Here is a 288,358-nt window from a genome sequence, read left to right as displayed (position 1 = left end):
AATCCAGCTACGCACACACACACAAAAAGGAAGGAAATATGCTAAAAATGTTATTAGTTCTTGCCTCTGGGTGGTGGAGAATTACAAGCAATGTTAGTTTTTTTATTCTGCTTCCCAAATTTCTTTCGATCGCATATCTATTCTTTTTATAAACACACACACACACACACACACACACACACACACACACACACACACACACACGAGAAGGCCCACTATGGGAACATGTAGTAGAGATGAAATGTCTCTGACGCTGTGGAGAGGAATCAGTGTTTCCTCTCTTCTGAACAAGGAAGCTGGGATTTTTCCATGCACCATAAAGGGCCAAGGCTCCTGGCAGAGTGCTCCCCCCACCCCAGGAAACAATTACACACATTATTAAGGGCCTTAAGAGTACAAACTGCTGGGTAAATGCGGTGCTAAAAACCAACTCAGAAAATGAATGGCACTTCGTTAGACCCCAAATATAAAAACCAGCCCAAATGGTAATTGCATTACTGCTTTTCCGCTGCAGTATTTTTAGTAAACTACTTTGCCAAACCTTGTTTAATGTACAGCTATAGTGTGGCAGAACTGCCAGGGCCGCGGGTAGAAAAGCAATGGAGGACAAACATATCCTTGCTTGGGTTGTGGGACTGGGAGGTTGGTGAGGGAGGCAGGATGGCCCTTGGAAGGTGAACGGGCTGGGCTTGGGAGCGAGGCAGGACAGGGCTGGGGTCTTGGTCCTGTCCTTCCAGAGGGGTGGAAGCACAGGCAATTTATTTATTCTTCTGAGACTTTGTCTAACCCCTCAACAAGAACAGCATCTTGCCAGAACTGACGGAAGAGGAGAGGCCTGTGCCTGGGACAGAGGCTGCTCACCGTGGGCTGAGTGAGTGACCAGGACAGGTGTGTTCACCTCCAGGACAGGGGCCGGGGAAGCCACCTACATAGTTTCAGCTTCCTCCCAGATAAAAGCAGATAGGTGACAAGGAGGCAAAGCGGAAACTGGCCCTGGGGGATTCCAGGGAAACATGTTTTCTCAACTTGAAGAGTCAGGAGCCAGCAGCACTGCCTCCCTTTTTTGCTGTGTCCTGTAAAAAAGGAAATGATGGCTGGTCTAATGCAACCATTTTTTCAATAATGAGGACAAGATGAAGAAAATGGCAGAGACATTGATCATGACAGAGTTAGGTAACTGAACCAAAGCCAAAAGAAGCCTCGCTATATGAGGAAGCCCTCTGAATACATCACGACTGCAGTTCTGCCTGGCCCTGGAGCTTACTGCCCCCTGAGGCCTAGGACCAGGGGTTTGGACTAGCCAAGGCGGCCAGGGGCCGCTGTCCCAGACAAAATTCTTGGCAGAGGGAATAGCAGGTGTTTAGTCCTGGGGCAGGGGATAAGAGCACTGGGTGGCAGATCTTGAGGAGGGCATACTGAGCAGGAAATTGTACAACCCAGTCAGACTGAGGCAGGCCAGAGGGGCCGGCCTCCCTGGGGTGTCTGTCAGAGTCTGTTTAGAATGTCAACGGCATGTCTTTCCCTTTCAAGTAATCTAAGCTGCCACAGCCAACCTGGCAGGATATTTGATGGGCAGCTACCAGTCCCGCTGCTTTGAGTGGGGAGCTGGCAGTCAACTGGGTCCTTCTTCAAGGACCACAAGACTGTCACCACCACAGCTGGTGGCCCCAGACACTCCGTGGTTTATGAAAGGGTTCCATGGCAGCTACAAAGACCACAGCAGGCGACCGTGGCTACTGCCAACCAGGCTTCTGCCTTAGAAGCTTTGCTCAGAGTCTCCAGGTCTGACTTAAGCTACCAAGGAAAACGTAGCCCGTGTGGTTGTGCTACCAGCAAGACACATCATAGAACCTGCATTCATCTTGTCTGTCTGTCTGTCTCCATTCATCCGCCCATCCATCTCAGGAAGGGCTCTGAATGCTTTTCTCCACAAAGAAAATGATACATTTTTAGAACTAGATATATTCAAGGCCAACATTACACAATGTATACAAGCAAACATCACAAGGTACTTCTGTTTTTTACTTTGTATTTTCTGTCAGCTAATTGGAAAACAACACTGACCCCCCTGGTGACACACTAGCTTTTCTGGCTGAGGGAGGATCATGCTGCACCAAGCCACGCCATGTGCTCTGTGACTCCCTTACACCTTCACCTTTCAGTGCCAGTTCCATTTCAGCCAGGAAAATGGTCCCACACAGCAATAGAATGGGCTCCAATTAGGACAAAATATGACACTCACAACAGGCTAACTGGCTGGCTAGCCGGCCTTGTGATACCACGGGCCGAGAGGCAGGGAGGCTAAATCACCAAACAGAATGGTCTGCCTCATAAAAGGCACCAGAGATGCTGCTGAGAATGATTTGAAAACAGGCATTTAAAAATCAGCAGAAATAATAATAAATCTCTTTCCAGGGGCCCTTTTTGTTGAGTAAATGAGCAGAGACAGCTCTGTTTATGGAGCCCAGGCATTCCTGTGAGAGGAGAGGTGGAGGGGGGGCACCAGCGCTGGCCGGTGACCCACTTGCTGTGGGGACAAACCGGGCACTGAGCTCCATTCAGAGCAGTGTCTGAAAGGGGGACACTGCTTGCCTCCCCTCATTACGGGAAGACAGTTGGACAGCATCAATCAGGCGGGAGTGTACACTGCTGAGGGACAGAGGCGGGGTGTGGGCCGGCATTACGTCTGGCACAGGCTCAGCCCTGCCACACCGCGCCGACCGTCTGCACTGCCCAAGACTACATTTTAATAAACATGTGGATAGATCACTATGTAGAAATGGTCATGGTACTTGTAGAAGACTTTACATAACTGTTAAGGCGTCTCTTTAAGCCACTTTAACGTGACTCTGAAGCCAGCCATGATCTCTGTGAACTGTAACACAGCAGGCTACTGAGGGCAGGGCCTGTGGCATAATCGTAGAGCCAGAAGGTAAGGATTCCTAACCCAAGATGTTACACATACAGTAACTGTTCTGAGATGATGTTAAAAAATTGGAGGTGCCCATTTTAAGTGAAATGGGAAAATTCATGTCACTGATTGTGGAAACAACTGCCTGAAAGAACTATTGCTGAGCTGGGCACACTTGTGATTCCGGCCCCTTTGGGAAAAGTAGGAGATCCAGGCAAAAGCACCACACCCTGCTGGAAAGGCAAACCATAAAGGAAAGGGTTGGGTGACCGGCTCAGGCAGTAGGGTGAGCTCAAGGCCTGAGGCCCTGAGCTCAGTGACCAGTACCACACCACCCTGAAAGAAGGGAGGGAGGGAGGGAGGGAGCGGGGGAGGGAATAAGAGGAAGAAAAAGGAAGATGGCTTTAGTGCTGAATGTTTACGTCCCTCTCCCCCCAGCTAGCGTGGGCAGCACTTCCTGGGCCTCCCCTGGGGTGATCAAGGGCGGTTTATGGGTGCGTGCCACTCTGAGAAGCAACTGAAAGGGAAGGGGTTAAGTCAGGAGTTCCAACCAGAGCTAGCTCTCCAGGCAGTTTTGCTAGCAGAGGGGAGAGAGCGGACTTCCCCAGCCCTCTGTGATGACACACCGGAGGCCTCCTGGGACACACACGCGGTCACACTCATGGCCACGAGTCAAGGAACAAAACCCACAGGAAGTGAGTGATTGCATGTGTTACCTGCTAGTGCAGAGCCCCCACACTGGCTGCTGTTGGCAATGGCCGCACAATCAGGGTCTGCTTAACACAACCCAAATCCCGCCCTCCCGCCCCCAGGGCCCCACACCCACCGCCCTGGCTTTCAGATGCTGGGCAGACATGCAGTGCAGCAGGCCCCTGTCTCTAGGGGTGGGAAGGGCCTCATAGGATCCAGGTGCAGTGCCTTTTACCTTGCTTTGCCACTGGCTTTGCAGGCACACTGTATTTTTCATAAAATGCAGGGCGGGGAAACATAGAGGATCATACAACAATTTAAACATTAACAACTAATGCGAGACTGAGCAAGAGCTTCTCTGTATCCACTGAGCCCCAGATGTGTACACGGGAGGGCCAACTTCTTGCTTTTGAAATTGAAGTTTTTTTAGAATGTATTATTGGTTTTTTTTTTTTTTTACTATGCTCTATCAAATCCATGTGCATATGAGATGAGTTTATTGTGCCTGAATACTCCATAGAAATGAGAAGAAATGAGCCAGAAAAATGTTTACCAATGCAGCCAGCTCTGCTGTACAGCAGGGCGAGGGGCAAGGGGTGAGAATCAGGGCATGGGTGGGGGACGAGGGCACACTGGCCACACAGAGCATTGTGTTCACATGCAGTAAGTTTTACAGACCTAGAGACTTCTGAGGAATGCATGCACTATAATACATAGGGAGGGAGACACCAGGGAGAGACGGCCTCCAAGCCAACTTCCTAAGTAAGGATTCTCCCTCAAGAGTTCATCATAGCCTGGACGGTGCTGGCAGCACGGTGGTCTCTCTAGTGACCTCAGCTGCACCTGACCCCAGGCCTGAGGTGCCTGGACTCTGAAGCACCTCAGTGCCTGGAAGATATGGCTGTCTCTTGTCATGGTGGAATAGCCGACTGGCACACAACAGAGGTGAGAGCTCCATTCCAAAGTAACAAAACCACAGAGCGAGGCTGGCTAGTATGCACAGTCTGTTCTTACTAAGTCCACCTCACCTCTGCTGACACCCACTTATGATCTGAACCCTGTCTGGGCTTAATGAGTATTTGCAATAGATAAGGAGCTCTCCAGCTCTCTGTTGTACTGAAAGCTCATCTGAGCCTGGACCACTCCCTTGGCTAAATGCCTTTAGTGTGCCATAGCTGCCTTTGGATTAGGGGACAAATCAGTCTATGCTGTGTAGATCCATTTTCTCAAGCTCTGAAAAGCAGCTTCTGAAGGGCCACCCCAGCAGGTAAACAATGAACAGGAGACAATGCACGAAACAATGACTGATACGAGAAACAACAGCAATATAGTCCTGCTTCTGTGGCAAGCCTGGCTCCCAGGGCATTGCAGTCCTGGAACCTGCTATACCAGTTTTGAGCCTCTGATGGTAAATGAAATAATGAAGACCTATTGTAAACCAGGCACCATCTCGAGATCATCACGCCAGCACGTTTTCTAGACAGACGCAAATCCTGACAAAGTTGCCCAAGCCTACAGTGACTGTCACCAGCAAATGCCTGTTTGTTGCAGGTCTAGCGCCAGGAGTGGCCAGGACCTGCCCACCCCACCAGCAGCACACATCGTTTCTAAACCTGTTCTGCACAAATCTGATTCGATGAGCTGAGGGGATGAACACTTGTGGCAAGCACAATGCTTCACCTGGTGGAATGATTCCCTCAAGAGCTCCTCCAACATCCTTGAGTTCTATTTATAAAAATCTAATTTCGCAGGAACTTCACTGCTGAGAGAGGGAGGCCAAACGAGAGAAGGCGGGGTTTGCTTTTGATCCCACAATGGACCAAGTCAAAGAAAACAGGGAAGTCTGGCAGAGAAAACTGGGTTAGACTCAACTGCAAAACTTCTGATTGCAGAAAGATGCAGCAGGCGCAGGGAGCAGAGCCCGACGTTCTCTACAGAGACAGGATGGCCTGGGAGGTGAAGTGTCAAGGGCAGCCACGTGAGAGGGGTGGTGGCAATGGGTGGGCATTGGCCTGACAGGCAGGTGTCTTCGACAAGTGCTTCTGTTTACCTGTCTGCCTGTGGTGGCGCCAGGACCACGATAGCCACACGGCAATGTCACTCTCATCACTTGCTTTACCACATGAAAGCAGCCAGACATATCAGCAAATTTGCAAGATGCAAGTGGGATAATTAGATGAGAAACCCAGGTTAAATAGCAAACAGCTAAGCCCTCCCTACCTGTGGGCTTCACATTCAGATTCAGCCAAACAGCGATTTAAAAAAGTAGAGGAACTATGCCTCTTCTGAGCAGCCATTTCCCTTGTCTCTGAAGGAACATTTTAGCAACTGTTTAGATACTGCTTTTTTTTTTTTCCCCAGCCTTTGAAAACAGGAATAATGAGTCCCCTGGGCAGGCTGTCATCAGATGATGTCAGATTAAAACACTGTCATTATTTATGGGAGACAGTGGTATGTTAGGACATTTGGCTGAGAAGAGTATGTTTCCAAATAAATTTTCATTGATAGCCAAGACTGCTTGAAAACAAAGCAAAATGTGTGGCAATGAGCGACAGATCCACTCAATGAATACTTGCATGTTTCCACAGGATGTCCCCGCTGTCAATCCAGCAGCTCTGTGTCTCCATCGGGCATCTGAGCTGCCAATTAAATAGCCACATGTTTTCATAGGCTGCCTCAGCTGTCACTTCATGGAGCTTATTTGGAATGAGGGCTGGCCAGGCAAGGGGGAGACAGCACAGATCCTTTGGGTTTCTTAGGCTTCTGTTTCCTGGAGGAAAAGGGACTTGGTACCTTGTGGTACAGCCAGGTACCAAATGACGAAGGAAGACGTCACCACTGTCACCACCCTTGTGATGTATTACTATTATTATGTTTTGGGGGGAGGGTATCAGAGTTTGACCAGGACCTCACATTTGGTAGGCAGGCACTCTAGCACTTGGGCCCCCAGCCCGTTTTTGCTTCAGTTCTTTTCAGATACGGCCCTGCATTTTTGCCTAGACAGACCCAGCCTCAGACCATGATCCTCCTATCTACAGGCTAGGATGGCAGGTGCATGGCTGTGGCAGGCTGACTGATCTGAAAAGTGGCCTTCGCAGCCTCCAACTGTGATCCCTCCAAGCTCCCACTGCCGGGGAGGTGGGGCTGCGGAGGTGCCAAAATGGCCAGAATACTGTCTTAAGTCTCAAGCAACCCAAGAAGGTGGATGGCACATCCCTAGTTTGCAGATAAGGAAGCTGAGGCTCAGTGGAGCCCAGGAACCTGCCAGTGGCAACAGGCTCTAAGATGCCATTAGACAGAGGTAGACAGACAGACTGGCACCAAAAAAGATCATTAATTTTAATGGATGAATTGTCTAGTGTGCAAACTACAGCTTGATAAAGCCATTATTAGGTAACTTGTCCAAATTCAGATCCTGGCAGAGGGGCAGGGACAGGAGCCCCGTGACGTTACAGAGCACATGCTCACACGCCTGCTGGTCATGTAACAGGTGTGCGCTGCGGAAGGTTCCCCCTCCACCCCCCCCCCCCCCCCGCCCCATGGCTAGTGTCAGGGCAGAAAGTGATCTCAGAGCCCACCAAAGGGGGCTCCAGCTAGATACACACAAGAGCGTGTCCACAGAGACAGGACACGCATCCCTGCCTGCTGCTCCAGGCAGGCAGTAGCAACCAGGCAAACAAATACTGTCCTTTTCTGTTCCCACTTGGATTTTCTAAATACAAAGCTATATATGCAAATGGATGTAACCTTGATAATCTTCACTAAAGACTCTGAACTGTTGTTTTTGTCGGTCGTGGGACCTGAACTCTGGGCCTGGATGCTGTTCCTGAGAACTTTAGCTCAAAGCTAGTGCCACTTAAGCCACAGCACCACTTCTAGTTTTCTGGCGGATAATTGGAGATGAGTCTCATGGACTTTAGTGCCTGGGCTGGCTTTGAACCTCAATCCTCAGACCTCAGCCTCCTGAGTAGCTAGGATTACAGGAGTGAGCCACCTTGCCTGGCTAGTTCCAGCTTTTTCTGAATAGTTTATTGGAGATAAGAATCTTACTGCCCTGACTGACTTTGAATCATGATCCTGGGATTCTCAGCCTCCTGAGTAGCTAGGATGACAGGCGTAAACCACCTACATCTTCTTTAGATCTCCCACTGGAGCGAGGTTTCACACAGCACCAATCGCCACCGTGGTCTCCACTGAGAACTGCCATTTTGTTTGACCTGTCCTTTCTGCCTGTCCCTGACTGGCCAGGAAGCTTCCTGAGGTCAGAATTCTGTTTGTTTCTTTCTAACAGTACCAGGCCTAAGTAGATCCTTGACACACATTTGCTGTTATTAATTAGAAAAACAAATGGGTAAATGAATACAAGGTGTATGGCTTGACTTCAGCCCCCAGTAGCTGAGGGCTGGCAGTGAGTTAAGTGAGGAAGAGGGGGTGTCTTGTAAAAAAAAAAAAAAAAATCTGTGGCCTGTCATGTGATCTATGTCCACACTAGAGCTGGAGTGTAGACAGACAAGCTGCCCACAAGGAAAACTTGAAAACATGATTTATTTCTTTGATTAGACATGTTTGCTTTCATCAAGTCCTAGAGAATTTATAGTCATAATCCTCCTCATCTCTAATGCTTTCATTATCTTTCCCTAATTAATTGAGGTATGTAAATGCATTGATCTAAAACCGTGCATGCATAAACATCATTTACACAGTGACCCAGGGCCACACTGCTAACAGATCAAGCTTAATCACATTCTATCAGTTTTTAAATTATACACATTATTAGACAAGATTCATTTAATTTCGCATCTAAAAACTACAAATTATTACACTTGCTGCTTTACACATTTATAGTAACTTTACTGTACTGTTAGTCAAAGTACCTATTAATACGAAGAACCATTAATAAAGAGAATTTAACTATCTGATACCATGAGAGGCAAAACATGTTTACTCATTTATTTTTTAATGTGCTCTATGTGCTTTAGGGAAGAAAAAGGAAAGTAGGAAGAAGATAAATGAGCCCAGTGTGATTTCTTTAGTCTCTACCCTCAGATCAATACGAAATCTCTTTTTTTTTTTTTTTTTGCCAGTCCTGGGGCTTGAACTTGGGACCGGGGCACTGTCCTTGGACACATTTTGCTCAAGGCTAGTGCTCTGCCACTTGAGCCACAGCACTACTTCCAGCTTTTTCTGAGTATGAGGTACCAGGGAATTGAACCTAGGGCTTTGTGCATGCTAGGCGAGCACTCTGCCTTATGCTACACTCCCAGCCCTGAATCTCTTTATATATCTCTTTGGGGAACACAATGGCAGCATTTTACTCCAATAAGACGTAAGCCAAGCAAGGAACTATCAATTTTTTATACAAGCCAAATAATATATACTGATCAGAACCTACAATGGATTCCCAATAAACTATTCAGGCAGGGGGAAAAGGAGACAGGATTTGAAAGGTGTGAGTGTAATGTCAAGTGGGATGGGGAGAGGAGGGAAGGAGGTAAAACTCAGCCTTCCTGCATCCCAGTCCATTCCAATCACTTGAACCCCTGTGGGGTCACGATCCTTCTTAGTAACCTTGCTAAGCTGCAGAAAATAAGCCCACAGAGGAGGTGAAATATTCTTCTGTTGGGAAACTAACTGCTTAGAGCACAAACAAGAAGAAGACACAAATACTCTGCAGTCTGCTGAGCCAAAGCTACAATGTCCTGGCTGGGCCCATGCCACATCAGTGTGCCAGGGGACTCTGCAGTCTTTGGTGGCATCCAATCACTGGCTCCTGGGCAAGGGCAGAGGGCCCAGTGGCTCTGGGCAGCCCACCACCAGGCTCCACAGGCAGGGCTGCTTCTAGCCAAAGCATGCCAGGGTGGCTCAGCACAGGGAGGCAGGAGATGACTGAGGGCCGATATAACCCAAGTGCTGTGGAGGAGAAAAAGGAGTTTACTGTGGGAGGCAGAGAGGGCAACTTTCTCTGCTACCCTTCCTCGGGCCCAGGAGGGACTGGATATGCCACCTAACCACAGGTGGGTGGAAGTGGTCTTTGCTCACCCTACTGATGGACACACTAACTGCTTCCAGAAACACTCACAGACACCCAGCTACATGGCACCCCTTGGCCCATCCATAACCCATCACCAATTTCTTCTCCAGTCTTCTAACACTTTTCCCAGGGCATCTTCAGAATACCTGGAAACCCTGCCCAGCTTCTTAGGGTTTCCTGGCTGGACAAAGCCTGTTTGTGGACAGTATACTCAGGCTAAAAGACCTGGTTCTAGAAATCTCCATTTCTGGATAACGTATCACCTGATGCTCCAAGAGAAAACCTGTATCTTGCTTTTCTTTTCAATGTAAGACTTCTGGAAACAGCTCTGTCTCTCTTAGATGTATGATGTCATTTATCTCTGGCTGAACTTCTCAATCTGTCTTTCTGCCTCTAGCCTTGATTTGTATATTCCTGTGGTCCCGACTTGCATTTATTTTTAATCTTTCTAATTTTATGCCTGTCATCCCTTTAAGCTTTCTTCAGTGCTTCAAGGAACAAACAAGAAGTAAGATGAAGGTCTTTCAGCCATCAGTTTGTGATCAAAATGCTGGAACCCAGACAGGAAGAATGCGGAAGTTCATTTGTGGGTAATCCAGAGGCAATTGCTGCCTGGCCCTGGTGGCTCATGCTTGTCAATCCTAGCTACTTAGGAGGTTGAGATCTGAAGGTCATGATTTGAAGCCAGCACAGCGAAGCAAAGTCTGTGAGACTCTCATCTCCAATTAACCACCAAAAAAGCTGGAACTGGAGCTGTGGCTCAAGTGGTAGTATGCTATCCTTGAGCTCTTAGCCCTGCTGTTAGACTGTCTAATAAACACATCAACAAAGAAGCTTGTACATTATCCTACCAAATAGTTTAAAAAATACTTTTGCTAGCTCTATTTCAATATTGGTTTTCTTGGAAATTCTACATGTTTTATTTTCTTATTTTGGAGTCTGAGATCCAGAGGATCATGGTTCAAAACTAGCCTGGCCAGAAAAGTTTGAGCGACTCCTTCTCCAAAGTAACCAGCAAAAAACAAGGCTAGAAGTATGATTCACATGGTAGAGCATCAGCCAAGCAAGTAAGCCAAGAAGGCAAGAGGCTTCCTGAGTTCAATCCCCCAGTACATCCAACAAACAAAAGCATGATGTAGTTCAGGGCTTTAAAAAGCTGCCAAGGAGGTCCCCGGCATGGGCCGGGTTCAGACAAGCCTGACTCGGAACTGTTCCCACGTCACCATGTGGCAGATGCTGGTGGCGTGGATGATGACACACCTAATCAGAAGCAACTTCCCAAGTAACACTGCAAGCTGCCTAATTAGTAATATTAGGTAAATTAGCTGAAACCACTTCTAATCAGCCTCGGCAGAGGGGAGGTGTTGTGGCTGATTGCCTGGCTGTTCTCCTGGCTCTGGTAACACGTGAAGGTGCAGGCACCCGTGAGGGGTTGAGCTGATTGCCCTGGGGGCGCAGTGCGGCATTCGGACCCCCACAGCCTGGTGGAAGAGCTGAGGGGGGCAGACACCATGGAGCTTAGTGATGTGTGGATACAGCCTCCCATTCTTGCACATTTACCCCCATCCCGCGTCTATGTGTGTAAATGCATGATAAACGGTCTTTAAATCTGGGAGTCTGAAGAAGGCACTTGAAGATAAAATCACATAATTGCTAGCTGAGGAAATGAGTGTGAATTATCATAACTTAGAAACAAACAGCAAAGTTCCACTTCAATATGGACGGGGGGCTCTGGTGTAACAGGAGCTTCCTACATAGGGTAGGTGGCGCAGGAACTAGGTGCTCCCATAACAGGGACTGAAAATGTTGACTGCACAAAAGAGCTCATGTAGGCCAGGCATGGTGGCTCATGCCTATAATCCTAGCTTCCTGAGGATCTGAGGATCACAGTTTGAAACTAGTCCAGCAGTAGTGTCCACGAGACTCTTATCTCTAATTAACCACCAAAAAGCTCAAGTAGTAGTGCACCAGCCTTGCATGAAAGAATTGAAGAACAGAGCCCAGACACTGAATTCAAGCTCCTGTAATATGTGAGGGGAGAGGGGAGTGGTGAGTGGGGAGAAGGGAGAGGGGAGAGGGGAGAGGGAAGAGGGGAGAGGGGAGAGGGGAGAGGGGAGAGGGCAGAGGGGAGAGGGGAGAGGGCAGAGGGATCTTGTAGAAGGCAGATCCTCCAGGGACTCACAACACAGAAGGGCCAGGGCTTACATGGTGCAAATCATAGGAAGAGCAGATCCTAACACAGTCCATCTGCTCTGACTTTGGACCTCAGGGAGCACGCGTGGCGGGCCGTACTGCAGCTGTTTAGATGACCTCTAACCAGGATCATGGCAAGCCAAGACAGGGAGGGGGGATTAAGCCACTAGCAAGTGTCCTGTGTGTGTAAGGCAGTCCACAGCTGTGAAGAGCCTGGTGTGAACCCATTTGTACAACCATAAAACAGCTACCTAGAAAGAGGAAACAAACGAAATCACAAACCACCTGGATTTCCATGCGTAAAAGGTAGTCTAGCTTCATGGGTGCTTTGAACCACAATGATCCTGGAATCTAGGACGGAGGCTTTTTATTCTAAAGATCTGCAGAGGAAATCAATCCTTATGTTCCTCCCATAATTCAGGGGTCTAGTGTCAGGGTTTTTAGTCCTCAGTCCCTCCCGACCTGCAAGAGGGATAGAGAGAACACACCCTGACCAGGATGAGCCGAGAAAGGAAGGGCTGACTGACCACCCACACCCAGTCCTCCCTGCTGGAGGACAATCACACCTGTCAGGGAGACCCGTCAAGGCAGGAACTCGTTTAATGAGGAAGTACATTCAGCTAATATAGGATGCAGGAGCCTATCAGCACAAAGGTGGGCGAGGCGGGGGGGGGGGGGAGGTAAAGAGGGGAATCATGTGCTGTGGAGAGGGCTGAGAGGGGGGCCTATCGCAGAGGTAGCCTTACTTTACATCACAAACCACAGCCACGCCTTCCAACCAGCAACAGGCAGGTTGGGTCCCAAAGCCAGGAAACGACCACTGGGCCACGCGTTAGACCTTTTACAGCATAGGTTTCCATTTCCTGATGTGAGGTGCCCCACAGTCTAGTAAGAGCATCATGGAAGAGAGCCACCTCCACGCTCGTCTGAATCCCACAAGCGATTTAGGATGGCATACCCTGCTCTGTCTCCACTCTTCAATTCTAGGGGAAGCAGGGGCTTGTCTGTGTTGGCTCACGGGTGGAGAGAGAGCAGCCACAACAGCACCTAGTCCAAAGCAGTCGTGAAGACAGACTCGTTAAATAATCAAGTTGGCTACCCTACGGTGGCGTCTTGTGTTTTTGTCTGCGACTGGCTTCAGGTGATGACCATCTCTGCCACCAGCATGGCTGGCTTGCTTGTAGAGGCAGGGTCTCACTTACTTATGCCTAGGCTGATCTTGAGCTGTGACCCTCCCACCTCCACCTCTCATACAGCTGTGATTACAGGCATGTGCCACCATGCCTGGCTCCCTCTTCCAGAAATTAGTACATGTGCTGTGCTAGTTACTAAGAATCCCAAGAAAGCTATCTTCTATATGTACATCCAGTCCATCTTTGCCTCCTACAACCACCCTTTCCCCACCCTCCCCATATCCTTTAGGAATGCAGAACTAAGCTTGAAGGAAGGTCAATTCTAAGAGGCTGAAGTAAGGTAAGACCTTTCCCAGACCAGAGCCTTAAACTTGGTTTTTCAAAACTATGCCCTGTGGCAAAGACTCTGTAGGCTTGTACCAGAATTGTGTTCATGCATTGGGGTCTTTGTAGATACCCCACTACACACATCTATGCACATACATACACATACACACACACCCTAAGGAAAGTGGAAAGTGGATACCAGCTTCCCTGGACTGGGTGACCCACAGAAGGATAAATGGTTGCTCCATTGCCTGAAGCTCTATTTTCCAACTCTGCACCTTCACAGACTTAAGAGATCTCCAAACAAGGGGTCTTGATGATCAGGAAGCCCTGTGACTTTTTTTTTGTCAGTCATGGTGCTTGGACTCTGGACCTGGGTGCTGTCCCTGAGCTCTTCAGCTCAAGGCTACCGCCCTACCCCTTGAACCACAGCACCACTTCCCATTTTCTAGTGGTTAATTGGAGTTTCAAGGTCTGTAGTGCCTGGGCTGTCTTTGAACCACAATCCTCAGATCTCAGCCTCCTGAGTAGCTAAGATTACAGGTGTGAGCCACCACACCCAGCACAATATGGTTTTTAATCTAGACTTTAGCCCCTAACTTAGGTCAAGTTGACCACAACAGATGAAATGAGCTTCGAGCTGACATGAGGCCCTTCTCTCTAGGACAAAGCACAGCTCCACATTTCAGCACCTCCAGCACTCACCACCATGCAGCTGACTGCTTCACTGCCACTCTGGGGTCTTGCTGCCCTATCTGTAAAGCCCAGCTGTTCTCCACCTTGAAGTTAAGACTTTTCTGCTTAAGTGGATTATTCTGCACGTCCCGGTAGTAAGCATCACCTTTATGCATGTATCCTCTCTTCCAATTTGTTGGAATCAGTTCTGGATTCAATTCATGTTCACACAGAATCCCTTAGGCCCCAAAAGAAATGATCCCCAAACTTCAACCCTAAGACACCTGAGATCATTTCAACTTTGAAACTACAGTGTGGCTACTGCAGCGTGAATGTTCAGCTAAGAAGGACTCTGAATCCCAAGGCGGGAAAGGCTCTGCTGAAAGTGCTGGGCATTTCTTCATCTAGAAACCCCAAAGGGTCAACTCTGCAGATTCATAACTCTCACTCTAAACCATAGGGTGTAGGGTAATAATATGGGGGCAGAGAAGATATATTAAATAATCAGGGGCTGGGGCAGCATCCTGTAACAGAACCCAGAAATATTTTGCTAGCAAACACGAATATTCTGTTAGATACATAAGGACCATTAACAGCGTCACTTCATTCAGAGCAGTTTTGCTGTCAATGTACTTTCAAATTTAAGAGGTTAAAAAAAAATCAAATTGGGCCGGGAGTTTGGCCTAGTGGTTAAAGTGCTTGCCTAGCATGCATGAAGACCCGGGTTTGATTCCTCGGTACCACATACATAGAAACAAGCCGGAAGTGGTGCTGAGGCTCAAGTGGTAGAGCTCTAGCCTTGAGAAACTCCAAGGACAGTGCTCAGGCCCTGAGCTCAAGCCCAGGACTGGCAAAAAAAAAAAAATCAAATTTTTAAACCTTTTGGAATTTCAGAATGGTAGATAATGGATGGCCCAAATCAAAGACCCAGTCTGGCCGCCCTGAACATCCCACAGGCCGAGCCTTTAACTCATACTCCACATGCAGCATGCATTTCCTACTGGCAGACACCCTGCTTTACTTGTGGGTCATGGTTAGAACAGTGAGGTTGCAGTGGGGTGGGAGGGGGGTGATGATGCCTCTGGAAAGGTACTTCTCTTCCCCATCAATTAAAATGGGAATGTCAGTGGCATCTCTGCAAGGCTGTCCTGAGGTGGTGAGCAAGCAGCACAGACCCTGCCAGGTAACAGACCCTCAGTTCCATTCATCCTGGGCCATCTGTGCCAGATAGAATAGCAACCCTGCCACGATGTCCACGCTGAATTCCCCAAGACTGCGACTGTGCTGGGATGCTGAGATGCAGAGGGTCTCCCGAGTATTGGATGGAACAAGTGCAATCACAAAGGGGTTTGTAAGAGGGCAAAGCAGGAAAGAGAGGAGAGAAGACACGATGCCGCTGACTTTGGAGATGAAGGAGAACAGGAGCCAGGGAACACTGGTGGCCTCCTGGTGCCAGAGTCTAGAGGAGGAACACAGCCCTGCAGATTCAGGCCTGTGAGGGGATGGGGGCATGGCTTCGAGCCACATCAGCAGCTACAGTAAAGGAATGTACAATTGATAGAATAACAGACGTGGGAGCAGGCTTGCCTTCCCTGCACAGGACAGGGGAGTTGCTGAGAGAAATCACCCCCAGAAAAGTCTTGCCACAGATGTCGACAAAGACAGTACACAAGAATTCCCCAAGCACCCTTCACAACGAGGGACCGGGTCACCAGCGACACTGCTTGGTTTGGTTATGGCACTTTGTAGTAGACTGGCATGGATGCACATGATAGGCTCACAGAACTCCTTTGTCCTCTCATCGGACCCTCACCAGCCAATTTGTCAGCTGCACGCGCAATTGCCAGAATCTAAGGAGGCTCCCGGGCCACTCTGGGTGGGTCGATGGCTCAGTGTCAGCAGGGCTCCTGAAAGGAAGCCTGGACTTAAGAGATGAAGGATTGAAAATCAATGGGTTCAATGGATGTACAAATCTTCACTTGGAACTTTTAATATGGTGCATCCCACAGAGAAAGCTTTGTAAAGGAAGAAAAGATCTAGAAAGCCACAGGGATGTCTGCAGAATGGTGATGTATTTCAGTACAAAGAGAAAGCACACTGCCTTGAGGCCTGGCACCTCCCCACCCAGGTTTGGACTTTCTTTCCCACAGTCATCACCAACCACTGAGCACTGCAACTGGTACTTACTGAGCGCACAATGAAGACTAGACATAAATGGATCCATGATGGCTGTTTACAATGGAAAATTATGTTGCCATTATTTTCACTGAAAAAAAAAAGCCCACATCTTTTGCTTCATTTTGAACCAATATCTACTAGGCTCCAGATAATATTTATGGTGGAATTAAAAGGATGTTTTCTGATTTTATTTGCCTATTAATATGTGCACTGGTTAATTAACAATGTGCTAAAGCAGTCAAAGCAAATAATTACTTTTCTACTGTCTGCTCTGCAAATGAGCTAAATGGGAGGGAGGCCACTTATTGCATATTAAAAAATAGTAACTACTCTTAAAATGCTCTGTTTAACATCAGACCACAATATTCAAACAGTTCTCTCACTGGCTCTGATAAACCCCCATGAAACAGGTTGAATCTTGAGAGATGACTGTGGATTCTGCTCCCGTCACCGGGAACACAGCCCATACCAGGAGCGGGCCAGATTCCACTCAGGAGAGGTCACGAAACCTGGACCTTTTCATTTCCTTGTGTTCAGTCTCATCTACTTAGGAAGCTGCATAGCTGCATGGAAAGCTTTTATTCTAAATGTGATGTTGAAATATGACTGAAGGCATTACCATAATTCAGAATAAGTTGGTAAACATCTACAAGGACATGTTACATAATTCCTGCAGGTCTAAGAGCACTCTACTTTGAAAGAAAAGAAATCACTAGAAAGAAAAATGCTAAAACTTGGCAGCTAGGTTCAAGGGTGCCAACGGCAGTGGAGCTTGGGTCCCTGGGGTCTGGCGTGATGTCACACACTGTGCACACAGCACACGGTTGCACAATCCCGGAGACAGCCCTAACTGCAAACCAGTTGTTCAGGCAACTAACATCATTTAGACAGATGGCTGAAAACTGGACCTTCTGATTTCAACTCACTCTGAAGCCCGGGCCCTGCGGTTACCTCCACACCACACACTTGGCACCAGCACATCCTCAGCCACCAAGTTTACAAGCAGCTACAAAACAAACCAAAAGGCAAGCCAGGGTAACGCCTGCCAGTCATCATAGCTACTCACAAAATCAAAGCCAGCCTGGGATTCCATCTGAAAAGCCAAGTACAGACAAAAAGCCTGGAGGTTTAACACAGCTCAGGCATTACGGTGCTCACCTAGCATGTGCAAGGCTAGGTCATGGGTTCCCTCCCCACCACCACAGAAACAAACAAAATCCCCACAAGATCCTGACAAATGTGCCCTGCTGCTGCCCAGAGCTACACACAGAATACGAGGGGGGACCAGGGGGCCTCCCATCCTGGGCAAAGCCCAGCCTGATGATCCTTTCCCAGCCTCCTGATGTCATGCTGGGCTTTGCCCAAGATGCACAGGTTGCAGGACAGGTGGGTGTGAGGGGGAGAAGCCATACCTCCCACATAGGGACAATGCATGGCCCCCTCTTGGGGCCTAGCCTCCATCTCTGAGGCCTGATTCTGGCTCAGCTGCAATTAAAGGGCTTTGTCTAGGCATTCGGTCCTTTGCATATCTCTCTTAAGGCATCTCTGTGTAGTGACTCGATTGAACCCCCCGCAGTTTCGCGGGTCTCTCAGCAGCTCAAGTCTCCCGCGCTTTCCTGCACCTGTCCTGCCCAGTACCTGAAAGCCCCACCCAGACCCTTAGTGGTAGCACAGAGGCCCTCTTCCTATTGGCTAGCTTCCCAGTGCCCACCTTCTCCTACCCTAACAGTATATAACTAATTGTCTGACGCAATAAAGAGAGGAGAGCATCAGAGATCAGCAGAGATCAGCAGAGAGATCTGATGCGCTTCCATGGTTAACACTGCTTCTGACTCAGCGTGGTTTTTTTCTTCCCCGGTGATTGGGGGAGGGCTGGGTCTTCGACACTTACCATCTCGCTCGGCTCCCGGGGGACTACAGGCTGGCCCTGTGTGTCCCTCCCCGTTCCCGTGTTGCTGCCCCGGAGAGGAGCAACAACCCCCAGCTTCCTGCAATCTGCCTCTACTTCCAGAGGAGCTGAAAATAATGGCAGGACTTGGTTCCACTTTATAAGAAAAGTCAGTCAAAATGAACATCTGCCAATGGGGTGGCTCATATCTATAGTCCCAGCTACTTCAGAGGCAGAGATCAGAGGATCACAGTCTAAGGCCAGTCAAGGCAAAAAGCTAGTGAGGCCCCGTCTCAACAAGTGAGCCAGGCACCGCGTTTATGTCAGTAAATAACTGGGACGATAAAGGGGAATGGCACAAGCAGCAGAACACCCACTCAGCGAGCAGGAGGCCCTGAGTTCAAAACCCAGGGCCACCAGAAAACAACTCACACCCAGTGCTGTGTTGTCTGCCATGGTTTCCAGGTCATGCCTGAGAAGAGACCAGGACAAAGGTGAGGAGGGGCAGAGGCTATGGGTGCCAGCTCTGCCTCCGTGATGGGCATGAGTGCTTTCTACTTGCTTATATCTGCTCAATGGGGCTCAGGCATGCCTGGGGGAGAAGGATTTTAGTCAGGGAGAGGACTGTTCCAGAAGGCCTTATCATTCCCACATTGTCAGCCCCTGACTTTTCCTTAGGGAAAGCACCTCATTTTCCAGACCACACAGTAGTACTAGAGCTGAACCACACACTCAGAGCCACTGTGTATGCAGTCTGGGTGCAGTATGGACATCTGATTGGACCATCCCAAACTGGGCGCTTTGTTTCCACTGGGATTTCTGTATAAAGAACCTAAACTGAAAGCTCTCAGGAGCTGCCACTACAAAGCATGAGCACAAAAGAAGTCAACCCAGATGGGAGCAGAGCTGAGGGAGGGAAAGACCAAGTTAACAGACTAAGAGACCCTGGATCAAGCTGTACCTGAAACCCACGATTTCAACCCATGAACTTTACAGTCCCATGAGACAGAATGTGAGGAAGGAAGGAAAGAAGGAAGTTAGTTTAAGAAGATTAGTTTAAGTTGGATTTCTCTATCTTGAAACTAAAAAAACACCAAAAACAGGGAAAGATAAAATCATTAGGAAAGATGAGAAAAGGAAGACAACTCCCTTCTGGATCCGGTGTCTGGAAGCGGTCTCCATCTGTGCCTAGACAGGCAGGAAGGTGACATGGGGGGAATGTTTCATCCTTCATGCGACACTTACATCATCAGACGTGCCACTCCTTTAATTACTGTGATTAATCTCACCTGATTCCAAATATAAACCCACTGTGCCATTGGTGATGCTTAACGACACTGTGGCAGTGTGGTGGTGGAGGAACGAGCCACCACCCCACATAGACACCTCTTGAAAGAAATCTCTTGTCCTGCCATGACGTCTGGACTGGCTGAGGGAGAAGAGGCCCCGGGCAGCCGGGCAGGCTTACCTGGCATAGCATGGATGAGGTCACCACACAGGACAAAGAACTTGGGCTTGGGGCGGAGCTTGTTGATGGCTTGGACGGCTTGCTGGGTGAGCCGGATCTCCTGTCCCCACTCGTCACCACCACTGTCACAGTCCCCGGTGGACCAGGCCTTCATCAGCCCGAGCTGAGGGTCAGCCCCCTGGATGAAGTAGAATGGGCCCTTCCATTCCTTTTCCTTTTCTTTAAAGGGAGAGGGAGACAGAGGGAGAATGGGTATAAAATCCAACAGGGAAGACATCCACGTTATAATTAAGTAGGTCATTTTAATAAGTTGCCGTTCAAACATACCATTTTCCTATCATTGCCTAGAAGATTCTGATGTATTAATTACACCTGGGACCTGATGGTTCCCAAAGGCCATGAGAAACCACATGGGCTGCTACAGCCATGAACGAACTGTTTAAAAGCTAAGCAGCCAGTTGGACCATGCTCCTGCTTCAAGGTTTCAGAGACCAGAGTCCCAGGTAACTCTGGCACTGGAGCCTTCAGATTCCAAAGCCAAACTCAGAGAACCTGTCTTTGCCCAGAGCCCCAATGGAAACTATGAGATGAGACTGAACCGCTGGATACTTCCCTACAGACACGGAAACCTGCATTTGAAAGCTCTTCGCAGTGCTTGCTTTCTTTATTTGAATAATAACTTCGTACATGGCTGAACCCTTGTAACTATGCACCGACTTCTGAGGTCTCTGGCAGGGCTGTTTAAAACTGCCCAGACCGGTACCTGAGGTCATGGACATCAATCAACTTCTAACACACAGTTCAAAAACTGTTTCCTACAGTGAACATTTTAACAAGTTGTTTCCTATGACAAACAGCCACAGCCTCAGAAAGCCAATAGTCCTTGGAGCTATTAACATAAATCTTGCATTCCTTATTTACTTAGTGTAAAACCTACATTGACTGTCAGTTTTATGAAGACAAAATACAAAATAAATGGATTTCAATCTAAAGCGAATGACAGGTGGAATATCAATATGCAATCTACCTTATCTAGATCTAGCTAATAAGGTAATGTGAGGCCTTCTTAAAGGCCTCTGGGTCCTCTTAGATTCCCTGGCAAGCTGGGGGAGGGAGTGTCTTTAGTCTCATCTCAACTTGAATTAAGGCTGAATGAATGGTATAGAGCTTTGTAATGCTTGAACCTGGACGGAGGGGGAAAAAAACATTTTTTTTTTTGATGCCATACTGAGGCTTGACCTCAAGGCCTGATGCTATCCCTTGAGCTTTTTTCATTTAAGGCTGGCTAATGGAAGACAGGAGTCTCTCAGATTTGTCTGCCTGGACTGACTCCATACCACGATCCTCAGGTCTTGGTGTCCTGAGTATCTAGGATTACAGATGTGAGCCACTGGTGCCCAGCAGGAGAAATCTGTAAGAGTTCACCTCAAATCCCTCAGAAAAATAGCCTTTCACAATATGAACTTGAATTCCTAATATCTACACTGAGTTATTTCAACAAGGCCTAGAATGAGCCTCAAGGCCCAGGCCTAGGTATTAGCTAGCATGAATCCAGGCAGGCCAGAGTAGACTCTGCCTCCTGGGTAAATACAAGTATCCATGCACTGCCACTGTCCAGCTTCTTTTGAGACCTTCTGAAAGATCTGGTCTATAATTAGAGCTGTAGATGTATAGGGGGAAGAGACTCTTTCCTAAAACAGCCAATGCACAATCACTGCAACTGTCATTAGTAAAATACACACACACACACACACACACACAGAGCTAGCCTGCAACTCACTATCCAATTCTGCTGCTGGGGGACCTGAGTACGTGGCATAAGAAACAGGCACATGGTGGATTATGTTTCCCTAAAGTGAGAGGGGCTTTTGCGGCCCTTAGGGATGGTTTTATTTTTTATTGGAGTTTTGGTTTTCATTTCTATCTTTTCCTGCCTCTGTCTAGCTCAGGAATTTCATCCTACATTTTCTCAGTATTCTGAAGGAATTCTCTAGTTATCACCCTTTAGATTTCCTTTCAATGCTCGGTGCCAGTGGCTCGTGCCTGACATCCTAGCTACACAGTGGACTGAGATCTGAAGATTGTAGTTCAAAGCCAGTGAGATTCTGATCTCCAATTAACCATAAAAGGGCGAAGTGGAGCTGTGGATCAAATGGTAGAGCATTAGCTTTGAGCACAGGGACAGCACCCAGACCCTGAGTTCAAGTCCCAGGAATGGTACTTCCCCCTCCCCCCCGCAAAAAAAAGAAAAGGAAAGAAAAACATTTCCTTTCAGAACCAAGCCAAGATTCCTTGAATGGTAATAAGTAGATGAGAGAACTCTTTACTAACCAGTAAGTTCTAACACTGGTGATTTTACCTAATGTGGCATATAATAAGAGCACCCAAAGGTGATTTTACCTAATGTGGCATATAATAAGAGCACCCAAAACAAGGATGTTGAATGCATCATACTTAGCTGTATCCAAAAGCACAGCAGTAGGGAATAAATTTTTCTTACAAAAGAACCTAGGGCCACAGTTGCAAGCAGCAACATGGTAGCATGCTTGCCAGCCTCACAGAGGGCCCTGGGTTTGAGCCCCAAAACCGAAAGAATGACATGCAAACAATGCATTTTTGCAAGGAACTAAGTACTTGAGGGATAAAAGAATGAAGCAAGTTAGCTGAATTCTGAGCTTATTTCTGATCTCTGGGAAGATGACTGAACAGCCGGGATCCTGCTGCTGGTATATTTAACATGCACACACAGAAAGCCGATAACTACACCTAAACCACCTACAGTAAGAGCAGCCACAATGAATTCAATCTAATGATTTCAAAGACGATGACTTAGCTATCCACTACTGTGTAACAAATTACCACAAATGCAGCAGCTTAAAAAAAAAACAAACAACAGACCTATCTTGTGTCTCATAGCTCCTGGGGTGAGGAGCCGAGCCTGGCCTGGCCTGGCCCAGCCTGTCATCCGAATTACAGCTGCAAACGTGCTGGCCGGGTCCAAGGCTTCAGCTGAAGGTCCACTGGGGACTATGGAGTGTAGTTGGCAGGATTCAGTCATGCAGTTTTGGGGCTTGAGGGCACCCACTTCCAGCAGGCTGCAGACCAAGGGATACCCTCAGGCCCTCTGGCAGCACAGTGTGGAAATTTTGCTTCAAAGCTAGCAAGGGAGAGGACAGAAGTTTTGTTTCTCTCCCAGGATATTGGGGGTTGATCTGAGGGGCTCATGCTTCCATCACCTGAGTCATGCCCCGAGACGTTTTGAAGTTACAGTCTTTTTCTAGTACATTTGCCCAGGCTGCCACCTTCCTTTCTCTGCCTCACAAGGTGGGATTATAGATGTGGCCACCAGAGCTGTCCCAGGTGAGGAAAATGGTACCCCATGTTCTTAGTCTCTATACGCTTTTTGTTATGAACATATCATTGGCTGCCCACACTAGAGGTGTGTTGAGTCAATGGCAGGCCATGGAAGGCTATAGAAAACCCAGTCCTAGCCTCACATTAAGTCATGAACTTCTAGTTTTCACCTGGCCTTCTAGTACTGAGCCTATAAAGAGAGACTAGGGCACAGTGCCCAGAAGCCCACCACGTACCACCGAAGCTCTGAAAACAGCCCTGGATTCTTGGAGTGGTCAAGTTCACAGACACAGCTACTAAGCAGCTTCTGGACCAGGGAGAGAGCCACAGCGCAGATGAGAACTGTTTGTCAGTCATGGGACTTGAACACTGGGCCTGGATGTTATCCCTGAGCTCTTCAGCTCACAGCTACAGCTCTACCGCTGGAGCCACAGGGCCACTTCTAGTTTTCTGGTGAGTAATTGGAGATAAGAGTCTCTCAGACTTTTTAGTGCCCGGGCTGGCTTTGAACAGAGATCCTCAGATCTCAGTCTCCTGAGTAGCTAGGATTACAGGCATGAACCACTGTGCCCAGCCATGCAGGCATTTTTGTCTCCAGAAAGTTTCCTTTGAATGGAATGTTTGAGTTAAAGGCATAAAAATAACACTGGCAAGGCCTAGAACTTTCTCTCCATCGCCTGCCGATTGTCCCTGCCAACAGCACTCGGTTGGAGGAGAGTACAAGACATCCATCTTCTTGAGGTGCTAACTGGCGATCTCCAGACACAACAAACTCAAGATCTGGCTAGCAGTCGTGTTCTGCTGGACCCACGCAGTGGGTGTAAAATTTCAAAATTGCTGCCAGAACTTTTAACTGATGAGTTCCATGGCTGTGCACAGACTTATGGCTTCTCAGGGAAGAACTTCGGTTCATGGATTGGCCACAGATCAGGAGAGCTGTTGGGCCTCACTTAGGGCCTTCCTTATGTTCCCACCTTGCCACAGCCCGCACAGCCACGGCAGTGACAAGCCAGCCTGCCACTGTGTTCCCGCTGAGGATGAAAGGCAGACACATGAATTGGTGGAGAGCGAATGAAGGGTAAAGGACAGAAACCATCACAAACATCCTGTTCCTCCAGAAGCCCTGGACATCAGAACAGGCGGTGTCACTGGCTAGGAGGGCCTATACCTATGCAAACAGGCTAGAGAACAAGTTGAGTTATTGACACTGGCCATGGGAATCCAGGTTCTGTACTATGTCAGCAATATCATGTCCTTCCAGTGTCCAGTGTCTCCTCCCTGGCTACAGAGGACTATGCAACACCTCTCAAGGTTGAAGGATATATAATGGATTTGGAGGCTGGGGGCCCAGGCCTATAATCCTAGCTACTCAAGAGGATGAGATCTGAGCATCATGAGTTGAGGCCAGGTGCAGGGAGAAAAGTGAAACTCTTATTGCTCATCACCAAAAAGACAGAAATGACACTGTGCCTCAAGTGGTGGAGTACTAGCCTTGAACAACAACAACAAAAACCGCTCAAGGGCAGTGCCCAAGCCCCAGGACTGGCACTTTGAAAAAAAAGAAAAGATGGATCGGGGAGGGGGGGGGAATATTGTACTGTGTGCAGAAAAGGCCTAAGAGTTTTCTTTAAACAGTTTAATCAGCTGCAAAGGAAGCACATGTAGAGAAGAATCTAGAAGCCCAAGGGCCTTTGCACAAAGCCTCATCATTAATCTTCCTTATCAGACGGTTCACTTGTCAACAGTCATGCATGAAAAACAGATGTTAAAACTGGATACTCTTTTCAGCATACACTTCCAATGTCAGGAACAAAACAGTTTCTTGGATTTGTCTTTGCCAATGTACAATGTCTTCCCTTTCATTTCATTATGCTCTTTGGGCATATGTATCAATCGTTGGTGAAAGCAGACTTAAAGAATATTATTGTGAAAGTTCAAAATTCCATTGATCTTTTTGCTGTCACTAGTTAATCACTGACCATAATAAATGCACCTCCTGAAGCCAGTGACGAAGGCAGGGAGAGTGGGTAGGGCATTAGTACCAGTACTGAAGTGCTGGTACTTCAGTAATCCAAGCTGTGGTGTGCCAAACCTGCTGCCTACATTAACCTCAGGGGATTCAAGGTTGAGTGTAATATACAGTCCTCCCAGCTTTGTAGCTGCAATGGTAAGGAACGTCTCATTAAGATCATGTGACCACAGTGCAGGAATCCTGGGGAAATCAGGGTATGGGCTGCTGGGGACAGCTAACACACTCCATCATGTAGCCAGACCCGTCACTAGACAGACATTTGGCAGTGAGCAATGCAAACAGATTTCCTGCCTGGAGATCTCACTGGAGAGATGGCCATAAAGGACTTAACGAGGTACAGGCCACACCATGCTTGTTCAGACTGTAGGGTGACCAAGGGAGCTGGGCATGCTCCAGGCAGGGGGCTGGTGAGTACCCAGCTGCTGAGTAACTGTAGGCTGGAGCAGGAGGCAGGGCTGAGAGCACGGAGGATATGTGGGTCTAGTGGGCAGCGTAAAGCACCTATGCCACTCTCCATCTCCTAAGCCCCTACAGCCCCTACCTAGTCCTGGTGAGCTGGGAATCTGGGGCTCCTCTGTCTACAGTCAAATCCCACATCTATTCTTAACCTATGTGACACGCTGCAAATGCCTCCCACTCTTTGGACCTTGGTTTCCTACTGCTGCATGTAGCATGGCAGTGACCAGCACTCTCAGAGGTTCTGCTGTGAATTAGTTAAGTTAATGCATGTAAAGCATTTGGACCAGCCTGTAGTTACCATGGCAACAGCTCAGTTGCTTGGACCTTGCTTTAGCAGACAGGGAGCCCACAGTGAGACCCAGAAAACACCTGAGGGGATTACACAGGCTACCAGCTTCCCCTCAACATCCTGACCCTCCTATTGTGTGGGAGCTTTGCTCCCAGAACAGCTGCCTGCAGCCTGACTAAAGAGGCTACACCAGTGAAATTCAATTTTCCCAGTTCCTCCCAGTGGCAATCTGCACAGTGAATCCCAACTAAATTTCTTCCATGATAGCCTCCATCTTTTCCAGGAACTGTCTTTATTTCAGTGGTAAGATACAGTAGCTCAACAATATTCTCATGTCGAGACTCGGAGTTTGGCCACCTCAAAGTCATGCCATAAGAGGAGCAGACCTAACACCACAGACACAGGTCCTTCCTATTACACAGTGGGTGGTTGGAGTTCAGGGCTATGGACAGCTATGGGGTTCAGGCTTAAGGGTGATAAAGATGTTCTACACTGCACTGCAGTGATGGCTGCATGGCTGGGTGAATTCATGACAAGCTGCTGAACTGTGTGTTAAGGATGAGAGAAACACAAGTGCCCTTAAGGAATCTATCCCCTTCCCCTAAATAATTAACTGTATCAGCAACCCTCAAACACCCACCTAAGCCCCTCATGAATCTATCCAGCCTCTACCTTAGCCTCAGAATCACACAGGCTTCGGCATGCCCACCTGGCTATCACACTTACCACAGGCAGACAAGAGATTTGCCAAAATCTTCATCAGCATCACTTCAGACTGATCGGGGAGGGGGGAGGAAGAAGGGAGGGTAGGAGTTTTGGCCAGGTGGCTTTCAGCATCACTGGCTTTGGCCAACATCTTCTGGACAACATCGAGAAGAGCAGGCAGTTGGGGGAATAAAAGCTCTAGGGGACAACAGGAAAATGGCTCCACCCTGACCAAAGGAAGGGCACTGAGAGGCAGAGAGAGCACCAAAAGGCGCTGGATGCAGGGGGAAGGTTGCCCTCACTCAGACACGGGCATCTGCAGAAGAAAACCTCTTCCAGCAGCTGTGTTTGTTGTACACACATACTGCACAGTGCCTGGGATGGGCATGCAGGACCGGAGAGCCCACAATGTCTCGGGCAGATTTATGCATGAGGTCCACAAGCAGCACATGCACCCATACCATCAGTTCATTAGTTCCAGTCACTGAATGTCCACAACAGCCAGCCACTGCCCTGGCCTACACAGAGGGAGGAAAAGACAAGGGAATGGCAGGGGGCAATGCACTGCTGGGATGCCAAGCCTGGGCAAAGCAGGTGGTGGGTCCTGGCCTAGAAACAGGCAAGCTGGGGAAGCCAAGAGAAGAAGACCACCCTGGTCTAGTATGGGCTGACATTGAGGCCCACAGGCTCTTCTGGAGACCTGCCTGCTTACCAATATGGAAACCCAACCCAGAGGCACCACAGAGCCCAAGCTGACACAAAGCCAGGGGAATGAGCACATGTCTGCCAGCACCCTGCCTTTACTTTACAAGGGAAGACCTTAGGCATTAGCACCCCAAGACAGGTGCTACATGAGATGTTTGTGCAGTTTTTACTCCACAATCTCTCCTGAATATCTTGCTGCATGTCAAACTTACCTCTAAAATGAAGGAGGCAGCAGTCTTGGGGTTGTAGTCCTCAGTCCTGGGTCACTGCCCCTTCCCCACTGAAGGGTTTGGAAAAGTCAAAAATTACACTGTGCTGCTACATACGGTGAGGCATGCCTGGAATCCCAGGGCACAATGGGAGGGCACAGGATTGGGCTTTTCAGTGAGACCCTATCTCAAAAATACCACAAGTGAACAAATTATGTAGCCAGTGCACAAACGTACAGGTTTGAGCCTCTCTGGGAGGATATCAACTGCCCAGAGGCCCCTGCGGGCTGTCTGCAAGGTCCAGACTGCACCTGCAGAGCCCTCAGCCTGTGGGCCCTCTGCTGGCTCAAGTCCTGTTCCCCACCTGTTTGCTGCTCATTTGTGGAAGATGCCCCTTTCTGTGGGTGCCACTCACTCTCACTCTACCTCTCTCATGGAGATGTGGAAGAAGCACATGGGGATGGGAACTTAGCTCTACTTCCAACTCTCAGCCTGCTGTAACTAGAAGAGGACTTAGGGATGAGTCCAGAAACACCAGCTGGTAGAAATAAAACACACCAAAGAACTCCCCTTCAGTGCTTTACAGCCGATTGTGTATCCACTGGAATATGCCTGTGTGGAGAGACTCCTTTGCCATGGTGGTTATGCACTGACTATGCTCGCTCCAGCCCACTTGCAGACACAACCTAGATAAGCCCAACACTGGCAAACAGAGGCACATTTTATTAGGATGCAATAGTAACAATGACAATATAATTCCTTAGCTCCCTTCTTTACTTCCTTTTCTAATGAACTATCAGGTTCCCACTGTGGTTTAAAATAAATAAGTAACGATGGAAATGTAATGATCACACCCTTTCATATTCCATGCCACATGCACAAATGAACTCAAAGTTGTCCTTGGAGCTGGGGAGGCAGCCCAGAGACAGAGGGCCTGACTAACATGGGTTCAAATCCCAACATTACCATAAAGCATCCTTCATCTAAGTGGAAGCACTAGAAAGTGGAAAGCACGAGAAGTGGAAATCACTAAGTGGAAGTTAGAAAACTTACAGAGATAAACACAGTAAATCTCCATGAACTGGACTCAGGCAAAGATTTCTCATATATAACATCAAAAGCACAGCTGATAAATGAGAAAGCTGAGAAACTGGAATTCATTAAGCTTTAAAATTTTTTGGTTCACTCCTGAGATCCCAGATACTCAGGAGGTGGAGATAAGGAAGACTATGCTTTGACAGGCCAGCCCCACTTACAAACCATGTGAGTGGTAATATATACCTGTCATCCGGCTACTGAGAAGGCATGGGCAGGAGGATCATAATCTGAGACAGGACCTAGAAAACAAACTCAAGGCATTGTTTTAAAAATAACCAAAGCAAAAGGGGCTGGGTACATGGCTCAAATAGTAGAGCACCTGCCTAGCCAAGTCCTGAGCTTAAACCCCAGCACCACAAAAGAAAAATGAAAACTCTGGTGCCAAAAAACCATATCATCCACCAAGTATAAATGATTCTTGCAAACCATTCATCTGATAAGGGACTTGGATCCAGGATATGAAGAGAACGCACAGAAAAAAAAAAAGCAGCACAACTGAAAATCAGGGCAGGGGTCAAAGATGTTATCTGGGCACAGGACAGCCTGATAGCCCTTGTCATTATGAAAATCAAACAAAACCCAGTGACAGATGTTTCACACCCCAACTACACACATACAAGGGGCTGGTGAGGATGTGGAAAAACTGGAACCCATACTCACTGCCAGGAGGAAGGTGGAGTGTGGCGGGTACTCAACACATTAAGCACAGTAACCATAGGAACCAGCAATCCCAATGCTATGCTCCTACCCCCAAAGAAATGGAAAAATATGTCCATATGAAACCCTGCACATGTCTGCACACAGCAGTTTCATTCATAAAAGTAAAGAGAAATTCAAATGGGGGTTGGTGCAGTAGCTCCTGTCTTTAATCTCAGCTACCTGAAGCTAACCTGGGCAAAATAAGTTATAGAAATCTCATCCTAACCAATAAAATCTGGGCATAGTGATGCACACCTGCCAAAACAAAACAGATGCTCCTAAATGGGTGGCAGCAGAGGTGTCTACTGACACGATAAACATTGTCCCAGGAGAAACAGCACCACAGGAGGTGCAGGGCGTCTGGCAATGCTGCTTGGGCCAGGAGCTACCCCATGTCCAAGCAGGTATGAAGGAGGGGCTCAGAAGCTGGCCTGTCTGTGGACAACCCACACTTTGATCTACACTCTGCCACACTTCTGTGTCCATCCTTCTGTAAGCTTACTACAAATCACTGAAGTGTAAAAGTTAAAGTGAGTGAATGCTATGCTATAGAGACATATGAAAAATTAAAAGGAAAAAATGCACTCAAAAATAAATAAGTCTTTGGAAAACAACATACTGTGGACTTTTCACATACTAACATGCGCTGGCCACCCAGCACCTGCTTGCCAGGCCAGGCGCTCTACAACTCACGCCACACCCTTAGCCCTTTTCACTTTGGTTATTTTTTGGCATAGGGTCTCACATTCTTCCCATCTCCCACCCCTTGCCCAGGGCTGGCCTCAGATAGCAGTCCTCCTAAGACTCCATCCAGGGATTACGGAGGTTCTCTACCATACCTGTTGACTTACATGGGAAGAGGGGTCACTAAATTTTTGCTCAGGCTAGCCTCTTGCCATGATGCTTCCAGTTTCTACTTCCTCAACAGCTGGGATTAAAGGTGTGTATCACCATACCCAGTCTATTCTACTGACTAGAATGAGATTCAACAACCTTTCTGTTCACTGATAGGAATTCACTCAAATATACAGCCCAAGACTTAATTCAGAGATAGGCAACGTCTCCTCCCAGGTTATGGGTGAGCAACAGGAAACAGGCTGCCAGTTCAATCAAGCAGTTGCTGGGGCAGTTCAGTTAATGGTTCACAGTGAAGTGGCCACAGGACCATGTGCAAAGTTCAGGTACAGTGCATAAACTTTGTACTGACTTGGGCCTGTCTTGTCAACTCCACCACCTTCCACAAACATTTACCAGAGCACTCACCAGCCCTGTTCAAAAACCCAGCTCCCATATTATCTAGAGGCCTTAGGTGAGACCTGTAGATCTGAGCCTCCACCAGTGTGAAAGTCTCAGAAAGGAAACCACCCCAAGTATGTGTGGGGAGGGGGCCAGGGCACAAATGTAATCCCCAAAACCAGGGGGCCGGGGCAGGAAGATTTCCATTTGACATCGACACACCACCCTGGGCCACACAGTGAGACCTTGTCTCCAAAATGAAAGGAGCCAGGCACTGGTGGCTCAAGCTTGTAATGTTAGCTACTCAGGAGGCTGAGATCTGAGGATCTCAGTTCAAAGCCAACCCAGGCACAAAAGTCCATGAGACTTAGCACCAGAAAGCAGGAGGTAGCACTGTGCCGCACGCAAGGAGGACAGTGTTAGCCTTGAGCTGAAGAGCTCAGGGACAGCACCCAGGCCCAGAGTTCAAGCCCCAGAACCTACAAAAACAAAACAACAACAACAAAATAACAACTAAGGGAGGAAAGGGAGGAAGGAAATCAACGCACAGCGCGGCTTTCTGAGGAGAAAGCGGTTTCAGGCCTAAAAACGATCCCATGTAATTTGTTGACACAAATTGGAGCGGGCACGGGAGCCTGGCCGAGGAAAGCCCGGTGTGCACGCGGCGGGCCCAGGGCCGAGGCCCGGCCTTGGAGAGCGGCGTGTGGGGCGGGGTAGGGAATGCGGTCACTCACATCCTTCGGCCTGGGCGGCGAGCCTCGGTCCCCAGTCTAGGCCCGGTCTCTGGGCGCCGAGGCCTTGGCCCGGGCCGGGCCGGCGGTGAGTCCGAGGCCTGAGGCGGGAGGCCATGGCCTCGGGAGGAGGAACCCCCGGGAAGGCGGCGTGGCAAGGAGCAAGGACTGGGTCCGGGCCTCTGCTGATTTCCCTCACAGCCTGGGCCACCAACCAGCACCGCCTCCGGTCACCAAGAGTTCCGTGACTCCGGCGACTGGCGCGGCCTGCGACCTCCAGCCCCGCGCCGAGGCCGACTTCCGGTTGGATCTTCCAGGACTTCCGGCCGCTCAACCTTCCACCCTCGCATGAGCCAGAGGCGGCCTGTGTGCGCATGCGCACACATACGCGCATGAGCCCGAGGCGGCCCGTGTGCGCATGCGCACACACAGGCGTGCCATCTATGTGCCCTCGACGACTTTTGAACCGGCAAGGCCTTTGCTTCCGAGGCGACGCTGGCTGCTCCGCTCCCGGGACGGGATGGCAGGGTGGCACGGCCGTAACCGCGGCCTCGGCAGTCCATCTCATCCAGTGTGACCCTCGGGCCTAACTCCCCGAAGGCCGGATGGATGGACGGGCCCCACACCATCACTCCAGGGCTCTCAAGAATGACTTCTCTGTGTCTAGATTTGGAGTCCCTAAGGGCTGATGGATTGTTTCCCTTCCCGTTGTATATTCCCCCCACGAGATACTGGACAGTGTAGGAGGAGGATCGCCCCGTGTGGTGGCAGAGGTCCCCGGCCATGGTGGCCCACCGTCACCCTCCCCACGGCGACCTCAGACGGTAAACGGCAGGCTTCACCGGGCCCGCGTGTTGAGTGGGACTGGGATGAGCTTGCTAAGGCAGGTGGTGGTCTCAGAAGACTCGGGTCTCCCTTTGTGCCCCAGGAGGCCTGGACCCCCATCTCCCGTTTCGCACAGGCGCCAGGCCGCCATCGGGAAGACGGGAGCCTCCTGAAACTTTGTCTAGTTTGGCGTCGAACCACCGCCTCTCCGGATCTCCGCTTCCTCCCGCTGCACCTAGGGCCGGAGGGGTCCCTTAGGATAAAACAGTGCTAGGGACTACAATGCATGAGAGTGGCGGGGGGCCCCCACCGTTCATCCAGCGCCTCCCGCAGTCACCCCGCAGCTCCGACTCCCATCAGGGGAAACTGAGGCACGGCTCGCCCAGCCTCGGTCGGGGACCGAGCCCCAGGCGGCACCCGGAGCAGGACCCCCGTGGAGACCCGTCACCACGGCGCTCCCGCCCGCCGGAAGCGCGGGCTGTGCGGCCCCTAACGCAGTCCTCCGTTTCCCCCCCACCCCACCCCGGTGCACCCGCAAAGGCGTCCGGCTGGAGTCCGGTGCGCATGACTCAAGGTTCCGGGGAACGGAGCGTTCCTAGGCCAGGAGTTCCCTCCAAGGCCGAGGCCCGAGCTGTACCTGCGGGAAACGCGTCCAGGGTCCGACCCCGGGCCCTGCGGAAGATAGTCCCCTCCTCCGCAACCGACATGGCGAGACCGCCGCTCCGGCGCCCGCGCCCGCTACAGGACTACTCCGCGAGGCCTCGCCCTCGGGGCGGTGCCCGGGGTCCCTCGACGCGGGACGGGGCGGGGCCGGGCGGACGGGGGCGGGGCCGGGCGGACGGGGGCGGGGCCGAGCGGACGGGGGCGGGGCCGGCTGCTGGAGGCGCCACTAGTGCTGCCTGGACCTGGACGGAAGCCCCTCGGGGATCTACTGGGGTGCCTGGCAGGGGAGCCCTGGGCCCTGCAGCTGCCAATCATTCTTAAGGAGTTAGGAAAGTGACAAGCAAAGGATCCCCCTGGTTAACTTGGAATTTTATAATATATATACACACATATATATTTAAATTTAGTATACATACATCCCATGAAGTATTGGAAGATACTTATGCTATCTTATTTCACTATTTATCTGAAAAGCCTCTTTAACCAGTTGTAGGGATTTTATTTTATTTTTTTCTGGCAATTCAATGGTGAGGCTCAAAAGGCCCAGTACTAGTTAAGAACAACCCTCCAAGCCCTGCACTATGGTCACTGACTTTTTCTTTTTTTTCTTCCTTCCTTCCTTCCTTTCTCCCTTCCTTCCTTCCTTTCTTTCTCTTTCTTTTTTTTTTTCTTCTTTTTTTTAATAGTGCCTGGGTGCTGTCCCTTGAGCCTCACCTCCACTTCCAGTGTTCTAGTGGTTCATTTGGAAGTTAAAGAGTCTCATGGACTTTCCTGCCCAGGTTGGCTTTGAACCACCATTCTTAGATCTCACCCTCTGGAGTAGCTAGGATAACAAATGTGAACCACCAGTGCCCGGCTCTCTGACACTTTTTAAGGCAGCTTGAGATTACCAGTCATTGCCATCTCCATCTGTGTTTTTCTCTTGTGCACCTGGCACCTCAAGGAACACTCTCGACAGGTAGCTGTCTTGATCCAATAGACAGTCGGAGGTGCTATCATTGTCCACGTTTACCAATGGGGAAAGAGAGGAGATACATCTCAAGAGTCTCCTGAGCAGCTACCTTTCCATTCTAAATCTCATTTAACTTTTCTCCCATCGGGACAGCTGTGTACTATGTTCAACGGTATCTCCTTAATACTCATCCAGCCAAATCCTGGTGTGAAGGTGAATCTGGCATAATGGGGTCTCCTCAAATTCCCCCAAGTCAATATGAAGTTTCACTGGTAGGTTTCGGGAGGGAAAGGACAAGGCCTTTCTAAAGCCTTTTGGAGAAACACAATCCCATAACAACTCTATTCTGGACTTCCAGCCTCCATTCACCAGAGGGACTCCGTGCTGTTCAAAGTCTCCTGGTTGGTGAGAGGCTTTGGTTTAACAGCCTTAGGAAACAAATCCAGGCTTGGAGTGGGGTGGTTGTCTGACATCTGGGAAACTGAGGCAGGGATATTAAACATGGATCCTAGCAGCAGGGCTGTGGAGGAACGTTGTGCCATCAGAGTTGTGGAAGCAGATGTGTAAGAGTTCAGAAACCTAATGGCTGAGAAGCCTGGCTTGGATGATGATAGGAAACCACATTGGGGCCTGTGACATTAGTGAGATGACTTGTGGACAGGGAGTGGGGTCTTGTTGACCTGCCATCTTCAAAACACAAAGAACAAGAAAGCACTTGTCTGACCACTCAAGGCCAAGAACTGCCACTCCAACCCAGTCTCCAGCACTTAATGACACACGGAACCAGTTTTCCAACAGCAACCCTGTCTGTAGACCCCGATGAAAGCTAGAGGATTGGGATCACCATTGCAAGCTTCTTTTTGGGCCTACCTGCACGCCAGCTGAACGGGGACACTTTTACTTGGCTTGACTTTTGCAATGCATTCATTAACCTGCCCCGGCCTCATTCCCTCATCTGTGGGCATCCTTGGATTCTTTCACATGATCATGAACCTTTTGGCCCCCAAGACAGGAATCTAGTAGCAGATAGATTTGTGGAGCTTCATACTATTTACTAGTAATGCCACCTTGGAGAAAATCTCTTAAGTCTTTCCAAGCCAGAGCCCCCATCTTTAAAACAGAATGCTTCCTATAGTTTTGGGGGAAGTGTAAATAAGAAACGGCACAGGAAGAAAGCTTGACTTATGTGTGGTCCCTGCTCAAAAACAGTGCCAGTTTCTATTTTCAGCGTTGGAAACAGATGTAGCTGGCTGGGGAGCTCTCAAGAAGAGAAGGAATCTGATTTTGGGTTTAAAAAGCTTCACCCCTTTATGTGGCTGGATTGGATTTGGTCAGCCAGGAGGGTAGGGAGGAGGGTCTTGCGCGCCCCCTAGGGGTGAGAGCAGACAACAGACATGGGAGTAGATAGGGAAGACGGGCCAGGTAGAATGTAGGACTATGGTATACCAGTCACCTGTGGTCAGCCTGGGAGGACACCTGAATGTTACTTAGAGGAATTTCAAGACAGACAAATGAGGTGAGCAAGTGCAGCCTGAACTGTCCAGGTGTAAGGTTCTGATAGTCAGAATGGGAATGGGAAAACAAAAATAGAAGGGGTGAGAAGCCATGGGAATGAAGACCTGCCCACAGAATGAACATGGGAATCTCAGAAAAATGGGAGAAAAAAGGGGATCTTTCTCTTGGACAAAGAGTCCATTCCATCAATTATTAGAAATTCAGAACTAGTAGAAACAAGTCATTCAAATATAAAGCAAGAAATCAAGGACCAAATGAAATCTCATAACCAATAATAATCTTTTCCTTTCTTTTTTTCTTTTTCCTTCCTTCCTTCCTTCCTTCCTCCCTCCCTCCCTCGCTTCTCCTTTCTTTCTCGTTCCTTGTCACTTGCCATTTCCAATACCAGGAAGGGGTGAAATTTTTCCCTGTTGTGTAGACTATTACACATGGGACATTCCATCACTTGTACCATGGTCCGTTGGTGAGAGACAAATCAACGGGCGAGTCCACACTCTCAGGAGAAGATTGATGAGGGCACAGATAGGGAGTGATTATTGGAGAAATAGGCAATTTCAGAAGCCAGGCTCCTCAAACTCCACCCCCCCCCACACACACACAGTGAACCATTACGCTCTATTACCTTCCAGACAAATTAATCTGATTACTTCTCAGAAAGATTAATCAAGTTATTCTAATAAAGACTCCAGTGTTTTTTTCTAAAGGCATTATCCTTTCCAATTTAATCTTCCAAGTAGAAAGCCTGGAGAGCTATCCAAGGTGGTTGAACTTACTCGTTCTGTAGATTTTATGTAGAGGAAAGATTAACGATCACAAGATTTCCAGGGCTAAACCTTGACCCCTACCCCCCCCACACACACTCCAGCTATTAGATTTAGACTTCTCACGTGACTTTAAAAACATCTGACACATTTGCATAAGGATAAATACTATTGGTGCAGAATGATTAAATTCAAAGCAGAGAGGCAAAGCTAGCCTGAAGAGAAAGAATTTATATTATCCATCCAACCTTTTGGATTTTTCTCTGTCTCCTTTTGTATTCCGAATCTGTAACTAAATTGAGAATCAAAATGAGAAGCCTTTAACAAACATCCTTAGACTCAGTCCTACATCTATGTGTAATTTGGTTGTGGGGAAAGCAAGAGGACTGGTTCATGGGGGCAACTCTGTCGGCATTTATTGAAATGTTCCTAGCAACAGAAGCTGTTTACTTTGTCACTCCCAGAGCCCCAAAAGTAGAAACAGGCAGAAATGATGAAGAGAAATCTAGAAAATTGTAGATGCAGTTTAGTGGGTTTTTTTTCTCCCCTCCCAGAGGGCAATTTGTGTTGTAGAATATGTCATTGCATTTGCTTAAGAGGAAGGCAAAATGTTTTTTTTTCCTTTAAGGAAAAATTAACGACAAACATGAGTTAATGCAGATTTGCTTTTGTTCTCAAGATAACATAGGCAACAGCAGGTAAATGTCTTGGTTGGCACATCGCTTAGGGATTGCTTCAGCATTACAATTTCCTTCCCCTTGCAGAGTGATGGTTTTTCTTTGGTTATTTATGTATAGATATAGATATTATTCACCTTTGCATGTATTCAGAGCTCAGCTAGTTCAACTCGTTCTGGGAAATGACAATAGCAGTAATATTTAGTGCATTTTTTTATTGATCTTCTTACTTGGCACTCATTCTATTCTTTCCTTCTCTCTCTCTTTCTCTCTCTCCCTCTCTCTATCCCCCTCTCTCTTTGTGTCTCTTCTCTCTCTTTCTCCCCCCTCCCTTATTCCCTTCCTTTTTGTACCAGTGCAGTGGCTTGAATTCAAGGCCTGGGTGCTTTTCCTAAACTGTTTTTTTTTTCCTCAAAGCCAGTGCCACTTGAGTCACACCCCTCCAGTTCTAGCTCTTCATTGTTAATTAGTGGTAAGCATTTCTCTGATTTGTTTGTCCATGCTGTCCTTAAACGTCCATCCTCACATCTCAGCCCTATGACTAACCAAGACAGGTGTGAGCCACCAGCTCCAGGCTCTCCTAGACATTTTTTTCCCCTGCTCTGTATTTCACTCTGATTTCATTTTGTTGGAATGCAAAAAAATAAAGTTATTATTGCCATTTTTTTTCTCCCAGATGAAGACAATGAAAGTCACAGCTTGGGAGAATTCAACGTGCCTAAATGTTGCACATGTAGTCATTAGCAGAGCGGGATTTGAGACCCGGATCTTAAGTTTATACTGTTTCCCCAGTGTCTGAGCATACAGAACAAGTGAATGAATGAATGAATGAATGATCAATAAGCTCAATCACAGCAGGCAGGTCTTGTCTGTTGTAGCTGAGGAGTGTGTGTGTGTGTGTGTGTGTGTGTGTGTGTGTGTGTGTGTGCATGCGTGTGTGTTGGGGGATATGCTCCTGGCATGTAGTGAGGTGTTGTGCAAACCTACAGTGCTCAGACTGTCCCCCCAAAAGTAAGAACTTTTTGACACCCACGTCCTATAATCCCCATGTTGAGGTGCTCTGTTGTATGGGTGTCTCTCTGAGCTGGTGTCTATGAATGCTAGAAGAGCCATCCCCTGTCTCTGGGAGTCTACATTTCCCCCTGGAACGCTCAGTCCTTCTGACTTTTAATTTCCCTGATTCAACCCATTTATAAGACCAGAGGGGTTGTAAATATTGTAACTTATTTTTTATTTTATTTATTTATTTTGGTCACAGGACTTGAACTCAAGGCCAGGACACTGTCCTTCAGCTCTGTTGCTCAAGGATAATATGCTACCATTTTGAGCCACAGTGTCACTTCTAGTTTTTCTGGTGGTTGCTTGAAGATCAGAGTCTCATGGACTTTTCCTGCCCAGGCTAACTTTGAACCAAGATCCTCAGATCTCAGCTAGGATGACAGGCGTAAGCCACCAGTGTCCTGCTGTAGATATTCTGAGTATTTTCATCAAGTCTGGTTGGCAATAGTGATCTATTTTTAGTAAAATAGAAAAGAAAATCTCATTCTTTTGAAATGTGAGTTTATGTCAAAGTCTTACTTTAGTTGAATTCAGTCCTTAGAAAGGCTACTTTCTCCCATCTTCTATTAAAGGAACAACTTGAGAGAGAGACTATTTATACTATAATCCTATCCTTATTTCTAAGGGATTAAAAAAAATAAAACTTAGGGCTATTCTGAGACAGGAAATGTCCAATCATCACTGATTTTTCCCCCAAAAAATTACAGTTATGGGCAAATATGTACAGTTACATTTTCAAAGTTAAAGGGGACATATTTGACCCTCATCTCTATGGACATCAGCCAGCTGATACTTCATATTTTTCTTTAAAAAAAACAACACTTAAGGATATTAGATCCAAACAGTACAAGAGCAATGACTCAATATTTGGGTACCTAATGTTATGGACATTGTATTGGAGATATAAACATAACTACATAGACATAAAAATTTATGACTCTATATACATAATGTTTTATTACATAGATTAATATATATCTATGACATACAAACCCTCAGCTTAATTTTAATCATGTTCTAAAATCTAAGTGCCAGTGATTGTATATAGAGATTCCCTTCTTGAATACTTGTTTGTTAAACACGGCATTTGAAATATGATATAAAAATCAATGTTAATAAATTCTTTAATAAAAAGTTAGAAATCCAAAACTTAAGCATTGTAGAAAACATGTGGCCTAGAGAAATATGGAAGAGGAGAAGGAAAAAGAGGTGGAAGAAGAGGAGAAGGGAGGAGGAAGCAGAGGAGGAGAGGAGGAGAAAGGAGGAGGAGGAAGAAAGAAAACCAGGCATAACTATATTATTCAAATTCACCCAATAAAGTACCCTCCATCCTTGGTATATTTGTTTTTAATGTTCTTTTTATATGCATTTCTTTGTCAGTGGTTATGATGTTGTACAAAAGTTTTATCTTACTTTTTCCATTTAACACCATGGCATAAATATTTCTCCCTTTTCATAAAATCAATTGGCACATGCTTCTAAAACCACAAAACATCTCACTAGATTGTTTTGGACTTTAATTTCTTATATTTTCTCATTTAGGATTTGTCTTTTTAAAATCTATATTTAGGAGTCAAATTTCTGATTATTCAGAAGCTTATTTATTTGTTTATTTGCTGGTTCCTAGGGCTTGAACTCTGGGCTTGGATGCTGTCCCTGAGCTTTTTTGCTCAAGGCTAGCCCTCTTGAGCCACAGTGCCACTTTGATATTTTTAAGTAGTTTATTGGAGATGAGAGTCTCACAGACTTTTTCCTGCCCCGCTGGCTTCAAACCACAATCCTCATATCTCAGCCTCTTGAGTAGCTAAGATTACAGGCCTGAGCTACCAGCACCTAGCTAGAAGCATAGTTATTAATCAAATTAAAAAATTGTCAGTGCTTGCATGTATTCATAATCAATGATGATTGATATTCAAAATGACGGACCTGATTTATAAGGTCAGCAAATAGCCTCTAATTCATTGGTGAAATAATACAAGTTGACCAGAAAGTTATTTTGTGTGAGCTTAAATTCAACATTGTATAATGTTTCCACAGCATGTACTGTAGCTAGAATCCAATGAATATTTATGTTATATTTGTATGTATGTATTATGTATGTATGTATATATGTATGTTTGTCTCTCTGTATCTATTTATTGCCAGCATTGGGGCTTGAACTTGGGGCCTTGTGCTCTTTCTCAGCTTTTTTTACTCACAGCTGGTGCTTTGTCATTTGTGCCATACCTCTAGCCTGACTTTTTGCTGGCTATTTTGAGATAGAGCCTTGTGGACCTTTTTCCTACCCTGTCTGACCTCAAACCACACTCCTCCAGATCTCAGCCTCCTGAATGGCTAGGATTATAGGTGTGAGCCACGGCATCCGTCTTGTATTTTTATTTCCCATGGACATGTGATTGTACATCCTTGTGGTGTGCAGAGTGGCTGTCCTCTCTGCCACCTCAACAGGGTCACTGCGTTGTGCTGAGAGCATCCAGAAATCCACAAAGGATAATTAATGCCCCAGATCCTTCTCCAATTCCCTCTCCACAGAACCAGAACATGTTTTAGGACCCAACAACCGGAACTAGACTCCAGATCTGAGTCCTTTCCCATAATGAAGAGTCGTTTACATGATTCTGATTTCCAAACCTTCATTGACACAGCTGGATTATCCACACCTGCCTTGGATGCCGTGCACTATGAAAACTGCAATTTCTATCGGCTCCATAAGGTCGATCTCCATTAAATCTCCGTGTTCCACCAGCTCCTCACCCACAGAAAACCTAGCACGTAACAGGTGCTCAGAAGGGCCTATGGATTCATCACTTAAAAGCTATCATCCCAGCAAAAAAGAAGGGCAGGATCTTTTCCTTCCCCGACTTCTGGCTCTTTATTTGTGTGGAGCACAGGGGATGGTTTTGCCTCTTTATTCCCTGCCTCTCCTGTGAAATGCAAGCTCCAGGAAGTCAGGATTTCCTGTTGCCTCAGTCCTTCTATCTTCAGTGTTTAGTACTGCTTCTTCTATTTGTAGAGCTCAACAGCTGGTTGTTCAATAAATAAGGAAATGATGTGGGGGACCAATGGTGTTTATATCATGGACAGAGTGAAACTTCAAGGACCAGGAGCCAAAAACACCTTGAAAAATCCACCCCCAGAAATTATTTCTAGCCATAAGATTTTTTTTTTTGCACATTAATGGATGATTCCGTGAGGACTTTGGCCCTTTATCTGAAGGCACCATAATATGTTCTTTGAGGGATTCTAAAATAAGAGGCAAAGAAAAAAAATCAGCCCTGAAATACAGAGTTAAAATATTTCATGGAGTCATATTCAGCAAGGTCTTCATGTTTATTGCTTTCAGCCTTCATGTTGGGTTTTTGGGGGGCCCAATTCCATTCATTTTCTCCCAGTCTCCCAGCTCACTGGATACAATGTTCTGACATTATCATCTGCCAAACCTTTAGAAAAAAAAACCCCACGTTGTCCCAGTCCCACAGATACCCACATCTGTAACAAGAATATTGAATCAAGAGAGAGATACAAAAAATGTCTTGGATGAATCACGGTCCTAGTGACCAGCGACAGTGACACCTCCGTTCATGAAAGGCCTTGAGATACAGGAAGAAAATCACGGCCCTTGGAGTGCCAGTCCTGATGTAGAGGCTCTGAGTCTCCAAGGCAACGACTGCATTCTCGTCTTCCCGTTCCTCTCACCTTGTGAGGCACCTCAGAGTCTAGGTCAGGTTCAAAGTCATTTCTTTACTCAGATTTCTGCCAACCTCCAGTCCTCAGAGGTCACCTTCTCTCATTCCTGGGCCCTGTATTGCTTCCTACTTCCTGCTTTTCTCCTTGAAACTCAGTTTTCTCACTCAAGTTTCTTCTTTAACAGAAATATAATGCCAGGCATTGGTGGCTCATCCTTGTACAATTCCTAGCTACTCGGGAGGCTGAGATCGGACAATCCTGGTTTGAAGGAAAGTCCGTGAGATTCCTCTTTCCATTTTAACCACCCCAAAGCCAGAAGTGGAGCTATGGTTCAAGCGATAGAGCACTAGGCCTTGAGTACATAAAGCACAAGCCCCCAGTTCAAGCCCCAGGACTCGCACAAAATTCCAAAACAAAACAAGAAAGAAGTATGGAATGCTAACTACCAGGACCTCAGAACCCATCTAGTTTAAACTGTTCATGAAAAAAAAATGAGGCTCAAAAGGAAATGATCTCTTGAAGACCACAAAGCAAGCTATTCTGTCACACAAAATCTTACACCCCAAATCAGGCAGCCATCAATATAAAAGTGGGAGACACTGCTGCCCTTGGTGGCATATACCTGAAATACAACCTCACTCTACAGATAATGAAGACGGTGTGTGTGTGTGTGTGTGTGTGTGTGTATGTGTGTGCTCAAGATAATATATTTGTTACATTTCTTTAAAAATGTAATAAGCCACTTTTATATGGGGGAGGGAAGTAAAGTTAGTTTCTTAATATATTAGATTTAAGTTTGTGATTATTCCTTGCTTTGGAACATTAATCATTGATAGCCACATATTTCTTTTAGTTGACTAACAGCAATATTAATGCAGTATTATTGCAGTTTGGGAGCTAATAATTTCCTACTGGGTTCTAATACACTGTAAGATATACTTAAATAAAAACCCAAAGTAATATATTGTCTCCCAACAAAAAGTATTTTAAAATCACTTTCAATATATATATAATGAAACATACTTAGACTTTCCCCCGAAAGATGTAATTATGTATTTGAGATGTGTCTGATATACCCACATAGCTCACATGCCCACAAAAAATGACAGTAACTCAGAAAACCCTTTTTAAATGTGTCTCAATGGGGAATGTGAGTGTGTGTGTGTGTGCCAGTTTTGGAGTGTGAACTCAGGGCCTCGCACTCTCATTTGGCTTTTTCACTCAGGGCTAGTGCTCTATCACTTGAGCCACAGCTCCACTTCTGGCTTGCTGGTGGTTAACTGGAGATAAGAGTCTCACGGATTTTCCTGCCCAGGCTGGCTTTGAACCTTGATCCTCAGAGCCTCAGCCTCCCTGAGTAGTTAGGATTCCAGGTGTGAGCCAGCAGCATCTGGCCCTCAGAAGTTTTTATTTGGACTTAAGTGGGTTTTGTTTGTTTGTTTGTTTGACTACTTGGTTGAATGTTGCCTTTCTCAGAGGTTACCTTAGTCCAGCATATACACGTCCTTTTGAGCATCACTCACTGTGTGTCCTCATGACACACCCATCTCCGCATCCCTGGTACCTGCAGCAGCACTGGAACCCTGGCCCAGCCCCTGATAAATGAATCCCCTCAGCCTCCCTAAGGGGGAAACTCCCCATTCCTCAGCCATGCTCATACCCATCTGCTCTCCTGAACCAGAGCTGAAATGCAATCCTGGGTGGTTAAGACCAAGCTCCAGCCTCCTTGAGAACCTGTCAAGCCTGTTCCCCCCCCCTGCCCCCCGCCGCCCCCGGCAGGCAGCCCTGAGCCTTTTTACAGGTTTGGTGGTGATTATTTGAAAGGAGCCTGACAAGAGCTCCTCAGTGGGGGACCCATTAACACTGGCCTAAATGGGAGTCACCTGGAGGGAGGGAGCCCCCCCCCCTTCATCCCCACCCCTCTGAAATCTTCAGTAGAGAGCAGGGCCAGCCTTCTAGCTGGGGCTCCCCAGACAATTCCATGGGTAGCAGACAAGATTGCTCACTTAGCATGGGGAGGGGACAAAGCAGGGAGGGGCTTTGTCTCACTCCTGTCTGCCTTTGAGAGCAGAGCCACTGACAGTAACTGTCCAGTTACTTCTTCCACCTTCTCTTCTATCTCTGTCTGTCTGTCTGCCTGCCTGCCTGCCATACTGTCTCTCTGTCTCCCTCCTTCCCCCTCTGACTTCTCCCACCCTCCTACATCTAGGAAAGGACACAAGGGTTTATGAATCCTCTAACTCCCCACCTCTTATCCCTGCTACTGGCTCCACCCACTTCTTCCTTTCCTCTCGTGTCTTGCCTGCCTCTGAAATATGAAAAATCGCGGTGACCTACTTTTCACTTTGTAAGTGGAAGCCTCGGAGCTGTGGGCTAGATGTTCAAGAGAAATAGGCAGAGGCATCCGGCTGCTCACAGCCGTGGGGCCCCACCACGGCCTGCTAGTGGCTGCTGCTGTGCAGAGAGAGTTTCAAAAGCAGCACCTTGGACAGCAGCATCTCTGCACCCTGAGTTCTTGAGCAGAGCCACGTTTTAAATCACCTTTGCAGTCACCCACAGAAAAGAAGGGGGATTTCTGTGGCTTGAGTGCTCTGTTGGGCTCCGCGTTCTCAGAGCTGTGCTAGGCAATGTGATCCCATTTGTAGTAATTGCGTTCTCTACTTTGGCTCTTTGAGGGAACTGTCCCTGACTGACTGTTTTAAAACAGCTCGTCACAGCTTGATAAACTACATGACTCCAGCCATTCCACCTAGACAAGAAAGGGAGCCCTTCCCTCCATGGTCCAGCACAAGACATGCGAATGGTACAAACATAGTGCCTCATTTGCATAAGGGACAGCAGTGATTTGGTGCCCTCCTTCATTTGCATGAGAGACCGTGCCACAACTGGTGCAAACACCATCAAGGATTGCTGTGATCCGTGCAAGCATGGCCTCTCCTTCCCCATTTGCAATAGGGACTGTGCCATGATTGGTAAAGACACCAATCTCATGATTGTATGAGACTGGTCAAGACACCTTTGCCACACCCCTTTTCTGGCTATATAAGCAAGCCTACTTGATTTACTTTGTGGGTCAGTGGGGAGATACCCTCCTGTGCTGGCTCCTGGTATTGCGACAGTAGGTGGGTAGGTGGAGGCAGGGGAGTGGTGGGGTGGCTTTATTCCAGGAAAACAATTAGAATAAAATTTGGAGTGCCTGTGCTTGTGCTTGTGTGGCCTTGTGAGGCCAGTGATTAGCACATGCTGTCTGATTTAATCCACCCAGGGGCCTTGTGAGATGAAGGTTGTTTTGTGCCCATTTTTCAGATGAGCAAATTGAGGTATCATAAGGTTAAGCAGCTCAGGTATTTTAAAACCTCTGCATCATACTGCTTCTCAAATTTAATCCCTACCATGACCTGTGAGATGAGAATTATGGGCCTCACCTACTTGAAAACCTTGAGGCCAACGGGGTGAATAACAACCCACCCAGCCAGAGCCTAGAACATCAACTCTGTATTGCTCCCCAATGAGCCTGCTAGGCTTGACTATAATGCTGTATCACCACGCTGTGAGCCTCAGCTGATCCCGTGACAAGCTTTGAACATTAGGAGGCGCTCCAGGTAGCGGGTGTGGTGGTGCATTCCTACAATCCCAGAACTCTGAGGCTGAGCACGAGGTTGAAGAGTTCAAGATGATCACCCTGGGTTACTTAGAATGACCCTGTCTCATAGCATAAACACGAAACAAAAGAAAGCAACTAGACCTTGGGTAGTCTTGGGACCTCGGCTCTCCTGGGAGCTGTAGATATGTGGATAGCTCTGAGCTGATCAGTCTAATCTCTCCTGTTAGCCCAGACCAGCCAGTGCCCACACCTGACTGGAAGAGCATGAGCAAGCACAGGCAGTGCCAGAACAGCCAACCAGCCAGCCCACACATGGACCAGCTACACAGGCTGTTCTCCATGAGGGCTCCAGAGCCTAGAGCAACAGCAGAAATTTGCCAGAAATGCCAATTTTCACCTCAGAACTACCGAGTTAAAACCTCTAGCACTGGCCCCAATGATCTGTTGCAGAAGAGTCTCAAGGAGTATGAAACTAGCTGGGCACCATGCCTGTAAAACCCTAGCTACTAGGGAGGCTGAGATCTGAGGATCAAGGTTTGAAGCCAACCGAGCGGGGAAGTCCAGACTGTGAGACTCTTCTCTCCATTGAATGACCAGAAATCTGACAGTGGAGCTATAGCTCAAATGGTAGAATGCTATCCTTGAGAAAATCTCAGGGACTGACAGCGCCCAGGCCCTGTATTCTGGACCTATAAACACACACACACACACATACACACACACACACCACAAATTCCACTGGCATGAGTTTTAGCTCTATAAATTTGGGGGATGGCTTGTTATTCAACAGAGGCAAATTGACACAGGGGTGGGAGAGTAATTCAGCAATGTCCTTGTGACACCTGAAGGTCATTGGGGGACACCATATGGTTTTCAGCCTGAAAGTTAGTGCTACAGAAAATTAGGTGCTACAAATGATCACGTGACATCGCATGAGGCGTAGATAATGAAAGTTGGTATTGAAATAAGCTCTTACTACGTCCACTTTGCAGATGAGGAAAATTAGGCCTGAAGAGGATAAGAACTTTGCCAGAGTCTACAGAACCAGCAGAGACCAGATTTTGACTCAGGTGTCTATTGGACACAGTAGCTCAAGCTTTTCATTTTTGTGCGATCTATGTAATAAGTAAGAGGCAGAGCATATATGCAACAGGGAGACAGGAAAGAATTTCAGACAGAAGGGCAGCCTGAATGAAGGGAACAAGCCAGCTTAGGAAGAATGAGCTGCTGAATTGACCAAAAGTGGAGACACACAGGGAAAGACAAGTCGAGTTTTAAATTCAGAGCATCACAAAGATCCAGCATGAATAATCTCGTCGGACAAAAGGTGCAGAAAGGTCATCTGAAATCTTAAATTATTAAACCCAGCCTAGAGTCTCCTGAGTTTTGGGACGTGTGCAGCCTGCTCTAACTTCCCTCTAACTTGACCATGACTGGCTTGAAGATGTGAGACTGGAAATGGCAGAGGAAATATTCTGCTGTGGTTTGAATTTAATCTTACTTTTGATTTTTCTCTCCCTCCTTTCTATTGAGATGTTCTTCTTGAAGTTTATTGAGACGGTTAAGACTCTTCTTTTCCTGTTGTCTTTCCTTTTTGGGATAGTGGTAGAAACCTCTCTTTTCAGATTCAGCATTTGCCATGGTGTCTGTTTTGTTTTTGTCATGAGTTAACCCTCTGTCTTTGCTGCCCAAGGACTTGGTCAGTCCAACAGGATGCCAACCTGCCTGGCCTGAATTCTAAAGACCACTACCAATCAAAGAGAAGAAAAATCAGTGTAGGCTAGAGAAACCAAGAGGAGGACCTCTACAGGAAGTCAATAACCAACATGGGTGGAAAATATGTCAGTTTTCTATGACACTTAGTACATCAGAGCTGGTTGTAGTGCCTACTAGAATACATTCTCTTCCAATTTAGAAAAGTAAGAGATGACTCTTTGCCTAAACATGTTTTCCAATCTGAAGCAGAACAAAGACACTTCCCTTTGGTGATCAGGTCTGGAGTGTGCTCTTGCCAAGGATGCTGAGGCTTGGCTGTTTCCAGGAGATGTAGGTGCTGGGTTCAATTAATAATGCCTGCCCTGGGTATGGGAGGAGGGAGAATGAGTAGCCTGCACATCTGGTTGCTCTTTTCCATGCTTCTCTCTGGGGACCATCATAAAAGCTCTGCTTCCATGTATCCCACTACCTAAGGTGTCTAACTAATGAGACATCATGTCCTTCTTTTGACCTTTAAGACAGAGGAACATGTACGGGTAAAAAGTAAACACTTGGCACTTAGCTGTCCAGCTAGTGAAATTCTAATATACTATAAATGGAGGCTTATATGTTGATTTCTTTATACTCTGACAGATGATACGATATGGTATTTTTATTTATATATCATTTTGGACAGCTTGATCTTATGGTCTCATACTCTCAACTTAGTTCTTTTGCTCATGGCTGATGCTCTATCACTTGAACCATACCTCTATTCTGGCATTTTGCTAGTTAATTAGAGATAGAGTCTATCTGACTTTTCTGCGTGGTCTGGTTTTGAATTGCAATCCTTAGGTTTCAGCCTTTTGAGCAGCTAGGATCGTAGGCATAAACCACTATGCCTGAAAAAAATACTGAATTATTAGAGATAAACTATATGTGTATAAAACCACCAAGCTATGTTCCGCGGATACAGTATTGGCTGAGCTTGAGGCACTGCTGTTCATGCCTGTAATCCTATCTGCTCAGGAGACCGAGATCTGAGAATCATGGTTCAAAACCAGTTCCAGGAAAGGAAAATCTATGAAACTCTTATCTCTAGTTAACCACCAAAAACCCAGAAGGAAGCTGTGGCTCAAAGTGTTGGAGTACTAGCTTTGAGTGCAAAAGCTCAGGGAGAGCATCTAGGACCTAAGTTCGAGCCCCAGAACTGGCACACACACACACACACACGAAAAGAAAAAGGAAGGAGGAAGGAAGGAATAAAGTAAGGAACAAAGGAGGAAAGAGAGAAAAACAATCACCAAAAAATGTAGCTACTTATCACAGTGGGAGCAGATGGCTCTAATGTGTTCGATTCTAATTAACAGTAGATAGAAACTCTATGTTTTGGACCACAGAGATGGGTCATATGGGGATTTTTTTTTTCTTGATTAGACAACAACTGTAACAAGAAGAAAGGGGATACAGTTGAGTAGGGCTCTCATACTGTGCAACTCTGGGAGGTGCCATTTGTAATGCAGTCATTTCCAACAGTGCCCATGAAGCTCTTTCAGTCTAAGTCAAGTTCAATGGCTAGTTCAGTTCAATGAATATTTATTTAGCATTTGACAAGAGTGTTAGTTGAGGTTCTCCAGAGAAATAAAACCAATAGAATGTGTGAGTGTGAGTGTGTGAGTGTGTTTGTGTGTTTACAGGGAACTGGCTCATAGAATTCTGAAGCTTGAGAAATCCCAAGAACTCTGCCTTCAAACTGGAGATTCAGAAGGAGCACAATAAGGATAAATGGAAGCAAGTCAGAATAATAATCTTAAGGGCTGGCAATGCAGCTTAGTGGTGGAGAGCTTACCTCCCATGTACAAGGCCCTAAATTCAATCCTTAGCCCTGATTAAATAAATAAATAAAAACTTAGGACCAGGAGGAAGAAGAAGGGTAAAAGAAGGTACTGGAGGGAGATGAGCTGTGATCAAAATACATTCTCGGCATGTATAAAAATGTCATAATGAAACTCATTATTCTGCACAATTAATATATGGTAATTGAATCAAGGAAGATTAAAAAGAATATTAATGACTTCACCTGGTGAGGTGCTGCATGAGGTCCATAAAACTATCCCTTTAAAAGGCCAGGTGGATGTGTGTGTGTGTGTGTGTTCAGAACTTCCTGACAATTTGCTTAGGTATCTGTTTTATAAGAGACATCCTTTCTCCAATTACTGTCACCAAAGAGTTTTCATATCCAACTCATTATTTGCATCACAACTCTGATTAAAAAATACTTCCCTAATCGTGTTAGTTTCCAGCTTTCTCCTCACTGTCTGGTATCTCCCTCTCTATATTTATATAAACACTGGCTGGCTGTACCTGCCATTGAGACTACACTTTTTTAATCGGCAAACATCAGGATCTCCTGTGTATGTGCAGGTCGTTAACCATGTTATTAAAATGAGATGGTGTTTTTGGTCTCAGTATACAACACTGCTGATGTAAGCAGAATGGGAACAAAAGACACAACAAGGACCTACCCTCAGCAACTTTCTCCACATCTTTCCCGCTGCCACAGTGGCTACTGTCTTGATGTACTTTTCAAGTTAGATTTCAAGTTCTTTCAGCTATGCTTCCATCTCTCACCTTCTGCCATATGAGTGTCGTAGATATGGGCTATCAATCTGGTGTGTCCACACTGTCCTGTCCTCTCTCCCTCTCTGGCCTCTCCTCCATGGATGCAAACAGCCAGCTATAGATAGACCAGCTGCTTGCTTGCTTCCTCCTCCTCCTCCTCCTCCTTCTCCTCCTCCTCCTCCTCCTCCTCCTCCTTCTCTTCTTCTTCTCCTGTTCAAGACACATTCTCCCCTGTTGACAAATGTCAAGAGACAAACCTAACAGCACTAACTGAAATCCAATTCTTCTCATGGAGATATCATTTATATTACAGTTAGATTTCCCTTTCTGACAAGTCTGCCACTTGGCCCCTAGTCCTGTCAGCACATGCACTTGCAAGATGTTGTTACACTCACTGTTGTCTCCCTGGGGGAGATGCAGACATGCTTTTCCAAAGCTCTAATGCCAACCTTTTTCATTTTTCACTTTATGGTGATGACAGACAGACTTGCATTTAGTCTCTGGCCAGCTAGCACGGTGTGTGGACTGATAATTCCTGCTCAACTAGTGGAAACTGGCCCTTCTCCCTATGCAAGAGAGACAAGTCTCCATTAAGGGCAGAGGAGGGACTGTGAGATTTCCTTGGGGCTTAGATTTGCCAGAACCACATGGGGCTTGAACCCAGGACTTACATACGACCCCTCAACTTTTTTTCTCAAGGATAATATCTACAACATGAGCTGTTCCTACACTTTTGGCTGCTGCTGCTGCGACTGCCTCCTCTTCTTCTGCCTCCTCCTCCTCCTCCTCCTCCTCCTCCTCCTCCTCCTCCTCCTCCTCCTCCTCCTCTTCCTCCTCCTCCTCCTCCAAGCATGCCTAGAGGAGTTTGTCTTTCTGAGCACCCATAAGCCATCCATCAAACATCCTCTCACCCCTGGTGGGCAGAGAAGTGACCGATTAGCACTTGTGACCACTGACCAATATCCAAGGATATTTGCTGCATTTTCTAGGCAAGTTCTCTTCCTTCACAGCTTCGTTGCACAATCAAAGCTTCCAAAAGAAAGAAAAAAGAAGCCGGGTGCTGGTGGCTCATGTCTATAATCCTAATCACTCCGGTTCATTGGTGGTGAAGGGTCTTACAGCCCTTCTTGCTTGGTCTGGCTTTGAATCGTAATCCTCAGATCTCTGCCTCCTGAGTAGCTAGGATGAAAACGTGAGCTACCAGGGCCAGTCTTTAGTCTGAATTCCTAGATTGGTTAGTGGGTAGTTTCCTGATTGATTGGTTCCAGCATCTTTGGTTCTTCATATGGGACACTGGAAAGGATGGAGGGAGGGAGGGAAAGGCCCAGACTTCCATATGCTTCAGAAAAATGTCATCTTTATTCCATAGGATTTGCAAAGATGTTAACTGTGATTCATTTTCTATCCCTTAAGGGACCAGATTCCAAAGATGTGTGTCCTTTCTTATTATGGCACAACTTCATAGTCTGCCATGGGAAGCCAGGACAATTACTGCTTTAATTTGAAAGTTCTGCCCAAGTAGTTTGCTCTGTCTGTGAATATTGCTGATAACTCTCAGAGTTGGAACCTTAGAGGGACTCTAGATCTGCAGACATATGTGTGTGTGTGTGTGTGTGTGTGTGTGTGTGTGTGTGTGTGTATTTCCAAATTTAAAAAAGAAGTCCCAAAGAAGGGAAATGATTTGATGAGGGTCAAGAATCTGTTAATGATAAAAGTCGGGAATGGGGCTTGTTCTTTTCTCCTTTCCCCCCCAATTCATATGTGTATCTATTCCCTCCTTCTCTTTCCCTTACCTTTTATAGGTTCTCTAATCAGTTACTTTTCTGAATAGTAAAACTCCCTACCAATCGTTATAAAGAAAGAGCATTAAAAAGTATTCAGGGAAGTAATTCTTCTGCCTGGTTCTGTTTCTACCCTTGTTGTTCTATTGATTCTGAGCATATGCTTGCCTCGGTTGTTTTTATGATGAAGAGTATCTAAGTAATCACATGTCTATCTAATCTATCATGTGTGTATGTGTGTATCTCTGTTTTCTCCCCCTGGCCCCAGGATTACTAAGGCAGTAATACCTAAATAAAATTCCAGACTTAACCCCCCCCCCACAAAAATCCACCCTATTCTTTTTAAGCACTATGTAACATTCCATCATCTCATGATATGGTAAGGTTTCATTTAACCAACCTGTCAGTAGTAGTGTTTTGTTTGAACAAAAATACAAGAGACTGGGGACTTGCCTAGATGTATGTGGAGTGGGGTGGTTCTCATTTCCAAACACAGGTTTATTAACATAGCCAGCTTAGAAAACGCATGACCCCCAAACCTGTTTCGGCTTCTTGAAAGAGTTGGAAGGACTTAAATTATTCAGATAATGGCTTTAACTTGGCACTTTACTTGGGGAGCAAGGCTACTCCAAGACTCTAAAATGGAAGTCCATCCTCTGATCTACAATGAAGTGACCAAAAAATCTGGGTCGTCTTACCTTGATGAGCAGGTTTGCTACAGTTCTCTGGTAAGAAAAAATATAATTAAACACTCTATATGGACATACATACACCCAAACGCTGATAAACACAATATTAATATGTAGTAGCCCCACAGTGCTCAAGCAAGCGAATTTTAACAAAAATACAATACTCGACCAGTTAGAAGTCCTCACACAATCTCCTATCAGGCCTATTGTTTTTTTCTCCATTTTCTACAGCCTGATGAAAACCATCACACATTGATATTATTCTTTGACTGGCAATGAAATTTATTTTTGGAGTGTGCATTCTACAGTTCTTTCACCAGTATTTCCTCGTGTGGACTCAGCTTTCTTGCTCCTGGCTGGCATGGTACCACTTGAGCCCTACCTCCAACCTGTAAATTCATGTGTTCAGTATGTTAGTGTATGTATGCATGTGTGTGTATTGTTTTTCTTTAAAAACCATAAACTGAAATATGAAGCTATTAATATGTAGAAGAGAGCGGGGCACTGGTAGCTTATACACATAATCCTAGCTATTCAAGAGGCTGAGCTTTCAGGTTTTGAAGTCAGCTCAAGAGAGTTACATGTCCAATTAACCAGAAATAATACCAGCAGTAGAGGTGTGGCTTAACCTTGAAGGGAAAAAAATCAGAACAAGAGTACAAGGCCTTGAGTTCAAACTCCAGTGTGCTTCAAGGGGACTCAACAAAAATCATTTTTTTTTGGTCTGGGAGGACCAAACTTTAGGCCTATTTGACTTCTGTCTGTGTTTCCTATCTCTTCGTAGAGAGAATATTATTGATCTAGATCAACATATAATTTATACTAGTACACATATCAATATAATATATTGACATATGGTGATCCATATCTGTATTTATATGAATCAAATCCATGTGCTTCTGGAAATTGGAAAAGTGATAGCTATTTTGTTGTTTCTTCTGTCAAGGCTAACAGTTGCTTGTCTCTTTGAAATCTGAAAAGCAACCCGATGAAGATAATTAATGTAACTACTCACTCAGGTGGGGGCTACAGCTCACATAATTTGACTTGTGGAGTTGCTTGCCAATGTGGCTGCGAGGGAGCCCTGGTAAGCGAGATCCCTGCTGGTGTCGTGGCTGTCTCCTGGGGACGGCACATGCATTGTTGTTGCAGTGTGTGCTGCAGTGTGGCATAACGAAGGCTGAAGCAAACCGAGCCTCTTCTTTAGATATGAAAAGTGAGCAAGAGCTGTCATCTTAGCTACTCAGGAGGCTGAGATCTGAAGATCACGGTTTGAAGCCAGTCCAGGCAGCAAGGTCCTTGAGATTCTTTATCTCCAATTAAAATAAAGGGATAATCATTTAGTCACCTGTTCCAGTGGGCCTGTCCCAAACAAATCACCCACCAATCAAGGGGAAGTGCCTACATTTACCCCTTAGGGAAAATCAACACTGACCTCCTTTGAAGAAATGAAGCCAAAGCGTCTCCTCTCCTAAATGTTTTTCTTTCCCCCCAAAGGTTTGTGAAATGGGTTGGGTCGATATTCCAGAAGGCAGCCCTTGCTGCTACAGGAACCACAAGGGAATTTGGTCATGGGGATGGGGAGCTAGAAGGCTCCAGGTTCAGCATCCTTAGCAATATAAGCCACACGGGGTGGGTCCTGGCTGCTTCTTTCTGAAACACAGCTCTTGCAGTTCCGCCATCACAAACAGGGGGCAGTCTCTGTTAATTAAAACCAAAAGCCTCCTCAGAGGGCCAGAGTCCAATGTTCCGTGACAGGCAATACTTTATAGAGATCTGAGCCTTTTGGTCTCTGCAGAAATAAAAACAAAAAAACACCATCAAATTTAGAAGTATCTTCAAACTTGCAGTAAGGCACTTGTGACCTACTCATGTGTATGTGGGGGGGGTGTCAGGGGAGGGGGGAAGTTCCTTGCAAATCTGAGACGTACCACTCTGGATGAAGTGTCTGGAGTGAGCAATCAAGCAGTCCAGTCCTGGACTTTTATCATTTGTTGCCCAGCCTGTAACTTCTCTGAGCCTCAGTTTCCTGACCCCTAGGAAGCCTGTGGAATAAACCCTTTGCCTAATCTGATTGAGCACCACGGATCTGTCTCCAGTGTTCCACGAGAGATCATTATTAACAGCCCATTAACACACACAGTTTTCTGATCACACACGCTGGATAAGCAAAGGACCATAGAATCACATTGCTTGCTTGGGGCAAATGTCTACTCGGGCACTCATTTGCCCAGTTTTCCTAACAAGACTGTTTTTCAGAACCACCCTGAGTTGGTTAAATGCTTTAAGACTCAGTCTCTACCTCTTGTGCTGCTGGTCCCATAATATCCAACAGTTAAGAGAATTAAGTGACATCAGTCCCTTGGTGGTTGACAGTATGGTGGGTACCTTAGCCAGACATCCAGGAGGTTTTGACTTGAGACAAACAAGCAGTGTGTGTGTGGGGTGTGGGGGGGGGGATGTTACAAGCCCTGATAAATGTCAGCTATCATTAGCTCTCACACAAGGCACGCTTGTGGATTCTCAAGGTGGTGGTGGGCGTAGGGTTCAAGTTATGACAGACACACCATCCTGCCTTATTTTGGGGATCCTATTATAACAGATATGATACATGTGGCTAAAACAGTCGCAAGTTTTCTCATCCAGGTGCAGTTGATATCAGCAGTGGAAGGGAGGTATGGGGTTTAAGCTCTAATGAGCTTTTCCTAAGTTGGCACAGGTGTTTTTTTCCTTTCGTACATTGAAAGGTAATGTTGTTCAAGGAGATGGGGTGATGAACCAAAGGCTCTTTCGACTGGGAGAAAACCTCTTAGAGAGTCCTAATAATAAATCATCCTATGTTTTTCCGATAAGGGGGATCCTAGCCTGACTTATCATTTTAAGTGTGACTCAACTTCTTGGTCCTTGGGAAAGGCCCCGAGTGGCCCTCAACTGTTGCCACCCAGGTGAGAAGGGTAGTGGAAACATTGCTTCCCCCCCAAAAAAGCCTAGTTCACTGCACACTGTATACCCGGTTAATGTAATTAGAAACACAAAACGCCTGGGGGGGGGTGGGTGGAAATCTAAATTTAGTGTGGCAGCGTGGGTACAAATGCTGTTTTGGGGGGCTACTGAAGTCAATTGCAAGCCGAGGCGAGGAAGAAGTGGGAGAAATGGAGGTTCTAACGGGTGGCTGGAATCCACTGGGGGAGCGAGGAGAGAAGATTTGGAAAGGCTGAGACACTGAAGAAGTGCCAGCTCCCCCCCGCCCCGCCCCATCGCGGCTGGTGAGAATGTCCTGGGGGCTCCGTGGGGCTGGGGTATGGGGGGGAACCAGTCTGCTCTCCCCCGAGACTGACCGACGGTGCGCGGGCTCCAGGCGCCCCAGGGTGGCCGAGGCTGGGCGCCCAGGCCTTGCGCTGCGCCCGGATCCCCGGAGCGCGTTGGCGACGCCGCCCTCCCCGTGGAACCCGGAGAACGGCCCCGGGGACAGAGATTCCGGCCCCGGGGTGGGGAGGGGGGGCTGGAGGAATAAGACCTGCCGGGACACGCCATCGCCCCTCTCCACCTCCCCGGAGATTCGGGGACGAGTTTCTTCCTAAGCCCCCCGCTCCCGGAGAGGCTTTCTTACCCGACCTCCCCACCGCTTCCCCGTCCCGGGGCGCAGACTCGGCCTCTTGCCCACGGACCTGCAGAGCTCGCCCCTGGGGGGTGATCAGCTCCCCCCGTCACCCCCTTTCCCCGAAGGACGGAGTCCGATCGCGGCTCCTGCGCACGCACCCCGGGCGGAGTCACCTCTGCGTCCGGGACGGGGTGGAGCCGCACCTCCCGGCGCGCAGGGGACGCGGAGGTCCCGCCGCCGTCTTCCCCCTGCCGGGAGCTCCGTGCGGCGCCTCCCGCCTCGGAGGTGCGGAGCTCCCGGCGCCCGCCCGCCCGCCCGGCGCCGCGCGCGCCCCCCACTCGCGCCCGCCCCGAGTCACCTCTCCCCCGCGCCCCCGCCCGGCCCCGCCGGCGCCGCCCCGGCCCCCGCGCGCGCCGCCTCCGCCCGCCCTCGCCTCCCCGCCCCCGCCCTCCGCGCCCTCCCTTCATTCCACAAGTGTCGCTCCGCTCTCCTCGGCGCACTTGGCGAGCTGGAGAGCGCAGCGGACTCGGCGAGCGGACGCGGGGCGGCGGGTCCCGAGCCGCCGGCGGAGGGGAAGGCGCGGGAGACCGAGTCTCCCCGCTTCTTCCCCACCCCTTTCTCCTCCTCCCCCCCTCCGCCTCCCCTCCGTGGCCCGCCGGACCTGCACCCCGCGCTCACTCGGCCCCCGCCCCTCCGTCCTCTTCCCTCCCCCCCCTCCTCCTCCCCGCTCCCTCCCGGCCCGGCCCCGCGCGCTCCTCCCCAGCCCGGCCCCTCGGCGCGCGGCGCGCTGGAGGCGAACGCAGGCTGAGGCGGGCGCCGTGGCCGCCGACCCCCGGGCGCTCGGCGCGGCTCCCTGCATGTGCGGCCCGCGGCGGCTCGCAGCCCCCGGCAGCAGCGTCGGCAGCCTCGGCCGCGCCTCGAGAGGCGGCTGCAGCGGCTCCGGCAGCGGCGGCGGCGGCCGAGCGGTCGAGCCCGGACTGGGAGACACGATGCGCCGCGTCCTCAGGCTGCTCCTCGGCTGCTGCCTCACCGAGCTGTGCGCCCGCGTGTGCCGGGCGCAGGAGCGAACCGGGCTGGGGCCGCTGGCGCAACTGGGCGGCGTGGTGGTGCTGACGGGGGGCAACCGCTCTGGGGCGGCCTCCGGAGAGGCTGCCGAGGGCGCCGGGGGCTCGGACGCACCCCCGACCCGGGCGCCCACGCCGGACTTCTGTCGGGGCTACTTCGATGTCATGGGCCAGTGGGACCCGCCATTCAACTGCAGCTCGGGCGACTTCATCTTCTGCTGCGGGACGTGCGGCTTCCGGTTCTGCTGCACCTTCAAGAAGCGGCGCCTGAACCAGAGCACCTGCACCAACTACGACACCCCGCTTTGGCTCAACACCGGCAAGCCCCCCGCGCGCAAGGACGACCCCCTGCACGACCCCACCAAGGACAAGACCAATCTGATCGTCTACATCATCTGCGGGGTGGTGGCCGTCATGGTCCTCGTGGGCATCTTCACCAAGCTGGGCTTGGAGAAGGCGCACCGACCCCAGAGAGAGCACATGTCCAGGTGGGCTGTCCTACGCCCCCCTCCACCCTCCCCGCGGGGCTCCCCGATCCCTCCTTCCTTCCCTCCTTCCCTTCCCTCCCCACCCCCCAGCCTGCTCTCCCTTCAGGGGGAGGTCCCCGGGGAAGCCAACTTTGGCTGGCGCGCAGGGAAGGGGCGCGGGGCTGGGCCGAGGCGGGGGGCGGGGGGGGTGGTGGTGAGCGTGTGTGCACGCGTGTGTGTGTGTGTGCACGCGTGTGTGTGTGTGTGCACGCGTGTGTGCGTGCGCACGGCTGGGGCTCAGCCCCCTCCCCTGGCGCGGAGAGACGGAGACGCACAGTCTGGGAGCCCGTGTCCCTAAAGAGGGGGGGGGGCGGTTGGGAGAAAGGGATCCATGTTCCTCTCCACACACACACACACTCCCCAACCTCGGATTCCAGATGCTAACCTCTAGGTAAACAGGCAGGAGAACCTCCAAGGGAAGGGGGGGGGGGGCGTGTGTGTGAGTGGTCGACTGGTAAAAATTTAAAAGGGGGGGGGAGGAGAGGGAGCGGAGGGCGAGGACAAAAGCCTCGCGTGGGGGAATCGCGACTTCATCTCCCCGTGGTCCCAGGAACCCCGCTTCTCTCCGGTTCCTCCCCCACCCCAAGGCCGCGGCCATCAACTGCGCGCTGCCGCCCCTGGCCCGGGGTTGGCACGGAGTCTGCTAGCTGGAGACCCCCTTCTTCCCTCCATCCCTCCCTCCCTCCGTCCTTCCCTCCCTCATCCCAAACCCCTGCACCCTGATTCGTCAACTTTCCCCCCCCCTACACCCCTGGTTTTTATTCGTTATGCAAGTCGCAGCAGATGGGGAGACGGCAGTTAGGAATTAATGGAGCTATTTGCCTTTTGCGCGCGCGCATGTGTGTAAATCCGCACAACTCAGTAACTTTGGAAGCGGAGGATGCAGCCACTAGCCGCGTGTGTGTGTGTGTGTGTGTGTGTGTGTGTGTGTGTGAGTGAGTGTGAGTGTGTAAGTGCATGTGCGTAAAGCCTGGGGTTGGTGCGAGGTCGCAGAGAAGCGGGTTCGGGGTCAAAGAAGCTGGGGTGGAAGCCTTAATTGTCTCGGGTTTTTCCCAGTCAGGGCAACTAAGTCGCCATGAACCACCTCCCTCCCAGCCCCAGGGCCGGAGTGTGTGCGTGTGGGTGCCCGAGCGTGCGCGTGTGTGCACGCGGATCCTGTGCGTGCCTTAAAAAATCTGAACAAAGACACCCACCAAAAATAGGCGAAGGAACATCACCACCTCAGTAGTAATTATTTTCTATTTATATGCAGAGTATCTGATGAATTTTTTTGTCCCCTAAAGGGGAAGGACTTGGGGTTGGAGGGGGGGGAAGGAGAGAAGAGGTGAGGAAGTACTGGTTTGTTTGGGTAGGGAGTGGGTTTGAGATTCAGAAACAAGCTTGTGGGGGATTCAAGAAATCCAGGTCCAGCTAAGGAGTCAGGCGCCCCACAACCCCAGAGTGCCCTATTGCCAACTCCACCGGCTGGGTCTCCTCATGGCCCAGTCTTGGGTGTGTGTGTGGGGAGAGGCTCTGGTCCTCCAGGGCTGTGCATAGAGTAAGAAGTAGATAGGTGAAGGGCCACAGTAAGTGGTGTCACCCTATCTGGACCACGCTCTGAGCTGGTGGCAGGTGCATGACTGCCCAAATCTCCAAGCCTTTTCCAGACCAGTCACCCCTCAGGATGCCATCCCAGGGGAGGGAGGAGAGGAGATGGGGAACTTAGCCTTTGGGGGTGTGTGTGGAGGGTGGAAACAAGACCCCAGCAACTTGTAAGACCTCTCTGACCTGGGCCAAGCTGATGTCCGACAATTCTTCAGGAGCCAGGAGGTACCCCAATTCCTTATTGTGCCCCTACTAGCTCTGCTTTTTTTGAGGGGTATGTGAATAGTGGAGTGGGTTGCAGGTGCCAGGAAAAGTCTTGTTTACAGGCACCATTTAGGGGGTACCCAGTCCTGAGACAAGTGCCTCCAGACAAGCTCTCCAGGTATTTTTTTGGGGGGGGAGGCACAATTCCAGAATGTGGAAAATGCATTAAAAATTACTAGCAATTGACTCTAGTTGGGGCAGAGAATCGTTGATTTCTACTGGCAGCTTCTAAGACACATTCTTACTTTTCCTCTCCCTAACCTTGTTGCTTTTTTTGGGGGGGGGGAGGGAAGAATCACCTGTAAAGTTTTAAAGGAGATCATGTGGTGGTGTAGGTTGGAGGGAAGTCCCACCTTAATTATTTAAATTACAATTTAGTGTAGGACCTGGGTCTCTGTAGTTGAAAAGTGGTCCAGGTGATGGTCATTTTTCCACTGATTGGTAAATGGCAAACACTTGCTGAGCACAGTATTGTTTGCTGACTGGAGGTGTGTGTGTGTGTTTATATGTATGCACATACATGTGCACATCTATAGATGTGTATGGGGGAAGGTACTCATTTAGTTCTAAAGGCTACCCTATGAGACAGGTGCTCTTAATTTCCAAGTGTGGAACTCATAGTCAGGGTTTTGTCTGGTCACATGACCAGAAGGCTGTATAGTTTCTAGGCCCTCTAATTCAACTTGTGCCTTCAGCAAGCAGATGTATTCAGACCCAGCCTCAGGATTGGAGGGTGGTGGTGGTGGGGACGGTATTGGGGTTCCAAAGAGCAGGGTCTTGAGTGCCATTCATAGAGATTCTGAACTTATAGGTTAGGAATGAGCCCCAGAAATTGGCTCTATTCCCTCCCCCCACACCGTGCTCAAGTAGTCTACACTTTGGGGGGAAAAAACAGATCTTGGATTTGTGAATTATTCAGTCCTGGGGTCAGGAGATGGATCATGAATCCATGAGAATGGAGAGGGGCTGGTGTGATTGTTAATCTGTGCTTCCTCGCTTCATTTCTATGCGTGTGTAACCTCTGTGTTGGTCCGTCTGCTCCCCATGTTCTGGGCTGCTTCTCTGAATGTCTCTTGTTCCGATGGTGTGTCATGTGGCGGCTGGCTCATTAGCTCTTACCTGACCATGATCTGGTATACCCAGCACGCCGAGCTTGGCAGCAGAGAAGCCTGCTAGGAGGTGAGGCAGCTTCCAGGTAAAAGGAACCTGCCAGCCACAGCCTCTTCACTCGTCTGGAGCTGCAAGGGATGATGAGACAAGGCTTTTCCTGTTGCTCCCCCCCCCCCAAAAGTACTTACAAGGACACAGCAGGTGGTTGCAAACCCAAATGCACACTTGGGAACCCCCCTCCCAACCAATTTGGGTAGTTTAGCAGCGTCGGAGGCCTGTCAGACAGTGATCAGGGCAGGGCCTCCTGGGAGGGCTGCAGAGAGGGTTTTCTGATGGAAAGATCTTTCAGTTCCCCAAGTGATGGAGTTGGTTTTTTTTTTTTACCTGCCAGGTTTTTCCATTTGTGGATTTTTTTTTTGAAAAAGAAGTTTTCTTTCCATAGTTTGCCATTGTGAACCATGGAAAACATCCAAGGATTTTGCTGGAATAAGGAACCTTTGGGTGGCTCGTGCTGGGGCTAGGGTTTTTTTTAACCTTGGCAGGTTCACTTCAGAGGCTTGATAATCCTTTGTGGTAGGGTGTTTGAAATCTGGGGGCCACACCTATACCCTCAGTCACCAAAGTAAAAAAAAAAAATCTCCAGGCATTCCAGATGTAGAAGAGAACAAAAATCTCCAGTTGAGAACGATTAATCTAAATTAGTTTTTAGTATTTTTTTTGGATTGGCTTAATTGGGTTAATATTTCATTCTTACATATTTTTCTTTTGCCCTCTTTTTCTCTCGTTGCCTTTTTTCCTCCCTCTCTCCCCTTTCTTCCCTCCTTCCCCTCTTCCTCCTCCTCCTTTCCCTTCTTCTCCCTCCCTTCTTTCCTCTACCCGTCCCTCCTTTCCTCCTTTCTTCCTTTCCTCCTTTCCTGCTTCCCTCCTACCTTCCCTTCCTCCACCATCTCTTACCCTCTCCTTTTCATTTTCACTGCAACACTTGAAAATACTTCGTAGACATGACACTGAGCTCCTAAAAGTCTCAGCCTGGATCTCCTAAGACCAAACATGAAGCCCCACAATTCCCTGCTCTTTGTTCTGGAATACTCAGCCAAATCAGAATGTCCCCTGGAACCCTAGATGTATCTCAGATCTGGGGGTTTCTCCTTTGGGTCCTGTCCCGTGGTGCGCTGTCCTTGGCTGTGAAATCTTTGTCTCATGAGCCTAAATGTTTTACAATCCACTATTAGAATCCGTTTCTGGCCATTGGAGATGGGAAGGTTTCACACACAAATCCGGATTCCAGATTCCCTTTTAGAATTCTCTAGGTCTGGTGGTCCTAGCCCTGCATCTTCTTCCCCTGGTGGTTGTCGGTGGCTGTAGTGGCTCCGAGATTCTCTGTCACTACTACTTTGTCTACCTGCCCACTGCGGAGAGACAGCCAGGTCAGACTGACCAGCACAAATGGCATGGGCTCCAGTTTTACTGAGATCCAGTCCCAGCTCAGTCACTTTTCTAGCTGTGTGACTCTGGGAAGATTGCTTCACCTCTCTGAGCTTCCAGTTCTTTGAGAATTTCCCAAGAATCAGGCTTGCCAAGTAACATGCCGTTCAGCCACAATGGCCTTTTCTCATGTTCCTACTGGAATTTGTCCCCTTGTGTCTACCGAGCAGAGGAATGTTCAGATCTCAATGTCCAGCTCTTCTCTGTGTCTGGTTTAGGAGCCAGGTCTCTTAAACCTCTCTGGTCTTGCCTTTTAATGAGAGCAGGAGCAAGTGGTGGGTTTGAGAACAGGGAAGAAGAAGGTTGCAGTCTGTGTAGCTCAAACACACTGCCAAGTGCTGTCTGGGTGATATCGAAGAACCCAGGCTTAGATTTGCAATTTTGCCATAAGCTTATATGTAAATTCTCATTTAATTTCACACCCCTCCCCCACAAGGTAGGTTCTGTGCAGAAGCATGGAGACGGTTGCTTTCCAAGAGCCTGCGCCAGCTCCCAGGGTGCTGAAGGAGATTGATTTCAGAGCCAGACGTGTGAGGCAGAGGGTATGACCTTGACTGCTAGGTAGCCTCGCCTTTGAGTTCACACCTGCAAACAAACAATGTGTGCTTTAGTTCTAGTTCCAGTAGCCACTGTAAGATCAAGCCAAGGAATGAATATATGTATATGTAAAGATATATATATATATCCATATATATATAATATTCTGTATCTGCCCCTGGCTGGGTCAGGTCTCTTGGGAGGCATGGGTGAGCAATGACCTTGAGGGTAAGAACCATGCTGTCAGAAGCTCTCGCCACTCAAGGCTGGTAGAGAGATCACGTACCATTCTTTTGCTTATCTTTAGAATTAAAAAAAATTCCAAGTTGTGAAATGGCACAGCACAGAATCCTGAGAGGTAGAATCTTTTGCAAAGAAAGATTGAATACCCTTCTTCAGTATGCCTTGTTTTGTTGTTTTTGTTTTTATATTGTCTTCCAGTTCCTCTCCAGTCTGCCCAGCTTCCATCACCACACTTGTGGGGTAGCCCTGTAGCTCTCCCCGGCTGTCTGATGAGCTCCTGAAGGCCTATCTGTGCTTGTGTATGACTGCGGTGTGTGGAACATGTCTGAACTTGTTTTTTGTTAATTGTTATTATAGTGCCATACAAAGGGGTTATAGTTACATAAGTCAGGTGAAAAGTACATTCTTTTTGGATAATGTCATCCTCTGATGTTTTTCTTGTAGGATTTATTTGCCACTGTTTGGGGTCTGTGTCCCTTTGCCTTTTTGTTTTGTGTCAGTGCTGGGGTTTGAACTTAGGTCTTGGGTGCTGCTATCTCTGAGCATTTTTATACTCAAGACAACCATTCTGCCACTTGGGCCGCATCTTCTACTTCTGGCTTTTTTTTTCTGGTTAATTGAAGAGAAGAGTCTTATGGATTTTCTTGCCCAGGCCGACTTCAAATAGCCATCATCCACAGATCTCAGACTCCTGAGTATCCAAGATTACAGGTGCAAGCTATGGTCTGTTTGGAAACACTGTCATCTTCTATCCACACGCTGTGATTGCAAATTAAAGCCACCTTCTCCTTTTCCTCCCTGACAGGAGCCAAGCCATCCCTATCTTGGGGTCCTTGCTTTGGCTCTGATTCTCTTCCACCAGAATTTGGATGGCAAGGTCATCTCACCACGTGTCCGTCTGTCATTCGAGTGTCAACTCCAATGTCTTTCTCCCAGACGGCTTTTCCTGACCCCTCAGCCTTAGCTGTTCCCTTCTCATTCCCCGCTCCATGTATCTCTCAGGACTACCTGCTTCACTCTGTATTGTGGCTTACTACGAGGTTATTAATTTATTTGATGGGCTAGTTTGCTATCTTCTGTGATCATCACGGTCAAGGGAAAGAAGGACCTGATGGTCTTCTCTTCACAGCTGTGTGCTGATGCCAGGATGTCAATTCCTCTGGTTTTGGATGACTTGGTGTACACAGTTGCATGGTACATTCTTCCATCCACACACCCAGTCGAGTTCCACTGGACACTGCCCATGGCATGCATGCAGAACTCCAGGCTCAGCGACAGCAGGCTATGGTAGCAGGTGTTTCTGCCTTCGTAGAACCAGCAGGCAAAAATATCAGGGTCAGGTAATACACAAGGAAATCTGCCAGTGAATCAATACTGAGTCGAGTCTGGTGAAATTGCTGGTATTCAATCATTTTTTTCAACCTCAAACATGTTAGTGTTAATATCAGGGAGCGGAGTATAGCTAAGGAATATCAAAGACATCGACATGTAGCTTTCCCTTTTTTCTTTTTTCTTATTTGTGTGTCACCACTGGGGCTTGAATTCAGGGCCTCTTGCTTCCCCCCCACCCCCTTTTTTTTTCTCCAAAAAATTTTTTTTGTTTTTGCCAGTCCTGAGGTTTGAACTCGGGGAGAGCCTGGGCTGTGTCCTTAAGCCTCTCTGTCTTCAAGGTAAGGCTAGTGCTGTACCATTTGAGTCACAGCACCACTTCTGGCTTTTTTCCCCTTTTGTAGTACTGAGGAATAGAAGCCCTGGCTTCATGCATAAGCCACATTCCAAGCTTTTTTTTTTTTTTCTCTAATAAGATACCTCTAGCCTGCAAAACAACCAGTATGTGGAGTTTGAAAGTCCTGGGTCTGGGTCTGCAGGACAAGTCTCAGGTCAGGTGTGAAGGCTCAGTAGGCAGGATGCTTTTGGACCCAGAAATAACACAGCATTCTGGTTCTGAGGTCTTCAGTGGGAGAATTCTCTCCTTTTGGCGGAAGGGACAGTCTTTGGACCATCACTGGATAAGATGGCACCCACCTAACATGAAAGTGGGTCATTTGCTTGATTCACTGCATCAGTTTAATGTCAATCGCATCCAAGAATACCCAGAATCAATCTGATCAAATATGTGGGTGTGGGGAGGAGGGGGCCAAATGGACGCTTCTGGCTCTCACAGTACTTAGGATCTCAGTACTTATCAAGTACTGGGTGGCCAGGCCTCTCCAAGCATCATCTGATGCTTGTCACTTTGGGTTATGGAATCAAACTCTGTATTTTTTCAAAACCAGTTCTCCAGGTACTTAAATTGCAAGTTAAAAGTCTTAAGAAAGGCTCGAGCTGTAGACCAGAGACAGTGCTGGGTCCTTCGGCAGTAGTTTGCTTTTAATGACTCATAGTTGGTTTTTTCCCTGGGCTGTCATAATTTCATTTTCTTAACATAGCCATATTAAAAAAAAGCTTTAAAAGAATTATAGGGGCTGGGACTTTGGCCTAATGGTAGAGTGCTTGCCTAGCATGCATGAAGCCCTGGTTTCAATTCCTTGGTACCAGATAGACAGAAAAAGCCAGAAGTGGTGCTATGGCTCCAACTGGTGGAGCTCTAGCCCTGAGAAAGCTCAAGGGCTCAGGCTTTGAGTTCAAGCCCCAGGACTGGCAAAAAGAGAAAAATGAAGAAAATTATGTATACTACCAATCTGTAGAAGCATGGGCCCATGAACAATTCGGAGGTAGGTTGTAAAGTGTGTGTAAGTGCTTGGAGTTTGGAGCCTGAAGTGAGATGATCACTGAAGAGTATGTGACTGGGTTGGGATGACTTCGTACTATTATTAGCTAAGATCTCAATGCATAGTGAGCCCAGAGGGTGATGTTCCTAATGAATAAATAAACAAAATCAGGTCTGGAATATTCCCCAGGAGGGTTTGAGTATTTTTGGCTGATTTGTTTGGATCTGAAGAGACCATCTCTGCTTTATTCTTGTACAAAGCCACCCAGGAGCATGCAGCCACCCTGTGTTGTCTTTTTGTTTCCTCCCTCCCACCTTCCTTTCTTCCTTCCCTCCTTCTGTTATTTTGTTCTTTCTTACTGTTTTCCAAACAGGATCTCACTGTGTAGTCCAGGCTACCCCTGAATCCACCACCCTAGCTGCCTCTCTAATGCGGGGACTACAGATGTATATTACTACATCTGGCTTAATTCTGCTTTCTGGTAACTTGCCCAGCCCTGCCTTTAACCTGTGGAACTGTCACAATGTGTGTGTATGAGTGCATAAGTACATAGTGTGTATTTTCCAAGTCATGTATCTGCATTGTGAAGGTTAGTATGGCCAAAAAAGACACAGTCTCTTAGGAGAGAAGCCCAAAGATACAATGCTTTCTTGAATTTAATCCTGTAAAATACTTGTCAAAATGAAACTCTAGGAAATGGGAGTTTTTGTTTTCTTTGTTGCTGTTTTGTTTTTTTGTCTTGTTTGTTTATGTGTCGGTCTTTGGGAGTGTAAACCGAGGCACAGAAATGGAGGGACAAAAGTGAGAAATACAGTAGTGATACTCACTGGACGCTGTGAAAAATGAGCTATACAATTTGTGAGTGGAGAGGGAAATTGGGAGAGAGCAAGGGAAGGAATGACGCTGTCCAAAGAGCAATGTACTCACTGCCTGACTTATGTAACTGTAACCCCTCTGTACATTATTATTATTTTTGCCAGTTCCGGGGCTTGAGCTCAGGGCTTGAGCACTGCTCTTGGGCTTTTTTCAAGGCTAGAGCTCTACCACTTAAGCCACAACATCATTTCTGTTTTTTTTTTTTTTTCCTTTGTATGTGGTACCAAGAAATTGAACCTGGGTCTTCCTGCTTGCTAAGCAGGAACTCTACCACTAGGCCCTGTACATCATTTGTATAATAATTAAAAAAGGATACAGCCTGTGTGACCCTTTTGGGGACATGAATAGCTGTAAGACAGGTAGCGTGCCCCAGTGAGGGTGGTGCTGAGAGGCACCTTGCTTGGTCTAAAGTCCCTGATTCTTGATACCAGATAGGACTGGATTGGTACAGACTGTACTATCATTCATGTAATTAAGCTGATCTCCCTCCTTTCCCTTCTTTCTCTCTCTCTCTCCCTCCCCTTTTCCCTCTCCCTTCTTCTCCCCCTCACCCTTTACTGGTGTTTTAAACTCAGGGTTTTGTGGTTGCTGGGCGAGCCCTCTACTATTTGAACCATGGCGCTTTGCTGTTGTTTTATGGATACAGGACTTATACTCCCGCTCAAGCCACCTTCATACTTAAGATCCTCCAGCCAATCACTGCCTCTGCTGTAGCTGGGATTACATGCCTGTTCCTGTAAACTTGGCTAGTTGGATGGGAAGGGTCTCGCTTTGCTTTTCCTTGAACTGGTCTGGAACGGTGATCTTCCTATTGTCTGCTGCCTACGTCGCTGGAAGAGTGACAGGAGTATGTGCCTCAACTCGAGGGCCAGATTATTTCTTCTTAGGTTTTTAATGATGAGAGACAGTATGCAGGATGACTATTTTCTTTTCCCAGTGCTGGGTCACTTTACGCAGTCTTTGGAATAGGCTGGCTCTGGAGACTTCTTGTCCAGAAAGTGGATGTCTCTAAGAATCCTCCTCTCTACTGCGCATTCTGGGAATGGTGGACTGGCTGGGAGAGGGTGGGGGTAGAAGATTGGGAGGGGGAGGGGTGCATCTTTGGTTTTGAGACTGGTGTGTCCCAGTTTTCAGCGCTTTGGAGAAGCCTACGGTCTCTGTAAATGGCAGTGTGGACCACATTCACAGCAGTCACCCCGATAACCTTCCTTTACTACCTTCTGGAAACCTCTTAATGCTTTTTTTTTTTTTTTTTTTTTTTTTTTGGGAGAGCCCCAAGTCTGGGAGACACCCTGGCATCTTGCTGAAGGAAAATGCACAAATAATTTTCCATTCAATTACAGAGGAATTCAACGATCCCTTGACGCCCAGGATGAAGAGCCTGTTTAGAAGTGCGAAAGGCAAGTTAGGTGGGGGAAGGCCTTTGTCTCCCTCCCCCCGCCCCCCGCCTCACACGTTCCCGCTTGCCTCACAGAGGTAGGAAGGAGCCTGACCTTGGATTTTAAACCTCTGCTCAGGCCCTCTGCTGATGAGCTGGGCTGGCTGACTTGGGGACAGTTTTTCCTTCACAACGAGTGACAAAAATCCACATCTTGAAGTCCCCTCCTCTTGACTTGCCCGGCTCCAGTTTTGTTGTTAGCCCTGGCTGTTCTTCAAGTATCTATCTCTTTCCTGCCTCAGACCCTTCGCACCTCCATGTGTCTTCTCTGCGATGCTTTCTCCATCCTCGCCTGTATGTCATTCTGCGTTCTGTGACTTGCTTAAACAGTCGAGGAGACATGGACTTACAGAGAGGAAAAGTTTTCTTTTTCTTTTTTTCTTTTGTGAGGGCAGAGTTCTGTGGGATTTGTATTCAGTTGGCCTTGTTGCCTCTGGACCCGTGGTGAGCGAGTAGCCATGAGCAGAAAGCATGTGGTAGAGCGAAGCTGCTCCCTCTCCAGCCATGAGAATCAGAAAGAGGAAGAGATGAGGGTTCCAGACTCTTCTTTGAGGCCACCCCTCCTCCCCTATGACCTGAAGACTGACCTCTTCCAGCTTTCCAACTCCCAAGAGTGTCAAGCTGGGGACCAAGCTTTAACACATGGGCCTTCTGGAACCATCCAGATGCAAACTATACCATTGTGTTACTGAATCCTCCTCTTCCCTCAAGTATCGCCTCTTCATGCAGTCTGACCACAGCATCTCTCAGTTATAAGATTGTACAGAATTCAGTGACTTTTTGTTACAGTCTCAACATGGTATAATCTCAATCGCTGTTTAGCTCAGTAATGTTGATGGTTCTTCATCCCACTAAAAAGAAAACTGTATCTGTTAGCTGCCCCTTTCCTGGGCCTCTTTCTTAGCCCTTGGCCTCTGGCAAGGGTTGAGTTTTGAGTTACCACTCGTTCTCTTTGGGGAATTCTTGTTGTGGACATTTTGCACAAATGGAATCATAGAGTTCCTGGCTTTTTGTGTTTGGCTTCTCTGGCTGAGCTTCTTGTATGGCTGATATAGGCTTCCTGCCTTTTTGTGGCTGAGTACTATTCCATTTCATATCTCTCGTGTGTGTGCACTCATCTGTATGTGGGTAGACATTTCAGTTGTTTCTTGGCGTATCCCTGCTCTTGTGAAAAAAAAACGCTGCTATGCACTGGTTTCTTTTGACGGCATTACTCTCCGTGTGTTTGTTTATTTGCAGCCTTTACTTATTTAACATGTTCTATTTATTTTCTTATTCTCTCCCATAGATAGAATGTAAGCTCCAGGAAGGCTGCGACCTCGTTCAGCTTGTGCACAGCTGTATCCCCAGGGCCTCGCGTCATGCATGGCACATAGTAGAAAATAAACATTTATTGAATGAACAAACGATTGAGAGCTGTTGTTATTCTCCTGTTCCATAATGGATTCCATTTTTTAAAAAAAATTCTAATTAATCCAAGGCCTCTTTTTGGGCTGATCTATGTCTCTTCCCCACCTGAGACTTTTTACCAGCCATGGTTCTTGCCCCTGGAGTCATAGTATCGCCAGCAGACATTCTCTTAAGCCTCTGTTGCTCTAGCATAGACTCAAATTTGAGCCTGCAGCACAAACATAGGGAGGGCCTAGGATAATGCCTTGTACCAGGCCCAATCCTGGGGTTTCTGACCCAGTAAGGTGTGAACGGATCCAGCAGTTCCCATCAAGTTCCTGGGTGGTGCCAGTGTGCTGATTGACAGATGTCAGGGTGAGACTCTTCTGCTGTGGTTGGTAGGTCTCAGCAGACAAGGGACTGGGGGCTGCTGAATTCATAGGTGATAGGTGTGAGCTTTCCTACTGACCCCCCCAGCAGTTGTTCTTCATTTCCCATCTTCTTTACATGAGCTGCAAGGGTCTGATTATCTAGGGATACCTGGGACATTCTAAAACATGGCCTTGTCACTCAGTATGTGTGCTGGAAGAGCACTCCCAAGCATAAGAAAAAGTCTGTGTGAAGATATCCATTGGTCGGGGGGCAGAGGCCATCTGGATGTCACTAATGTAACAGAGTTGGGTGTCCTGGTTGGTAATGAACTGACTGGATGTTAGCTGGCATCCATTCTGATTGGTTGGTTCCTATCATCTTGCTAGTGGTTGCTGCCCATGGAACTCATTCTCCTTACAGGTAAGTGAAATATGAGGGTTTCCAAGGATGATGATAGATGTTTGGAAAGGAGCAAGGAAATGCTTCCTTCATTCATAGGGGACTAGCTCTGCTGTTGGGTATGCAGAAGATAACGGCAGAAGGAGGTTTATGGTTAAAACACCATTTAGGCAAAAGATATCTCTCAGCAATAGTATATACAATATTCTGTATCTTTTAAAATTGTTCGTATATCCAGGCGCATCCATGATGAAGGGTAGAGGAAGAGGGAGGAGAAGCATGTTGGTGGATCTGGTTGATAATGATGATTGTCTCTGTTTTATGTGCACATTCTGAGCTGTTCTCCTATGCATACATATACCGTGATGCTCATTGGTCATTGAACTGTGGTCCCATTTTCTGGAGGACGGAAAGCCAAGTGCTGGTGGTTCACACCTGTAATCCTAGCCACTTAGAGGGCTGAGGTCAGAGTTGTGGTTTGAAGCCATCCCAGGCAGGAAAGTATATGAGACTCTGAACTCCCAGTTAATGACTAAAAAAAACAAAAACTGGAAGTGAAGCTGTGGGCTCAAGTGGTAGAGTGACATCCCCATGAGATAAAGCTAAAGGTCAGCGGAGTTCAAGCCTCATACTGGCACAAAAAAATGAGGACCAAGACACTGCACACTCGCTGTGTGACCTTCAGCAGGTTCATTTGTTTCAGCATTTTATTCCCCTTTCATCTGCAGCAGGTCATAATTCCCCCATAGTGTCCTGCTTTGTTTAGTTAAGGCACCCCTTGTGGTTAGTATGATCATGACTGGCTCATGGTAAGTACTCCATACATGTCGGACTATTGCTGTTTCTGAGAAACACTGTGTTAGATATAAATGCAACTGAGAATTGGATATGTAGTGTGTGTATTTGTTACCGACTTCTCAGCTGCTCTGGGTAGGGAGGGCGGAGGAGGGGAGGAAAGGGTAAATGGTGCTGGTATGACAGGGCCATCATGAGAAGCAAGGGAAATCATCTGTGTGGAGTCACTGTGTCCCCTCTAAAATTGCCATGAGTTTATGCTGTCTCTCTGTCCTGCCCCTAATGGAACAAGATTCTCCATGGAGCCAACAGCCTTGTCTTTTGTTGATGAGACCAGGGCTTGGCTCATGGCAGGTGTCAATTGCTATGTTTTAATGAACAGATCTCCATTCATTCATTCTTTTTTTAAACAGGGCCCTGGCAGATGTCATGAGGCCTCAGGGTCACTGCAACACTGACCACATGGAGAGAGACCTGAACATTGTCGTCCATGTCCAGCATTACGAGAACATGGATTCAAGGGCCCCCATAAATAATCTCCGTAAGTAGGGGGATACACACCCCACTTCAGTTTCTACATTGTAAACTGTATGACGGTCCCAGGGCTGTCTTTCCTGGTGTATGTTTGGGTTAGTTAAAGGGCTTATCTTTGCTGAAGGCATAAGAAATTTTCATTTGTCTCTTCTGGATGTAGCTGTGTGTGACATTGTGGGATTTCACTGGATTGCCTTCTCTGTTAATGATCTACTTGGCTTTAGTGTCTTCTCCTTAGAGTCTGTGTTTACCCTGCTTGGTTCCCCTTGGTCTGTCTATTGAGTAAGAACCCTTCTGGGATGCTTGGTTCATCCACAAGTTACTTTTATTGCATATTTAAGGTTGCTAATCTGTTAGTCATTTATTTTGTTGGCTTATGTCCACACAGTTAGCCAACAGTCTTATCATTTTTCCATAGTACTACTATACCTTCTGAGGTTGACCAGTTGTTCCTTTTAAGTTTTGTGCTGTTTTCAAATAAATAGATTCCAGCTCAGATTTTTATCTACTCAAAGCTAAGGTAAAAAAAAAGGCAAAACAAGTTTGATTTAAAAAAGAAAAAGCCCCCACAAAATACTCTTGAGTGTGTAATGGAGATGGGGCAGGTATTGAGTTGTGACCTGTTGGTTTTAGGTGTGTAGGAATGTTACACAATTCAACAGTGGTAATTTCATTTGCTACTCCAGAAAAGGATTTGCTTTTGGTATTGTGTTCCTGTAGGTGTTCTTTGGGGCTATTGGTGTACTTCAAAAGATGTTGTGTGTGTGCGTGTAAACACATATATTAGTTATACATAGTTAATTTTTTTTTTGTCTGTTGTGGGACTTGGACTCTGGGCTTGGGCACTGTCCCTGAGCTCTTTTTTTTTTTTTGCCAGTCCTGGGCTTGAGCTCAGGACCTGAGCACTGTCTTTGGGCTTTCTCAAGGCTAGAACTCTACCACTTGAGCCTCAGCACCACTTCCGGCTTTTTTCTATGTATGTGGTACCGAGGAATCGAACCCAGGTCTTCATGCATGCTAGGCAAGCGCTTTAACCACTAGGCCAAACTCTCGGCCCCTGTCCCTGAGCTCTTTAGCTCAAGGCTACTGCCCTACCCCTTGAGCCACAGCACTATTTCCAGTTTTCTAGTGGTTAATTGGAGATAAGAGTCTCACGGTCTTCAGGGTCTGGGCTGACTTTGAACCCTGATTCTCAGATCTTGGCCTCCTGAATAGCTAGGATTACAGGCATGAGCCACTGTGCCCAGCCCATAATTACATTATATACATATTATATATATACATATATGTGTGTGTGTCTGTGTGTATATGTATGTATGTATTGAAGTGGCCATACTCATCAGTGGGAATAAAGGAAAAATAAGATAGTTTATTTGTAATAATAGAGTACTCCTGTAGTTATTCTCAGTCATTATTATGCTAGGTACTGGGGTTTGAACTAAGGTCCTTGGCACTGCCCTTGAGCTTTTTCACGCAAGGCTGGTGTTCTACCACTTGAGCTATAGCTGTCGCTGGTTTTGTAGTAGTTAATTGGAGATGATTCTCACAGACTTTTCAGCCTGGGGTGACTCTGAGCCATGACCTCAGCCTCGTGATTCATGAGGATTATCATAGGCATGTGTCACTGGTGCTTAATTTTAGCAATCCTATTTTCAGGTAACCTCACATTAGAGTGGTGTCTTAGAGGGGTTGGTTCAAAATAACAGCAGCTGTGGCAAACAATGCTGCAATGAACCTGGTTGTGCTGGTCACTTTAGTGTGACCTTGTTTGTGTTGTATTGGGTAAATGCCCAGGAGTGGAATTGCTGGGTCATAGGGAAGCTCTATGTTTAGTCTTTTGAGGAACCTCCATACTACTTTCCAAAGTGTTGGACAGGTTTACATTTCCATCAGTAGTGTAGTTGTATTCCCTTTGGCCACATTCCTGTTAGTATCTGTTGTTAGTTTTCTTGAAAATGGCTAATTTTTTAAAACTGGGGTGAGATGGAATCTCAGTGTTGTTTTGTCTTGCATTTCTTTTAATGCCAGAGATGTTGAACATTTCTTCATGTGTCTGTTGGCCATTTTTACTTCTTCTGAGAAATCTCTGTAAGTCCTTAGCCCATTAATAGGGTTGTCATTTCTTTGAGAGTTTATTTGCTGGGGGTTTGATTTTTTGAGCTCTAAGTATATTTTAGACACAAGGCCCTTGTCCGATGCATAGCTGGCAAAAATCATTCAGTGGGCTTCAACCCAGCTTCCCCTTAGTGGATAAATGGATCAAGAAAATGTATATGTGCACAAAAGAATTCTACATCATCAGAACAGTACGGTGCCATTTACAAGAAAATAGAATTGGGAAAGTTATATTCAGCAACATAAGACAGACCCAGAGAAACATGGTAACTACAATATACCTGGAAATTTACAGTGTGTTTACACTGGACGGTAAAAGAAAAAAATGCACTAAGACTTGATAAATTATACAGGTCTCTAGGTATTCACACAATGAAACGAAAAGGGGATATTCTTCTTTTTTATTGTGGGGATAATGTATAAAGGGGTTACAGTTACATTCATCTGATTGTAGGTGCATTACTTCTCGCACATTGATTGATACCCTTTCTCATGAGAAATGGGATATTCTTAGGAGAGGATCACATAGGCACAATTTGTTTTTATTTCCTTTTATTTTATTTATCTGCCTTTGGGCGTGTAAAGGGAGGCAGAGAAATGGAGAGACAAAGGGTGAACAAATGTAATTGTGGTACTCACTGGATACTATGTCCCAAATGAACTAAACAAGTAGGTGAAGATGGGAGGGAAAAACTGGGAGTGAGCAGGGAAGGGGTGACAGTTTTAAAAAATGTACTTTTTACCTGACTTACGTAATTGTAACCCTTCTGTACATCACCTTTACAATAACAATAAATAAACAACAAAACAACAGCATCCATACCATTGTCTGGATGTCCACATGTGCATTTGGGTGTGGCTGGTTTCTGAAGACAGATCTGCCTTGGTGTGTCATATTTTTATGATCTTGGTGATCTTTTCTGAAGCTGAACCTCTCCTGTAAGTTGCATGCACGCTTGCTTCTATTTACACTTATATACTTATTGGTGAATCATTGTTTTGGACTGTAAAATTGCAAATTTTTCCCCCCACACTTTCTTTTCCTCCTCAGTACTAGGGATTGAATTCAGGGCTTTGTGCATGCGAGGCAACACTTGAGCTTCAGCCTAGGTTGCAAATTTTTGTGCTCAGTGAGTCCAGTTGTGGGATTTGAGCTGGTGATACGAGTTCTCAGTCCCGTATGCTGACAGTATGTCCAGTTTGGGAAACTTGTGGCAGTTAGTAAGGTCAGTGTTTATATGGGTCACCAAATCAAATGTTTCAGGTTTTATTATATCCATGCATTTGGTGTTAATTATTTAGCAATTGGATCATAAAATGGCATTAGAAAGAGCCACATTTTAGAGTAAAAATATACCCACAGTTGGAAATTTAATGACCAGATCATACAGCCCTGAAAGATAGGATAAATGAGGGCATAAATGAGGGCATTTATGACAAAACCACTGTTGTGTCCAGTTCCGGCTTCGATGGAAATGGGGGTGTGTGTTCTTTCAGCAGGCTCAGGGGCAGCAGGCTGAACCCTGAAACATGTAGACCCCCAACACCACCAGTGAGTGGTGGGACAGAGAACTCCAATGATGTTGAGTCACAGGAATGAAAAGGTGAACGCATTTCACAGCGTTTTAGTGTTTTAATTTGTTTTCTTGTGCCTATCCTGGGGCTTGAACTCAGGTTCAAGCACTGTTCCTGAACTTTTGTGCTTTCCAGGTTAGGACTCTACCACTTGAGCCACAGCATCACTTCTGGGTATTTGTTTGTTTGTTTTTGGTGCTTAATTGAAGATCAGAGTCTCATGGACTTTCCTGTCTAGGCTAGCTTTGAACTACAATCCTCAGATCTCAGTCTCCTGAGTAGTTAGGATTCTAGGCATGAGCCACCAGTGTCTGACTTCATATTGTTTTGTTTTTTTTTTTTTAACTTGGAGTTTGTTTCCTCAAAGGGTTTGAATCATACTCAAGTGGTATCACAAACTCATTAAAGTTGTTCATTGAATAATGAGTTTCAACAGTCCACCAGGAAAAAGGGCAGGTTACTCCATTGATGTTATTTAACTCAGTGCCTTTGGTTTAACATGGTGCTAGAAAGTAAATTACTATTTAAGAGATGGGTATCCAGGTACTAACTAGTCCCAGAGTCTCTTGGGACAGGTTGCCTTGGTTTGTTTGTGATTCTTGCTTTGGGTTGATGTTTGTACTTGAATAATCCATGGTTTTTATACTAAAAGCATTTGTAGTAGACAACTGGGCAGACAAGTTCTGGAACATTTGTGGCCAACCCCAGGGGAGAATTCACAGAGATTGCTGCACATATTCACATTGTATTTTTCCAAGAATTTCCATCATTGTTCATACAATCCTGCTTGGGTTGACAACAGCACTTTTTCACCCTTTGTAGCATAAAAAAAAGTAAGGATCATGTAGCCATTGAGATATTTATATTGACATATTTATATTAGTCAGTTTAATTGATGTTCAGTCTTTAACAGGAAGAGCAGGCTTCTATATAATAGCTTGTTTATTTTTTATTGATATATGGGAGTGCTTTATCATAGGCACAGAAGAAGGAATTATTTGGGGGACTTTGTGGAGAGATAGGACTGGATGATGGACATTAATTTGTTATTAAGGGGCTACGAAGGCAAGAAATCAGGAGCTCATTTTGACTGATAGTGAAGGAGGGAAGAAATCCAGGCTGATCACCGGGAAATTAAATCAATCCTCTGTGGCAGAATTAAAAATGCACGCATCATGGGAGCTTTATAAAAACGGAAAGAGCAGTGCATGAGTTTGCGTTATACCAAGAAAGGCATGGCACGCTGTTTTTAGGTCAGTCATTTGTTAAGCATCTTAAGTTGCCAGAGTAGAATGGGGTTTAGTTGTTTCTGTTGAGTGTCAAGTTTTGTTTTTGGTTTTGTCTTTGTCATTTGTGGGGCTTGAACTCAGGGCCTGGGCACTGATGCTGAGCCTCTTGGTGCTTAAGGCTAGCACTCTGCCACTTGAGCCACAGTGCCACTTCCGATTTTTGAGTGATTAATTGGAATTAAGAGTCTCATGGGGACTTTTCTGCCCACGTTGGCTTTAAACTGAGATTTTCAGATCTCAGTCTCCTGAGTAGCTAGCATTACAGGTGTGAGCCACTAGTGCCCTGACCTGTATGTCAGGGTTTATTTTATTTTTTGTTTTCCTATTAATGATTCAAGAAAATTCTAATCTCTGTGTCTGGCCTCTTCTTCTTAGAACTAATGGTAAGACACAATCTGACTTTTGCTCCTATACTGGTCCAACTGCTAAGAGAATTAATTTTCATAGTTGAAATGTAGGTGTTAGGAAGGGGTAAAAATCTAGTTACCGGCAGGGCCAGGAAGGGAAAGCTTCAATGTGGGCAAACTTTGGCTTCACTTCTTTAGTAAATTTCCTGGGGTGAAAATTTTCCTGTGATGTGTGAGGACTTGCCTTTTTATGTAAGCCTGGATTTTTTTTTCTTTCTGTTGCTCATTTAGTTTATGTTCTTTCCAGGCATTCAGTGAATATTGCCTAAATATATTTAGTGTGATCATCAAAGGGGCACTGGCCTCTGTGATGACTCCAAGGAAATGCTGGTTTTCTGCAGGTCCTCCTCTGCTTCTGCATAATTACAGCTTGCTTCTGGGGGCTCACGGTGTCCCCAGGTTCCACGAACATTCTCTCTCTTCCCTGTCCCAACTTTCCTTCTCCTCTTTTGGGAATGGAAGCTCTGTCTAGTGTTGTGGTTTTTTTAAATGCTGCTACTGGAGTTTGAACTCAGAGTCCGGACACTGTCCCTTAGCTTTTTTTTTTCTTCAGGCTGTTGCTCTACCTCTTGCGCCACAGCATTCTACTTTTTATTATTATTATTATTATTATTATTATTATTATACTAATGTTTAATTGGAGATAAGAATCTCACAGACTTTTGTGCTCAGGTTGGCTTCTCTTGTCTTTTCTTCTTTCTCTCATTCCTTCTCTCCTTCCTTCTCTCTCCCCCCCTCTCTTTTTTTCCTCTCTCTCTCTCCTCTCTTTCTTTGTGCTGGTCCTAGACTTGAACTCAGGGTCTGAGATCTGTCCTTGAGTTTTTCTACTCCAGGTTAGTGCTCTATTACTTGAGTCATAGCTCCACTTCTGACTTTTTCTGAATATTAAATTGGAGATAAGAGTCTCACACACTTTCTAAAGCCTGGGCTGGCTTTGAACCACCATCTTAAGATTTCAGACTCCTGAATAGTGAGGATTATAGGCATGATCCACTAGCAGCTGGCCTCAGTTTGCTTCTTAATGACACTTTTTTCCCCTTTGGAATGTGCTTATTCATAGCAAAGTTGCAGCTGGGCCTCTCCCAGTACCTTAACCAACTTGAACCCCTCTCCCTATAGTGCTACATCTGTCACAGATCAGTTGTGACAAGTTTCTTTTAGCTATAATGTAGCCATTGCTTGGATGTTCTCAGTTCCTTAAATGTCCTTTTCTGGTCCAGGATCCATGATACCTGCTGTTACAAGTTTGGATATGCAAGTTTGGATTTGCAGTATTCTCCGATGGTATAGTAGAGACATAAAATAGCACTAATTAACTTTATGGTTGCAATAGAAAAGTGCTTGCAGACAGTCCCAGAGTCTGTAAAAACATTCCTATATAAAACCATTCACCTGGTTGCCAGGGGCTGGTGGCTCACATCTATAATCCTCAAAATCCAGGAGGCTGAGATCTGAGGATTGTGGTTCAAAGCCAGCCAGGACAGGAAAACCCATGAGACTCTTTATTTCCAATTAAACACCAGAAAACCAGAAACGGACCTGTGGCTCAAGGTGGTAGAGTGCTAGCTTTGAACAAAAGCGCTCAGGGACAGTATCTAGGCCCTGAGTTCAAGCCCCATGACTGGTACCTACCAACAACCCATTCAACCAATCAATGCTGGCATGGAAGCAGTGGCTGCCTGGACTGTGCTGTGGGTTTTCTTCTCACAGGGCGGCGCACATGGTGTTTCCTGCACGCAAGCTCGCCTGCTTCGGCGTTTGGTTAGTCTGAGCAAGTACGATCTCACCCCAAACTGAGGACAGATGGCATCCCACACTTGACTTTTGGAAAGGCTGGCGAGGATATCCCCAAATATTTTCAAAAGTTGGGAGTGATTTTTCTAGCTAGCGGGTGGAGACGAAGGTAAAATAGAGACATGAGAGCCTAAGGGTAAATGTCTGCGAGAGGGTAATATTCATGTGGATTTCTGCACAGGGCTCTGCAGAATGCTCATGACTCTCCTGATGTTCATGACATTGTCATGATGGAGAAACTGAGGCTCGGAGAGGGTAAGGGACCCGCGGTTTTCGTCACTTATCTCTTCCTGAGGTTCAGGAGCTAGCGTCACTTGTGGCTTGTTAAAGGAGGTGCTCTACCATCTGAAAATCCACTGACGCAATGTTCACCCCATTTACTCCAGGTCCCCGGGACCTCCTAAGAAGAGAGATCACGCGTATGCTTCCATGTGCATGCATGTCGCGTGTTCATGGGTGCACATGGGAGCATTCCCGCATGTATGCTCCTGTGTGTGTATGTATGCGAGCACACACGTGTTCCAGTGTGGCTGTGTGCACGCAGGCATGTGTGAGCCTGTGTTGCATGTGTATACACATACATGCACACACAGGTGTATACATATGCCCAACTGTGTATGCATGTCTGTGCATGAATGTACACAAGTGTACATGTGTGACTACTGTTTTTTATGCAGACGCAGTCTGGAGAAACAGTCGATTCCTCTCCAAGGAAATGCCGGAGCAGCTGGACCCATTCTTAGCCTTTTGTTCCCATCTAATGTTTTTCTTCTAGTCCCATTTAAGATACGAAAGCTTTTGTTCTGTTAGGGGTATTGATCTTAATATTTTATTTATGCAGGCAGACCAGGCCAGTCAGAATCTTGATGGCTCCAAACATGTCTTATATTCCACTCAGAAAAAAAAAATGAAGTGTGTATGTGTGTGTGTGTGTGTGTGTAACAGAAAAACAAACCTTAAAGGGAAAAAGAATCATTTTCTGAAAGTCATCTCCTGGGTTCTTTTAAAAGATTGCTATCAGCGCTGGTCACATAGCATTGCCTAATTAGGTTTGCTTTTGTTGTTCTGTCTAGCTGCAGGACTCTGTAGAGAGAGAGAGAGGGCACCCAACACAGAGTCTGTGTTACTTTGAAAGAAACCAAGTTCCAGACCGGGAGTTTGGCCTAATGGTAGAGTGCTTGCTTAGCATGCATGAAGGCCCATAGGAAAAGCTGAAGTGGTGCTATGGCTTAAGTGGTAGAGCTCTAGCCTTGAGAAAAGCCCAGGGACAGTGCTCAGACCCTGAGTTCAAGCCCCACAACTGACCCCACCAAAAAAAACCCCCAAAAAACCAGAAACCAAGTTCCAATCCTCTTGAACCAGGAGAAGCCTATCCTTGTCTTGCTGTGTGCATTTCCTTTGGAATAAAGAACATTTTCATTCCCATAGCTGGATGAAGCCATGTGACCCTAGGTGAATGCCTAGTGCAGTAGAGAAAACACTACCTTCTGCATTTCACAGTGCATGAACAGTGTCACGTGTGTATTGGGGCCAAGTGGGGTGGTGGCTCAGGACTGTAATCCCAGCACCTGGGAATCTGAGGAAGGAGGATGCATAGATGGAGGCTAGCCAGGACTACCTCAGGAGACCCCATCTCAAACAAACCAAAATGAAAACCTGTATCCCATCCACACAGGGAAGAGGAAACTGGCTTGGAGAATTGCAGTGACCTGCCCCAAGGGCACAGAGCTACTTAGAGTCTACCAGGCTTTAAGTCGTAATCTCTCTTCACGACCTTCCTGGTGTCTGTCCCAGGACCCATGTCGAGAAACTGTATCCCTGTCTGCTTCCCTTCTTTCTTTTCCTTATTTGATGGATTCCCCACAGAATGTCTGTGTGTGATCACATTCCTCGTGGAAAATGGAACACTCTTCCCTCCCCCCCACCCCTCACCCCTGGAAATGAAATCGCCATAACCTCTTCTCCAGGATTCAGATTCAAGCTGACTGTTTGCTCTCCTATAATTAAACATACTTCCATCCAATCAATAGGCAGCTGATATGTATTCGAATCCTATGCCAGTCAGTGTGGAGTTGGAAGAGACAGGGCAAGTTAGATCTTGGGAGAACCAAGGGGAAGGCAGCTCCCTGGGGGATGCTGGTTGCAAAAGCAAGGGGAGTGAGGGTAAGGGCATGCCTGGGAATGAGCAGATGGTCTCATAAAATAATCCTAGCTCTAGGGAGGGAAAAAAGACCGCAGGGGCAGCTTCTTCGGAGAAAATGGCATTTTGTTGTACAGGAGAAATACTCCCTAAACAATGTCCCAAGAAACAAGCTAAGGAGAGCTGAAACATCTTATTTTGTTGAAAATTTTTTTTTGTATTTTAATGTGTGTGTTTGTAGTGGGATTTGAACTCAAAACTTCCCACTCAAGCATGGCTACTTCTGCTCAAGGCTGATATTCTACCACTTGAGCCACACTTCCACTTGTCAGATTTTTTAATTTTGTGCCAGTCCTGGAGGTTGAACTCAGGGTCTGGGTGCTGTCTCTGAATTTCTCTTCCCTCCTTCCCTCCCTCCCTCCCTCCTTTCCCTCCCTTCCTTCCCTTCCTTCCTTGTCCTGGCACTTGAACTCAGGGCCTGAGTGGGGCTTTCTCAAGGCTAGAGCTCTACCATTTGAGCCACAGCACCACTTCTGGCTTTTTTCTATTTACGTGGTACTGAGGAATTGAACCTGGGTCTTTGTGCATGCTAGGCAAGCAATGTGCCTCTAGGCCAAATTCCTGGCCCCTGTCCCTGAATTTCTTTGCTCAGAGCTCTACCACTTCAGCCATAGCAGCTCTAATTCTGGGTCTCCCCACCCTGTGGTTATTTGGAGATGAGAGTCTCATGGACTTGTCTTCCCTGGGTTGGCTTTGAACTATGAACCTTGATGGGTAGCTAGGATTATAGATGTGTGTTATCAATGTGTATGGCTCATTTCCAGCTTGTTTTTTTTCTTTTGGTGGTGAATTAGAGATGAGTCTCATGGACTTGTTGCATATACTGGCTTTAAACTGTGATCTTCAAATCTCAGCCTCCTCAGTTGCTGGGATTACAATCATGAGTCATTGGAGCCTGACTCGTGCTCATTTCTTTTTTTTTTTTTTTGCCAGTCCTGGGGACTGAACTCAGGGCCTGAGCACTGTCCTTGGGCTTTCCTCAATGTTAGAGCTCTACCACTTGAGCCACAGCACCAGTTCTGGCTTTTCTATATATGTGGTACTGAGGAATCGAACCCAGGTCTTCATGCATGCTAGGCAAGCACTCTGCCACTAGGCCAAACTCCCACCCTCATGCTCACTTCTGTTGGGAGAATTTTAGTCTTAGAGTAGAGATTTTTTTCCTTTTTTTTTTTTTAGTAGATATGACAAGTTTTACACAAATTACATGAAAGAAGAGCAGTGCCTTTTCTCCCAGTTTTGGTAGGAAATGAAGGATGCTGCAGGGTAGTCAAAAAATTCTCAGCATAGTGTTGTATGAAAGGAGAGAAGGTTAGTACTCCCCTTGACAAGGATGGAAGAGGCACTTGGGCCTGACAACACGCATGCGGTTAAGGCATTGCCACCTACTTCGTGGCATCTAATCACTGTTTTTTGAACATCATAACCCAAGATATGATAAGGACACCTGCTCAGCTATGTTCATCTCTGCACTATTCACAATAGCCAGGCGATGGAAACAATCCAGATGCCCTACTGAAGATGAATGGATATATATCAATATCAATATATATATATATACATATACACAATGGAATTCTACATAGCCAACAAAAAAGATAAAATAATGGCATTTGCAGGGAGGTGGATGAATCTAGAGCAAATCATGTTGAGTGAGACAAGTCAAGACCAAAGGAACAAAAGGCGCATGGTATCCTTAATATGTGGCTATTAGATCCAAACAGTGCAAGAGCGAGGACTCAATATTTGCATTCCCAATGCTAAGGACATGGTATTGGAAATATAAACATAACTACATAGACATAAAAACCTATGACTCTATAGACATAATGTTTTATTTAATAAATTAATATGTATCTATGATATACAAACCCTTAGCCTAATTTTGATTAAGTTCTAAAAACTAAGTGCCAGTGATTGTATATAGAGATTCCCTTCTTGAACACTTGTTTGTTAAATAGGTCATTTGAAATATGATGTAAAAATCCGTGTTAATAAATTCTTTAATAAAAAAAAATCTCAGCATAATTCTACCAGGAATTCAGTACAGGTTTATTTTCAGAGGATTCTTTCCCTTCAGTCAGCCTGTCCTGCCCCTTCTCCCGTTAAACCTTGTTCTTTCAGGATTCAGTCAACACAGCATTAAGCAATGTAGTTAATATTGTAACATATATATTAAAATAATTTATAGCAAGGTTGTAGGAAACGACCCTGAAAACTCCCAAGAAGCATACACAATAAAGTTAATTACAAATCGAGAAGGGAAATCTCATTACATTCGTCTGGGAATGCCATGAATGCAGGCAAGTGTAATCACACTAGGAATATTTCATTAAATGAAGACTTAGACTCATTAGTTTAGGTATTAGGTGTGGGAGCGTGTGTGTGTGTGTGTGTGTGTGTGTGTGTGTGTGTGTGTGTGTGTGATGATTCTGTCAATCTCTAAACAGAATCCTGTGTTTTCCTCCTTTAAACATAGCTCTGTTGGGCAGAGGCAGGGACACCAGCCATTCTCCCTCGTTCCCACCCTGCTGATATGTTCTGGGGTACCGGGTACTATGGCTGTGTCTGTCTGGTGGTACCTGGTTGAAATCACCCAGCCAGAAAAGCCTCTCCCAGAGGGGTCGAGTTTGGTGCCCTGACATTCTGGCTTCAGAGATGACTAAAGATTAGGCAAGAAAAAGAGAAGTGAGGTTCAACTCATTTTTGCCAGAAAAGGAAATTAAGTAAAAAGCAAGTATTAAATTCATATTCCAAAGGATATTAGCCTTTTAATGCCAGTTCTTAGGTAAGAAATAGTTCTCAAAATAAAAAGATAATGTCTAAACCAATGAAGCTAAAACCATGGAAAATTTACATTTCCATGAGTGGTTGCTTCTCTCTCTCTTTCTCTCTCTCTTTCTCTCTATTTCCCCCCTCCCCCCTCCCTTCCCTCTCCCTCTCCCTCCCTCTCCCTCTCCGTTCCTCTCCCTCTCCCTTCCTCTCCCTCTCTCCCTACTTTCCTTCCCCTTTTCTTCCTCCTCTTCTTTTCCCCTCTTCCCCCTCCCCCTCCCTCCCTCTCTCCCACCCTCCCTCCCTCTCTACCTACTTTCCTTCCCCTCTTTTTTTTCTTCCTCCTCTCTTCTTTTCCCATCCTCCCTTCCCCCCTCCCCATCCTCTGGCTTGAACTCTGGGCCTGGGTGATATCCCTGAGCTTTGTTGCTCAAGGCTACCACTTGAGCTACAGTGTCAGTTAGTTGGTGATAAGTGTCTTATGGACTTTGCTGCCAGGACTGTCTTTGAAATGTTATTCTCAGATCTTAGCTCCTGAGCCACTGCCACCAGTGGATTTCCTCTTTTTATTCTTTTTTTTTTTTGCCAGTCTTGGGCTTAAGCTCAGGGCCTGAGCACTGTCCTTGGATTTTTCTCAAGGCTAGAGCTCTACCACTTGAGCCTCAGCACTACTTCTGGCTTTTTCTAAGTATGTGGTACCAAGGAATCCAACCTGGGTCTTCATGCATGCTAGGCAAGCACTCTACCACTAGGCCAAACTCTTGGCCCTCCTCTTTTTATTCTTTGTATTCTTCTTCTCTTCCTTGCTTCATCTCGCTGCCTTGCTTACTTCAACCCTCCCCAGTGTATTCACTCAAATGAGAATTTGTTTGCCCTTTGAACGAGTATTTATTGAGTATATACTTAATTCTAGTTGCTAGGACTTGGTGCTAAATATACAGGTATTAGCCCTCTCCCCTCCCCTCTCCCTCCCCTCCTCCTTCCCCTCCTCCTTCCCCTCTCCCTCTCAGTCTCCTTCCTTCTTCATCTCCCCCCGTTTCCCATCTCCCTCTCTCCATCTCCCTCCTCTCCTTCCCCATAGAGTTTATAATCAGTTTATTCTCCCCATATTGCAAATAATGAAACTGAGGTCCAAAACAGGATAGACTTTATTTTTACAAGTTGTTATTACCATAAGATATTTGGTTTATACTGTCTTAAAAGTAATGACTAAATATTTAGGACACAATTACTGGTCACCCATACCCTCTTTAATTGGTAGTTCTCCAAAGTAGATTTAAGGGTCTGAAAGGAAAGGGGCAGCTTTTGTGGCTATGGATGGCAACATCTCCCCGTCCTCGAAAAGAAGCCCTTGGAAATTCGCAGACATTCTTGACATTTTAACAAAATACTGAGTTACCAAGAGCCATGAATCAGCAGTTGTGCCAGGGTGAGGGCCGGCATTTGCTTTATTTGATTGAGTGGTGATGGAGAAGGCAGGAAGCACTTCACTCTTCATGGGCACTATTGAAAGAAAATTAATGCACATGTTCAGAGTCGAAGAAGGTCACCAATCGAACAATGCTTTGGTAATAGCTGGCAAAGTAGTTGTATAAGCATGTTTAAAAAAGATTGTTTCTTACAGATTTTTTTTTGTTTCCGTTCTGTGGATCAGCTGAGATGTAGCTGAGTTCAGATCCTGTACTGTGATTGTAAAACAGGATTTTGTTGTTGTTAGTGCATAGTAAGCGTACAAAAAGATTTCAGTATTGTGTTTTCATACATGCACACATTGTACTTCTTCTCTGTCCCCTCTCCACTGATGGTGAACATATTTAGCTGGTGTCATGGTTTTATCTTGACATGTAGACATGATATACTTTGATATTCATGCTGATCATCTTTGCCTGTACAGTCCCATATTTATGCTCATGTTATGTGTTATGCTCATGTTATGTGCTATGTTGATGTATGTTATTTTGTGAGCTACTTCTTCCCTATGCAAAGAAATGGCACTAAAATAAACACACACACATACAAATTTATATATGAGGTGTATATACACAGGTACGTACATGTACATGCATATTCTAGGTTTAGATTCCACATATGAGAAGAAAGATATCCTTCTAAGCCTGGCTACTTACCCCCATTTCTCTGCAAAATATGCAAATTTTGTTCATGGTTGAATAATATTCCACTGTGTATGTAGGTGTATAAGCGTATATATATGTATATGTATATATATACATGTATACATGTATATATATGCACCCATATACACATGCCTAGTACATATGCACACATACATATGCATCCACATATAAGTAGATCACATTTTCCTAGTCCACTCTTCTGTTTCTATGAGTTTCAGTTGTGCCAGCATTGCTTCTGCCTCAAGGAGTGTATACCCGCCATTCCTTCTGTCTGGAACATGCTTCTTCTGGGGTCTCTGTAGCACTGGGTGCTTTCTGTGGTGAATCCTTACCTCCACCACAGTGAACAGTGAGAACTTCTCTCTATTCAAAGTAGTCTACCTCCTTCAGAGAATTCCTGTAGTGCCTGGCACTTGCTTGACACAGAGTAAGGTTTGTTTATATGCTTTAAAAAAAATCAGAATCAGGAAGAGTAGATGTTGTCCAGCTGTGACATGTGACACATTTTTGTCAAGTCGCTGCCGTTAATTTTTCCTTGTCACTTCATTTGAGTTTCATTTCTGGTGTCCGAGACCCTCGGCACTGTCTTCAGGATCTGGCTCAGGCGAATGCTGAGCCAGGAGGAGCTGTGCTCACATCACCGCGTGTAGAAACACACCCCAGCCTTCCCTCACCATTGGGAAGCACCGCCCAGAAGCCACGTTCAGTCCACCCACGCTCTCCAGTTGATCTTTTCGACTGCCTTTCCTTTCAGTCTTGGTGGGGGTGGGTTTAATATGTATGCGATGATGGTATTGTACTGAGGTGTATAATAAAACCCTCAACTCTAGAGAGGTAGTGCAGCCCTTAAGGTTCCCTGCTCCGGCAGCCAGACTGGATACAGCTGTTCACGTCTGGAAACTCAGAGGGTGAAGAACAAGTGTGAACAAATGCAGCAGTGGTCCTTGCTAGACACTATGTTGAAAATGAACCATGCAACTTGTGAGTGGGGATGGGAGGGAAACACCGGGAGAGAGAGTGAAGAAAGGGGATATTGCCCCCAAAGGAATGTATTCATGCCAGGTGCAGTGGGCTCACGGCTGAGGTCATAGTTCAAAGCCAGCTCAGGAAGGCACATCTGTGAGACTCTAATCTCCAATTATCCACTAGAAAACCAAAAGTGGCACTGTGGCTTAAGTGGATAGAGCGCTAGCAAAAGAGCTTAGGGACGGTGCCCAGTCCCTGAGTTTAAGTCACACAATGTACAAAAAAAAAAAAAAAGTTACTCATTACCTAACTTATGAAATGGTCACCCCTGTGTACATCACCTTTATAATAACAATAAAAATAAATAAATGAGTTAATTTAAAAAGTCCACAGATCAATGACAAATTCTGTTATTGGGCAGGTTCCAGATCATGGCTTATCTGTAGACAGAACTTGAGTAATGAGCAAACGTATCTCCAGGTCTTGTAACCTTCATGTTGTAGCTAAAGCAGGCTGAGCTTAGGAAAAAACAAACCCACAGGAGGCGAGTTGTTTGGATTTTCAGGTGGGGTTCTCTAGTAAATGTTTGAAAGAAAGTAGGGTGAGTAGTTGTGGCTGGAAGTTGCAGGGAGAAAGTTTCCTTGTTTTGTTTGCTTCTTGACCTTGATGGCAGACACAGACTACAGATTCAGATTGCAGTTTGTTTGGTCTGACTTTCTGTATGATGACAGAGGGCTCTTTTCTCCCCTAGACATAGAAGCTTCTTATTGTGTGTGTGTGTATGTATATGGTGCTGTCCCTGATAACCACTCCTGGCTTCCTGCAGAGGAGTTCTGGAAAGTCTTTTGAGACCACATTCTAAAGCTTGGATTCTAAAGCTCAGAACGTGTGTGTACTGCCATCAATTAGTTGTGTCTGCTGCAGGAGCAGGATGGGGCTTAGGACCGCGTCCCTGTGCTTTACTACAGCTTCACGTTCCTGTGTCTGCACCCCAGATCATCAAGGAGGTGACCCTCAAGGACCTGAGATTTTGGAAGTGAGGAGAGGTAACATCTGATGTAAAATGAAGGAATCTTAACCCGATTGATGAATTGGGAATGCCCCAAGTGAGGAGTGCCTAACATATGGTGTTTGGATAGATAGTAGGTGATTAGCATATCTTTGTTTAATGAATGAGTAAAAAATATGAATGAATAGTTTGAACCATAGGATAACTTTTCTTATTCTTCTAGATGCCCTGAGCTAGTTTTCCTGCAACAAGGCAGACTATTCTATAGCTATGTATCAGCACAGAATTCCAAGCCAGAATTGCCACTTGAACCTCCACTTCTGGCCTTTTGGTGGTTGATTGGCAGTAAGATTCTCTTGAACTTTTCCTGACGGGCTGGCTTTGAACTGCAATCCTAAGATTTCAGTCTCCTGAGTAGCTAGGATTACTGGGTGTTAGCTACCAGTGCCAGGCTATTTGAATCTGCTAATCTCACTAGCTAAATAAGCATCAAGTATGCTAAAGAATGAAAAAAACCCAAGCCTAGTCTTTGACCTCTATAGCCTGAATATCAGTAGCAGTAATAGGTATAAACATTTCAGAGAAGGTACTTGTGGTAAATATCACAAGAACATAAATGAGGGGAGAAGATAAGGCAGGACCAGGGGTGTTTTGAGGAAGTGATCCCAGAAGAGACCAGGCCCAAGGCACCAAGTGGAGGCTGGGAGGTTGTGGAATGCCAGGTAGAAACACTGCATTGGCAAAGTCTCTGAAGTAGGGAAGTACTTTACCATGTTTGTGGCAATAAAGGCCAGCTGGAGTCCATCCATGGAGGGAGGAGAAGAGACGGTGTACATACATGTGGAGAAATGATGTTCACAATGAGGACAAAATGAGATGCATCTTAGACACTGTATACATTGTAGGTGCTCTGTATTTTATCATGTCTCAGTTGCTTGACTTGGCCGTACAGTCACCCTTTCCTAGTGAGTGTTACGTTGAACACCTATCTCTTGAAATGCAGTCCAGCATTGAGTTCTTAGACAAATGGAGTCTCAGAACAAATGCAATAAAGCCATTCGCAAGTGTTCTTATTCCAGTGTTTTCCGAATGGATGTAGCCATTCAATGTCTTGTTGCATGACGATTACTGATATAGAGGGAGAAAGAAGATTCTGGAGGGTAGCCTTTAAAGAAATTTGTGGGATTAATGCTTACCTGGTTTTACCTAATCACCTACTAATGCAATAAACTCCCAGATCACAAAGCAATCCACTCTGTTTCCAGGCAGAATCCACGGATAGGAGTTTGTTCTATGACTTTTCTTCCAGTGCTAAGCAGTCAGACCCCGAGCAGCCTGGCAGAGGAAGAAGAAGCCGGGGCCATTTCTAACTTTCTTCTCTGTCCCTGCTGTACTTGAGTTTCTCCCATCCTTCAGGGCTTAGAATCAACAGTTCATGCAAGGCAGGGAAGAGCAGGATGCTATGATTGCCAGCAATGGAACTCTTCCAAGGGTTTGGACCCGCTGGCAGGACATCAGGAATGTCCAAGCTTGTGTTCCTGGGAGCCAAAAGGCAATGGGAGAATCAGTGTGTTCATTTCAGAGCTATCCTCATGATGGGAATAATTCCAACCAGGGTTCTCTTCCCTGTGCAATCTCAAGGCTCAGGTCTCAAGCAAGCATCTGCGACCAACCCAATGCAGGGATTTTGATGGAAAGTTGCCTCTAGACTGCATAGAAGGAGGGAGAAGAAAGTTTCCATGGCTATGTTGCTGGTATACCTAGGGTAGGCAGTGCACAGCAGTTATCCTAGCTATTTAAGAGGTAGAGGCTAGATAACCATGAGTTTCAGCCCAGATGAAAAAAGCAATGAGACACACTATCTCAAAAACTAAAGGGCCTGGGGTCGGTGGGGGAGGGGGTGGCATAGTTCAGAGTTTCTTGGTCTCATCATCTGTTGTTGGGTGCCTAATCCATCATTCTGCTTGAAACAGGGGTGTGCAGGTATCTCTAGGTACCCATTGGATTCTACCCTCAGGGTTGATGTCTGTACTGGTTTCCTGTGACTTGGCTCCTGTCTAACCACCTATCTGCCTTATCTCTCCAGTTTGGTATGTCTTGAGACTGGTAGGATGATTGCAGCAAAAGTAGTACCCATTTCCCTGGGGGAAGGAAAGCCAGGCAATTAGCAGGGAGACCAGAGTTATGCAACATGATGAGGCCCCAGAGAAAGCCTGTCCCAGAAGACTGCCCATCAAGGGGGAAGAACTAGCCTTGCCCTGCCAAAAGGACTTGGCTATTGGGAAACGAGAGACAAGACTGAGTGATGAAGGAAACTTCTGGAAGACCGGGTGGAGAAACATGGTCTTTGCAAACTGTTAAGGAGATGCTGCTTGACACCATTTCCTACCAGATGTTTGGTTGAGTTGTTGGGGGGTAATGGAAGCTAAAAGGCTATTAGGATAATTTGGGGCCACCACACTGAATCAATCTCAGCCCCAGCTACCTTCCGTATCATGAAGTCTTTGTTCCAGCCAGCACTGAGGGTTGCTAGGAGACGGAGATGGCGGAGCGGTGGAGATCTGATTATAGTGCTTCTGTGTGTTTCTGTGGTGGGAGAAGGAGTGGGGTTGATCCATGCGGGCCAGTTCCTCTCACCAGGAGGAGGCTTGGACGTCTGAAGTTCTGTAGTCCTGTCTTGGGTCTCTGTCTGTGATAGGGGTTCAGGGGTAGGATGGAGGAGGGGGGCGGGAAGGGGGGACAAGAGCGTGAGTGTGTCACATAAATAACGAGAGTATTTCTGTTCTCCTCGTACACAAGGAGCATATGCTCAGAGTCAGACAGGAGACAGGAGTCTGCTTTTGCCTCAGACAGATTGACTTCCCACGAGCTACTGCGGAGTGTGATGCTAGCATTTAAAGATACGCTTTTTTTTTCTCATTTAACTTGGCCCCTTAAACACCAGCCATTTACATCATCCAGTATTCAAGCAGAGAAACAGCCATCGTGGGTTTTGTTTTTTTTTGAGCTGTTCTCTGGCCTCAGGGTCTCTGTATAATACAAGGTTCCAGGATCCAGGAGCTGCTCCTTACTCTTGCTGGTTTGTGGACTTTCTTGGGGCTTCCAGGAAGTAGGGGTTCATGCACTTATTTCTATTTCTGCTGCCAGTCCTGGGACTTGAGCCACTGTTCCATTTCTAACTTTTCCGCCCCTCTTCCCCCCAGTCCTGGTGCCTTGAACTCAGGGCCTGGGCACTCTCTTTAGACACTTTTTTTGCTCAAGGCTAGCGCTCTGCCACTTGAGCCATAGCACCGCTTCCAGCCTTTTCTGAGTATGTGGTAATCAAGGAATCAATCCCAGGGCTTCATGCATGTGAGGCAAACATTGTACCAATAGGCTGGGTTCCCAGGCCTTCCACTTCTGACTTTTTGATGGTTAATTGGAGACAAGAGGCTCCTTAGACTTAACTGCCTGGCCTGGCTCCCAAGCAGGGTCCTCAGATTTCAGCCTCTTGAGGAAGCTAGGTTACGGTATCCAGCTCCTGAACTTGTTTCTTATCTCTGTGCACATTGTTCTCCCTACTCTAACCTGGGCCAGAAAAATCCCCACCCCCGCCCCCCAGACAATTCCCTACAACTTGTGGCTCCTTCATATCTCTAACCCCACTCCCAAACCTGCTGGCAGCCCCATCACTGCCTGTACCATTAGTTGAAGTTTTATGTGAGTTGAGTTGGGGATGATTTTGAAGAGCTTGAGATGGCCCAGGATTGGTTTACCAGGGCTGCAGGCAGTCTATGGGACAAAAGTGTGTCTACTCACTTAGAATGCAGCTTTGAAAAGGAATGTACGTGGGGCTGGGAGTTTAGTGGTGGAGTGCTTGCCTAGCACTCATGAAGACCTAGGTTCGATTCCTCAGGACACATACACAGAAAATATAGGAAGTGGCGCCGTGGCTCAAGTGGTAGAGTTCTAGCCTTGAGAAAACTCAAGGACAGTGCTCAGGCCCTGAGTTCAAGCCCCAGGGGGGCCGGGGAAAGAAAAGTAATGTATGTGTTGTATCTGAATGGTTCTCTGTGTCTGGGGAGGGAACACTGGAACAGAACAAGCGTAGAGTGCTCCCCACCTGTCTCCCCCCATCCCAGTCACTCGAGGGAGCAAAATTCTTGTCTGTTCTTCCTGTAATGCTGGATGTAATCCTCACCTTGAGGAGGTCAGGAGGTAGTCTGGATAAGCTGTTAGAAGAACTTGCAGCCAATGAGCAGCATGGTAAAGTGCTGGCTTAGCAAGGGCAAGGAAAGTCCTGAGTTCCAATCCTAGGACTGCCAGCACCCGACATTCCCACGGTAGCTGAAAAATACACAAGGAAATGAAGGGCAGTGTACACTCTGCCTTCCCTAGGACTGCCCCAATAGTCTGTCCTTGTCTGTGGTATGTGTGAGTGGGGCATGTGCGGGTGATGGGTGCGGCCAGTGAGATGAGCTCAGGGCCACACTGGCTGCCTTTTGTCTGTAAGGATGGGTTGCTTAGAAGCCATTGGTCACTTGGGCTGAAGTCTCTCAGGTCCTTGGTGCTGTGACAGTCTGATGGTGGCCAGAAATCCCAACTGCTTGCTTTCATCATGGAGATAGGAGGTGAGAGGGAAGAGGGGAGAGGAAGAAAGGAGAGAGGGAAGGAAGGAGAGAGTTAATAGGGGAGAAGAGAGGAGGAGGGAGGCAGAGAAAGGAAGGAAGAGGAGAGGGAGAGAGGGAGGATCATTCTCAAACAGCATTCCCAGTCTCTGAGTGGTCAGGGAAAGGTCCTCAGTCCTCACACAGTCAGTCCCTACACTGCTAGTACAACTCCCTACCAGCCCCCCACTTCAAGAAGTGCCAGGAAGGACCTTTGCATAGCCAGAGGAGCTTGACTATTCTCACCTCCTGAAAAATGAGGCGAGACAGCATAACTGATCGCCGTCTCCATCCACCCACCGAGAACCTAGTCAAGTTCCAAACCACACAGGCCTTGCCTTCTGCTCCCAATTTTCTCCTCACCTTGGTATCTGCCATGTGCTGTTGACTAGATCTTTGTGTTTCCCCTGACAGAAACCTAATGCAGATGGAAAGGCGTTTGTGGGGCCCAGGTCTGTGACCTAGAGGCCCAGCCAGCTTTCAGCCAGTGGACCTCATTTCTCCATTATTGGATTTTTGAACCCTGTGTTTAATGGTCAGTTCTAGTCCGGGATGAGGAGAGATGCATTGGAGAGGTTGTGACATGCCATGAGGCTGGACCAATATCTGGTTAGTCAATCAAGGGTCAGGGGTCCACCATATGTGTGTGTGTGTGTATATATGTCAGTGTGTGTCAGTGAGAGACAGAGAGACACAGAGACAGGAAGGTACAGGGGATTATTTAAAGGAGAAATCTTCAAGGAAAAGATTCTAAACAGACTACAACAATGACAAGGGGGAAAAGAAAAACCTGACACACCTCTGTACTAATTTTTATCTTCCCTGTTTGCCGGTGTATGATTGTTTATTTATATTTTCCTTGCTGCCTCAAATCCTTTGTGAAATGAGGTGGAATAAATGAATGATAAGACGTGTAAACTGACAGGGTAAACAAATCAGTGCATCTCTCCTGGCAAAAGAAAGGAGGAGTCGGGGCCTCTAGACAGCAAGTGGCAACACTCAGCATCTGATTAAGCTTTGCTATGTCTGGTGGTTTGGATGTGGGACCTTCTGGAAGACTGAGGCTTGGCTCATAGGTGCAGCTTTAGCTTCAGGAAGTAACTGGATTTTTTTTTTTTTTGGTCGGTTGTGGGTCTTGAACTCTGGGCCTGGGCACTGTCCCTGAGCTCTTCAGATCAAGGCTACTACCCTACTCCTGGAGCCTCAGCACCACTTCTGGTTTTCTAGTGGCGTATTAGAGATAAGAGTCTCACAGGGCCCGGACTGGCTTTGAACCATGATCCTCAGATCTCAACCTCCTGAGTAGCTAGGATTACCGACGTGAACCACCAAGACTGGCTTGACTGGGTTTTTCAGGGCTCCACCCTCACGAATGGACGGATCCATTGATGGAATCACAATTTCATGGCAATGAGGAAGTGAGGCTAAAGTGGAGAGAGAGCTTGAATGTGTCTGCAAGGGTTCGTTCTTTCTTTCTTTTGCTGGTCCTAGGGTTTGAACTCAGGGACTGGGCACTGTCCCTGAGTTTCTTTGTGCTCAAGGCTAGCACTCTGTCACTTGAGCCACAGTGCTACTGGCTTTTTCTCAGTAGTTTATTGGAGATAAGAGTCTTACGGACTTTCCTGCAGAATGTTGCAGATCTAGCCTGCTACAAACTCGGGGAGAGTGGAGAGGATGTGGTACAGAGTTCTCCCAGTTCCCAAAGTAAGGAAGTCACGGTTGCATCTACCAAGCTTTTCAGTTCAGTGTTGGCCAGGGGATGCTTTCAGTGGCTCTCACCTGCTGGGACTTCCGGCTTGTCTTACGTGAGTACCAAAGTGTATTTGTCAGCCAGAGCAAAGGTGAACATGTCCATAATCCTGGATTGTTATGGAGTGAGTATGGAAGGGATGCAGACACATCTGCCCGCATCTGTGACCCTTCTGGTTTCCTGGACTAGCTTTGAACCACGATCCTCAGATCTCAGCCTCCTGAGTAGCTAGGATTACAGATGTGAGCCACCTCTATGTCTCCCTGTTTGTGTTTTTCATAAATAAAGTTTTATTAGTACACAACTATGGTAATAGGTTTACATGTTGTGGTCTGTGGTTGTTGAGACAATTGTAGGGTTGAATTGTTGTGATAGACGCTGTCAGACCCTCTCAGGCCTTTCACGAGGCAATTGTGTCAGCCTCTGTTCTAGGAGGTTGAGAGAAGAGGGTTAGTATAATCTGAGGTGGAGAGCACTTGGTGGGGGGAGATGGTGAGGGGTGGAGCTGAAGAATCTGGAAGCCTTTGAAGGACTTGGCAGGTCCCTTCGGATAGTAGGAAAACAAGCCTGGCCCCCAAACAGGTAGACTGTTCCACTGTGTGAGATCTGATGCTGAAACTTGTGCCCAAGGACTCAGGCTACCTAGAACAGTAGTTTAGTGAGTAGATCCACTTAAGGGCTCATTTCCAGGGGAAGAATTCCATTTAGGAGCCCTTAATCAGAGGAATGCACAGTTCAGTTCTGGGCATGCTCAACATAATTATTTGGAACCGCTATAATAAACAAGTCTGGTCATTTAAGATAAAGCCGTGAAGGCCACGTAGTGGCTTTGTAGCAACAGCCAAGAGGGTTATCTCAGTCCGGGAGGTTGGTGGCTGCTGGGCAAGGACTCATTCAGTCTGGGCAAGTGTCACGTGACAGCTAACAGGACTCTGGGCATGAGTGGCCCTTGGAACCCAGGGGCTATTTTTGTCAAAGGAGAATTCAGTTTTAAATATTCGGTGCCCTTAGGATAACTCATTTATCACTGGGCCAATTCAAGTCTCATTAATCACACGAAGGGAAGAAGTCCCTGGCCCCTGGAACCTATTAGTGTTCAGCTGTGAGCTGGAGGCCTAGATCCCTTGAGGAATAAAGCTGCGGGATGTAATGGGGGAGCAAGAGTGGCCCCCCCAACACTACAGGCTGAGAATGACTAGTTTGTGGCTTCTGTGTCTGAGGCTGAGACACCTGAATTGACAGTTTATAGAATTTCAGAGATTATGGTGTGACTCTGTGGACTATGTTGAGGAAGCATGGAGTAGGGCCACAGCCCCTACCCTGGGTGTGTGTGTGCGTGTGTATGTGTGTGCATGTGCGAGTGCATGAGTGTATGTGTGCTCCGTCCTGGGACTTGAACTCTGGGCCTCGGCATTGTCCCTGGGCTCCTTTTGCTCAAGGCGAGCACTCTACCACTTGAGCCATAGCACCACTTCCGGCTTTTTCTGTGATTAATTGGAGATGAGAATCCCATGGACTTTTCCCTGCCCAGGCTGGTTTTGAAACATCATCTTCAGATCTCAGCCCCCTGAGTAGTTAGGATTATAGCTGTGAGCCATCAGAGCCCAGCTGCCAGGCAGTTTCTATTGATCTACCATTTCTTGAGAACCTACTATGTGTTGGGCAATGCCTCAAGTACTTCCAATATCAATTCTCACCCACTGTGCATATTGATCTCATGTGAAATATACACCGTTGTCCCTTTCACTGGTGTGAAAATGGAAATGCAGAGTTATTAATTCATGTGAAAGATACAGAGCTGGGATCTGAAGCCCCACTTGATTATTTAATAAATGGAACTAAATCATGGAACCAAACAGAACTGAATGGAATGAAACCAAACCAAAGGAAGCCAAATTTATTCAGTCTTGAAGCCCTTCCCTACCTCAGAAAAACTGGGAAATGTGGAGTGGTAGATGGAAAAACAAAAACAATCATCCATTCTAAATTGTACGAATCAGTTTTTGATAACACTGGGGAATAAGTCTGTCTTCATCTGCTTGGGCTGTAATAACAACAATGACAAAAAATTCCACCTACAGCTGGGTAGTTTATAAGCAATTAAAGTTTACTCCTTCTTATCATTTTGGAAGCTAAGAAATTCAAGATGGTGGTGACAGCCAACTTGGGAGCTAGTGAGGCTGGCTTTCCCATGGTTGATGCCATGTGTTTTCCTCTTGTGATAGAGGGGAGATAAGGCCACTAATGTCATTTGTGAGAGTGCCACCCTAGTGATCTAAGCACTCTCCCCCAGGTATCTTTACTTGGTGTGACTTTTATCTTACACTGCCCAACGGATATTGTGCCATAAGCATTTAATATTATTACATACCTTTGTAGGTATAATTTAAAAATAAGTCCATAATATGTCATCATACAGCTATTAATGTTCATCTGTTATTTCTTCCTTCTCCTCCCCCCTTCCTTTCCCCCTTCTCCTCCCCCTCCCCCTTTCCCTTCCCCTTCCCACTTTCCCTTCTTCCCTTCCCTCTTTTACTTGACACAGGAAAGTAGGGTTTAATCACATACTCCGAAGTAGCCTTGAACTTAAATTCTCCTGCCTCAGCCTTTGCAGTGCTGAGATTACAGGTGTGTGCCAACAAACCCAGCTGTTACAGTTTCTTTATCTTTAACATGTAGATAACATTTCTCACCTCTAACTTTGTGCGGAGATAATTGTTACCAAGTGTCTGACATATGATAAGTATTCCATAAATATTTGTACCTGCGTCTTCTTGCCTTAAGACAAGCTAGCTAGTATGGAGCCTGAAGTGGGAAATGCTCTTAGGAGAAATGAGAAAGGAGACTTGGTGGCAGAGATGGGCATGGGGAGGCAAGAACTTGGTCTCAGTGCAGCCAAGCCCTAGTCCAGTCTTTTGGTTAGGGGTCTATGGAGTATGAATTACATATCCAATGCAAGGCAAGCAGGCCACGCTTTTTGACCAGGTCAGTAGTTAGTGTCTTATCTCTTGAAGAGAGGGATGACCAAGGAAGATTCTTAAGAGTGGCCGTCTCCAGTAGGCCAGCCCATAATTAAGCAATTGACGTATGGGAGTTTGAATTGCATGCTTTCTAAATGTAAGATACACATCAGGTTGCAGGAGAGAAATTAGTATAACAAAAAATAATTTTCAACACCATTAATTTCCAAAAAATGGATTATCACTTGTGATGACAATACTTGGAGTGTACCAGGTTAAATTATGCGTATTATTAAAATTAACTTGTTTCATTTTTTTACTCTTTTTTTATGTGGCTGCTTGCAGATTTGAAATTAACCTATGTGGCTTTTTGCGTTTGTGACTCCCGTTATATTTCTGTTGGGCCGCATTGTTGTGGATGGTTGATTCACAGCTTTTTCTGTAGAAGAAGATCAGAGAGCAGATTGTGTAGGCTTTGCAGTTCCTAAGGTCTCTGGCTCTGTACTTGTTGGGGAGATGAAGCCACAGGCAAAACATAAGTGAGTGAGCATGGCTGTATTCCAATAAAACTTTATTTACAGAAAACAGGAGGTAGGCTGGACTTGGCTCTTGGGTTGTAATTTACTGATTCCCTGCTCTAGAAAAGAAATGAGTCAACTGAGACTAGCCAGGATTGACCAGAGGTGGTGGTGGTGGTAGGGGTGGGGGTGGATGTGGCAAGTTAACTAGCCTGGCAATGGAATCTAGGCTAGGAGGTACCCTCTGTCTGTCCTCTAGGTGCCAATTCCTGTCCTGTTTTAGGGAAGACTTCTTTATACCCAGGGATTCTCTGTGCTTTTACCCTTGACCTGTAGTTGCTTTGGGAAGTGTTGGCAATAGCTTGGGACTATGAAAACTCTCCTGCACTGGAAAGATGGAGAAATATGCAGAGGAAGGGAAAACAAAACCAAACATTGATTCCTTCCTCGAGTCGGAGGGGAGGAACATATGTGTGTCAATATGGCTTGTGACAATGCTACTTGGAATGCCGAAGGTCTGAGCAACTGGTCTACCCTGCAAGGTGGAAGCAGTATCTGAGGGATGTCAGTGATTTTTTTTATTTTTTTAAAGAAGACACACACCCCCCACCTAGCTTTTGCAAACATAAACATAGAGTTTGTCAATTGAGAACAATTAGCATAGAATGCCTCAGGCCAGGAAATAATTAATACAGAATCCTAAGAAAACCTGCAGCTCATGCTTTTTGTCAAGGTTGGAATTACTTCCTTGAAAGGATTCTTGGATCTCTGGAGAACTTTGTGTGACCTGTTTAGGCTGAACTCCAATCTTGCCTCCGGGTTCAAATCTCCTCTAACAGCCCATGGTATGTTCTCACCCCCTAAATGCTGACAGCCTCCTAGAGTGCCCTATGCTGGTCATTTTCAGTCAGCCTTTACCTGTTGGTATATTGGAGTGGTCCCCCTCTGTCTTCTTGTGTCCTCAGGTCAAAAGTCTTCTGTGCTTTCAAGTAGGAATGGATATCTTCCTCCTTCCTGTCCTCCTTCCACAAATGTTTATTGAGCATCTACCAGGAGCTGTTGCATGCTGGTGGGGAAGCTGGATAATGAATATGTAAATTACAATGCAAATCCACAACTTCAGGTTAAGGCAAGGGATATAAATAAATAAGGACAGAGGGCTAGAGGGGAATTGGTGCATATAAGTGTCTGCCTGGGTCAGGGAGGATTGGAGGAAGGGGGAACTGTACTTTGAGATGGCTTAAAAAAAAAGCCTATTTGGTGCCAGGTACTATTGGGGATACTTTCCACATTTCTCTAAATGGTCTTGTTCTCTCTCGATTCTCAGTGAGTACACGCTGTAGCAGTCTACTCAGGCAGCTATCACACAATGCCATTGACATATGGCACAAATGACAGTCACTTCTCATAGTTCTGGAGGTTGAGGGTCTGGTCCAGGTGTTTTTCTAGGAAGGCTCCTCCCTGTGCCCTTGTGTGGCAGGGAGCAAGGAGGGCACTCAGCTTCCTGGTGACTGAATTCTGGTCCTTTCCCAAAGTCTCCACCTCTGGACTCCCACACGGGTGAGGGCAGCATCTCCTCGGGGCCTGCAGCAGGGAACAGACTGCTGGAGCAGAACTCCATAGAGTGAACAGTGAGCCACAGCCTTCATTCCACTGAGTTTGGGAGTCTAGGAGCCACAAGGAAGGCTGGTTGGCTTCCTGGTGCAGTCGCTTGTCCTGGTTGATGACCACTGCCTGCCTTCTTAATGTGTCCTTCTGTGGTGGACAGAGAGATGGGGAAGAGGAGAGAGACAAAGACAGAGAGGGAGAGGGAAGAAAGGTGAGAGGGAGACAGAGACGAGAGAGACAAGATAGGGAGGGAGGGTTGGATGGATAGATGATGATGATGAGGAGGAGGAGGAGAGAGAGAAAGGAGAGAGAGAGAGTCTGCTCTTGTCTTTCTTTTTCCTAGGATACTATTTTCTCCTGGGGCCTCTCGTCTGGCCTCCTCCCTGCCCCAGGCCCCATCTCCAATCTGTGTGGGAGTGGGTTAAGCTTGAACCTGTGGATTTTGTGTGTTTACGTCGAGCACAGCATTCAGCCCACGATACTGTCAAAGCCGTGCTTTCCTGATTGAAGCACAAAAAGAGGAACCGACGTATTGCCTAGATGCTTTCATCTCCTGCCCTCAGGTGGCCCCTAAATCACTGGAAGGGGATCTAACAGGATCCTGAGAAAGATCGCATGCATGCGTGTGTGAACACACACACACACACACACACACACACACACACACACACACACGCACACTTCCCATCTGAAGCACAAACGGTATGTCCCAGCACTATCTGGTGGACAGTTGTTGGGCATGGAGATGGCTGTCCATCTTTCCCTCATCTACAGTAAACTGAAAGAGGCTCCCCTTTCCCCTCAGCCAGTGCACCCCCTGTGATGGCTCTCCAGGCAAAGCCCTGGTAGTAAAGATGCCAGATTCTTGCCTCTTGTTGCTGTTTTCTGAAACTCACACTTGAGTTGGGCGGGGCCAGAAGGAAATGTGCACAGTATGGCTGTTGGGTGAGGGCTGCATGGGCTGGACATCTTCAGAGCAGGCAGCCTAGGGTCTGGCTACTGAGTCACACTCAGCTGTCCTGACTCTCTGCGGGTCCCTCTCATGCCAGCTTAGATCTGCGAGTGCCTTTCACAGCCAGCAGGATTCTTTCTCTGTTGTTCCACCGTCACTGTGTGAGGCCAGTCAAGAGGAGATAAATGTGTCTTCGGAAATTTATAAAGCATACTGGGGTCCAGAAAGGTTAAGTGACTTTGGCGAGAGGAAGGATCTGGAAAATGGCCATACTCTGTATCTGTCAGTTCTGGGGATTACCATGCCACATAACAAATTACCCCGCCCTCTGGTCTCAGCAAACTGACAGCTACAAGCAGGATGGCTGTCCTTCCGTGCCCATGAGGGGGTTGGGGGTTGGTTCCAGGACCCCCACAGTCCCTTAGATGAAATGATGGGGAGACTTTGCCTGAGATCCACACACATTCTGTATACTTCACATCATTTCCAGATGCCTTATCAATCTCAGCATAGTGTAACCGGCATGTGAATGTTGGTTTGACCTGCATTCTTAGAGATGAATGGCAAGGAAAAGATAAAGTCTGCCTATTTTCAGTATGACTTTTAAAATGAAATGGTTTTGATTAGAGATTGGTTGCATCTGAGGGTGTGGAATACAATCAGCCATATGTCTCTATTTTTTCCCTCCTACCAGAAGGATTGAATTGGGTTGGTCTGGCTCATCTCAATTGGGCTGGCATGGCTGGAACCAGGGACAGGAGGATTTCAGTTAATGTCAGGAAGGAAGCCTGATGGGCCAGTTGTTAGATTTTCTGTTTATTTCAATATAAGCTGTTTAAAGATTTTATGTTAGAGAAGTGAACTGATAAGATTTATGGTTTGGGGGGGGTCTGTGTATATAAATAATGGTGTTCAATTTGAATTAAAATGTTTTTCCAAAAGAGATTAAAACAACAACAACAAAAGAAACCCAACCAACCACACAAAGATAGTTTCCATTTAGCTTAACTGTTGCTATGAGGTTGGGGAATTAATGGCTTTTAATTATATATAGTCTTTGGGACTCTATATTTAGGGAAATATTTTATAAATAGGTCAACGCAGGCCTTCCCTCCCTCCTGTGTCTCTGGGCCTGGTGTGTTCTCTTGGCATTTGGCTGGATCTTCTGTAGTCATGAACTCTAGTTACGATTTAAAAATACTATTTACATTCAAATGAATCATCTCCAGCTAGACTGCAGGCAGGATTTTTTTTTTTGTTATTGTTGTTGGTGGTTTTCTTTTATTTATTGCTTTCTTTTTTCTTTATCTCCTATGCCTGGGTTGGTGCCAGGGAGGGCACTTTCTGATGAACCCTTCCAGTCCCCCCCCTTCTCCTCCCCTTTCCTTCCTTTACTCTCATCTCTTTCCTTCTTGCCTTCCACAAACATCATGATGAAGCCCTGGATACTTCTATAGACCCCAGATTGAGTTCAAATCCTTTTCTTTCCCTGCTCTGAGCAGTCATGTTCCTGAGTAATGGAATAGTTCCACTGTGTGTTTCGGGGAGGGGGGGCGCACAATGGGAATCTGAACCAAGTGGAACAAGCTTCTGCCCCTCAAGGCCTTAAGTCTGTTTTGTTTTTGAAGTGTGGGGGGAGGATGGGGTGAATAAACCCCCGACCCTCAACCCCTGGTGGTGCGTACTGTCATTTATACAATGACATTTGTCACTTATGAGTGACCAACAGAAGCTGGGACAGCAGGAAGTGGGGGGGGCAGTGTCAGGGAGGTGCTTTGCTGAGAAGGTATTCCTGAGACCTGGGATCTGGTTCTGAGCAGGGGAGTTAGGATTTCATTTCTGGAAGGTCACCGGAGGGTGGGGGGGGGTGCGGCGGGGAGATGCCAGCGTCTCCATAAACACAGGCCGTGGTGTGCCTGCACCGTGCATGCTTCCCCAGTGGCTCTGTATCCACCCGCGTCTACGTCCTGGTACCTAAGGTGGGGGCCCTAGAAGAGAAGTTTATTTTGGTTCATGACCCTGGAGGCTGGCAAGTTCAAGGGTGGCATTTTAGTACTGTGTGACACAGTGAGAATTAGAAGAGAGGGGAGGGGAGAGATAGGGAGGGGAGAGAATGGTACGTGTAGCCCCAGCTCTGATCCCTGTGCCTATCCCTTGTCCCTGTTAACAGTTCAGTACTCAGCTTCCTTCCCAAGTTTAGCTGAGCAGGGGTGACATGCTAGTCCCCAGGCGTGGCAATGATGATATCAGTGGTGTCTGGGAGGCCCAGGGAAGAGGCACAGAGCTGGGGGAAAGAAGGCAATCACTAAGGGCTTATTTGGAGGAGGTGATCCTTGTCTTTGGTGGATGATGAGAGTTGGTTGCGGAATGAGCCAGGGAACAGCAGGGGGAACAACGGCCCAGAGGCCCTCCCTCCCCCCACATAGACCAGGGAGACCTTAGAACCAGCTCTTCCAGGCTGAGTGGAGAAGGAAGAAGGGAAGGATTTGGAATGCAGCTTCCATGCTTGCTGCTCAGGGCAGCCCCAGTCAACCCCCAAAGCCCAGGAACTGTGTGTCCGGTGCCTGCCCAGTGGGGATGTCCTGAGAGGCCTGGTGGGTTAGCAGGGGTGATGGCACATGCCTGCTCCAGCCAAGGACTTCCAGCCTGGCTGCCACCAGTGGCCAGGCCAGAATGCAGGCCTGCGGGGAGTAATTAAAATGGGATCAGTGGCTTGTCCTGCATGGATAGGAGCTCTGAGTCCAGCCTGGGGGCCCCTAGTCATAGCTGGACCCACTTTCCCCCTGGCTCAGGGCCCAGCCTCATGGCAGCCGTCCAGATCACTCCAACCAGCCAAGCGCAGCGTCCTCTGCCACCCACCCACCCTGGCTGCTATCATCCCACACTCAAGGTCTCCGTGTTCCAGACAATAGGTGCTGGAGATAAGGAGAAACTGAGGCTCAGAGGGGCCCAAGGGTCCCTGGTGGGAGGGAGGGAGGTTTTGAGTGAACAAATGTGGCTCAGGGTTAGCTGATAATGCCCACTTAGGTAGAAGACATTCAAATAAGTTTATTATTTTTTAAGGAAGAGATTCAGAGTCAGCCGGGCATTGGTGGCTCCTGCCTGGCACCCTGGCTACTCAGGAGGCTGAGATCTGAGGGTTATGGTTTAAAGCCAGCCTTGGCAAGAAAGTCCATGAGATTCTTTGTTCCAGCAAACCACCACAAAACTGAAAGTGGCACTGTGGCTCAAAGTGGTAGAATGCTAGCCTTGAGTGAAAACAGCTCAGGGACAGTGCCTAGGCTCTGAGTTCAAGCTCCATAGCTGACAAAAAAAGTACCACTCATGCAAACCCTTCTGTAGCCATCATGGAGGGGCTTTTGAAACCTTCCAATTTGTAATGAACTAAATGAAAACCTCCCTGCACACAAGGGCACTTCCCAGGGCATTGCTCACAGATGAACAACCCTGACAAATCCTGGTGAAATCCAGGTTGGGGCCAGCTCTAGGTCTCCCCAGCGAGATGTGTTCAGAACCAATGGCATTGCCAGAACTGGCCTGAGGTGCCCAGTTCCTAAGGGACTGGGAGCCAAGATGCATTCAGAGCTGATCTTGAAAGATGTAGGAATGTGTAGCCCCTTGTCACATAGTTGGTGCTTGGTGAATATCAACATCCTGACCAAGTTAAAAAAAGGTTTCAGATTTCCTGAAGCATTGTGGATATATAAATTAGGGTGATGTTGTGTATCAGTACATTTGGTCATGTCCCCCCTTGCCCCACTGTTTCTGCAACAAAAATGCATACCAAGTTCAATGCTAGAGAGAATGTATTGGTTATGGAAGCTAAGTTCCCCTATGGTGTGTTTGGTCTTCAGGAAAGGCTTGACCCAGTGTGGTCAAATGTTGTGAGATCCTTTGTTTTTGTCTGTCCAGTGCAGCTTTGAGGAAATGGGAGACAGGATGTGTTTATATGAAAATGCTTGTTTGGGCAGGGAGTTAGGCCCAGTGGTAGAGGACTTGCCTAGCATGCACAAAGACCCAGGTTTGATTCCTTGGTACCACATTCATAGGAAAAAAACAAAACAAAACAACAACAAAAAAACAGAAGTGGTGCTATGGCTGAAGCGATAGAGTGCTTGTCTTGAGGAAAGCTCGAGGACAGTGCTGAGGCCCTGAGTTCAAGCCAGAATTGGCAATAAAAAAAAAAGCAACAAAAAACCTTATTTGAAGTCTGATGTTGTGGCTTGGTCAGAGGTAATATTTTACAGACATATCAACTGGCTTGAGATTGAAAGAATTCACTAGATTGCCAAGCCTTCTCCCCCACCCCCAAAATAAGAAAGTACAGAGGAGCAAATCCTGAGAAATGACAGAGCCTTAGGGCATTTCTGTGCTGTGTTCCTTTCAGTGAAGTTGCTTGATGTCTCTGAGCCTTATTCATCCCTCTGTAATAAGTAAGAGTTGGACTTATTGCCCTGGTTTTTCATGTGGTCTTGGAATTGTTGAACCTGGGGCTTGATCTTCAGGAAGAAATGAGTAGAGGCAGATTACAAAAGAAAAAAAAAAGAAGCACACAATGGGCATTTAGCTCACACTCGATAGTAGTGTTATTTGGGGAAAAAAATGTAGTGGAGTGGTGAATGCTTGTCTCAATGAGAAAATCGGAAATTCCCAGGCTTAGAATCACCCCAAGATAAACGTGTGTGTGCGTGCGTGGGTCCTGTCTCTGAGAGGTTTTTCTTTCAAGGTTGGTGTTCTATCACTTGACCCATAGATCTACTTCTAGATTTTTGGTGATTCATTGGACAGTATCATTGCCCAGACTGGCTTTGAACTGAGATCCTCAGATCTCAGCCGAGTAGTTAGAATGACAGATGTGAACCTCCAGTGTCTGCCTGTCCAGAGACTTAAGAAAGAAAAGAAAAGGAGGTGGGGAGGAGAGAGAGAGAAATTCTAAAGCTAGTTCATTCCTTCTAAAGTGTGAATCCCAGCTTCTGGGGCAGGATCCAGCTGTAACTAAAGTTCCCACACACTGAAGCTCTGACTCAGTTTCCACTGTTTGGGGTAGAAAGAGATGCATGAAGGTATACTCACACAATGGATTGCCATGCTGTAATGACAGCGCTGGAACCATACCAGAAGACGTGCATAAGAATGTGTACCAGCGTTCCATTCATAACAGTGTCTGTTTGGAGATGGCCCAAACATCTACCCGTGGCTGAATGGAAGAATAAATTGCATTGTAAACATAAAGTGCAGTATCTATCAATGAACAGCTACAATTACTTGTATGAAACTCACAGAAGCCAGACATAAAAGTGGGTATGCCTGGTGTGATTCCATTTATGTAAAAATGTAGAAAAGGAAGTCTATTTCTGTAAAGAGCTTGATATTAACTAATCTGTGCTTGAACTCAGGGCCTGGGTATTGTCCTTTACCTTTTTTTGTTGTTGTTGTTGTTGCTGGCCTTGTGTTCTGGCACCTTCACTAAAGACTGGCGCTCTACTACTTGAGCCACAGCTCCACTTATGGCTTTGTGGTAGTTGATTGGACATAAGAGTCTCATGGGCTTTCCTGTCTGGACTGGCTTTGAACCTTGATCTTCAGTTTGCAGCCTCCTGAATAGTTAGGATTGTGACTTGAGCCACTGGTGCCTTGCTAAATATTTATTATTATTATTATTATTATTATTATTATTATTATTATATATCCAATTTACATCATTTATCTCCAGTGCCTACATCATAGTCTGATATACAGCAGTCACTCAGAGTATGTTTGTTGAATGAAGGAGTGAGTGAGTGAATGAATGAATGAATGAAAAACTTAGGGTAGCTAGAGATTACTGAGGAATAGGGTTTGGAAATGTCATGGTAGTTTGGGGAGGAGAGGAAGCTGGGATTGTCTGAAGAACAGCCTTACCTGCCCATCACCTGGGGTCAGCTCCCCAGGCACTGGCTCTCCCTGCCCCTGCCTGCCCTCCAATCTCAGCTGTACAGCGGAAATTGTGGGATGCCCATGGCTTGCTGGCTCTTCTGTAATTCCTCAGGCCTGGGTTGGTAGCCAGGGAGTGGGGACCACCACAGACCTGGAAGGAGACAGACACAGACAGGCTATGCCCGGCTGGCTCAGAGGGAGGGGTTGATGTCTCTTGGCTTGGAGCCTGGACCTGAATTGGAGAAAGGTCTTCATGCACAGCCTGAGTCAGACTGGGAGAACCTCAGCTTCATTTGAGGCCTAATTGGGGGAAGAAAGCATCCATCTTCCCTGTTCTGGTGCTTAGGAAAACAAAAAACAAAAACCTCTGTGAATCTCCCCCCGGTATCTGAGGAGCCGTGTTGCTGTACCCAGTGTATGTCTGACTGCTGTGATCACTAATGACAGGGTTGTTTTTGGATGGATCCTGGATGCAATTAATCAAAACAAGCAAAAGGGGAAGAAAGTCCTGTAAGAAAAAAGAGAGAAGGGAGAAAGCCAATATTTGACAGATTTCCTCTCCATTCCCACACAGTATTTGGATCGATTTTTAGTGGGCCCGGTGGGGTTATTTCTATTAGTTTTCTCATTAGAGGATTTTTTTTTATACCCTCAAAGATTCTGGTCTTAGTTTGCATTATATTTAACCTATTTATTCCACAAAAATGTCTCTTGAGCCTTTTTTGTCTATGCTAGGTAGACATTATTCTAGATGTGGCTGTGAATAAATCAGGCTGAATCCTCCCTCTGTGTGTGTGTGTGTGTGTGTGTGTGTGTGTGTGTGTGTGTGTGTGTACGGGGTGGGAGTGGAAGAAAAAGTAAACAATAAATAGTTGTATTATAACATGAGCCACCAGCACCTGGCTGTATTCTAGTGTCTGCATCTCAATAATTCACATGCACTCATTCACTCAGCTGTCCAGTGACTATTGGTAGGGTGGGTACCTCTTGTGACCAGGCCCTGTGCCTACACCCTTGCAAATACAATAATAGAATTATATGGCATATTCTTCCCTACCTTTGAAGGGCGTAGCGGGGAAGGGTTAACTGTGTGTTGTTATATACAATAGTCATTCCACTAAAATTGGATCCAGTGGGAGAGAGGTAGTTCACACACAACTTGAAGAAACTGTGTGTGTGTGTGCACTTGTGGTGTCTCAGGGAATGAAATGGTTGCTTCTGTTCAGTTAACTGGACTTAATGGAAGTCAAATGCTTAAGGATCCACACACATATTTAGGTAACAATAATCAAGAAAAGCCCTGACGTATGGGATAAAGGCCCGTGCTTGGGGTGGAGAGTGGCCTTAATGAAGAATTACTGAGTTTGAGAGAAGAATTATAGGACAGGGCCCAGTATGAGATAGGTGCTGGTTTAAGTGTTTGGCCAGAAGTCTTGGTCATTCTTAGGGAACTTGAAGGCCTCAAGTTATAAATTTTTTTTTTAAAAAAGCTTCATTTATTGGAACACTGTTTTTCTTTGTTGTTGTTGTTTGTTTTCCTTCTACACAGTGGACATCACACCCATAGACATTGCTATTTAAAACTGATCAGCAGCAAAGTCAGATGACCCAGAGCATCCTGACTAATCAAGAGTTTCACGGTGACCCTCAGTTTTTCTTGGCGACAAGGCATGCTGGATCCAATCACAAAGTTCCCTCTCCCTTTCCACACTGATTGCTCTAGGAAAAGCAACTCTGTTACATTTCTTTTTATTTTTAAAGAGGGTGGGAGTTTTCTGCTGTCCTTTTGTGGCCATGGACTTGGGCTATGTCCCAGCTTGAATGGAAAGGTTTGGGAGACAGTCCCTTTGCTGTTATCCTAACTCTACCACATCTTGGCTTAAACAGAGTGGTTAGGCAAGGTGTTTCTTTTTCTTTTTTCTTTTGTTCTTTTTCCATTCCCCTGAAAGCTCAGCTTTGCTTTCCCTCCCTCCCTCTCTCCCTCCCTCCTTTCCTTCCTTCCTTGCTCAGCTTTTCTAGATAGCTTGCACCAAGGATACTTCCCCTGCTTTCTGAATCACTTGGGTAGCACAGGAGCTTTGCAGGCAGGTGAGTGTTACATCCGGAGGTGGTTGAAGCTGACTTCAGGGGTGGCCTTGCCTCGAATGCCACCTTCAACAGAGGAGAGAGAGGTGGTGGGGGGGAGTCTCAACCCCATCATGGCAGAAAAGGGTAGATACCTAGGATCTCTGAGAACAACCAGTTGGTGGGTTGGTGAGAATAGGCTCTCGGGAAGAAGCGAAGGCCATTAGGACATAATGGTGAGAAAAAGGAGACTCCTGATCTCACTGCCATGAAGTCAGGCATCATTCCACAAAAGGTGAGAAGGTACTGTGTGATCTGCCATAGCATCTTCTGCATGGTGGAGACGGGAGCCTTGTAGATGGCAGACATTCTTGTGGGTGGGCCCAATTCCCCTTGGTGGATGATTCTAGAACAGGCCCAGGGAGGGGGTGGATGTAGGAATGAAATGACATCATTATACCACTCTCAAGGTTGCTCTGGAAGAAGCAAGCATGCCTTGTATTTCCCTCTGGAAGAATTTTTCCCATGTACAGCTCTTGTTCATCTGATCTTGATTGGTGAGGGAAAAGCAAACCTAGATCGGAGGAGAGTTTGATCCTTCCTGTCCCCTGTGTGTTATTTGCAAGCCTCTGAGTTTAATTATGCTCTGGGTAACAGGGTATGTAGTTTGGAAAACTATGCAGTTGAGTGTATTTCCAAACTACCACCTCCACAAAACTCCTACAAACAATCAGTAAGAATAACAAATATTTCTGGGAAACACATCGTGTACATGACATTACAAGGAGCCCTTGAAGTTTTTGTTCTTTAGCTGCTTGGGAGAGGGCATAGTTGGAAGTCGTTGGAGACCATTTGGTTTCTGTGGAGAGTTTTTAAGGTCTTTGGTTTTACATTTTATTTTTTTAATATTTCACCATTTTTAGGGGGAGGGGGTCTGTTTTTCAGGAGGCAAGATGTATTCTTTTAAGTGTTTTTTTCTCTCTTTCATGAGGCTTGAACTCCAGGCCTAGGTGCTGTCTCTGAGCTCTTCTGCTCAAGGCTAGCGCTCTACCACTTTGAGCCACAGTGCCACTTCCGGTGCTCTGGTGGTTCTTTGGAGAGAAGTCTCTCGACTTTTCTTGCCCCGATGGGCTTTGAATTGCGATCCTCGGATCTCAACCTCCTTCCTGAGTAGGTAGGCTGACAGGCATGAGCTACCAGCACCTGGGTAAATGTGCTTTCTTTCTCTTACCATGTGAAAGACTCTCTTACAAGGACTGGAATGATGCCCATGAGAAGGAGGCCCGGGTAGGTAAATTGAAGGATAGGAGTGGTTCTGTGGGATCATCATACAATTCTTTGAACTATTGTGTGTATCAGAAAGTTTCCACGAGAAGATTCAGGGAAACACAACAGGAAAGGATTGGATTATGGAGTGGTTCTCGGTCTCAGCCTCTGGTCCCCTAATATGTTGGACCCTTCTCCCCATGTAACTGGTATTAAGTCCTGCCTTGCTTTGGATTTTCAGATGTGTGGCCCCCCTCTGCTCATTCCTCAGGCTTCCTCTTCCATCAGGTGTTTCAGCCATTGCCTCCTGGGCTTGCTGCCTGATTGGTCTCTGGTTCATCCTTTGCAGTAGTCAGCACAATCCCTTGTTCTCTTGGAGATCTGCTACAAGCAAAAGACACTGTGTGTGTGGGGTACTGGATGCTTCATTAGTGTTGGTCCTTTGTATACAAAACTTTGTTGATCATCCTGACCTCATGTCTTACTCCCCCTGTTCTATGCGGGACTTCCTTTGGTCCAGATAATTAGGTTTAACAGTGAACCATTTTTAAATAAGGTAACAAGCACCTGCAAGCCATGCCTCAAACAAAACCTAACATACTGTCAATACCAAACTCGAATAATCCAGTGAAGTTCTGCCATCAGTCTTCAGTGCTCTGCATTCCTTCAGATATCTATCTATCTATCTATCTATCTATCTATCTATCTATCTATCTATCTATCTATCTATCTATCTATCTTGCCAGTCCTGGGCTTGGGTTCAGGGCCTGAGCACTGTTCCTGGATTTTCTCAAGGCTAGGGCTCTACCACTTGAGCCACAGCACCACTTCTGGCTTTTTGCTATGTATGTGGTACTGAGGAATCGAACCCAGGTCTTCGTTCATGCTAGGCAAGCACTCTACCACTAGGCCAAACTCCCAGCCCCGTCCTTCAGATATATTAGCCACTTCTATTAAATCCTTAAATGTCAGTTATTTTGGTTTTAGATTTTAATTTTGTGAAGCATGTGCTTTTCTGTATATTATCTTTTGGAATTCCCTTCCCCTCCACCCTTTACTAAGGTTCACCCCAAATGTAAGTTGCTGTGGATCATTTATTTTGGCTGTTATTTTATGCCTCTTAATTTATTTTTATTTTCGTTTTCACCCTTGCTTTATTATTTTTTTGAATAGATGTCTGTTTCTCCCCTGTAGTAAGACAAGAATATAGCACACTGTGCTCATGATGATGCTACCATGATGTAGACTAGTGGCTTCTTAAACTCCAGACACCCAAACAAATCACTCCGGGGTCTCATAAGGCTACAACACTGGTGGTGTGTGCATTGCTGTAGGTGCAGGAGGGGATGGGGTGTATATACACACACACACACACACACACACACACACACACACACACACACACACACACACATATAAAATCGTGCATTACAGTCTGCTGACTTCTGTCCTTGGCTATTCTTCAAAGATAGCAGCAAACTAATTCTATTAGTTTAGCACTGAATTCCTTACATCCTGGGGCCAGCTCCCAGATGTGGCTTTCCTCCTGATTATGTAATTATGTAACTCATCCTGAAGAGAGAGAGGGAGAGAGAGGGGGGGGGGGGAGAGAGAGAGATAGGTATGTGTTGTATGAATGATTCCTGGGGCTTAAACTCAGGGCCTGGGCACTGCCCCTGAGCTTTTGTGTTCAAGGCTACCACTCTACCACTTGAGCCACAGTTTGACTTGCCGCTTTTTGAGTAGTTTTAAGAATTTCATGGACTTTACTACCACGGCTGGCTTTGAACTGGGATCGTCAGATCTCAGTCTCTTGAGTTGATAGTATTGTAACTGTGAATCACTAGTGGCTGACTTTAGTATTAGTGTTATTACTAGTTTTTCTTTTTTAAATGAGAGGCTTTCTATGGTACTAGATCTTTGAGGTCTTCTGAGTGTGATAATATTTTTATTATATTTTTGTGTTGGCATGACAGCCTAATAGCCGAATGGGATATAACATCTTAAGTAGTTCTCCTTTGTGAAAGCGTTTGAAGAATATTACTTCATGTATTCTTGCAGCTAGTATCGCTGATGAAAAGATTGTGTACTAAGTTGGGTTTTTTTTCCTCTTTGAGACATGGATTTGTGTTTTTGTTTTTTCCCCCCTGGACGCATATAGGATTTCCTCTTGGGTTTTGGTAATTCCTTAGCTTTTACTACACTGGATATCAGATATAGATTATGTCTCCCTCCCCTCATTTTCTACATTTTGGAACTTGAAAAAAATCCAGAGAAATTTGTACTTATTTTTTCCTTTCTCTCCTCCCTTTCAAAACCCCTTCAGGCTGCCCAACCCCTTTAGGCTGGCCTCTTTTCTCTGCCTCCCAAGTATCTGGAATTATAGACAAACCGGGCTTTTATATATATAAATATAATATCAGTGGCTTCCTTGCTTCCTTGCTTGCTTCCTTCCTTCCTTCCTTCCTTCCTTCCTTCCTTCCTTCCTTCCTTCCTTCCTTCCTTTTCTCCTCCCTCCTTGTCCTTCTCCCTCCTCTTCCCTCTTTCCTACCCCCCTCTTCCTCTCTTCTTCCTCCTCTTCCTCCTCCTCCTCCTCCTATTTTTCTACGAGTAAGTGGCTATTAAACAATATTTAATTTATTTGTTTTGTGGCACTTGGGATTGAACTCCTGTTCTCCCTCTGAGCCTCTTGAGCCCCACCCTCGTCCTTCATTCTTTTGCTTTGTAGCTCAATTTTGAGTTAGAGTCTCATTGACTTTGGCTTTGAACTGTAATTTTCCTGCTGTTGCCTCCTGAGTAGTGGAGTAGCAAAGATTACCCGCCACCTGAGCCTGCATGTTTTAAATTTACCACTTATTATGATTAGGTTCCAAGTCATCAAATAACTTTTTTAAAAAGCGACATGTACTGTGAATATGAACAAAGCATCTGCTCTTTAGCCATCTTATTGTGCTTTGGACATGTTGTTGACTTGTCAGGTTTAAATCTTGGATCCAGTGATTCTCAATGCAGGTTTTGGCTTTTCCTGCTCCACTTCTGCCCCTCACCCTCCACACATTCAGCAATGTGTAAAGAAAATTTATTTGTTTTTGAAGATGCTGGGCTATGCATGCAAGGTTTCATACTCAGTAGGCAGATCCTCTACTGCTGTAGTCTTAACCTTTAGCCCTTTGTGCTCTGTCTGTTTTTGAGATAGAGCCTCAGTTTTTGCCCAGGTTGTCAAGAACTGTGATCTACCTGTTTATATTTCCTACTGTATCTGAGATTGACAGGTATGGTCCACAATGCCCAGCCTCTTGAGGACATGAGAAGTTTTCTTTTCTTCTTTTTTTTTGTGGGTCATGGGTCTTGAACTCTGGGCCTGGGCACTGTCCCTGAGCTCTTCAGCTCAAAGCTACCACCTACCCTTGAGCCACAGCCCCATTTCCAGTTTTCTAGTGGCTAGTTGGAGATTAGAGTCTCACGTTCTTTAGTGCCCAGGCTGGCTTTGAACCGCAATCCTCAGATCTCAGCTTCCTGAGCCACCACACCTGGCACTTAGAAAATGTTTCTTAGATGAGGTCTTAGGGAGTCTGTCTGGGCTGGTCTTGAACCTTGAGTAACTAGGATTACAGGTGGGGAGGGTAAGTGCCTGGGTAAGATCAGGAGGATTATAGTTCGAAGCCTTGTCAGGTAGAAAACTGCACTAGACTCCAACTAGCTTCACCAAAAGCAGGGCTGGGGGGTGAGGCTCAAGTGGTAGAGTGAGCAAACAAGGTGGCCAAGTCTATAGACATTAGTTTACACTCTGATAGGGGCCAATACTATTCTGCCAAGACTGGTTCTTATCCTCCCTCACTGTAGCTAGCAGGGGAAATTATTACGTTATAACCCTTTGTTAATTTAAAACAAAAACAACTGGAAAAAGACCAGGGCCTCTCCTGTTTTAATTTGCATATTCTTTGATCATTAAGGCAGGAGTATCTTTTCATATGCTGATGGCTTGTTTGTATTTCTTCTCTCATAAATTATCAGTTCATGTCTTTAGCCTACTTTTTCCTTGAAGTTTTAGTTGCTTTTTTTAAAAAAAATCGGTGAGAAAGTTTTTACTTTGCAAGGTTTTTTTTTTTTCCTTTTTAGTGTTATTTCAAAGGCAACGTAGGATGTACACCTTATGCATAACTTCCTAAATAGTGTTTGTCAAGATTCGCCTCTGAGGACCACTATGGGTTTTTGGAGATTGTCTCCTGTCAGATGGAGAGAGAGGTCACTTAAATTCTTTGAGGATAAAAACTGCCACTTAGGTACGAACAAACATGGTGTCTCCCCCGTGAGGCAGTGAAAGTGCCTTGAGTTTGAAGTATAAATGGAGAAGAGTATCTGGGAGTTCAAAAGTGGGCTCAGGCTCAGAGACCCCCTGTTACAGGTGATGAAGGGGTGTGGGTGGGGGGGGGATGGGACAGAGCTGTTGCCAGATGGACAGTGAAGCTCACGCCTGCCATCCTAGCTGCTCAGGAGGCTGAGGTCTGAGGATAGCCATCCTGGCAGGAATGGCATAGCTTGAAATGCTGAATAATACTTCGATGTCTGTTAAGAGCTGTGGGATGTCGGGGGGGGGGCGGGGTCCATGCTCAAGGTCGCCCATCTAGAGAGAGGCTGGATCTAGCCACCAGGTGAAAGATGGTAGGGGTGGAGAATGGTGCAGAAAAGAGGCAGAGACAAGAACTACAGACAGCAGGGACAGAGCTGGGTGATGGCTTAGCCGTGGAGGTGGGAGACAGGTGTGTCTGGGTACCCAGGACCGGCGCCCATTTTTGTGAATGGAGGGGAAAACCAGGCTCAGGGAGGTCCACACACCTCCCCCAAGGTCACACAGCTAAATCAGCGTTGGTGGAGGCTGGGATTCAGGCTCGTCTTCCCTCTTGTACTCCTAGAAAGCCCTTTTCTTCTGCTCCCGGAAGAAATGGGAGGATTTTCCCTCTCCCCTGTGTATATCTCGCAGGCTCCTGGGCCCTTCTGATTATTCAAGATTGGAATAGGGGCTCTCCTGGCCCGGCATCCATCTTGACACTCCAGAACCCTGGAGAGGCCCGGCTGGCAGATAGATGGCAGTGGAGGCCTGGAGGGTCCGGCAAGGACTAAGAGCAGGTGTTCAGTGCACAGCCTTGCTCCTCAGGCACTGTGCTCTAGGGTCTGGTGGTGGCTTGGAAGGACATGGTGGCCACATGGCGGTTGTGGAGGCCAAGTGGCAGCTGGGGGGGGGGGTAGACTACATGCAGAAGAAGGTGGGAGGCATTGGGAGGTGCTGTGTGATGGAGAAGGCAGCTTCATGGCAAAGTCACCCAGGAAAGCGTTCGTTTTCCCCACAGCTCAGGCTAAAGATGGGCTGTGAGACGTGTGTGTGTGTGTGCGTGCGTGCGCGCCCTAAGATGCTAATGTCACACTTGATTTTATTAGCTAATGCATCTGTGTGAAGACAGTACTCACTCAAACTGGGGCATCTGCATGCTTTGAAGGAGAATGCCCCTCCCTCCTTCCCTTCCCTGCCTCCTTGCCTCCCTGCCACTCTTGTTTGGAAAGGAAAGAGCAAGAGTGACCCAATGTGGGGGGATGGTGCCTTTGAGCTCCTGCTGCCCCCCTCTAAAAATCAACCACTTTGGAGTGGGAAAGGTCAGACTAGGGAGTAGCCAGTCGTGGGTAAGACTGGGAAGCAGGTGGAGGCAGAATGGGGCACTCTCCATCTCCACCGCTCCCTGTGAATGAACCAGTCGTCCCCTGATGCCAAATCAGTATTTATAGAGTCTTCCTCTGCCCTCTCCCACAGTGGCTGAGGCAACGAGAGCCCCAGTGACACAGGACACAGAGATTCTGTGCTCAAGGGCTTTGCAGGTCACTTAAGGACCTGGTTGACTCATTCATGCATTCATTCATTCACTCTTTATTCATGCATGTGTGCATGCACTTTCACGGGGCTTTTAAAATGCATCTACAGCCATGCTAAACACACATGACCTCATCTGGTCTTGGAAGCTAAACAGGGTTGAGTCTAGTTAATATTTGGATGGGAAACGTGTGTGTGTGTGTGTGTGTGTGTGTGTGTGTGTGTGTGTGTGTGTGTGTGTGTTTATACCAGTACCTTGACTTGAACTCAGAGCCTGAGCTGCTTCTTTTTTTTTCAAGGCTAGCACTCTACCACTTGAACCACAGCTCCACATTTGGCTTTTTTGGTGGTTAATTGGAGATAAATTGTCTCATGGACTTTCTTGCCCTGGTTGGCTTCAAACCACCATTCTCAGATTGCAGCCTTTTGAGTAGCCAGGATTACAGCTGTGAGGTACTGGTGCCTAGCTGGAGAGATCATTTCTGTAGACAAAGGAGATAGTATGTCTGCAGGCAGTGAAACAGGGGTAAAAACATGGGGTGTCTGGTAGGTATTCCGATACCAGTCTTTGGAGGACTTTAGAGAGGAAATCTCCAGGATCAAGATGAATAAGCCGGGGGAAGATCTGTGGAAACAGCATTCTAGGCAGAGAAAACAGCAAGTACAAAGGCCCTGTGGTAGGTAGGTAGAAACAGGCATGTATGATTATGGTGCAGAAAGAAGTAAGCCAGTGTGATTCTAGCAGGAAGTATGGGAGGGAGAGCAGGGAGAGATTGGGCCAAATAGAAGATAGGGGAAGGGGGCGCCCTCTTTTTCTTTTTTTTTTTTTCCTTCTTTTTCTTCCAGTCATGGGGCTTGAACTTTGGGCCTGGCTCTTCAGCTCAAGGCTACTGCCCTACCCTGGAGCCACAGCGCCACTTCCGGTTTTCTAGTGGTTAAATGGACATAATTCTCACAGACCTTAGTGCCCTAGCTGGCTTTGAACCTTCACCCTCAGATCTCAGCCTCCTGAGTAGCTAGGATTACAGAGGCGTGTACCTGGCCTCTTTTCAAATAAATAACAGGGCACTCTGATTTGCATATGTTTGCTCTCCCAGGCCTTCCTTTATGGTAGGTGAGTGTCTGCTAAGTGTTTTTTACATGGCACACAAGATGCAGAGGAATTTACTGCTGTCCTTGAATTTTCTATCCCCATTTGAGCACAAGGCCTGGTGACAGCCCCTTCTCCTGTCCTGCCAGGCAGGGTCCTGTAACACCAGCAGCTGTGACCAGACAGAGTGGAGAGACACCTTCTGAAAGGGTGTGAGGATAGTGACAGGGTATGCCTGTCATTGCTATAGCACTGGGCGGGGGACGGGACCGGGGGTGGGGGGGCAGTAGAGGCTGTTTTCAGCATCCTGGACGGAGGGGTACAGCGAGGCTGGGGGAGATGGGCCTTTCTTCTGTCTCCAGTCTGTGAAGCCATCATTAAAGACCTCTCAGGGGGTCAAGAAAGGCAGGCCTAGAGACCCGGATGCTGGTGGCCCTGTGGTTCTCTCTTAGCCTGGGGCCTGTACTGTAGTAGGTGTAGGATGGGCTTCTGTGCCCAGTGACACTGAGTGGCTGGTCCTTGGCGCTGACCCCCCCCCCCCACCCGGGTAGATGGTGTGTGGAAACCAGGTGGGGGCTGAGATCACCTCTTGTGTGTATCTCACGTCTTCAGCTAGCACTTGATGGGGCTGGGGAGCGGGGGGCCGGGGCTCAGCATTCACTCACCATCTCTCCGCAGAAGATTTCCCAGGGTTGCCTTTTACCCAGAAGCCTTGGGTGCTGCTCCCCTCCTCTCCATTGCTCCTGGATCTAGAGGGCAGTGTGCCACTGGTAGCCCAGCCTTCAAAGCCCCATTGCACAGGTGGTACTGATGTCTTCATTTTCTGTGTGTGTGTGTGTGTGCGTGTGCGTGTGCACACACGTGTGCATGCCACTTCCAGGGCTTCAACTCAGGGCCTGGTTCTGAGCTTTTTAGCTTAAGGCTAGTGCTCTATCAACTGAGCCATAGCCCCACTTCGGGCCTTTTCTGGACAGTTTGTTGGCAGCAAGAGTCTCATGGACTTTCTCTTAGCTTCCTGATAGCTTGGATGACAGGCGAGAGCCACCAGCGCCTGGCATTTCCAGATATTTAATAGGTGAATGGAACAACATCAGCCTTTTATGCTACCTTTTCCTCCTCCTCCTCCTCCTCCTCCTCCTCCTCCTCCTCCTCCTCCTCCTCCTCCTCTCCTTCCTCTTCTCCTTCCTCTTCTTCTTCCTCTCCTTCCTTCCTCTTCTTCTTCCTCTCCTTCCTTCCTTCCTTCCTTCCTTCCTTCCTTCCTTCCTTCCTTCCTTCCTTCCTTCCTTCCTTCCTTCCTTCCTTCCTCCCTCTCCTCTCCTCTCCTCTCCTCTCCTCTCCTCTCCTCTCCTCTCCTCTCCTCTCCTCTCCTCTCCTTCCTTCCTTCCTTCCTTCCTTCCTTCCTTCCTTCCTTCCTTCCTTCCTTCCTTCCTTCCTTTTTCATTTTCTGGGCACACTTGTTAACAGTCTTCTGACAGCAGTTTGGGAGCGACCGCTAGGAGGTAATTAAATAGAGCGAGTGATAATGCCCTTAATTAATGCAATTCACTGGCTCTCCTATGTGTTTATTTCCTTCTGTTGGTAAGAGCGCCAACAGGGCTTCTGGAAAAAAAAAATCACAGCCCTGGTTTTTCTCTGACTCCACAGAGAGTTGAACAGCAGCAGGGGCCGTTTTCAAACACAGCCTCATCTGCTCATCTGGGGTTATGCTGGGTCTCCCTATGGGAGATGCCATCTACCCTGTCCCAGCAAGGTAGGGATGGGTTCTGAGAGGGGGCATAGTGCAGGGCTAAGGTGTCTGTCTGTCTGTCTCTCTCCTTTTCCCTTTCTCTCTCTTTCTCCCCTTCTCTCTTTCTCTCTCTCTTCCCCCCTCCCTCTCTCCCCCCTCTCTCCCCTTCCTTTTCTCTCCTATCTCTTCTCTATTTCTCCCTCCTTCTTCTCTTTCTCTCCCTTCTTTTTCTTTGTCCCTTTTCTCTTCCTCTTCCTCTCTTCTCCCTCCTCTCTTTTCTTCATTTTCTCTGTTTCCTTCTCTGTCTTCTCTCTCCCATTTCTCCCTCTTTCTCTCTTCCTTCTTTTTCTTTCTCTCTTCCTCCCCCTCCCCTCTCTCCTTTTCTCTTTTTCTTTCCTCTCTTTCTCTTTCCCTCCTTCTTTCCCTCCTTTCTCCTTCTCTTCCTCTTCCCCTTTATCTTTCTCCTTCCCTCTTCCTTCCTCACTCTCTTTCTCTCCCTCTCCATCCTTCTTCTCTTCCTTCTCTCTCCCCTTCCCCCCACTGATGAATCAGGCCTCACAGTGGGATTTGCTTCTTTGTTATGCTCAAAACATTATAAACTCACTGAGATTTCAAAGACAGCCTTTGGGTACTTTTCCATTGCCCTCTCCTGTTCCCCAATTACGTACTTTATTTACTTATTGACTTTATTTACTTGCTCACTGCTAGGAGTTGGAGATCATGTGTCAGCTCCCTGTCCTTTCCTGGCACTCCATGATGCCTGGTGAGAGGATGGGTTCATCTTTTTCTGACTTTCTGCCTCATCAAAGCCACTATCCTTTTGTCTGTGCTGTTGAAGGTCCAGCCTGCATCCCTGTGTCCTCTTTGCCACCTGTGGGTGGCAGTGACACAGCCCAGTCGTTGCAACTGGGATGGGTCAGGCTGGCAAAGCCCAGAAGGTTTGCTATTGGCCTTTCCACCACCTCCCCACCAAAAGGCAGCAAACAAAGACAATCAGGCACAAAAAGAAGCAAGGTTTGTCCTGTGCAGGGCTGAGGTTTTAGGGTCTGGTGATCTGGCCTGGCAGCTTTGGCCTTGTAGCACCTAACAGTAGTGGGGTGTGGAGGTAAACTCAGCTCATGACTGACAGGGAGAAGAGAGCAAACCAGGGAAGGAGGGGGAGAGGGGAAGGGAAAGCTGGAGGAAGAGAGGAGAAAAAGGGGAGAGGAAGGGAGAGAGGAAAGGGACAGAGAGGGAGAAAGGGAGGAAGGGAGAGAAGTAGGAAAAATAGAAACAGGAAAGAGAAGAAAGGGAGGAGAGAGAGGGAGAGAAAGGGGAGAGTGAGGAGGAAGTGACATTAAAAAGCAGTTGATGTGTGCAGTCTCTCTTGATCTGTGCTGTCCCTTCAACGTCTTCCCCCACTCCCTCCCCCTCCCCTTCTTTTTTTTTTTTCTAATTCCTGTGGTACACATAGTACATTCTTGCCTGTATTCTGCTCACTTCCCCTTTCGTTCTTCTACCCCACTCTCCTTGCCCTTCTCCCCCCACCCCTTTGCCCCTATCCCTCCCTGGTACTTACTTTTCAGTCTTTCTAAAGAATGCCATAGTCAACATCATCTCCTACAACTCCCACCTTTAGTTTTGAACTGAGTGGGGTTGGCCCTGTCGGGGCAGCAGGGCAGCGCTGCGTGGGAATACTGTGGCAGGAAGGAGGCCAGGCTTGTGGGGGAGCTGCTGGAGGTAGGGGGTGTGGGTGGGGTGGAGTGGGGGTTGGGGGGAGGGTGTCGGTGATTTCCGTGGGGATATAGAGTCTCTTCCGTGGTTCCAGCCGCAGATGTGCCAACGTCTTTGAAGTCAGGGGCCAGTTTCACAAAGACAGATTATTTCCTTGAGCTTCTGTGTGTCTGGTGGCTTTAAGCCGCCTGTTGCTTGTAGCTGGAATGTGATCCTGAGGCTGAATCTTCCTTGCTGCAGGGAATCCCCAGCCCTTGTGGCATCTTTGGAGGAGAGGGCAAGCAGTAATCCCCCCCACCCTCCTGCCTCGCTCAGAAGTAGACCAGTGTGCATGTGCCTGGTGGTGGGAAGGGAACTGGGGTGGGTTGGTCTGTGGGTTGGGAGGGGAGTTTACGCTGTGGAATTGATAACAAAGAAACTTCTTCAGCACTGACTTTATCCAGGCCCCTAACCCAGAGCTCATTCCAGTGAATCTGTTGATTTTTATTTTTTTTTCTGACGATCTTTATTCGGAAAACCTTCCCAAAGTCTTAGGCTCATATGTGAAAGGAGAGAATTTTGTGGAGAAGAAGGAACTGTCCTGAAATGAAAACCATTATGGACAATCAGAGTCATCACCTCCATAGTACTGTTTCTCATTATTTTTCTTTTCAAAGTGGAAGACTAAACTCAGGGCTTGCCAGGCAAATGTTCTTCCACTGGGCTAAATCCCCATCCCCTTACCATAGGACTTTTTTTTAGCTATACTTTAAGGATAATTTTTGTTATTATTGTTGATCTTGGGGTCTAACTCAGGACCTGGGCCCCTATTCTAAGGCTCTACCATTTTGAGCCACAGCTCTACTTTTGTTTTCCAGTGGTTCATTGGAGATAAGAATCTCATGGACTTTCCTGCCACGATCCTCAGATCTTAGCCTCTTGAGCAACTAGGATTATAGGCATGAGTCACCCGTGCCTAGCTTTGAGGAGAATTTCCATGGCGTATATGACACACTTCTCTTTCTGTTAAGGATGAGTGATATTCCATCATAGGGATACGCCCTGTTTTCTTTGTACATTTCTTCGTTGATGGGACATTTGGGTGTTTTCCATGTAGGAAAAACTCTTGTGGATAAGTGCCTCCATGTACCTGTGAGTGGAGATGGCTATCTAAGATACTAATTGCAAGTCTGTTTTGGCTGTAGACCCAGAAGTGGTATCATTGTGTCCTGTGGCAGTTGTATTTGAACTTTATGAGGAACTATCATGCTGGTTGTTTATATTTAACCACTTATGGGTGAATACAAAAATGTTGTGTTCACAGTGTACTGCCAGTTCGTAAACTCTTTAACTCTTCATCTCCCAGTCTGGAAGTGTGAGCAGCCAAGAAACTCTTCTCATAACTATTTTGAATACTGTTTATATAATGCCTCGAAAGTATTGACTGCTGTGGGGGGGGAGGAGGATAATTCCAGTTAACGCTGATTATTAGTAGTATTGGCATTTTATTTGAGGAGGATGTGAAAGTGAGGGACTTCTGATAAGTGGAGAAACTAGGGTATCCCTCTTGGTTGATAGTTGATGTTTTAGGGATTAAGGTGGACAATTATTGGCCTGGCATCCAAGACATCAGCCTTTACATAGGTTATGTGGTCAGACAGAGATCTGGAGATTTCTCCCTCTGGTCTTGCTTTACCCTAGGTGAGGGGCAGGGTGGAAGGGGTCATAGATCATATTTATTGAGCCATAGAATACTTGGGATCCACCCCTCCTTGCAATATTTTCTCTCTCAATATTGAATTGTACCAGCAAGCATCCAGTATTTTAAGGAGACTCCCCAGCTTTATCTGGCAATGCCTCCCCATTATTACACAGATGATTTCACCACGGATGATTTCCTGCTCCCATCCAGTGTTCTTTTTGGAGATGTGCAAATAGTAAAAATCTTTCTCAGGCTCGCTTCAGCAGTGCACCCTGTTTTATTGTGTCATATCACCCCAAATCCTGGAGTCCAGTTAAAGGCAAAGCAGCACTGCTCAGAGCCCACCGCAGGATGCCTTTTTTTTTTTTTTTTGCCAGTCCTGGGCTTGAGCTCAGGGCCTGAGCACTGTCCTTGGACTTTCTCAAGGCTAGAGCTCTACCACTTGAGCCTCAGCACCACTTCCCGGCTTTTTTCTATATGTGGTACCGAGGAATCGAACCCGGGTCTTCATGCATGCTAGGCAAGCACTTTAACCACTAGGCCAAACTCCCGGCCCGCAGGATGCCTTTTATTCAGACCCAATGCATACTTGGCGCAGAGCACAGCAAACTCCACTTCCCCAATGCCTGTTTATTGCAAGAGGATGGGAAATTATGTCCATTGACTGTTCTCTACCAATATTGGTAGAAACTTTGTTCACAACGGCCCAGAGTTGTGAACAGCCCAAACACCCATCAATAAAATGAATGTACAGCCTGTTGTAAATTCACTCACATGGTAGAGTTCATGGTTGGCAGTAGGGTTGGACACAGGACCTGGCTGGGATTACACGGAGGGAAAGAAGCCAGGCATAAAGAATATATAAGTCTATTATTGAGAGAGATTCTAGAAAAGCCAGAATGATGATAAGCTGACGGTAGATCGGTGGTTGCCTGTTCCAAAGCAGGAGTAGTCAGTGACTCTCAGGTGTGGAAACCTTTCTCAGGTGCTGGCACATTCTGACCTTGAGGCATGTGTCCGGTTTTATCAAGTCACCCATTTAACGTGGGTTCTTTTTAGTGGATGGACCCCATATTTCAGTAACATTTATTTAATGGAAACCTACCTCTGTCTCTTAGGGGACTCTGCTTAGCTCTACCTGACTTCATTAGCAGCCCGGCTGTATCTTAAGCAACAGTCTCTGTACTTTACCACCCTCAGCCCCAGTTTCCTGTGTGAAAGTGATGGTACAGAAAGCTACGGGGCCAGCTTGAAGGCCCACCTGACTTTTCTTGAGCCAATCACTGTTGCCTGGGGATGGTAGTTGAATGCTTAGGTTGGGCAGGCCTGGGTCCCCTTGGGGGAGCTATGTCCTCTCCTATGGCATGGAGGATAACTGAGAGACTTACGTCATGAGGCTACCATGACCACAGATAATTCACTGCAGGTGCTTAGTGTCCTGTCAGATACACTGAGTACTAAGTGCTTATTGCACACTGCTGTTTCTTGAAGGGCCATGAAATCTGGAGTGTTTTGCTATCACCTGGTGTGGCCTGGTGTCCTGTCCTGGCTCTCTCAGTATTGTCCACCGATGGTGTCCTTGTCCAACTGAGAGAGTTTCTCTTCTTGTAGGTGAGCTGGCTGGGAAATAGTACAGACTTGGTGCTTTGGGGAATAGTCATCAGCTAGTGATACCAAGCCTTTTCATTGCTTGAGCCAGAGCCCTCTGAGATATTGTGAGCCATTTCCCAGCAGCCCCCAGCCCTCCAAGAGGGCTGGATCCCTTTGGTCCACTGCAGCCACTTGCTCATTTCATGCTAGATTGTCTTTCTCTCCCTCTCTGCCTGATTGCCCTACTCTCCTTTCTCAGATCACTTCTAAAATAAATTATGTGCATTCAAAGCTTGTTTCAGAACCTGTTTTTGTGTGGGGTACAGTCCAAGAAGCAAGTGGAAGACACCACATCTTTCTGCCCTCGGCTAGAGTTATGACAATGCCGTGTAATATCACAGTGGAAGTGTAGTTATCTCTTGTAGAGCAGAGGCCCTGACTGGCAGCTCTTTATGGCTTTGATGAATAAAATATGGTAGAAAAGAATTAATTATTCCTTAATAAATGCGGTTCTCTGAGAAGGCAAGCTCTAAATTTTTTTTTCTTTTCTTAGAGAATGCAGTGAGGAAAATGAATCCCCAAAGATTCTTTCATGAGAAAAGGGAGGGAAGCCGTCCACTGCTGATAGGGGACTTTTCGGTAAATACCGGTTGGGTGATTGATTAGCATTGCTGGTGTATCACTCAGCGTCAGCACAACAAAACATGGGTGTTTGTGCAGGCAAATAAATGACCCCGCAGAGCTTCTGTGGCTTGGAAGGCTGAGTACACACTCCTGGCTGTTTCTGTTGGTCTGTGGTATTGATGATGAGGGGTTGGTTCGAGTAAACAATGGCAAGACCAGGTGGCACTGGATGCCATGGTTTGCATGGGTCTAGTTCCAGGCATTTTGGGGAAACAACTGGCTAGAGATTCCACTCCTGCTAGGCCCTTCCTGTGTGACCTTGGTGAGGCCCTGGCACTCTGTGATCTTCAGTTTCTTCTTCTGTTACGCGGGGTGGGTTGGATGAGGGGGATCCCCAAACCTCCCTCCCGCCCCATTATTGACATGCATCGATAGTGGTGATGAGCTCCTATGACCTGCCAATCAAGTGTTCTCACGGAGTGGAGCGTGAGGCAGTCCAAATTCTGGGTTGTACCAAGTTCTTTGTTTCAGCACAGAATCCTGGGTAATTCCCGCAGTGACTTCATAAGGGGACCACGAAGGGAGGAGGAGTGGAGGAGTGGAATGTGTGAGGCGAGACTTGGATTCAGTGGAGTTTCCACCAAGTGAGCATGAAAGCGTGGGAGCCTTAGAGTATGATGAGTGCATGTTAGGCTCTTTTTCTCCATTGCTCTCAGACTCTCTGAGCCCCTATGTTTCAGGCTTTGTGAGTCTTTGTGTTTCTTTCTCATGATAACTCATGAGCCGAAACCATCCCCAAAGGCTTAGCCTTCACAAACCAGCCTCAGACATTTCTGTATTTTATGTGGTTTTGATATATCTTAAAAACGACTCAACGCTCAACATGTGTATGGTTGTGCTATTTATTTTTATTTTTGTCAGTCATGAGACTTGAACTCAGGGCTGGGGAGCTGTCCCTGAAGCTCTTTTCACTCAAAGCTAGCACTCCACCACTTGAGCCACTGCACCACTTGTGGCTTTTTCTATGATTAATTGGAGATGAGAATCTCACGGGGTTTTCTGCTTGGGCTGACTTTGTTCTGTGATCCTCAGCTCTTAGCCTCGCTAGGATTACAGACTAAGCCATGAATGTCTGGCACCCTGCAGTTTTATTGAGTGGTTTTACATAGAACAGTAGGATGTTTTATATATATATATATATGTGTATGTGTGTGTGTGTGTTTGTGTGTGTGTGTATGTGTATGTGTATACATGTATCTGTACATATAGTATACCAGAGGCTGACCATATAAGGTACTAATGCTGTGTCCCGTCCATAATAATGTGCTACTTAACGTCTCCAGCTTCATAATTAGATGAGGGCTTATGGGTGTCTCAGGCTTTCTTGTGGACAGCTGTGTTACTTGGCATTAGGGAAATCAGCATTATAATTCTTGACTGTAAGAGACAGAAATCCCAACTTCATACTTGCTGAGACAAAAGAGAATCGATGCGTTGGCTTAGAAATTCTGCCTGAAGATCTTGCTTCTGTCTGTGCTGGAGCAAAGACCCCCCCAAGTGGAGCTCGCTTGCCTCTTTCTGCCTCCGGAGGTGGTTGCCAACTTACACTCAGAGGGTTTCAAGTCAGGTGTGAGAGATGCGGGGGTTGGGTGGGGGCTTCTTTCTTCTAACCTCATCTGTCTAGCTCTCAGGGTGAACTGGCCGTAACTAGGTCAGAGGGAGGTAATGAGGGACCCTCACCTGGGGTTAGAATGGGGTCAGCTTATGCATATGGACAGAGGTTTGGGGGGGAATTTAAAGTATTAGTATCTACATAAGGAAGAAAGGATATTTAGATAGGTAAAAACAATGGAGAGCCATGACAAATGACCCAGAGTAGGAATTTTCTGGAAGTATGTGTATGTGTGATCTCCACCTGGGGACAGAGAGACTTTCTTTCTCCCAAGCACTCCAGTGTGGGGTGGTTTTCTTGGAATCCAGACTGTGCAGCAGGATAGAGGGGACTACTGGTTGTGGGGACACAGGGAGGGGATGGAGGGAGCATCTCCATACAGATGACCCAACTTTCAGCTTCTGTCTCACCTCTGGGTACTGCTAGACTTGCTAATGAAAAGCAGTGCTCACAAGGCTCCCAGAAGTGAGGGCATTTGGGGGTGGAGATGAGGGTGTGGAGGGGTGTTCAGTTCTCCATGACTGGGGAAAATGGGATCATAAAGCTTATATTTTAGCCTGGACTCCATGGTGGGTGAGGAGAGGAAGGGACTTGTTTGTGTGTTGGGGAGGGTGTGGATGGAGAGTGGTTTGTTGTGTGGATTGAAGGCTTAGGCCCAGTTCTTCCAGGAGTCCTCCCTGTGGCAGCAAGCTTCCCTTTTCCCTAAAGAGGTGGATCGCTCCTACCTGTAGATTTTGTCCCAAAATTAGGATTTGCTTTTGGTCAATTGAATGTGGCAGGCGGCGTGACTCTCTTGAGTCTTCTGTGTTTTCTGCCAATGGCCCAGAGAATGTTCCCCAAGAAGCTTGTGAAAGGATGAGGGATGTGCATGAGCCAGAGCCAGGACACAGCAGGGACCACAATCAGATTGACCCTGGATGAGTCTACAGCCAGCCAATCCCACATGTGTGAATGGGATGAGCAGGGGCAAGGAGATCTGCCCAGATGACCTAGCCCCCCCCCAAATCATTGGCCACAGATTTGGGAGATAAATAAGTGCTTTTACGCCTCCCCATCCCCCCAGCTTTTGGAGGGATGGTCATTGTCACCATGATTACAGATAATTGATGGATCTGGGATAGAATGCATGCCATGGAGATCTCATGCATATTGGTGTTAGGCCTGCAGATAAGACACCAACGTGGGTTGTACTGGTTTTTGTAGATAACTGAGATGAGAAGTGTAAAACTTGAAATGGTTTTCCGAGTTGAGGGGTGGGGGTCAGTCAGTAAGTAATGGGTAGGTCTGGAGGGCTGGGAGTGTGACTGAGTGGTAGAGCATCTGCCTAGCAAGTGGGAAGACCTGAGTTCAAACCCTAGTACTGCCCCCTCCCTCCAATATCTGAAGAAATCAAGCCCCACAGTTGACAAATAATAGATAGCTTGAACTTATGAGACTATTCAGATCAAACTTAAGAGGACAGAGATCTAAGCAGGCAACGCACCGAAGAAGATACATAAGTAGTCGATAAGGTTTTGGAAGGACACTCCATATTCTTAGTCACCGGAGAAAATGCAAATCAAAACCTTAAGAAGATACCACCCATTAGCAGGATGTACAGATAGCAGCTGTATCTGAGAGCATCTGGAATGGTCATTCATGTCACGTGCAAAATGCTACAAAAAAAGTCACACAATGGAAACATGAAGCTACATCTATACTATGTGGCTTATTAATTTTATCCTTAGATACGGGGTAGAAAAAAAGAAAATATATGTCAGTTATAGACTTATTCCTGGCTGTCTATAACATTTGTGTTTATCAAAGCTCCAAACTAGGGGAAAAAAATCTCACCCATCTCTATCTACAAGGGAATGGCTGAATCCCTTATGAGCTGTAACTGTATAATGAAGATAAATAAACTACTGCTCTATGCAACAGAATGGAAGAGATTAAAAAATATGGCAGGAGAAAGAAGGCAAATATGAAAGTGTATGGGGTGTAATTCCATTAACTTGAAACCTGCAAATGAAGACTCAAACCTCTGGCATTGGAAAAGTGGTTGTTGAGACTGGGCCTGAGCTATTAACTATGATGTCATCTGAAGCCAGGCTCTGGTGTCTCACATCTGTAAGGCTGGCTACTTAGAAAACAGATCTGGAAGGTCATGATTGAGGCCAGCTTGGGCAGACTGGAATCTGTAAGACCCCCACCATCTCCAGTCCACCAGCAAAATGCTAGCCTAGAGGCATGGTTCACATGGTAGAGTACTGACCAAACAAGCATGTGACTTTTAGAGGTGATAGAAATATTCTGTCTTGCTGGTGGTGAGGGTAATTCTGGTGCCTAAATACATAAGAACATATCCAAGTGTGTGACTAAGTGATTTGTTGATTATAAATCATACTTCCATGAAGTTTACTTTCCTTCCCAAAGAGACTTGAAATTATGTCTGCGGAAAGGCACATGGTTAAGAATTACCAGGGAATGATGGATGGGGTGACATAACCAGCTTGCTGGAGCTAGAAGAAAAAGAAGAGGGGAGAAAAAGCTCCCAATTGCTGAAGATAATTCAGGACCTCGGTCAGCACCCAGTATGTTAAATAAGGTCCTGCAAGTTGAAGCATCCAGCTTGGGAAAGGCCTGGCAAATAGATCTCCACACCCTCTTAAAAAGACAGCTCCAGGGGGGAAAAAATCCTCTAATAAGTGCCTACTGTGTGCCAACTGCCACATAAGGCCCTATTTATGTGTGTTACTTCATTTCATCTTCCATGTAAATGGAGGACTATCATTATTCTTGTTTTCTAGCTGAGGAATCAGACGTTGTCCTCAGCGCAGTTTCGTACATAAAAGAACAACAGGGAATCATGAAACACTTACACATGTGCATGCACACACGCGTATACACGAATGCATGTAAATGCACACATATAGTACACGTGCCTGTTCATGCACCTTCACAGACACGTGTTCACACACAGACAACAGGCATTCACACACGCACGATGCCAGCGCATGCACAATGGAACTTTTGAAAGTGGTGTGCTGGATTCTAGAAAGGCTTCCTGAGGTTTTGCAGGCCAAGTGGTCAGCAGGCCAGCAGGTGTATGTGCTGACATGTGGAGGAGCTACAGGTACGTTGTTGCCCAAGGCCTCTGGCAGATGTTTTTGTTTTTCATACAGAATGATTGTCAGGCAGCCTCTCTTAGCTCTTAGTTCTCACAGCACTGTTACATAACAGGAATCACATCACAGGATTGACTCTACACAGCACCTGGCCACGGGATGAGATGGGGAGAGGAGAGGAGGCAGCCGTGGCAGGACACAGGGTTCAGATACCCTGGGGGAGGAGGAGAGCGCTGGCTAGACACTGGGTAAGGGCCCAGGCATGGAGCTCAGTGCTGCCAGGACCTTCTTCCTTCTACACACAAGGGGTCCCAGCCTCCATTTTTTGCCTGTGCTCTGTAAACAGCCCCAACACCCACCCAGGCCTTCCCATACCCTGTTTTTGGCTGCGTGAACAGAGGCCTCTCATGCATTTGCCATGAGCTCCGTGTCCCCCTCACCCTCAGCTGAGCTTTGTCCTGTGAGGTCCTTCATGAGCATCCATGGGTACTAAAAAAGTGGAACCCCAGCTGGGCACGGGTGGGTGGGCCTTGCAGTCCTAGCTACTTAGGACTGTGAGACTTTGAAGAATCCAGATTCAGAGCCTGCCCAGGAAGCAAAGTCCACAAGTCTCTGTTTCCACTTTACTAGCAAAATGCTGATGTGTAGGGCACCAGCTGTGAGGAGGCAAGATGAGCCAGAGCACGAGTCCCTGACCCATTACCTATACCCTCCCTCCCTCCCTCCCTTCCTCCCTTCTTCCCTCCCTCCCTCCCCCCCTCCCCCTCCCCCTCCCCACTCCCCTCCCCCTCCTCAAAACCCCTTCCTGGCTTCTGTCTCTCTGATTCTCCCCTTATTAAACTACTTGGGTTGTAAAGACATCATCATGCTGTGCTGAACATTTTCTTTGTCACCACAGTTCACATTCTTTTCATACATCTCTCCCTTAACGTGCTACTTCCTTCAAAGCAACAGAATCAGGGTCTTGAGTCCTAGACCATCTTACCCATTCCCCACTCCTGTCCTTCATGGAGTGAGACTTTCCCCTGCACTTCTCCTTTACTCCATTCTATTCCAGTTGCTTTGACCTTCAGGTAACATTCTCCTTGCTCTTTCCTGTCTCTGGATCTTTGCATCTCCTGTGCCCACTGGCTAGTACTCACCCCCACCCCCCTCGTAACTGTCCATGTCATAGTTAATTCATGCTTCAGCTCATCCCTCTGGGGAAAGCCTTCTCTGATCTTTACTATACTTCCCACGTTTCTCTAAACTCACCCACGAGCTGTGACAATGTGGTTGTCATGTGATTGTCCATAGACAAATTTGTTCTTTCTTGCTCCCACTGGACTGGCAGCTCCCCAAAGATTCCATGTCATGTCCATTTGACCCACCCCCTTGTGAGTTGCTAGTGTCTGACCTATTGTGTGGACGCCGTACGTCGTTGGCGAATGAATCAGTGGCTTTCTCTCCCTCATTCCTTCGGAACTCACATTGTCAGCACTCACCCATGGGGAGACTGACAGTGAATTCCAGCACAGTGTGCCTTAGGGATCCATGTGGATTTTCAACGAGAGGAAGGATAGGAGCATTGGCCTGGCTTTCGCTTAAATATCAAAGATCAGGAAGGCTTAAATGACCCGGCCTTTCTAGAACCTTCACGGTCAGCGTTGAGAGGCCCTGAACCACCCCTCCCCCACTAGGTTATTTGCAGAAAATTACACCTGCCCGATGTGTCAGTGCCAGGGCTCTGTTGATTTCTATAACTCACAGAGGAGATTCTGGAAATAAAGAGGCTGGAGAAAGATCGAGTCAAAGGCAGGCCCTTACTGCATTATCCTTCGGAAGATCCATCACACCTGCCAGATATTTGCCTAAACCAATAAACAGCGTGGCACAAACTGGTACAAGGATCATTTTTCCTTCCTAAACGAGGAGCAGTTGGCATGCCAGGGAACACACAAACCCCATGCACCTGTTCCGTGGCGGTGATCGCCAAGAGCAAAAGCTCCCATAAGCCGAAGGCAGGACAGGAGGGAGAATGGGAGCTCAGCTCTGGAGCTGCCAGGCACCATAGCTTCCAGCCGCGGGTGGAAGGGAGCTGAGCTTCAGCCTCCCGATCTGAAAACTAGAGATGATAAGCCATTTATCTTCATCCCCACAGGTAGGGTAGGTGCTTGATATCCCTCCCTCTTCCCTTCTCTATCTCCTGCCCCCTCTTCCTTTCTCCCTTCCCTCCCTCTCCGTCTCTGTCTCTCTTCTCCCCCACCCTCCAGTCCAATCCCACTGTCTCCTTCCTCCTTCCCTAGCACACCAGAGGCTTGCCCTGACTTCAGGGCCTTTATACTTCGTTACCTTTCATGTTTCTCTCTGGTCTCTGATGTTTATGTGGCTCTGCCTCTGCCATGGAGATTCTAGCTCAGATGCCACTTCTACAAATGGTCCTCTTTTCTGAAAAGTTGCCTGCCCTGTCAGTCTGGCTTTTGTATTTTTCTATCTCTCTCTCTCTCTCTTTTTTTTTAAATAGCATTGATTACATTCCAAATGATCTCATGCATTTGCACATTTTCACAATTATGGCTCTGAGACTCCACTAGAATATGCACTTCCAGAGAGCAGGAATCTATTGCCTGCCTGTATTTTTTCCTTCCTTCTCTCTGCCCGATGGGTACAATGTTCTGCTCTAAATTTTGAATTAAAAAAAAAAAAGATTGAGCAACCATTTCATGGGAAAATCTGTTCTCCTGTCGTACAAAAGTGTAAATGTTTTTAGACTTTAGGCTTAGGCAAACCGTGGCACAAGGTCCCATCTGTGAATCGACCATCATAAAGCTGGAAGTGGGTTTGTGGCTCAAGCGGTAAAACACCAGCCTTGAGGCAAAACGAAACAAACAAAAATCCAAGGGTAGCACCCAGGTTCTGAGTGTGAGCTCCAGTACTGGTACATACGTACACACTTGTACACACATACACACACACACACACACAGCGATTTCTCCATGGAAGCACTGAGAGTCCATATCTGAAAGTCTAGCCATGTGTGGCCAGTGAGGCTGAGAAGGAATTGTAGACACACACACACACACACACACACACACACACACACACACACACACACACACACACACACACACACACACACACACACACACACACACACACACACACACACACACACACACACAGCGATTTCCCGAAGGAAGCACTGAGGGTCCATATCTGGCCATAGGTGGCCAGTGAGACTGAGAAGGAATTGTTGTCAGAGGGAAAGCACATGCAAAGGCCCAGAGGCGGGAAGAGTGCTGGCAGGGTTTGTGAGGGGATGATGGATTGCTGAGATTTCCCCAGGAGGACAAATGCCACTGTGCACGAGGCGGGGGTGATAACTCCACGTACGGTGTTCTTTCTGTCTCCTGCAGGTTTCAAATTACCCATCCTAAAAGTCCAAATCAAAGCTAGTGTCAACACGGGTGCTCATCTTCTTTGTCTCAGAAGTAGCATGTTTGTGCGTGCGTGCGTGCGTGCGTGCGTGTGTGTGTGTGTGCACGCACTTGGGCCAGGGTGTGATCTCCAAGTGGCATCTCTGTGCAGTGGTTAAACACACAGATCCTGCAGTGGCTTCGTCTGTTTGAATCCTCACCCTGTGACTGTGTGTTAGGGATTTGTGCCTCAATCTCCTCCATATATACAAATGGGGCCAATGATTATATTTCTCTCTACGTTTTCGATATATTTGTTGTTTTGGGCAGGAGTCATTTTTTTTTCCTTTTAAAGCGTTTTAAAAAACATGACTGGAGTCATAATGGCTATTCAGATTCAGTAGCCAAGCTACGATGGTGGGGTTCCATTCATCTGTCATCTGTGCAGGTGTCTGTCTTGTCTGTCTTGTGCGTTGATTTACATGCCTTTATCTGTATGCCTAAAAGATGTATTAGTTTTTTAGTTTTTTTTTTTGAGGAACCTCCATGCTGACTTCCACAGTGGTTGCGTTAGTTCTCGCTTTTACCAGCCTTGCATGAGGGGTTGCACCCCCATTTCCTGCCCTGCTCCCCGCTGTCCTCATTTGCATTTCTTATTGCTGGTATTCTTAATGGTTGTCATTCTGACAGGGGTGAGCTGGACTGTCGGTTCAAATGTTTTGATTTGCATCTCCTTGGTGGCTAGAAGAAGCTGAACGTTCATTTCTTTCCTTTAAATTATTTTTAAAAATGGTTGTTATAAAGGTTAACAGTGAGGTGAATCACGCAAAGAGCACATTTCTTTCTTTTGACCACGTCACTCCTTCCCCTCGCGTTCTCCCAGTTTTCTCCTCCCAGCCCCACCCACGAGTTGTATTGCATGTTCATTTCTTCATGTGTTTATCGCCTCTTGCTTTGTCGGAGAACCCTGCGCGGATAGATGCGTCTCTGTCTTATGAGTAACGGGAGTGTAACACAGCACTGTGGAGAAGTGAAGGCCAGCCTGGCCAGTTAATCACCAGAAGACTGGAAGTGGGGCATTGACTCAGAGTGATGTAGCACAACCAGTACTGGCACATGCAATAAATAAATAAGTGAATGAAAAAAAAAATAGAAGCCAACACTTTAAAATGGGAGAAAAAGAGATAATAAGAAAAAGTCAGGGGGAGCAAATGTGATCAAAGTACATTATATGCGTACCTGGGGCTATCACCATGGGATGCAATTAACATACCCCAATACTAGTCGTGCAACAACATCCAAGTATCAACTTGATGTCCCTCACAGGGCAGGTATACACACATACTAATAAGGAATTGGCCCAGGGATGCAGAGCAAAAGATTTCAAGGCAAGCAGGCACTGGGTCTCCAGAGCTCACTTCTCTCTACCATGCCACACCATCTTGGATTAAATAGGACCGATAGCAGGTCCAGGGAGAAGACATGGACAATGGAATATTACTTAGGAAATATGTATCGATTATTGACTGTCAAAAAATGCTGGGGTGATAATGACAGGTCACACACCACCCACCGAGCTTTAGCCAACAGGTGGTAGCATCAGCAAGAAAAGACTGACTAGAGCATTTCAGAGCCTGATACACCCACGGAAGAAAAGCCAGGGTGATGCCTGGAGTCCAGAGCACCTGTGGGAGAGGCCACCTCATGCCTGGGAAGGGAGATTTTGTTCTCCCAGCTGCACCCCTCCTGAGAAGCCCAGGCCATTGCTTTCCTTGTTAGGAAAGCCATCCCTATTTTGAGACAGCCAGGCCCCATGTAATCAGGCCTTTCTATGGGGTGTCCTGGGTCCATGTTGGTTTAAGTCCCCTTGCAGAGGCGTCATAGTCCGTTGATTTTCCTGTACTTGCAAATCATATTAATAGACTATCACCAGGGGCTGTGTTCCAAGAAGGGATGTGGATGCCAGGATAGATCTCTCCCCCGTCTTCTCTCCACTCTGTTCCCCAGGAAAGAACAGGGGCTCCCCTGTGACAGGCTTTCTGGGGCCTCAGGTGGACCTTGGATGCGGGAATCAGTGCCAGAAGGGACCTTGTCAAATGAGGCTGTGTTTTTGGAGCCTAAATTCTGGTCCTCTGGGGCCTGACAGAAGGCCACAGGGAGATAGCGGTGAAAGAGGAGAATCAGATTGGAGCATGTTGTCTGCACATACTCATGTTACATGAAACCCCTTCCTGTACAACTACTACATTCCAACAACAGTTTAAAAAAAAAAGATAAGGTTTAAGCTGCTTGTAAATATGCTGGATCTGGGCTCCAGGCTCCCACTTATTTGTAGATGTGTTTGTGCAGGGAGGGCTGTGGGGTGTACAGGCCTTCCTGGTCACCTCCTGTGGGCAGGGAGTGAGTTCTTTCTATGGCTCTAAGCCATCACGCCTCCTTTCTTATCTTCCAGAAAGAAGGTATGGAAAGCCTACAGTCATTATTGAGATCAATATTCCCCATTAGAGCAATCAGGGGCCCACATTTATGAAGGGGAATATAATTGTACTGCCACCTATTTCAAACCCTCCATGGCTCCTCCATGGCTCTCAAGTAGAAAGCTCAAATTCCTTATGGAAGCCAAGCCTACAGCTTCCCACATGATCCAGCCCTCCTCTCTTTCAACTCTTCTCACTTCCCCCTTGCATCTTCTAGCTCAGCCATCATGAACTCTTTTCAGTTCTCTCAATATTTTCAGTTCTACCTCCAGGTCTTCAACAGTGACGTGCCCTCTGCTTACAGCACTGTACCTGCATTTGCTCCGCTCGTTTCCGCTCATGCTTCATGCTCCAGTTGCAGACTTGGTCCTTTCCCTATGACCTCTGTGTTAGATTTCTCTGTCTTTCTGTATCCTCGTTGAGCTGTGCTGTGCTTTCCCCTGGCAGGCTGCTCAGTCCTCTGCTAGACACAGGGCGCCAATATGTTCTCCTTCGGTTGAGGGTGAAGGTTAGTGTCTGTGAGGTCTCTTTCTCTCTCTCCACTGCTGTCTAGTGTGATATTTTCTAGAAAGATAAAGTAAGGCAAGCCCAAAGCTTATTTCTGAGCTTCTGCCGCAGGCCCAGCTCTTTTTTCCTTCTCTCTTTCTTCTGTTCTAATGCCTCTGGGACCCGTGTTTCAATCTTCCTCTGGGAAACTATGTGTGGTGGTCATAAATTCTTTTCTTCCAATTGGTTCTTTCCATCAAGGGAAGGAAGGAGTCGGCTTCCTTCTGCCCTGGCCAGCAGGTCGCTTGTCCCTCTGTCCATCATACCCTCTGTCCACCAGGCTCCCCCAGGGTGGGGCAATTAAGCAGAACCGTAGTCTTTGGGAACAAAGGCTCCGGCTGTGGCTTCTGGAGCTGTCTCCAGATTCCAGACTGAGGCCAATTGTCCATTTTTATTTTCATAGCCATTTCTGCAGTCTGTCTACTCACCAGGTGGCGTAGCAAAGGGCCTTGTCCTGTGACAATGGCCCTGGAGTTAATAATTCTTTGATAGTGGCTTTCTGGAGGGTACGTAGATATTTATTGCATAATGTTTTTTTTTTCCTCCTGCAGAGAAACAGCACACACAAGAAAATTCCCAATAATACCATCTGGAAAAAGTGGCAAGGAATAAACATTTATCGGGTGGCTCTGAGTATTAGAACTCACATCAGGGTCTTTCCGTCTTTGGTCTCATTTGAGGCTCACACAATCCCTGTGGGGTTCCCACTTCTCCTGATCCTAAACAACAGTACTCATAAAGCTCACTGAGCATTTACCATGTCCCAGAGGGAGCACTTCAACTCCATCATCTTATGAGATCCTTAGCTCCTCCCCAAAAGGTCGTTAATGACCCTTCATGGAGAAGTGGGAACACTGAAACGCAGAAGTATGTGATTTCTCCCACGTGAAAGTTGGATCTAAACCTTGTCCAATAGGTTCCAAGGCTCATTATAGGTTAGTCAGCTTTCCATTTCTGTGGCAAAAATACCCAGGATGATCAACTGAATATGAGAAAGATTTCTTTGGCCTTTCTCAGCCCCAATTAGATGTGTCATGACACAAGGCACAAGGGCTGTTGTTCTCCTTATGGTGGCCAGGAAGCAAACAGGAAGAGGAAGGGCCAGGTCTCCATATCCTCTTTAGGGCACAATCCCCTCCTCACAATGACATCAATTCCCCTCTCAGACTCTACTTCCCAAAGCTGCTTCTACCTTCCCAGTAGCACCAGTAGCTAAGGGCCAGGCCTTTAACATGTGTTTTTTGAGGACAGTCAAGATCCAAACCATAGCTTTCAGTAGCCCACCTTTCTTCTTAATGGGTGGATAAGCCTGCTGCAGAGCTCTTGGGGGCTTTATAAAAGGTAAACACTCCAGGAGACAACCCTCAATCCCAAGATCATCTCGGGATGGCTTTAGAAGATGCAATGAGGTTGAATTTCTTATTTAACAACGGATACCGCTTTGTTTCCCCCACTTACCCAGCTGTTTTGATAAATGGCATGTGTCATACAGGATGATGATGAAACAACAAGCAATTGGTTCCGTTTCTTTTTCTTTTCCTTTTGCCTGGCTCGAAGTCAGACAGTGGGGCATGAGAAGCTTCTGATCAGCAGAGCAAGGGAACCTTGGTAAAATCCAGAGCAAACCCAGGCATCTCTTCATTGTGCTATTGCCGGCATGTCTCTTGAGCCATTGAGAATGGGTTATAAAATGATTGCTGTAAGTTCACTGGCAAGGGAAGGGATCCAGAGAGGAAAGTCAGTTCGAAGACTGCAGACTGAAAGAGAATTCTTTAGCATAGTATTCTCAAGATCTCACTGTCAGACATGTGCAGATTTCCTTAAGTAAACCAAACACGATGCAACACTTTAACTGCATGTGATCACTTATTCATTTAATATTTGATTTCTTCTGTTATTCCTTGAATGTGTCTGTTGTTCAGCTCTTTGGGCCTTAGTCACTCAACAAATATTTGTGGGCCCGTGTGTGAAGTGCTTGACTCTTCACTGGGAAAAGTATCCAGAGTAGAGATTTTTTCTTCCTTTTTCTTTTTCTAAGGCTCAATATGCATTAGCTAGGAGTTACTAATACTTGAGTATTTGAGTAGCCATTCCAATTTCTGGTTAGGACTGGTGTGTATGTGTGTGTGTGTGTGTATGAATGCTCAAGTGCATGTGTGTGCAGACACGTGCAATGCCTGCATTACTATGTAATACAGGTGTACGTGTGCATGTTTATACTTGCATACAGTGTGTTTGTACCCATAGAGGAATATCTTTGCATGTGTCACTGCATGTGTGGATGCATAAGTCTGCACATGTACATGCACACATGTGCTGTGTGTATGGGATTTGCAGACTTGCTCTCACTATTTTGCCAGTTTTCTTGTTACAGGTCTTTGCATGTGCACATGCATATATGCACAAATGTGTGTTTTCATGTGTCCACACATGCACATAGGTGTGAATGTGCTTCTGTGTACATGCGTGTGCAAGATTTGCTCTCGCTGTTTTGCTGGTTTTCTAGCCATCCTCAAATTTGTAGCACGGGCCAGTGCTCCCAGACTGCTCTGGGTTAGAAGTTCACACACCTGGGCCCTGGAATGGCTGCAATCTTTAGCTATGGTCATTCCAGGCAAGTTAGGGAATGTCCCTAGGAAGCCCTAGGACTGGCTTTCCTCATCAGGAAAACAAGCGTGTGGGCCAGCCAACATAGCATCCATTTTATCCATTTATCCTGTTTATCCATTGCCCCTGCCCTGGGCTCACTGCAGGGGACCCCTTCTTTGCTTCTTTTGCTCAGCATTGGAAATGAGGCATCCTCTGAAGTGACCTAGTTTGGCTTTGCTCTGTCCACTGTGTGGAGGGGAGGGTGTCCTCCCTGCTGTTGAGGGACTGAATTGTCACCAGCAGAAAGGGAGTAGAAAATAGTGGGGCTGGCTGCGTGTGTGTTGTAACTGAAACAAGAGTGGCTCCTGACAGTGTGAGTCTCTTCTCGATCCATAGCTTAAACCTCTCCTGTCAAAAGGAGCAAGTTAGACAAAGAAACACACAAAAAATGTGGAGAGGATAATGAGTCCTTTTTCCTTCCCGCTGTTTTTCCTCCTGGGGTAGTGCAGTCAGAATGCCCTGGCTCCACCTTTTGTCCCCACCCAGGCTGCTTTTCCAGATGCTCAGCTTTGGAGGGGATGGCATGGGTCAGACCGTGTTTGGGAGCCTGGCTCTTTGGGTCTTTCCTTCAATATGTCTTTCCCCATTTACTCTTATACTCGTGTCTTTAAGTCTTCATGGAGAAAGGTTTATACATATTACAAAGAGAAGCAACTTTGAGAAATTATTTTTTTTTGAGGGGGGAGTCATAGGGCTTGAACTGGGCCTGGGCACTGTCCCTGAGCTCTTCAGCTCAAGGCTACCACCCTACCCTTGAGCCAAGCCCCACTTCCTGTTTTCTACAGGTTAATTGGAGATAAGAGTCTCAGGTCCTTCTGTGCCCTGGCTGGCTTTGAACCTTGATCCTCAGATCTCAGCCTCCTGAGTAGTAGGATTACGGGCGTGAGCCACGGCACCCAGCATGCAACTTTGAGAATTTATCCTAAGAATCCATCTTGATGTGACGTCGCTGGATCATCCTGAGGATGGAGAATACATATTGACATACCAAGGTGACTGTGCAAATTGGCACATTTTACAATAGCTAGGTGACAAAACAGTATGAAGAATGCAATCCTTCTACTTGTGATGTTGACAGACATAGGTAGGTTTGCAGCAAAAGAACAAAAGCTATTCATGAGGGCAGCGAGGTCAATGTAATGCTCTCATCTTTCTGTGTCTGTACCCAAGCACTGTTCATGGGACATCCTATCTCCTGCAGATGGATTAAGGAGAAGCCTGGAGGTAGTTGGAGGCATGGCTCATTTGGTGGAGTACTAGCTAAAGAGTGAAGTGTGTTTGAGTCCTTTTCTGGGACTAAGAAAAAAACAAAGAAAAAGAACCCTGGAGAGTCTCCAGAGGGGTCTGCTCCGTGATCCAGTTTCTGTGCAGTTTCTATGCAGCATGAGCATAAGCGTATACTCTGAAGAGTGGAGTACTGTTTCTCAGCTCCGGGACTCTGTGCCTCCGTTTGGCCATCTGAAGAACAGGATGAATAACAATTCCTGTCCGAGAGAGCCATATAGAGGCTCCTATGATGACACTCTGTGGGGCAGGGCACATGCTTTGACTTGGAGGTCAGAAAATATAATTAGTCTAATCCATTTCATGAACTTGCTTTCATCCCCTCCCTTCCCTTTTTTTTCTTCTGTCCCAATTTAACAAGTCAGTGTGTATGTAACCAAATAGATCAACAACTCAGTACTCCTTCTCTCCTCTCCCTCTCCTGCCCTCCTCTCTTCTCTCCCCTTCCCTCCTCAATTTGGCAAAAGTCAGGATGGATGGAGCCAACTGACCAAAAACTTAGTAGTCTCTCTGCTTCCCTACCCACCCTCCCGTGCCCTGTAGTCTAGGAGAGTTCAATGGAATGAATAGCAATCGTATTAGAAAAAGGAAGTTTAGACAAACAAGAGAGCAAAGAACAGTGAATGCCAAGGCTGGGGGGATGGTGGTTCATATCTGTAGTCCCAGCTACTCTGGACAGGGAGGTAAAAGGTCCCTCTCCGAAAACCAAACTAACGGTAAAGAAGAAGAGGTAGCAGTGGGTGGGTGGGTCCAGTGGTCGAGCACTTATCTAGCAAGTGCTAGGCCATGAGTTCAGTTCCAGCACCACAAAAAATATGCAGAAGGAAAATGTAAAAAAGTGTTTGGATTTTAAAACAGCAACAACAACCAACTAACACTTCTCATGGAGAGTCTTAAATCCTCCAGCGAGGAGGATGATAGAATCCCCAGTCATTAAAACAATAACAGCAAATAACTCATGAAAAGAAAAAGTAGTGTTTGGTGCTAGTCTACACATGAGCATCTAATTGGCGCAAGAGTTTGATGCTTTCTTCAGTGACTTTGGGATTTTCTTTTTTATCCTTTCCTCAATACACTCCTGGGCTGTGGAAATAAAATCACTTTTTTTGTTTCCCTGCAGTAACACTTTTTATTAGCATGTCGCCCTCACTGTTTGGCTCTAAAGATGATTAAAGATTACGTGCTAGGGAGGGCTGAGTGGAGGCAGGGAGAGAGACCTCCGCCAGGTTCTGTCTCATAAGAGCTCTACCAAGGGTTATTAGGGAAATTGTTTCTTGTTCCCTCCCTGGTTGATAAGTAATGGATCAATCACATCTCTTAGAGGCTCAAGCTGTCAGTTACACCAAAACAATCGAGCATCAAGTGTGATCTACGGCAGAAAATTGCCAAAAGTCCTCTCTGGTTTTCTTTGATTAAGGGAGATTTCTTGAACTAGATAGTCTTCTTTCCCAATGGCGGCCAAACCTAAAACAGCCCAAGTAGAAGAAGCAGATGTATAGAAAGTACTACCTGGGTCAGGCTCTGGGCTAGGTGGTCATCTGACCTTGGAGCCTCTTTATTTAAAAGTTGTCATTGTAAAGGGGCTGTACAGAGGGGTTAGTTACGTAATTCAGGTAAGGAGTACATTTCTTCCTTGAACAGTGTCACTTCTTCCCTGTTTTCTCCCAGGTTTCCCCTCCCAATCCCATCTCACAGTGTAGTGCCTAGTGAGTATTACTGCTGTACTTTTTTTTATCTTTTGCCTCCCTCCCACTTCTGTGCTCCTCCTTGCCCTCCCCCAAACAGATAAACTTACATATAAGACAAAAGGTACAGAAAGCGAAAATAGCAACAAAGGAGAGAAAAAGCGTAAAATAACCAAAAAAAATCCTCTTGTTTCCATTTCTTGGAGTTTATTTTGCTAAACATCTCGTTATAGGATCATATGAGCAGAGCTTTGTGTCTTTGTGATCCTCTCCTAAGAATGTCCTCTTTTGGACTCATTATGTGAATGTCTAGAGTCCTGTATAATTTATCAGGTTCAAGTGTGTGTGTGTGTGTGTGTGTGTGTGTGTGCGCGCGCGCGTGTGTTTGTCTTTTACCATCTATTGTGTTGACTTGTGGATTTATAGGCACCTTCAAGAAAAAAAATTACATTAAGTGAAGTTAAGCCTCTCTTAATGTAGACATGATTATTCTTATTTATGGGGAAGTTGGAGGCTCAGAGAATTTAAATGAGATCCTCAGCCTGACTTGTTAGAAATCACAAGCAATCCAGCCAGGCAACTTGTGGTTCTTGCCTGCCATCCTAGCTGCTAGAGAGCTAAAATCCTAGGATCGTGGTTTGAAACCAGCCTGGGTAGGAATGTCTACGAGACTCTTCTGTTCATTTAACCAACAAAAAGTCGTGGAACTGTGGTTCAAAGGGTAGAGTGTCAGTCTTGGGCACTAAAAACATGCTCAGGGACAGTGCCCAGGCCCTGAGCTCAAGCACTGGTGCTTGCATGAAATAAATCATGTAGTTCTTAAGACATCCCCTTGGTCTGTACTCTGAGCATCCAGTCTTGTGTCTCAGACCCACAATATAAGAAATGTTCCTTCCTTCTTTCCTTCTGCACCAACTGATTCCATCCTGTCGGAAGTTTTCTTTTCTGGTCAAGAGTCCTGCTGGAACAAGTGCCTCTAGCCATGAACCCCTTAGCCCTTATTCCCATCCAGCAGTTCAGTTCTGCTTGCTTTTAACGAGTCATCTAGACCCATGTGGGTTTTCTCTGCCCACCTGATTAAAATCTGAACTTCCACCAGCCCCTTTCTCTCTCCCTGCACCTTGCCTGTATTCCTACCCCTGTTCTCATGTGCTCAGGACTTCCAGATCTTTCCATATGTCTTTCAGTCCCACGTTTCAGCTTGTCTGTGCTTTTCATGCTCTTTCTACCTCCAGTGACTGGACATGTCCAGGTCTCAGGTTCAAAGTCACCTCCATGTTAGCCACTGGAGAAATGGTCTTGCTCCCCTCACCTTTTCGTATCTCCTTATTCCCACCGAAGTCACTTAGTTTATACAACCACGTGCTTGGCCTCCATGCCTCTTTCCTCCATTAGAATGTCCCCTAGGGTAGAAGCCAGCACACTCCCATACCCAGAATGGCGTTTGCAAGCAAATGATCCATTCTTGCTCTGTTTTCTTTTTGTAAACCATGGCTGGGCTCCCTGGCACTGGCTCTTAAAACATTCTTTACGCTCACTCACTTTTATGTAGTGGAAGTTGCTATAGGCGATTCAGGGACGCACGCCAGCCTGGTGATGAGCGAGGATGCCGTGTGCCATTTAATTCACTCTACTCTTGTCTTATCTCTCATTTATCACTCATTTCAGACACGGAATCTGCCCTGTGAGAGTTTTCCTGGTTGCTTTGGTGTTGGAGGAGAGATGTACAGCTATCTGGGTTTGCCAAAGATGGGGACATAGTGGTGAAGGGGACAGGGGAGGAGGCAGAATTTACTAGGAAAGCCAAGTTGTCTGTCGTGCCTCTCTAGAGGGGAGCTGCCCCCTCAACAACACAATTTTCATCCATTTTTTTTCTTTAGCCTCATCTTGACCTGTAGGCTAGGCTTGCAGAAAATGCAAAAATGGGATCCAAGCTCAGGCTCTACAACTGGTCTCAGGTACATCATCAGAAGCCCCCCAGGGCTGTCAGCTGTGGACACAGGGATGATATCATAGCTCCCTTGCAGAGGAGGAATGAGAGGGGGGCACTACCAGTACCCACATGATGCCCCTCTGCCCTGTTGACTGATGTTGAAAGTCTCTCTCCTCCTCTCCCTTCCTCCTTCCTCTCCCTTGTATGGCAGATGACGACTCCTTCTATTTTAAACCTCTCGTATTTCTGGGAGGCAAGGAGCCTTGTAAGTCATTTGACTACATGCACAACCCTGGAAATTATTACTGGTGAATCAAGGCTACAGGCTTTGACTTTCTACCAGAACTTCCTTTTAACAATAGCTGATGACTTTGACACTGATTTGAGGACAACAGGAGGATTGTGCCAAGAGGGCTTTTGAACGTCCTCTAGGGACGTACCTTGGGTGAGGATAGCTTCAACGGCCTCAAAACTGATGTTTAGAACACCGAGAAAGCTTTACTGTGGTGGCCTCTCTCTGGCTTCCGTGTTTCTCTCCTCTGTTTTGTTCTCACTGTTCTCTGTTTTCTAGTCATTCTGACCTCCTTTGAGGTCTTGGGGATATCCATGTCACAGGACCTTGGCACATGCAGTTGCCTGTGCTTCACTGTCCTTTCTATCCTAACTCTAGTCTGTTTTTACTTGTTCTTCACATTTTTATTCAAGTAGTTGTTCCTTAGGGAAACCTTCACTGACATCTACAAGCCAAATCCCTTCATTTTGCCCTCTCAGACTACCTTGAGAATGCATGTGTACATGTGTATACACATATATACCCATTTATTCATATATACATGTATATATATGCATACACATAGGCATGTATATGAATACATGTCTCTATATATATTTGTGGCATTAATATGTTTGCCCATAATTGGCCATCACCATATATGAATAACTTTATTTTCATAGTTTGAGCCTTGGCTTCTAGAGAACTGCAACTTTGTCATTCTTGTTGAAGAAACCCCAAGCAGGACTGAGTCCTCTGGCCATTCCCTCCCAGTCTGGAGGTTGGTGTCACCTGGTAAAATATGAGTTTCTTGGGTCACAGGGAAGTCATTGGAGCCCTAAGGGTACAGCAGCCTCAATGTTTAAAGGAACTTTGGGCTTCTGAATTCTGTTAAATGTTACTCAGCATAGAGCTTTGCCTTTTTAAAAAGTATTCCTTGTACCCAGCTGTGGGTTACTGACCACATTACCCTTTGTCCTTGGTAGCAGTGAACATGCTCTGGCCCAGATACATCTACGGGGAGGGTCTCCAGATGCTACCAGATGCCACCAAATGCCACAACACATGGCTTGCATGAAGCTTGAGGTACCTATGTTCTTCCTGTGGAAGTCAGGTCTCCCTTGGTAAAATGTGAGGTCTTAGAGGGCAGAGTCCCACACGGACTCCTCAGAGTACAGCTCAGAGCCTGACCCAGGGTTGGTGCCCACAGAGGGTTGGCTGGCTGGGTGTGTGCATGGGAGATAGGGTTCCACATGGGAATAGCATGAATGACAGAAGCGTGTTGGGGGATGTGATGACAGGATGATCACGGAAGGAATCAAGTGCTTTTTCTAGGGTGGAGACAGAGCATGCCTCATCTCAGGAAGGATCCGATCACCTAGTAACACCTCGATGGTGAAATAAAGCCTACTCTTTGGGCCCGTGGGATTCTGTGTTGATCTGTGCGTGTTAGAATTGCACAGGGTTAGACATCCAGATGCCCCTGTGCTGTGGAGAGGGATCTGTACAATGATGCCTTAATGGCAGTTGTGAGTGATGGAATTTGGATAAGAAATAACACAGGACTCCATTGCCTGAGTTTAAATCCAGCATCTGTTCCTTAGGAGATCTGTGGTCTGAGCTAAGTTACTTCACCTCTCTGAACCTCAGTTTCCCTCCTGATCAAACATGCCTTTGACCTTTTAGCATTGGGTGAGGACTGAGACATTCAAATTCAAGCAATCCGGTGTTCCTTATGGGCTGTCCACACCCCTGGTGGCCAGGAAGCAGTGAGAGGTAGGAGATCTTACAGGACTTGGGTTGCTGATGATTCTGTCAGGTTTCTAAGATTAGTGGAAAGTCAGGCTCTGTGATGCGGAATTCTGGTTGGACCAGATCTGGTTGCTATTCATTCAATCAGTGCAAAGGCACTTTTTATTGTTTCACAATTCAGGTTCCCATGAAGCTAACAGAGGAGGCGTGTGTCTTCCCTGCCACCCACAACTGGGAGGAAGCCAAGGAAGGGGGAAGTTGTAACACTTTGCGAGTAGCTGAGGCTTCAGGGTGTCCTGGAATATATGCCCACCATTCTGAAGTCCTCCACTCGATGCCTGGTCCGCTGGAGACATGAGGCAGGTTCCTCAGGTTCCCCTGAGAAGCAGGAGGTTAGACCTGACCATAGAAGGTGAAGATGAAGATTGCACAAAACTGAGCCAAGCTCAGCCTGGAGATGGGAGATCTTGTGCAATGAGAGATCTCCTGGCATGGTAGATTTCAGACTATGGCAGACATTGGGCGACTGACGGTAGACCTTGGGTTACAGTACACCATGGGTGATGGCAGGCCTGGGGAGATAGCGGATCTGGGGAGATGGTGGTGGACTGGAGGATGGCAGACCTGGTGTGAGGGTAGCAGCAGGTAGATGATAGTTTGGACCTGGAATGTCCTCCAAAGCTCACGTGCTTATGTTTTGGTCCCAGCCGATGGCACTTGGAGATGGTAGCAAGTTAGAAGTGGGTCACTGGGATGTAGTGTTGGAAGGGACATTGGAACCACAGCTCCTTCCTGTCTATCTGGGTACTTCCTGGCTGCCACCATGAAGTGAGCAGCTTGATTGTTCCCGTCATGATGTGGCAGAGCCATCCTGGACCAAGACTTCTGGGCTGGGAGTCATGAGACATCTCTCTCTGTGTCTCTCTGTGTCTCTCTGTGTCTCTCTGTGTCTCTCTGTGTCTCTCTGTCTCTCTCTCTCTCTCTCTCCCTCCCTCCCTCCCTCCCTCCCTCCTTCCCTCCCCCTCCCCCTCTCTCTCTCCCTCCCCCTCCTTCCCTCCCCCTCCCCCTCTCTCTCTCCCTCCCCCTCCTTCCCTCCCTCTCTCCTCCTTCCTCCTCCCCTCTCTCCCTCAGCTTCCCCCTCCCTCTCTTTCCCTCCCCTTCTTTCATTGTTGTAAAAAGGAAGCAATTAATGGCTGAGAAGTTCAAAAGGTGGAAAGTGGTTGGATGACAGCTAAACCTTTGAACTGTCCTATCTGGGTTCCAGGGCATTCTGGAAACAACTTTAGGAGCAGGCAAGGTGCTGATGAGCAGAGCCAAGTGGGGGGACCCAGGGATGACACAGACAGAGAAGGAAGGTCCTCACAAGCGTCTGGGCCCAAGACATTCAGAGGAATTGGCTGGAATAGGGTGAGGAGAAGCTTGCTGATTTTTTTTTTATTATTATTAAACTTCTGCCTCAGGCTTTGGCTGAGCCTGGCAGAACACATTGACTGAATTCTGTCTGTATTTAAAAGTTTGATTTCTTTGTTTGACATGGATTTCTTGGAATTACTTTTGATTTTTTTGAAATGATTCCTTCGCAGTATTATTTATCCTGATGGCTGATCTTTCTGGTGCATTCTTATAGTTTGCAGCCAAGCTCAGTCCTAGTTCATGGCGAGTACTTTTCAGACTTTCTAGGTTTTTCTAGCAGAGTGACCCTGACTCAGTTGTCCTTGTCTGTAAACTGGGTTTAATAAAAGCAGATCCCTCCCTCTGTCTCTCTCCCTCTCCCTCTCCCCCCCTCTCTTTCTTTCTCTCTCATTCCTTTTTTTGAGACAGTACCTCACTGTGTAGCCCAAGCTAGCCTCCAACTTTGTGATCTTCCTGACCCATCCTGCAAGTGCGAGGATTAGAGGCTTGCATCACTTTTCCTTCTTAAGAGCCCACATTGGGGGCCAGGAGTTTGGCTTAGTGGTAGAGTTCCTGCCTAGCATGCACGAAGACCTGGGTTCGATTCCTCAGTACCACATACATAGAAAAAGCCAGAAGTGGTGCTGTGGCTCAGGGTAGAACACTAGCCTTGAGGAAAGCTCAAGGACAGTGCTCAGGCTCTGAGCCCAAGCCCAGGATTGGCCAAAAGAAGAGATCACATTGCAATGGTGGTTGCATCTTGGGGTGGGAAGAATTGATATTTAGGTCCCTCCTGGGTGTGTCACCGGCATTTACAAAGATCTGTCTTGGTCCTTCACGCTGGAGGACTTCCTTGTCTCTGTTCATTGTGCTGTTTGTCTAAATACCACCACATACAGCTGGGAAGGCAAAAGGGGTGTAGGTAAGGATATGCCTGCCAGGGTGGGTATAACAGACCCTGGGAGTGGAGCCAGGAAAGAAAGCCCTCGGTGGTGATATGCAACCCTGGAGTGGGACAGTAGAGTTTGTAAATGTGGTCTGAGAAAGCAGGAATGTCTTGTCACCCTCTCTCTGCCCATCTGGCTGCAAGGACTTCATTTCTGACTCTCCACTTGCACTCTATCCCTTGGCTCTTCTCTGCCCAGGATAGAACTACAAGGCTTCCCAGTAGATGCTGGGTTTGTGCTGATTTCCAAAGCGTGTGGCTGTTTGGGTACTTCATACTAACAGGGCCCAGGACGTGGCTTCCATCTCTCACAGCCTGGATTTGAACTTTGGACTCCACTGTTGAGTGCTGAGACCCAAAGAGGTCCAGGTGGTGGCATGACCACTGGTCAGTTATTTGGCCAGTTCACCCCTGCTTAAAGAGTATTGGCATTGTGCTGGGCGCTTCCATGAATGTTGAGAGTGTCAGAGAAAGGTGGGACACGTTAAACTCAAGCCCACAAACCCTCCAGCGGGATACCTTCAGAGAGTGAATGGAAGAGAGCCCAGGACTAGGGGACAGAGCATGAGAGTCAGTCTCTCTGAGGTGTGACATTCATGTGACTGCTGTGTACCCCCAGCTGTGTTCCTTGGTTGAGTGTTTGTGATTCCACTGTGTCAGGCGTGATACCAGTCCCTGCTGCTCAGAAGGATGGGAGAGGCTGTTTTGTGACTTACTGTGACCAGTCTGCCTTAGCCCAGGGCATCTTGTCTTACTTTCTGAGGTTTCCCAGACACAGCCTTTTAGGGGTGACAGGCTATTTTTGCATCTCATTCCTTCACATTTACCTACCTATCCCATTTCTGTGCCCTTGACAGGAACCATTCTGCCCATTCTCTCCCACCTTCTCTTTCAAACCTACACCTCCCCCTACCCTGCTCTCCCACCATGTAAGCTGCACCCCAGAATGGCTAACAGCTTCACATTGCAGCCAGGACTAGATATATGTTCATTAAGTAAGCGTCCTCTGAGCCTTTGAAGAGTGAAGTTCAAGGTCAAAGCCTTGAACTGGGTTCTATAGCCAAGTTCACTTCCTCTCCTCACAGGAACAGGGCACAGTTATTTAAGCCATTTGTCTAATCTCACCCATCAGTGGGTAGGATTTCTCCTCCACCTTTAAAATTCTACCTTTAAAATTCCTCTAACTTTAAGATTTGGAGATTCTGTAGCCACGGAAGGAAGGGTTGGAAGGCGGGGTCCTGCTGTAACTTCTCTCTCAGAAAGACTAGAGAAAGAAAAGAGAGTCCCAAGACCCAGGTATGACCTTCATGGAGGAGGTGGAAACAGACTGGTCCATGGATCTGGCAGGAGCCCAGATTGGCAGGATCCAAGGGAGGGGTTACAGAACGGGGCTGTGATATGGGAGGAATTCAGGTTTGAAACCAGCTCCATAGCTTTCTAGGCAAGTGATACGCGGGCAAATGGCCTTAACTCTCTTGAGTCTTGGTTTCCTCATCACAGCATTCTGGTGTGGGCCAGTGGAGTGTCCACGTCTCCCCAGCGGGGCCTTCTCTTGGAATCAATTATCTTGATTGAGGCTGACTGCTCTGCCTAGAAGCAGGGTAAGGGTAGATTTGTTGGATGGAGTTGGGGTGGGAGGGGATTCTCCCTATCTCCTACTAGCAAGTCCACAAATAAATTTGATTCTGAGGCCTGACTTGGACAGATTTCCAAAGTGTTCTCAAATATTATGGCTAGGTCATTAAAAAAAAAACAACAATATAAAACCTAGTGGATCTCCCAGTGATTTTCAATGGCAAGAGAATTCTAGGTGTGTGTGTGTGTGTGTGTGTGTGTGTGTGTGTGTGTGTGTGAGAGAGAGAGAGAGAGACAGACAGACAGACAGACAGACAGACAGACAGACAGACAGACAGAATATAACTGAGTGTATGTACCCACTCCAGAGTGGGTGACAAGGCCTGACTATCTTCTCTGAAGTGCATCCAGGCTGTGAGGGCATGGGGTGTGTGTGTGGGGTCTTCAGGCATTGACTGCTCAGGGGTGAGAGGGTCCCTGCACATCTCAAGGGCATGTAGAAGGGGCTCTAGCTTTTCTGCCTGTCAGGCCGTTGTCAGGCAGCATCATTTATGAGAAGTGCCTTCACCCTAGACATCACAGACTCACAAACTATGAGAAACACAGTAAAATCACCCGGTGTAGATAGTCTTTTGGCCCAGTGGCTGAATGGACTGAGAGAGGATACCACTGTGGTTTCAGCCATTCTTACTTAAAAGAAAATCACCTAATCATATGTTGTGTATGTGTGCACGTGCATGAAGAAAGCAAGTAGAGACTGGGTCCCTTTTCTTCTTCCCCTCTCTGCCCCCTCTCCTATTCAAGACTCCTCTCCTTTAGTTTCTCCCCTGCCCCTGTATCTTCTCCTCCTGTCTGCCTGCCCCCCTTGTCTTCGGGAGTCTGTCTCTGTTACTCTTTCCTCCTCTGATCCTCTCTCTATGAGTCCCCTCTGCTCAGCACCCAGGCTCTCTGGGTTGGCACAGGAGTTCTGGTTACCTAGGAAACCACCACAGGGCGAGCACATGCGATTGGCCAGGCTAGAGCCCGATTCCAGGTTGGTGGGCAGATTTTCGGGGATGATTTTCTTCTGCAGTCTCTTTGAGAGGTGGGACTTTCTCTGGAATCTGAAAGACACCCGGAATGCGCCCTTGTGGGCAGGGCTTCTCTGCCAGGAAAGGCACTACTTGTTTTAAGGGGGATACAGAATTGCAGAATGAGATCAGGATAACCCCTCTTCCCCAAAAGGCAGAGTCTGTGGAGTAGGCACTCTGTTCACACAGCTAACACCTATAGATCAGTCTTAATTTGCTGATGACTTGACAGACATTCGCTCATTAGCAGAGCTTTGCTTAGGTGTTGTTTCCTTTCCTCTCAGATTAGGGCAAGGAGGCTGAGGGCAGAATAAATAACATAGCCAATTCAGGCATACAGCTGCAGTGGGTGAGCTGAGCTCGGTCTGGTCTTGAACTCACCGTCTTTGCCTCTGGAGTGCTGGGGTTATAGGTGTGCATCAATATGCTGGGCTATGAGGAGATCTTCATAGACCCTTCCCCCTGACCCCCCTTGCTTGGGGGTTCTAGAGGCAAATGGAAGAGCACAGCCAAGATTCTTCTCAGGTCCTTTTGCCCATTCCATTGTTGGTCTTGTTCTTGAGTAGCCACTGATGCTTTGTTGATGCAGAGAAGGGGTAGAGGGGAATAAATGTGGAGCTGATGCATGTAAACCCACCAGATCTGAGCTAATGAGGTGTGTCCTTGGAAAACACAGAAGAGTTTGGAAACATCTGGTGTCATTTCTGTCATCATGGGTTCTGGAGATAGGGCCAGGCAATGACTTTGGAGGTGTGTATACATGTGTGTGTGTGTGTGTGTGTGTGTGTGTGTGTGTGTGTGTGCGCGCGGCGGGCAGTAATGGTAAGTCTAGGACTTGTCAGGGTTCTAGGCCAGGGCATGTGGCCTTTCAGTGAAGCAGGGTCCCTCCTGCCATTCCTGTCAGTCACCACTCACATCTGGGTCACTTGACTTTCTGTGATATACAGTTCCGGAAGTTATTATAAGTGCACATGTCATCTAGATTTGTGCATCCTTTCAAGAACCTACTGTTGGGTTTAGCCAAGATTCTTTTTTTTTTTTGGATCATGGGGCTTGAACTGGGCACTGTCCCTGAGCTTTACAGCTCAAGGCTACTGCCCTACCCATGAGCCAAGCCCCACTTCCAATTTTGTAGAGGTTAATTGGAGATAAGAGTCTTAGGGCCTTTTGCTGTACCTGGGCTGGTTTTGAACCTTGATCCTCAGATCCCAGCCTCCTGAGTAGCTAGGATTACAGGCATGAGCCACTGTACCGGCTCAAGATACTTATATTGACATCACCGGGGAGGAAACTGACTCTTGGAGAGGTGAGAAATTACTTCCCCAAACTTCTATGAGTAGCAAACTTCAGAGACAGTGCTGGCTAAGCCCTCCCCACCCCATCTCCCTCTTTTTTTTTTAATTATATGACAGGCCTTAGTGCTTCCTGAGGATTAATTGGGGTCGCTGGAGAGGAGGGCAGGGATTCATTACATGATCAGGGATGAAAGATGAGGTCAAAGAGTCCTTGTCATCTTCCATAGTTCAGCTCAGTGTAGATGTCTGACACTTGCTCTTTACCGTGATATGAAATCACTTGACTAGGGAATATTTGCCATGGGTTGTATTCTTCCAGGCCCAGGCCCATCAGGATTCACCATCATCTGGGAGATTTGTCAGAAAAGCAGATTCTCAGAGATCCTGGCTGGGTAACTTTGAGGTCTGTGTTGGAAGTCTGAATGGTGATGGAAAAAAAAATATACATGTATATCTCCCTGGTATCTACCAATGATGGGAGCTTATTGGAAAATGAGCCATTGAAGATGTTATCAGGAAATGACTATGAAATGTGATTATTATTGACAATGGTTGAACTCATAAGCCCACGATGAGCATCCTTAGAAGAGAGGAAAGGTCTCATGGGGAAGAAATCCACATACAGACAAGAGGCATAGTTTGGATTGATGTAGCCGTGAAGAATGCCAGGAGCCATTATAAAATAGGAGAGAGACAGGAACCAGATCTCCTTCACAGCCTGCAGAGGGAACTGAGCCTGCTGACACTTGGATTCTGGACTTCGGGCCTCTAGAGAACTGTATGAGAAGAAATTTCTGTTGTGATACTACTCTGTTTGTGGTAGCTCATGCAGGTGGTCACAGGACTCCAAAGCCCCAACCAGTGGGTAATTTCACTGTACAGTCAAGTTGGCAACCCAGTGGCTTAGTGTAGAACCTGTCCAAGCAAGTTCAGCCCACCCACCCAATCAGAATCATCTGTGCCTCTTACCCACCCAATCAGAATCAGCCTCACCCCTTTGCCCAATCAGAGTTACCCCACTCAAATCAGAATCAACCAAGGATGTATATCTTTCTATCACGTTTCTAAATGGTGATTTTCATGGACACTGAAAATTGGGGAGTGATCAACATTGTGAGTCAAGATCTTTTTCTCCCTCTATCCTGGTGTGGCCTGCCAAGCTCAATGACATTCTTTTAGCCAGCATCTTCCTTCAGTGGCAGGAATGCGACTCTTTATGCTGGTTCTCTCTGCATCTATGCACTTGTCAGGAGTAGAAAGGAAATCCTGGTCTGTGGTAGAGACACACGTACCCACTTAGGACTTTTCCTTCCCCCTCCACCATGGCACAGTACCAAGAGGCAAGGTCAGCAAAACCAGTGGGCATGAGGCTCATCTCCCCTCCTCGGCCCACAAGTAGGAGGGCCATGGAAACTTCTAGTCATCTGCTTGGAGGGTGTGATGAAGTCCACAGACCTCATAATCACAGACTTAGGGAAGTTTCCATCATTTGCTGTGTTCTAATCTCTAGCATGTGGTGTCCGCCCCTCTGGGGACAGAAGGCCGGGAGGGCAAGAGAAAGTTGGCCAACCTCCAGGCCCCAGGCTAAGGAATTCTGAGCTCGGGCTCATTCCTGGACCCATGTGAAAAATCTTTTAAAACCTGGGTGTTTTGCTGAGCCTGCTAAGTGTGAGAGACACTCCAGACTTAGGGGATGGGGCAGAGAGGGGTTGGGGAAGACATCAGCTAAAGTTATAGGTTCCCCTGAGGGATTGTTTGGTCCTGAAGATTTCCAGGGATGCTGAGTAGACTGATCTACTCTTTCAAGGACTTCAGAGACCATTGGTACCTCACCAAGTTTTATCTTATTTAACCTTCTTAACGCCTCTGTTCCTTACTGATTCCCATATAATCAAAGACAAAATGATGCCTACGGAAAAAGAAAATAGCCTGTCTGCCCCAATTCACAGAGCTAGTGTGACAGAACCAGCATCAGTTGAACTCAGGGTTTCTCCACCTCTGTTCTGTAGGGGGGATCTGTGGGTGAGATCAAGCTCTGGTGTGTGAGACTGCCCTGGGCAGCCAGACAGATGGCCTGGCTTCAAGTCTAGCTTAGTGGCATAGGGTGAGTTAACTTAAAACCCTCTGAGCCTTTAGCATCCTCTTCTGTGACATGGGACTCAACGTGGCACAGAGCCTATGTGAACTGCCCAGCATAGTCCTTGGCAAGTGGAAGGCAATTCACATATGTCATGATAGAATGGTTGAAAGCATGGGGCTTGGATTCTAGATTTGCATATCTGGAATTGCTTGGATTTTCTAGAACTTTCCTCATGGTGTCTTCCATAGTATAAGCTTTTAATATGTGTCATTGTTTTATTTTCTGCATTCTGAGATGATGAACTAAGACAGCATAAGAGAAAAAAAGGTGGGTCATTAAAGAGGCGACATGAAACCCATTCCACTGTTAAGAGATTTGCACTATGTAATTAGCAAATTATACTCACTTTAAATTTAATTTTTTTTCAAAAGTGCTTTAACAAGAGGAGGTTGGTTGTGTCAATCAGACACCCTGTAAACAATATATTTCTCCAGGAGACACATTTCCCCCCCCCCCCCGGCTCCTGACAAAGCTTACTCAGTGTGATGGCATTTGCATTCCCTTTGATTTGCCTAATTTTAATGAGACATTAGATCAACATCACAAAAGCAATTTCAGATGATTCTGGTTCCTTGGCAAAAATTCTGTTGTCATGACATTATTTGGTTTATGCATGGAGAGTCTTTGCCATCAATTTCTGGAACCAAAACTCTTATGCAAGGATGCCAACACACATGGGAAATGGTTTTCTATGTGTATGTATTCACATAAATATCTATATATGCAAATATATCATATATATGTATATATATACGGTTTTGAAAGTCCAGGAAGTACCTTCTGGAAATGTTAACAGTATAATTAATGAAATGACATGTTCCATATCTAAGAGATTGCAAGGGCAGGGAACCAGAGCCAGGAAGATTCTAGATATGTACAAAGTAGGATACCTGGGTAGTTTTGTCATAGATACTACTGCTGCCTCATCAGCTCCAATCTTGGCCTCAACATTGTTTCGGTCGTTGTTTAAGTCTGGATTGGGGATGAAGCTCAGTGGTAGAATGCTTGTCTGGTATATGTCAGGTCCTGGGTTTGACTCCCAGCACTACAAGCCAAGTCAGGAAGCACCCATTAGTCTAGTATGTGACTTCATCACTATTTAAGTCTGGATTGGGGATGAAGCTCAGTGGTAGAATGCTTGTCTGGTATATGTCAGGTCCTGGGTTTGACTCCCAGCACTACAAGCCAAGTCGGGAAACACCCATTAGTCTACTATGTGACTTCATGTTTGCTCCCTTGACGGGCAAAGAGTATGGTTTGGAAGTGTTGCCTAAAGGAGCGTATGTTAAAGGTGGGATCCCATCCTGTGGTGTAGCTGTGGACTATGGGAAAGGAGGGCTCATGGATGAAAGACCAGTCATCCAGGAAGTGCCCTTGAAGAGAATGCTGTGCTCCCCGCCCCCTTGTTCCCTTTCCTTCTCCTCAGGAGTGAGCTGCTGTGCCCACAATGTTTCTACTTCCCGCCATAATGAGCTAACATCAACTAGCCACAGTGCCAGACAGCCAAGGATTGAAGGCATGAGGCAAAACAGAGTCACCCTTTCTTCTTTTTAAGTTATTTGCCCGGTACCTTGTAACAGTGCTGGAATGCTGCCTCACACAATGGAAGCGTGGGGCTTGGTGATTTCCAGTTACAGCAAGACTACAGACTTGAGGGTGGGGGGACTCTCCTGGAGGCAGAACGGAGAAATGAGAGTGTGGGGGAATATGTGTGGTGAGGGGGGGGGAGGGGGAGGTCGTCTTTGCCCAGAGTTCCACTGAGTACTTGGCAGTGACTGGTTAAATATCGTGGATATTTCCTGGAGGTGTCAAGAAAATATCATAGACTGAGTAACTTAATATTTATCTCTCATAGTTCTGGAGAATGCTGTGGCAAAGGCTCACTTTTTGCCATGGCCTACAAACTGATTAGCCTGCTTCTCCCTACTCTTGAAGGGCTGCACCCTCACAACCTCATATTAGTACAGTGGGCATTAGGCTTCAGCATAGACGCTGTTGTTTTGGGAGGGAGTATGTATGGGGGAAGCATTGGGGAAGAGGAGGCTGTAACATTCAGGGCAGAGCATTCAAGTTTGGGAAATTGGAGCTTTCAAAACCATTCTTCATTCCACTTGATTTAATTCAAGACGTTCTCCCTCTTTATCCAGGCATGGATAAAGAATGTGTTTCCCAAACACAGAATAGAAGAACTTTTGCTGATAACCCAATTAAAAAAAAATTACAGGTTATCCAATTCGGGATTTCACTCTGTCATTCAGGAGCGGATGGTCTTGGTCTTGTGTTTCCCATTTTTGGGTTTTCTATGTGTTCATCTACAGAGTAGGGGTGATAATAAAATTTTACCATGCTTCAGATAGGATTAAGTAACTAGTGCATAAAATGACAAGTTTCTGGTACAGTGAGGTGATGTGTGGCCACATTCAAGAACAATGATTTTTTTTCTTAATTTATTGATTAACCTATTTATGTCAGTCATGAGGCTTGAACTCTGGGCCTGGACACTGATCCTGAGTGCTTCTGCTCAAGGCTAGCACTCTACAACTTGGAGCTATAGTGCCATTCTGTTTTGTTTTGTTTTATTTTTTTGGTGGTTAATTGGAGATAAGAGACTTAAATGCTGAACTTTCCTACTTGAGCTGGCTTTGAACTGCAGTCTTCAGATCTCAGCTTCCTGAGCAGCTAGGATTACAGGCGTGAGCCACTGGCACCTGACCCCATCCCACATAAGGCAAGGATTCATGACCATTAGCTGTCCTGAGTTTCAGATGAAAATTTAAGGCAGAACATTTACATGCAGATGAAGGCAGCGGATAGATAATTCATTGGAGGAAATGGGAAAAACCAGGCCTTACCTACTTCGGGGACAAGGTGTGTGTGGGGGGGAAGGGGAATGTATCCCATTTGCCTTTGGGTTGCTGCTCTTCCACTCCTGTATCCTCTCTCTGCGTAGGTACTCAGACATGTTTAAAGTATCTTTGGGACTTTGGGGTATTTTCCTACTTGAGCCTCCCCCAACTATTTCCTTCCACATTCCATTGCATCTTGACTGATGAAGACTTCTCTGAACCTCACAGTACCACGGGGGATATAAATAGTTCCAGGGCAACCTAGTTCAGGATGCAGCTGCTGACTCAGAGGTCCTTTCTGGCCAAGGGAGACACCAGGGCTAAAGGATTGAGAGAGGTGGGGCTTGCCCTTCCCCTTGGGTCTGGGTGTTCCCTGGTCTGTCTGCCTTTGTCTACCCTGTGAGCCATCTCCAGGCCACACCCAAGGAAGGAATGCCCCAATCAGTCACAGCCTGGCTGTGCATGCACACACCTCCCATCTCAAGGAGGTTGCTGGGGTCCTGGCATCTTTGTATTTTTCCATTCTCTCTTTGTCCTTGGCCTCAGTGCCAGCAGAAAGGGATCCTGGGAAAGACACGATTGTCATTGTCACCAAAGAGGAGAGAAGATGAGGGATATCAGAGTCCTTCCCCCCTTCCCTCTCCCACCCTCATTTTTGCTCCTTTGCTTTCTGGTGAGGGTAGAAGATGCATTTTTTTTTCTCCCTCTCCCTTTAGAACAGTTGACAAAATGCTCTCAACACTTTTCATCGTTGGATAAAGATGTTCAAATAGGCCATTAGATAAAAAAGTAAGCTGAGAGCCAATTTAGTACTAAATATACCCATTCTTACTTTAAAAATCTGCTGTTTTTGAGTTAAATGTCACGGAAATTACTGAATTTGCATTTAATTATTTTAATATATCTTGTTTACACATGACTAGGCAAAAAAGAAAAAAATCTATTCCCTCCCCCCAACTCATTCACTGTTCTGGTTATAACCATGTTTAAAATAGGGGGAAAACCCCCTAAGAACCACATGCACAGTTTTCTAGAAGCTAGAGGGTAAGACAACTTTAATTCTAAAAAGTCTCAGCATTTCTGAACAGGCCAGTTCCCGTATTAAGTGAGATTTATACTTTTGAAATTGAGGATGAAATATATTTTCTTTGGCAAAGGACTTTTCTGAACACATCTCCTAATTGGCTTGAAGACTGTTTGGGGGTGTAATGAGGGATAAAGTATTATATAGTGGAGGTTGATTTCAAGTTCCTGGTTCTCTCCCGCCCCCCATCCCCCCTCTTTCTCACTTTTTCTTTTTCTTTTTTTTTTTCTGACATTACTGAACAATTTTACATTTAAATCTCTAATACATGTCTCCAAACTTTAACTTAAGGTAATAAATCCCAAATTCCCTAATACCTCTGTGCTAAACAGGATACGATATTTGCAATGTAAACAGCTGTATGTATTGCAACACCAGATTTTTAAAATGCAGATTTCAGGATCTTTAGAAAAATACTTTTTACCAGTTTTTCTTTAAAACAATGCAATAATACTTTTAAGACATAGGAAACATTCAAACCTAATAATTTTCTTGAAGTTTAGACTTAGATTTACCCAATTGCCTTTGTGTTTCAAATATGAGCTCAACCATTGTTTTATACAGCATGCTGACAATTTAATCTTGAACATGTTCACTCACAACCATTCGCACACACATTCATACCCAAAGATCTTGAAGCACGCAAAATTAATATCGGCCGTTCATTTTCCGGAAATTTTAGTATCATCAGGTGTTTTTTGTTGTTGTTTTTTGTTGTTTTTGCGAAGCTTATTCTTGGAGGTGACAACCAGGTTTTTTGTTGTTGTTGTTGTTGTTTTTGTTTTTAAACAAAGCTTTCTAACAAGGCAACTTAGCTGAAATTTATTCTTCCAGAGCTTGTTTCTGATATCAGACATATTACTTTTTGCAGATGAAAGTTGGGTGGGAGTCTTAAACCTAGGAGAACTAAGACAAGTCTGTGTCCTGTCACCAAGTGTCTCTAGACTGTCACTTCAGCAGGTTGTAGGAAAAAGGAAACTGAACGAAGCCTGCAGCTGCTTTGTCTGGCCTCTGCTCACCTCAGCTGCAGCAGATTGGGAGGGGCCATACCAGGCCTGAGTGGAGCCAAAACTTTTTACTTCTCAGAAATATTCAAATAGATAACAAGGATGTGCTTGAGTACACACAGAAAAACCATAAGGATCCATATTTAGAACTGGTACCAATTTTAAAGACAAAACTGGACAAGGAAAAATATGTAACACGAACAAGACAGAGAAGCAGAGACTTTTAAGAGACTCCTAAACTTTTGATGGCATGCCTGGCCTTAAACTACCAGCTGGCAGATGGAGGCCATCCTAACATACCTACAAAAGGCTCTGAAACAAAATCAGACATTGACATATAACAAGAAAATTGGACTCAATCAGATACACTTAACACAAAAACATGAATCCAGATGAATGTTTTCACCAGACAGCTATTTTTAGATTTAGACATGTCTTGCTGGTGGGACTCTCAGGCATGCCCTGTTATCCACAAGGAACTCAGAAGGGGGGTCAAGGCTTCCCTTGACCACCTAGGCCTTAGAGAGCATGCTCCGTCCAGCCTTCTTTTTCTCTGTTTTAGGCCCACAGTGCACTTTCTTAAAAATAAAACAAAACACAGACAGGGTGTCGGCCGATACTTACCTCTGGAGGCCTTTGCTTTTCACCTGGGCATCTTTTACAAAAAAAGATTGTTAAAGGAAAACCACTGTTTCTAGGAAAAAAAGCAATCTTTTATCTCAATAGTATAAAATACAAATTATTAGGAATTGATGAGAGACTTGGGAGCCCTGGTCGGGTGGCTCTCAAGGGCATATTTACTGTAGGGAGAAACCTGTATTTGACACTTGTATTTGCCTGATCCCTATTAATTTTAGTAGCTCCAATTGTTTTCCCTGCCAATAGGTCATTGCTCTACCCACAGGGCGGGGGGCATGCAATTAGACTGTGGCCCCTAGAATTGGGGGAGCAGTTCTATGCTAATTTTTTCATAACTAATGCAGTCATCATAGAATGCCACAACATCCATATCTTGTCTCTCCATAACAGCGGCTGAATGGCTCTAGCCAGGACAGGGGGGCGTGCCAATTACTAAGATGCTGCTAGGCCAGCTACACCCAAGAGCTGGGGCCTGTGGCAGTTTCTAGTTGCTGGGGACTTAAGGCCTGAGAGGATATGGTTTTGGCCCAGGGCAAATTAGGCCCATTTTTGGAGACTGCTTTAAGCTCTTTTAGGGCAGGTCTATTGCCCCCAGGGTTAGCATTTATCAAGCATGGTGGGGAGGAGTAAAATGGCGGCTTAACCCGCCCTTTCCTTTCAGGGGAGGAGCTGCTGAGATATGGAGGGTTAACCTCCTCTTCCGGTTTAACACGAGGTGAAGTGTGGGAGTAAAATGGCGGAGGCTGCTCTGCCCTCCAATTGTCTGCCGCAAATTTTGGGGCAGGAGCACTTGGTGTAGGGCTCTGGGGCCCGATCCCAGGATCAAAGGGGCTCAAAAATCCCTCCTCAGGGCGAGGCTCTAGAACCTGAGCAGCGGGGAAGGCTAACTCTCCACAACTCTGAGCACTCTTAAAGTTTCCTTGGCCCTAGTTGCCTTAAGGGCAGACAAGGTCTGATAGACCCCGAGGGGAGGATCCTCTCCCAAGTTTATCTTCCTACTTCTCACCAGGAGCTCCACAGGGTCCCATGCAGCCCAATTGAAAAGAATGGCCACCATTAACATAGCGCATGTTAAGGCCTCCCAGACCTTCTCGGCCCGGGTATCTGAAATCTCCATACCTCTGCTTTTAAATCTAGACGCTGTGAGCACCGGTTAATTTTGTAGATCTGACCTGTCCTGAGCCGCCAACAAAATATTATCAGAGTGTAGGGAAATTGTAAAAAAGCAATCTTTTAAGATCAATGATCATTTTATCTACATAAAAACAATTCCTCGTCAAACACATTTGGTAAAGGCTATTTACAGCATACATGGCCAAGCATGCACTATTTACAGTTTCAAGCAGAAAATCTTCCTTATTTGACCACAATTGCAATAACTACATGAATCTGATCTCCAGTTTGGCTCTGGGTTACCGGGAAAGCTAAGAAGGTTTGGTTTTTCAAAAGCAAGGTGGCAGAGTTCTAAATCGAGGGAGGGAACGCAACTCTTTAAGGAGTTGAATATGTTCCCATCTATGTTGGAGTGATCGCCGCAAGGCTGATAAATCAGGCATAGGGGGATCGGGCTCGTGGAGAGCCGGGGCATGAGAGAAGGGGGTCGGGAGGCCTGTCGCAGTACCTCCTCACCGTACTTAATTCTTTTTAACCCAAATTCTTCGTGTCTTCAGAGCTTATGAACAATTCCTGTGACGATGATGCCTGTCCCATGGTCAGTCACTTACCTTTCGCCGTCTCCACTCTCAGCGTTGACCGAGATGTCTCAGGCAGGCCACTCCGAGCTGGTCACACAATCACTTGGATCCAAGGTTTCCTGGAAGACGGCGTTCCTCAGGCTCGAGGGCACTCAAGCCCCACGTTGGGCGCCATTTGTCCCGTCCAGCGGAACGTCAACTAAGGCCAAGAACCTAGAGGGAGGAATGAAAGGGACAGGAGACACGAAGAAGGTAGCAAGACAAGCGTCCTGATCAAGCTGCTCTCACTTTTTCTTTACCTCCTACTTTTCCTCCTCTTACTCTTTCCTTTCTCTTTCCCTCCCTTCTCATGCTTCCTCCCTAGCACCTTTCTTTCTTACTAGGAATTAAACTCAGGACTTTATATGTGTTAAACAAATACTCTATCATTTGAGGTACACCCCAGTCCTTTTGCTTTTAGTTAGTTTAGTTTTTCAGATACGAGCTTGTTTCATGTGCTTTTCCCACTGTGGGCTTGGACAGCTATCTACCTACCACTTTTTCTCAAGTAGCTTGGATTACAGGCATATACCACCATGACTGGCTGTTAAACTTCGTTTCTTACTAGCTAGGTATCCTTGGACAAGTCTCTCAAGATTCTCTAGGTCTTGACTGATTCCTCTAAAATAAAAATACTAATTTCAGTGTGTAAGAGTATTATAAAAGCGCTCTTAAGTTCAACTCCTGCAAAAAAAAGTGTTATAAAACATGAACACATATGAAAGGCAGTTAGAATACTGTGCAGTGAGCCATATGTCCTTAAAAAATACATTAGTACATAAATTCCTATTCTGCCCCTTGTGCTCTTGCTGGGTTTAATGGTTTGTCCAACACTTCCTTGCAAAAGAGAAGAGCAGGATTTTCTGCCACACTGTTACATGTGGCCATACAATGTGGAACCTGTTTCTCAGAAGGATATTGGTTGGGATTGACTTGAGACATTTTCATTCTTATTTCTGTTTTGGGAACAACCCAGCCCATTAGCCAGCAACCCACAGTTTTGCTTTGTGCTCTCTAGGTAAGCAAAGGATGCGGGGTGGTGGGTCTTTGCTAATGTCTTTCTCCAATGGTAAGTCCTTGCATTGTGCAGGGGTATCCGAATGACATGGGGAGTGTCCGTGGATGATGGGAGTGACATTTGTTCATCAAACTCAGCACAGTGAGATCCATAAAAGCAAGAGCTCACAATGGTCTCCTCGCACATGTGTAAGATGAGCAGACACTTCATGTATAGCAGATGAGTTTGCAGTAGGATAAACTCAAGTAGGATGATCCTTGAACTTGACACCTGCTTTATAATTCCCCTGAGAGTTTCAATAAGGTAGATGGCTGGCTAGTGTGCCAAGACATTCTGATAAGTTCATTAGGTTGGATGCAGAGGCCATGAATCTGCATTTTTCACAAGTTTTCTATGTGACACTAGCCGCATGTGCCAGGGATTGAATGTTGAGAACACTTGACCTTTTTGTTTGTTTTGCCAGTCCTGGGGCTTGAACTCAGGGCCTGGGCACTGTCCTTACCAGTGCTTACTCAAGGCTAGCGCTCTGCCACTTGAGCCACAGCACCATTTCTGTCTTTTTCTGTGTATGTGAAATCGAACCCAGGGCTTCATGCATGCTAGGTGAGCACTCTATCACTAGGCTGTGCTCCTGGCCTCATGTTTTTGAGCCCTTGAGTGTGAATCTAGGATTTACTGAATATTTATAGATGGGTAACTTTCAGGAAACTGCTTCTTTTATTTGAATTTGTTTCCATATCTATGCAGTGGGGCTAACTGTACTTGTGCCACAGGCTGGTTAAAGAGAATTCACTGAGATTCCCTTCAAGGGCTCAGGGTAGGCCTATCTTAGCATTAACATAAAATATACAGAGGCTAACTTATTCTCTGAGCTCCAAGTCTGTCAAGGCCCTAAGCTATGCAGAGACCAAGTCCATGCTGTAAGACTCCTACAGATGTACAGAACAGGTCAGTGGTTAATCCACTGATTATCTGTCATGCCTCCATGGGTAGATGTAGGCCCATATGGGGCACAGAGAGAGGCACCCCATCTAGCTAAGGTTGGAGGCTCAGAAAAGGATTTTAGACTAAGGCTCACACCCAAGCTAAATATTAAAAAAAATACATGGCTAGGCATAAGTGGTCTCTACTGCTCAAGAGCTGGAGAAGGATTGTGAGTCAAGGTTGACTTCGGCAGAAATACAAGGCCCTATCTGATAAATGGACAAAAGGCGAAGGACTGAGGTGTGGCTCAATTTGTAGAACCCTTGGCTGGGCTATGAGTTGACTCCCCAGAACTGCAAATAGACAGACAGACAGACAGACAGACAGGAAGGAAAGAAGGAAGAAGAGGAAGGAAGAAGGAGGGAGGAAAAGAAGACAAGGAAGGAAAGTGGAAGGAAGGAAGGGGGGATATGTAGAGAGGACAGAGACAATTGTTTTAGGTAGGTAACATTGGGAAGAGTTGGAATTGTCCACTTGGTGGCCTTGTAGATTCCCAAAGGCCTTTCATGGAGCCCAAATCGTCTATGAACAGCTGCCTGGAGTCAAGGCAGACCCTGTCATGGAAATCAAATTCCCTGAGAACTCATCAGATGCAGGCCCCCTCACTTGTTCAGTTCCAACCTCTTTGGCCTTTGGTGTGCTATGAAGACCCAAGACTTGTCCCTACCTGAGGCTTCTACTTTTCCTCACCTGAGCTCCACATTGAAATCTCTTGGCCAGGCTTTCTCATGGGTGACTGTCTGTCTTTGTGGCACTGTACAGAGGGTCTGTCTCAGCACATTAAAAAGAAACATTTGTAATGCAGTGTTGGGGATAGAACCCAGGGTCCCGCCAAGGTAGGCAAATGCTTTGCTACCACACTCTCCACTCAGACTCCAAGCATCTTTTCTAGAGATTGAATTTAAGTAACTCGAGGCACAATTCTAGTGTGTTGGCTTTTAGGGTATGTGTGTGTGTGTGTGTGTTTTCCACATAGTATTGTTTTGTGCTTTTTGTCTAGACTAAAGCCACAGCCCTCCCGTCACTGTCTTTTGAGTGGCTTGGATTGTAAGTGTGAACTACCAGGACTTGCCTCCATAGTGGAGTTTGGAAATCTTCCTCTTTGCCAGTTAATGGAAGGTGACTTTTCTCCTTGGGAGATAACAGATGGCACTTCCAAGCTGTGGCTGGAAAGGAAGGGAATGTGGAGACAGTGTCACCTGCAATTAACTGGAAGGATTCAAGTGTTTCTGCAGGTCCCTCTGGGCTCAAAGTGCACCGGCCATCTATGTTGCTTGACTGTGCATGAGAATGGTGCTGCCTGGAGAAAAAGGTACAGCGAGGACTCAGATAGGACCACAGGGATGCTGGCCAGCCCCAGAGTCTATAGTCTCTCTGCTGGTGTCAGTCTGACTCAGTCTCCTCTAGCTCTGAGATCTTGGACAGTAGTCTTTCTTCTCTGGGCCTCAGTTTCTTCATCTGTGACATGGGATGGCTGTGAAGAAATAAAAAAGAAAACAATGAACTGATGGACAAATAGCTAAAAGATGAGGGCTTAATACTAAAGGCTGCCAAGTGTATTTAACAAATAGTGATTGAGGTCTCAATGTTGGTCAGCCAGCTTTCTAGATCTGGGTTTGGCCCTGGGGCCAACTCTAGCTGCTGCCTGTTTTTGTAAATAAAATGTTACTGGAACGCAGCCACATCCATTCATTAACTTGTCATCTACAGCTGGTTTGGTGCTTCAGTGACCGAGCAGAGGAGCGGTGACAGGGACTTTGTGTTCCACTGAGCCTGGCATGTTCACACACAGGCCCTTTGCAGAGTTTGCTGGGAAGTTCATGTGGGTTGATGGGAAATGTGGGTATACACCCAGAGATGCACACATGTTTGCATGTGTATGTACATGGAAGCATGCACCTCTGCCTATCACTCACTCTTGCCTCCTGGAAGTTTCTCCCTTTGAGAGACAGTAGCACAGCCATCCTGCAAAATCCTATTTAGGTTTCACATATGAGTGGAATTGTGTGCACTGCTAGCCATTTTATGCTCACATTAACTAACACAGGGGGCCTCAGGTTTCTTCATGTCGCCAGGGACCCAGTGGAGAAGAAAAGAGACAGCAACAGGCCAGTCAGCACTGAATTTCAGTGATGCAGGTTGAATGAGTTCTGGGGATCTGCTCTCCTGCCACCAGACTATAGTTAATAATACTGTATCATTCTGTACACTGGGAACATGCCAGGGCAGAAACTCTTCATGTGTTCTCACCATGGAGAGATGGGAGAGAAGGGGGCTCTGTATGGAGGATGGTTTTGTGGTGGCAGTTATCTCACTCTGCGTGTGTGTGTGTGTGTGTGTGTGTGTATGTGTATGTGTGTGTATGTGTATGTGTATCAGAGCCTCAGATTACAGACCTTAAATATATATATATATATATATTTTTTTTTACTTTGTCAACTGTATCTTACTAGGGCTAAAATCAAGAAGGAACCCCAGGAAGCCACCAACAAACTACCAGTTGCAAAACCCACTGAGAAATTGGCTAGTGCTGGTGCAGAATTGAAGCCCTCAGTCTAATCTGGGCAGCTAGTTATCATGGTTTGCTTGGGGGGGGCATGATAACTTTACACACACACACACACACACACACACACACACTGCAGTGCATTTTCAGTAAACATATCCCTACTTTACTGAATTCAAGGATTTGAGATGTTTTGTGTATGTATATGTCTGTATCTATCCTGTATATACACCCATACATATATAACTTAAACAAACAGACTGGCTTTTTAAATTCAGAAAGTTTCTCACTGCTTTCCCGAAAGAGAATTGCTGCTGGATCCGGTGGCAATTCTCTTCTTAGCTTTTGAGGGATCTCCACACTGTTTTCCATAGTGGAGGCAGTAATTGACATTCCTGCTTAGACGAGTCTCCTCCTGGCCCTGCATGCTCGCCTACACTACAACATTTGCCTCTCTGATCATACCCATTCTGATAGTTGGGAGCACTGTTGTTCAATGGGAAGATTAAGGAACAGTCAGCGGACCATGAGGTACTAAGACTGTAGAGACTGGAAGGGGAGAATGCTGGACCCTGATCAGGATGCATCGTGCATTGTACTCACACACTACATGGCCAACTGAAGTTCCCTGACAACTACTTAAAGATTGTGTGTGTGTGTGTGTGTGTGTGTGTGTGTGTGTGTGTGTGTGTGTGTATCATTGAAAAGAGTCATTAAAAAGAAAGCGTAAAAGTTTGTTTTTTTTTTAAAGGGGTCACCTTTAAATTCCAGACTTGAATTTCTCTTGAACCATCAGGAGACTCTGGCTACTCAAGGTCTAGGTGAAATACAGAGTGGCAGCCTCCCTTCCTCCCTCTCCTCCCTGCCCAGCACCCCTTGTTGTCAGGCTTATGTGTACAGGCCTGCTGGAGTTGGGGCTGTAGGTCAGAAGAGATCTACCAACATCCCACAACCTTCCCCTGTGAGTCTGCCTTGAGGTCTGGCAGGTTCTGATTCCTCTTGTATATCATTGAACCCTTAGTGAATGCCACAACTCAACACCTGGGCACGAGGCAGGCGGGGCCGCCTCTGGAAGAAGGAGGTGATTACCTTAGGGGGTTCTGTACTGCTCTAGGGCCTCAAGCAGGTGGCTCTCTTCATCTCTGTCAGGTCTCTCTGCCCTCCTGGGATGTCAGGGTGGTCCTTGCCTCAGAGCTTCTGCAGAGACTTGGAAATACTCAGGGACAGGGGGAGGACAGATCATCCATCTGCCCCAAACTCATGCCATGTTATAGCCTCGTAGCCTTTTTGGGGACAACTGGATCACATGGCAAAGTCAGAGACAAGGCAGAGACTCTCTGGAAACATTTTTTTCTGTGATGTTACAATGAGTTTCCTGCCTGGTACCCTTCTTCTCCTCCCCACCCCTCTTCTCCTCTTCATTCTTCTATCTTTCCCCCTTAGTGCCCCACCCCCACTCCTTTCTAGTACCTGCTTCCTGGTGCTGCTGAACTTTGATTTCAACTTTGATTCACCTTTGAATGGGCCATATTTCAGTTTATACATTCGTATCTAATTGCATACCACCTAACATACTTTACTTGAGTTTGTAAGATAAATCTCACTCCCATATATAAGGGGAAACATGCATCATTTGTTTCTCTGAGTCTGTCTGTCTTGACATTTTTTTCCCAAGTCTTTCCATTTTCTTTACAAATGGTAGAAGATCATTCTCTCGTGGTTGAGTAGAATTCCATTGGGTATAGATCCCACATTTTCTTGATCCATTCATCCATTGAGGGGCATCTGGGCTGATTCAACACCTTACCTTTAATAAATAGTGCTGCAGTGAACATGGTTGTGCTGGTAGCTTTACTGAATTCTGGTTTATAATCTTTTAGGTAAATGCACCTGGGTAGAATTGCTGGATTGTAGGAAAGCTCTACATTCTGATTTTTTGAGGACTCTCCACGCTGCTCAAAGTACAACTCTGTTGGAGTACACATTCTTGAGTCCTTCCAATGGCATGCAAGGAACTTTGCTGGTTGGTAACCCATCCATGGAAATAGAGGTAAAGAGAAAACAAGGTATTTTGGAGGTTCTATGAATGGAGAAACATGCAGAAACAGATTTGGAGCTGAGATGTGTTAGATTCAAAGCCTTTGTTGGACATAGAGGAAGATCCCCTTCTCAAACTTTCACCAGGGATCATCTCCCAAGAGAGGTGGAAAGCCCCCATCTCAAACCTCTACTTGGCATGAGTTTGATGGTTTATCTTCTTCCAGCAGTCCTGATTTATAGAGCCTTGCTTATGCATAGAGGGAAATGATTCTTTCTGAGGTGAATTATTACACACTGGAGGTCACAGAATGTTCTCATTGTCCCACAGGCAGGTAAATGGAAGGAGGAGGGTGAATGGGAAAGAAGCCTGTTGGAAAGGGAAATATAGAGCTGTAAGAGTCTCAAGTGAAGCAGTGATGGCTCACACCTGTCACCCCATCTCCTCAGGAGTCTGAGATGTGAGGATTGAGGCTCAAAGCCAGCCCAAGCAAGAAAATCTGTGAGACTCTTATTTCCAGTGAACCACCAGAAATTCAGAAGTGAATCCGTAGCTCAAAAGTGGTAGAGTGCTAGTCCCTGAGCACAAAAGCTCAGGGACTGCACCCAGGTCCTGAGTTCAAGTCTCAAGTGAGAAGCAGTGGGGCTTTCAAACACGGTTCAGATTGGGTCACAGAAACACCACCCATTCGTATATTCTGATTCTTACCCTTGTTTGCACATACATAATTTTTTTTCACACTTGGGTCTTGAACTTTTCAGTGCCTGGGTGCTGTCTCTGAGCTTTTCTGTGCTCAAGGCTGGTGCTCTACCACTTGAACCACTGCATTACTTCCAGCTTTTGTGTGAGTATTGGAGATGAGAGTCTCACAGAGTTTTCCTGCCCTGGGCTGGCTTTGAACCATGATTCTTAGATCTTAGCCTCCTGAATAGCTAGGGTGATAGGCGTGAATCATCTGGTTACCTACAGACTTTTAAGCAGTTTCCTGCCTGGACATTTTTCCCTTGTATGATGTATGAGAATCCTTGTGGTAGGTTTATTGATTCTGGCATTGGGCATGCTTTCTCTTCTACTGAGGCTTCATTGTCAATGTTGACAAGCCCTTGAGAAAGTCACAAATCATTCTAAAACTCTATCTCCTGATATCAGGAAGCCATCAACTCAGGATCTCCAGGACAACTAAAGATTTGTAGAACTCAGGGATAGCTTCAAGGACCCATACTTCAAAGGCTGCTCAGGGCTTTGCATTAGGATTCTTCCATTGGCCCTTCTCTGCCTTGGTCTTGAAGCCAGGCACCTGGTTCTTGAACTGTTCCTATCTTTCCCTCTCTCTCGGGGTGGTGTTGGAGCCTGTTGCCTTCTTCTCCACCCCCAGTGATGTTGTGATGCCAATCAACTCACATGTAAGTGTTATCCTGCACATTCAGTTTCCCTGTCCTCCACACTAACCTATCAGATTTGGTTTCTAGGTAGGCGTAGAGTACTTAATGGGATGGGATTGGGTGGGAAGGTAAAAATGGCACACCAACTTTGGAAAAAACAGTTTTGGAAGTTCCTTAAACTGTTAAATCGAAACTTACTATACCACCCAGCAAATTTTCCCTCCAAGGAATCTGCTCAAGAGAAATGAAAACATATGTTCACACAGAGACATGTTCATGAATATTCATACACACATTATTCATCATAGCTCCAAGGTAGAGGCAACTCAGATGTCAATCAGTCAGCAAATGCATAAGTGATCGGTGGCGTATCTGTAGACTGGTAACATAATTCAGCGATTTGAAAGCTTATGAAATCTGAATACCTGCCTTGCTGGGGCTCACATGGAAAGCAGTGTGCTAAGTGAAAGGAGGCAGCTGTGTACCTGCTACACAGCCTGATTCTACAATGAACTGGAAAGACAAGACCATTCTGCAGAGAGAAAACACATTCATGCTTGTCACTGGCTGCAGATAGGGAATTCTGATGGTGGACATGGGGTGCAAGGAGACTTAGGGATATGTTAGAAGTAGGATAACTGATGACTGATTCATTGAAACTCAGTTCATATATATATATATACATATGCATATATAGGTATATACACACACAAGGCACAATAATCTATTCTCTGTGTATGTGCTTGAACTCAAGGCCTTATACTCTTGCTTAGCATTTTTCAATCAAGGCTAGGGCTCTACCATTTGTGCCACAGCTCTACTTCTGGCTTTTTATGGTCAACTGGAGATAGTATCTTGAATTTGTCCGCCTATGGTGACTTTGAACTGTATTCAGCTTCTTGAGTAGCTAGGATTATGGGTGTGGGCTACTGGTACATGGCTAGAAATCTATTCTTAAAACAGAAGTTCATGATATATGTGTGAAAAATTAGTGAACTTTGTTTTTCTACTCCATTATTTAGCAGATATGCTTTTATGGTGCCCTAATTCAGCATGGATTCTTAAGAAATCTCTAAGATGGGCATACGGACACCTTTGTAGGGCTGTTGTAAAGATCTAGATTGATTAGGACACAAGAGGTGTTAACTATCAAGGCCATGTAGTAACAATTAAAATATATCAAGCTGGATGTGTCTGCTCAATAATAGACTGCTTGCCTGGCATGTACAGAGCTCTGGGTTTGATCCCCAGCACCACAAAAAACATAACGTATTAAACATAAACACTCAGGTGTTTGATGGAAGCTAGTTCTTATGATTGTTCCAATTTTTCATGCTTTGACATCCTTTGTATTAAGACCTTGATAGTCCAAGGAAGTGTATAGCCGGGGAAGGAACTGAGCTCCTTTTTCCCTGGGGAAGTGTCTGGGGACTCTGAGGACTAGAGGAGTCTGTGGTGGGGGGGGGCTGCCAAATTATTCATGACCCAAGCAGGTCCTGTCTTACTTCATTTCAGTTTGTCACTCTCCTTCCCCCTCTCTTGCTTAACAAGGTAGGTCTTTGCATTCTTTGCTTCCTATTTTTATTTTACTTTTATTTTTTTATTTTTATTTTTGTGAAACCTTTTCTTGCTGGGAGAAGAGAGAGGGGAGAGGGGGCATTCCTCATGGGGCTTCCTGAATCCATCTGATTAGGCCAGTTGTGGGGAGACTCTGGGAAGAGTGGGCTGAGCTCATGCCTGCAGGGTGCCAGTAAGTCTGCAAGAGAGAAAACAGAACGCAGCAGACAAGGAGCTGAACTTTCAGAGCAGCCAGTTTCATTCTGGGCATGGCTACTGCTTGTGCTGTGGGCAGGAATCAGACTCAGCTGTCCAGGGGAATTGCCAGGGGTTTAGAGGCTCCATCTTCCTTTCAGGCTCCCCAGCTTTCCTACCCTCCCTCCCCTGCTCTCCCTCCCCCCCCCCACCGCCTCCTCAGTCATTGACTGAGAACTTGGCTCTACCTGGCCTGTGGGTTCGAACTTCAAGGCTGGGAAATGCCAAGCCTAAACCTATGTTGAATGTGAAGTCTAGAACTGGTTGGGCTGGTATTTGAAGTCAATGTTGGCTTCTATCCTAGATGCAGTTCCACACTTGCTTAGGGCTCTATTTTGAATCCCTAGGTTCCTTGATCTCTCTGTCCCCACATACATCCTACTCCTCTGTCTCTTTGCCTTTACCCTTCCCCACTTCAACTTCTTGCAGACAAAGAAATTGAGCTTAAGAGGCCCAACCACTGGTTCAAGGTTTTTGCACAGCTAGCAACCTGCAGAGGTGGGATTAGAACTCATTTTCATTTTTCTTAATCGTGGCTAGTAAGTTGTGAACCTTCTCCATGTTGGTGTGAATTGTAGCATGTGGCATTACGTTGTATCCTCATGATATACCAGCACATCCACAATCAAAGTTGTGCAATTTTCATTCCTGCATCTTCCCAGCCCAGCCCAGCCCAGCCCGGATCCTCACACATAGAAGTAAGTTTGTTGTAAGTTGTTGAGTCACCTTCACTTCATAACTCAGTAACTTTGGAAAGCTCCTTCAGAGCTTTCTGAGCCTCAGGTGCTTGTGGAAGATTCAATATGGTGATACATGTTGGGGGTTTGATGCATTGTAGCCGTGGAAGACATTTTTGTTTTCTTCTTGGCATGGAATCCTATTTATCCTCAGTTGACACAGCTCGGATAAGGTTGGCCTTAAGCTTCAGCTTTAAGGAGAGAGCATCATGATCTTAACTGGCCTGGCCAAGCAGAGTGCTAAATCACCCAGGTCACAGGGATTGGCTCAAAGGCAGTCATGTGATTACCATGGACCAATCCATGCTTTCTCTGGGGCTTAACCAAGAACTCAGGTATACCTAAGTATATTATTGCATTCATCTCAAGTGATGGCTACACAGGGCCTTGTCAATAGTGAGCTCTTGTTCTTACCAACCAAGGAAGGAGTTTCCCAAGAATGAAGCCAGCCCAGGAGAAGCAAAGCCAGAGATGGAAAAGGAAAGAGATCTGGTTCTGTGGCGTGAGTTTCTAGACCTACTTGGATTTCCAAAGTCACAGAAACCAAATCGAGACATTTCTCATTTTGTCTTACGGCGGCTGAAGTTTGATTTTTTTTTTCTGACATGAAATTTCTGTTGTACATAATAGGTGTTTTTTTAAAAAAAGGGCATGTCTGCCTCCATTTAAGTATTTAGCGACCAAGGAAGTGGATGAAACCATACATGCTGTGCCCAGGACAGGAAAGGTTTGAGGACGGCTATTCTGACCTGATTGTCTTGAGTCTAGAGTCATTTTGTATTTATGAGTATTTGGCGAGTCTGAAAAAAAAAAGTCATTTTAATTTGCACTTTTCTTTTTGGAATTATTAAAGAAACGGAGGTGGCAGTCATACACATTCCATTTGTTGTCTTCTGGGAACATCCTTGTTCTGTCACCAGTGTAGCCTCCATCACCAGAGGTGCCTTTTCCTGGATATTTTTTAAATATATTTTTATTGTAATTAATAGAAGGGTTACATGATATTTGCCAGACAGATGGTGCATTAATTCCCATACATTGATACCCTTTCACATGTCTTGGTCCCCATTCCCCCCCCACTCCCACCCCTCGTCTTGTTTTCCCCTGTTCCCTATCCAATTTCAAATAACCAAATACAAATATATCCAATATATCAGGTAACAAGTGAGATACTGTAACAATATGAGATAATCAAGGGACAGAAAAAGAGATGAGAGATAACATAGTACCTTAAGAACAATAATCATTCATTATATGGCTTATGTTTCTATATCCTAGAGATCCTTTCATTTAGCATCCTACTATACAAGTTTAACATACAAGTGTTCAAGGAGGGAATCTCTACAATCACTGGGACTGAGTATTTAGAACTTAATCACAATTAGGCTAAGGGTTTGTATGTCATGGAAACATTAATTTATGAAATAAAACATGTCTATAGAGTCATAGGTTTTTATGTCTATATAGTTATGTTTATATTTCCATTACCATGTCCATAGCATTGGGTATGCAGATATTGAGTCCTCGCTCTTATACTCTTTGGATTTAATAGTCACATATTAAGGATACCATGTGAATGGCTTAGATTTTTATGCTGGGTCAAAATGCCCTGATAGTCACATCCCAGTGCCCTGTTTGACCTGGGAAGCTTTGGGCTCAGGGCTGCAGCTGAGTGACCATCCAGTTGCTCATACTCCATTGTGCTCAGCTCTTGTCACTCCCCCAGTATTGCCTTTCTGCCAGGGCTGCCTTGAGGAATAGAAACACAAAGATGTCTGTGGCTGTCTAAACTGGGCTTTCCCCTCCCTCCCTTCAGATAGGACTGGTACAGAAACTGTAAACGCAGCTGCAATTTCCCCTGCTGAAAGGGCTTTTCATGCAAAAGACCAAAAAAAAAAGATGATGAATGTTGAGCTAGAAAGGTGAAGTTAGAGCAGGTATGCGATAGAGCGGGCGTTGGCTCCTCCCCACAACTTTCTCTGGGATGAGAGCATTGCCTCAGGGAATGAGTGGCATCTTTCTAGTCCTTGGCTCTGCTTGGATCAATTTTAACATCTGAAAGCACAGAGAGGTGTGACTGGAGGTGTGGAAACAGCCTTCTGATGGTGGGGGGGTGGGTGCATGATCAGCCAGGCCAGGGAACCAACACCCCCAAAGCACACAGTCAGAGAGAGACACCATGGCCTCATGCATCCCCTGGTGAACTGAGGATCTTCATCCATCCCTACAGCACTGAATCCAGCCCTCAGATGTCCAAAAGGCAAGGAATGTTACACCGAACAGATGTTCACATGGGCCAGGTCTTTGTAGAGCACTTACTGACCTTTCCTGAAGATACTGAGGTTGTGTTGAAGGCTGGGCTTCCAACATGTTAAGTGTAGCTTGTAGGAAATGAATCCCCATAATCAAGCAGGCAAAAGCTACTACAGCTTCTTCCTTGCTTAGAGAAGGTGATATGGGGCCCCAGATAGCCTGAGTTCAAATCCTGGTTGTAGAAGGTCATTGGATAATTGATTGGAGTATTCTGTTGCCTTGGTTTCCTTATCTGCAAAGTAGACTAGATGGATCTTCTCATAGCTCCCTGTTTGTGTTTTGTTTTTCTTTCTTTTCAGATAATTGATGCAAACTCTTAGCATGATGGCTATTCGGAAGGTTAGAATAAACACTAAATATTGCTTGTTTTATATTTCTATTACTAATATTACTTTCCTTCTCTTCCCCTTCTCCCTCCCTCCCTATCTATCTTTGCTGTGCTAGTCTTGGAGCTTGAACTTAGGGCTTAGATGCTGTCTGAGCTTTTTTTTGCTCAAGGCTAGTGTCTTTTCACTTAAGCCATAGCTTCACTTCTGGTATTTTGTAGTTAATTGGAGAAAAGAGTCTTGCAGGCAGGAAAGCCATGAGACTCAGCTCTCAGCCTCCTGAGTAGCTAGAATTGCAGATGGGAGCCCCTGGCACCCCATGTGATTTTTTTTTTCATTTTTAAATCATCTCTGATCTACCAGATGGGTGAAAATTCAATCTTGTGTTATTCTAGGTAATTCTAATCCTCCTCCCCAGACTTTTGGTTCTGTAAATATGTAGCAGGTTTTCATCAGAAGGAAGGAGGAATGAAACAAGAGGGAGAAGAAAGGAAGGAAAAAAAATAAAGGCAGGAAAGAAAAAGAACAAATGGTTGTTCTTGTTTAGGTAAAGCTGGATCTTCATTTGTCATGTGTTCAGGTTGGTATCCCTGGACATCTCTTTTATTTTGTATTTGGAGATGAAAGGGATTGAAGACGAGGGAAGATAGGAAATTGCCTAAAGACATACAGGAAGTAGGATCCAGGATTCAAAGTCCAGGTCTGTGACTTCACAGCCTTTTCTCTTTGCTGTTTGTCTTCTAAAAGCAATCCCAGAAACCTTTCCATGGAAGTCCAGATGGTAACAGTGCTTAAAAAAAAACCAACCAAAAAAACACCCAAAGGGGGGTAAAGTTTGTTTTTGTTTTTGAAGGGAGTGGGATGGTTTTGGTCCATGGTTAGTCAGAGTCAAAGATGCCAGAAAGAAAACTTTTGTTCTTACTAAGTTTGTAAAGCAATCTGGTGTCTAGTTAAGCAGAAATATCCAGTATATAGTTGTTTAATTGAAGAAAGGAATGAAGGAAGGAAGGATGGATGGAAAAAAGAAGGGAGGGAGGGAAGAAAGAGAGGTAGGGTTCTGGTTCTGCTTTCCTCTGTTAGCCTGGGAATGTTTTCTTACTTGTCTTAAAGCTCATGATTGTGATGGGTGTACAGGAACTTGGACAGAGAGGTCAGAGTCAATGTGTTGAATGTATTCAGTTGCTCCAGAGACCCAGTAAAGGACTGAAATTGTCCTGAAAGCACTGGGATCATTCATTTGGTTTCTCTGGCCATGTTCTTGGAACTTACCAAGTTGGCAAGGCTTGAACACAAAAGAAACTGGGAAAAAGGCCCAGACCCTAAAATCAGGAGGAAAGCAGCTTTGTGGCCATAGTCAAAAGGGTCAGCTAATCTGATTCTCAGTCAACATAAGCTTCTTCCTCAAATAACCTAGCAGGGATCCCCAATATCTCCTATCGTTAGTTCATTGCATTCATTGATTTGCCAGACCCACGAATCTCCCAAGGTTACACTGTAGACTTGGACTTGTGCCTGGCATTCTGGGGATTACCTGTGTTGGTTTAAAATGTTCCTGGAAATAAATGGTTGGTGTTCCAACAAACACAGAGATTTCATAAATAGTAATAAGGCAGTAATTATCAAGGTTTTCCCCTAGTCCTCATTTTCTACTTATTAAAATTTATTTTGAGGGCATACAAAATAATCCAGAAAATGTAAGGAATTAGATAATTATCATTCAGGCTCCCACTACCGGAATGTGTTCATATACTTAAGGCTGCTGCTATCACACAAGAAGGAAAGTGTCGTAGAGACGTTTTCTCTTCCCCCAGTGCTACATGGCACTCCTCTCTACCAGGCAATTATCATAAACTTCACAGTGCTTTCTCTGTTAAATTTCTCATCTCTTTTTCATGTGTACATATGCATTTAAAACTTACTAAACAATGTGTATATTATCTTTATGTATAGGTTTGATTTATGTGAATTTTAAATTTTACATTTCATTCTGCATCTCACTTTTTCACTCTGTAAATGAAAATACATATTGATGTGTAATTAAGCCTTACATCTGTCCATCCATCCATCCATCCATCCCACCTACCCCTTCTTTCTTCCTTCCTTCCTTCCTTCCTTCCTTCCTTCCTTCCTTCCTTCCTCATCCTTCCATCCACCATCCATCTACCCACTCACCTATACCTCCCTTTATCTATTGGTCCATCTAACCATCCATCCACCTATATATCCCTTTCTTTATCTATTAGTTCATCCATCTACCCTATGTATACTTATTCATCACTATCATCATTATCACCACCACCATCATCACCATCATCTATGTATGGTATGTAAACAACACATGCATTTAGTGCAGCTGAGAGTCCTTGATGTCAGCCATCTAAGTTCTAGAGATGAGAAAACCAAGTTCTGTGGTTTTCAGCCATGCAGCTGGTGGTTATTTGTTATAGCAGGCACAGGAAACCAATACAGCCATTTTGTGAGCCATCTGTTGTGTATTGTACACATAGATGCCTCCTGCAGTATCCTCCAAAGCTCCTACCTGGAGTAGGGAGGTGTGATGAACTTCAATCTTAAAGTAGAGCTGGGTCAGGTAGAATTGAAGGAGGCCTACGGAGGGTGGGGAGGTGAGTGACAGTTCCTGGAAATACTGCCTGGAGCTTAGTTCAGCTGAGCTTCAAAGACTAAGAAGGAAGTGGGACAGACAAGGAACCGAAGGAGAGAGGGAGGGTTGTTTTATTAGACAGCCATATACACAGAGGCAGGAGACAGCCAGCAAGAACATGGGGAGTAATTCTTGACTTTCTGATTCAAGTGAAGGTGGAGCAGGCACTTTGAATGCTGCTTCTGTATTAGTGATAGGCTTAAGGCTGGCTTTGCAGGGTGGGATCTGGTTAAGAGGAAGAAAATCAGATCCTGGTATAGCTGGAAAATTATATTTCATAATTCTTATACACTCCTAGGAGTTTGCAGAGACTACTGGTCTACCAACCACCTTGGAGGAAGAGGGCCTCAGTGCAGCAAAGTCCATGGTACCTTTACTGGTTTTTCTTCTCTGAGCCTCCCCAGTAGAAGGAGCCAGACCTCTGATGTGTGGGTGTGAAGCCAGGTGCTGGTGGTGGAGGGGAAATTCCTGGTTCAAGATGGCACAAATCTAAATGGTCTCATTGATTCCCCCGCTCCAAGTTTTCTGACTTTGAATACATGGCTCTTTCAACCCTCTCATCATGCAGTTTGGTGATATTATACCAAGAAGGGCTAGATGTTTTACATTTTTATTTAATTTTAATTTTATGTTTGTGGCACTGTAGATGGAACCCTGGGCAATGTGCACATGAGACCAGTGATCTACCACTGAGATGCATACAGCCCCACGCCTAGTTTTGATTAAAAAAATTAGTCTCTAGTGAGTTATTCTTAATAGGTTGTCTATAACACATTTCCACTTGAGGTGCTATGCATGCCCATGAATTCATGTTTATTATTAATTGGTACTATTTCTCATATACATCACATGCAGTTATTAAATAGTCATCAAATAGAATTATTAGTGCCCATTATTAATCATTTTAATTCTAATCAATAAGTTAATTTATTTAAGCTATCTCTCTTTATAGCTTCCTATAAGGTTTGGATAACAATCTCTCTTTCAGTGTTTCATTTAGGCAAGTGACCCCACCAGCTGTGTTGGTGAATTGGGCTATACCCAAAATAGCTTTTCTCCTAGAGTTCTAGAGCCCTATGTATGAGATTCATGTTTAGTGCAAGCCAAACAGGTGACTGTGCTCTTGGTTAACTAGTCGTACCAGGGCAGTAGTGAATCCTGGTTGATGCTTTGTTATTACTTTTGAGAACCATATGTGATTGAAATCTCCCTGTTCATCTGCCTTTAACATCAGGTATAACTAAGGGGTGTCTTCCTGCTGTTGAGGCTGGGTTGTGAGTAATCTTGGCAACAGAAAGTAAGGGCTTTTGAAAGGATAGGAGCAAGACTGATATCTCGGGATGAGGACAGTATGGTCTGTGAGACCAGGTGGGAGTGATGTGGCTCAAGATGGCATTACCTCAGAGATGACAAGAAGGTAGCCTCAGCAGAAAGGCATGGGCCTACCCTCCACGGGATACCTAGAGAAGAGTGGATTATAGGAAGAGAAGGTGCATCCAGGCCATTGGATATTATGGACAAGATTAACCCTGGGCGAAACTACTTTGAATATCGAGTTGTGACCCCTCCTCCAGGGCTCTTATGGACTGTATAGGTGATTCAGTGAAAGCTGATACATTTCCCCCCTGTCCCCCCCCCCAAGCCTTGGAGTCCCTTAGCATATTTGCAAAGACCTGTTATAGGGGAGAACTTGGTTGTAAGCAGCCATTTCTTTCCCAGGACCCAGAACAAAATTGATGGTGTGTGCACTCCATTAGGGTGCTTGCTGATGCCGTGTTGTCTCAGTGCCCTTCAGTTTCCCCCCTTCATTGGTAGTTTGTGGTGTGGAGAATGCTGGAGACCAGGGGAACAGATTTTTACACGTAAATATTTATCTCAAATGCGCTCTGCTATGAAGGTGGCAAAGGCAAGGTGTGAAAAATACAAGGAAGACAGAGCAGCCTGACTTCTTGCAAATATTTATGAAAGAGGGAAACGAAGGGGAGGAGAAGAGAAGAGGGAGAGACAGAGAGGTCTGGAAAGCTGGAAGGTTGGCAAAGAAGGCAAAAGAAATGGCTAAGAAGCTCACCCCCTCCCCAAGCTGGGGCAGGCTTCCTTTTCTTCTCAGGAGGGAGGAGCAGAGGATGGGCCAGATGCATTGATGCTACTTATAGGGAAGGAACCTGAGGGAGGGGCAGTCCTCATTTGTGCCTTAAGCATGGCAGGGCAGGCAGTTTTCAAAGTCCATGGACTTCTTTTCAAGGGACGAGCAGTCTGTTTTCCCCACAGTAGAAGGAATCTAGGGATCCTCTCTGGGTGGGGATTGCATTCTGTCTCCTGCCTCTCTATTGCGGTTACCTGGCCCACAGCAAGCCCAGAAGCTGTATTTGTGATGGACAGATCAGATCCTCTGCTGCTGTGTTTTGTGTCTTTCCCATCATAATCACCTAGGAATTTTTCACCCCCAAATCAAGGCAGTAAAATATCAGTATTGATAAGAAACCTCGAATGGACCATCTTAATAGGAATGAGTAAAAGAATAAAGGAATGAAAACTTGATTCCCTTTTGGACATAAGCAATATCTGCCAGCATCTTTTCTGGTTACAATGAACATTGTTGCTGTGATCATTGGCCATGCATTCAACACACAGAGAGACACACATACATACCTACACACGGATACACACACTTAGAGGATTATGTAAGAGATCTATTCATTATTCTTATCTCTGTGCCTCACTTTCCTCCTTGGTAGGTGACAGTAATGATAAGCACCCCAGTTTCAGGGGACTCTCTGAAGGGTGAGTGAGATCATCCACATAAAATACCTAATGAGATGACAAAGGGTACCCCAAACTCTGTCTGTGTCAGATGTGGTTCTCAAGTTCGTGGCTGATGTATCACGCTGGAATTGATTAGAGAGAGGCTGGTGGATCTAATGAATGCCTTGCTTGCAGTAGGACTCCAGTCCCACTGTTGTTAAGAAATGAATCCACTGGGGACCAGGAGTTTGGCCTAGTGGTTGAGTGCTTGCCTAGCACGCATAAAGATCTGGGTTCGATTTCTCGGTACCACATACATAGGAAAGCCGGAAGAGGTGCTGTGGCTCAAGTGGCAGAGCTCTAGCCTTGAGGAAAGCCCAAGGCCAGTGCCTAGGCCCAGCGTTAAAGTCCCAGGACTGGCAAAAACAAACCCAAAAAAACCCCCTGAATCGACTGAAGCTGGCCTTGGAGCAACATGTCTAGCTACTGCAGGACTTTGCTATTGACATTCGGCCAAAGGGCCCTGCTCTAATGTCCCTTCAGGATATGACGTTGCCAAGCCACTACTGACTGTTCCACCTCTGGCCAGCCATGACTTAGCAGGGTGACATAAGAATCTTATTCTTCCTAAAGTCCTTCAAGTCCTGGGGCTTGAACTCAAGGCCTGGGCACTGTCCTTGAGCTTTCTCAGGGCTACTGCTCTACTGCTTGAGCCAAAGCACTACTTCTGGCTTTTTCTGTGTATGTGGCACCAAGGAATAGAACCCAGGTTGTGTGTGTGTGTGTGTGTGTGTGTGTGTGTGTGTGTGTGTGTGTGTGTGTGTGTGTGTGCATATTAGGGAAGCACTCTACCTTAGGCCACACTCTCACCCCACTTTTCTATAAGGAACAAATATCCTGCATCACTATTGATGTCTCGGGGGGAAGGAGAGAAGGGAGGAACAGGAAGGAGGATGTTGAAGTTTATGGACTGACTATGTTACTAGACATTGTGGTTGTTGTTGTTAAAATCTCCTAATGATAATGGAGGGGGAGATATTATTATCTCATCTGCTTCATAGACAGAGAAAGAAGCTAACTTGTTGCAGGTCACGTGACTCGAACACATACAATAAAACTAGGGTTTGAAAAAGAGTACACCTTGTCTTGGGGAGAGTATACAAGCGTTTGGAAGAGAGAGTGGGAGAGAGGGAGAGGGAGAGAGTAAAGGAGGGGGAGAAGGAAGGGGAGGGGGAAGAAGAGGGAAGGGAGAGAAAGGGAGGGAGAGAAAAGGGAGGGAGGGAGAGAAAAGGGAGGGAGGGAGGAAGGGAGGAAAATAGAGGAGACATGATAACAAACGAAGGACCCATCAGAATACGATTAGTTTGATTTTCTGCTCTCTTGGGAAATGAGCAGAAAAGAAGAAGAGAATTTTGTGTGTGTGTGTGTGGTTCAAAGAGGCACAAACTCATTCATTTATTTAGGAATTGTGATTGGCTTGAGCCCGGGATGGCAACAAGATTAAATCTTGAGTGCCTAATCTGGTCCATTAGTAAGAGGGGCTGGTGGCAAATTGATTAGTGCTGCCTGTTAGGGAAGTGGGCTGAGAGGTAGAGTTGCTCTGACTCCTCCTGGCAGAGCAGAGAAAGGATCACACAGAAGAGAAAGTGCTGTATTGAATGACATGGGTAGAAGCTCTGTGCGTGCGTGTGTGTGTGTGTGTGTGTGTGTGTGTGGTGTATTATAGCCTTGTGAAAGCAATGCTATGAGGTAGGTGTTGAGCCTGGCCTCTGAGTAGGTCCTGAGAATCCCAGGAGGGTGGACATCTCCTGAGGCCTCATCTGAGGAGTTGGTAAGAGACCATAAGTGACTCATCCCTCAATTCTTTCCAAGGAAAGCTGCCCCATCTGAGCAAGAAAGGGACAATGTAGAAGAATCCAGGGAAAGATGCCTGTTTTCTGGGAAAATGTTGATCGGAAACGAGGACCATTAATCCTAGACAGAGAGGAAGAGAGAGGAGCCATAATCTTCATTCCAGAAGCAGCGGGGCCATGTTTCAGACTTTGGCTTTCTCATGTTTGGGCTATGGGACTTTGGGCATCTTCCTCACTACCCATATGTGAACACCGACTCCTCACCCTGCAGGAGTGCTTTGGAGATGGCGGGTTATACCACGTATGGATCTTCTATTCCCTCCCCTGCCCGAGGTTTCCCCTAGCTTGATGCCCTGCCATTGGTGAGCGAAGGTCTAACTGGGAGAGGGGGCCCTGACTCAGTCTTAGCACAGGCCCTGGGGTCTGGATATCTGCCATGTCCCCTTCTTCTCTGAACTTCAGAGCCCCTCTACTGTTAATGGAGCTTGTGCTCCTACTTGCCCTCCCATTGTGCAGTCAATTTACCTCTTAATGCCTGGTTCAGTCTAAATGCAGAGAGATTGACAACGTTGTTCACACTGGGTAAAGGTTCCACCGTGTGTTGGAAATTGTCTAAATGGAGGGGATAATGAACAATCACCAAATTGAAGCTTTCACAAGCTGAGAGGAGAGAAGGGCTTCCGAGAAAGTTTGCTTCCTGGCTAGAGTTCTTAGCTAAGGTGAGTGAGTTGGAGAGATGTTGTGTGTGTAGGGGGGTGTATCTGTTCATTCCGCACACCCGAGTGAGCTGGGATCTGTTGGAGCATGAAGCCTTTGGAATCCATCATGCTTAGCAATTTACTACTTCTTAGGGGATGGTGAGAGAAGTCAAGGGAAAACACATAAACTTGGACTCCATTGGTTCAAGCTAGGTTAAAAGAAAACTCAGAACTCATCAGCATGTACTATCATCTGGGCTAAATTAAGCTGCCAGTTCACCATTGCCTTGCCTAACAGTGCCAAACCCAGTGAGCCTGGCGTGTCTGGGGTGCAGGAATTGTGTCTTCATTCCTGCCTCTTTGTGTCCCTGACACTGTGCTTTTGCGTTAAGTGGGTGATCCTTTCTGTTTTTGCATCTCTTCTGGAGGATGAGAAGCAAGGGTCACCTGGCATTCACAGCCAGGTGACAGCCATGCAATTTAGAAGCCACCAAGTCCCCTCCACCATATTCTTGTCCTATGGTAGATGAGACATTGTCTGAGGTTTCTTTTGATCAGCAATCCTGCAGTGTAGGCATGGTTATCCACCCTTGAGAAAATGAAATATTGGCAGTTACGAAGTTAAGAGATCTAAGCAAACATAACCCAAATCTGGTTGGTTGCAAATTTGAAGCAAGACTACCTCGACAGGAGACTCTGGGTCAGGGGAAAACTCAGTCTGCTGTACGAATATACTAGGCTGGTAAGAAATGTTTATGTTAATTGCTCATCACACAAATACTGAGCCGGGCTTAGCACTGAGGCTGTTGTATATTAGCCAGTTGCTAATATTCTGACATTCCATGGCTTTTTAAGAGGGGGTGGGGGTGTAATGCCAGTCCTGGGGCTTGAACTCAGGGTCTGCTCTACCATTTGAACCATATTCTTTCTTTCTTTCTTTTTGGTCTAAATGATGTGTTTCTGAGGTGATCATTGCTATCTGAAATTGGCATGAGGTGGGAAAGAGTCTGATGCTAAGTCCTAGCTCATGACCAGATGTTAGGTATTTCATTGCATCAGGAAGGAACCTGGTGGCCTGGAGTGGCTGTTGGAGACCTGGTAGCCCACGTGTGTGTGTGTGTGTGTGTGTGTGTGTGTGTGTGTGTGTGTGTGTGTGGATTGTGACATCTTCAGCTGGGACCATAGTTTGGACAGAGAGGCTGAGGTGACCTTGAAGAGAAAGCCTTCCTGAAGAGTTCTTCCCTATCTAACAGCCCCAGTGTCGTTATGTAAACAGCCCTCTCTGAGCCCTCCCCTCCCCCGACTGACACTGTCCTTGCTCAGTGCTTGTGGAAATCTAAGCTGCTCACTGTTGGGGTCCTCTCCTCTGTTCTTTGTTCCCCTCCACTGAGTGTGAGTTCCTTGAGGAGAAATATGATGTCTATTGCTCTACACATTCCCAAAGGCTAGGCAAAGTAGGAGAGAGGGAGAGGGGGGTAGAAACAGAGGAGAGGGAAGAGGGAGAGGAAGGAAGAGGAGGAGGCAAGGAAGGAAAGGAGGGAAGAGAAATAGCAAGAGGGGAGAGAAAGAAATAAGGGATAGAGAATAAAGGAAGAGAAGTTAAGAGAAAGAGAAGTTGGCTAGCAGGGAAGGGGAAAGGAGAAGGGGCCAGGGTGTGGGGAGGAAGAAGAGACTCTACAGACCAACTGCTGAAGGATTTGCCTTTGGCTCTTCTCCAAAAGATGAAAAACTCTTCAGCTCTGACTGTGACCTGATTTCCAGGAAACTAAGAACCTTCTGGCTGAGCTTAGGAACTCCATTCCAGAAGTCTCACCTCTCTCCAAGCCGCATTTTTCTTGTCTGTGAAATGGGGACGTCTGTGGTCCCCAAAGCACAGGAGACTGGAGCCAGCCTTCACCGCGGTGGAGAGAGGCTGAGACAGGAAGGGTGGCTGCCTTAGCCCTGGCTGGCACAGCTGGCCTATCAGCCTCTGCAGTTCTACCCACTGCAATTGTTAAAATTCTTTTATTAGATGCTTTTCTCTTGCTTAATAGGCCCATGCCTGTGAGCAGGACCTTTCCTGGGGTGCACACAGGCTGTGCTATTTTGAGTTGTGCATCATCAAGATAATTAGGTGCCCAGACGGGGTTTAAATACTGTTGAGGGTTTTATGAACACTGGCTGGCCCTGGTGTGCAGTCACTTGAGGACGCAGCCTCAGCCTGCTGCTGAGTTTCTGAGCCCAGAATATGTAGAAGGGTAAGATGGGTATTAATGGACAAAAGAATGGAAGAGTGATGATCTGTTTTCCCCTCCCTTCCTTCCTTCCTTCCTTCCTTCCTTCCTCCCTCCCTCCCTCCCTCCCTCCCTCCCTCCCTCCCTCCCTCCCTCCCTCCCTTCCTTCCTTCCTTCCTTCCTTCCTTCCTTTCTTCCTCTCTCTCTCCCTCCCTCCCTCACTTCCTCCCTCCCTCTCTTCCCCTCTTACTTTCTTTTCTTTTCTTGTTTTGTTGTTTTTGAGCTTCTTCTGAGTGTGAAGAGGACTACAGGAAATCCAACATGTGTTATAATCTCCTTTAGTTTCATCTTTCTAACGAGCTTGTCCAGTGAGCGTTACGGCTTCCATTTTGGCCAGCTGAACATAGGGTGACAGCAAATAAGGATAGCAAATCAGGAAGATTGGGCGAGGAAGTCTTGAGCTCCTCCTGGAACGCTCTACCTCGTGATGGGAAAATAATTATCCTTACTCTGAAGACTTACTAAGGAAATGGTCACGAGTGAGACAGGACACTTATGGCACTTTTATCATGCTGCTGGCCCGGGAAAAAGGAAACTTTTGAGAACTCATGAATGTTTTGACTTCCTCCCAGCTTCTTTGGACTCACAGGCGAAGTTTGGGGTTTTGGCTTTGGGGTTGTTTTAGAGTCTGCTGGGAGTCCTTCTGAGGGTGGCATCTGCAAGTCTCTTGTTCTGTTAAGGGCAGGAGAACACGGGGTGTAGCAGTTCTGAGTCCGTGGACCTGCCTCCGTACCCACGATGCCCTAAGAACTTGAAGTAGCTGTGTAGTGCCCACATTCTGTGCTGGCATGTGTACAAACTCGGTGGTGATGGACAAAGCCAGGGTCCAGGTTGAGCTTTCTTCTTCACAGGCACACAGCCTTGTGTCTGTGTATCAATTTCATCTTTCCAATGGCTCTAAGTCATGGATTATCATTTATAGAGCTTCCAGATTGCTGATATTTTTGCCCCCCCCAGACATACATACACACACACACATACACACACATACAAATATATAAATCTGATTGCTCATATTTTTGCCTACGTATATCTATGTACAAATATATAAATATATGCATATGTACATATATATTCTTTTTTTTCCTGAACATCTTTTCCTGCAAGCCACTGCTCCAGATGTGGGACAGTGAATTAAGAGACAGGATTCTTACTTTCCTGACAATTCCATTCCACTGGCAGTAAAGTATATAAAGGCAAAAGAAATGGATATGTGGATGAGAAACCTCTTGGTGCAACCACTTAAAGGTAATTTTTAAAAATAACATGCAAAAACAAAAGGATGTTTTACATTAGGACTATGAAGAAGAAAACCCCTTGAAGACTGGGGATTGGAGTGGATGCCTCACAAAGGGAGTGATGGCATCATTTAAGAAGATGTGGGTTCTAGAAATAGTGGTTCTTATTTCATGCAGGTAGTGGCTTTCCTGGGTATGAGCTACCTCCCTTCTGTTCGTGTGAGTGGGTTACAAGGGTCTCCTTTGTCAAGACTGATGGCTTGTGAGGTGGCTAGTGTTTGATTTCCTATTTGAAGTTTATAATTTTGCAGAGCTCACAGTCAACCTTTCAGTCGGATTCCCTGCACACCTTGGGCTGGGGACATTTTACTAGGAATGGCCTGCAGCACTGTGAGGGGGCACATGGGGAATGCCGGACACCTTCCTGACGTCTTTCCCCTACCCTCCTCCTTCCCCTTTCCTTCTTTTCTTTCCCTTTCTTTCTTCCTTCCTTTCCTTTCTCTCTTCCTACCCCTTCCTTGCCTTCCTCTCACCTCACCAGCCTCGGTACATACACAACCACACCATCCCTGCCCTTGGACTTATCAGTCCAGCTCCACCTTCAGAGTGTGTGGTGACCGGAAGGTGTAACAGAAGTGTATGAGTCCTTCAGGAAGGGTTAGCCAAGTCAAGGATGATTTCTAACTGGGTTGTGGACTTAGGTTGTCAGATCATGTGCACAGACACTCGATGGTGAAGCCGCAGAACATGTCTGTGAGCAACTGGAGGCTAGAGAATGATCTAGAACTCCTGGTATCTGCAGGGGCCAGATCGCAAGGACACGGTGTGTCACGCTCCACTTTGCAGATGACTGAGAAGGGGAGATTCTTCAGTATCACTCTCTCCCTCAAAAGTAATGGTGTCAAATGTAGAAGACAAAGAAAAATTAAAGTAGAAGCAACAAACAACATCAAAATACTGGCCATCTTTCTTCCTTTTATACCCAAATGCTACCCTGTAAATATTTTTTTTTATTCTTGTTTATTTCCCTTCCATTCTTGATTATTCACCTGTCTGTCTGGCTGTCTGGCTGTCTGGCTGTTTATTTATCTATCTTTGCCAGTCCTGGGGCTTGAACTCAGGGCCTAGGCACTGTCCTTGGGCTTTCTCAAGGCTAGAGCTCTGCCACTTAAGCCATAGCACCACTTCCAGCTTTTTCTGTGTATCTGGTACCCAGGAATTAAACTCAGGGCTTCATGCATATACTATACGAGCACTCTATCGCTAAGCCATGCCCTTGGCTTCTCTCTCTAAATTTTTTGTTGTTGTTACATATTGAGGGTAACCGTGGAGAATTTAAACAAAGGGACAAGTTCAGACTTGGCTATGAGAGCAATTACCTCATGAACTGAGCCGAAGCTTGAATTCTCTACCAAGTCTTTATGAACTGGAAATTCACAAATATTCACAAAATTCACAAATATTTTATATGAAAACAGTTTAGATATATAGAAAACTTGCACAAAATTCACAAATATTTTATATGAAAACAGTTTAGATATATAGAAAACTTGCAAAGGGATTACAGGGTGCTCCTGTGTACCCTTTTCCCTGGTTTCCTCTTTAAAAATCTTTCTAATTAATTGGAATATGTCACTATGACTTTTTGTTAGGCACAAAAATAGATAAGTCCTAGATAATTCTCTACAGACATGGTGGCCTCTTCTACAACCCTTTGAGGCTGTGATGGGCCACACCAGCAAAAAAGGGACACACTCATAACCCTGGTGGGGTAGATGGGGAGATAAGTCCATGCTGAAGCAGGAAATTAACTCTGGTTGCAGAATGATTTCCAATCACACAAGCCAAAAGAGATGCCGTGTCCTAGTTTACCTGAAGTCAAAACAAAACAAACACATGGCATCTCCAGATGAGGTACCTTTCTGGGACTCAGATGACCAAGTTAACAGATCCAAGTACTAATTAGGTCTTCTATAACCCCAGATCAGGCATTTCTGTTCTTTACATCTTCTCAATCCTTACAGACCCCCACTTGCTCATTTTACTGTAAACTTCCATGACCAGCTGCAGTGGGCCCCAGACTGAGTAGAAACCAGTGGTCCATGATTCTTACCAACTCCTAGTCTGGATATTACAGTGGCCTGGGGTCTCTGAGCCCCTTCTACAAAGCCTGCAACCAGTGTACTCTCTTCTCCCTCTGCCAGATAGTCCTCCTTAATTTTTCCATCATCTGGCTTAAAGTACTTCTGCCTGTTTGTTTACCTCAAGTTTGTTATTTTATTACCATCTCATTATTGCCTTTATTTTATTACCATCCCATTATTTTGCTGGGGGGGGAGTGTTTCCATGGTGATGTAGAAATTAGCATTTTGAACTCAGCTAAAGCACATTAGCACACAGGGTTTTAGGGATTTTTATTTTTATTACTATTATTTTAAGAGGAGACATGATTCAGGATGTTACGGAAACCATAACAAAGTTACAAGGCTTTCCTTAATTCTCAGTTTTATATGGTGTGTGGCTGAAGATATATGCAAGTTAGTGGGGGAAGAATTTAGCCATAAAAATGGGCTGAGGGAAAGCCTCATGTCTCCCCTATATTCTAATTAGCGTGCTTCCTTTCATGTATTACTAAAAGTTTTCAGCCTTGCCCTATCTTTTGTGTCAGTCTGTGGTGGTGTTCAGAGCCTATCAGTAGAGACTGATGAAAAGAGAAGGCAGCAGTTAAAACAGAGGGTGGTAAGGGTTTCTTGTGGGGCAGAGGCCAGTGGCTGGCTGTACAGAACCCTGCTGTGGTCTGGTCACTGTGCTGCTCCCCTTCCCAACTCTTGTTGGCCACCCCTCTTGATGTGATCTCAAGCTCACCAGACTGAGGCAGAGATTTCTTCCCTACTGGAGAAAGAGCCATTGCTCAAGCAAAGAATGTTGAGGCAGATGTATGAATTCTTTCTCCTGGACCAAACCACATATCCATGAGCCAGCACTAGTGAGATTGCTGGGGCTAGTTTGTTTGGATTCACATTTATTTCCTTAAATGCATATTTGATGACTTTGCATTGAGTAACCACAGTTGGTAGAAATAGTTACTATGAAAACTGGCAAATGTTACATTTGCCATCTTATTACTTGATCTTTGCTGTGTGCTATAAAATATACTCGGATTGGTTGGGTTGAGTACCAAGAAGTTTATGATCAGTACTCTGTGAGTGTGTGTGTGTGTGTGTTTGGAGGGTGGGATGGGGAGCAGGCTAATCCTGGGGCTTGAACTCAAGGTCTTGTGCTCTTGCTTAGCTTTTTTTCACTCAAGGCTGGTGCCCTACCATTGAGGAGCTAAAAAGCGCCCCCATTCTGAAGCAGCTATCTTGTTGTTTATGTAAACTGTGAGTGACCTAAAAGTGCACATAAATTAGAAAAACAGAATTGTGGTGCCATTAAGTCCTAGGAACTGACCTATCTGTGTTAAAATTAACCAGAACTCGTGTAAATTCAAGGGATGGCATTTGTTTTCTAAAGCAGAACTCGAGTAAATTCAAGGGATGGCATTTGTTTTCTAAAACCATAAAACTACCCTTAGATAGCTAATTAGGACTCTACTGGTATAGGAATCCCCCTTAGCTCCCACTGCCCTGAACTGTCCCTAACCCCTGCCTTATCTCACTCCAATAGCTGATTACTGTGTTGATGTAAATCTGTGGTCTTTGCCTTTAAAAGCCCTGTAGAAAAGCTGTTCAGGGCTTCTCCTAGGCTCCCGCTGTATGGGGGTGTAGGACCAAGCCCAAGCTGACAGCCCGTCTGAATAAAGCCTTGCTTTTGCATTTCGGAACTGACTCTCGGTGGTCTCTTGGTGGTCGTCCTGAGACTTGGGCATAACACCATTGAGCCACAGCTCCATGTCTGACTTTAGTGTTTATCTTGTGTTCTATAGGTAGCCAGGTATCCTAGATCTCTTTGGGGCCATCTTACTATAGGTTGTGCATGTACTATTGGGGTAGCAAAGTTAACAAAAAGCAGAAGAATAAGTGGAGGGCTGTTATTTTTTTGTGTGACTTTTATGTCATCACTCCTGCAATGTCTTTCTTCAACAATAGCAGCAAATTTAGCAGAAGCTTCAATTTTGTGCTAAAGATGTGGCCTATTTCCAATCTCGGGTCTTGCTTTGGATAAACAGAGAGCATTGCATGCCACTACTAAGCATGTTTGGCTCTTAATGAGGGATAGCGTGGCAAAAAAAATTAAGTTTCTTTCATTAGTGAAAATGAGGCTCCATCATCAACCTTCACATTATACAAAGGAAGAAGAAGAGGGGAAAATACACAAAGCAAAAACCACAGGCAAGAGAGAAGGGAACCCTAGACTAAGTAAACAATTATTTTTGATTTATTGATCCCCTCAAGAAGATCGAGCCTCTGGCAGAACAAGAAACATCTTTCTTAATTAGTATTACAATTTCCTGGCACTCTCTAGCACTATTGTTTCTGCAGAGATAGCCTTTCCTACGGTCTTGTTGTGATATCCAGGTAAAAGAACCCAGCCCCTTGGATAGAGGAGAGCTGAAAAGGGAAGAAATGCAGCTTATTCCAGGAGGCTTTGCCCGAGTGACTGTCACATCCTAACCTTGGAGATTTAAAATAAATGCACTTAGCTACTTCTATAAATGGACAGTTACCTACCTCTGTTCTCTGGTTCCTCTTGAGTTCTGCAGATAACCTGGTTCCTAGATTCTGAGTTCTCTTTGCAGCCACCATACCATAGGACCCAAGTATGCCAAGACATGGGTTGTGGCATGGTACAGAGGTGGCACCAGTACTGCATCTCAAAAATCCATAGCACCCAGTAGTTGCAAAATGGTTCTGAGACATTCTCACAGCAACCATAGGCTCACTCTACTGAGTCTTGATTTCTTGAAAGTGGTCACCTGTCCCAGACCTTCCCTTGAGATTCTGTGGTGAGAATCCGTTGCATAGTATTTCTAAGGATAGCACAATGGTGATAGGCAGATTGATTTTGGCAATCTGCCAACAGGTGTGCTAATCATTCCCCTCACATCACTTCCTGAGTGTCTACTGCTTTGGGCACCAAAGTTATTATTTCAGTGACCCAAGGTATTAGGCTTTAAGGCTATAGAAGGTTAGGCACATAACTGCTGGAGCCAGCATTCACTGAGCAACTCATTACTAGGAGAGAGTATTTTTTGCAACCCTCTGAGGTGTGATTATGACACAAGGCAATGGAGTCACAGAGCTGGCAGAAACTCAGCCAAGACCACATATGCCTGAATCCAGGCTCCTCTTAGCCATGACTGATAGGAGAGAACTTTAATGGATAGGTTGCTATCTTCAATCTCTCCTTCTCTGGACAGGTGCATTCATTGTGGAGCAAGTCAATCTGGCATGTATTTAGAACTTCAGTTCATGGAACCTGTTGTTTTCCCCTCCCCCAAAACATGTTGAATGAATGAGTGAATGAATGAATGGTAGGATATGTCCTTATTGACCTTTCTGCAGAAAGGGAGATTTCCACTCCAAACACCAAGGGCACAGTTTTGCCAAGATAGAGTATTGCCTTTGAAGAACCAGTGGTAGGTTTGTGAACTGAGAGATGGAAAGATGGCAGGAAGTTAAAAAAAAATCCCAACAACAACAAACAAACCACCAAACAGAAACATCTGTGGAGGTCATGAAGTGTCATGGTTGTCATGCTGAGAGCATGAGACTGTACCATGTGGGGTAGCACCCATGCATTGTCATGTACACATCACCAGAGCAGGTGAAGAGATGAGGCCAGACTCTTCCACCAAGCGGAGAAAGGCTCTGACCAAAAAGTCAGGCCATGGAGCGGGGAGTTTGGCCTAGTAGTAGAGTGCTTGCTTAATATGTATGTGATTCCTCGGTATCACATACATAGAAAAAAGCAGGAAGTGGTGCTGAGGCTCAAGTGGTAGAGCTCTAGCCTTGAGAAACTCCAAAGAAAGTGCTCAGGCCCTGAGCTCAAGCCCAGGACTGGCTAAAAAAAAAAAAGTCAGGTCACAAAATAGTGCCAGAGCAAAGAGAAGAAAGGCCAGGTGTGGGAATTTGCTTCAAAGTCACACTGTATTTTCTTCATTCTTACTGGAAAGAATGAACTGAGTTTGAACTCTAAGCTTCCCCCACCCCGCGGGTTTTTTTTTCTTTTAATGTTTATTTTTTACCGTCTCTATCAGGTGGAAACATTTCTATCTATAGATCAGAGTTCAAGATGAGCCCATGTGTACCAAGAAATGCTACCTGACCCAGATACTCCGTGTCTGGTCACTGGGTAGTTGGACATGGAGACAAAGGAGAGTATTCAGTGAACATTGGAGGAATACATGGGAGGGGACCTCAGATGGCCTCCATCATTCCTGATCCTAGGCATGCTGGGTGGGCAGGTAAACACACGTGCACATACATGTGCACACTTCTCGTACACGCCTGATCGTCGGTGTGCTCTGCTCATACTCAGACTCCTTCACACTTGCACACCACCCAGCCCACCCTCCCCTCACCAGCACTCGTTCTTCACACTCAGCAGGTGGGTTCGTGTACATGTCCCTTACTGCTCCTCTGCTGCAAATGCATCAAAATGACACGCTAGGCAGTCTCCCTGGCATCCCCGCTCCCCCACAAACTTGGACTCTTACACAGGTGTAAGCAACACACCTGTAATCCACCAAAACCTTCCCAGATACAAATACGCACACCCCACACTTACCTGCCCACACCTGAGTCGTGCTGACACGTGGAATCAACACCAGCTCACCAGAGGCAGGCACAGCCCACCTGCACCCTGCACTTCTATCTATGTCTCTCTCTGGCTGTGTTTGTGCACACACTTGTGTCCTCCTTCTCACACCCATTTGCATACACAAACCCACACAGTGACCATACCCTGAATGGAGACCATATTTAATTTTTAGGGGTGCTAATTAGACAGGTGGAAACACACCTGAGGCCTTATACAATCCTAGCTTAGAATCATTAAACGGATATATAAATACATATATTTTAAGCTTAAAATGTTTATGGGGAAATAAAATTTGATTTGCCTCTATTTAGCTCCCCTGAGGTTAAATACGCCCTTATTGCATGCTCAATCAGCTCTGGCATTATGTAACTCTAGCAGCTCTGACTTCTGACGTCAGCACCCACTCTGCCCTCGGTGACGGAAGTACAACACCCTTTCATCCAACAGCACCAGCAGCAGGTGTCCCGGGCGAGGTGATGCTTGCAGCCAGCTCGCCGCCACTGCCGCCAAGCTTTCTTGGCACAGTGAACCCTGCTCAGAAAATACTCAAGTGCAGAACAATGTGAGAATGACGAACGATGCCTGATACCTACCCCATCTCAAACTCTCTTTGAAGAATGTGGGGGGGGGAGAGGCGGAGAGGTCTCACCAGGTAGCCCAGCCTAGCCTCATGTTGGAGATCTTCTTGCTGGGATTATAGGCATGAACCCCAGTGCTCAGATCTCAAGCTGTCTTGATGGGAGACAAGTTTTGGGGTGGCGGGGGAAGGGAGTGATTCCATTTATTGGTCTGAAGTTGTGAGCTTGGAGTTGAAGGGCACCTGGAGATGGAGCAGGGGGGCCGAGAGAGGTCTGTGCAGAGATTCCCTGGGGTCCTGTGCCATGGGTGTGGCCCACAGAACAAAGATTTTTGGGAGTCTTACTCAGTACTGACTTACTAGCAGGGGGAGAGAGTGGCCCAGGGTAGAAGTTTAGTATGTGGATTCAGGGCCCCTTTCTAGCCCTTCAGATACTAGTCCTGGGTAACTTATTTCTCTAAGCCTTTATTTTCCCAGCTTTAAAAGGGGGTTATTGGGCTGCTTTCCCGAAAGCAGGGGTCATTAGTGCCCAGCACTGGAAATATCCAGCAGCTATGGTTGCCATCTTCTTTTAAACCAGCTCTCCCCATCCTTGTCAGCTCTGGACAAGACGGACTTCTTAGCCAGACCTACTCATTCATTACTCTTTCATCTGTGCTGGGTTTGTTTGTTTGTTTGTTCATTTGTAATTCTCCAAGTACACGATATCTACACCAGCCTTGGATCTTTCTTCTTGCTCTCTCATGCGTGGTGCACTGTCGTCTTTTCATTGGCCTAGCGAGGAGTTCTGCCCATCCTTCAAGAGCCAGCCTCACCCCTTGATGCCACTCCCAGGTATACTTAGATTTCTTTCCCTGAGTTCTCTCCCTGCTTCCCAGTGCCTGTCCTCTTGACACCTGGAAGCCTTGGCCTTTGGCAGCCTCAAGAGCCAACCATGATAACTAAAGCAGAGTTCCTTATGTCTTCAGGATGCTGAGAGCCGTCCCCTCCCAGCGGCTCAACCTCCTAAGTATATAGAGTCCAGCAGCAGCAGCAGCATTCCTGGTGGTAGCTTATTAGAGATCCAGCTTGGGGCCCTGCTCCACACCTACCACCTCAGGTTATGAATCCTCGTATGATGCCTTTCGTTTGCCTAACGAAGCCCCAGGAGCCTTGTCTGGGGCTCTCCTCCCGGCCAGTCCGTCACGGTGCTTGCAGGGTGAACACACATGCGCACGCATGACCTCTACAGTGTCATAGTCTGATCTCAGGCTATGGAGGAAACCGTGGTGAGGGGTTTTACCCCAGCTGCCATTGAGAATGGGAATGTGACCTGTCCGTTTTTGTTGAGTCCCACCATAGCCGGCTTCTCATTCTCTTGCCCCCCCCCCACTTTGGAAACACCTCCCTGATTCCCTTTGTTTCTCAGGGTGAAACTGACCCAGTGTGGTTAGCATGGGGTTAATCCTGCCTCCCATTGACACTTAGATCTCTTGCAAGTGAGCTTTCCTCTTACATGATTGTTGAAATAAAAGAGGCATAGAAGAATGGCTTCTAGGCAATCTGATATTCAATGCATAGCATCCTCTCTCCATTTAACTGAATGTATGTGTGTGTGTATACATATATATATATATATATGTGTGTATACCCACATAATTGCCCCCCCCACACAAACAAACCCAAGCTTGCCTTCCTTTTGTGGTCACAAGACACTAGAGAGTCTGTACCCTACTTATTTCACTGGTGTCTTTATATATATCTTATCCACCCAGACAAGTTACCTCAAATCCCCCCAATTAGTATCTCTGGCCACTGTTGTTATATAAAGAGTATTTCCAAATTTACAAGGCTGCATAATTAAACCTTTACAAACTCTTGAACTAAATGCATTTTATGAGCTTATAAATTAGCCAAATGCATGCCTCTCATTCAGAAAAATAGATTTCCCTGGTGATCCTTGGGGAACATTAGCGTGTGCCCACTTCAAGCCTTTCTCGTTAGATTCTAATCTCTGCGAGACCAGAGGCCGAGGTGAAGCGGCACATAGTAGGAACTCTTAGGAATTTTATTTTCCTTTGATAAAGAAATGGATAGGACTCGTGGGATCTTGAGAGCCTACATTTTTCTTCATTGTATTTGAAAGTTTTGCCACAGAGTAGGTGCATAATTTTGTTTGGAACAAATGGGTAGACAACATAGTTAATGCTGTGGATTTTTCTCTAGGAATCAATGCTTCTTTCCAGATTAAATTGTGTGAGGAAAAGATCACAGGGGAGGGGTTGCCGGGAGGACAAAGCAGGAACCCTCTTTCATGTGTATGATCATACTGCTTCACCCCCTCATCTAGCGTGAATAAAGAGAGAAGCAATAACATGTCTACTGTTACCTAGACATGAATTCTTCTGGTTGAACTCTATACAAACCAGGGGAGGTTGTCTTGTGCACGTCTTGTAGGGCCTCTGTTTACCTTCCCATGTCTCTGCTGGAATCCAAACGGTGAACATATCAGGATTCATCTTGCATGGTTGTAAGCAACAGAAGCCATCTCTGGAAGATTTCAATAGATCCAGCATGAGAGGAATCTGAAGAAGGTGGAATTGCTCTGAGAGCTGGAGAAGATGCCTTGTTTTAAGGGGTGGGGGTAGGGAGTGATGGTTGGAGATCCAAGAAGTTTTAGAGATCTGGAAAGGAGAGGTATCTTTTTTGGCCTATCCTATTGATGAGATTTCTGGGCTTTGATCACTTTCCATTATGGGGCCATTCACCTGAATATTCCTTTGTGTAGTTTTTGGTCTCCTTTAAAATGTGTGCATCACTGGACACTGTGAATAGATTTTATATATCTACATCTGTCTGTCTCTATAATCTGTCTGTCTGTCTGTCTGTCTAGGTAGTTTTACAAAAGGGTTTCAGATCAGTTAGATCTGAATAGATTATATTTCGTCGCAAAACGGAATTCAGGTTGCTTGCTGATCTGTTAATGTTAACTCACCTGGGCTTGTCAAGAGAGGCCGATAGAACCACACAGGTCTTTAACATGTAGGAGTGGGCAGGTGTTAGAATGATGCCTGTGATGAACTGAACCACTGTGGCTGCTTTGACAGAGGGGAGTGCGTGAGCCTGGGGCAGGAGACTTTGGTAGCTTCTAATGGTAAAGGAAGGGAAGCCTCATCATAGAGAAACACACCTTGAATATAGCCTGGTGAGATTCAATTTCAATTTACAACCTCCCCAAATGTAAGATAACCAATTCTGTGTTGTTCTGAAGTCACTGAGTCAGTGGGTGGTAATTTGTCACAGCGGCCATTGGAAGTGAATCCAGATATCAATCAGGGAAAATAAACTCTACAGCCTACGTCTCAAATGGGGTATACCTCTAAGAGTTGGCTTCTGTGTTGGGTTCGAAATGGAAGACTTGGTTGTTTTAGTGTACTTCTAATGGAAAACCATCATTTTTTCCTTACAGTGGAGGTATCCTGCTGAGTATTGATATGTGGAATTTTCTGGTTCTTGGCTCTTTCCAGATGTGGCATTCAGTGGATTGTCAAGCTATTCTTAGTTTGTCTGTCATTCCTGAACGTTGCAGAACGTTAGTGCCTAATCTCCAGGGCCCTTACAGAAGGTAAAAGTCACCCCAAGGCAACAACTGAACCTCATGACAATCCTCAACCACAGAGTATTGTGGCCCTCTGGAGGAGACCAAACCTGATATTCTGGGACATTTGCCAGTTTTCCCTGGAGCATGAGAAAATATTTTTACTTGATCATTCATTTTGATTACACTTCTGCTCCAGGGATTATGGTACTTTTCCCTTTTTTGATGTTTTTTTTTGTTTTGTTTTGTTTTCTGCAATGTTTGAGAACGAAATATCTCTGGGTATTAGTCTCTCTGCCCATCAGAAATCAGTGTTGTGCTATAATTAACATTTGTGGAGCAGATGGTTCACCCATGAGCTCGTGGCTGAAGCTCCTGTTGCAGATACAGGTGACAGAGCTGAGGGCTGGGGTGGGGGGCATGGGATTGGGGGCTGGATACTCAATTCTTAAATAAGAACCTTCTAGCTTGTGCCATTGTTGCTCCTCCTCCTCCTTTCCTACATGCATCTCATTTAACACATAGGAATGAAAGGTGTTGCTTAACAGGAGATGGGAGGGTGGAGAAAGAGAGTGACAGAGGAGACATACCGCAAGGGATCCTTCTGTATAATTCATACCTAGTAAAGAATGAAATGAAGGATGAGAAGGTCACACAGGTTCTGTTGTGTTCTGGGGAGGGGGATATTAGTGGGGTGAGGGAGAGAGGGTAAAGGAGGGAACACAAGGTAGAAGAGCTTTACATGGAGGTATGGAAAGCACACAAGAGATCCTGGTGACATTGTTTTGAGAAGGAAGAGGCGTGATGAGGCAGCATGACCCAGGGGGTGAATTGAGTCCAAGTTCTCTATCGGCATTGATGCAAATGTCACAACCACATCCCAGAGTATAGCTAATACATGGTAATAAAAACTTTAAATTTTTTTGCCAGTTGTGAGGCTTGAACTCAGGGCCTGAGCACTGTTCTTGGACTTTTCTCAAGGTTAGAGCTCTGCTCTACCCTTTAGCCACTTCCAGCTTTTTTTTTTCTTTTTTCTACGTATGTGGTGCTGAGGGATCGACCCGGGTCTTCATGCATGCTAGACAAGCACTCTATCACCAAGTCAAACTTCCGGCCCCATTTTTTTTTAAGAGGAGACAAACCCAAGCAAGTAAGCCAGTTACCCACTAGTTTACAGGTGGGAGCATGAGAGGCTGAAAGAGATTTAGGGTGTTAGGGCTTCAGGTGCACAGCAGATGGAAGCATTCCCATGTATCCCCCCATCAAGCCTGAAAGATGTTCCCTTATCTCCACCCCTCCCCACGCATGGTGTTTTTCTCCTTTGACCTTTGAACATGGGCCAACACATGTGGCTTACCTAGAATGGCCAGATATGGGCAGGAATGATGTTAGGTTGCTTCTGAATGGAAGCCAGCACACAATTTGCCATGTATTCTCTTCTTCCATGCTCCAGACAGAGTTTACTCCATTTACTGGCCCTTGGCTGTGAGGAAGACAGGAAGTAGAACTTTCAATGAGTGTATGGGAGATGAGAGTCACATAAAATCTCGATAGTCTCAGCTACTGGGGCTACTGGGTAAAGTGACACAACTGTTTTGATACAGAGCTAGCATGTGACCACTTATCGGTCTAGCTTTAGAGTTTAAGCTCCTACAGTTGTTAAGCTCTTACACCCCTAAGAAATCACCGTTTCTTACTCGAGATCTGTGTCAAGAATTAAGATTTCAGATTGAGAGTGTTTGCTTTATCCTGATTCTTCGACTTAGCTGAGCCTGTTGATACAAACAGGATTACATTCTTTCCATATTTCGTAAGGATTCCTTCTGTTTCCTTGAAAGGACTGGAAAGATGGAGGACTCTGTGCCTGTCCCTTTGTCTGCCCCATGGCACACATAAATGTTCTTAAATGTGGATGCTGATAAAACGGATGCTGTTCTTAAATATGAATGCTGCTTATTGTAGGAGTAACTGGAACAATGTGAAATCGTGACCACAACGAAATGGAAGGAGACGGACTGGGCCAGGGCAGAAAGGCCTGAAATGGAAGAGCTTGGGTTGCGATGAGATGTGGTGATTAGAAGACCCTTGGGACAGAATGGGGCAGGTGGAATGCATTAGATTTTGACCAGGTTAGGGTAGGGCATTGGGGTGACAAGGCAGAGACTGTTGGATAGAGAGGAAGGGAATGCATTAGATGGAATGGAATTATTATTTTGATAAGCATACACACACACACGCACACGCACATGCACAAAATCATGAGTTTTTCTGCCTTTTTCTCATTTCTCCCTCTCCCTTGAATTTATAATTTATCCCCTGCCCCCTATATAGTAACAGAAGGCTTCCTCTCAGCTTTTCCCTTTTCCTCCCCTCTCCCAGAATGGTGAGGGAAAGTGCTTAGAAACAGTTACCGAGGGAGCAATCTTGTTTTTGGAGGAAAAAAAAAAAGAAACTGTAAAAAAAATAGGAAGAAAAGGAAAAAAGAACTGTGTTTTCAGGGATGCTGAAACTGAATCAGTCTCATTAAGGCAAGTGAGGAGGTGGGACTAAGCTGGGTATCTCTTGTCTCTTAAGTGGATGGTATTTCTGAAGGACTTTATGATCTACCTTTCAGTTCACTGTTCTGGGTCCCAGTCCATGAAAGTGTACCTTCCCTGGTGCTATTCATGTGGCTTTGGTTAAAGCAGCAGAAAACTGACAGCTGGTCAGAGCCTGTGCTAACCTAATAGAAATGTGTGAATGCACAGCTCAGATGGAGCCACACACAGATGTGTAACTGGCTCATCCAAGGACTGAATGAGGTTATACATGTAAATATACTTGGACTAGAGGCAGCCATATAAGTGCTGAGTGATAATCCATTACTAACTTTGTGCACACAGGCTCAGTGCTGCAAAAACCTCACTGATAGTTTCAGCTATGAGCAAATAGGACCTATGTCCTTGCACAACTGTGCACACTAATGTCTAGGTACACCTAAGGGATTACATTTATACACAAAACTCTATGCACACCTATTACCCTGCATAGGTGAGAGCAGGTTCTGTGTGTCAAAACAGGTAGTCATAAAAGAAGGAACTTAATATTTCTATGTTTTTTTTTATTCAGAAGATCCATAGATGGCAATTTGTAAATTCCCTTGGGAAGTCTGGCTGAGGGCACGTCCAGTATGCATCAGAAGATGCCTACTTTGGAGTTATTTCTATGTTTCACTGTCTCCTGCTCTCAAATGTCCCTTTTCCTTTCCTCTCTTCCCTTGCTCCCGTTTAATCTTTACCTTACCACATACCTAACCATCCATCCATCCATCTAACCAACCCACCCACTTGTGTACCCAATCTTCCCTCCATTATCCATCTATTCACCCATCATCTGCCCGCCTACCCCCATATCCATCAATACATTATCCATCTATTCATCCATCATCTATCCACCCACATATCCATCCATCATCCTTCCACCCCCTCCAAATATCCATCCATTCACCCATCCACTTAACCAATGTACCCAGTCATCCCTCCATTATCCATCGATTTATCTATTATCCATCCATTTACATGCCTATCCATCCATCATCCACCTATGCACCCACGTGCCCATCCATCTATCTGTCCTCCCATATATCCGACCATCCATTCATCTGTCCATCCCCCCCTATATCCATGCATCCATCCTCTTATATATCCATCCTTCCATCCATTCACCCCACATGCCCATTCATCCATTATCCATCCACCCACCCCACCCATCCATATATCCACACATCCATCATCCATTCACCCATCCATCCATCCATCCATCCATCCACTAGTTCACCCATCCATCCATCTATCTTGGTCGATCTGCCCATTCATCCACTCACTTATCCACCCCACTAAGATGATTACATGGTCACTTGGGTTAAACATGGTTGTAAGTGCTAGGATGTTGTATACATCTGTCTTCCTAGACCCTCTCCTCTAAACTGGTAGTGAGTTAATTATTTGCTAATATGTGTGAATCCTTTCATAGTCTCAGAGTTCCACTGCATACATTATAATTCATGATTAGCACTAGAACTGAAGATCTCCGATTTTAGATTAGAGCTAGGATGCCTGGATTCAAATCCCAGCTCTGCCAATTATTTGCTATAATTGGGAGGATTACCTAACCTTTCTGTGCCCCAGTTTCTCATCAGTAAAACAGATCACAGAAGTACACGTTTCATAAGGTTTGGTGAGGCTTGAAAGAATGCTTATGCAGAGAGAGCATTTGAAACAGAAGGTGGTGCCTACAAAGTGCGCTGGGTTGTAGCTAAAATTGCTATTGTGGATTTTTCTCAGAGAAGTCTCTGTAGTTGATGGTGTGACCCACCACTTTGAAACAAAGGAAAAGGACTAGAATAATTCAGTGTGATTCAATGATAGATACTGCCTCCCAGCTGTCCTCCTGGCTTGCTCCCCCCCTTCCCCATTCCTGAGATCTTTCTTTTCTCTCCCAGGAACAGTTGGAGAACAGACATTTGAATCTTAGTCTGAAAGGAATGTTTCATAAAGAGCTACCCAATCTTCTCCTAACTTGAATTATCTCTAGAGTTCTCATGTTCTGTCTATCCTGTGCTCCACAGTGGTTCAAAACAAGGCTTTTTTTTTTCCAAATGTTGAGAAATGCTAGAGTATTATGGTTATAAGATTAAGGTGTAGTCCAAAAGAGACTTCCAGGTAGAGGAAGCCATAGATGCACAGGCCCTGAGGTAGGCAGGAACTGGATACTCTGGGGACAGATAAAGGGTTAGCCTGACTCAGAGTGGCCAGGCAGGCAGGGAGTGACAGATGGTAGAAATCAGATTTCCCACAAGTGAGCCTTCCGTTTTCTGTTTCTTGATATAGACCCCTGGTTATTGAGGCTGAGACATAGTGTTCACCAGAAGGCATCTAAGTTTTCCCATGTTTATCAACAGTTCCCTGGTCTCTGTTTTTTGCTACAAAAATCATTAAAATTGAAGATTATATAGTCCTGTACTGGCTTAGGTTGAGTCCATGGAAGTGTTGTTGTATTGTGCAGTGCTGTCCAATCAGAAGACCCAAACCCAAATGTGGATTATGAGCACCAAATTTGGATGAGAAAGTGTCTCCTAAAGTGCTCTTTGGGGATCATCTTTATACCTCCTTTGGGCTTGGTTTCAAAGTATAGACCTCTGAACCTGATATTTAACAACCTCCCTGTCAAAATAAATACCCAGATATATCAGGATATCTATGCCAGAAACACAGTGATGGAGAGAAAAGATGTCACTCTGTAGGCCACTAATGTTTCTGCCTTTGGCTGGTACAGGCCGGGTAAGAACTCATGGTTGTTCTCAGTCCACGTGGTTTGGAAGGGAACAGCTACGTTCTCAGCTTCAGAATAGGTGTTAAAAATGAGTCTCATTTCTCAGTCCCATTCCTCATGGAAAGTGACACTGAAAGGTCGAGATTAGAGCCAAAGCCTTCTAAATAATTTGCTGGAAAAGAAAAAAGGCAAACCCAGGGCAGAACCAAAGGCATATTATTTCAAAGGAGTCATAGAAATGCATACTTTTCTGTGTGGGCTGGCTCTAGGAAGTTATAAAAAGAGAATGATAGCCTGTATGGAATGTGCAGGCATTTTTTTGGAATTGTGAAGCTAGCGCCTTCCAGGATGGTCAGAAGTCTGGAAAGCCCTTTGCCACATGCATAGGCCACTTTCATTTTTATTTTATTTTTGCTGATGCTGGGGCTTGAACTTGGAGCCCGGCACTTTCCCTGAGATCCTGTTATTTTGCCGAAGGCTAGTGCTCTACGACCTGAGCCTCAGGGCCACTTCTGGTCTTTTCTGTGATTTAACTGGGAATCAAGAGTCTCATGGACTTTCCTGCCTGGGCCCAGCTTTGAACCCCAAGCCTCAGATCTCAGCCTCCCGAGGAGTGAGGATTACAGGCGTGAGCCACTGGCACCCAGCAATGGGTCACTCTTAGTGACATTAACTGGGTGTCTCATGTCACCATACTCTGCCATACATGTGGCTATTTCCCACGTGAGGTTTGCCTCCAAACATTGTTTTATTGCTGTCTTATTTTGGAATAAGCAAAACAAAGCAACCCTCTTACCCAGTCCTGCAGCATCCTTCCCAGTAACTTCTGATACAGTTAGACTTACTCTCTATCCATTCTTACCATCTGCACCTTTTCCAATTGGAACCTCAACCAATCCTTCCATAACTCAAGACGTTATATGCATGTGTAGAGTCGATGGCATTATTTTTCTGTCTCAGGAATCTTTCTAGGTGGTCCAGATCTGTAACCAGGACCCAAGGAAGGATTAAAAGGTCTGTGTCTTGTGTGTGTTTGCACACACTTTCATCCTGTCTTTCGGCCTCTTTCCTAGTCACTGAATCCTTTGCGTAGTCAGCTCGGAAGTTGGGTGTGGTATGTGGGTGATGAGGAGGTTGGGCTCTGCTCTATAAGTAAAAAAAAAAATTAAAAAACCAACCCTCTCATTTCTGGCAATTTCCTCCTTTCAGTGCTATGTGCATAGAATTCCTACAGATCTCTTGCCTTTGCTGATTTTATCCTGGGAAAGGAGAAAAATGTGATGGCAGAGGTGGACTAGGGTGTGGCTGTCAATAGAAATTCAATCTAGACAGGTGACCGCTCAGGTTCCCCAAGCAGCTAATGGAAGGTTTTTGTAAGTCACCAGAAAGGTGGGTGTTTAGTGGGAGCCAAGAGAGCTCCCCTACCCCAACCCTGAGACAGAACATGTGCATGGAATTCTCAGATTCTTTGGAGATCTAGATGGCACAGGAGAAATAAGAAAGGAGGCTGAGTTTTTAGGAGTTTTGAGTGGGAGTAGAAGGGTATGATTCTTTCTTCACTAATGAGGAAGGGAGCAATGTTTTGGAGTCATTAAGATATAAATCAAATGAGATATTCTGGTGATTCAGGTGTCTGTCAAGGACAAACACTGGTAGAGATAGGGGTGTGGTGTTAGAGTCCATTTCGGTAGCAGCCGCCGTGCCATGTGCACAGAACATGCATCATCCATGAAACTGGTTGTTCGAATGTAACCCATATTCTGTGTCCACCTGTTCCTGGCTGCCCATGAGAAGACTATGACAGGAGTACCTAAAGAAAATATGCCATGATGCCAAGATGTCACTTGTTGGGAAAAAAATTAAGAAAGGTTATGAAAATGATCCAGATAGGTAGCGTGGTCAAATGTATCAAACAAATTGAACCTAATAAGCTTAGATATTACCTAATGGAGGCTGGGCCTGGCCCTTACTTCGTGGTGTTATCCTACTGGGACTGTAGTCCGTTCTCAGCTTCATGCACAGCATCCAAAGGCAAGGAGCAGGGGTGAGGGGGGTTATCACCTGCTGATCGGAGAACAAATTCCCTTCTGCTATGAATTTATTAAGATTAATAAAGGGGTTGGGGTGGGGGAGGTGTGTAGTGAGCATTAAAAAAAATGTCAGTGGATACCATTTCTAATAAATCATGTCAGCAGATCCCCGCAAAAAAAACAGAGAGGAGCTTGTGAGTCAGGTTCCCCTAACCAGTGTGGACCTCACAAGGCGGCCTCTGTGCAACCTTTAAGAAATGGCGGCTATCACCAGCCGTGCAGGGAGTCTGAATTCTCAATGGGAAGTCCTCCTCGTCTTAATAGCTACAATTCGTTAATGTCTTCTGTTGGCAGGAAACCGGACTGGAGATGCTCTGTATGCTGTCTTGGTTCCAGTAAATATCTGTTTTTAATTATCTCTCATTTGGTAGAGGAGAGAGTCAAGGTCCTGAAAAGTGGAAAGACTTGCCCAAGATTGTCTTTTTTTTTTTTTATGAATCTCCTCTCTCTCTCTCCCTCTCCCTCTCCCCCCCCTCATTGTCTTACCATCCACCCCAACTCCAGCCATGTTAGACTATGAAGAGTTTCCCTTTCATTGTACATATTGTACCTGCCATGTTCTCTTTCTCCCTCCAGTAGAATGCGACCACCATCATTCTTGTCCACGACTGCCTCCCTGGTGGAAATACTGACACACAAAAAAAGGAAGAGTCATTTTTCATACATGTGTGTACATATTATACATATACATATCTCTATTTCTGTCTTAAGCACTTATTACTGTGTTTCCCATGGTTGATGGACTCTTATGATTCAGGACTAGCTTTACATTTTTTGATTTAAAAAAAAAAAGTGCTTTCCAGACTTGATGCTTTGACATCTTGAACACATGCTGACTGCGGAAGGCCTGATCATGCCAGGGGTAAGGGATTCTTACTGATAGTAAAGAATCTGCCCCCAAGGAAGCCTTTCGTAGGCAAACCAACCAAGCCAGAGTCTATATCCAGCTCCCTGTACAACACAGGGTCACCATCTACCTGTCCTAAGCACCCAAGACCAGGTGTCAGACACACTAGAAAGAACCCAGATTTACTCCAGGCAGCCAATCCTGAATCAGATGACCCCGCCTTGCCCATTGCTTCTTTGGAAACAAAACTAAAAAATACTCCCCCCCCACATCTCCCTTTCCTTCCTCTGCCCAGGTCACCCCCCAGATCTCTTTTGAGGGGACTGTGTAGCATGGTTCCCTCTTCTTAGGTCCTGTGACAATGCCAACTTTTGACTTACTCACAGATGGCCTTGCTGTACCTAAAGAGTTCTGCGAGGATCATTTTCCTGGAGAACCTTTTTTTCTGACCACCTGTGATGCTCCATCTCGGCACACTTGCTGGATTCTCCCACGGATGATGCCGTGGTTGCGGTTAGTAAGTGGTTCCTTCGTTCGTCTACTATCTGTGTTCCTCCCAGACTCTCAAGAGCCAGAACTGTGTCTGTGGTGATGGGCCTTAGATTTTTGGCTGCCGTGTGTATATGAGAAGCTTTGTGATATTTGTTGATTGAACACAGAACTGAAAGGAGGAGGCTGGGCAAAGATAACTGAAGGCAGGGTAAGTTATGCAGCAGTGATGAACAAACCTATTTAATTGTTGAATACAACAAGGTTTTATTGTTTGCTTATACAAACTGCTGTGAGTTGGACAGCCAGATTCCATCTTGTAGTCATCCAATCATGGACCTCAGTGACTGCTGCCACATTAATAACCTGGAAGTGACATTCAGTCATTTCTGCCTACACTTCCTTGGCCAACATATAATCCCATGAGCCCAGCCTGCAAGCAAAGGATGCTGGGAAATGTAGTCTTCCTGAGTGCCCCAGTGTGGTGAGCTACAATACTCTACTGCCCTATGAAAAGGAGAAAGAGAAGTGCTAGAAGAAAGCTAGTGAGGAAGACGAGAGGCCCTGACTTGCTTTTCGATCCCATTTGCTCCTTGAGTGTCATTTATTTTAGCCTCTGTTGGTTGGCTAGAAGTCCAGGATATAGATAAGCCCTTGTTCCTGTATCAGGCTGGTGTTGACATGAGAGGGGGGTGGGGGACGACGTACACGTCCTGCTCGATGTGTGGCTGCCACCATTACGATGGCTGTTTCCCTCATCTCTGTAAGGACAGCACACCTCCTGAGGTAGGAACCAGACAGAGCAAATGGAGAACCGCTTCAACCTGTTGGATTTCCGTCCCTGCATATGGCTGCCTTGAAGAAAACGTCCACACCTGCTACAGACAAGAGAACAATACGCTGCCCTGGGTCACCCATTTCCCGAGTTGCACGGCCTCTGTGTGATCCCTGCCCCTCCTGCTCGAGTTGGAAGGGCAATGACAGTGCAGCCCTTTTCCAGGGTAATAAGTTTTTAATGTAGATGCAATTAGTGAATAAGCAGTTGATTAGTTCATTACGACAGATACCGAAAACAACACCATTTGCGGTGGCAGAAGCTCTGGGAAGACAGATGCGTTCTTTTCCCCTGCTACCATCTAGGTCAGAATGCCAGGAAAGTTAACATATTTTACCATAATATGAACCTCTTTTAACACTGAAAGGCTATTATATTAGGAAAAAGTAATAAATCCCCCTCTGCGGTATTAATTAGAGAGATAGAGCTTTAAAAAAAATCACAATCCCATTAAATTTCTCTCTCATAGCCATTTCCATAAAGAATTCTTGGTGTGAAAAGTATACAACTGACAAAAAGCTTTATGGAAACATATCAACCTGCTGGTCTTCTATTGTTGTTTTAAAAAGAGGAAAAGAAAGAAGAATACATTGTGTCAAATTCCCAACTTTGGGTTTTCTAAAACAATGGCATGTAGCTGGGAAAGTTGGAGAGGAATCCAGTGGTGTCATGCCATCTCCAGGTTCCCAGGAAGATGATGGTGACAGATAATCACTCCGGGTAGAAACATTCACTCTGCACCCCAGCCTTGAAACACTTTTTTATCATGGGGCTTTTCCTGGATCTCTGCACGTCTGGCTGGTATGGAAATCTTGCTCTGAATTCTTGTGCATGTATTTAAAACTATAGGCAACCAGTGTGCATGTATATGTATACATGCACATATGACTATATATACATATATTCTGTTGGCTCATTTGTTCACCTCTGTGCTAGGCAGTTATTGCTATGGTGCCTGGACTAAAGAAGGTCCCTTGGCCTTGGGGGTTCTTGGAGTGCCCTCCACTGCTGAAGAATGCATGAACAGTCATGGACGAGGGATGTTGAGTGCTGGGAGAAGACACTGGATAGCCAGCAGAGGCGAGAGAAGGTGTGTCTTGATGCTGAAATGAGGAGCAAGGAGGTGAACTAGCGGGGTGAGTGGATGGATGAGGCGTTTCCGGCAGAAGATACTGGCTTTGACAAGGCCTTGCCCCCAGAAGAGAAGGACAAAAGATACCTTTCCGGGAAGCAGAAAGTGGCTGAGAAGGTAGTAAGCAATGGGACATGGGCCTGGAGATTGGGGCTGAGGCCATGTGGCCATGCTATGGCAGGGCTATCGTCTTTGTCCCAATCAGTGGAAACCATTGGGAAGTGTTGACTGTTTACGTGCATGGGGTACCAGGCCTAGTGCCATTATGGGATGCCAAGTAGATTGCTTTATCTCTCCTCATCTGTGCACTGATGCTGGTAAGAGGAGCAGTAGTTTGGCAGTAATTATTATAGGTACCAACCTAGATAAAAGTGCTTGCCTTAGTGTTTTTATGTAAAAACACTCTTTTCCTTTTTCCTCTCTTCCTTCTTTATCTCTTCCCATTTCCTCTCCCTTTCTGTCTCCTCTTTTCTGCTTTTCTGAAGTGAACCAACTGGATACAGCTTCCTTTTTTGTTGTTGTTATCCTTTAAGACTGGCAGTCCTTTTCTCTTTAAACCAGTGTCTCTGGCGGGGCCTACTGTTCTTATTCAATCAGCCAGTTATCAAGTCAATCAGTGAGCATTGAGTTGGGGACTAACTTCATGCTGGTTTTCAGAGGTGCCTCAGGCATTTGCACAGCCATAGTCCTGACACCTGGGGATCTGTGGGGGACTTACTTCAGGAAGCAGAGGCAGCTTTAGGAATAGAGATTCTATGGAAGCCAGGTAACTGGGTGATTGCTGTGTCTCCGGGAATTTGTGACTGAATTCAGTCATCAGTCATGGCATAAAATCAGCATGTAGCAAGCTCTTTAAAGATACATAATCATCTTGATTTGGGCATTGACTCCTCTCTGTAGGGCCATGGAGGGTCCCTCAGTTCCGTGCAGCGGGATTTCCACCAGAGCCTTTCACAGCCACCTTTGTGTTGGCAGATGTGGCGCCATTCTCCTGTCTTCTCCTGAAGTAGGAATGCTGGGTCTAGCGGGGTGGCATCTTGGCCATGTGGTGGATAGGAAATTGGGTTTAACTGGCGCCATCTTGCCTTCATGGTGGGGGAAGGGAAGTCCCACCTCCCATATAATGGGCATGGCTGAATTCCTCCAGGCAGGGATGGAGACTTGGATGACAGGTCTCTGGACTTGTCAGTCCTGTGCCTTAAACTTGGGAGACTCTCACGTTTCTTGAGATCTTTCCCTCTGACCTGACCCTGTTCAGACTCAGAGCAGTTCAGGCACCACGTACCATGCCTCATGCTCCCCTATCTCTTGTCTCCTGGGTCTCCTCTGGTACCCCACTTCAGCTCTCCTTTGGGGTTGATCTGATTTGTTGGTATTGTTTTTCCACCCTTTCTTTTCTCTCCTGGTTCTCATGGCTCAGTTTTCTAACAGTGTTACGTGTTTTCGCAGGACACAAGTCTTTTGCAACAGAAGCCCACCTACAGACGCTGGCTTTCTAATAAAGACTCCCAATTAGACTCCCAAAATATGGCTTTGCTGTATTTCGCCGACTGGGTTTACCTTACAACAACCATTTAGTCTCCTAGAAATAAGTAGTGCCAACAGTCAGGTGACTGAATCACAATGCACGTATCTTGATGATTTCATTTTCTATTTACCTAAATAACTTTGCCATCGATTCCTGTGAGCTGGGAGGGAGGAGGTGGGGTTTTAATGAACTGGTGATAAAGTGGAAATAATTTGAGGTGCTAGATAATGTATTTTGCTTGTCACCCAATTATTTATCTGTTGCCCAAGGAAGCACATTTTATAATCTTACTGATATTGTAATTTTATGCTTCATGCAAATTTATAAAAATTTCATGATTTTATAATATCTCACTGCCGATCTGTTCATCTGGCAATGAAAATTTCTTCTCTATGATTGCCATGTGTTCCCCAAAGAGAAACCCATGCATTAGAAACTCAACACATAACAACGCGATAATGACCCAATAACATCTCTTTTCTGAAAGCGAGAAAGGGATTTCTGGTTTTACCGAAAATACATTTTCTTCTTCCCCAAGTGAGAGTTATCTGAAAATTGTTTAGAGTAAAAAGACACATACACAGACATACACAGTGGCCTATTCAGAGACAAAAGGTTGTTAAGTTCTGAGCAGCATTAATTCTTTTTTTTACATGTCAAATGTACATTTGTTTTAACAATGCAAAATAAACACACAAAAATGTCAATGGTATACCAGAGAATTAAAATCTCTTGTGTCCTTTGACAATATATTCTTGGAAACGGTGATATGGTACATGTGCACATGTGTGCATACACACTCACCTCCTGGGCTTTCGGGTCTATGATATGTAGCACACATTTTCTGGCCATTTTCAACCAACAGTCTTTGCCTTCCCAGCATGGGAATATGTGGCAGGGTCTGCTGCACACAGCATGCAGTGGGTGCAACCGGCTGTCTAGATTAAAACAATGCATATCACAACCTCCCAACCCAGTGAAACATGATCTCTTCCTGAGATATCAATTTTACTAAGATTAGTCAAGTGTGGCCTAGCAAAAGATGGGCAGATATCCAGCTGCCACAATACATTGAGTCGGATGCATATCGTGAAACTCCAGGAGAAGTTTAAAAGGACAGCAGAGTACTTCCTTTGGGAACTCATCTCTCTGCATCTGGCCTACTTCATTTGATATAATGACCTTCCGTTTTCTGTTGTTGTTGTGGCAAATGATCGTATCTCATTTTTAATGGCTGAATAGTATGCCATTGTGTAGATATTTTTCTTGATTCCATGTATCCACATTCCTTTTTATTCATCCATCTGCTGATAGGCGCCTCGGTTGTTGGTATGGGCTGGCTATTGTGATAATGCTTCCAGAAACACAGAGGTGCCATTGTGTCTTGTTTGTGTTTAAATTTTTTTTACTTATTAGGTCTTTTTCATATGACAACTTTCAGCCTCCTGATTATTTACCCAGCAACAAATGACTTTCCTTGGGCCCCATGCTGCTAAGAAAACAGAGATTCCTCTTCATGCAACTTACAAGCAGCAGTAATTCATTTTCCTCTTTGGTCTCTGATTAGAGGATCCACAATCCATGCCATCTAATCACTCGAAGAGCTGCCTGAGTCTCTTGTCATCAGAACCTGAGCTTTTACCACCCTTCTTCTGTGTCCAGTCAGGACACCTGCCGCCGTTAAACACAGAGCAGCTCAGGAGTCTATACCATGTAGCTCTGGACTATGCCCGGAACACAGACCTGCCCACCTAGATGATCCACAATACCCAGTGCATCTGTGAGATGAACGTTTGAATCACCATGTTGTTTTTTTTTCTTTTGCCTCCACAAGTAAAATATAATTGTAGGCTTAATTATTTTACATTATAACCTCACATAGAGCAGTGGGTGGGAGGGTGGGCTGGAGCTCAAGGCAGATAATGGCCTTCCAGATCTGTACTCTTCCAGTCTCCCACCTCTCTGCTCTTCTCCCCATTCTTCATCCATTATTCAGATAATAATGGAGCCCCAAGGCGAGGGAGGAAGCACTGCTCCTGTGATAGATTCTTTCCATTGCTGTTGACCTAGAGTTCAGGCTCTTCTTCACTGTCTGACTGGGGACACATGTAGACATGTAGTGTTCTCTGCACCTCTTTTCCCCAGCATCTGGGGATACCCCTGACCCACATCCCAACTCTCAGAAGCATTGGGGTTTTGGGAGTTTGGGGGACCTTCATTTTGCTTCCCACATGGACAGAATGACAGAGCTCTGTCTCAGATAACACATACACAGCCCAATTCATTGTCCTTTGTCCTCCCCAGAAACCCTCAGCTCTTCCAGGTTAGAAACAATACTAATTCAGCCAATGCTTGGCCATAGCAGTGCTGGGATCTTTTGTCCTCTTTTGTATTTTTAATTTTGGTCAGTCCTGAGGCTTGAACTCAAGGCATGGATGCTGTCCCTGGGCCAGCACTGTACCACTTTGAGGCACACAGCTCCACTTCCAGCTTCTTGTTGGCTAATTGGAGATAAAAGTCTCACCGATTTTCCTGCCTGGGCTCACTTTGAATCACGATCCTCAGATCTCAGCCTCCTGAGATATTAAGAAGATGACAGGCCTTGAGACAGAGATGCCTGGCACTTTTGTACTCTTGAATCCATGGTGCATACTCCCCCAAAGAGACTCCAGTTGTCTGACCAGTGATGAAGCACCACTGTGTACCAAAATGCATCTGATGAAATCATCAAGTCAACCATCACAATATCCTACTGCAGGTGAATTATGCACGATGAGGCTCCAGTATTCGTTCTTTAAAGTCCTAACAGTTGGCGAGTATGCATCCATTCATATAATTTCCATTTTTATTGCATTTCTGCTTTGCACAGGAAGATGGTAAAGTTAGCCAGGAATGTCTGTTGTTTTTGTTGAAGTGTTTCCATTGTCTGGGAGACACTTTGTACTTCTGCTAGTGAATTGGCAGTATTCTGAAGGTGTGTGTTTGGTTGCTTGGTTGGTTGTGAGATTTGAACTCAGGGCCTGAGTGTTGTCCCTGAGCTCGTTTTGCTCAAGGCTAGTGTTCTACCACTTGAAGCCACAGCTTCACTTCCAGTTCTCTGGTGGTTCATTGGAGAGAAGAGTCTAGGCTGGATTTGAACTGCCATTGTTAGATCTCAGCCTCTTGAATAGCTAAGATGTCAGGGGTGAGCCACCAGCGCCCTGCTATTTTGAAGCTTTGGACAGAGCACAGAGAGCAAGTTGTGTTTGAACTTAGGAAGATAAGTACAAGCACACGCAGGTGACCTGGGCTAGCATGATCCTCTCCAGTGGCCCAAAGCATCTCGAGTTTCGAGGATGGGCGGGATACGAGCATGCAGAGAGACAAGGTCTAGAATCTTGGAAAACTGGCTGTCATCTTGGCATATTGGCTGACTGACCATCAACAAAGTCATTTCCCCTCCTGCCTCACCTTATCTGGGTCTTGTTTCTGCCTCCTTGGTAAGACTTTCGAAGGGACTGGGAGAATCTCTCCCTCTCCCCCCTCTCTTCCTCTCCCCCCTCACCTCCTTTCCTCTCCCCCCTCGCTGTCTCCCCCCCATTCCCCCCTCTCCCTCTCTCCCCCCCCTCTCTCTCTCCCCCCTCCCTCTTCCTCCCTCTCTCTCTTGTCCCCCTCTTCTCTTTCAGAAGCTTCTGCCTCTTGTCTTGGGCCTCTCATATTTTCCAAGCCTCTCCCTCCAATCATACTCGCAGCTCCCAGGCGCAGCAGATGGAGCGGGCGCCGCCCACGACTGACAGATGAGCCTCCTTTCAGCCCCCAGCATTTAACCACTCTGCTGGCTGCTTGGCAAAGTCCTCTAACTCCTGAGACACAGGGAGAGCCCTGCCTGTTCCCCAGCAACCTAAACCACATCCCCATCCCAGGCGTCTGCCTGTGCCAGGGACCAGCAACATGGCTCACAGAAGCCTCCAGCCTCCGTTGTGAGAGTCCCCAGAGGGAAGCATATTTAGGCAAGAACAATATTGTCCCAGACAGCTGGAGATAAGGGAGAGGTATCCAGACAGACATCAGCTGACTCAATCATTTCCAGGTCCAGCTGCTCAGAGGTCGTTCTGTTTCTTTTAACCTCCCAGTCCAGTAATAATGGCTAAGGTGCTGATAAATATAAAGTGGCTCCAGAAGCGAAGAATGCTTCCCATTTCAGTTGTGATATCTAAGGCTGGAGTGGCCAGGAAGTTCTGTGACAAGTAGCACAGACCTAGGCATAAACATCTTTTTCTGTGCTTTGTTTAATCTCCTCCTCATCATCATTGCAGATGGCAGGTGCTGCGGCTATCACTGTTTTATAGCTGAGCACACAAAAGTAGAAATAGCCTGCCTTTTACAGCTATGCCAGACAGCTAGAGAAGTCACACTCAAACACAGCCGTCTCCTTCTTCTTCCCCTTCTCCAGCAATGGAAGGAAATCGCCTTAACCAAGCTGGCTTCCTGGCTTTGGTTCTCCGATCATGATCATTCATCTTACCATGTTTTTTATTTTTGAATTTAAAAACTTTGCTATTATAAAGGTGATATACAGAGGGGTTATAGACTACATTGAAAGACTACCTTTCATTTTGGATAGTGTCACCCCTTCCCTCAATGTCTCTCAGTTTCCCCTCCTGCCCTCACCCACAAGTTGTATAGTTTATTTTCAGCACAATGTCCAGTGAGTGCCACTGTTGAATTTTTTTTCACCCTTTGTCTCTCTATTTCAGTGTTCCCTCTCAAAGACAGATAAATGAACAAACAAGACAAAGAGCAAAGAAAACAACAGCAATGAGGGGGGAATAAAATCCCCTTGTTTCCATTTCCTGGAATTCATTGTCATTATTTTCTATTTTATATGACCAGAGGCACAGAGGCACTGTGCCTTTGTGTTTCTCTCCTAAGAATCTCCTCCTCTGGTCTCACTGTGTGTGGATACTTAGAGTTCTGTCTAATTGATCATACCCTGGGTATATTTTTAGAACAAGTGTCTGTGTATTCATCTTATTTTATGAATCAAGGAAGGGTGACCGGAGAAGATTAGATACCCAGCTGAGGTCACACAGGCCAAACTTGCAGGCCTGGAGTCTCTTGTATAGAATCATCCTCATCTCCTGCATAGCAGTTTAGAAAGATCTGTCTTGAAGAACCTTCTTGGTTCCCTTTTGTTCTGAACCTGTGTCGCTTACCTCCTCCTTGTATAACCTAAGCAATCTCAGACTGCCCAACCAGTTCTGGGGCATTGGCCCAGGGCTCTAATCTGAGCTGACATGAAGGCTTTTGTGGTGCATGGTAAAATATTCCCACATTGCCCCTAAGGTAGAAGATCCAGTGGTTCTTAGTGTGTACCTTGCTCACGTTCATTTTCCATCTCTATGTGTGTACATGCATTCATGAGTGCATGTACACAAGAATGCATGTTGTACTATGACCTGACAGTGTAGTGTCCTTCTATTGTGGGTAAGCTACCATTTATTTTTATTACCTTTAGTCTTTTTGATGTGGGGGTTGTCGTTTTATCACTTTCCCTCTGTAACATCAGCTGCTCCACAAACAAAAACATGTTTCCACTGTGCACTTACTACACAGAGGAAGAGAATTCAGAGCCACCCAAGAGTCTTATTTTGCTATGCCTATAAATTAAATCCCCCAACATTTTTTCTTTGGGAAATATCTGACTTTTGGGTAAAGCTCTCTGTGCACTGCCTATCACTTTGCAGGTGGCTGAAAAAAATGTTGTCTTTTCCTCTTCAGTTCCTCTGTTAGAATTCAGCTCTGGGAAGGAGTGAGGTTGGGTGCTAGGAATGAAATCAGGAATGAACAAACTTCCCCATCTCAAAGAGGCCTGAAGTGGGGGGGGATTGGGAATATGGCAACCTCATCTCCAGTGTATGGTGGTTGGTGACAGAGTCCCAGCAGGCTAGCATGGTGAGCTGAAGGAGTATGGTTGCGCATTCGCATTGCTTAGCGATGGGAATGTCTTCCCAAGAAGCCACTCATGGGTGATTTTTGTCTCTGTGCAAAATACCATGGAGAGTTACTTCTGCAAAGGAAGATGACTGTCCCATGGCTTGGTGGCATCATCTCAGGACAACGCGGCCGTTCAGGTGACCCACTCTCTCCTTGCAGTGTCCTACAGAGCATGGCTGAACATGGCTGGCAGGGTGCTAGGACTTCCGGGCTTTCTGGAGGGAAATGCAGTTGAAGCTGAGAACTGAAAGACGTTTGTGCATTCTCAGTTTCCTTTTCTTTCCTTCTCTTTTCAAAAACCGTAAAGGAGAGCATTTTTGCCGGAGGAAGTAGCATTTTTCACCTATGGCTAATTGTTACTTCGCAAGGTGTACCAATGCGCTGGGGTATGTGTGTAGTCTTTAATTCTGCAACACTTTGGGACTAGGCAGGCAGGCTTCTGGCTGCTGCTCCCCTGGCAGTGACAGGGGACAAGAATGTATGGCTTCAGATGAAGAGGACTGGGGAGAGGGTAGGGGAAGGAGAAGAGGAGAAGGAATGGAAAGGAAGCCACAGCTCGGGACTGCACAGCTAAGGGAAAACGCTAGTGTGAGCAATATTATTGTTGTGTGAGGTCGGTCATGGGGGTGGTTGTCGTGGTGACTGATATTGGTGGTCAAGTGAAACAGCTGCTGGTGTCTGTTTCCACTTGCAATAACAAAATACCGGAGGCTAGGTAGTTTATAAAAGAACACAGTTTTTTGTTTTGTTTTTGTTAGTCCTGGGGCTTGAACTTGGGGCCTGGGTGCTGTTCCTGAGCTTTCTCGCTCAAGACTAGCAGTCTACCACTTTAAGCCACAGCTCCACTTGTGGTTTTCTGGTGGTTCATTGGAGATGAGGGTTTCACAAGGCTTTTTCCTGCCCAGGCTGTCTTGGAACTGTGATCCTTAGATCTCACTGCTAAGTAGCTAGGATTACAGGTGTGAGCCACTGGTGTCCTGGTGGAGGAAAAAAAAAAGGAACAAAGTTTATTTGTCTCATGAGAGCCCGAGAGTGGATCCCTTCACCTGGATGAAGGCATCGTGTCATGTTATGCCAAGATGGGAATCAGACAGGTAAGGAACCAAACACTAAAGATGACATACCCAGTCTGGTGAGAATGCCATCCACCCCTCTAATCACCAACACGTGCCAAGTTGACCTGAGAGAGCAAATTCCCACAGTGATTTCGGGAGACTGGGCCACACAGATCCTCTGCCTTGGAATTGACAGGCACACATATCCTAACAATGAAAATGACAAGATAACATTTCATCTCTTGACCATATTCTATGCTCCAGTTAATACTGGATTCCTTCTCATGGCTGTCTTTGATATTCTTACTTTTATAGAACATAGACCAAGGGTGTGTGGGGGGGGGTGGAATATGTCCCCCATCAGAGTAGAGCTGTGGCTCAAAGTGGTAGAGTTCTAGTCTTGAGCAAAAAAAATTTTAAGGACCGTGTGCCCAAGTCCTGAGTTCAAACCCCACAACTGAAAAGCAGAAACAAAACAACAAAACAAGGTTCCCTACCTGCTGAATCTGAATTTGGTAGCACTGTCTTGAGCCTTCCCTGGAGCCTTTGTTTTGCCCTGACCTGCCCATTGCAACACGGACCCCATCTCTCCTGTCACATGGCTGGTCTCTCCCTCTCTGAATGCTCTTCAAACAACACAGCCCAAGACTTTGAAATGAATCTCTGTTCCCCAGAGCTTGTACAAAGAGTGGTGGAAGTGAACATTGACACAAATACCTCTCACAACTTCTACGTTTCAAATATTCCTATCTTCAGTGATTAAGATGAAAATAAATGTTGGCATGCTTTAAAAGAAGCCCTTAGGTCACATGAAATGGCTTGTCAAAGGCTTCATAATTCTATATGTGTGTATCTTTCTCCTCTTTTTCTCTCCATTGCAAATTCCTGTCAGTCGCTGTGTGGCTAGGGTCCAGCAAGATGAATTGAATATATTCTCTCTCTCTTTCTTCCTCCCTCCTTCCCTCCCTCCCCCCCCTCTCTTGTTTGTTTTAACATGAGCATTTTCTGGTGGGGGCCAGCTTAGCTCATTGTGTTCTTTCTTTCTTTGACAAATTCAGAGTAATTTTGAATTGTACTTTTTTTTTTAAACTTGCTTGTGGCCAGAGACAAATACAATACATGGTATTTCAAACTGTAATTTTCAGGTTCCCCTTTTTCTATCCCCAGCCCCAAAATATTGGGCATAAGGATTTGGAAAAGCTAGAAAAGAAAAACAGAGCTAAAAGCCAGAGTTCTGTTCTGATCTCTATAGCTCTGTATCTCTGTTCTTTATTATGCTGTCATGAGAATTGCCATATTCTGCAGTTGGCCCTGGCAGGGCCAGCTCCTGCCCCTTCTCTCTCATTTGATCCAGTTTTCATACAACTAGAGAATCTGGAATATGACCAAGAAATCTGGGCCCAGAGAGTGGGCTTTCTGGAAAACCTAATGCACTCCCCTTCTCCTGGTACCCGCATTGTGTTGATTTGATTTCCTGGGCTATTGGAGACAATAAAAATTCAGCTAGTTTACATTGGCTGCTCATAAGATTTCAGGCGTATTACTGAATGTGATCTGTAGAATGGCCTCTAACCACTGCAAGCCATTTTAGTTTTCTTATCCATAAAGTCAAATTTTAATACCAAGAGAAGCCAGGGACTGGCCTTTACAGGGATCATGGCTTCTGTCTGAGCTGGCCTGCAAAGGAAGAGAGAGGAGAGTAAAAAGGAAGGTGGAAGGAATTCACTGTGGCCACTGTGTGGGTCTTAGAGCTCCACGTGGCAGGGTCTGAGGTAAGATCCCAAGTCTCAGGCAAGGTGGGACATCAGTCATCGATGAAGACCAACATGTCAAGTTGGTTTTTTGTTTGTTTGTTTGTTTGTTTGTTTTTTGGCCAGTCCCGGGTTTGAGCTCAGGTTCTAAGCACTGTCCTTGGGCTTTACTCAAGGCTCTACCACTTGAGCCACAGCACCACTTATGGCTTTTTCTATGTATGTGGTACCCAGGAATCAAACCCAGGTCTTCATGCATGCTAAGCAAGCACTCTACCACTAGGCCAAACTCCGGCTCCCAGGGCAAGTTTTAACTGACCTAGCTTACTCCATGACAGCTGAGAGCTGCCCACAAGTGAGCTACTGCTCAAGTCCTGCAGGATGGCTAGGCAGAAGACCCTGGCTTTCTCATTGCCCTCAAGTTGAGTGACATGATCTCAATCTTCCCCTTTTCTTTTCCTTCTCAGAACCATCCCACAGAGATATGCCTAATGATTCTCATGTTGTTCTAAATAGGTGCTAGAATTTTTTTTAAATCAATCTTAAAGCCAGGATTAAGATAGCAGGAGGAACAGGCAGGGTTGGCATATCTGTTGGGAACTGAGGGCCAGGGATCAGGCATAACCAGGACAGGGTGACCTGTCACCTCAGAGCATGATCCATGCAGGCCTGGGGCCAGCTTGAGCTAATATGGAGCCTGTGTGGGGCCTACATGGCAGCTGTCCCCTGCTAGCCCCACCCCACCCACCAGATGTGAAGCCAGCATCCCCTCTTTATCCTCAGCTAGAATATTCCATTAGAAGGAATGGATGTGAGTTGGAAACGTTAACTCAGTTGGGAATGTGGGCGTGGACAGAGATCTTTGCCCAGGTAGATACTTGTGGACCCTGTATATGCACATGTCTGCATACTCATGGATTTCCTCATCTTACCAACTGCGTAAGGAGCAGAGGCAAACATCACAACCCTGATCTAAACCCTTTGTGTTTCTTCTGTTCCTTTTTGGGATGTTATTGGAATTTGAACTCAGAGCCTCATGATTGGTAGGCAAGCATTATACCACTTGTGCTATGCCCATAGTCCTTTATTTATCTTCAGGTGGAAGTCTTATGCTTTTACCTAATACTAGCCTCAAACCACACTCCTCCTAGTTCTGCCTACCAACTAGTTGGGGTTCTAGAAATCATCCTTTTGTGTGTGTATGTTTTTGTTTTGTTTTGCTAGTCCTGGGGCTTGAACTCTGGGCCTGGGCTCTGTGCCTGAGCCTCTCTGTGCTCAAGGATAGTGCTCTACCACTTGAGTCACAGCACCATTTCTGGCTTTTTTCCTGAGTAGTTTATTTCCTTGCTTGGGCTGGCTTTAAACTACAGTCCTTAGATCTCAGTCTCCCAAGTAGCTAGGATCACAGGTGTGAGCCACTGGTGACTGGCTTAGCCACTGTTTCTAATACCCTTCAACCATGAAATGAAGCATCTCCCTGGAAGAAATGAATGACTCTCAGGTGAGGAGAGGAAATGTGCAAGATGAGCTTGGAGAATACTATATTTCCAGAAATAAAGAAGTACTAAAAATTAAAAAAAATAGATGGGAGTTACGACAAAGGGCTGCCGGAACCAATTAAAAAACAGTTCCCACTGGCCACACCTAGAGCAATTTGAGCAATAAGGTAAAGTCTATGACATTATAACCCAAAGTCCCGAATGCATATCCATATGGGCTAGGAATAAACTATCAGATACCGAAAGAAGTGAATTCTGAGTAGACCTCATAGGCCTTCTCCACTACAGGAGATAGCCAGCCCCCCCTGCTTCCTTAGATGTGGATGGCACACCCCAACTTCTTCCAAAAACTCACAGAGGCAAGGAGGGAAGATGCAGAAATCTTATAGCAGAGTAATCTGATAAACCACCACTGCCAGCTCCACGAGGTGATAGAGGCTCAGGTAGAGGCATGAAGAGAAAATCACGAGACAGATTGTACTTGAGTGGTATTCTACAGGATGCCTGATCAAGCTCCCCTCTCCCTCGCCCATTCCCTGCCCCCCCAAGACTGGCAGACTCATCAAAACCAGGGCAAGTTGGAGAAGCTGGGACAGCTAAGCAAAACTGAAGGATAAGGGTGACTAAGTTGTGTTTTCACCGCCCCCCACCCCAGTAAGATTCTGGACCAGATTATATTTATATGGCATTTGTACAAAGTGAAAAAAAAAATAGCTAAAGGAACCTGAATGAACTGTTGGCTTTTGTTAATAGCAGTGGATAAATACTGGTTCATTCATGATAAAAAAATGTACCATAAGACTATGTTAATGATATGGTTCTGGGCTTTGGGCATATGGGGAATGTTCTGTACCATCTTCACTGTTTCTGTGAAACTGTTCTGCGATAAGAGTTGAACACAAATGGCATCATCTCCGTGACTCCTCACGGAAGCTGGTATGAGGACCAGAAGAGAGAATGCCCATCCATGGCACCATGTCTGTCTACAAAACATCCTGACTTGACCCCACCGGTGTCCGTGATATACTCTGTATAAGTTACTTGTGTTAGCTTGTTTCTCCAAGGTGATTAGATTTCTGATTTTCATTTGTCTTTTTTTTCCTGTTGGGTTGGTACCCGTGTTTCTCTTCTTTTCTCTCGCTCTCTTTTCTTTTTTTTACATGGATTGACCAGATATGAATAAGATCCACTTCATTTCTGTTGAGCAACCAAGACAAACACATAATAATGGTTCATGTACTGCAGTTACCTGGGAGGGAGGCTACTAGATACATGCAGTTAGAGCAACTGGGTATTAACTTTGTAGCTCTTGACTTTCGTGATGGCCATTTGTAAAGGCCCTTTTACTGCTCCAGAAGGATCTGTCTGCTGAGAGAGGCTCTTGCTTGAATGTCACTTGATACCATGCTTTCCCCAGTTCTTTCTTTTTCCCTTTTTTTCCTTTTTTGCCAGTCCTGAGGCACTGTCCTTGAGCTTTCCTCAAGGCTAGCACTCTATCACTTGAACCACAACAGCACTTGCAGCTTTTTTACGTAGTGGTACCAAGGAATCGAACCTGGGTCTTCGTGCATGCTAGGCAAGCACTCTTACCACTAGGCAAAACTCCGGGACCCTCCCCAGTTCTTTCTAATCATTGCAATTGACTGCAAAACTGTAAGCAGGTGGGGAAAGTTTCCTTGTGGGGGAAAATATCTATAGGATAGAGAAATGTCTAGAAGAGAAATTTGTGTCAGGTGGAAAGTTTTGTGGTTGTTACTGATTCCTCTACAGTCATAACTAGGCAGAAGAGAAATATGGAGGTGGTAATAGACACATATGTATATATGCACCCGCAGCTTTGTATTTCTTTACTTTGTTGAGGGCAGTATTTATGGATTATGACCCAAATCTTAACCCATTCTGCTCTCTTCACTCAAAATCCTGTTGTTTTGCTTTTCTCCAATGTAGACCTGGAAATCCAGAAGTTCTCTTGGGTTTTCCCCCCCAAAAAATATTTCCATCAAAGAGAGAGCAAAACAAAAATTCAGGGCAGGGAACCCAGGTCTACATACTTGTCCAATAAAATGAAAATCACATTAAAAAAAAACATAGCCACAAAACAAAACAACAACAACAACAAAAAAAACCCAGAGCATTAAAAAAAAAAAAAACCCTAGCCACGAAGGTTGGTTTGATAATTCTTAATGGTTTCCCAGAGATGGGATTTATTTAATATTTCTGAATATCCAGTGCCTGCAAGCTAGCCTGGAATGGCTGTCTAAAACTGCCAGAGATTGGTCTCGTGTGGCTCTGCATGCAGAAGTGAGAACTTGGCTTTGGGGCAGGCTCATGGCCGCTTTCAAGCCGCATGTCGTCGGTGGGCCCCTCCGTCATGCTTCCTTATACTCAATAAGCACACACTGCCCCGGGGGTAGTGCAAGACTAGGCTGAAACTATCTGAAAGCAAATACTCTATAATGGAATATTAAGCACTCTGTTTAATAATATTAAAGCTGTCCCAAGACATCCTGTGAGAAACATCTCTCTCTATGTATTTTTCCCCCTTTAATGAAGTGCTTAGCATTTTCCCTGGCAGGCCTGGATCCATGCTTTGAGCAAAGGGGTAGGATGGGACTTCCGTTCTGGCGTAGAGAAGCTCATGTTTGAGATCTGTTGTTGTTGTTGTTGTTTTTAATGAGATCCACATATAAAAGAATATTTTTTTGAAATGAACTTCCAGAAATGCAAACAAGAGGTCTTGTGTTGTTGTATTGTTGTTATTGCCGTTATTACTATCTTTTTGTCTTTGTTAGCTTATTAGGGTAAAGGTGGCACAGACATGGAGGGACAAAGGGTTGAACAAATGCAGCCGTGATACTTATTAGGCACTACGTCACGTTGAAAACGAACTGTACAGCTTGCGGATGGGGATGGGAGGGAAAAACTGGGAGAGAGCAAAGGAAGGTGTGACATTATCCAAAAGGAAATGTACTCTTAAACTTACTCATGAAATTGTAACCCCTCAGTACATCACCTCTACGATAACAATAAAATATATTTTAAAAAAGAAGATGTATCTTTGAGCCATTAGTTTTATTAGTGTGCCAATGTCTTTGGGTGTCTCTGTGCCTCGTTTGATCCGTTTCTTTAAAAACTATTATTTCATAATCGGCGCATAATAATCGCACATGTGTATGGGGTACAGTGTGACGCTGTGATCCATGTGCATTCTGGGTAATGGTGACATTATCGATCACTGTGAACGTTCGGCGTGCCAGACGTGGTGGTGGTTGGCCAACACGTTCAAGTCGCTCAATTCCTGTCTGCACATGAAGCTGGCCAGCAGACACCCACAGTTTTATGAGGCCTCTCTGTTCTCCATTCCGATGCCAGCTCTGATGTCCTATGATCCTTCCGGTATTGGCTAGCCTCCTGGCAAAAGCACAGCTTCCTGTTGTTCTTCTAATCCTTGTTTGTTCTGATTATTATTCCTATTGAGCGTCTTTTGGTACAGATACTGTATTGGTGACAAAAGCGACCTCTCCGGTGACAGGACCCCATGGGGCCTGGGAACCTGGGGTGGGGGAAGTAGAGGCCTTCTGATCCCATGCTTTGGCATCGGTTCCCCACTGAAGATTATGAAATTGGTTGTTGTAGACAGGCCTGCATGCAGCCAGCTGTTCTGCCATTGGTGTCCCCCACGGGTGGGAACGGATGTGATCATGGCAGGAGGGATGAGTAGAAATGACCATCGCTCTGTCTCCCTTCATTTCCAGATACCACCCAGATGAACAATGCAGTTCCCACCTCGCCTCTCCTCCAACAGATGGGCCACCCACATTCGTACCCCAATCTGGGCCAGATCTCCAACCCCTATGAGCAGCAGCCGCCGGGGAAAGAACTCAACAAGTATGCCTCCTTAAAGGCAGTCGGTAAGGGCGACCTGCTCGGGCCTGCTTGCCACCTCCTCCCTCTCCTCTGCTTGCCTGCTTCCTCTAGATCCTCCCCACCTTAACGTCTTGGGATTTCCATTTTCTATCGTTTCTGTTTCTTTTTTCCCTTCTCTGCTTTTTTTTCTGCCTCTTTTGTTATGTCCCTTGACTCTATCTTTATCTCTCTATATTCCTCATCATCATCGATCATCTATATTTATCATCATCTATGTTCAACATCATCTCCATCTATCTTCGTATCTATCTTCATCTTCATCACCACCACTATCTATCAATCATCTATTTATCATCTATCTTTATCATCATCTATCTTCAACATCTATCTATCTATGTATCTATCTATCTATCTATCTATGTATCTATCTATCTATATCTTCAACATCTATCTATCTATCTACCTACCTACCTACCTACCTACCTACCTACCTACCTACCTACCTATCTCTACCTATCTATCCATCTGTCTACTTGTCATCTATCTTCTACCTGGGTTTCTGAAAACCAAAGTCCCTCAGCTCCCTCCTCTGGACACATCTCATATCCAGCCTTGCTGTGGTTGATGGTCAGGAGTGGGGCAGGGGGTGGGTTGATCGTGGTGGATACCTGTGTGTGGAGAGCTCCTTCTGGTGATGGAGGAGGGTCTGGGTACTCCTACGGGTTCCCCTGAGGCATCAGTCCCTCACCATCTCCTCTCTGCCCTGGCCAATCCTCAGGGTTCCTAGATGTAGAGTCTGGATCTCTCAAGCCCAGCCAGGCCTCACCTTCCCCTGCACAGCCCTCACCAGCATTGAGGCCCACAAGCAATGCCCAGTTCTATTTCAGGCAGCACCTGGCCTTGCAGCCCAAAATGGTCTTATTATTTAGAGAAGCCTGGGGCTATACTGTGGTTTTCCTATAATCTTGCATTAGCTCCTAGCCTTGGTGATCCAAAGAGGAAGGCACAGCATGGGACCTTGGTGTGACCTTGGCGCCCTGCGTTTGGCTCAACCTCTCTTGATGATCCCATTTGGGGTCACTAGGAACCCTGCAGCCCTGTACGGTCTTTCCAACTAGTTCTATTCAAGCCTCATGTCTGTGCTGCACTCAGCCCTCATTATGCCTAAGAGCCTGCTAAGTCCATACTGTGTGTTAGCATGGCATACACATCCTAAGGATGCTAAGAGACTCGTGTGTTACTAGAAAGGGTCAAGGATGGTTGCCTGGAAGAGTGAGAATTAGGGCATCTTCACTGCTGATGGAACTGTTGGAGCCTTCAGACGTGCTTTGCAGGCCTGCCTCCCTTTTGAGCACCACCGCTCCGTGACAAATGGCATCTGCTGTGATACGTGATTCTTCTTCTTTAGGTATTACAATTCAAAACACAAAATCAGCTCAGACATACATTTTCTCTCGGAACCCAATGCTACTGCCTTACACAACTCAGACTCTTCTTCCCAACTCGCCATTCTTTGGATAAATAAGGAATAAATGCTTTTCCTACATGGCACCTTGATTTTTTTTTCTTTTCTCCAGGAATTTTTCTGTATAGGGCTGTGTTAGGCAACAAACATCTGGAATTAACTTTGTAGGAAGAGTACATACTGGGTGGTCTTTGTGCAGCCTTTCTCCCCTGCAAATCAGGAGTCCTGAAACGTTTCTCGAATGGATGAATGAGCATGTCTTTGACAAGAAGCAATGGCTGGGGATTAAGGACATAGCCTTAGAAAACAGAAATACCTCTCCTGGAGAGCCCTCCCTATTTCCTAGATGTGGTTGATGGGCCCCTCCTCTTCTTTCTTTCTTTCTTTCTTTTGGTTCTTGGGGAGTTCCTGGGGCTTTGACAGAATCACAGGGGTCTTTGTGTCTCCAGTGACCAGAAAGCCAGGTTAGATGGAACATAAGCTTGAGTTAGAGGTTATTCAGAGTCTAACATCTGCCTGTATCCCATAATTAATGTCCTTCCGAGAGTTCTTTGTGAAGGCATAATGTGATTGTGGTGTGAATGATGAAATATATTTCATTAGCAGAATCATTACCACCCAGGAGAAGAGTTGTTTAAAAGAGATGATTCGCATCACTTTCTACAAGTTTTCATCCAGTGACTAGAGGATGGAGAGGGGTATACAGCTGGCTCAGGCTCACTGCCCAGGTCAGAAATGAGGCTGGAAAAGCAGATTTCTCTCAGGAGGGTCTGATATCCTGAACATCAGATGTACAGTGGGAGGTTCCATCCTGGCTCAGGCTGCCGCTCTTTACTTAGCCAGCACTCAGGGTTTCAACTTCTTGTAGAAAAGTGATTTGGTTCTCCATTGTGGTCCCTGTTCTCCTTTTCAAACTACAGGTTACATAATACTACTTGTATCTTGTTTCTAGAATGGCTGTGGACCACGAAACGCACCTCCTCCATCTCCCCACTTGCTCTCCTTACTACCTCATTTTATTTTATTTTTTTTTGTTGGTTCATGCAAATCATCCTTTAACAGGTTTAGCCAGGAAGCTGTCTCCTGGCCGCTGCTGCCTTGTCAGATGGGCAGTTATGCTGGGAAAATGGCCTCTGGATTTTCATAGGTCCGTGTCAGCAAGATCGAAGTATTTGTGAAAATATCCCCTCATGTTGCTTGGTGGTTCGGGCAGAGAGGGCTCCTGCCTCTAAGACCAGGAAAAAGAAAAAAAACATTTTTTAAAGGATCGACCTTTTTCTGATAGATGTTGGGAGCAGGGAGGTACTTGTACATGAACCTTCATCTCCATTCAGCTCCTTGCCTAGTTTTGTTTTTCCCTTTCTGAGTTTCTGAGCAATGAACTCTGAGGCTGAGTAAGATTTCTGACCTCAGCCCTGGCCATTCAGTGTAAGCAAGAGACAGAGTGGACTGACATTTGTACACAGCTAATAAAATGCTGTATGCCTTCATTTTTTTTAAAATTAAAAAAAATGGAATCTTATTTTAAGAAAATATTTTCTATTTTGCTATTTGACAGATGATTGACTGTTCTGCCAGAATCGTGTTACATTTCTCCAATAGTATATATATATATTAAAAAAAAACACCTTAGGAACAATAGCTTCAATGTGACAGACATTCCCTCTTTGTCCTTGCTGTGGAAAGCCAGAGGAGAGGCACAAGGCTCTCAGCCATAGATTGATTGATCGCTGCTAGATTAACACTTGTGTGTGTGTGTATCTCTATATATAGATACACACACACATATGTATATATTCTTACAATAGTGTGGTTTTAGAAGATACTCACACTAGAGTGACCACAATCCCCATTAATAAGTCATCATATTGAATAGTTCCTCATTAACCTTATTTATTTATTTATTTTATTTTTGTCAGTCCTGGGGCTTGAGCTCAGAGCCTATGCGCCATCCTTGAGCTTTCTCAAGGCTAACGCTCTGTCACTTGAGCCACAGCCCTATTTCTGCTTTTTTTTTGTGTGTATGTGGTACTGAGGAATTGAATGCAGGGCTTCATGGATGCTAAGCAAGTACTCTACCAATAGGCCAAGCTCCCCGCCCCAGCCTTTATGGTTTTTTTTTTTTACTTTTTTTTTTTTTTTGCCAGTCCTGGCCTTGGGCTCAGGGCCTGAGCACTGTCCTTGGACTTTCTCAAGGCTTTGCACTCTACCACTTGAGCCTCAGCACCACTTCCAGCTTTTTTTCTATGTATGTGGTACCGAGGAATCGAACCCAGGTCTTCGTGCATGCTAGGCAAGCACTCTACCACTAGGCCAAACTCCCGGCCCCTGTTTTTTTTTATCTTGGTCCATCCTAATTCCATCTGGAAGAGGCACTCCTCCCCTCCCCCCTCTCGTTTTCATCCAAAAATACTCACCTCATGTCCATGAGTATTCTGAAGTAGAACGGAGAGATGTGAGCATATGTTCTGTAGTCCTTGTGCCATTTTACGACATGACCTTTTTTTTTTAATTCACTGGAGGTGTGAAGGAAAACTTGCCAGTGCTGAAGAAGGCTTGCTTTGGCTAGACAGAACAGAAGCCCCAAAGGAAAAGCACTTGCTTCCAAGGCAAATGATAATAGACTGGTCTTGGGGGTAGAATGACTCCTTTGGAACCCATGACTCAGGAACCCACCAGCCTCATGCCCAAGGAAAAATATGTGGCTCCCTCACTATTTCCAGAAGAAATAAGTCATTACCAGTCAGGGCCCACTTAATTTTAGCTTCCTCACCCTTCTCCTGCCACTCACATGTCCACTCTGAGTGAAGAGAGGGTGTTTAGATCCTGCAAAGGAGTAATGTGGCGATTTGGGTGTCCTTTGGCATGGCTGGAGAGGCCAGCTAGAACTGTTTAAATGGGTCTGGAGCTGTGCCCTGTAATCATTCAGATCACAGACTGTTCCCTGTGTCTGCTCTCAGCTGGCAGCCTGATAATAATCTCAGGGAAATTGTGAAGAAAGTGTTCTGGACTTGGTCTGCTAGACGCCCAGATAGACTCCTAAGTCAAGAAAAGACACTGGTTAATAAGTGCTTGTTGACTGGTCAGGTGTCCAGCCAGTAGGGAGAGGCCTTTGTGGGTGGGGGTCAGGTAAGACCCTGTCTTATGTAAAGGGGATCACTGAAGAAAGGCATGCAGTGGGATCATGGGCCTTCTCTTCTTCCTTAATCTTGTAAGCAGGGCCATACTGGGATTCTCATAATTATATGAGAATCTTCCAGATCTCATTTGGTTACATCTTGAAAGGAAATTCAATGGGAAGAAATCAACCTAGAATAACAACAACAAAAATTCCAGCTACACATTCCTTAAAACACCATATAACTCACGAGCATGTTCCCTTAAGGGTGGAGGGGAATTTCATTCTTGTTTAGCAAGAGGGACTGCTTGGAGAAAATTGAGTGAGTTCATTTATTCACTCATTCACTGAAATATATATATATATATATATATATATATATATATATATTTCACAGTACCCAGCATTTGGAAGTGACAGTAAGAAAGGCAATGGTTCCAATCTTGAATGTGAAGCTGGGGTCTGGGAAGCTGTGCTCCCTTTTCTGGAGTGGGATTCAAGGAAAGCAGAATAGAACTTGACATCTGGACATCAGGCATTGGGCTGAGTGAGCTAGCTCCCACCACTCTTTCTTCCTATGAGCTGACATTCAAGACCAGAAGTTCTATTTAGCAATTCTCTGTCTCAGATTAAGCGCACACGTCTTGGTATGTGCAGGGCACTGATTCTGATCTTCTGCTAGGCATTAACATAGTAGAGCTTCTGTGTATCACAGCACATCGTTTTATTCATGGAGTTTTATGTCCGCTGTCCCTGGGTCCTCTGAGGCCTGGTATGCCTGAAGGTTGAAGCTGAGACACACAAAAGTGTAGAGGTCTGAGAGTACCAGAAACACGGGCTGTCCACCAAACAAATGAGCATCTCTCGGTTGTTATTCTTTTAGGCAATTCTGATGGTGACTGGGCGGTGTCGTCACTCACGTTGCCAAAAGGTACCATCTGGATTTCTCTGGTTCTTTTGTCCAGGTGTTGTCTAATGTGACATCAATCAGTGAAGGCCAGAGAGCCCTGGTTTCTGTGTGTGATCTGGTATTTGTGTGTGTGTGTGTGTGTGTGTGTGTGTGTGTGTATGTGTATGTATGAGTGTATGTGTTGTGTCTGTGCTCAAGGCAATTGTTAGACGGTGTGCTACCCCTTGTTTGCCAATATTTGTTGCCTGAAGGGGAATTCATCTATGAGAAACCATCCCAGGTAAGACTTGCAGAGATTATTATTACTTTTATTTCTCCTCTCAGGAAACTATAAAGGCAAAATGGCACACGTGTGCACACACACACACACACACACACACACATACACATAAACATTAATTCTGGGAAAGAACACAACTTCTGACAGAGAAGTAAATGCAGTCAAATGGTTGAGTTGAGTCACAAAGCATGACGAGGCTGGCAGGGAGAGAGCTGTTCATAAGCATGGTGGAGGTGCCGGTTGACTTGAGTGGGTCAGTTAACTGGCCAGGTTACTTTGGCCAGGTGGTCGTTTCAATGAATGCATTAATTTCTTTCTCTGGGCTGAGGTAATGGCCCTTTACAACCATTTGTCACTAATTCTCCAGTGGCTCTGTTGCTTGGGCATTGTCATTCCTCTTCAGAGAAGAGGTGGTGGGAGTGAGTGGGGATAAGTTCATGTCTGTCTAAAGTCATCGGCCTGCTAAGTGGTAGAGGGAACCTTTGACCCCTTGTCCATCTGACTCCAGTGACTAAACTTTTTCCTACTGTTGGGACGATAGGTAAAGTTCTTTTCAGAATTCACCAGAAACATGGTTTTCATTCATTCTTATGCTTGGCTGAGGAGATGCCTCTTGGAGACAAGTGTTGTTGCCTGCCTGGCATTGGTGGAGGAATGGGGAGGAGAAAATGAACTGGGGGTAGCTGAGGGTGTGATGGGAGGAGGAACCACTGGACTTGGGGTTCTCTCATTTGAGTCCCCCTCCCCTTTCCAGTATAGATCATCTTCATCTGGAAGGTTATTATGAGACAGGTGACAGGGCTAAACTGCAGAGTTTTCGATTCACCAGGCTTTGGGTGGAGCCCCAGGAATTGAATGGCTAGCAGGGTCCAAGAAAACACCAATACCACAACTGGGGTACCACTCTGGAAAACCCACCACAGGAGAGAAATCTTGCTAAGAAGGTTATAAGCCCATTGCATGAGGACTCGAGGTCCTTTTTCTGAAGCTTAGGCTTTGATCAGGCCTCCATGGACTCAAAGACAGCAAGGTTTGGGGAGGAGTCCCACATTAGGAAAGAGCGTCTTGCGTGTAGCAAGAAACCCCCGACTGACTGGTTGTTGCCTTGAAGAGACAGGGGAGTCTTCTATTAGATAATAACTATTCATATGTCAAAGTTCGTTTTTAAAAATGTGGAAATTTAGAACACGAGAGACCTATGAATTTGAGAAGCATAAACCTTTGCTTCTCCCTCCCCCTTCTCCCCTGTGAAAAAGAAAGCCATTCGGATCCCATGACAGCCACTGGATCCAGACTGGACCCGAGCCGTCCTTAGGCTAGCCTTGTTATTATCTGATGCATTCAGAAAATAGCTCAGGACAGGATGAAAGCATGGGTTGAATGCAATTTTTTTTGTAACCAAATGCATCTAGTTCTATCTGTTCTGCTAAATTCACCTTTGTTGTAAATTATCTTGGGAGAGTTGAGGGGTGAGCAGTTCCAGAGAGGCCCAGGTGGAGGGAGGCATTGGTCTTCATTCTAGAATTTCCTATTCAGCCTCCAGACCCATCAGGGATGGGGACCTTTATTCTGCTAAAGGACCTTTTGGGTATTTATAACATCCTTCACGAGCCAATCCCGCCCAACAAGGGGTACATATCTCTCTCCTGTAATGTACCGGATGGTTTGGGAAGTTTTTGTGGCTTCTGCAGGCCTGGTGTTCCTCCATTGCTGGTAGCTGGGACCAGGAAGACAAGGCTAGGGGTTTATCTTACCCTCTGTATATTGAGGCCATCATCATCATCATCATCATCATCATCTTTGTTAATTTTGGCATTACCAGGGTTTAAACTTAGGGCCTCCATACTTCCTAAGCAGGTGTTGTACCATTTAAGTCATGCCTCTCCCTCTCTCCCTCCCTCCCTCCCTCCTTCCTTCCTTCCCTCCTTCCCTCCTTCCCTCCTTCCCTCCTTCTCTCCTTCCCTCCCTCCCTCCCTCCCTCCTTCCCTCCCTCCCTATTCTAGCCTATTCTTCAAAGGGAGAGATAAACCAGGCGTGGTGAACTTAGAGTCCCACAGATCTGAATTCCATCCTGCCTACCCCTCCTCCCCCTACCCCCCAGGCTTGTTAATCTCACAGGCTTCTTCCCATCATCCCATCTCTCTCAAGCAACTATTTTCTGACCTGTGACATGGAGACATCACATCGCCTATGGTTGTGAAGATAAGGTAATGTTTAAAACATGTGTCACAGTAACAAGCATGTGAGAAAGTGGCCAGTCCCAGAGCAGGGCAGTTACTGATATTATTTTGCTATAATATATGCTATCATCAAGTGAGCAACATCTCCAAGCTGAGGGGAAAAAAATTAATCACAGTTGGCACAACAGTTTAACCCTTGGTTTCCCAAACGCTGTTGACATCAGCTCAGTGAAGGCCATAATATCCAGTCCTACCTGATGTGTTTGAAAACCCAGTCATTGTGAGAGCCTGGGACGGGGCCTGGAGGAGGTTGATAGGGGCTTGGTGTTGCTCAGGGAGTTTAAGTGAGAAAGGAGAGATGTAGGAAAGGTGCTTCTCGCCCTTGCCGTCTATGACTTTGCTTTGGGAGAGAATCCTGTCTGTAGACAAGGAATGACCAATATCACTGGGGTCCCTTGTCACCTCTGAGCTGTCGCCATGCACGTCGCCCCCTGGTGGTTATGGTGGATGATCCATCCATGTCTGGCCCTGGGAAACTTCTGGGCCTTTTTTCTTTTTCCCCCCATTACGGGAAGACACCACTTCCCAGCCCAGTGGACAGTTATAATCGAGATGAAGTGTGCCCTAGAAAATCTATTTCCTGACGTGAATCAGAATGAACTGAAGTCGGTGGGGACAGCCAGCACGAGGCTGCGAATTAAATGTCCCTGGTTCTGATTGGACTCAGCCTGTATGGGGATCCCTGCCGAACCTCTCACTTCCTCTGAACTTCCATCTCTGCCCTTGTTGAAATAAAGGTGACAGGAGTAGCCATATTCTACTGGGTGTGTGTGTGTATGCAGGGGAGGTCTAAGAGTTTCTGTAGCACTGAGAGCATGGAACCTGGTACACAGTAGGTGCTAGATACGCGTAGAAAGGCAAGTTCTCACAAAGTGTCTGCCCGCCTCTGCTTTAGACACATTTCTTATTCAGGATGAGGTGAAAGAAACACTCTTCACTCACCTTTTTCTGCTTTCACAGCTAAAGAAACCTAGGTGCCTCCTCCCCTCGTCCCAAGATAGCCAAGATTGCCTAAAGCTCCCTCTTCCCACAAAAATTACATCTCAGCAGGATCAAGTCTAGAGCTTGAAGAGAGGGAGAGGCTTAAGGACATAACCTACACACATACCTATATCACCATATTCGTTGGGCACTGGTGGCTCACACCCGTAACCCTAGCTACTGAGGAAGTTGAGATCTGAGGATTACAATTAGAAACCAGCCTGGGCAGGAAAGTCTTAAGAGTCTCTTCAGTGAACCACCAGAAAACCAGAAGTGGAGGTATGGCTTAAGGTGATAGAGGGCTAGCCTTGAGCTGAAGAGCTCAGCGACATTCCTCAGGTCCTGCGTTCAAACCCCACAACGACAATTTGGAAAAAAAAAAAAAACCATCACAATAGATGCTGAATAAAAGTGTGAATCCTAGGCCTACTTACTCCATCCTCAGGGCCTGGGACTCAGCATTCCTCTTAAGTGCCTCTTGTGTCTACCTAACTTTACTTTTGAGTCTTTTGCTAAGACTCAACCACAGGTAACAATGTCTTGTCCTAGAACACCAATATTTCACATGCCAGTATATTTTTTCCAACATGCATGCCTTCTTTTTTTTTTAACATTTGCTGAAATAAAACTGTTTCCCAGTGGTGGTTTGAGCTGGGCCATAGCTGGAAAGTAAGGGCTTCAGAAAAGCAATGATCTTAGATTTGATTTCCTATACTATCTCTTATTAGCAATAACAGAATCTCTGGTCCTTTACTCCTTCATGTGTCAAGTGGGGGGGGGGGAATGATATTACCTTGGCCTCATTTTAAAAGAGAGTTTGAAATATGGGTTTCTCAGGCCAAAATTCTAGAAGCATATTTAGAAAGGCACAAAATGCCAGGCACCAGTGACTCATAACTATACTCCTGGATACTTGGGAGGCAGAGGTCAGAGAATTGTGATCTGAAGCCAGCTAGACACATTAGTGATACTCTATTTTACCAGCAAGAAAAATAGCTGGAAATGTTGTGAATCAAGTGGATAGAGCTCCAGTCTTGAGTGAAATATCTAAGGGGTGGTGCGTAGGCCCTGAGTTCAAGTCCCAGTATTGGCACAAACACACACAAAGACATGAACCACAGAGTTAACTTTTGAAATGGAGGTTTTATAATCCGTTCTCCATCTTGCTCTCCAGCTGCTTTTAAAAGTCCAGTAAGATGGGCCAGGAGTTTAGCCTAGTGGTAGAGTGCTTGCCTAGCATGCACAAAGACCAGGGTTTGATTCCTTGGTACCACAGACATAGAAAAAAGCCAGAAATGGTGCTGTGGCTCAATGCCCAGGTCCTGAGTTCAAGACCTACGACTGGCAAAAAAAATTTAAAAGGACAGAAGATGAGGCTTAAGTGGCAGAGCCCTTGCTTAGCAAGAGGGAAGCCCTGAGTTCAAACACCAGGACTGCCAAAAAAGTAAAATAAAAACCAAACCAAACCATAGAGATCACGGAGATAAAAATAGTTTCACCAAATTCTAGTTTGTTCATTCGTTCTAAAGAAACAGAAGCATCTCAGCCAGACTTGTTTGTATCCAGGAGATACTACAGGAGGCACAAGAAGAGAGGGAAGAAATGTCATTGGGCTACAGCTCCATTGAACTGCCAGCATCCCTGCAGCCTGTGCTGGGGGAACAGAAGCCTTAACCCTGCAGCTCATGAAATGTTCTGGCTTTTTGCAATTTCCTGATTTGGGTTATTGGTTTTGGTAGCAAGCAGTAGGATACAGTGCAGGAGGAGGGGGAGGTGGGGCAGTGAAGTGAGGTGATGTGTGTGTGTGTGTGTGTGTGTGTGTGTGTGTGTGTGTTTTTCCCCCTTTAATAAAAATCAAATCCCACTTGCTCCTGAGTTCAGCCTTTTTGGAAAGTACATGCAAGCATTAGAGCTTCGCTGAGCTTCTCTGGGAATCCACAAGGCATGAAATGAACCACCGGAGATGGTTCCCTGGTTTTCAGAAAATGCCATCGCATCAAGATCGCAATAAATGTCTTCCTACTTTGCAAGTATGCCGCTCTGAGCAGAGCCAGCCCGCCCCGTTCATCCCAAAGCCACCTAGCGTGTCGTCCACGGCATGGAGGAGGCGTTGAACCTACCTTTTGTTAACCGATTATTAAAGGCGAGCCGAGCGTGACATTGGAAGGAGATCCGTTGTCTTTTCGAAAGGACGGAGAAACAGGAAAGTGCTCAGATGGAAATCAGAGCGCTGCCCGTTCCATGATTCGGTGTGGCACATGCTCATTGGGTGTGCTTGGGCATGGTGTGTAATGGGTACTGAGGTGGCCGCTTCGTATTAAATGGGAGATTTCGGATTATTGCCCAACTCTGAACAAATGGCTCCGGTAAGTGGAATGAAATGGGTTTCCATTCTGGGGTGTGTGTGGAGAAGTGGAGGGCTGGGCTGTCTGTCTATACCATTGTGGGTAGGAATGGAGGAGGGGTGAGGCTCATTCAAAACCAGGGCCTTCCTGGAAGTAGGTGACTGAGGGCTGTGTGTCTGTACCCGTCATTCCCAGCCACAATGATACTGGGTAACACAGGACCTCAGATCTTACGGCTTGTGATTTATAGAGCTCAGCATGTATTTAGATCAGGAAGTCTCGTTACGGCGGCTGGAGGCGGGTGTTTGCTGGAAGAATGAAGGTGGCTTCACTCGGCTTGCACTATGGGTCTCATCCTTAGCGAGTAGAAGCTAGATACAAGCTAAGGGGGATGGTTGAGGTACAAGGGGAAAAAAAATCCATCTACTTTCTGTTTGCATGGTGCCTGTAAACATCAGTTCTTACACACGGAAACATTCAAAAACCAGTGGTTGGGGAAAAAAAAAAGAGGCTCCTTTTCTTTTCCTTTCTTTTATTTCCTGGAGTTTGAAAGGGACAGGGAAGGACATAGTAATAGTTCATGTAATTGCTCCCTCCTCCCCCTCCCCCACCAGTGTCATCATTAACCACTCTGAGGTGACTCCAGGAAGATAGAGTCAAGTGGCATGTGGCCAGATTACTGCTCCGTCACTGATCTTTCTTTAAGCCCACCAGTTGTTACAAAGTTTCACCAGCCCAGAGGTTGCGCAGAAGACAAACTACACCATAAAGTTCTCAAAAGAAGAATCTCCATGGAGCTGTCATGCTGGGTGGATAGAAAGGCACCAAGAAAAACACCCTCTATCTTGGGCTCTGTAGTGCTGAGGGACTCTAGGGCCAAAGCCTGTCCACTTTGGCTTTGGCTGAGCAGTCTTTGTAAGCAGCAGTCGCACCAGCTGATCTGCCTGAGGTTTTAGGACTGTTGACAAGAGGAGATTCAGAGGCCACCACAGCCAGGGAACTTTACAAACCCCAACCTGAGCATTTCCATAAATCACCCTGGCAAAGATGGTAAGAGCCTCCTGTCAGAAGCTTTTGGGGTAAAGACAATCAAGGACCAGCCTCCTGGACACTCCTTTCTGGTTTCTTCTCTTAGAGGGACATGTTCAGGAACAATCCCATGCAGTGTGCCTTCCTTAAGGCCTGCATCAGACACAGTTCCCTCTGTGAGAGGTGACATCAAGATAATTCATCATAAAGACATGTCTCCCATCTCCTCATCCCTCCCTAACCCTGTCTATCCTGTTGGGGAGTTTGTTGTTATTATTATTATTCATTTTCTCTTCCTTCCTGCTTTTCTTGTTTCTGCCTGCTGAGACAGCCTCAGGGACCCCTTTACAGCATGTATTTCAAAAGAAGAGGAAGCAATGCCTGGGTGTTTTATGCACAGTATGAACTTTCCCCCTTTTACTTTTTAATTTAGCTTGTGAAGGAGGAAAAAAAAAAAAAAGGAAAGAGCAGAGACCCAGAAACCATTTCTAGCCAAGTCAAAAGTAAATATTGTCTGGCATTTAACCAAAAGGGCCTATCAATACAGAGATTTAACAAGATGTATGTTTCTCTCTCATGTAAGACCCCAGAGGGGTGGGTTGATGGGGACCCAGGTTTTTGCAGCCTTTGGGTTCCACCATAGCTATAGTTGGTTGTCACCAGAGTGTGACAGGCGGCTTTCTCTCACTGTGACAATACGTCGGAGACAATCAACTTAAAGGGAAGACAGGTTTAACCTGGGCTCACGCAGTCTCAGAGCTTTCAGTTCATGGTGACTAAGGGCCTAAGATCTTAACCTTTCTGCAGCCTCCCAGTGTTGCCACCAGCTGGTGTGTGACTTTTTGTCTTGGGACAAGATGATACAAAACAAGAGAGGAAGGATTTGTTTTGGCTCATGGTTTAAGTGTAGCCTGGAGAGGGCAGGGCAGAAGTATGCCAGGAAGGAAAGACAGATATGCACAGAGACACAGAGATGGAGATGGAGCCGCTGGGAGGGGGAGGTAGGAGAGAGAACATACATGATCTAGGAGATAAGAACAGCAGGTAAGTAGCCACCTACAGCAACTTTCAGGAGGGTTATACATTTAAGGGATTCCTGATAGGAACCACTTATCATGTACTGGGCTTTTACCTGCCTTGTCTTATTTATTTTTCCACTGCACTCTGCCAAGTAGATCTGATTATCCTCATTTAAATATATATATATATATATATAATTTGTTTTCTAACATTGACAGTTGCATCAGCTACAATCTATTGAATTTCCTACTTTCAGGCAATGACATTGGCACCAAACACCCCCGCCCTCCTCCCTATCGCCTTCTGTTATTTCATTTAGATTTATTTTGTTTTATCGAAGTGCCGCTTCATTTTAGATTTTTTATAGGTGAAGCTTAGAGAATTGAGGTGACTTGCTCGCCGTCTTCAGCTTGTTAATGGAAGAGTGCCTCGTGGAAACACGTGCCCATCTGCTCTCAAAGTTTATATTCTCTGCTTCGGGTTTGTTTTCTTTTTTTTTTTGGTAGAGGAGGATTGGAAGTCACTGAAATCAAAGTTTTTCTTTGTACCGTCATGCGCTGAGTCTTGCGAGCTGTCCGAATGGTCATTTCCTCCTTCCTTCTCCATATGCTTCGGAGGAGCAGAGGCTCTGTGATGTGTGATGATATTCAGGGCCCTGGTGTGGGGTGCAAAGTCTATGGTGTGACTCCACCACCACAGGAAGGGAGCGAGAGGTGAGTGTGGAAAGAGCCAAGAACCAGACTCTTGGGGACTAAGTTCATATGGGAGCACGGCAGACGGAACTCCATCCACCCTGTTGTCTCTGGAAGCTGACGAAATGAGAAAAGAACATGGAACAGTCCCAAAGAATGTCCAGGCAGGAGTGATAATGAAGAAACCTGTCTCTTCTCAGTTCTGAGTAAGACTCCCTCTTTCCCATCTGTGAGGTAGCCGGTGTGTCTCGGAAGATGCCAGAAATCACACATCATATGATGAAGTAGCCAACCAGGATCCTGGCCGAGGAGAGAGATGCAGGTCACTCTGGCATTTTTTCTCCTGTTTCACTTTGAGGGAGGAAAAAGAAAAATGAACATGTCTGGCCTTGTATGTGAGTATGTATGCAGTGAGGAAGTATCTGGGGCTTTGTTGAATTTCCGGCCGCGAGATGTTGGTGTTTTCTCTTGACATGATAGTCATGCGCATGCATCCAGCTGTGTCACGGGCAGGAAGAAACATTTAAGGAGCGTTTTACCCATGAAATTCTCAGCCCTGCAGTTTCAAGGGAACACTGTCCTGCCAGCAGATCCTCGACAGAGAATGGTCACTCATCTTCCGAAATGCAGACAATCAGATGGACAGTGTACCTGTGGACTACAAGTCAAGACAGAAGCCGGATATCCTGAGTTCAAACCCAGCTGCATCACTGGACGCATTTCCAAAGTCTCCGGGACCTTAGCTTTCTCCTTTCCCAAAAGAAGCCAGTAAGGGCATCGACCCCCCACTGCGATTCCAAGACTATTAGGAGGGCCAGTGCCCTGTGTAAATTCCCAAGCAGAGACCCTAGCCTCAATTGCACACACTGTGTCAGTTCACCACTGCAAGCACTGACTGCGGTTTACCATGGATTAGAGGAGAACCAGGATTTGAGACCATGTCGACACAGCTTCCTAGGACACCCAGTCTGGGTACCTCCCTCTGCCTCTTTTACCTGATTTTGTTCTACCTCCACGAAGCCTGCTACCGAACATCCAGCCTCTATACTTCCAGGAGGACACATGAAGCCTGAGAAAACCTGCCTGAGAAAATCCTTTACTAGAGCTGCAACTCTTCACTCCCTGGGAAGAACAAATCACTCGTGTGTGTGTGTGTGTGTGTGTGTGTGTGTGTGTGTGTGTTACACTAGATGGCTGGTATGTGTATGTGTGTGTGTGTGCATGTGCATGTACATGTACCAGTCCTGGGGCTTGAACTCAGGACCTGGGTGTTGTCCCTGAGCTTTTAAGGCTAGTGTTCTACCATTTGAGCCACCATTCCACTTCTGGCTTCTTGGCAGCTAATTGGAGCTCATTGGAATAGCTCTGAATTATAATCCTTAGATCTCAACCTCCTGAGTAGCTAGGATGACTCTAAGGATCTTTATAAAGCTTTACTTCCTTTGACATGCGCAACGTTGTACCCCAAGCTTTTTACCAGTCACGGGGCTAGATGATGTGTTCATGGATGAGTATGAAGTAGCCCTTACAGGTTCATAGGCCAAAGGCCGACTTCCTAGATAGGTGCGGTATCCAGATAGAGGCGTGGCTTGGGGAAAGTGATTGAATCACAGGGCCCTGTGAGTAAGAGTTTGAATAGGATATTGGGAGGTGGAAGGAAAGGGCTGGTATGGGAAGTAAGCTGCTGAGGGATTCCCCTAGAAAGATGTATGTAGCTTGCCCTCGGCCACTTCCTGTTGTTGCTTCGTGGTTGCCATGAGGTGAATAGCTCAGCTCCACCCTGCTCAGGCAGCCATGGTAATGTTCAAAGAAATGGAAAATAGGGGCTGGGAGTTTGGCCTAGTGGTAGAGTGCTTGCCTAGCATGTACAAAGGCCCCGGTTCGAGTCCCTGGTACCACACACATAGAAAAAAGCTGTGGCTCAAGGGGTAGAGCTGTAGCCTGGAGAAAAATGCTCAAGGACAGTGCTCAGGCCTTGAGTTCAAGACCCATGACTGGAAAAAAAAAAGAAACGGAAACCAGAAGAGGTAAAGAAAGACCCATCACTAGAGCCTTCAGAGTGAGTATGGACCTACTGTTACCCTGAATGCAGATGTTTGGCCTCCAGCACTTAAAAAGGACATATCACTATTATTTTAAGACTCCCAATTGGCAGTGTTTTGTTGCAGCAGATCTGGCAAAAATGAACACACTGTGTCATGAGCTCTCCTTTGGTATGGAAAGAATGGAGAACAGTCAAAGATCTAGAGTCTGGGCCATGCAGACTTGAGAGGATGGCCACTGAGAATTATCTGGATTCTGTGCTTGCATCTGATGGGAGGATTAATCACTGCATTTCATCTGATTCTTTTTTTTTTTTTTAATCAGTCATGAGGCCTGGGTGCTGTCCCTGAGCTCTTCTGTTCAAGCCTTATACTCTACCACTTTGAGCCATAGCACCACTTCTGGTTTTCTGGTGGTTCACCAGAGATAAGAGTCTCATGGAATTTTCCTGCCTGGGCTGGCTTTAAATAGTGATCCTCAGGTCTCAGCCTCCTGAGTAGCTAGGATTACAGATATGAGCCACTGGCACCCTGCACCTTCAGATTCTGAAACCAAAGACAGATGAGGGATTGTAAAAGCTCTATTGGGGACACTGCCTACCAGGTTTTAAAAAATCCCATCACTGGAGAATATCAGCATGAACGTCACCAGGTGAGAGCGAGCTACAGGAAAGCCTCCTGGAGAAAAAATCTTCAGCCCAAGAGAAGAAGGGAGGTCGCCTGCTGAGCCTCTGCGATGTGCAGCAGCTTGTCTTGGAAACTCAAAGCTCTCTATTTCCACCGATGCGAGGCTCCATCCCGCCCCACACCTGTGCAAGTTGTCTGCTGCTAATGAAGAGAGAGACAGATGGAGGAAGATACAGTTTAATTTTACAGCCCTGGCTCCTTCAAGGCAATTAGGCTTATTGGAAAAAAGTCACCTTCTCCCCTTCCTACCCACCCCCCTTCTCTTTCCCTCTCTTTTCTAAATGAAGAAAAATCAAACCAGAAAAGGCCAGTGTGGTTGAAAGTCTCACTCATCTGTTTCGTGGTTGGCTTGTCAGCCATCTGCCCACTGATTAGGTTAATGCATTCATTAATGGGGTTTTACAGGACTGTGTTCGCGAATCCGTTAGTTCATTTGCAAGGAGTTTTCTAGTATACGAAGACAGGAATGCCATGCAAGAAGCAGAGTGTGGGCAGGCACACCTTTCTCTCACTCTTGTCTAGGTCCACATTGTGGGATGGGGATGGGAGGCAGCCAGGAGGACTGAGGATAAGGATTTCATGGAAACTGGACCATGGGACAGTGGTGTATGTACCGAACTTTCAGGTGTTAAACTAATCTTGAAAACATCTCTTTGAAGGACTGCTCCATGTCCCGGGCACTACAGCTCTACCTGTCTTTCTGTCCTATAAAAAAAAACACCATCAAGTCCCCTGGAGGGAGGCAAGCAAAGAAACAGGTGTGGATGACATCATTTTTGTCCACAAGCCACCGGACTCATAGAGAGTTACCCTTATTTGTTTGAACCTACCATACAGAATTGCTTCCCCGTTACTAGAAGCCTGTAAGCTCCTTTCTACCCTAAACGCCTTTCTCTATCTCCCGCTACATAACAAATGACCCTGATGTTATTGGATCTGCATAGCAGTCTGTGCTTGTGATTCTGGGTCAGCTGAACAGTTCCTCTGATTTGCATGCTTTGGGCTGAGTGTGTGGGGTCAGAGGGCAGGTCACCTGATGGGCCAGACCATTCAGGATGACCTTACTGGGAATATGGCTATTGGCTGTGATGAGTATGAGTCACTTACCTGTGGGTTTGTCAGATTCCAGGAGGCAGCCTGGACCGCCTCCTGCCCATGGTCAAGAGGCTGACACTATAGTAAAGGCTTTGTGTGAGTTTAGGCAAGAGATTCCCATTGGGGGATTATTTGTGATAGCAAAATAGTAACTTGCTATCTCATTTGGGGAAGAGGGGATGATTAATTTTGACAGATCCTACTCCAAAATGGTATGTGGGTATTAAAACTCTGCTTATTTATAACTTTATAACAATATAGAGAATGTTTGACAGGAAGGTACAGGAAGAAGGAACACAGTATTATAAAGATGGTGACTAACATCTAAAGGACTTCATACACATCAAATCACTTAACCTTGTGTGTGTGTGTGTGTGACTGTGTGTGTGTGTGTGTGATGGGCTAGAACTCAGGGCTTGGGCACTGCCCCTCAGATTTTGATTCAAGGCTAGGGCTCTCCCGCTTGAGCTGTAGCTCCACTTCTGGCTTTTTTTTTTGATGGTTAATTAGAGTTAAGAGTTTCATGCACTTTCCTGCCTGGACTGGACTTCAAACCTTAACCCTCAAACCTCAACCCTCAGACTTCAGCTTCCCAATTTGCCGGGATTACAGGCCTGAGCCACCAGCACGTGGCCAGAATATACAATTTTATTGCAAGTTTATGTGGAAACTGAAATAGAAGTCAAAATTTCATATCCTGTCCTAAGTCACAACATTAGCAGGTGGCAGAGTTTGGATAGTTGAACATGAGTCTGCTTCTTCATGCCAAAAAAAAAAAGAAAGAAAAAATAAGATAAAATAAAAGCAACCAAACAAACCAATAAAAAATATTCCCAAATTAAACTCTGTTATTAAAGAGACCAGAAGAAAATAACATCCATCTGTTGATCTTGAGTGGTAGGTGGTGGATGTGAATATTTTTCAACATGTTCAAGGTTTTCTCCAGTGAGTACGGACTTTATTGATAATGAAGAAACAACTCTCCAGTGCAGGAATGGTAGAAGGGGAGCCAGGACTGTCGTGGGAGGATCTAGGGGTCCCCTTTCTCCTCCTGTTTCTGCTCTTGTGTGTGAAAGAGCCTCTGTCTCGTTGCAGATGAAGTTTCTCTTGTGTCTTGTGTAGACCTTTGGCTTCTTTGTATGCTGTTCTTGGATTGACTTGCCAATCCCTAACTCTTTCTTTCTCTTTCTCTCTCTCTTTCTCTCTCTCTCTCTGTTTCTCTCTCCTCTCTCTCCCTGTCTCCGCTGTCTCTTTCCCCTTCTCCATCCACCCTCCCCCAACCCACCCATTATACAGCTGACAAGGTCAATGACGACTTCTACTCCAAGCGGAGGCACCTGGCCGAGCTGGCTGCCAAGGGGAACCTACCTCTGCACCCCGTAAGAGTGGAGGATGAGCCCCGGGCCTTCAGCCCCGAGCACGGCCCCGCCAAGCAGAACGGACAGAAGTCCCGAGGCACCAACAAGATGCCACCACACCCGCTGGCCTACAACACCACCACCGCCAACTTTAAGGGTTGGGAACCTAATGATCAGTCTCTCCGCCGACAGGCCTATGGTAACAAGGGCAAGCTTGGCATGGCAGAGTCGGGCTCCAGCGACCCCCTGGGAACTCGACCCCAAAACTTCCCACCCATCCAGCCATACTTCATCACCAACAGCAAAACAGAAGTGACTGTCTGAGCTTTACTGCTGAGAAGACCCTGGAGACCACACTTCACTGAGAGAGGCAAAAAAAACCCCAACAACAACAAACCAACCCACCCCAGCCACAACCTTCTTGTACTCCCCTCCTTCCAATACCACAGTCAGTCTCCACAGGAACAGACTAAAAACCTACTGGTGACACAGAAGCAGGCTTTTTCTGCATCATGCCTAACTTGTGCCAGCAGGCAGATGGTGGGGAGACTGAAGCATAGGCCAGGCCGGCCATCAGCATTACGGCTGAGGGGAAACTGAGGCACACTCTGCTCTTTCAATGTCAGGCCCAAGGAGGCCAAGTCACGTGCCCATAAAACTGTGGGGGTGAATTTTTTTGTTTTCTTTTCCTCCTCACTTGAAACTGAAATCCATGACGAGAAAAAAAAAACCCCATATATATATAGAGATAGATAGACATTAAGTAGCACAATTTAGAGTTGTGTTCATTGGAACACACGTACCATTGGCCACAAGCTGTCTTTCTGGGAGGAGGAATGAGGGTTGAAATGAGAGCCAAAATGCATTTATTTCAGAAAAGGTACCCCGGAAGAATTAGTCCACAGGTTAAGAAATTTTCTAATCCTAAAACGTTCTGTGGACCCAAAATATGGAAGAGCTTGAAGACAGTAAATGGACCCCTCTACCACTGTATGGATAATTGATACTACCTTTCATATATCTGGAAGCAAAAACAAAACACAAACACACACACTCTCTCTCTCTCTCTCTCTTTCTCTCTCTCTCTTTCTCTCTCTCTCTCTCTCTCTCTCTCTCTCTCTCTCTCTCTCTCTCTCTCTCTCTCTCTCTCTCTCACACACACACACACACACACACAAATAGACTCAACCCACAGACATTGATGGAAAGAAATCTCCCATAAAGACCATTGCCATGGAAATGGGAGCACTGGGCTTTTACGGTGGGGAAAGAGAGGGTCTAGAGAGAAAACTTTTTTTAAACAAAAAGGATAATTAAACTATATTTTAAAAAAGGACAGAGCTACAAAAACAGAAGAGTCAACTGGTGATTTTGGGTCCAACAATCTTTAAGACTTTAGATACCAACAATGACATCACCACCACCATCAACAACAACCACCACCACCAAACACAGCTGGACAAGTCGACAGGAGGCAACATGGGGAACCCAGGACCCGCTGATTCTTGGGGTTTCTCCCTAACCTCCCGTGACTTGAGATCACACTGATGCCGGTCCCCTGGGAACTGTCCCTGACTCACCCTCGGCCCGGTCCCCTCCCCTCCCCTCCCCTAGTGCATTGCTGCTGCCGCCATGGCCGCCAAACTTCCAACTGCTTTGGACTGAAAAATGTCATAAGCGTGGGTGGTGCCTTCAATGTGTTGCTGTCGTTCCGTGCGAGTCTCGTTTTCCCAGTGTGACCTGTATTCCTTTAGCCTTTCTCCCTCCTGTTGTTTTTTTTCTTTTTCTGCAGTAGTAGATGTTTCCATCCTTCCTTTGTAGGGGAGACCCCCACCCTTCCCTCGTACCTCCCCCCATCACTCTCTGAGCTGTTGCTTCCAATGTGAGGGCTAAAGACACTCGTGGTTTTTTTTTTTTTTTCATGATTCCCTTCCAAAATTCTCTCCATAGGTAGCCAACACCTGCCTTCTTCATCCAAAATGGCCCGAGGTAGGTTGGTAAACCTCATCCATTGGTTGGTTCCTCTCATCCATTGGCCCTTTGGTTTCTCAAGAAAGGTGGTTTTCCTCCTATTTCTGCTGGTTTAGTTAAATCCCAGTTGGGTACACGGAGAGAGAAGAGAATTTCATTTTAGCTCCATTCCTAAAGGTCTTAGCTCAGCAGTGGACAGGAAACTCCAAGAACACTCAGGAGCTCTGAGGGAAGGAGACTCTGAGGACTTCCAGGTTTGCCTGCTCTGTCTCTCCACACTAGCCTTGTGGAGAGGACACGTTCACATCGTTCTCTTCCTCTGGGCCTTTAGTTTCCCATCTGAATCACCCAGGGCAGGAGAGGGGGCAGTGCATTTGGGGCTAGGTCAACGTTTTCAAGTGCTTTTTTACATATTTACTTTTTGAGGTAGAGAGAGGGAAGGAAAGGCCTGTTTTCAAAAATTAAGTCTTGCAAAGAAACTTACTTCATAACAGTCCTATACGTCCAAAGCAGTGTGAAGCAGGACAGAGCTGGGGTCTGACATGGACTGCGCGCCTTCTTGGGGTCTGAGCTAAGGCCACACACACCACAGATGAGGCGTGGTTAGCTGCATGCCCACAGCACACACCGCTGAGTGCGAGTCTCTCCATAGCCGTCTTGGTGTCTCAGTTCTCACACACAGAAAACCAACACCACTTGTCAAGAAAAGAAAGCACTGAAATAAGTGCAAAGATATGATGAGGCACAAGTAAGTCTACTCAAGTGGTAGTACTCATGGAAGGACCTGAACCAAGAGTCTCTCTCTGTATTTTTGTCCCCTCTCTTTCTTCCCTCCCTCCCTCCCTCCTTCCTTCCTTTCTCCCTCTCCTCTCTCACAAAGTAATCAACAACTGTTAGTTAAGACACTAGCCCTCAGTGGTGGCTTTCTCCTTGGATAACCAGGTGGATTAGAAAGTAATTGAAACTACAAACCTATCCTTTATGGATCAGTGTTTAATAGTGCTGAGTCCATGTGCTGCCACCTATATAAGCTGCACCCAGAAGCGGTACACAGCCCACTCTCCAGGAAATTCTGGCTTGGTTTCTCTCCAGTTCCAATGTTTTGTGATTCTTCTCTCCTAGCTTACTTTTGATCTTTAGGCCATAAACCCACTTTATCTCATCCTTATCCCAACTCTGACTAAGGCACGCCCTCCCTCCCCCCCCCCCCCCGACCCCCAGTATCCAATTTCTGAGTATTTCATTTCTTCCTCATGTCATTTCTTTTGGAGTAAGGCTTGTCCCATGAAATTGATTTGGGGAGTAAAGACCTGGCCTGGTGAAGGTCAAATTCATCTCAAGTGAGGCTGTCTTAGGACGGGCCTACACAGCGCTTGACAGTACTTCTAATTCCCGATTTTCCCTTTGGTGAAGGAAGTGTTGACAGCATTACTTAATCCTTTGAATTCCTCTTGGGTGGGCACACAGAACATATAGGATTGATCTATGGAGCTGTTTAAGGCCACCACCATGCCCTGAGACCAGTGTCCAATAACCTAGGTGGAGAAACATGGAGGAGAAAAACCAGACCACCGTGGAGACTTTCCTCGTTCTGTGAGCTGCCATGCGCTGCTGCTGCTCCTCCTCCCTTAGCTGTGCCCCAATTTCCAGTAGGACTGGAGATTGACTTCCCTCACCTTCCTCGAGTGTTTCAGCCTCCATCTGCCTCTGGCTCTGCCTGGAACCTCTCCATTTGACCCCCTCCCCAGTTCTTCTTCATTTTAGTGCGTGTGTGTGTGTGTGTGTGTGTGTGTGTGTGTGTGTGTGTGTGTGTAAAGGGAACATATTTTATGTGCAAATGTTTTAGTAACCGTATGTTCTGCAAGTAAATACTTGTGTTAAATTACTTGTCACAACTGCAGAGTTTATGAGACCAATACTACTTCCTACAACGAAGAAAAAAATAACATTTGTTTGTTTTCTAAGAATGTTTCTTTGTAAACATATGTATTCACTATATTAATATGAATTTCTTACCTGGCAATAAAACTGATTATATGTGAAGCCATCGGACTTAACTATGATCTCTGTAGAACCCCACATCCTGATCTGCTTTTTCTACCAGGAAATAGAAATATTAAGCCTAAAGAGCTAAGTGTTCAGTACTCAGAACATCAAGACGTGCAAAATAGGTAAGTGGTTCTGCTACGCTTTGGGGTGATCTTTAGGGAAATACTGAAAAGTACTTTGTTCAACTCAATTCTCATAGTAATGGCAGAGGTGGGAGTTGAACCCCAGAGCTGAGTCTTTAAGGGATATGAGAGTTATATGAGAACTAGGAAATCACACTGATCCTCAACGTCTCCAGCTTAAGTTTGGGTGAGGTAGATCTTATCCAAGACACAATGTGTGTGTAAAGCATTCCGTCAGTTACAGCCGAGGTGTTCTGGTTCCTGTTCCGAGGGGCTTTGCATGACCATCCCCAGTATGTGTGGGCTTACCCCAAGGACCCCAGAATATCTTAAGAAAGAACCCACATTTGTGATATAGTAATCTATTTTTTTAAAGAAAACAAATGCATCAAAAAATAAAAACTCCAAAGACAGCACAAGGTATTTTTTCCAGCCACCTGCTGTGACTGGGATTTGATGTGTCAACATTCCGGATTCCAGTCGTGACACCGTGGTGATGAGGTGGTGATCAATTGCCTTCGATTAGAATTGGGCTGGACACATGAGATTTCTGTTCACGTCTTGTGAAAGTAACGATCGCTTTACCATTCAAGTCCACACGCCTACTGGTTTCTCCACACGAATTCCCCTCAAGGTTGGTGGGTGGGAGCTGAACAGTCTTGGGCTTGCAGACTCAGAGTTACTGGCTTGTTATTGTCACATTTCTAGTTCCTTAATCTTTAAGAGGGAAATAGTAGCCATTCCTATGTTATAGACTGCTATAGAGAAATATGATAGGAGACACTCATTGGCTGAAGGTTCGAGTAAGTACTGAAGGGTTCTTTTTAGTTATTCTAAGAATTACTCTCCATTATCCCTGCTAGCAATGCTGTGAAGACATGTTTTGGTCATTGCCCCACACATAGAAGAAGTTGAGGTGTCTATCAAGTGGTCACTGGGTGCCCACAGTGGGTCAATGGCACCTCCATCTTTTCCCCAGACTGTGCTGGGCCATGTTTAAACAACGATTATGTGATGTGTTCTCAGCCCTCCCTGGAATGGGACCACCTGCAGAAGAGATAGCAGCTATTCCCAGCTCTTTCACTCTTCTTCCATGAGAAAGCCAGATAGCTGTCAGAGTTCCAGAAAGTTCTTTCCGAGAGCCTGTTTATTTAAAGCCATGTTGGGGCCAGGAGTTTAGCCTAGTGGTAGAGTGCTTGCCTAGCATGCATGAAGACCCGGGTTCGATTCCTTGGTACCACATACATAGAAAAAAGCCAGGAGTGGTGCTGAGGCTCAAGTGGTAGAGCTCTAGCCTTGAGAAAGTCCAAGGACAGTGCTCAGGCCCTGAGCTCAAGCCCAGGACTGGCAAAAAGAGAAAATAAAAGGTTAAAGCCATGTTGGAGACATTTAACTGTAATATCTTTCTTCCCATTTAGCATCAGCTCCCCCTAGTACTCTAGCATTGCCTGGGATTGCAGGTATGTACCACCATACTTGGCTTAGATGTTCATTTGTTTGGTTTTTGTTTTGAAACACTCGTTATTAGCATTGTTCATACCACAAAACCAGTGTCTTGCTCACAGATTCAGCCTCAGTCTCGAGGCTGGGGATGGACAGTGATAATAACTTCCATTGTCAACGGCTAAGCATCAACTAGGTGCTGGACTCTGGTTTAAGTACCACGCAGGCACTGATTCATTTCCTCCTCTTCCAGTGCTCTGAGAGAGACCCACTCCCATTCTAAGAAGGGGGAAACTGAGACTCCAAACACTGTGACGTTTTGTCAAAGGTGGCCAGACCAGAGGGGATCTATGGGCAACTCAGAAGGCACCATCTTTAGAAATCCAATGACATTCTTTACCACACCATCATATTCTGTCAGCTGGATGCAAGTTCCTGGAAGGAAAGGAACAGGTAAAAGCCTGTGGAGGTCAGGTAACAGCCTCGGGCTTGGATGAGATCTACGAAGGCCCCTCCATTACAAAGCCAAAGCTGGGATGGCAAGAGAGACAGACAGGACCATCTGGCCTGGCTTCAAACCTTAGCATCCCCTGATTGAGTATTTCATGTGCCTTGGTCTCTCCGTCTTCTAGAAATACACATGGCACGTGTTTCTCAGGCTTAGGGTGAGTGGTTTTCCATCATGGCCAGATCTGAGTTTCCAACAGTGACCTAACACAGAGTTTGTGGTTACCTCCTATGAAGGAGGCCACCCGGCCCTTTTCCACTGTGTGTAGACAGGAGTTGTACATCCTTATGATATGTGACAGTATGGGTAGAAGTGCCACAGGCCACCTCAGTCAGACTCCATTAAAAAAAAAAAAAAACAGCATAGTTTACTCTGTGCTCTCCACACCCGATCTGCGGGTCAGATGCAACAGCTTAGAACTCACGTTCAAGATGGCAGAACCTAGGCCTGAGTTAAGAAGGAGTGATTTTCTTAGCACTTGTTCTACGGCTTGCTGAGCTTGTCATTGGAGGGAGCCATAACCTTCTATAATGGTAATTATTGAGATTTTAGGGCTTCACTATTAGAGTAGTTAAAGTCCTTTGATCAGAGAGCAAAGAATTGTGTCTGGTACGTAACAAGTCACTCAACTAAGCCAGTGTTGTCATCATCCTAACTAAAATATTACTCTGTACTAAACCATTGACCTACCTGGTCTTTCCTCTGGCTGGCAACTCTTAAAAACGTTACTAACATCATTCTGTGGTTAGGGAAGCAGAAGGTTTCAGTGACTTACCCAACAAGAGTTGATGTTACTCATCTAAGCTAGGTCTGTCTGGATGTGGTTACTTTGGCAAAGCTTTATAAGAGGAGTCTGTCTTGTCACTGTCAGCCTGGCATCACCCTTATTTTCCTGTCAGATCCCACAGCCTTCTTCCCATCGTGGGGGTACAGTTCAAAGACAGCATTTCACATCAAGAGATGTCACAGTTGCTAGAAATAATTTTGTCACATCCCCTTGAATCTTTCTTCTCTTGGAAGCTCAGAGATTCCACTTTAGATTCAAATTTTATCATGCCTCTTGCAAACACATTACAAAAGAACCCCTTATTTTTAGTTTTTTTTTTCTTTAAAATCTCAGTATCCAAACACATTGTCTTTATCTTACAAGGTAGAAATAAGGAGAGTGTAAAGATGCTGTTTGTGATGCTGTGATTGTACACTTTATTTATATTTATTTTCTTGCATTCTGATGTCTCCCGAGCCTCATGCACAGCAGTGCTTACAGAATTCTATCAGATTCTGAGATCATACCTTCCTACAGTCACCAAGCCTTTAACTGGATTTTTGGTATTTGTTGTGGGACTCTGCCTTGTGAATCTTTCTCTCTTGTGCTGAGCCATCTGGATTTGGGACCAACTATTCAGAATACTTTGGAATGTTTGTTTTCCATCAGAGCCCCTCCTCTAATCACTCATTTGGTTGATGTTCAACCAACAGGAGTTGTTATGAATATGAAATATCTTCTCATCATTGGTTCAGACTTGGAGTTGCCTGGTTCTCTGCTTTTTCCTGTGTTGCAAAGACAAAATTACAAATGAGAAGGAAGGAAGGCAACTTGGAAGAAACAGATGAGATGCTAGCTGGAATTGGAGAGGAGGAGAAGTAGCCAGGAAAGGGTTTTGAAAGGGGAGTTCTATATCTATTGCACACCAGTACTTGCACTCCGGGTCTCCCATCTTTATCCCTACACATCTGCCATTAACCAAGAGGAGGAACACTCAGGAAATACGTGTTTTGGTGAAATGTCCCTGGAGAGAGGGAGAGGTTCTAGAAGTGAGAGCTAAAGATACACAAAATTTGGAAAACAGGTGCATAGAAATAGAAAAGTTAATAAGAGAATGCTGAAGACATCTCAGCCATATTAACAGCAATGGGAGTTATCAATCATTTCCTGCCCCCCCTACTTTTCCATATACCTGGAGACCTCAGCCTTGACCCTTCTATTTCTTGTAAGTAAAACGAGTTTTCCTTGGTTTATAAATTCAGGAATTTATAGCCAGCAGATAGCTGAAAGGAGGCATTTAGGGCATGGCTTTTGGGTTGGCTTTGTTTAAGATAAAAATGTCATCTCACTTTTTTTGGTGCCATTACTAGGGCTTGAACTCAGGGCTTAGGTGCCATCTCTTAGTTTTTGTTTTTTTTTTCTTGAGGCTGAAGTTCTAGCAGTTGAGCCACAGTGTCGCTCCGTGAATTTGCTTGGTAAATTGGAGATTGGAGTCTTGCGAGCTTTCCTGCCCAACCTTCAAGATCTCAGCCTCCTGAGCAGCAGAGATTACTGGTGTAAGCCACCCACATCCAGCTCAATTCTCTCTTTCTAATTGTGTACTCCCTGTACCTATGTCAGAATACCAAAGACTTGGTAAAGTACAGACAATGGAAGTTTCTTTGGCTGATGATTCTGGGGATGGTAGAGTCCATAGGCTTGGTGCTATCTGGTAAGGGCCTCTGGGACTTACATATATCAGAAGAAAACATGTGTGACCCAAAAGACATCCAGGAATAGTCACCCTTCCCCTCTGAAGCTCATTCCTGCAATGATCCTCACTCCTCACTTACCATCCCAAGAGCCCTTGAGACTTAATTACTTCTTCAGATAGTGACAGTGGTTGATCTAATTCTGACAAAAGTTTTGAAAGGGACCATCAAACCATCGCACTGTGCCATTTTGGTCAATCCTTTAACCACTGGGATTTCAATTTCCTTGCATGTGAAATAAGGGCAAACATTGGATTTTATAAGTTTGTTGTAGGTCAAGATGTTTTTACATTCTCTGATTTATTTCATTGGTGTGTACCAAGCATTGGCTCTTTGTCAGACTTGAGGCTCAGGGTTGGTTCATTGAAATGAGTCAGACATAGCCCCTTCTAAGGCCTGAATAGATAGAGAGGAGGCAGACACATAAAAATACCATCTACGTTTTTCTCTTTCCATCTCTTCTATATATCCTCCTCCTCCTCCTCCTCCTCCTCCTCCTCCTCCTCCTCCTCCTCCTCCTCCTCCTCCTCTTCCTCCTCCTCCTCCTCCTCCTCCTCCTCCTCCTCCTCCTCCTCCTCCTCCTTCTTCTTCTTCTTCTTCTTCTTCTTCTTCTTCTTCTTCTTCCAGCTTGCTTTCCTTCCACTCTATTCCCTTCCTCCTGCAGTTGGTCTGTTCATCCATTTCCATGCCCTTCTGCCTACCCAGCTAGTCTTCTTATACCCACTGGAAGATGTCCAGACAAGTTCCTGCCTCCTGCTGCCATTTTCTAAGCTTTTTTTTTTGAGATTGCACAGTCTGTGAAGTTTTCAGGAATTAAATTCAACTCAGACCTCAGTGTAGACAAGAGATAACAGAGTAATTCAGAGTTTTACTCTGAGCCAAAAGGTGGTGGAGAAAGCTGTGTCACTGGCAGTCCTGAGTGCACAGCCCAGGGCAGGGGAGGGGGAGTAGATGGCAAGTAGAATTTATGCTTCATCACATCAGTAATGAGGAGTGGCTGGGGCTAGGGTAGCAGCAGGGTGCCCAGGTCATTTTCCTGTAATGTTGCCGACGGGTGGATTTGCAGGTGCATCCAGATAGAAACCAAATGTTCTTGGTTTGCATTCCAGCCCTGGGGTTAGAACCATGACCTTGGGCCTGGCTTTCTGCATACAGATGATGAAGTTACATTCCAAGATTCCAGGTTGGCCCTTCTCCTGTAGGAACTCTGCCAAAAGAATCAATTCTTATGCATCTTCTACTGAGAATGGCCCCTGCCATTTTCAGATAATAGCAAAACCATTTCCAGGATTCTGAGAAGGGATGATCCACTTTGGATACACTCAGGATCCTGGAAAGAGACTCACTCGACTGGAACCACCCAGAACTTTCTCTGTGAAGCCAAGGGCAGCTGCAGCAGATGTAGAGGCAATCTCTGAGGACAGTAGTGTTAAAACATGATTTCTGAGACTCGAACACAGTGATTCTGAAGCTCCAGAGGCCCTGGAATCTGCATACCAGCAAAGATCTAGATGCAAGTTATTGTTGGGCCACTGTGGAGAACTGCATCTGGAGATCACAGCACTTCACGTGCCTCTTGTCTAGCTGTCCGGTGTCTCTGAGCATCTTTGTTCCTCTAGCGCCTTTCACTTCCTGCAGGATTTAGTGTAGCCCAGAGCAAAGAGATAGTGGACAAGATAGTCTCTGCCAGTGTCCAGTCGGGCTCTCTCTCATCTCCCCTACCAGATACTGCTGGTTGAGCCTCACTTCATCTCCAACTCTGTCTGTTTGCCTGTCTCTGCCTCTGTCTCTGTCTCTTTTAACCCCAGCAGTTACTGCTTCTGTCTTGGTGCACTCAGATAGCACCTGGACCCGGTACGTGCTAGCCAGCACCTACTTTCTTCCTTCTTGCATCCAATGTGCAGAAGAGACAGACAGTCCTGGACATTCCCCCCCCCCCCCACCAAATCTTCACTAGCAGAGGGAACTTATCGTCCATATTCCACCCTTCTGTCCCTCGGTGGGCAATTTTGAGCAAAGTGGACGTGCTCTGTTGAGAGTCACCAGAGGGCTGACACCGGCTTTCCATAGAGGACTGTAAGTTACATACATCCCCGGAGTTGGCTTTCTCCTCTGCCCTTTCACATGGTGTGAAGAGTCAGAGTCTTTTGATAAAAGCTGGAGGGGCCTGCTATTCCCAATCCTCGGGGGTGTGCATTCCTTCTGTCCACCACTCCTCCTGACGCCCACCCTGCTTCTGCTGCCCCCGGCCTGTGTGTGGTTACTCAAAAGTGGCCCTCACCTATGCTCCCCCTTCTTTGGCAGAGCTACTTAACTGGGACCATTTTTGTCTCCCCGCGCTGTGGAATATTTGTTAATATATGAGCCTCCTGAGTAGCTAGGATTACAGGTGTGAGTGGTGGGTGCCCATGGAGTTTCCACTGGTAGCTTTCGTTCCATGCTGCTCTTTTCACACAAAGCCATTAGCATTGGCGTTGATCAGAAACCTGAGCTCTTCTGCCAGCAGGGAAGTGGGTCCCCCATCTGATCCTGTGGTTCAGAAGGAAACAGAAACCACTCAAATGCTATCACCGGACAACAATAAGATGAAACTTCTCTCTGTGGGTCAGAAAGTGAGTGTGAGGAAGAGTTCTATTCGATTTCTTTTACCCCTCGTCAAGTTTAAAGGAGACAAAACTCAAGGTACTCACTGAAAAGTTTCCTGCACTTAAAAAAAAAAAGAAAAAAAAAGTCTTTTCACTTCCCGTTTTCTCTTGGGCGATAGAAAAGTCTCTTCTCACACATTTCTCATTATCGGAACTTAATGAGAATTCTAATTAGGGCTACTGCACACTTGGGTGGTAGTTTTCAAAAATGTAGCCCTGGCATCTTATTTGTCATCCTGCCAGCCTTTTTGCATTCTCGCCAAAGATGCCCCCTATAATAATCATACTAATAGCTATCATTTATTGGAAGTCTACCATGTGCCAGGCAATTTGCATAATAGCATTAGTCTTTACACACACACACACACACACAAATGGTATGAGGTGGGAAATGTTCACCCTAATTTTAGAGATGAAAGTGAGCCTCTGTGTGGAAGTTAATCGGCTAGGAATTGGCAGGGCTAGGATTCAAACTCAAGTCTATTCTCTGGTGAAGAACTTTCCTCATGCAGGGTCTACAGATCTTTAGGGAAGGGGGTGCTAAGACAAGACCATTTATCCACCCTTGATTACAATCAGGATGGTTGTCGGATGTTATTATTTCTTTTGCCTTGGCTCCTGGGTCTTCTGGGAACAGTCATGTAGTTCAGGGAACCCCAGGAGACTTGGAGACACCCAATTAGAAGGTCAGTAATAGCAGATCCAAGAATAGACTGATTGCTTATTCATTATTCTTGTTATTTCTGGACTCTCCCATCCATCATCCCCAGAGCTGTCAGCAATTACTATGATGATCTTTCCAGAAAGGGGCCTCTGTGCCCAGCTAATCACCTCATTCAGATCCAAACAGTCCCCTGGGGCAAATTCTCCTGATGTAGCATCAAAATCCTACTGTCTCTGGGGCTTCCCAGCACATTCGCAGTGGGCATCTTAGGAGAAAAAGTAGAAGGACTGGACACTGGCCAAGAAAGGAGCAGCCTCTTCCAAGCTTGTGAATTGCTGCTTGTCTTGTTGAGCGGACCTGCCCAGAGGCAGCATGGTCTGGTAATGGATCAGCTGATTAATGCAGGGCTAGAAAGATCAGACCTGAGCAGCACTGTGTGAACAACAAGAAAGCCGTCCCTTTCCTTTTCCTTTCCCCTTTCCCTTCCCTTCCCCTTCCCTAACTCCTGCCAGTTTAGAACTCTACCTGTTTCTCAGTCATGAATCTCCACCTCTCTAGCCCTCCTACCTATTTATTTACCCATCACATCGTTACATGTGGTAGAAGGTAGGTCTGGGAACAGGTGACAGGGCCCCAGCCATCCAGCAGAAGAGACAGCCCTACCTTTCTCCCAGCCTGCATCCTTTTAAGGCTGGATTGCTTCAGCACATCTTTTTCAGAGTTCACTCTCTACATTGTAGCCAGGAGTACCTGCCTTTTAATCATCTTTGCAGAATAACAAGGTTCCCTACCACATCTCTTTAATTTACCTGACAACTTCACCGGTCCCCCCTTAACAGAATGTGTGTGTGTGTGTGTTCTAGAAAAGTTAAGGTACTAGAAGATCCTCAGTTATTCTCTATGTTATTTCCTACCTCCTTAGCTGGGCCCTTTGCTCTGCTTAGAAGGGCCTTCTTTCTGCATGTACCAAATTCCACTCTTTCTCCAAGACTTGAGTTAGCGTTGTCCAAGCTTTTCCAGCCTGACTTTGAGGCTCCCTCTTCTTGCTTTGGAAATTTCCTCTACTAGAATGATAGCATATTATATATTTTTGATTTTATAATCGGTGCCCTACAGACTAGAAGCTTTCCCCCATCCCCAGAAAAGTAATTAGTCTCTGAATCCCCAGTGCCTAGAGCAGGGGATGCTGTCATGGAATTGAGAAACATTTAATGAAGGAGGAACCAAGTAGATAAAGGAAGGCTACTTTTTCTCCATTTTGCCTCTCTCTGTATTGATGATAAAAGTTTACTGAGCATAATATACTTTGTGGTCCAAAGTTCTAGGGACTGAACACCCTTCCTTTGGTGGTGGTGAGGAAAGGTGTTTCAGATCCTTAGGGTAAGACAAGCACACCTTTCCTCAGAAACACACACACACACACACACACACACACACACACACACACACACACGAGTGTGCCAGGGAAGGCATGGACTCTAGTACTCATATAAGCCGCCCTGAGGTGTCCTTGAACTCAGTGTTAAGAATTCCAACTCTGAGCCATGTATGGTGGTGGTACTTTCCTAGAGGCCATCTACTTGGGAATCTGAGGCAAGTAGATCATGAGTTTTAGGCCAGCCTGAGCTACATAGTAAGACCCCTTCATCTTGAAAAGAAAAGGAAAAACACTCTAAAAATAATGATGTCAGTATGTAAGTGGCCTCCCAGGGGGTTCTCAGCTCTCTGAGGGAGTTCTGAAGGCCCTAGAGCGTGATGGGGCCTTCACATTTCCACACAGGGAAATACGAGCCCTACTGGTCCAATGTGGTATGGAAACATTTCCTGAAGAATGTTTTTTGTTTGTTTGTTTGTTTTTCTTTCCAGAGTTTCTCCTGATAGGAGGTGCTTTGTTATAACCCTGGAGAGTTAGTTACTGCATTGGGTAATGAATGCAATTAATCTGGTCTACATAAATATCTGGCTTCTTGTTCATTATGTGGTAAGTTACTTAATCTTTGGAACTCCTCCACTACCTCCTCCTTCTTTTGCGCCATTCCTGGAGCTTGAACTTAAGGCCTGGGTACTATCCCTTTCTGGGCTTTCTTTTTAATGAAAGACTAGTGCTTTACCACTTTCGCCACAGCTCCACTTCAGGCTTTTTGGTGGTTCCTTAGAGGTAAAGAGTCTCACAGACTGTACTGCCTGGCCTGGTTTTGAACCATAATCTTCAGATCTCAGCCTCCAGAGTGGCTAACGTTACAGATGTGAACCACCGGCACTCAGCTTCGGGACTCCCTTTCTTCATCAGTAAGAGTGGGCTACCAATAACAAACCCACCAAGGTATGGAGTAGATACTGTTCCAGGATAGTTAGGGATCTGGTCTGTGGTGTACGTGATCAGCTGTCAAGCTATTGTGCTGTATTACCTTTGTAACAATATCACCTTACTGTTTTTTATAGGTAGTATTTCTGCCAATGTAAACATTGTGTTTCTAGGAAACAGCCCCCGTGTTTTTGCAAATGTTCCCCCCACCCTCTCTTGTTATGACTGTTTCTCTGGGATCAAACATTTATGTAAAAGCCTGTCATTTGACCTTTGCAGTTGGCAAGCTCTCTCTCCTCTCTCTCTCTCTCTCTCCTTAATATTTCAGACTCTTTCTGTGTCTGTTCCTAAGACCCTGATAAAAATCTGAAATCTTCTCATTATGTGCTTTGTGAAGGAAAGCCTAGTTTAAATACCCACTTTTATTGGTGACTTAAAGCCCATGTTGGCCATTTTCTTTGCACAGAACTCTGCAATCTCATAAGCAGGCTTGTGCAAATAAAAACATCATCGCCAGACTTCTCAGCCTGCCCCATGGGGATAAGTAGTTTTGCAAATGGATTAAAAAAATTCACATCTTTTCTTCATTTTAAGTGGTTGGAATTTGGCTAGAAAAAATCTTAGCAGCCTGAAGGCCATGTAATTTAGTGTTTTTGACACCATTGGGCCATCTGCCACTGATGAGAGAGCATGGCGGGTTCTTGTTCTCCGGTAGTAGAACAATAAAAGCAGGAAAGGTGAGCATAGTTTTAAAGCATTTATTTAGTAAAGAGAAAGTAAAGGCCACTCGGGGGTATGAGCAGCTGGACCCAGACACTGGGTGGTGAGGCCTGGCCTTGGCAGTTTGTCAGATAGTGATTGGTTTGTTTGAAACAAGCTAGCCCCTCCCTTAGGCTGTGGGCCTAGATTAAGACAATACGTTGTAAGCCCCCCCTCCTTGGGTGGTAACCACTGGTTGGGAATGGACAAGCTGGGCTGTACTGGTTGGCCAATATTTTCCTTCATCCATCCATTCCTTCACTTTAATTCCCTCCCCTTCCAACACTTTTAGAGACAGTAAATGTTTGATAACTTAGAGTAAAGAAGATTCTCTATAAACACTTAGGTCATCTGGTAGGAAGTTCTTACTGGACAGGCTTCTGTTTGGATACCCCCATTTACCGTTTGTTTCACTGTCTGGCCTTTGTGAGGTTTCTTAACTTGGCAGATCTTCATTATCATCACCGAGGAACGACAGTAGAAATGGAGATGTGTCAAGGTTTGTGTGAGGATTTGAAGTAAAATCTTGCTGTTTTTAAGAAAAGCGCATAGCTTTTAGTAGTTGCTTAGTAAAAGTTGATTTTCTCTGTTACACTTATTTGTTCCATTAATAATGCTGGGTGCTGTATACCTGAGAAAGCAGTGCACAAGTAAACAACTGTGATCTTGAGGAATCTAGTCATGAATTGTGACCTAGTTTATGATGAACAAATTTAGCATGGTTGGAGGAATGTATAGGAGGGCTTTGTCTGACTTAGCCTACACCCACAGGGTTAAAGATGGATGCTGTTGCCGGGTACAGTGGCATGCCTGTAATCACACTTGTAACCCTAGCTACTCAGGAGGCTGAGATCTGAAAAGCGTGGTTCAAAGTTAGCCTGGGCACTAAAGTTCATGAGACTATTATCTCCAATTAACCACTAGAAACATGGAAGTGGCCCTGTGGCTCCAGGGATAGGCTGGTAGCCTTGAGCTGAAGAGCTCAGGGACAATGCCCAGGTCCAGAGTTCAAGCTCCAGGACAAAAAAAACCCAAAAACCAAGATGGATGCAATTGCTTTTGACGAGGATGATGTCATTGGTGGTGGTGATGTTGATGGCAATGACAATGATGACAGTGATTATGAGACAGTCATGTTTTGTGCTTGTCACTGACATTGAAAGTCTTGACCCAGGCCGTATGGATGGTAGCTGTCAGAGTCGCACTCCGACTGCAATCCTCACTAATTCCTCAGCAGGCAGCTCAAGCATACAGAGCTCTAGGACTTGCTGTGAAACTGAGCCACAGTGAAACTCTGGGCCTCCAACTGCTCGCCTTGCAGTTCTGTTCACTTGAGTCTTTCCTAGATTCTATACCTCCTGTTCTGAATTCTCTGTAACTTCTCCTCAGAAGCCCCGGGTGGAGAAACTGTGCCTCCCACGTCCACTGGGTGCCACGTTCTGAGGACACTTCCTGTGGCTTGGATGGGTAGAAGGACTCTGGACAGAAACTGTCCATCAGTCCAAGAGAACTTTGACCAAGTTAGAGACAATCACCCATATCTGGAGCCAAACTTTCTCCAGACTAGAAATAAACGATTCCTAAGGAATCAAAGTACCTCTCACCATCAGGGGAGGGAGTGGGGCGACTGCTGTCTCCTACAGGCTTGTCCTTGCGCTTGCTTTCATAACAGCAACCTGACAACATCCTCAAAAGGGGCAGATGGATAACTGTAGACACTAATTAAATCCGCCCAGGTGGGCTCTGGTGTCGACAGAGACTTGGGAAAATAAAGATAAGAGCCTTAGTAGTTCAGAGTGAGAGGAAAACAACATTTTGCCACCCTCGAATGCTCCCAAACAGTTTGACAGAACAACAGGCTGTCAGTCACCCAATGAGAAAAACCAGTTCTGAGACCACTTGGATGCCATAAAAGAATGGGACTGACATCAGCTGTGACATGACATGTGACAGGTGGCCTGAGTGCTGGTTTTCATGCTACATCCCTGAACCTTCGGACTCCAGGTCCTGTTGGACTCCAGATCCTGGCTTCCAAGTCCTCTGGGGACCTTTCAGCTCCTTCCTTACACACACACACACACACACACACACAACAAATACACAGGGCTGGGGGCTCACCCACCCTTTCCTCCACATTAGAATCCTGATCAGATGATATCTTGTTCATCTATCTAATGCTTTTCCCTCTGGCTAGAAGATCTCCCAAGGGTAAGAACAATCTTCCTTGTTTGTTCAACTTAGTCCATGGTAAGAATCACAGAATTTCCATATCGTGACCCAGTGAGTAGGCTTTCAAAATGGAGCAAATGATGGAAAGAAACAACATAGAAGGAAGTGACGCACACTGGCTATTCTCCCACAGGATGGGCGTGAAGGCTGGTGACCAAGCTGCTGTACTGTGCATACCATCACAGGCCAGTTGAGTGATGGAAATTCAGCCCTTGCTCATGCTACCTCACAGAGGAGACTGCAACTCTCTCTCTCCTCTTCCTTCTCGGTCACTCTCCATGCAGAACCTTCTGCAGCTAAACCCAGATACTCAGACATCCCTCATCTCTCCTGGGGATTCATAGTGTGCCTGATATCATTTCTAAGACCTTTACTCCATGTTCCTGAGTCTCACTTCAACTGTCTGTCCTCTTTCATCAATATCTCTGTGGCTGAGAATTGGCAAGGATTTTTTTTTTTTAGCTCATTGAGTTCATGGTCGTGAGGTTTGTTGATAAATCTGCCACCCAACTCCATCATCAGGAACCTATAATTCCTAGAACGTTCTGTGTGTTGATTTTGTTTTTCTTGTTTTGATCCTGTTGCTGGAATTATGTAAGATGTCGCATTTGGGGTGGGGGGGAGATTGAGTGACAGGTCCCCGAGATCTGTCTGTACAATTTCAGAAACTGATTGTGAGTCTATAAATAATGCACAATAAAGTCTAAAATATGTAAATAAAATATGTAAAATAGAAGCCAAATTCCTGTACACATTTTTCTTCTCCTGGAGAAATGTCGCAGCTCTCCCCTCTTCTCCTCCATTTCTTAAAGTGGGGGATTTTTTATATACAATATTTCATAAGTGCTGATGGGACTGTACAAAGGATTCTGAACCCTGGTCTTACTTTTCCTTCTGCCTTGAATGTCTTGTTTCGTGGGCTTCTATAACTAAAGAGAAGAAGAAGGAATGGAGAGGCTGTTGTTAACCTTGAGATTGTGGGAAGCCAAGGATCCCCTTTCCCTCGGCTGTTCTGAGGTTATGGTAAAGCATCTAGCATAGCCCAGCCTTTTGTACCATGAAGATTAACTTCATATGCCATCTCTCTTACACTTCATATGGTTAAACAGATCACTGAGCCCTTATTTCCAGCCTTGAGTTGTATTTCAAAAGGGTCTTCCTTCAAATGCCATAGATTTTGTTTTGTTTTGTTTTGCCAGTCCTGGGCTTGAGCTCAGGGTCTGAGCACTGTCCTTGGACTTTCTCAATGCTAGAGCTCTACCACTTGAGCCTCAGCACCACTTCCAGCTTTTTTTTTTCTATGCATGTGGTACTAGGGAATCGAACCCGGGTCTTCGTGAATGCTAGGCAAGCACTCTACCAGTAGTCCAAACTCCTGGCCCCGAAATGCCATAGATTTTTATTGCTAAGTACCTCTGATGTATGAAAGAGAGCAAGAAGAGCATAAACAGTCCCAGACAAGAATTTTTTCCAGTTAACTTTATATATGGAAAACTCAACTATTAACTTCCTCCAAAAGGGAAAATGGAAAATAGGGTGGGTGGGGAAGAAGGCTAATTATCTGTTTTCTTCCTCCACCCTCTTCTTTTCTCTCCCATGCATTCATTTATTCATTCATTCATTCATTTGTGCTTCCTTTCAGTAAATATTCACCCTGCATAGATACATGTATGTGTACATATGTACACTGAGCCTGGAGCTTGAACTCAGGGCTGGGGTACTGTCCTAGACCTGGTATACTACCACTTAAACCACAGCTCTACTTCTGGCTTCTTGGTGGTTCACTGGAGAAAAGAGTCTCACTGCCTGTCCTGCCCAGGCTAACTTCAAACCTCTATGCTCAGATCTCAGCCTCCCGAGTTGCTAGGACTACCAGCACCCCAGCAAGATTTTGTGTTTAAAAAAACAATGCACCCATATCTAGAGGGTATTTGGGGGTTCCAATACAGATTTGGACAAAGAGAATTTCTATTCTTAAGATATGGAATCAAAACAAAAGCAGGGGGCTGAGGGAAAGATTCCTCCATCAACATCAAATAAGAAAGTAGGTGTGTATTTTGTCTTTTGTCCTCCATCCTCTTGTTCAGAGACCGATGCTTAAGATATGTCATTTTTTTCTCCTTCCTCTCAAAGTCATCGTCTGCACACACTCCATCTGCTTCACAAGGAGGAGCAGAAGTCTGCCTCCCCCATTTCTCATCTCTCTTCTTTGGGTTACTGGTAAAGGTAAGGACTTTGTGTGGCTAAGTCTTTCTTCTAGAACGTAACCTCTTCATTCCTAGATATCCATATGTTGCTATTTTTATTGCATGTTCCAAGATGTTATTTGCTGATTTTCTTCTCGGGGAACATAAGGACTTAGTTCTCTGGTAGGCAAGAATGGATTCTTTCTCCTGTGTTGGCTCACAAGAGGGTCTTTTGGTTCCCAGAGCCTGGAGTGGATTTTCCGGAGCTCTAGTCTGCCTGGGCCTACCTTCAGGCTTGTGCAGGCTCTACAGACTGGTGACTTCCATGTAAGCAAAGTTGGCAAGTTCAAACACACAATCTTTCCACAGGCAGTTGAGCCAGCAGCATTTTTCCAATGGAATTGTGCAGGAGGCCTAGACCTCCCAGAATGCAGGCTGACATTGCAAATATAAAATAAGTAAATCAAATAATGAAACCTTTAAGATGGAAAATCCCTGTGTTTAGAACTGCAGGGATAGCTCTGGGGACCATACTGAAGGAGGAATTCAGTAGGTGGTAGTGGGTGGAAGAGAGAAAAGAAGAATATCGCAAGGCTCTTGCTCATACCTAGAAAGAAAAGATGAAATACATAATCACAAGCCATGGGTAAGAGATGGTTAATTCCACAGACTCATTGGGGCAAAATGGTGGCCATCAATTTCATGAGTAACCAAGCTGATCCCATGTGGCATTCAACACTAAAAACAGAAAGGAGAGGGAGAGAAAGACAGACAGAGACACACATAGATACAGAGAGAGACAAAGGCAGGGACAGAGAGACAGAAGAAGAAACGTGGACACACAGAGAAACCTTACAAAGAAAAGACTTGATTGCTTTTAATAAACACAAGCACCGGATTCCACGGAAACTGAACATTTATCAAGTTGCTGGATCCAAAAGGGCTCTTGGTAAATAGCATCACAAAGTAAAACATGAATGAATTTCATTGTTTTTCTTTTTGTAAAGGGAGAGTCCTTGGTTTCTAACATCTTAAAAGGAAGGAATATGGGACAATATTCTAAGTAGAGATGGCAAGCCAAGGCTGGGTATTTTTAACATAAAGAGCTTATAAAAATCATTGCAAAAAATCACTAAGATCTTGAAAGCTGAAATAGACAAGAAAATGGAAATCACAACGAAGAAATAAAATGGATTTAAAAACAAATGGGAAAATGTTCAGCCTTACTAGTGATCAAAGAAAGGCAAATGAGAATGGGCAGTGCTATTTTCAGCCAGAAAAAAATGTGTCACACTTCCATACAAATGCAAGAAAGATAAAGAAGAAGAGAGGAAGGGCGGAAGGGAAGCAGGAAGAGAGGGAGGAAAAGAGGGATAGAGGGAAGGAAGATGAAGCTGAATATTTAGGCAGAGGAATCAGTATTTGCAAAGATCCTGGGGTGCTACAGTTGAAGAGTTCTGGATAAAGAGGAAGAATGTATAAAGTGGTAGGGAATGAAAGCTAGATGGCCAGTCACTAGAAGAAACCATATAACTTGCCCAAGGCTGTATACTTTCTAAATAGGGGATCTGGGATTTGATCCAAGGATGGAGGTAAAAACAAAGCAAAACAAACAAAAAATCTATGCGCACAGACTGGGTGATACTTGACCTGTCAGATGCCCTTCCTCCAGTTGCAAGGCTGACATTTGACAAATGTGAGCTTTTGTCCAAGGGTATCGCCATGTGACCCCATGAGGCCAACTTTATTATCACCACTCAACCTTGCCACCGTGCATTTCAAGCCAGCCACACTGGCTGGAAATGTTTGCCGGCCGCTCATAAGGGCTCAAGTGAAGCACTGCCCTGCCTCGCTCACCAGACACTGCTGAAAAAAATTCCGTGTGCCTTTCATTTCTGTTTCCCTGTGTTGGGCGAGGGTCCGCAGGCAGTGCTCTGGCTGTGGCAAGCTGCGGGACTTAATGCGGTTAGGTGATAAGTTGTTTAAACACAGCATTTCCCAGGACATAAAGGAAAGAGTGTAAAGGTGCCCCGGAGTAGAAGGATTGAGGTGTGTGGTCGGGGGGGGAGGGGGTCTCTCCACCAAAGTTTGAGAAGGAGACCTTTGATACAATGCAAAGCAGAGTTAAAAACAGAATGTACCTTCCTAATGGCTCCCTCTCAGCAGAATGAGAAGCGAAGCAAGCTAGAATGAGGGAACTAGAAGGAGCATTTACAACTAAATTGTACTTGAGAGGGAACATGGAAAGCCTTTCTTCACACAGAGGCAGAGTGGAGGGAAGCCAGCAGATTGTAATAGAAAGTGCATGGTCTCGAGAGGAGTTGAAAGGCTGGCAATTTTGGCCAATTAACCTAGTGCAGAGTCCAGTCCCTGAAGACAAGTATAATAATGTATTTATGTTATGGTGTTGTAGTACAGCTGTGTATATTTCTCACTGGAAATATAGGATTTTTTTCCTGTATCTTATTCATCAAGAAAATGGATAATGAGCAGAACGTGGGAAGGACAGGGAGCCGTGGAATCGTAAAAGTGAGACTGGAAGGAAGTCACTTTTGAGCCATTGGAAGTGACATCTCAAGGAAGGAAATGGGGTTGAATGTTGTTCTGAGCCCTGGCTCAGACTCTGACAAGAGGAAATGGTGATAGTGGTAGGAGGGGTGGGAATTGGTGAAGAGAGGAAAGCAAAGCAGACAGACAGGATTATGCACTATATAACGCATAAGACATAATTGCAAATTGTATATTATAATGTTACTATATAATATCGTATATATCATAAAGACAAAATACATGAGTGGTTGCCTGGATTCAAGGATAAAAAGAGTATTCATCCCACAAGGGGCATGAGAAATCTTAGGGGTACCTGCGTGTGTGTGTGTGTGTGTGTGTGTGTGTGTGTGTGTGTGTGCGTGCGTGTGTGCGTGCGTGTGTGTGCATATGCTCCAGACTGATTTATAATTCCAGTTGCACCCCTTGGTCAGGTGACCCAGAGTCATGGAAATGTATGGTGGAATTTCCTTGCTTGAGTGTGGAAGTCCCTCCCTGTGTTCCCTCCACCATATACACGCTGCAGAAAGCCCACCTTCTTCTGTTGTGAGCAAAATGCACGCAGGGTGAGATTCGAGCAAGTGCACTCGGATGTTTAGTCATTCTGATAGAGGAGAACTCAGAAAACTATATTCATCAGCATGTCTGCACACTCACACATCGAGTTTTGCTAGGACGGACTGAAATATCTACCCACTGGTGGGAGACTTGCGTTTGGAAGATAGAACCCCCCCCCCCAAAATCATTCTCCTCATCTTCCAACAGAGCCCATTCATTGTCTGTTTTCTTCCTACCCGAACTCTGCATGTGTTTGCAGGGATTTTCTGCATTCACCCAAGCCGCTGGAGTCACCTGTGTACTTTGCCAGGAGGGCAGGTTTTTCCAGTGAGATCCCCTTCCTCTGTGTGTGGGGGGGGTGGGGGGCCTCTCCCTGTGGTTTTACACTCTAGAGAATGAAGGTTACTGAAGTCGCTTCCATCTTCTTGCCCGAGCCAATGTAGCTTCATCTTCTAATAACTCTTGTCTGCTGCAGATTTGATTGAGCAGGTCTTACTCTCATGTGTGTCTTCATCACAAAGTGGAGCATTTTTTGTTTTGTCTCAGCTGGACTGCGGGCATGGATCCAAGGGTGAGAATAGTATTCAACCCACAATGGGGATGAGAAATCTTAGGGGTGCGTGCATGTGTGTGCACATGTGTACGTTTATGTGTGAGTGTGACACATCTCTCTCACCACCCTGGGACCAGAACTCTAATATTGCCTGGAGCCTTGCTCAGGTGTCTGTTCCTGGCTTGTGTTGTTCCCTGGTGAATCTCCAGGTACCCCATATAAGACTGGACACTGAGGCTTTGGCAGAGAAGATACCCAGCACTGCCATCCAGGGACATCTCTGCGACAGTTGGCATCTCTTTGATGACTTCATTAGACACGACTTAATTTAGTTGTGCATTGACTAGATCCCCAGCGGCAGGTGTCCTATCAGAAGCAAGGCGCTCTGCTGCGTTCAGTTCTCCACATCACACTGCGGGGAAGTCATTTCCAAGATGGGAGCTGCGTGGCCCCAGCCCTCACCTGCAGGCATAGCTTCTTTCAGGAAGCAGGGTTCTGTGCTGCCTGAAAACGCTCTTGGCTTGTCTGATGGGTCAAGTTTTATGGCCACTGGCATTGGGGAAAACTAGCCCAGTAGAGGTGACTCACTTCTAGATTCTCGCTGCATTTAAACATAGTTCCTCATCCACCCATCATCAGCTAGGCCACCTCCAAGAAGCTGAGCTGATAGGTGTGAGTTAGTGTGCCTGTCTCCCCATCCAGGGGAGTTATCAGTGTCATCCATTTGCCTGTGTGGGTCTCCCCTATATATTTACTTTCTTTTTTTTTTTTTGCCAGTCCTGGGCTTGAGCTCAGGGCCTGAGCACTGTCCTTGGACTTTCTCAAGGCTAGAGCTCTACCACTTGAGCCTCAGCACCACTTCTGGCTTTTTTTTTTTTATGTATGTGGTACCGAGGAATCGAACCCGGGTCTTCGTGCATGCTAGGCAAGCACTTTAACCACTAGGCCAAACTCCCGGCCCTTACTCTTTCTTTGACAATGGTAGTTTTTTGATTTTTTGTTTTTGAGTTTCTGGTGGTTTTCTTTTCCTTTGGCAGCCCGTTCATCCTTACTGCTGGGCATACTCAATGAGTCTCCTTTGGCTTAATGGGATAACTGATTCCTTGCCCATTAGTGCCTTTATTATACTTTGAAATTTTCTCACACACTGTCGCGTTTCCTCAAATGTATGGCATTTCTTGGTTGTTGTTCATAATCATGGATGGATTTAAATGGAGTGATGTTGGCAGCTGGGGAGTAATGTGTCTGCTCAGAGAGGGAAATGGCAGGGAGGATTCGGGTTTCTTTGTTTTAGGGATGAAAGCAGGTCCTGGGAGTCTTCATTGCAGCTTTCTCAGAAGAAGAGAGCACAGAGGAGTGGCTTCAGACCTAGTAGGGTTCCCTTTAAGGTATGTAGGCTGGAGATTTATATTTTTGAGCATGAGATCTGTCTTTCCCAGGCGCTATATCATCAGAACTCTTTGCCTATTGTGGGTATCTTTGTTGGGGTGTTTGAGAGTAAGATCTGTACACAGGATATTGTTCCTTGGACAAACATCAGAGAATGCTGGTATCCCAGGCCTGGCTTACCTGCTCCCTGGCTTAACTGTCAGTAATGATGCCACTAAGTACATGTGACTCCATTCTTTAATCCTTCTGTTTTCGAGATCAGTCACTCCTGGCTCTAATTGTTTTTCCTCCCAGTCATTGCAGTTCTGTTGTGATTTCTTTTCCTTTTCCTACAGATAAAAATTTTTCTTCTCCATTTTAGTCCTGCCCTTAAAACTCAGAAGTCTGCTTACAATTTCATGTCCTCTTTTTTTTTTCCTTCCCGATAATCAATGTTTTCTTTTATCATTAAATTTACTCTTACCTCTGTAGTCACCAAGTGTGGGGAAAAAAAAGAACAGGACAATAGATCTGAGTGAACCACATGCCTAGGTGAAAAGCAAGAGTCAGAGTTGGATTATTCCACAAGAAATTAAACATGTATTAGGGAGAAGAGTCGCCAGGAGTTTGTCATCTGCAAAATTCTTTTGAGCACTTTGATGTGGTTTGTTAATCACCGGAGGACAATCATTGATTTAAAAAAAAAAAACAACCCAGATCTTCATTTGCAGATCAAAGTATTCTAGAACAACAGACATTGACGGGTAGAATAAATTTTCAAGAAGAAGCTAATGAAGTTAGTAAAGCCCAAACAAACTCCTTGACCTTGCATATGAATCCATAAAAATAATACTTCAAAGAGTCCCAGCCAACAGAGCCCCCTTAAAATAAAAGAAGGCGGTCTGTGGTTATTTTTGTGTGTATTCTTTTTATTTAGTTATTTACATTTTTGTCCACGGTGGGACTTGAAGTTAGGGTTTGAACATTGTCCCTGAGCTCTTTTTCTCTCAAGGCTAGCATTTTACCACTTGGCACCAGAGATCCACCTCTTGTTTTCTGGTGGTGCATTGCAGATAAGAGTCTCATGGACTTTCCTGCCCATCCTGGCTTTGAACCATGATCCTCAGATCTCAGCCTCCTGAGTAGCTAGGATTACAGGCAGGAACCACTGGTGCTTAGGTATGTTGTTGTTGTTAAGTAAGCTGAACGGAGGGAAGTGTGATCACTCAGCAGTTGGAGTGTGGGCATGAATTTTAAATTGGGGGGGGGAGTATATGTATGATTGACTCAGAAGGCAAATATTAAGTAATTCACAGAAGGCTTCAGACACTCTCTCACCACTAGCTGGAAAGTAGAGTAGTAAGTACCTGACCTGCAGTGCTGTTACGTATCCTTACACTATGTCTGATAACATCTACGTGTGGTCCTGTGTACACTAAGGTAAGTTTGGGGGGAAAGGGAAGAAGGAAGGGCACGTGAGCTGACACTACAGGACCCGTGGGAGCTGAGCTGGGACACGGCGATGGCAAAGATGAGGTGGGATGGAGAGAACAGGTGGATGTTGAGACGTTCACATGAAGCAGCTAGGATTTGGGGAATGAGCTACTAGTGCCTGACAGTATGGTGTTTGTTTGTTTATTTGTTTTAATAGAGATTTATTCATTTACCCAACAAATAGTGACTGTTCCCTGAACTGGAGATTCAACATCACACAAGCGGTGCAGCGTGCCCTGAGTTGGGTAGTAAAGAAATCTCTCTGAGCAGGGCGCTGGCGGCTCACACCTGTCATCCTAGCTATACAGGAGGCTGAAGCTGAGGACCATAGTTCAAAGCCAGCCAGGGCAGGAAAGTCTGTGAGACTCCTATCTCTAATTAAGCTCACACACACACCCTGTCTCTTTGATATATGATTGCATTTGTGTTGTGCTCTGACCTAATCTTCATGTTTACAGTTATTACACGTGTAGCAATAATGCTGAATTTTTGCTTCACATGATGAAATGGCAGTCATTTTCATGGACAGAAGATGGAATGCAAGGAGGTGGGGGTGACCAGGAGTGCTGCCTTGAGAAGGAAGATGTCAGTAGAGTGGTATTTTCCTGAGTGTGTCTTCTCCAAGTTATCTCCTTCCTCTTGTCCCCTCCCCTGTCCCTCACCATTAGGCAAGAGATAAACCCAGAGAATGGAATGGTACCCTATGGTAAGATGTAGGATGATGGAGGCTGCTTTAGAAGCAGACCTTCTGTGCGGGAAGTGTGGTCTCCTGTGTCACTGCCAATTAATTAGTGATGAGTTTGTCGTGTTGCCTGTTGCCCAAGATGATTCACTGGAGCCCGAATCCAACTAAAACCATTAAGGGAAGTTCGCAGGGAGATAAGCTGAGTGACAATGTTACCCTTTAGAAGAAGGGGAGCTGATAGAGTGAGAAGAACCCCCCCTGGCGTCCCTCTCACAGGCTCCCAGCCCATCACAGTCAAATCCCTGCACTCCTGCAGTGATGAAGAGCTAGGCAGGCCCACGTTGGAGGCCACACAATCAAGAACTCTTAGAGCAGGAAGATTGGAGACTGGCTTCTCCACCCTGCATACTCTACAGAAGAGGAGCTGAGAGGTCTAGTTCTGTGTCTCTATATATGTATGTGTATATATAAATAGACTTCTCAGATATAAATATATGTATACATATATATTTATATATACATATATGTATATGTTATTCATATACATATTTATGTGTGTAGGTATATGTATATATGTCTGAGAGGTCTATTTATATGTATATATGTGTGTGAATATATACATATATATCTAAAATACACAGCATGTTGGTGACTGAGCTGGCACTGGAGGTCTGCCTTGTGTTATTTGTCATGGTTTCTTTCTGACTATAGCACAAGCATTCTTCTACCAGTTGTCTTCTCCCATGGGCAAGAGTTACCATTCTGAGCACTCTAAGGATGTGACATTGAAGACAGGGGCACCTAAGTTCTAGGCTAGCCTCTCGTATAACTTACTTCTTGACAGGCAATGGACTGGCTGCTGCCTGGAGAAGCCTGGCGATGCAGTCTGGGGTGTTTGTGTGTTTTCCTGGCTCTCCTATAGCTGACATCTATTTCCTTATGTCATGATCTCAGAGATAGCCACTGCCAGCTCCTCCCTCTAGCCTTTGAAACCACACAACCACTTCCTATTACTTCCCATTGATCCATAAGCTAACCTAATGTTTAGAAATAAGACTACAGACCTTGATGAAAAGAAGAGGCAAAATTACATCATCAAAGATCAAATAGGATGGGCTGGAATGGAATCTAATGAAGTCCCTCCATCTCTGCCACCTAGAATTAAAAAGTCCTATAAAATCAGCAAATCTACCTCCCTGGCTCTGTTGCCCGAATGCAGCTTATATCTTGGTTTTCTTTTCGTATTGCTCAAAGTGTTGGAACTGTGTGTGTGTGTGCACGCGCACATGTACATGCTCACATAGTCTTGTGAGAGAAAATTGTAAGCAGGTGTAGAGTCTGGGATTACACATAGACGTGTGTGTCGGCACACACTTTAATTTGATATTTGAATGATTTGCTTTCCAGAAAAGACATCCTAGGATATCAAAGAGTATGTTACATCAAAAGAGACGGTCCAACTTTCAAATTAAATTTGAAGAGTGGAGCCATAAAACAGAATGAGAAATTGGGACTGAAATGCACACAGTTGTGCATTTCCCTGAGGACCCCTACAAACTGGCTTCTGAGCCTCCTAGAAATCTAGAAACAGAAAGGTCGAGGGCCAAGGGGCCTTTTGTTGATTCCCTTTCTTGGGCTGCAAGGCATTCTTGTATCTGAATCTATAAATGACCTGTCTATGAATTCCCTCTGTTTTGTGGTTAATTGCTTTTATTTTTAGTTCGAATGGGCTTCTATATGGTTTTTCAATGTGACAGTAAGCATTAGAAGAGAGTAAATATGGTTACCCCTAGGCCTCTGAATTCATGGTAATACCTGCACAGTTCTTAAATAATGCACTCACAGACTTACACACAGCCGTATATGAAGTGGAGGAAGTAATGATATCTCATTCAGAAGACTCTTGGCTGAGTACATGTCATGCACCAAAGCTATGCCTATGCCTAACTACCTGGTATGTCTTGTTATTAACATGGCTGTGGTGATTCAGTTCCTTACTTATTCTCTACCTTCCTTTTACATTCGAATTCGCCTCCAGTTCTCCCCATCTCTGACTCCATGCTTGCCTCCGTGCAGTTTATTCTGCTGTGGAACATTTGAAACAAAGCAAGAAGCCCTGGTGACACTGTGGGCCTGCCTACAATGACACAGAGGTGATGAGGACCGGGGGAACTGGGGAAATCGACCCATGGCCTTGGCAGTTTTGTCCAGGCTATGCATAAGTTGGGGCATGAAGTTGATAGCTGACTTTTATACTTTTTCAACTTTGGCCTTAGCACATGAGTTAGCCACGGTTGGTGCAGAGTTTCTGCTCATGTCTTAGACAGAGCAGATGGCATGGGCCACGGGGCCACTGTATGATGCTCTGTAGTTTCATTGGTTGGTTGATAAGAAAAGCTCTGCTCGGATCTTGATGATCGATGGTTATTGTGTCTCTCCCGTGGTGGTAAGGATCACTCAGAGCTGACCAATGTAGGCTGATTTCAGTAGATTTCTACTGGCTTGGTTAGTGCTTCTATAAGCCCAACTTGGGGTCTACTTCTACTAGGACATCTTAACTTGGGAACGTTAGCTCAGAAAGCCCTGCTTCGTCTCCCATCCCTCTTTATCTTGGGACACACATTTTCCTAAGACTTTCCTTCTCAGTAGGGGTACGAGGTCCCCACCATGTCTTCCAGTGAAGGAGACTAGCCTTGGTGGTGTCTCTACACTTTTATCTTCGTGGAAGACAAAGATTCCCCATTGTCTATTACTACGTCTTCATTCAAGAGCAGGGATCTGAAAATCCAAGGCATACAGAGAACATTGAATTAATCAGTTGAGGGGGACATGATGAAATGGAAGATTTTGTTTCATGGTAGGAGATAATAGTGATGTAGCTCCCGTGTGTACAACCTGTAGGACAGAAACTGCACTCATTTTGATCGGGTAGGCGCCGTTCTAAAGCCTATGTGACATGAGTATTTTGGATATTCATGGCAAGCCTTTGGGGTAGATAGTAATACCATTCTTCCCATTTTACAGATGGGGAAACACTGGCAGGTGGATTTTAAACTATCTACATCCCAGTGACCAAAACAAAAAAAAAGCTGAAATTCAGTATTAATAGGATCGGTAATGAAATAACTATAACTCACACATGGTTGAAGAGATTACATCTGGAGCACTGTGTAGTGTGCTTTCTCATTTCAGTCACCATGATAATCAAGGAGGTAATTATTACCCTCATTTTTCTCAGATGAACCAAAGGCCTAAGGGAATGTAAGGAACTTCCCATGGGTAATTGGTGGAACTGGGATTTGAGCTGCCTTCTCTCTGATTCGTGTGTGTGTGTGTGTGTGTGTGTGTGTGCACGCACGCATGCCAGCGGGCTTAAATGGAGAGCCTGCGCTTTGTCCCTCAGTTCTACTCAAGGCTGATATTCTGCCACAACTCCATTTCTGGCTTTTTGATAGTTAATTGGAGTGTCGTGATTTATTTTTTTTTTTTTTTGCCCAGGCTGACTTTGAACTCCAGTCCTCAGATCTCAGCTTCCTGAGTAGCTAGGATGACAGGTGTGAGCCAGCAACACTCAGCTTCCCTGATTCCAGAGCTCCTCCAGACTCCCCGCGTGGTGTGTCCCCAGCAGTGTTTCATAGGCCTTGGGGAAGGAGGCCCTGAAACTTCCCTCTAACACACCATGGTCACCATGCTGAGATCTGGCCTAATTATGGCTTTCAGAGCAAGTGGAAGTTTGTCAGAAGGGCATGCGTGGCTTCCTTGCACACAGCCCTCTCATTCTGGTCACTGGCAGAGAGGGCAGCTCCCTGGGTCCAGTGCCCAGAGGGGTTGTCCAGTCCTCTTAGGGGGTAATGAGAGGTTTCCTTGGCTTCCCTCAGAGCAGTCGGAACAAGGCAGGTTGCCATGGGGTGGGGGGAGAAGGATACTCATGAGGGCAGCCTGGGATTTCCTGCTCCTCGGCTCAAGGCTATCCCCATATCAGAACAGGTCTTACCCCCTGACATCACTCCTTTGTGCACTGGCTGCATGCACCTAGTCCCTTTGCCAAAATCCCCTTTACCTGCTGCTCGAAAATGAGCATTGAAGATCTTTGAGACACAGCTACTCATGCTGTCTTCACAGCCCCAGGAAATGGATCTGTGGTTTTCCTGACCCTCGTGTTCCACGCAGGCACTGAGGCTGGGAGAGACTCAAAGTCACACAACCCTGCCAGCAGGCAGGGGTGCAACTCAGATTCCAACATAGATGGGCTCCACACACATAGAAAAATAAAGAGTCACACGCTGTGGGTTCAGAATCTGACTCCACCACACATCCTTATAGACATGCCCAGCTTGGTGCCTCAGTTTCCCCACCCGTGACCTGCAGGTAGGATGACCTTGAACACTAAGTGAGATAGTTGCATGGGTGGCTTGCAACTCCATCCAGTCCCGGCGATTCACCCTCCAAAATGTACCCTTGAACCCCAGCAGAGCAAAAGCGGCAATGGGGGTGGCAGAGGGAAGAGCTGAGCTTGCAAGTAACGGGTTTTTGCTCACTTCTCTCCCCCAGCATTCCCATCTGCCTTTCTTTCAATAAGTGCTGGCATCCTGGAGCCCCTCCCACCCCCAGATCCCATTCAGTGGGGATACTATGATGAGAGGCGCTGCAAAGAAAACCTAGTTACTCTTAAGCAGGATCCATTTTTGGAGCTCCCTGCTCCCCCCCCCCCCCCCGTGCCTCCTCTTTCTCCTCCTCTTCTTCCTCCCTTCCCTCCTCCCTCTCCCTCTCCTCCCTTCCCTCTAGCTAAGCTCACCCAGGGAAGCCCTCTAGGAGGAAAGTTAGCCAGCCCCAGTGCTGCATTCCCTGCTCTAATCAGCCAAATATGGAGTCAGACTATTTGAAGTCTTATTTATTAATTGGGCATCAGAGCCCCTTTAGGACAGAACTGGGTGACGGTTGAGGAACAGAGCTGCAGTGAAGGAATTTAATTTGAAGAAAGGAGTCAGTTCAATTGAATCCTGAAAAATCACTCTGATGTACTCCCGCAGGAGTCTGTTTGGAATCGATAAGTGTGTGCTCACGTCACCATCTTCCCGTCTCCATTCTCTCCCCTGCTGGCCCCCGGCCACGGGGACCAGGTTTCATTTCAGAGAAATCTGTGTTCTGCCAAAATAGACAAGATAGGTCATTTCTCAGCCCCATGATGGGATCTCTCCCTCATCCTCTCTCCTTCCCCCCTCCCTCCCTCTCTCCATCTCTCCCCCCTTCCTCCCCCTGTTCCTCTTCCTTCTTCTGAGTCTCTTCTTTTTGTGACAACTTTCACTCTGTGATCCTGTCTCTCCTCTCCTCTGTCCCCTTCCCCCACTCCCCTCTCCTCCCCCCACTCCCCTCTTTAGCACCAATTCTTCCTTCCATTCCTTCAGCACTGCCTCTTACCCTAGCCTGGATGATCCATGGTTGACAGATGAGAATCCTCATAGGTGCTCACAGCAGCCTCTCACTGTGGAAATGCCTTGGTGAATTTGTGTCTTGGCAGAGTTGAGATGACTTGCAGGTTGGATTTGTTGGCCTGAAAAGGCTCCAGAGGTGAGCAAGCCAGGTGGAGGGAGGGCTGTTGCATTGGGGTATCATCTCCTGTAGGAAACTTGAGTGCCAGTCCACTGTATTCTGCATTTGGCATGGCTTTGCATTTCTTAGATGCTCTGGAGGCTGAGATCTGAGGATAATAGTCGAAGCCCAGTGCAGACAGGATAGTCTGTGAGACTCTTTTCTCCAATTAACTACCAAGAAGCTGGAAGTGGAGCTGTGGCTCAAGTGGTAGAGTATTAGCCTAGTGCAAAAAAAATACTCAAGGTCAGTACCCAGGCTCTGAATTCAAGCCTCAGAACTGGCACACACACACACACACACACACACACACACACACACACACACACACAGTGTTATTGCTGTGTAACAAATTAGCCTAAGACAGTGATTTCCAACAACAAGATTCAAGCTCAAAGCTTTAATTTCAGTTCAGCTACCTGGGGTCTCTCAGGAAGCTGTAGTCAAGTTGTTGTCTGGCTTATTTGTGTTTCTTGTGAAAACTGTCAGTGCATTTGCTATTTGTTGACTAGATTATTTGTTGTGATGGGGCCTATTATTTTATTGTTGTTTTTTTTAGTTCTTGGTTCTGAAAATTATATGGCCGTGCTATATGCTTACTGTACCTGAGCATTTATCTACCCAAAGGGAGATAAGGAAGATAAGAGGCTATAGAGGCCTCTGCATACCCTAGTTTACAGCAGCACTGCTCAGGATAGGCAAACTTTCCAAGCCATTGAGTGGACACAGATAACGTGGTTCATTTACACAATGGAAATGGATGGAACGCAGAAATCATCGCATTAAGCCAAACAAGCCAGACAAAGATGAAAGAAAGCAAGAAAGAAAGCAAGAAAGCAAGCAAGCAAGAAAGAAAGAAAGCAAGAAAGAAAGAAAGAAAGAAAGAAAGAAAGAAAGAAAGACAGAAAGAGAAAGAGAAAAAATAGCACATGTTTTCTCTCCTAGACACAGGCTAAATTAAACACAAAAAGACGTGTAAGTGTGTAGGGGACTGTCTAGGAAATGGAAAGAGGCCAGTGGGAGGGAGGGAATTTCAGAGGACACTGGATGGGCAAAAATTGGATCAAAGTACACTGCATGCACATTATATGTAAATGTCACGATGAGACTCATCAAAATATTCACCCCTCTCCACCAGACACCGGCTGGCTCAGAGCTGTTGTCATCTGAGAAGCCCCAGGGCCTCTCTACTGGACTCTGTAAACCACGGGGTAGCTAACTTCCCCCACAGCAAAGATACCCATGCAGCCCTGAGCCCAGGAAGTTAGGTTCCTGTCAGCTACAAAGCTCAGTTTAGTCATCCATAAAGAGAAAATAATAGCTCTTATCTTCCATTCTGGCTGCCAGCATTCAGTACCAAATAATATATGCACAGACCCTTATTGGCCTGTGGTAATATTTTAATGCTGTTTTCTTATCTCTTATCTGCATTCCTGTAGAGAGAGGCCATTCCTGTGCTTTCTTCCTCAGGCTGATTGTCTGCCTTCTCTGCTGGGCTAGGCTGGGCTGGGATTGGACCACAGTGGTGTGCAAGGGGATGAGGCTTTTTATTCCAGGGGAAGCCAGAATCAATGCCGGCTTTGTAGTCACCATACGGGAATGCACAGAAACACAGCGCCTGATGCTAGCAGACATGATTAACTGGTTGTCTGTTGCAGAATTAACACTGCTCCTTAAATACCTGAGTACAGCATATAATTAGACAAAAGTTCTTCCCGAAGCTCTAATGTAATAAGCTCCTAAGTCCTTACTGAATGGACACTTGATTGTCTCCTCATTGTTTGTCTTCCCAAGAATCAATACGTTATTTAGGTGCCTTTAATAAGAGGGTTATGAACAACTGCTGCTGCTTGCCTTTGTGAAAGCGATTCCTTTTCCCCTTTAAAAAGGACCATCTCTTTTACTTCCCCAGTGAATTCAGATTTCTCCACCACCACTCCCGAAGAAAAAAAAAATGCAGGGGGTCACTTTTCTAACAAGGTAAGCCACCTGAAGTTCTTGCTAGCAATTCCAGTTGGACTTTATTGCAAGTTTGCTTTCACTGAAGTTCACCGTCACCAAGTATTTTCTGGGTTCTGTATATCAGAGACTAGGAAAAGTTTACCTGTTGGTCCTGCATTGTCCTCTGTTTACTATTCAAGTTTCTTGTACTCAGGATATTCAGATAGTCACTAGAGTGCAAGATGCTCTAAAAAAAAAAAAGAATTCATTCTGAGGTATTGCAGGCACAATGGACAATGAAAATAAACAGGAACATTCTGGAATGACTGAACTTTCAGGGCACTGGGTTGGATCAGCTTCTGCTTTATATTTGTTCAGGTAGTCATTGTTGAACATCCAGTCTCTTGTGGAAGCAGCTTTTTCTCAAAATTTTTTTTGGTGATCCTAAGTGACTCTGTGGGTGGGTTTCACGGGGAAATTCTTCATTTCTCTGTGTGGTAGTTTTAAATACACATCATACCTCCACGTGTGGTGACTTCCTTCTTTCCTTCCTTATCTTTAAGGAGTTGTCACTGAACAAAGCAGCTTATGAATGCCTGTTAGCAGCGTTACCCCTTTCGACATGCTCGCCCGTCTTTCCCCTACCTACCCCTTCCTCCACTCTTCATTTTGTAGGATATACCCTGGATGCTTGGCTGTATTCTCTCCATCTTCTCCTTTTCATTTAGCCCCTATTTTCCCTTTGGGTCCACCCGCATGCCCTTCCACTACCCGCTTCCTGGTGTTTTTTTTTTTTAATTATTATTTTTTGACCTTGCCTTTCTATGGAATTACACTATCTGAGTTGACTAGATTCTACCATGTGTCAGGTTTGTGATTTGTGCTCATTTCTTAATGCCAGCTCTCTCACCTGTAGAAATGAAAACCACTTCCTGGTATTACTGTGAAAATTGAGTTGAAATATGCGAAGGGCTCAGAACCCTATTTGTTGCATATTAAAAGTTAGACAATGGTTGCATATTAGAATTAGCATATATTAATGATACAAAGGAGGTTCATTGTGGTATTTCTATACACGCACATAATGCCCTTTGATCACATTCGCCCTCTTCCTTCCTCATTCTCTCCTTTAATAAGTGGTTTTAATAGGATTCATTATTCTATTTTCACACATGCATATGAAGAATTTTAATATTTTGCACTCCCATGACCCTCTGCTGCCCTCCTTTCCACCACTGATTCTCCTGAGATAGGCGCAGAGATTCTTAGAAAGGATCTTTGGGGGAAAAAAGGTTAGGAACTACTCTATCCATTTCTCTCTGGTGCTAAAAACAGGATTATGAACAATCTCAGGGTTTTCTAAACGAGAATTCAACCTATAATGTGGTTAAAGGCCAGATCTTCAGAGTTCAGGCTTCACAGGTCCTAGAGACTTCTGCTAAAGTGGCTCCACTGTGCTTCTGTATGTAAACTGGCCATGTGTGAACAAATGAGCATGGCTGGGTTCCAATACACCTTTATGATGAAATTCAGCAGGAGGCCACATTTGGCCCACAAACTAGACTTAGTTTGTCCCCTGGTCTCTTGAGGGTCTCCATCCCTTCCGTCTCCACCCCTCTCTTTTTCGAGTGAAGCCGACTCAAATGATTTATCCTGTCCCCCAAGAATTGTGGGTTTCACCATGGAGAAGATTGAGTGGAATACAGTTTGGCAGTAGGCCTAGGGCCTTCAACCTGCCCAGACGGCCACACTTCTCCTAACCTGTCAGTTATCAGCTATGAATACCTTGTACATTGGGCATCATTGGTATCCTATTGGACATCTCATACAAAAATCACCAGATATAGACACACAAAATCAAGCAGCTTCATCTCTGGTGTAGTTAGCAACAGTAAACCAACAAAAAACCTTCTTGGATTTCAACCTACACACCCTGATTATATGGTGAATGTTGACACGGTGCTGACATGAAATATCAGCACCGTTGTTATCAGACGCCTATTCTTTATAATAATGTGATTTTTTCAAAATATTTTCAAGTTCTGGTGTCAATGTCTTTAGTAATGTCAAATTAAGTTAATGTCTTGATTAAAGCATTAATGTCTTGATAGGCTCAGGGGTGATTATCAACATTATCAAAAAAACAAAGTATAGTTTAAAAACGGAGAATACGAGAGAGCAGAACGTAAGGACTTACAATCGTATAACTAGTAATGCAATTAGTAGAATAACAAAGTTGGGAGTGGTAGGGCTCTTACCTAATAAACACAGGGCCCTGAGTTCAAACCACAAATAAGCAATAATAACAGTTCTCAGAAAGATAAAAACGGAAGTGAGGAATCATTTTTTGTTGTTTTTAAAAAAATAATTTTAATATTAACCAAGAAAGGCCTTAAAACTGAAAAATCTTACTACTGGGACCAGAGGAAGAAGAAAAGAAAGGGTGGTAGTGAGGACGGAATCTCTGCTCACTGCATCACTGCAGGAAACCAGCAGACAAAGTCTATGGTGGAGAAATCTAGATGTTGCCTATGATTTAGCCATCTGGAGGTAAGTGTAAGAAAAATGCTAGGTAGATCCCAGAGGGCTGGGAGTAAGTTGACCTTGGGTGGGAGTATTGTAGGGCAACTGTTACAGTTGATTATTGAGAAGGAAATGGTTGTTTGTGAACAGTCTGTAATAACATGGGGAAATATTTCTAATGTAAGTGGGAAGGCTGGTAACAAATTGTGTACACAGAGTATTCACAAGTATAGAAAATGGAAAAAGAAAACAAACAAAGCTATGTGAAGGGGAAGAGGAAAAAAAAAAAGGCCTAGAAGGAAACATGCCAAATTATCTACAGCTCCCTGGGTGGTGGGAAACAGATCATTTTATTTTTGTCACCACTCTCTTTATTTCTGTATTTTCCCAATTTTCCATAGCAAACATACACAGTGTTTTACCATGTCAAAATAAACTATACATTCACAGACTTGCTCTGAAGCCATGCATGCTGTGAGTTGGGTAAGTGGCAAGAAAGAAGGTTTGGCTGGAAGTCAGAGGTCCTGGGGTTTTGCCTGGCTGTGCCAATAATGAGCTGTGCCTACATACTCTTGAGTGGGTCTCCAGCCTGTCTTCCGCTGCTAGAAGACAGCCACGAAGGGATCACTCGTCCTTTTGTCAGTTACGATTCCTTTAAGGATGTTGCCAAGAGCAACTTCATATTTACTTTAACAGCTCTGCTGAAGGTTAGTTGATAGACCCCAAACCCGCATTTATTTAATCCACACAGCGTGATAAGCTGGGGCATAGACATACACCCTTGAAAACATCACCACCATCCAGGAAGCAGGCACCGTTACCAACCTCAAAAGTGTCTCTGTACCCTCCCTCCTGCCTTCCCTCTCCTTGTCACTCCATCCTTTTCTTTCCCTACCTCCCTTCCTTCCTAGACTAATCGTATGTTGGAACTAAAATACTCAAACTCAAAAAAAGCTGAGATTAAAACGGGGGATTCTAGGGGTGTCCAGGTGGCATGGAAATGGAGAACTGTTTGGGCGACAAAAGTATCCATTATGCAAGTGGATTTGTTGCAGAGATGGGCTGTACGATACATCGCCTAATCGTTACCAAAACGCTGTCGTGCACCCGCAGATTTGTCTGGAGTTGGGGCTCGTGTGAAACCTTCTCCCCACAACTTCTTACTCTTGGTTACAAGTAGGAGCATCCCAGCCCTGCTTGGTCCCCTTGAAATGCCCTTCTGATGCCTGATGTGCAGGTAGGACCTGGGGGAGTCAGAGCTATATTGGGGAGAAAAATGAGTCTTTGGAGTTGGGGCGTTGAAGCCAGGCGTTAGGTTTGTGCATATGGAGAATGTCTCTGTACCTGGCTTCTTGGGTTTCAAGGGAGGTGAAGGACTCACTCCACTTCCAGGGTGGCTGTGCTAGAGGTGAGAGCGACAGAGACAAAGCCCGAGCGTGTGACGTCTACAGAACTGGCAGCAGGAGCAGCAGCATTCAATGTGTCCTCAAAACCCAGAACAGAACTGTGTGTGTCACATAGTGTGTTCACAGAATCCTTTCTCACCAGTTTAGGGGTGCAACCTAGACTTGTGGGTAGACACATGAACAAAAGACTGCCTGCAGGAGTCTTCTCAAAGCACCCTTCCTCTGCTGGGAGAGGAAGACGGTCACGTGATTGAATGACCTCTGCCCTGTGCCAGGTCTGGGTCACAACCATTTAGCTATTATTTGTTTCTAACTGCTACTAAGGACAGCGGGATAGGGTATGAGAGCTGAAGAAATGACAGAAAAGTGGAGGAACCAGGGAGTCTCGCTGTCACTGGCTTCTGAACCTCAAGGTCCCACAAGCAAGTTTATTTATATAGTTTAGTCCCGGGAAGGTTAATTTAGATATGTGCAGAAAGCGAGGTATTCCTCCATCTTGTGGTTAAGTCATTCACATATGGCATAGTTGGTGTACGTGGTAATAACTAACGCCCTTTAGTGAGGGGGCAGTGAGGAGGAGTGGCTTGAGCTTCATAGAGGCCTTACAGTTATTCTTTTTGTATAGATGAGGCCATAGGACGGAAACATCCTTGATAGGTTTCCTATGCAAGAATGTAGAGACATTCATTTTTTAGCCTGGTCTTTTTTTTTTGTCAGTCATGGGACTTGAACTCTGGACCTGGGCACTGTCCCTGAGCTCTTCAGCTCAAGGCTACCGTCCTTACTCCTGGAGCCACAGCGCCACTTATTTTTTTTCTGATGGTTAATTGGAGATGATTCTCATGGACTGTAGTGCCCAGGGGTCCACACCCACCACATCTAAGCTGCTTCGAGCCCACGTCGAGGGGTGTGGATGGGGAGCGGTGCTAAAGTGACTGAAATAACTCAGAATATTTGAAGCTCGTGTCCCAAGCCGTGCCGTTTCACGAATCCAGAGATGAAACCGATCATTTATACTGGACAGCCCTGCAATGAAGTGTCCTGGCCCTGCAGCGATGGGAGCACGGCTCTGCCTTCTTCAGTAACTCCAGAGCAGAGCAAGATGCAGGATCCTGTGTGCATACAGGAAGTCACCACAATCTCGTCCTCCTGTCTTCCTCCTCCCCGCAATCTTTCCTCGTCTCAGACTCCTCCTCTACCTCACCTCCACTTGGCCTTCACCCACTGCTCCTTTTCCTTTCTCGCCTGTATGTCAGTCATGGGGCTTGAACTCTGGGTCTGGGTGCGGTACCTCTTCAGCTCAAGGGTATGCTCTACCCGCAAAGCCACAGCGCCACTTCTGGTTTTGTGATGGTTAATTGGAGATAAGCATCACCGACTTTGTGCCTAGCTGGCTTTGAACGCAATCCTCAGATCTCAGCCTCCTGAGTAGCTAGGATTACAGGCGTGAGCCACCAGTGCTCTGCCCCTCTCCACCTTCTGTCTCTCGTGGTCCTCATTCTTCTTCATCCTACCACTCTCCTTTTCCTCTCCTCATGTTCCTTTCCTACTCTCTTTTCCCCCCTTCCTCCTCCCCTGCAGTCTCCTCTCTTGCTCCTCCTCTCCTGCCCCTTCACTTTGTCATAGTTCACCTCCTCCCTCTTTTTTTTTTTACCTCTTCCTGCATTTGCCTCCATCTCCTCCTCTTCCTCCTCTCTTGCAAGACAGAATGGGAAAAGAAGAGCATCTCATCTCTTCCTGCTCCACCTCTCTCCATCCTCCTCTTCTTGCTCCTCCACTGCATCTTACTACACCCCCCTCCTCCCCGTCATCCTGCTCCTCTCCTCTTTTTTTCCTTTTCTGTTCCTCCTTCTCTTCTCTTCTTCCCTCACTCCTTCCTTCTGGTCCTCCACCTCTCTTCTTGAGACTCAACTCCACTACTCCTCTTCTCCTGCTGTCTTGTCTTCCTCCTCTCAAGACTCCTCTTCCCCTCCTAGCCTCGTCCTCCTCCTGTCCCACCTCTATGCCTCTCTTTCTCCACTCCTCAGCATCTCCTAAGCTTTGTCTCCTCCTCTCCTTCTTCCTCTACCTTTCCTGCTCGGCTTCTCTTCCTCTCCTTTCCCTCCTCATCTACCCATCTTACTCTGTCTCCTCCTCCTCTTCCTCCCTACCTCATCCTCCTTCCTTTCATCCTTCCCCTCTCCTGCATCTGCCCTTAATCTTCCTCCTTTCTCTTCCTCCAGATCTTCTTTTCACCTCTCCCTGCTCCCCTCTTCTTCCTCTCATCCTCCTTTTCCTCTCACTCTTCTCCCACTCCTCTCCTTTCCTCCCTCATCTCTCCTCCCCTCTTCCTCATCTCCTCCTCCCCGTCTTCTCCCTCCACTTCACCTCGCCTCAAACCTTTCCTCTCCTCTTTTTCCTTTCCTTCTCCTCTCGAGTCTCTTCTCTCTTCTTCTCTTTCCTCATTCTCCTCTCCAGACTCCTCTCCTCCCCGGCCTCGCCACTCCCTTCTGCTCTTCTCTTCTCGTCTCACCCTCTCCTGGTCTACTTCTCTTTCTCCTCCTTTCTTCTTCTGCATTCTTCCTCCTGGTCTTCCTCCCCCCTTCAGCCTTCCTCTCCCTACTCTCCAGACTAATTCCTCTTCCTTTCCCTCTGCTCTTCCAACTCCTCCCTCTTCCTCTGATACTCTTCTTCTTCTTCACCTCATCCTGCTCCCTCCTATCTGCCTCCACCCCTCCTCGCCTCCTCCTGCTCCTCCCTTCCTCCTCCACTGTGTCTTACTACACCTCTTCTCCTTATCGCCTCTTCTATTACCTCTATTCTTCCTCCTCCTGGTCCTCTCCCCTTCTTTCATCTCTTCTGCCAACTTCCTCTCCTCCTCTTCATCTCTCTCCCTTCTCTTCTCCCTCTCTCCCCATCCTGCTCCTCTCTCCTCCCTTTCTTATCATCCTCCCTCCTGGTCCTCCTCCACCCCCATCCTCTTCTGCCTCCTTTCTCTCCGCCTCTTGCTCCTCCTCCTTCCCTTTGCTTTCTCCCTTTCTCCTCATTTTCCCTCCTCTCTCTTCTTACAGTTCCACTCCAACTCCTTCTCCTCTGCCTCTCACTTTCTTCTCCCTGCTCTTTCCTCTTTCTTCTTCCTCTTCTACTCCCCCCTTGCCTTTCCTCCTCTCCTCCTCCCTGTCTTCCCCTTCCTCTTGACCTCTCCCTCTTCCACTTTCTTACCCTCATCTCCTCCTATTCCTCCATGTCTTCCTCTTTCTCCTCTACCCCCTTCAACTCCTCCTCTAAAGACTTTTCTCCTTCTGGTCTCTTCTCCGCCTCCTCCTCTCCTCTTCTCCTTTCCTACCAACTCTTCCTCCCTATCCTTCCATGCCTCTTCTTCCACTCTCCTCTTCCTCTTTTCACTCTTTCTTCCCCTCCTCGCCTCGCTATCTCCCTTCTGTTCCTCTCCTCCCTCTTTCCTCTCCTCCACCCCTCCTCTACTTCCTCCCCGATCCTTTCCTCACCTCCCTGTATTGATTTTCCTTCTGATTCCATCTCCTGTTGCCCTCATTCTCTTCCACTTCTCCTCCTCCTTTTTCACCTTTCTTTCTCCACCTCTACTCTTCCTCCACTCCTCTTCCTCCTTCTCCCCATCTTCTTCCTCGCCTCTTCTCTACCACCTCTCCTCTTCCACCACCATCATTTTTCCTCCTCCATCCTCTCCTCCTCCCCGTCCTCTTCCTCCCCGTCCTCTTCCACCATCTCCCCCTTTTTCCTCTTCCTCTCCTCCACTCTTCTTCCCTTCTTCGCCATCTCCCATTCTTCCTCCCCTCTTCTTTGTGCCATTCGGTCTGTCCTGCTCTGCTTCTCTTCGTCCACTCTTCTACATCTCCCTCCTCCTCTACCCCATCCTGTGTCCTCCTTCTCCCCATCTTTCTCCTTTTGTTAATCCCCTCCTTCTGCTCTTCCCTCTCTACCTCTTCTTGTTCTTCTCTCTCCTCTACTCTCTCTGCCTCCACCTCTACTCCTCCTCTACTTAACCTCCCTGCTCTTTCTCCTTCTCCTCCCTTTCCTCTTCCACTTCTGTCTCTTCTCTCCTCCTTGTCCTCCTCTCTCTTCCTCCCCTTCATATTGCTCTCTGCTCACCCTTCTCATCCTGACTCTGTCCTTGTCCCCTCATTTTCTTCTTCCACTTCTCCCTTTCCTTTCTTCATCTCCTCTCTCTCCTCCTCCTTTCTTTTTCCTGTTCTCCTTTTGTTTCTTCTCTACTTCACCTCTTCCTTGTTTTCTCCTCTTTCTTTTCCTCTTCTTCCCCCTCTGCTGGGCTGTCTCCATTCTTCCTCTCTTCACACCTACCGTCTTCCCTTTTCCACACACTGACTCTCCAGCTGCCTCCCTATGTCACGGGTCTCCAGAGATCCTCAAGTTTCTGGCTGCAAACAAAAGAAATAAGCACTCGCCTAAGGAGGAATGCTTACTAGTAAGAGAAAGGACAGTTTGCAAACAGTTGGGGAAAGCAGGGCTCCAGTTCACATCCAAAATCAAGGTGCCACAAAGTCTCCAAACCTCTGAGCCAACCATTTCTGAATAGTGTTTCTAAACTTGTATTGCAGCAGAGTCGGTCTGCTGGGGTTTAGCGGTGATCCTCTAAGGACAGATCGGCGGGGTAGGGTATTCCTCAGAGGGAACTGTACGCAGAGTACAGGTTTTGAGGACAGACCATCTCCTCTCACAGCCCAGCTCTGGCCATCCAACATCTGAGTGGTCTTTAGGAAGTTTGCTTAAACTCTCTGTGCTTCAGACCTGCCATCTGTGATGTGCACACTGTCTTAGTATGTAGTAAGAAAGGTGCCTGTGACAAGCCACAGGTGTGGCCATGATATAACCAATATTGCTACTATTGTCCTTTCTGGGTGTCCAGGGCCTCAACACTTTTTTTTTTCTTCCAGAAATACCCGAGATCGCTGAAACAGACATCTTGTGAGGGTTTACTGAGAAGTCCAAGGCTCTTAGGTGCTCCTATTTCTTGTCTGTCATCATTAATGCCTGGCATCAAGTCCACAGCCCGCCCCAGACACCCAATTGCATTTGACCCCTGCTTTCCCTGCTGTACACCTGACCCTGTGCCGGTGGTTATGGTGACTATCTTTGGACCACCTACAAATTAGGTCTGATAGACGAGGGCTTCCCAACTTCATCCATTCCTTCACCTGTTCTCAGTTGTTGTCCTGCAACTTACAAGCTAGCCTCCATCCAGGAACATCCCTAGCATTTACTCCTCCCCACCAACAGCACAGCACAGCCCTCACGTGATGGAGAACAAAACCATTTCCTGATGTTTCCGAGTGTCCCCAGCTCATATTTGCAATGCTACATGACTATAAACCCTGGCTGTGTATCTCTGGTTCATCCTTCAGTTTGTGGCTCCTAGAGGAATTCTTGGCACCTAGCAACTTACTGAATATTTGCAAAGGAAAGCCAGATCATGACAATCTTCTGATTGAAGGAACAACCCCCCCCCCAAAAAATGCCATTTCTGAATCAGTATTTATCATCCTCTCCTAAAATTCAAACAGCTGAAGCTCAGTGCCCTTGGAGGTCTGGTTCCCACTGCATTTTCTCAGTTTAGGGCTACCATCTGGAGCCAGGTGGTCCCCACAGACTCACTGTACCACATTCTTCCTCCCTCCCCCCCCCAAAAAAACCCCAGCCACCAATGAGAAAGCTCTCCATCAAATAGCATTCCTTATGCCCTAGGAGACACTTCCAAGAACTCTGCAACAAAACATTTTAGTCATCAGAATGACACTACATGGTAAGTCCTACATGAATAAGACATGTAATGCTTTACTGCACTAGACTCACGCTGGCTGGCTGGCTGGCTGGACACATAGCACAGTAGAAACCAAGGTTGGTGTTGCCTTTGTCATTCCAGGTTCATTCTGGGCCAGGAATCTCTCAGGTTCCAATTCAACTCTTCATGTCCATTCATGATGGGCAGGCAGCTCTGAGTTTGAAGAAGCCACAGTTATGGCTCATTCTGTGTCTTGAAATGCCTCTAAAAGCAGATCATCCTGGAAGCTTTTACACTGTGTCCAGGATTTATCTCTGAAAGTACATCTACCTTTGGGAAGGTAAAGCTAATATTAATATCCTACCTGTGCAAATCTGCCAGATTAGTTGAGCTCTGGAGGAGGAAGAGGAAATCTGTAATTCATTCGGTGTGTCTGTCTGGGGATCCCTGGGTCTGTTTGTGCATGGCTGTACATGCAATAGGTAAATGGGATTTATGCATTGTTAAAGTTGGGCCCTGCATGACCAAATTAAAAACAATATTCACAATAATATAATTTCCACCAATTAATATCTAATGTGGCCCTTGAGTAGCTACTGAACCTTTTGAAATTCTCCAGCTGTGAGGTGGAGATAATAAGAATTGCCTCTTACAGATTAGCGATAATTAAATACAATTCCTAAAGCGCTGAACATAATACCTGTCATACGATAGATCTCAATAAATGCCCACCAAACAGCATAATAGACTTGTAATTATATATTGCGTATGTATTAGTAATTAAGTGTATGACAAATATTCTTTCTCTTTCTTATAGCAATATTCCCAGCTACAGAATCGATTATTCTTCTTGTACCGTTACAGCAATGGTCTCAAAGAAGCTAAATGCCTTAACTGAGCTCAGCCAATCACATCAGCAGTGTTGGAGAAGAACAGTAACGATTAAATTGGGCTCTAATAGGAAAAGATAATTGAAAATGAGTAGCACAGACCGAACTTCAAATCCACAGGCTTCCACCAATGCTTCTAAAGGCCCTGGAGCCACAAAAGCCCTAAGTAGCCAGGCTTCTGCATAATGGGTCCCAGCCTTTCCTCTCTGAGCAGCTATTCAGCTAGCTGATTATGGCTCCAGGCTCAGAGCCAGTTAGAAACCCTCGGAACACAAGACTGTGGGTGGATAAGTAGGGGAGGGTGGGGGGGGATTGTGGGGGGTTTTTGCAGTTCAGCAGGTATGCAAAGGCTGGGATGCAGCACTTCGGGTCAGGGAATGGAGGAAATGGCTCCTGCTCTGTCTGTGATGAACGAGTCTCTCTCTACCCACACTCCCAGCCAACCCATCCGAGGGAAGTCCTGGTTGCAAAGTTGTGTTTAGCAAAGAGGAAGAATTGGAGGAAGGTAGAGGAAGTTGGAGACACTGTTATAATGTCTGAGCTATAAAATCCTTGTGAATCAAAACTAGCCTGGAAAGTGTTCAACTCTGGCCAAGGAATGAAATTTTCACCGTCTACGGCTTGGTGCTTGTCTCTGGCTTAGAACTGGCCACCCATTGGTCTATCAGCCTTTGACAGCTTAGCAATTCTTCGCTGCAGGCTGAGCTAGGACGTAAGCTCTGGAAAGCTTGTAAGCTCAAGACTTGGTAAAAAGCCACACCCAGGATCCCAGACCAATTCCAGAAACCCCAAAAGACAGGAGGGGAAAACGCAAGCTCTAGCTAGAGGCATAGTGGTTCAATTTCTGGTCTTACATAACTCATATCACAGTGTGAATGAGAGGTAATTTACCTCTAATTTTTAGGACTTAAAAAACTTTCAATGAGAACATCATTTGCGATCTACCTTGTAGTGTTACGTGGTCAACGACAGCTCCTTTGATCACAATGTATACAATCTGGAAAATGATTTACAGAAATAAAGAGTGCAAGGAGCCAGTACAAAGGGCAGATAGTCCAGAGTATCTGGCATCTCGGAAAGTCCTTGGCACAAGACCAAGGATGGCTCTATTAGAACTCTCCAAAGAACCAGCCTCCCTACGGGATTATCAATAGTGGTGTCATCTGACCTCTATCCATCTAGTGTGGGGATTGGCCCATGCAGTTATGGACACTGAAAAGTCCCAGTACCTACCATCTGAAGCTGGAGATCAGGAGAGCTGATGAGGAGGTCATAGTAAATGCTAGGCTGTGAACCAGCAGAGCCAATGATATAAGTTCTAGTCTCAGGGCAGGAGGAGACTTTTGAATGGCTCCCATTCAAAAATAGTCAAGCAGGACTAATGACATGGTAAAGACCTTGCTTAGCAAGGACAAGGCTCTGACAGTGCAGCTGGCCCCATTCATATAAAAGAAACTGATGTCAGGCATTTCTCTCCCTTATCCTGCCTTTTTCTTTTATTTAGACCTCCAGTGGAGGTCTGTATCAGGGTATCCATTCAGACATTGGATTTATCCAGAAACACCCTCATGGATATACCTCAAGTGTTACACATATCACTGTGCTCATAGGAATTCCTTTCCGAACAAAGCACAGTGACTCCCACTTATCTCCCTTCCCTCAAGAGTCAGAGTCCCAGAACAGAGCCTGACTGATAGGCTGATTTTAGATCATGTGACCATGTCTACTATCCTAGGATATCCATACCTAGCCTACGGTATGCAGTCCACGTATGGGTATCTGTTGTTATTATGGTCTCTCTCTCTCTCTCTCCTCTCTGTGCTTTGTTATCAGTAACTCAGGGAATCATCTCAGAATGTCTTTGCAACCCAGTTATCCTGAAAACAACCTCCTCAACACCCACCAAACAAATTTTCTTCTCCTCCAGCAACAGTGTACGCAGTTTAGGTGTGGAGGAGCATGATAACAGCTATTTCAGCTCTTGCCATGCTATTTACCGACTTTCAAAAAAGCATGCCTCCAGAAAACACCAGGCGACATCAGTGTGACAGAAACACACCAGGTTATCTTCCTAATATGCCAGCCCTTCTTCAAGCCTAGCCTGCTTTAGGGGCTTAGCAAAAAGAGGAAAGCCCGCAGCAAGGACAGAATCTGTCCTTTTGGGCTAGTGTATCATCAAGCTGAGGTAAAGACACAACCCTTCCTTCGCTGAGCCTCAAGACTGCACTTGGACCCTTGAATCATTTGCAAATAGCCCACCAAACTCATAACATCACATCCATCCCTTCACTTTCAAGGAAACCAAACAACAGAGTAGAAGAGTCTTGCGTTTGGAATGCATGCAAAAGGAGAGCCCGGCTCGCAACTCTCAAGGCATTTCTGTTTGCTCCAAAGTGGGCTTGGAGTAAGTGGCTCTCCCCATCTTTGCAATCTCTCCCCAGCCCAAGCCTCTGTGGATCTACCCCTGTCTCTTAGGAGGGATCAGAAAGGGGGAGGGATCAGAAAGGGGGAGGGATCAGAAAGGGGGAGGGATTAAGCTGGCTCTGTAGGAATGTTCACTTCCTCCCTTGACCATGGCAGGCAGGACGGCAACATGTACCAAGTGTATTCATGAGATTTGCTTCCCTCTCCAGATAGTCTTCTTTCTTCGTGGGCATAAGCATATAATGGATTGAGATCATATCCACCACCCTCCCTCCATCATGCTCCCGTTTTGATGTCTGTGTGTGTGTGTGTGTCCTTTAAACTATAATAAACCATGGAATAAAAGAGGAACTAGAGAGATGAAAACAAGCTATGCCCTTTTGCTAATGGAACACCCAAAATTGAATTAGACACAGAAATGTGTCCGCATATAAAGACCGAGCAGCGGGAGTGTGTGGCGAAGGACGGGATGAAAACAGGCGCTGCTGTGCTACGTGGTTACTGGAGCTACAGCCGAGGTATTCTAGCCTTGAAGACCACTAAGAGAGTGGAGGGGAAGCTCACCAGACTCTAAGAATATCAGGTAATTCACATGTTAATTTCGCCCAGTGTAGCTATACCACATGTACACCTACTTGAAAAATACATTGATACAATAAACACATACTATTGTTATATGCCAATTATATATATATATATTCAGGTAGATATGTAGATAGATATATAATTGGCATATTAACAAATAAAGGCAACTGGATTCAACAGGCTCAAAAAATGTAGCTCTTCATCCTGCCTCTTTCAAGCAAGTGGTGATTTGTCTCCGTGTTCAGAGATCTGAGGCCCCCGTGAGCTGTGTGTCATTGGGAAAAGGAGAAAATCATGGGATCTAGACCA

General features: G+C 45.9%; 2 protein-coding genes and 1 non-coding gene across 5 annotated transcripts in view; 2 read left to right on the top strand and 1 right to left on the bottom strand.

Moving 5' to 3' along the window:
• The window catches only part of Cpped1 (calcineurin like phosphoesterase domain containing 1), a 52,124-nt gene extending 19,488 nt beyond the window's left edge, over positions 1-32,636 (bottom strand). The window contains exons 1-2 of one of the 2 annotated variants that reach the window (XM_090324757.1): positions 32,474-32,636; positions 19,495-19,713 (exon numbers count right to left, since the gene is read on the bottom strand). In XM_090324757.1, the coding sequence (XP_090180883.1) occupies positions 19,495-19,713; positions 32,474-32,543 (289 nt within the window). In that variant the 5' untranslated portion in view covers positions 32,544-32,636. Of the gene's footprint in view, positions 1-19,494; positions 19,714-31,014; positions 31,095-32,473 lie in introns of those variants that run through there. The other variant, XM_090324758.1, reaches the window with a different exon arrangement.
• A 23,363-nt stretch (positions 32,637-55,999) lies between these two features.
• Shisa9 (shisa family member 9) lies at positions 56,000-244,336 on the top strand. Of its 2 annotated transcripts, XM_090324745.1 has the most exons (5): positions 56,000-56,694; positions 70,350-70,477; positions 220,960-221,115; positions 226,538-226,585; positions 240,272-244,336. In XM_090324745.1, the coding sequence occupies exons 1-5, from the start codon at positions 56,000-56,002 to the stop codon at positions 240,655-240,657; spliced, it is 1,413 nt and encodes a 470-aa protein (XP_090180871.1). In that variant the 3' UTR covers positions 240,658-244,336. The 2 variants fall into 2 exon arrangements, with proteins under 2 accessions (XP_090180871.1, XP_090180872.1); XM_090324746.1 differs by lacking the exon at positions 226,538-226,585.
• LOC150042173 (U6atac minor spliceosomal RNA) lies at positions 81,140-81,265 on the top strand. The gene has a single exon (XR_016533660.1). It is a non-coding gene; the product is annotated as a U6atac minor spliceosomal RNA (small nuclear RNA).
• Positions 244,337-288,358: the final 44,022 nt, after the last annotated feature.

Source organism: Megascapheus bottae, chromosome 36, assembly GCF_031878675.1.
Source record: "Megascapheus bottae isolate mThoBot1 chromosome 36, mThoBot2.hap1, whole genome shotgun sequence".
NCBI classification, from domain to species: Eukaryota; Metazoa; Chordata; class Mammalia; order Rodentia; family Geomyidae; genus Megascapheus; species Megascapheus bottae.
The sequence above is the reverse complement of the archived record's forward strand: the minus strand, read 5'-3'. Positions and strand labels throughout refer to the sequence as shown.

Coding starts and splice junctions, on each gene's coding strand:
- Shisa9 (XM_090324745.1), top strand. CDS start 56,000: ATGTGCGGCCCGCGGCGGCTCGCAGCCCCCGGCAGCAGCGTCGGCAGC. Junction 56,695..70,349: donor CAGAGAGAGCACATGTCCAG/GTGGGCTGTCCT, acceptor TTTTTTAAACAG/GGCCCTGGCAGATGTCATGA. Junction 226,586..240,271: donor GTCACTCACGTTGCCAAAAG/GTACCATCTGGA, acceptor CCCATTATACAG/CTGACAAGGTCAATGACGAC.